Raw genomic sequence first — 222,572 nt, 5'->3', positions numbered from 1 at the left:
AACCAAAGAGTAGTATTTATATTTTGCCAGTGATAACTCTCACAGTCATGTCCAGCATACAACTGCTTAACTAGATTGTTGTATCCCATTGTTTGCAGGACCAGCAAGCTAGCACATGTCACAATGGCTGCTTTGTATCAGATATCTTAAACCCTTGGGTTAATTTGCATTCTTACCACTGTACCACAAATGAAAAATGTATTCTGTTGTTCTCTTACCGAGCAGTCTGCCTGGTCCTCTTAATGGCACACTTCTCTTATCCTTTGGCACAGTTCCCTTAATGCACTTACAAAGCGTTCTCAACAACAAAGGACATAAAATCCAAGTCCATTAACTTAAAATGACCACAGAGAAAAAAAACACCTTACCTCACTGTAATGATGAGAGTAAACCAAACCACTAAATTTCCAGAATTCTGCCCAAAAATCCGGGTAGTTCTCAACTGACCATTGATACAATTCATTATAATTAGCTGTGAAAACAAAAAACATTTAAACATTGAATATGGGTTTATTTTTATGAGTCTAATCATCTTGTCTTAACTACTTGACGGAAATGACACAGGGATGGAGGAAGAAAAGAAAATGTCAAAGTCACTTTTTAATGTCCAGATACTAAAGGGCACCAGCAACAATTTGCATGTTATGAAGTAACCAGGTTGAACCCATAATTGTTGCACATTGGCATCTCATTGTGACTAACGTAACTTCTATTTTAGCTAAATAATTATGGAAGAATTTTGTATATTTTCAATTACTAAAGCAATGCAGCCTACAAAAAGAACAATTCTTTGACTTTATTCTGAAGGCAGTATTTGGCAAATGGCTGGCTGACTTCACATGGATTGTCGTTGGCATCTAGGTGCCATGCCAGATGAAGTAGGCAGCCTTGGTCTTCCATACTTTCTGATCATAGCAACAGTGGATGGCCTTGTTACATATTTGTGTGTATAGTTTGTTGTAACACATATTGTTAGTATGCCCATGACCATTAGTTAGATGCAAACACTCAAATTATTATTGATTTCATTTTGCAACACCAGGATAACATTTAAAATGAATGTAGGCTTGGCAATTCATGGGCCAGAGTGAAGTGATTTAGACTACAACTTAAGCAAAGTTCAAAGCAGAATTTTGCCCCAAGGTTCATTTGCAAGTATTTGGTTTACCGTTGGGAGTTGGTTAGCTCAGTTGGCTGGTTCATGATGGGAATGACACTAACAGCGTGGAGTCAATTCCCAAGCCAGCTAAGGTTATTCGTGAAGGCCCCACTTTCTCAACCTTGCTCCCTCGCCTGAGGTGTGGTGACCCTCGGGATAAATCACCACCAGTCAGCTTCCCCCCTCAAAAAGGGGAGAGCAGCCTATGGTCATCTGGGACTATGATGACATGTCATTTTGTTTGCCGTGCTTTTTAAAATCAGGGCTTTTAAACCAGGATGTTCAATGTTGACAAAACAAAGCAACTAAACGTAAAACAAATTATCTGCAGTAGCAATTTCAGATTATTTACCTAATGACCCTCCCAAGCAGCACTGTGGGTGTGCCTACACGACATAGACTGACAAATATGTGTGGGGAATTGATTAGGAAACAATAATTTGTGTTTACAGTAGCTTTAATATAGGAAAATATCAAATTTCAAGGAGGAAGGAAGGGATGATCTTGCTACAGGTTGGGGATGGACTGTTGGGAGAAATTGTCAGTAAGATAGGATCTAAATAATATCTTTAAAACCAAAGCCAGATGGATCTTAGGATCTTGTCAAAAGTGTTTAAAAGTCATGGATCCAATTTTGCAACAGGGAACAGAAAGCAGAGCAGGGACAAGAGGAGCAACAGGATCACAAGGCTGGGTGGGAGTGTTAGGAAGGATTTCTGGATAAGGTTAAGGATTGGGAGCACACACGGGAGGGAGGTGAGGGAAGCAGGAGCTGGCCGGGGAAGTGGACGGAAGAATTTTCAAAAGCCTCAGGTGGGGAGAGTGAGGAGGGGATGGGATTGCCGAGACAGCTGTGGGGATGATGGCCACACACCGACACACTCACCCCTCCCCACACCTACCCAGCTGGGTACCAAACTTCTCACTGATCAGGTTCCTGAAGCGGTCCATGCGGGTGTTCCTCTTAGAGTCGGGGTACCACATCACCCTGGACTCCACAATCTCCTCGCTGCCGAGTTCTTCCTTGGACATCTTTGCTACTTTTGTATCGCTTTCCTGTCACAATGTATCCGCTGCTGCTGCCGCCTTTTTATTACCAGCTCAGCAACTTCCGCACAGAGAGGCGCTGGAGCCAGAGAGCGGGTAACACACCGGTGCCCTGCCGCCGGGACTGGGTCCGCTGTCGGTAACACAGGGGGACTCAGTGAGGGAGAAGGCAACTGGACCCAAACATTAAAGCCCGCCACCCCCTCCCTGCCCACATGGTACGGCCGCTTGGCCCATCAGCAGCTGCCGCTCCCATTGGCTGCCCCCCATCTAGTCACCATATCGGCTGAGGACAGGAGGCGGAGGTGTGACCAATCACAACACAGTAAACATTCCGCTGGGCCAGGCCCCCAGCCAATGGCACAGCAGCGCGGCCAGGCCTTGGCCAATCAGTGCCAGGTTCCCGCCCCCTCACTCCCCTCTATCCATTCAGACTCCCGTTAAGCAACAACTGATTGGGACTGCAGCCTATCAGCGGAAGTCAGGCTGCAGCATCCAATAGGGATGGAGAGTGCTGGGTGTGGGACTCAGGGACGGGGGAGTGTTGGGTGTGAGACTCGGGGATGGGAGAGTGCTGGGTGTGGGACTCAGGGATGGGCGAATACTGGGTGTGGGACTCAGGGATAGGGGAGTGTTGGGTGTGGGACTCAGGGATGGGAGAGTGCTGGGTGTGGGACTCAGGGATGGGAGAGTGCTGGGTGTGGGACTCAGGGATGGGAGAGTGCTGGGTGTGGGACTCAGGGACGGGAGAGTGCTGGGTGTGGGACTCAGGGATGGGAGAGTGCTGGGTGTGGGACTCAGGGATGGGGGAGTGTTGGGTGTGGGACTCAGGGATGGGAGAGTGCTGGGTGTGGGACTCGGACGGGAGAGTGCTGGGTGTGAGACTCGGGGGTGGAGAGTGCTGGGTGTGAGACTCGGGGATGGGAGAGTGCTGGGTGTGAGACTCAGAGATGGGAGAGTGCTGGGTGTGAGACTCAGGGATGGGAGAGTGCTGAGTGTGAGACTCAGCAATGGGAGAGTGCTGAGTGTGAGACTCGGGGATGGGAGAGTGCTGGGTGTGAGACTCAGAGATGGGAGAGTGCTGGGTGTGAGACTCAGGGATGGGAGAGTGCTGAGTGTGAGACTCAGCAATGGGAGAGTGCTGAGTGTGAGACTCGGGGACGGGAGAGTGCTGAGTGTGAGACTCAGGGTTGGGAGAGTGCTGAGTGTGAGACTCAGGGTTGGGAGAGTGCTGAGTGTGAGACTCAGGGTTGGGAGAGTGCTGGGTGTGGGACTCAGGGACGGGAGAGTGCTGGGTGTGGGACTCAGGGATGGGAGAGTGCTGGGTGTGGGACTCAGGGACGGGAGAGTGCTGGGTGTGGGACTCAGGGACGGGAGAGTGCTGGGTGTGGGACTCAGGGACGGGAGAGTGCTGGGTGTGGGACTCAGGGACGGGAGAGTGCTGGGTGTGGGACTCAGGGACGGGAGAGTGCTGGGTGTGAGACTCAGGGTTGGGAGAGTGCTGAGTGTGAGACTCAGGGTTGGGAGAGTGCTGGGTGTGGGACTCAGGGACGGGAGAGTGCTGGGTGTGGGACTCAGGGATGGGAGAGTGCTGGGTGTGGGACTCAGGGACGGGAGAGTGCTGGGTGTGGGACTCAGGGACGGGAGAGTGCTGGGTGTGGGACTCAGGGACGGGAGAGTGCTGGGTGTGGGACTCAGGGACGGGAGAGTGCTGGGTGTGGGACTCAGGGACGGGAGAGTGCTGGGTGTGGGACTCAGGGACGGGAGAGTGCTGGGTGTGAAACTCGGGCATGGGAGAGTGCTGGGTGTGAGACTCAGGGATGGGAGAGTGCTGGGTGTGGGACTCGGATGGGAGAGTGCTGGGTCTGAGACTCAGCAATGGGAGAGTGCTGGGTGTGAGACTCAGGGATGGAGAGTGCTGGGTGTGGGACTCAGGGATGGGAGAGTGCTGGGTCTGAGACTCAGGGATGGAGAGTGCTGGGTGTGAGACTCAGGGATGGAGAGTGCTGGGTGTGAGACTCAGGGATGGGAGAGTGCTGGGTGTGAGACTCAGGGATGGGAGAGTGCTGGGTGTGAGACTCAGGGATGGGAGAGTGCTGGGTGTGAGACTCAGGGATGGGAGAGTGCTGGGTGTGAGACTCAGGGATGGGAGAGTGCTGGGTGTGAGACTCAGGGATGGGAGAGTGCTGGGTGTGAGACTCAGGGATGGGAGAGTGCTGGGTGTGAGACTCAGTAACGTCATAAAATCATAGAATTCTACAGTACAGAAGTAGGCCATTCGGCCTATCGAGTCTGCACTGACCACAATCCCTCCCAAGCTCTATTCCCATCACCCCATACATATACCCTAGATAGTCCCCCTGACTCTAAGGGGCAATTTAACATGACCAATCCACCTAACCCGCACATCTTTGGAGGAAACCGGAACACACAGTGGAATCCTGAGGGGAGAACATGCAAACTCCACACAGACAGTGACCTGAGGCCGGAATTGAACCTGGGTTCCTGCCGCTGTGAGGCAGCAGTGCTAACCACTGTGTTACCGTGCCGCCCCGAGTAAAGTATTGAATGGAATCTACTTGTTAGCAAGCTCTCAGAATCTAAATAAGCAATGTACTTATAAAAAATAAAAAAGCCTGTTTCATTGTGCCTTTAAATTCAATCTCACAAACCTAACTTTGTATTTTAGATCAGTTCATTATACTTGCTGTAGGCGTGTGACAGCATAGTTGTTATGTTACCAGACTAATAAGCCATCTGATTTTATCCTGGACTGTCCAGTTTTCAGCTGGCCCGTCCCTTGTGCATAGTTCTAACTTTTCACAATGAATGAAAATTTGCTGGCATTCATTACAAATGCTTTGCCAAAGTAGAGCAGTGTAGTATAAGGGGTCATCTCTAACTGTGTTGAAGAATCACTTGTTAATGAGAGTTTTTGCAACTCTATCCCACAACACTCAGTTAGAAGCAAGCTCGGAACACCGCTGATGTCAATGGAGGTGATGAAAGCCATCCTGCAAATAAAGGACAGCAATGTAGATAGTGTCCCAAGATGTTTAGGTTGGCGGGGTAAATACAGGGATAGGACGGGGGTTTGGCCTAGGTGGGGTGTTGTTGGGTGTGTCACCGTACTGCCCCTAGTGCTGCAGGGAATCTATGACCTCGAATTGGCCTTATTAGCCAACTTCACACTCATGGAAGACAATCATCCTCACTTGCAAGGAATAGCCAATAAAAATAATAATATTCTAATGATACATAATCTCAGGAAGTGATACAATGTCTCATGGTCTTGCATGCTCTCTTGGTATAACCTCATAGTAAGATGTAGTCTATTTCAGTGAAGGTAACTTTTTCCTTGCTTCAGCAGTCTGTGTAAATATTCACAGTTAGCCCCAGAATTAGAATATTATACGGTGACAGCGAGAGAGGGAGCAAGCATGAGAAAGTCTCTGCCATTATCAGAAAGCTTCTAGCAGGATAAAGAACTCAATCAAGCAGAAACGTGACTGGACTGGCGCAGAAGATTTCCCAAATATAGCACAACGTCGGGTTTTGCAGTGAAGCCAAGCAGTGCACAGATCAGTGCGATACTGTATGCAAAGCATAGCTGTGCAGAACATATCCTAATCAATCAAGGCATCAATGAAAAAAAAGCGATGAAGAATGAAGTACTAAAGTCCTTAGTGCCTACTTCAATCTGCAAAAGAGTACCATTGTCGAAGTTTAACAAAGCAGTTGAACAGAAAATTCATCCTACGATCATGTGTGGGTGAGAGCTTAGCAAAATTGGGAAAGGATTCAACCTTCATAGTGCTAGGTGCAAATAGCGTTCTTGGTAACTACCCCTCAGAACAAGCAGAATAAGCAACAGAATAAGCAACCAGAATAAACACCTTCAAAAAGTGGCAAGCTCCATGACAGATAGCTTATCAATGATATTGAGGTACTTCTCCTTGGAGAGACCCAGCAACCTAGTGGAAGCTACTGGAATGCTGATATCCTATTAGAGGGAAACAAGACACTCTTTAAGTTAGATATAGGTGCAGCAGTTTTCATTCTTTCTGATACTGAATCGTGCTTGTAGGAAAGTTCTCATCGGCCAAAGAAAAGAAACTACACGGGCCATGAGGTATAGAACTCAAGGTCATAGGACAACTGAATGCAACCTTTCAAGATAGAGAGAGAAATATCACTGAAACCTTACATACATTCCTGAACGAGAGTTGTTCACTTTTAGACAGGAAAGCCTGTACTAGCTTGTGTCTGATTTGTAGAACAGAGGAAACGGGAAGTGAGAAGATCAGCCTAAAAGCTTCAGCGCAAAATTTCTACAGCTGTTCACAGGAGTAGGAAAGCCTAAGACAGCGTATCCCATCACTCTACGTCCTGAAACAAAGCCAGGAATTTTCTGATGCCACCCACCATGGGTATCATAGCGGACGGGACAGAATTTCAGCGGACAATGCAAAGGTCCATTTACCATGCATGGGTGGGAATTTCTGGCCTTGAGGCGAGTGTGGCCGGGAAATCCCACTCGGTGTGTCTATGTACTTCTCTGTGTATGCCCAGAGAGATTCCTCATCCAGTCTTGCCAAAGGTAAAGAAGGAAATTGACTCTGCTGAAGCAAAAGGTTATTTCACCGCAACAGAACCAGCTGGTGCTCGGCAATGTTCCCAGTGCCAAAACTCAATGGATCGATCAGAACTTGTACAGATCTTACCCAGCTGAACAAAGCAGTTGAACACAAATTCATCCTATGATCATCTGTGGGTGAGAGCTTAGCAAAAGTGGGAAAGGGTTCAATCTTCACAGTGCTAGGTGCAAATCGTGTTCTTGGTAACTACCCCTCAGCAATGTCTGCTCACAACTTTCATTACACCATTTGGGCAATTTTGTTTCACTAATTGTTTGTTTCAATGCCCTTTGGCATCACTCCGTTCTCCAAGGCGGCCTTCACGACACACCACAATGCAGAATCGCCAAGCAAAAACTGATAGCCAAGTTCCGCACACATGAGCTCGGCCTCAACCGGGATCTTGGATTCATGTCACACTATCTGTAACCCCCACGACTTGCCTGGGCTTGCAAAATCTCACTAACTTTCCTGGCTGGAGACAATTCACACCTCTTTAACCTGTGCTTAACCCTCTCTCCACTCACATTGTCTGTACCTGTAAAGACTTGATTACCTGTAAAGACTCGCATTCCAACCATTATCTTGTAAATTGAGTCTGTGTCTCTGTATGCCCTGTTTGTGAACACAACTCTTCACTCACCTGAAGAAGGAGCAATACTCTGAAAGCTTTTGCTACCAAATAAACCTGTTGAACTTTAACCAGGTGTTGTGAGTCTTCTTACTTTGGCATCACATCAGGGCCAGAAATCTTCCCGAGGACAGACCATAAGGTGTTGTGTGTTATATGGATGATGTCCTGATCCATGGATCCACTCAGACCATGACACTAGAGTATGCAGGACCTCCACTCAATGACAAATGTCAATTCTTGGAGCTGACTCTCGAATATTGTGGATATATCTGGCGTGGAGATGCCGGCGTTGGACTGGGGTAAACACAGTAAGACGTTTAACAACACCAGGTTAAAGTCCAACAGGTTTATTTGGTAGCAAAAGCCACACAAGCTTTCGGAGCTCCAAGCCCCTTCTTCAGACTGAAGAAGGGGCTTGGAACTCCGAAAGCTTGTGTGGCTTTGGCTACCAAATAAACCCGTTGGACTTTAACCTGGTGTTGTTAAACGTCTTACTGGATATGTCTGGCGCCAGAGTAAATCCACAGAAGACAAGAGCAATCAAAGAGTTTCCAGCTCCTCCCAACATAATCCAAAGATTCATGGTTATCCAAGATGGAAAGTTTTTACCCAACTTTTCACAAAGGTGAAGGATGTGGTGGATAGTGAGTGAAGAAAGGAGGATGTTGACATTCTAGGACATGTTGAGATAAAAGGGAGGAGGTATTGGAGGTTTTGAGAAACATTATAGTGGACAAGTCCCCAGGGTCAGATAGGGTCTATCCCAGAATACTGAGAGAGGCAAGGGAAGAAATTGCTGAGGTCTTGGTCAAAATCTTTATCTCCTCTTTAGCCACGGGTGAGGTACCAGAGGATTGGAGAGTAGCTAGCATTGTTGCTTTGTTTAAGAAGGGCAGAAGAGATAATCCAGGAAATTACAGGCTGTGAGCCTTAAATCAGTGGTGGAGAAATTATTGGAGAAGATTCTTAGGGACAGGATGTACTCACATGTGGAAGGCAATAGGCTTATTAGTGATAGGCAGCATGATTTGTGAAGTGGAGGTCATGTCTCACAAACTTGATTGAATTCTTTGAGGAAGCGACAAAAGAAATTGACTAGGGCAGGGCAGTGGATGGTGTCTACATAGACTTTAGTGAAGCCTTCGATAAAGGTCCTCATGGCATGGTCTGGCTTGTGGTGGCCAAACGTTCATCATAGAAATCATAGAAACCCTACAGTGCAGAAGGAGGCCATTTGGCCCATCGAGTCTGCACCGACCACAATCCCACCCAGGCCCTACCCCCACATTTTTACCTGCTAATCCCTCTAACCTACGCATCTCAGGATTCTAAGGGGCAATTTTTAACCTGGCCAATCAACCTAACCCACACATCTTAGCGACGTACCTTTTTGATACTTCGATGTCGGCTCTTCCTATCATTGTGAAGACAGGATAGTTTTACCCTACTGATGATAAAATGTTGCAATATTAATTTTGCTTAGTACAAGAGGAACTATAAGTTCAGGCATTTGGTGTATGTGCTTGGCTGAGGAGCCAATTATACGAAGCTACCATCTGTGCGATTATGACTGAACGCCTCTAAGTCAGAATCCCGCCTAAAAGATACAGAAGATGAAGTCTTAAGGGATCAGAGGTGAGCTGGTAAGATGGATACAAAACTGGCTTGGGTTACTGTGTTTACCCCAGTCCAACGCCGGCATCTCCACATCTTGGGTATAGAAAGCAGAGAGTAGCAGTGGAAGGGTACTTTTCCAACTGGAGGTCTGTGACAAGTGGTGTTCCACAAGGATCAGTGCCTGGGAACTCTGTTGTTTGTAACATATATAAATGATTTGGAGGAAAATGTAGGTGGTCTGATTAGTAAATTTGCAGATGATACAAAAACTGGAGAGTAGCAGATAGTGAGGAGGATTGTCAGAGGGTACAGCAGGATATAAAACGGCTGGAAACCTGGGCCAAAAGATGGCAGATGGAATTTAACCTGGACAAATGTGAGGTGATGCGATTGGCAAAATCTACTGCAGAAGGAAAGTAAATAGTAGAGCCCTTAGAAATATTAGCATACAAAGGGATCAAGGCATGCAGATCCACAGTTCCCTGAAGGTGGTAACTCAGGTGGACGAAGTGGTCAAGAAGGCATATGGCATGCTGGCCTTCATCGATCAGGGCATTTAGTATAGGAATTGGAAAATCATGTTGCAGCTGAATAAGACTTTGGTTAGGCCGCTTTTAGAGTATTGTGTACAATTCTGGTAGCTACACTACTGGGAGGATGTTGATGCATTGGAAAGGGTGCAGAAGAGACATACCAGGGTATTGCCTGGTTTGGAGGATATGGACCAAGAAGAAAGGTTGAACAAACTTGAATTGTTCATTGGAGCATCAAAGGATGAGGGGGGACTCGATAAAGGTTTACAAGATTATGACAGGCTTGGATAGAGTGAAAAATCAGAGTCTTTTTCCTAGGATCGAAGGGTCAATTACTTGAGGGCATAGATTGAAAGTGAGAGGGGATAAGTTTCAAAGAGATGTAAGGGGCAAGTCTTTCACACAGAGGGTGGTGAATGCCAGGAATGCGCTGCCAGAGGAGGTGGTGGAAGCAGATTCTCTATCAGCATTCAAGAGGCATCTGGATAGATACATGAATAGGCAGGGAATAGAGGGACATAGATCACAGAGAGGCAAGAAAATATTAGATTAGAGAGGCACCTGTGTCAGCACAGACTTGGTGGACCTGTTCCTGTGCTGTACTGTTCTTTGTTCTTGCTGTCGTCAATGGGCCACTAAGTCAATTGTTATGACAGGACATGGTGCTGGGAGGAACCGCAACAGAAATCTTTTGAGAAAAGTCAGAGATACCGATATCATCTAATATTGTAGCTTGCTGTGACTCAGAGATAGCCACTACTATTGCTGTGAATGCACCTTCTCCAGGATTGGGAGCTGTGCTCTTTCAAATATAGAAAGATAAAAAGCATAGACCAGTTTAAAATGCATCACATTCACTGACAGAGACCGGACAGAGATATGCAATTATAGAGAAGCATTAGCGAGTATATGGACTTGTGAAAAGTTTACATGTTATGTTCTTGGTCTCCTCTTCAAGATAGAGACAGACCACAAACCTTTAATTTCTAAGGTGTTAGCAAAAATACCTTCATGAATACAATTCAGACTGAAATAAATGAGACTTGACACAAAGATTGAGTAGGTTCCAGGAAAACAGCAAACCACAGCAATTGCTTTGTCCCATATCTCAGTGGCAAAACCTGAACAAGGTGATGTAGCTCTTGTTAAAGAGGCAGAAGCCTTTGCACCAACAACAACCACAACTCTACCAGCAACAACTCAGCAACCGAATAAAATTAGAGATGAACAGAAATCTGATGAAGGATGTGCTCAGGTTAGAGAGTACTGCATCAAAGGATGGCCAGAATACATGCCACACAATCCCATTCTCAGGCAGTACAGTGAAGAGAGAGGACACGTCAGTGCAGTTGGTGATTTACTCATCTATGACAGGAGAGCAGTCATTCTGAGAGTTCTGACATTTTATATATTGCAATGATTGCACCAAGGATCTTGGACCTTTGGGCATCACAAAATATCAAGCCAAAGCAAGACTTGGATGGGATTTTCCCAAACAAATTCTAAGGACACAATCTTATGAAAAAAATTCTGAACTACTAAATGAGTGGGAAAACAGGAGAGTTTCAGACCTGTTTTTTGAGCAAGTTTGAAAATGCAATCTTATGATACTCTTTCATTTTCTGAACAGAAATGTGATTCTCACCAGCTTGGTGAGCTGGTAAGCTCACTGGTGAAGCCGGCTGCAGACTGCTTGGGACACTTTTGCGCAGGCGCCCCAAACTCCCAGTGAACTGGCAGTGCCCAGCCATGCCCCTGACCACCCAGGAGCTTCAATGGTCTCCTATCCCCCCGGCGTGGCCATGGTGTCTGGTCCCAGGTAAGGATGGAAGATTATCTTGCCTAAAGGACATTAATGAATCAGATTGGTTTATACAACAAACAATGGTTGTTCAACAATAAACAAACTGGAGGTTTCATAGGCACCATTCGACTAGCTTTCAATTCCAAATTTTATTAAGTTATTTTAAATTCCACCAGCAGCCATGATGGGATTTGAACTCATATCCTCTGAACTGGGCGTCTGTTTTATTGAACATTACCACTATGCCTCCATCTCCTCCAATCATATTGCTGTTTGTGGGACTTTCTTGTGCACATATTGATTTGTGAATCCTATATTTCAACAGTGCTATTTCAAAAATAATTCATTGGTTAGAAAGCCTTTTGGGGTATCCTGAAGTCACAAAAGGCACTATATAAATACAAGTAATCAATACTGATGACGGGCTATGAGACAGAAAAACACACACAACTAAAAAGAAAAGTAGACAGGCAGCACCTTTCCACATTCTAATTTGATTTCACACATTAAAAAAAAACATAAGCTGAGTTTAGGAAGTAAACAGGCCCTCTCTGAGGGAAAGAGATAGCAATGTATTTCGGAAGAGGAAGCAAGAATCTGGTCAAGGATGAGGGGTTTCCTTCAGGGTTGTGGAACGAGAGGGAGTTGGGTAATGAACAAAGGGTTAAATTAGGGCCAGCCAAAGTGAGAATCCAAGGAGGATGAGTGAGTCAGTAGAAGTTGAAGAGATAGAGGTAATAGTGAGAGTGGGGATGCAATAGGAAGGGAAATGTGCAATGGAAAGATGAAGAGCTAGGAGAGGTGATGGGCAAAAAGTGGAAGGATATGTGTGCAGAAAGGGAGCTGCAGAAGATCAATTTCTTTCTGCAACCGAGATCCTGAATGCTGTGGTCAATCGTTCCTTTCGCTGCCACATAATAGTACCTTGCATGGGATAGGGAAGAAAAAGACAGAGAGAAGCAAAGCAAAGTAAAGGGGAGAAAAGTAATGAGAAAAGGAGAGGCAGAGAGAAGCATGAACATGAATTCGCAGAAGTAAGTAACAGGGATGATATGCTCTAATTTACTATGTACAATGCTAAGGGAGATGTGTTAATAGTTTTGTAACATGCTGATTGTAATTGGTGTAACAACTTTAATCAAGCAATTGAGGTTGGCCTGTTAGAATATGAACTCCCTGATTAAATGGCAAATTGATGAGCCAATCAGGGAGCCTTCTTGTTCTGTATTTAACCAGGAGCGTCAGTTCCTCTGGGACTACTAGTGTAGGCTGCTAACGGGAAGTATGCTGTATGCAGTTGTCAGACTTGTAAATAAAGGGGTTTTGGTGAAGGGACTTCTGCCTCCGAGAACTTATTACAATTGGAATGATTGTTTTTTTATATATTTGCATACATTCCCAGCTCATCCCTTTTGGACACTGGAGTTCACACATTTTTGTGCAGTTTGTGCAATGACCTGCAGCCCATTACTCCCTTAAATTATATTTTTTCCATCGCCACTTCTTACTCACCTCCCCTGTTATTCTTTAGATTCTGCATCTCCTTCTACATTGTGGGAAACACATGATTCTGTTGCCTCCTATCAGAACCTTTCTGATGATCCTGCACACTTGGATTAACTTTTGTCCCTCAATTTATTCATGTAGCTTATCAATTCCCTTGGACTCTAAACCTATTCTTCTGCTGTTTAAGTCAGACCCGTCCAGCTGCTACAGGCTTCTTGCTTTAAAAAACAATGGTTCCTAAAACTATTAAATGTTTCCGCTCCATTATATTTCAAATACTGCCTTTTTGGGTTATAATAGGTATTTTTGTGTTGCATTGATCTTGCATCTCAGGAATGTTTTGAGATCCAGCAAAATGGACAGCATATCATTCACACAGCAGTAAGATGTTCTGCTATTACCAAAAATGAATAGAGTTCCCCTCCGGAATACTCTGATACTACAAGTCCAAAGATGTGCGGGTTAGGTTGATTGGCCATGCTAAAATTGCCCCTTAGTGTCCTGAGATGCGTAGGTTAAAGGGATTAGTGGATGGATATGGGGGTAGGGCCTGGGTGGGATTGTGGTCGGTGCAGACTCGATGGGCCGAATGGCCTCTTTCTGTGCTGTAGGGTTTCTATTCTATTCTATTCTATCTGCACAACCTAACCTTTCTTGTTGATAAGCCATTCTGGCGACTCATCCTGGCAAAGTCATACAAAAAAAATGTAAAACCAGCTGGAGGTCATCAAGTGGACTAACCAAGCCCAATCCCACTTCACACAATCCCTTCACTCCTTTGATCAAGACTTTCTTCATTGCTAAGGACCACTCACAAGGTCAGGATAATGCCAAATCCTCAGGGGGTGATCTCACCAAAACAATTCTAAGGGCCAAACAAAAATGGGAGAGAATCACACCATTTTTTGAGTGAGCTTCCAGACGCAATCGTATGGCACTTAGGAAAAAAGAGGCAAAATGTGATTCCCGCCAGTAGGGGGAGTAGGTGAGCTGGGAAGCTGGCTGCTGAGCTGGAGGGGTGATCCCTATACACGCCCCCCCACCCTCCTCAGACATCACCCCCAACTTCCTCTGATTGCTCCCCCCCCCCCTCCGATTGCTGCACCCCCCCCAATTGCTGCCCCAGATCCCCCTCCCCTGCTGATTGCCACCTTGGCAATCCCAGATGCAGAGAAAACCCGCTCTGCCCCCGGCCAATTGCTACCCTAGTCTATCCCAATGCACAGTCTATCCCCCAGCATCCCCATCATGGTTGCATCCCCATCATAGGCTGCCCAATTTAGGGCCCACCCCTCCCCTTAGGCACTGCCCCTTGGCACTTCCCAATGCCTAGTGGGCAGTGGCAGTGTGCCCAGTGGGCAGTGCCAGGGTTCAAGGCTGGCATTGCCAGGGTTCCAGGGGCACTGCCCACCACTGTCCCCAACCACCCCAGGAGCTTCAAAGACTCCAGTACCACCGGCGAGGCCATCATGTCAGATCCCCGTTGGTGGGGCCCATTCGTAATCCTCACCGGTGAGGACCTCCACCAGCAAGGTCCCCGGGAGAATTGCATCTGGAACCCACTAATAATATTGAAATTACCTTATGAATATTTAAATCAGCCTCATCAGACTGATTACACGAGGAGATTAGGTCGGCGGAATGGGGCCGGTAACATCGCAAGGGGCGAGAAATCGGGCACAAACCCAGTTTTTCGCCTCTCACCCAATCTTACCGGCTCACCACGCCGATTGACCAGTGTGACAAGCCTGTCAGATCACGCCCTCAAACTTTACATAACTCAAAATATTATATTATTATATCACCTTGAACAATTTTTCAGTTTTTTTTGTCGTATTTCGACAACTGACAAAGACTGAAAAGACGAGAATCAGCACAAATTAAACATGAAGCCAAAAACTTGGCACAACAATACTGGAAAGTTGAAGCCTCACTGCAAATGACCTGAAGTGGAAAGACAAACAAAAGTTGGCCAGACTTGATGGGAGGGAAAGGAAGGGACAGAGAAAGAGAGAACCATATGTGTCAATCCACTGATTCCAAAGGAGGCCTTGGTACAGATAGACAATCAGGACATTGTCTGATGCAATATAGCAATATTCAGAATTGCTGACATCCTGCAGCTAGATGACACAACCTATTTTAACCTGTAATATCACTGCTCTTGATCAAGTGGCTCAGGCCATAGATAAGAGGTGGTAGGATCAGTACATATCTCCCGGTGACCTCAGCTACTTCAAACAAGAAGCAGTTATAATGAATTGCAAAACAAGCAGGTTTTGTAATATTCAAAGATAAATCTTTGCCAAAAGAATTCTACTATAGTCTATTTTTAAAAACTGGTTCAATTAATTACCTAATAAACAGTCTTTTTGTTATATATTGAGATTATCCCTCATTGAAATGTTTCTTTTCAATCCTTTCAGACTCTTAGGTGTGGCGGGGCCAGAAATCCCCACCCATTGAAACAGATCAGCTGGTAATTATCACATTGCTGCTTGTGGCACCTTGATATGTACAAATTGGCTGCCCTGTTTCCTATGTCACGATGTGGAGATGCCGGCGTTGGACTGGGGTAAACACAGTAAAAAGTTTAACAACAACAGGTTAAAGTCCAACAGGTTTAAGCAGAAACTGATAGCCAAGTTCCGCACACATGAAGATGGCCTCAACCGGGACATTGGGTTCATGTCACACTATTTGTAATCCCCACAGCCTGCCTGGACCTGCAGAGTCTCACTGGGTGTCCTGTCTGGAGACAATACACATCTCTTTAGCCTGTCTTGATGCTCTCTCCACTCACATTGTTTGTATCCTAAAGACTTGACTAGCTGGAAGTATTCGCATTCCAACCATTATTCATGTAAATTGAGTTTGTGTCTTTACATGCCCTGTTTGTAAACAGAATTCTCACTCACCTGAAGAAGGGGCTTAAGGCTCCGAAAGCTTGTGTGGCTTTTGCTACCAAATAAACCTGTTGGACTTTAACCTGGTGTTGTTAAACTTCTTACTGTCCTATGTCACAACAGTGTCTGCACTTCAGAAAGGCACTGTATAAATGCATGTCTTTTTATTATTTCAGACATCAGGTTTTCTTTAGAATAAGTAGAATCCAGCGGCACGGTGGCACAGTGGCTAGCACTGCTGCCTCACAGTGCCGGGGACCTGGGTTTGATTCCTGGCTTGGGTCACTGTCTGTGCAGAGTCTGCATGTTGTCTGCGTGGGTTTCCTCCGGGTGCTCTGGTTTCCTCCCACAGTCCGGAAGACATGCTGGTTAGGTACATTGGCCATACTAAATTCTCCCTCAGTGTACCCGAACAGGCACCAGAGTGTGGTGACAAGGGAGTTTTCACAGTAACTTCATTAGTGTTAATGTAAGCCTACTTGTGACACTGATTAAAAAAACTTAAAGTTAAGCATCAAATTTGTAGAACAACCAAATGACAGAATGAAGTAAAACATATGAAGCAAAATACAAATACAATGTTGTATTGTCTGCTCAAACTCAGGTGCAAAAACTCCTGTTCTCTCTGAACTCAGTTGACTAATTAACAATTCAGATTAACAACCATAATTCTCAACGCTTAATCAAATTCAAGTTTTGAGTTACTCTTTGTGTTCATGCTTGAAGCATAGATTCCAGCTAACTGGGAGACTAACGGTAGCACAGTGGTTAGCACTGCTGCTTCACAGCTCCAGGGTCCCGGGTTCGATTCCCGGCTCGGGTCACTGTCTGTGTGGAGTTTGCGCATTCTCCTCGTGTCTGCGTGGGTTTCCTCCGGGTGCTCCGGTTTCCTCCCACAGTCCAAAGATGTGCGGGTTAGGTTGATTGGCCAGGTTAAAAATTGCCCCTTAGAGTCCTGGGATGCGTAGGTTAGAGGGATTAGCGGGTAAATTAGCGGGTAAAAAAAAAAGGGATTAGCGGGTAGGGCCTGGGTGGGATTGTGGTCGGTGCAGACTCGATGGGCCGAATGGCCTCCTTCTGCACTGTAGGGTTTCTATGATTCTATGAAGTTTGATACCACAAAATTGGTTATGCTTTCAAAAGATGGTAATCTTGCTTCCTCCAGTGCCCTTCCAATGTTCAAACCACAAAACTCCACAAATACTTGACACTTTTTAACAGAAAACAGACAATGTCAGCATATGTTAAATGAATGGATCTTTTTGAAAATGCATTTACCCATTTTAGGTCTATTGATTATTTACAGCTATTACCAAAGATTTGTTTTTTTTAAAAATCTATCGAACACCAGTATGTGTCGCCACATGAGGTGATCCAGTGGATGAAGAGCACTATGTGTATACAGGCTCTGCTCAGTTCAGATAAGCCTTATGCAATTAAGGTACATTGCCATGTCTGGGTTTTGAAATTTATACTTAATCCAAAGACAAACAGTTCCCTCCCCACTGTTTCTCATTCCAGAGACTAAGTGAAAAAAAAACTAATACTCCAGTGCAGCGCTGAGTGAATGCTGCAATGTCAGATGTACTGCCTTTCAGATGAAATGTTAAACCAAGGCCCAGCCTGCTCTGTGGTGTTGTTAGACTCCTTACTGTGTTTACCCCAGTCCAACGCCGGCATTTCCACATCATCGCTCTCAGGTGGACATAAAGGATCCAGTGGCACTGTTTCGAAGAACAGTTGGAGAGTTATCACTGATGTCCTGGCCATTACTTATCCCTCAATCAACCTCACAAAATAAATATTATCTGGCCATTATCACATTGCTTTCTGTGGATGCTTGCTGTGTGAAAATTGGCTGCCACATTTTCCCGCATTACCATCCTGACTACATTTCAAAAGTACTTCATTGCCTGTAAAGTGTTTCGAGATGTCCTGGCATGTTGAAAACACAATGTAGTAAATTTCTTTTACTTTGCATTCTGCCATTTTTAATTGGATTTATTTTTAAAGCATTTTAAATCATGTAGAATACTAAAAACAGATTAGGCCAGGCAATAAACCTTAGGATTGGCCTATAGTAGTGTAAGCAATAGTTCAGTGGTTGAACTTATGCTAAATCTGAAGACTGTGGGTTCAAATCCAGTCCTAAGACTGCAGCACAATGTCGAAGATGACATTTTGAGTGCAGTAATTGAGCGAGTCTTTCAGATGAGATATTAAATTGTGATCTTTCATCAGAACACCAGCTAATTTGAATACAATAGTGTATGTTCAGGATAGTTAATGATAATCATTTCCAAAAAGCAAAGTAATTCCCCAACGTTTGTTGATCCATTAAAACTCCATTTATTTAAAAGCCAACTTCTGTCACTTACAAGTGCTGAATTGAAGTAGGTTTTATCATCAATTATTAGAAGTAAAATACAAAATTCAAAAATGATGAAACAATGTAACATCGCAATTAAGTTATCAGATTCGAGTCTTTACACTATCACAGTTCAAAGTTTAATAGCCATTGGAGTTTATTCATTGTGTGAATGAGATATGGCATTAGACAAGTCTTAAACTTTGTCATTTTACATCTTAATTCAGTTACTTGTTTTGAGCTCTGTAGCTGCTGGTAGCCGCTGTGTGATCTGTTTGCAGATAACAAGTAGTGACGTTTGATGGTTGGCAATTATCTCATGAAACAGCATCTCTGGGCCACTATTGTGTAATAGAGTCATAGAGGTTTACAACATGGAAACAGGCCCTTCGGCCCAACTTGTCCATACTGCCCTTTCTTTTAACCACTAAGCTAGTCCCAATTGTCCATGTTTGGCCCATATCTTTCAATAGCGATCTTACTTATGTAACTGTCTAAATGCTTTTTAAAAGACAAAATTGTACCAGCCTCTACTACTACCTCAGGCAGCATGTTCCAGACACTCCCACCCTCTGTGTGAAAAAATTGCCCCTCTGGACCCTCTCACCTTAAACCTATGCCCTCCAGTTTTAGACTCCCATACCTTTGGGAAAAGATATTGACTAGCTGATCTATGCACCTCATTATTTTATAGACTTCTATAAAATAATCCCTGAGCCTTTTACGCTCCAGAGATAAAAGTCCCAGTCTATCCAGCCTCTCCTTATAACTCAAACCATCAAGTCCCGGTAGCATCCTCGTAAATCTTTTCTGCACTCTTCCTAGTTTAATAATATCCTTTCTATAATAGGATGACCAGAACTGTATTCCAAGTGTGGCCGTATCAAGAAGCTGTTCTTGAGTCGGTTGACACTTGTACAACTTCAACAAGATGTCCCAACTGTATTCAATGTTCGATGTTCTGACCAATGAAACCAAGCATGCCGAATGCCTTCTTCACCATCCTGTGTATCCACCTGTGACTCCATTTTCAATGAGCTATAAACATGTACCCCTAGATTTCTTTGTTCTATAACTCTCCCCAACACCCTACCATTAACTGAGTAAGTTGCCCTGGTTCGATCTACCAAAATGCATCACATAAATGAAACATTATCATTTGATTAATGATAATCAAATGCATTATCATCAGAATATCATTAGATAATGCATTTATCTAATTAGATAAATTAGATTTAATTTATCTAAATTAAACTCCATCTGTCCTTCGTCAGCCCACTGGCCCAATTGATCAAGATCCCGTTGCAATTCGAGATAACTTTCTTCACTGTCCACTATGCCACCAATCTTGGTGTCATCTTCAAACTTACTAACCATGCCTCCTAAATTTTCATCCAAATCATTAATATAAATGAAAAATAACAGTGGACCCAACACCGATCCCTGAGGCACATCGCTGGTCACAGGCCTCCAGTTTTTAAAACAACCCTCTACAACCACCCTCTGGCTTCTGTCATCAAGCCAATTTTGTATCCACTTGGCTGCCTCACCCTGGATCCTATGAGATTTGATTTGATTTATTATTGTCACATGTATTAACATAGATCCGGGGAGGTGCCGGATGATTGGAGGGTGGCTCATGTTGTTCCGTTGTTTAAAAAAGGTTCCAAAAGAAATCCGGGAAATTATCGGCCAGTAAGTTTGACGTCGGTGGTGGGCAAGTTATTGGAAGGTGTGATAAGGGATAGGATCTACAAATATTTGGATCGACAGGGACTTATTAGGGAGAGTCAACATGGCTTTGTGCGTGGTAGGTCATGTTTGACCAATCTATTAGAGTTTTTCGAGGAGGTTACCAGGAAAGTGGATGAAGGGAAGGCAGTGGATGTTGTCTACCTGGATTTCAGCAAGGCCTTTGACAAGGTCCCTCATGGGAGGTTAGTTAGGAAGGTTCAGTCGCTAGGTATACATGGGGAGGTAGTAAATTGGATAAGACACTGGCTCAATGGAAGAAGCCAGAGAGTGGTTGTGGAGGATTGCTTCTCTGAGTGGAGGCCTGTGACTAGTGGTGTGCCGCAGGGATCGGTGTTGGGTCCATTGTTGTTTGTCATCTATATCAATGATCTGGATGATAATGTGGTAAATTGGATCAGCAAGTTTGCTGATGATACAAAGATTGGAGGTGTAGTGGACAGTGAGGAAGGTTTTCAAAGCTTGCAGAGGGATTTGGACCAACTAGAAAAATGGGCTGAAAAACGGCAAATGGAATTTAACGCAGACAAGTGTGAGATATTGCACTTTGGAAGAACAAACCAAAGAAGAACGTACAGGGTAAATGGTAGGACTCTGAAGAGTGCAGTTGAACAGAGGGATCTGGGAATACAGGTACAGAATTCCCTAAAAGTGACGTCACAGGTGGATAGGGTCGTAAAGAGTGCCTTTGGTACATTGGCCTTTATAAATTGGAGTATCGAGTAAAAATGTTGGAGTGTTATGGTAACGTTATATAAGGCATTGGTGAGGCCGAGTTTGGAGTATTGTGTACAGTTTTGGTCACCTAGTTACAGGAAGGATGTAAATGAGATTGAAAGAGTGCAGAGAAGGTTCACAAGGATGTTGCCGGGACTTGAGAAGCTGAGTTACAGAGAGAGATTGAATAGGTTGGGACTTTATTCCCTGGAGCGTAGAAGATTGAGGGGAGATTTGATAGAGGTGTATAAGATTTTGATGGGTATAGATAGAGTGAATGCAAGCAGGCTTTTTCCGCTGAGGCTAGGGGAGAAAGAAACCAGAGGGCATGGGTTAAGGGTGAAAGGAGAAAAGTTTAAAGGGAATATTAGGGGGGGCTTCTTCACGCAGAGAGTGGTGGGAGTGTGGAATGAGCTGCCGGATAAAGTGGTAAATGCGGGGTCACTTTTAACATTTAAGAAAAACTTGGACGGGTTCATGGATGAGAGGGGTGTGGAGGGATATGGTCCAAGTGCAGGTCAGTGGGACTAGGCATAAAATGGTTCGGCACAGACAAGAAGGGCCAAAAGGCCTGTTTCTGAGCTGTAATTTTCTATGGTTCTATGGTTCTATGGTCCTTAATTATGCTGGCTGCTTTGCCGAAGCAGAGGGAAGTGTAGACAGAGTCAATGGATGGGAGGTTGGTTTGCATGATGGATTGGGCTACATTCACGACCTTTTGTAGTTGTAGATTTAATCTTATGCAACAACCTACCATGCAGTACCTGGTCAAAGGCCTTGCTAAAGTCCATGTAGACAACATCAACTGCCCTGCCCTCATCTACCTTCTTGGTTACCCCTTCAAAAAGCTCAATCAAATTTGTGAGGCATGATTTTCCACTCACAAAGCCATGCTGACTGTCCCTAATCAGTCCTTGCTTCTCTAAATGCCTGTAGATCCTGTCTCTCAGAATACCTTCTAACAACTTACCCACTACAGATGTGAGTCTCACCTGCCTGTAGTTTCCAGGCTTTTCCCTGCAGCCCTTGCCACTCTCCAATCTTCAGGCACCTCATCTCTGGCTATCAATGATTCAAATATCTCTACTAGGGCACCCGTAATTTCCTCCCTAACCTCCCACAGCATCGTGGGATACACTTCATCAGGACCCGGGGATTTATCTACCTTAATGCGCTTTAAAACTTCCAGCACCTCCTTCTCTGTTATATGTACACTCCTCAAGACATCACTATTTATTTCCTCAAGTTCCCTAAGATCCATGCCTTTCTCAACAGTAAATACTGATGAGAAATATTCATTTAGGATTTCTTGTGGATCCACACATAGATGACCTTGTTGATCCTTAAGAGGCCCTACTCTCTCCTTAGTTACTCTTTTGCCCTTTGTGTATTTGTAGAATCTCTTTGGATTCTCCTTTGCCTCATCTGCCAAAACAATCTCGTGTCCCCTTTTTGCCCTCCTGATTTCCCTCTTAACTCTACTTCTACATCCTCTATACTCTTCAAGGGATCCACCTGATTCCAGCTGTTATGCATGTCATGTGCCTCCTTCTTCTTCTTGACCAGGGCCTCAATATCCCGAGTCATCCAGGGTTCCCTACTTCTACCAGCCTTGCCTTTCACTCTAATCTGCGTAACTATGACAATCAGAGCCAAGAACACTTCCCACCACCTCAGAAAAGTAGCCAGCATAATCAAGGACCCCATGCACCCCAGACATACTCTCTTCCATCTTATTCCATACCAACCAACTCAAGAACAGCTTCTTCCCTGCTGCCATCAGACTTTTGAATGGACCTACCTCGTATTAAGTTGACCTTTCTCTACACCCTAGCTATGACTGTAACACTACATTCTGCATTCTCTCCTTTCTTTCTCTATGAACGGCATGCTTTGTCTGTATAGCGCGCAAGAAACAATACTTTTCACTGTATACTAATACATGTGACAATAATAAATCAAATCAAATCAAATCAAAATAAATGACTTTGCAAGTCCTTTTCTGAACACTTTCAATGCCTTTACTTTGCTGCTTTGTGATTCCGCTCAACCCCATTGGCGCTCCCGATTCCAATATGGGACAAATGAACAATGTAAAAATGGTTACAAGATCATCGCTTGAGAGAGAACAGCATTTCAGCTTCCAAAGTATGTAAAGATGGCTATGAGCTCACTTAGGAATAGATCTGTTGCGCATCCAATCTTAGATATGAATAAAGTTTTTTACACAGAGGGTGGTGGGTGCCTGGAACTCACTGCCAGGGGAGGTAGTGGAAGCGGATATAATAGTGACTTTTAAGGGCGTCTTGACAAATACGTGAATAGGATGGGAATAGAGGGATATGGTCCCGGGAAGGGTAGGGGCTTTTAGTTCAGTTGGGCAGCATGACTGGTGCAGGATTGGAGGGCCGAAGGACCTAATCCTGTGCTGTAATTTTGTTTGTTCTTTATACTTTAAATATACCCAGCAGTTTGACAGTGTTAAGATATTGGATTGGGATGTCATTCAGTAAAAGATTGGGAGGGGCCATTGTGTTTCCAGCGAAGTAGCTGTCAACAATCGTACACATATATGCATATACCTGATGGTATACACATATACCCGACAAGTGTGATAAATTTCTAGTTCATGTTAATATCTTAGAGGCATTGTTTAGTTCTCGGAAAGTTAAAGTTTAACTGTAGAAAATAGGAGAAATGCAGCTAAAACAGTTTGAAGTCTATTACATTTAAAAGGCTGGGGCCATGTTGACTTACAGGGTTAACAGGTGGAAATGTAAGATCCCAGAACAACAGGTGGGCTCACTTCGCTGGACAGCTGGTGATGTGATGTCTATACTGTTTATAAAGATGTTCAGTCCAGATAAATATTTTGTTTTGGGAGTTATAGAGTTAAATTCTTTTGAAAGCAATCAGTGAACCCTGAAATGCTCCAACAGTGTGGAGCTTAAGATGGTTCTCTGGTCAATTTGACGCTGCGACAACGGATGAATGAACACCGCTCGACAATCACCAGGCAAGACTGTTCTCTTCCTGTTGGGGAGCACTTCAGCGGTCACGGGCATTCGGCCTCTGATATTCGGGTAAGCGTTCTCCAAGGCGGCCTTCGCGACACACGACAGCGCAGAGTCGCTGAGCAGAAACTGATAGCCAGGTTCCGCACACACAAGGACGGCCTCAACCGGGATATTGGGTTTATGTCACGCTATTTCACATAAATATTTCTGCTTTTTTCCTCCTGAGTCTTTATCATGCGATCCTAGAATCAGAATTTATGTCACACTATTTGTAACTCCCACAGTTGCGTGGACCTGCAGAGTTTCACTGGCTGTCTTGTCTGGAGACAATACACATCTTTTTAGCCTGTCTTGATGCTCTCTCCACTCCCATTGTTTTGTTTCTTAAAGACTGGATTAGTTGTAAGTATTCGCATTCCAACCATTATTCATGTAAATTGAGTCTGTGTCTTATAAGTTCTGTTTGTGAACAGAATTCCCACTCACCTGAAGAAGGGGCTCAGAGCCTCGAAAGCTTGTGTGGCTTTTGCTACCAAATAAACCTGTTGGACTTTAACCTGGTGTTGTTAAACTTCTTACTGTGTTTACCCCAGTCCAACGCCGGCATCTCCACTTCAATTTATCTGCCTGTTCTCTAGCAGAGAAAGAGGCTCCATACTGAAAAGGGGCTACTGTTAGCAGGTTCCAGGCAGTTAGGGCTCAGAGGAGCCCTGGGTGCTGTTAGCAGGTTCCAGGCAGTTAAGGCTCAGATAAGACTGGGTGCTGTTAGCTAGCTCCAAGCAGCTAGGGCTCAGAGAAGCCCTGGGTACTGCTAGCAGGTTCCAGGCAGCTGGGCTCAGATAAGCCCTGGGTACTGTTAGCAGGCTTCAGGCAGCTAGCGCTCAGAGAAGCCCTGGGATGTGTTAGCAGGCTCCAGGCTGCTAGGTCTCAGAGAAGCCCTGGGTAGCTGAGGAAGTGACAGAAGGCCACTGGTTTTGTGACAGGCAGTTAGGGCTCAGAAAAATAATCATTGAAACCCTGCAGTGCAGAAGGAGGCCATTTGGCCCATCACATCTGCAATCCCACCACAATCCCACCCAGGATCTATTCCCATCACTCCACATATTTACCCTGTTAATCCCCCTGACACTAAGAGGAAATCTAGTATGGCCAATCAACCTAACCCGCACATCTTTGGACTGTGGGAGGAAACCGGAGCACCCGGAGGAAACCCACACAGACACGGGGAGAACATGCAAACTCCACACAGTCACCCAAGGCCAGAATTGAACCCCGGTCCCTGGCACTGTGAGGCAGCAGTGCTAACCACAGCGCCACCGTGCTGCCCATAGACCCTGGGAGCCTTTTATAGCTCAGTGCAGCTGGGAGACTGGAGTTTGGAGAAACCCAAGGGTAATGCCAGATTAGTGAAGCTAGTAGTTTGCGAAAGAGTTGGAAATGAACCAATAATTAAATGAGAAGTGCAGCTTTGTAAATCCTGTGCAACACAGTCTCAGGTGAAGAAATTAATTCATTGGGAGGTGAGCAGTCATTAAGGCAGTCTGAGTCATAATAGTTCTTGAAGGAAAGCAGAGGCTAGATGTTTGAACGTGAAGAATTGAAATCCCTCGTGAGAAAGATGGAGTTTTAATGAGATTTTGCGACTCATAGTGGTCATTAACATCTGATTGGGTTACTGAGGGATCTGCCTTGATCATATCTGTTTTTTAATGTGCATTGTGGTGTGTTTGCCCAGTTCGCCTGTTAATTTATATTCACCTCATATTAGTTCTGAATGTTTGAGTAGGAGACAGATATTGTAATTTTTTTTACTTTTTTGACTTTGTATAGTAAAGATTATTTTGTTGGTTTAAAATCATAGCATCTTGTGGCTTTATTCTCTTCTTAAGTGCCTGGGATTTCAAAGCTCATCTACTTTAAACAAAATGTTGTGGTCCTGAAATGGATTGTAATACAAGAATGAGTTTTAGCATACTGCAGTAAACTTTTATAAATGTCAACTAAGCTAAAACTTTGGTAAAGTGTATATTTTAGTCAGTCTTTTCTATCAATGTATTTTATTCCGCAGTTGCAATTTTTAATTTAGCAACTTTTAAATAATTTGCTTTTGTCAAGAAGTTGGAATAAAATGAAGGTTAAATAATTGGATAAAAGGAAACTGATAGGGATTCAGCTGCACAGAGGACTTTTGATGTGCAGGCTAGCAGGGAGAACAAACATTTACTTAAGTAAAGTGGAGAACAATAGGGCATAGAATTACAGGAGATAAAAATAAAGAGGGTAGGAATTCAAAAGGAGAAATAAGAATGAATGTCACACTTACGTGCTAAAAGTGTTACTTCAAAGGCTAGTTGTTCAGATAAGATAGTGGCAGGGTTAATCCTGTACAGGAGGAGAACAGCTGAAGGGCAACCAAGATCGCAGCCACATCCAGCTTGAAGCAGAGCTCTTCCAAAAACAAGCATTTCTCCTGAGGACTGCGTAACAAACCCCAGATGCTCAACTCCGAACAAGAAGAAAATGTTTCCAAAAAAATGATACAGGCCGTGTGTTTGTTATTATTATTTGCTGCATAGTATTGAAACCCATGGGATGTTGTTTTGGGGAAGGTATATTCTCGAAGTTTAGGAAAGTAGATAGATTTTTAAGTGGGTTCACTCAAGGATATTGTGTGAGTAGCTATTGTTGTAATTAATTTTACTTTTTGTTCTGTATTGTTGCCTTCTTTATTGGGTGTTTTACTGTTTAATAAACATTTCTTTATTTGAATAATTACAACAAGACGGGACCTTTCCTCACTGCTTTTCATTTCTTTCCAGACATTACACCAAATTGCAAAATAAATGGTTAAGAAACAACATTCCAAGTTTCCCTTCTGAGATTTGGGATACCCTCACATCTAACAACAGTTGGGTTCTTAATACTTTCCTTTCACTTTCTGTACTAACCATTTAAATAAACACAATTTTATTTAGCTAAAATTTTCAACCATCCATGAGGTTTCAGTCTGGAGAGTAATGTTTATTTAAATCTCTGTATCACTGCAGGTCTGAACTGGTGCAATATCTTTTTCCTAAATTTAATCACAGTAGGTTAAAATGCTGCTGGAAAAGACAATAAAATTAAAAACCTGTGTTCAAGTTTCTTTTGTGTAATTTGTTACTGCCCTGTGGTTTCATTTTGTGGCTGTACTGAATTAAAAGTTGGTCAACTTTGTGTGTCCCCATTTGACATATTGGTTTTAAATGGTTGTATTTTAAATTGGTGTAAGTGAAGGAGAATGGATATCAAGTTGTTAAAGCATTTTTGTTCTGAAGAGAGAGAGAGAAAGGGATGCCCCTGGGATGGTGGGCAGTGAGCAATGACACTCAGTAACAGAGGAAATGTGAGCTCTGTCATTTCAATTGTTGTAGTAAGAAGTCTCACAACACCAGGTTAAAGTCCAACAGGTTTATTTAGTAGCACAAGCTTTCAGAGTGTCGCTCCTTCTTCACCTGGTGTTGTGAGACTTCTTACTGTGCTTACCCCAGTCCAACGCCGGCATCTCCACATCATTTCAATTGTTCCCATGGGTGAAAACCTGAAAGTTCTCTTTTACTTCTGTTTGAAATTTCATTTTGGAGTCAGGATGTTGAAATTTTGTGAGGATTAACTTTTTCTTTAGTTTTAATTACTGTTGCTTTACATGGAGAATAAAGAATCAAGACCATTGATGTGACTTAATTCCTTTGTTTCCCTTTAAAAGTGGCACGGTGACACAGTAGTTAGTGCCAGGGATCTGGGTTAGGTCCGGGTTGGCGGTCGGACCCGAGGTCCGGGGTGGCGGTCAGACCCGAGGTCCGCGGTGGCGGTCGGACCCGTGGTCCGGGGTGGCGGTCAGACCCGAGGTCCGGGGTGGCGTTCGATTCCCAGCTTGGGTCACTGTCTATTGGGTCACTGTCTATTCTCCCTATGTCTGTGTGGGTTTTCTCTGGGTGCTCCAGCTCCAGCTTCCTCTCACAATCCGAATGATGAACCTGGTTAGGTGCATCAGCCAAGTTAAATTCTCCCTCAGCTTAGCTGAACAGGTGCCAGAGTGTGGCGACTGGGGGATTTTCACAGTGACTGCATTGCCGTGTAAGCTTACTTGTGACACTCATACTTAAGCATGTGCTATTTTGTTTTGACTTAATTTTAAGTTATCAAGACAAATCTTGTAGGAATGGAGAATTAACATTTAGTTATTAAGTATTTGTGTGGATTATGTATGTGTGTGTACATGTGAGAGCAAGCTTTAATGTGATATCAATACATATATATTAAATAAATCATATTTAATGATGATATTGCATAGGGGTCCCAGCAATGAGTTTAAAAACTCACAACTAGGATTATGATGGGGGTCTAAACAAAAGAGTAATGTTTGATTATGTAAATTTGAACAACTAATCCTGAGTTGAATTGAACTTGGGTTAGAAACTTCTTCCAAATTTTAACAATTTGAGCTTTTACAAATAGAAACATAGAAACTAGAAGCAGGAGTAGGCCATTCAGCCCTTCAAGCCTATTCCACCATCCATTTTAATCATAGCTGATCATCAAATTCAATATCCTGATCCCCGCCCCCCCCCCTCCCTCCCTCCACCTCATACCCCTTGATCCCTTTAGCCCCAATAGCTATATTTAATTTCTTCTTTAATTTCTTCCAATGTTTTGGCCTCAACTACATTCTATGGTAGTGAGTTCCACGCATTCATCATCCTTTGGGTGAAGAAATCTCTCCTCACCTCAGTTCTAAAAGCTTTAACCTTTATCCTTAAACTATGATCCCTAGTTCTGGATTCCCCCACCATTGGAAACATTCTTTCTGAATCTACCCCATCTAAACCCGTTAGGATTTTATAAGTTTCCACGAGGTCCCCTCTCACTCTTCGAAACACCAGTGAATATAATTCTAACTGACTTAGTCTCTCCTCAAATGACAGACTTGCCATCCCAGGAATCAGCCTGGTAAAACTTCACTGTACTCCCTCTATATCAAGCACATCCTTCCCCAGACATGGACACCAAAACTGCACACAATACTCCGGGTGTGACCTCACCAACCCCCTATACAATTGCAAAACATCCCCATCCCTATACTCAAATCCTTTCACTATGAAGGCCAAAATATCATATGCCTTCTTTACTGCCTGCTGTACCTGCGCACTTACTTTCAATGACTGATGCACAAGGACACCAAGATCTTGTTGAATATCCACCTATCTCAATTTACACCCATTCAAGTAATAATCTATCTTGCTACCAAAGTGGATAACCTCACATTTATCCACATTATACTGCATCTATGGGGAGATAATGGCCTGGTGGGATTATCGCTAGACTATTAATCCAGAAACTCAGATAATGTTCTGGGGACCAGGGTTCGAATCCCGCCATGGCAAATGCTGGAATCTGAATTCAATAAAAAAATGTCTGGAATTAAGAATCTACTGATGACTGTGAAACCATTGTTGATTGTTGGAAAAACCCATCTGGTTCACTAATGTCCTTTAGGGAAGGAAATCTGCCGTCCTTACCTGTCTGGCCTACATGTGACTCCAGAGCCACAGCAATGTGGTTGACTCACATCTTCCCTCGGGCAACTAGAGATGGGCAATAAATGCTGGCCAGCCAGCGATGTTCATATCCCACAAATGAATAATAAAAAAATCTGCCATGCATATGCCCACACACTCAGCCTGTCCAAATCACACTGAAGTATCTCTGCCTCCTCCTCACAACTCACCCTCCCACCCAACTTTGTAACATCTGCAAATTTGGAGATAATACATTCAGTGCCCTCTTCCAAATCATTAATATATAATGTGAGCACAGATCCCTGCGGAACCCCACTAGTCACTGACTGCCAATCAGAAAAAGATCTTTGCTTCCTATCTGCTAACTAGCTTTCTAACCATCTCAAGACATTGCCTGCAATCCCATGTGCTTTAACTTTACATAGTAGTCTGTTATGCGAGAACTTGTCAAAAGCCTTCTGAAAGTCTAAATAAACTATATCCACTGGTTCTCCTCAGTCAACTCGACTAGTTACATCCTCAACGTATTCCAATAGATTTGTCAAGCATGGAGATGCTGAAATGGCCTCTCACTGTGTGGCACATTCCATTCAGATCTTCAGTAATTGCTCTGGTGAGAGAATGTGGGCATAACACACCTGAGAGTGAAGTATTATTAATAAATATTTAAAGATAGGAGGGAGGGAGAAACATCAAGTTATTGCAAACTTGTTAAATGAATGTAAAATTAAACTTTGTAAATCCATGCTGACTTTGTCTGATTATACCCCTGCCTTCCAAATGCTGAGTTATGAAATCCTTGATAATAGACTCTAGCAACTTCCCCAGTACCGATATTAGGCTCACTGGTCTATAGTTCCCGGTTTTCTCTCTACCTCCCGTCTTGAATAGCGGGCTTACATTAGCTACCCTCCAATCTGTAGGAACCAGTCCAGAGTCCAAAGAATTTTGAAAAATAACCACCAATGGATCTACTATTTCCAGGGCCACTTCCTTTGGTTCCTGGTGAAGTACACAAAAAGGAAAGCGGAATTTTAAATATGGATAGTGATGTTTGGAACTTGAAAACAATCAATTTAAGATTTGAATCAGCAAGCATCTTAAGCACAAATTGTTTAAAAAGAGAATTTGTCAAAGGGGATCTAAAAGAAAACTGGACATTTTTAAAATATTGGACGGTAATTTAAAATGCTCTTTTGAAGTCTGGAAACATAGAAAACAAGAGTAGGCCATTCGGCCCATCGAGCCTGCTCCACTAGTCAATATGATCATGGCTAATCCATCTCAATGCCATACTCCCACTCTCCCCATACTCCTTGACACCTTTAGTGTCTAGAAATCTATCTTAAATGCATTCAGTGACTTGCCCTCTACCTTCCGTGGTAAAGAATTCCATAGGTTCACCATGCTCTGAGTGAATAAATCTCTCCTCATCTCAGTCCTATGGTTCTTGAGACCGTAAAACATTGTGGAAAATAAATCACATATAAACAAAAAACGCACTCACAAAGGAGATACCGGTTTCTCCTCTGTTTGAAATGAACCAGTTTAAACTGGCCCATCTGAGAACTATTGCTCTACTCTCTTCCAGACTAGCAAAGAGTTAACCCTTTCAACAGGCAGCTTTTAGGCTGCTGAATTAGTTCATTCTGCCTCAGGCAGTATTGATCTTCTGTGCTTTTTGTTCAAGTTCGATTCCATCACGCAATCGAGCTGGCCAGCAATTGGGAGCCGGTAGACAGGGGCCATTGCGCATGAGCCAATCTCAGCATTGACAGATCGTCACATGGACAGTTGCCCGCTCAGCTCTATGCTGCCAGCCTCTCCAGCAGGAATAAACTTGCCCACTGATTTTTGGTGTTATTCACGCAAGTAAACTCAGCAGTGCAGAGTGTGGGAGATTCATTTTGAAACTCCCGCTGAAAAAAACCAGTGTGATTTACTCCAGTTTTTACGCAAATTTGACACTTACAATTTTTTTGGCAGAATCAACCCCATTCTTTCAGAGAGTTGGTGCAGACTCGATGGGCCAAATGGCCTCCTTCTGCACTGTAGGGATTCTATGTTCCCATCATTCATTTAACAAGTTTGCAATAACTTGATGTTTCTCCCTCCTTCCCGTCTTTAAATATTTATTAGTAATAGCTCACTCTCAGGTGTGTTATGCCCACAATTCTCTCACCAGAGCAATTACCGAAGATCTGAATGGATTGTGCCACACAGTGAGAGGCCATTTCAGCATCCCCATAATCTGATTTCCCAGTCCTTGCATGGAGAGAAGTCAGCAAATCGATACTTCAAATGAAATTCAGATTTCCAAACCAAAATAACACTCAGCAGTGGGCGCAAATCAAGGAAGAATATCGAAGCTGACCATTTGAAATGTGGCGCATATCATTCAGTTTTCCAAATTAGCCTGAATTGGCTGCAGAGCCAGTGAGTGTAATTGTTTGGAGCAGCAAGCGGTGTTGGTACGGGATCAGCCTGCTCGGGGGGTTTGGGTGCAGCATGGTGACACAGTAGTTAGCGCTGCTGTCTCACAGCACCCGGGACCCAGGATCAATTCCTGGCTTGAGTCACTGTCTGTGTGGAGTTTGCACTTTCTCCCTAGGTCTGCATTGGTTTCCTCCGGGTGCTCCGGTTTCCTCCCACACTCCAAAGATGTGCGGGTTGACTATGCTAACTTGCCCCTTAGTGTCAGGGGGATTAGCAGAGTAAATATGTGAGGTTACAGGAATAGGGTCTGGGTGGGATTGTGGTTGGTGCAGACTCGATGGGCTGAATGGTATCCTTTTGCACTGTAGGGATTCTATGAGGGATTTTATGGGGCCTATAATATCATGGGTTCAATCTTCATGTTAGTCAACTATCTTGTTCAAAATGCAGCAACCCATTAGCAATATAAACTAAATAGCACAAGTTTAGCAGGAGTGCAAGAACAGAAATAATTAAGAGTTTTATGAAGGTCACAGGCCACCTTGAGAAGGCAGATGGAATTCTTGGTGCGCTAAATAATGTATGAGTACAACAGAAAATTATATTGATCTCCTTTAAAACACTTTCAGATCCCAGATGGAATATTGGGACTAAGGATTGTCAGCAAGGATGTTAAAGCTTTGGAGAGGTCTTAGAGGATAATTAGTAGCATGAACCAGCGATGCAGGACTTGTCCCAAGACTAAAGAAACTCATATTGTCCTCCTTGGACAGTGAAGATGAAACAGGTTTAACAGAAGTATTCAAAATCATGAAAGATTTTGACGAGTGAAAGCAGTACCAAAAGTAACTTGCAAAATGGAAATTGGATTTTAAAAACTTACAGGGGAAAGATTTGCAGCACCATGGGAAAAGAACATGGGAGAGGAAATAATTGAATAGCTCTTTCAAAGAACTAGCATTGACATGATAAAAGCAAAATATTGCGGATGCTAGAATCTGAAACAAAAACAGAAAATGCTGGAAAACCTCAGATCTGACAGCATCGGTGGAGGGAGAATAGAGCCAAGGTTGCGGGTCTGGATGACCATTCGTCAGAGCTAAAGACAAAAGAGATAGGGCGAGATTTATTCTGTAAGGGTGGGGAGGGGGAAGGACGTTGTGTAATTGATCAAGATGTCAGAGACAAAGGGACAAAAGGAATTTAAATGGTAGTTATAAAGGCTGAGAATGGTGCTAATAGCATCCATTAAGTGATTGGAATAGTAAATGACTGAATAAGGTGCAGTGTCAAAGGACAACTGGCCCTAATGAGGTGGGGGAGGGGGTGAGTGGTGGTGGAAACCAGATGGAAAGCAAGATTTAGAAGTGAACAAATGACATGCACTGATGTGATATGGTTAACTGGCTTCCTGGCTGTAAACTTTGATGACTAGAATCTGGATTGTATGTTCATTTGCTGTGAAACACAGAACCCAAGAGAAATGGAAATCCGTTCGGAAACAGCAGCAGCAGAATACCCACCAGAAGCTCAGTGTTTCTTTCCTGTTGTCTTCTTTCCCTATAAACTGGATGATCCTTGGAGGTTTAAACATAATTGTATGTTTCTGGAAGAACTATCGACAAAAATCAGTCACAAACAATGCTACCAGGGTATCCCATACTAAGGAGCACTTCCTTTCCAAATATATAATTGTTCTCAAATATAAATGTTCCAAAGAATTCACGCTGAATACATCAAATTTTGCTTTCTCTGGTTAAGGACCCATATGAATTATTGAGTGATTGATTCTTGTTAACAGCTGTACAGATCATAGAATTTATGCCGCGGAAACAGGCCCTTCAGCCCAAACTGGACCATGCCGACCAAAAAGCCCATCTAAGCTAACCCCATTTGCCTGCATTTGGCCCATATCCCTCTAAACCCTTCCTATCCATGTATCTGTCCAAATGCCTTTTAAATGTTGTCAATGCCGCTGCCTCAACTACTTCCTCCGGCAGCTCATTCTACATACGTACCACTCTCTGTAAAAAAAAAAGCTGCTCCTCAGGTTCCCATTAATGCCTTTTAAATGTTGTCAATGCCGCTGCCTCAACTACTTCCTCCGGCAGCTCATTCTACATACGTAGAAGAATCATAGAAACCCTACAGTGCAGAAGGAGGCCATTCGGCCCATCGAGTCTGCACCGAGCACAATCCCACCCAGGCCCTACCCCCACATATTTACCCGCTAATCCCTCTAACCTACGAATCTCAGGGGCAATTTTAACCTGGCCAATCAACCTAACCCGCACATCTTTGGACTGTGGGAGGAAACCGGAGCACCCGGAGGAAACCCACGCAGACACGAGGAGAATGTGCAAACTCCACACAGACAGTGACCCGAGCCGGGAATCGAACCCGGGACCCTGGAGCTGTGAAGCAGCAGTGTTAACCATTGTGCTACCGTGCCGCCCTTATACGTACCACTCTCTGTAAAAAAAAAAGCTGCTCCTCAGGTTCCCATTAATTCTTTCCACTCTTAATTTAAACCTATGCCCTCTAGTGCTCAATTCCCCAACCCTGGGAAAAAGTCTGAGTTCATTCATCCTATTCATGCCTCTCTTGATCTTATACACCTCTGTAAGATCATCCCTCAGTCCCAACGCTCCAAAGAATAAAGTCCTAGCCTGTCCAATTCTCCCTATAACTCAGTCCCTTGAGTCTCGGCAACATCTTTGTAAATCTCTTCCGTACTTTCTCCAGTTTAATAACATCTTTCGTATAGCAAGGTGACCAAAACTGAACACAATACTCCAGGTGCGGCCTGTACAACTGCAATATAACTACCTAACTTTTATACTCAATGCCTTGACTGAAGGCCAGCATACCAAGACTTCTTCACTGCCCTATCTACCTGTGACTCCACCTTTAGAGAACCGTGCACTTGAACTCCAAGGTCCCTCTGTTCCAGGATACTCCCTAAGGTCCTACCATTCACCGTGAAAGTGCTACCTTGATTTGACTTTCCGAAATGCAACACCTCACATTTACTGTATTGAACGCCATTTGCCATTTCTCGGCCCACTTCCCCAGCTGATCAAAATCCTGCTGCAATTTTTGATAACCTTCCTCACTGTCTACAACACCACCTGTTTTAATGTCACCTGCAAACTTACTGATCACGCCATGTACATTCTCATCCAAATCGTTCATTTGATCCCTTGCTTTTTGTCAATGATTTAAATTTAAATATAGGATGCATGAGTAAGAAATTTGCAGATGATACCAATATTGCTTGAGTGGCTTATCGTGGGAAAGTAAGCTGTGGCATATAGGAAGCCATCAATTGACTGGTCAGGAAAGCAGTAAACAGAAATCCCTTTAGAGAAGTACAAGATAAAGGGCAGCACGGTGGCACAGTGGTTAGCACTGCTGCATCACAGCACCAGGGACCCGGGTTCAATTCCCGGCTTGGGTCACTGTCTGTGTGAAGTTTGCACGTTCTACTTGTGTCTGCGTGGGTTTCCTCCCACACTCCAAAGATGTGTGGGTTAGGTGGATTGGCTATGCTAAACTTGCCCCTCAGTGTCAGGAGGACTAGCTAGGGTAAATGCATGGGGTTATGGGTATAGAGCTAGGGTGGGTTTGTGGTTGGTGCACTCAATGGGCCGAATGGCCTTCTTCTACACTGATTCTATAATGCATTTGGGGAAAGCAAACAAAGCAAGGGAATATACAATGGTAGAATATGGAGAAGTATTGAGGAGTAGGAACACCTTGCATCTTGACATTAAAACAGGTGGTGTTGTAGACAGTGAGGAAGGTTATCAAAAATTGCAGCAGGATTTTGATCAGCTGGGGAAGTGGGCCGAGAAATGGCAAATGGCGTTCAATACAGTAAGTGTGAGGTGTTGCATTTCGGAAAGTCAAATCAAGGTAGCACTTTCACGGTGAATGGTAGGACCTTAGGGAGTATCCTGGAACAGAGGGACCTTGGAGTTCAAGTGCACGGTTCAAGGTGGAGTCACAGGTAGATAGGGCAGTGAAGAAGTGTTTTGGCATGCAGGCCTTCAGTCAGGGCATTGAGTATAAAAGTTAGGAAGTTATGTTGCAGTTGTACAGGCCGCACCTGGAGTAGTGTGTTCAGTTTTGGTCCCTGAAAGTAGCAGGGCACGTAGGTGTTCAACAAGGCAAGCTTTATTAGCTGAGGCATATAGTATAATAGGGAGCTTATATGTTGTACTGCCTGCAGTTCTACTCACCATATTAGAGAAAAAGTGATTGCACTATAGAGTACACACATCTATGAGGATGTTGCCAGAACAAAAATCTAAAACATAATTGGCAGAAGGATTAAAAGGGACAGTAGAGAAGTATTTTTTTAAATCCAGTGGATGGGGAAAGGGAGGGGGAGTCATCTGGAACTTGTTGCCTAACAGGGTTGTGAAACAAACAGTACAGAAGCTGACCATTTGATCTCATTATGCCTCTGTTAGCTGAAAGAGTTATCCAGCTATATCCCAGTTTCCAGCTCTTGGTCTGTAGCTTGGATATGTACTTTAATGCCTTCAACAAGTGTTTCCTTTTTAAACTGCAATGAGGGTTTCTGCCTTCTGGTGAGCTCCAGATCTCTGTTAAACTGAGCGAAAATGTAATCCTTAAGTTTCCTCTTAATCCTTCTGCTAAATACTTTAGATTTTCCTCACCTGGGGTTCAACCTCATCACCCTCTTACTCAAAGCAAATACTCCCACCGAAGTCATCTACTACACAATTATAAATGTGAGAGCATTTAAAAGTGTTCACAGCTTGCAGACATTGTGGATAAGGCCAGTGTTTATTGCCCATCCCCCATTACCCTTCCAAAGATGGTAGTGAGCTGCCTTCTTGAATTGCGATACCCTGCATGGGGCAGATACTTTCACAATGCTGTCAAGTATGGAGTTCTTGGATTTTGACCCAGTGGGAGAAGCAGTGATATTGTGTGACTTGAAGAGAAACTTAAGGTAGTGATATTTCCGTGTATCTGCTGCCCTTGTCATTCTAGGTAGTAGCAGTCACAAGTTTTTTTTAAAAAAAGTGCTGAAGAAGCCTTGGCAAGTGCTACAGTGAGTTCGTGATGGAGGGAATTCATTCTCAAAATGATGGTGTCAAGTTTGTATTGTTGGAACAGCACAACTTATAAATGGATATTTTTTTTAGAAACCCAGATGCTAATTAGTATTGCATGATTTCACCTTTATTAACATACACAATAACATTGTGCTTAACAGATTCTACTATCCATTTCTTCGTTAGAACTTGCATCTGGGGATTGAACACAGAATCCAAATACAGCAAAATTACCAAAATGCATAATATTAATTAACGTGAATTTGGAGATATCAAAAAAGCAGTAAAATAAGTTAAGTGCATTTTGTAATATTAAAAAATGTGTAACAAAAATAATTCTGCTTATTAACATCAAAAGGTGAAAGCTAGTGTGATCACAATGTACTAGCACAAAAATACTCAAAGTCAGCAGAAATTAAGTACTTGTAAATCTTAAATTTTTATAATTATTGAAATCCATCAGATGCACTGTAAATTTGATCAACACAAGCTCAGGCATTGAGCACAATTTAAATCATTTCAAATATACAATATAATCTAATAGGTTTACTCTGTCAATCAAGAATTCCCATTATTTTACACTTTTCCTAGGGTAGAGAAATCAAAAGCGGAGTCTGAGTGAACAAACATTTTCAGCTTTTATTTTCCCTTCAGTGTTCATTTCCAAACAAGTTAGTCACATATAGCATCGTATACTCCCAAAGGCACATCATCGGGAACCACAGTAAATGAACACAATTTGTTGGTACTTTATAGTAGTGGAGTTAGTTCCACGTGGCATTGATTGTAGAGCTGCAATAGTTCAATCATTTAAAAATCCCAGTCTCATTGTTTTCTTACATGATCGGGTCAAACAGAGAGAACCAAGAGACTTCATCACAAAATCGATTGAACTGGATCCATCAGTTCCAAGACTCACTGAACTACCCTCATTCATTCACAATACCATTCTTGTAAATAGTGTAACCCACTCAGGTGTAATATTTTCATACTAAAATCTACCTTGTGCAATTCAAAAGACCACCTTTCAGAAAGGGGAATCGTAGAAACATAAATTTGTGGGGGCAATGTTACAAATTTGAGGTTAGCTAATGCTTTTGTTGAGCTCTATTAGAAACTGAAGGTGGGACAAAATCTTTCAGTGATTAAGAGGCTGGTAGATTGGACCATATTTTCACATTTATTTTGCAGGATTTTTCTTAATTAATTTAGCTCAACATCACATGCCATAATTAAACTATATACAAATAACCTCATAATGGATTGCTTCATTACATTTACAAACATGCCATATTAAGGATCCATGGTCTACAAACCATTGGCAAAATCTGCAGTTTGCAACAGATTTACACATACACATTTCTATACTGTACTTGTCTTCACATGAAATGCACCCACAAAATAAAGTGGGGGGGCGGTGGAGAACACCAAGTGGGGGTGCACAATAAATATAAATCTTTTTATTTCACTACAGCACACTGCATATAGAACACCAACACAAATTGATTCTTACTTATGTAATTTGGAGTCCAATAACGTTGCAACACTGAAAGGGACAGAGGGGAAACTGGTGTAGAGAAGTTTAATTTAGAACTTACCCTTGATTGTTTCACAAACTATACTAAAGGCAAAAATAGAACTATCCTTCTTATTCAGTGCACTAACAACACAATCACAAAAGTGCATAATTACCGAGCACAAATATATTCTTTCTTCGGATAAGATAAAATTTGAGAACAAAAATGTTCCTTTGTTTGGCATCTTAACGTAGTGAAACAGATTCGGTTTGTGCTGAAATGAACACTTGACCAAACATATTTAAGGCAAAAGAAAGGGAATTAAAAGGACAAAAACTATTCCCAGTTATAGTATGATTGATGAATACAAAGTAGGCAAGTATAAAAATAAAACGTGGTTAAATGATTGGGGGAAAAATTTAGGAACACAAATCCTTGAATATGCATTACTCACACTTGTTAATCAAGTGCTTCTCTATCCGTTAAACAGTGCTGGTGCTGAACAATAGCATTCCTTCCAACACTAAGCTGTGTTTTGGTCGAGTTTTTCCAATACCCTATTGAGACGAATGTTCATAAGCCTGATTTGGCCATCAAGATGATCAAGTTTTTCTTCGACATGACTAACATTCCTCCTTGTATAAAAGCCTGGATCGGTAATAACGTATGCCAAAACTACAAAACAAAGTGGGAGCACAGCACCTTCAGGGTCACCTTCAGATTTCTGCAGAATGTATAGGCAAGCGAGGGCATAGAAGACAATTCGAGCGATCCAGAAAAAGCAGCCAAACATTGTGCGTAATGTATAAAATATAAGTCCCAGAAACATTGTCAAAGAACAATAAGCTATAAGCACAGCAACAATTAATAGAAGAACTTGAGTTGGGTGGTTTACAGCTGTCGACGGGTTCAGATACTGGCTCAGGTTTGATCCTGCAAGACATAATAATGGATAATTAAAATTTACTTGTCATAACAAAGTCAACAGATAAATTTAATTAGCTGGTCACTATAGGGATATGCTTTTTGCAGGAATGAAACAAGAAATTGTTCAGCTTTCCAAGCCAAACATTAGCTCCCAGACTCCGAATAAAATGCATTTCAACCTCAGGCAGATATCCACCATTGGCTCCTGTCAGAGAGCATTACACAGAACAATAAGATTTGGCTTATTTTTAAGGTGCGCCAGGAGCACAGTTGTGACATACTGCTGCTAAACTGGCCTGGTTTTTAACTCTACTGCTCTAAATTGGCAAACCCAAGTAATTACAGCAATTTCAAAAACTGCTGAGCTGTTATAACCACACTTTCAAGTGGCAAATGGCAGCTTTGAATTTTCAAACAAATTGCGATCTGGGGAGAAACTGACCCATTCTAGATACCCTACAAAAATACATCCTTCATTCCCCACTCGAATCTCCCTGTACGCAATGCAAGTCCTCTGGCTGAAAGCCAGTTAGACGCCACAGTCTAAACTATTCCTAACCATACAAGAGTAAGATGGTGAAAATGTCCCCCTGGCTGATAGTCATAGTGTGGAGATGCCGGCGTTGGACTGGGGTAAACACAGTAAGAAGTTTAACAACACCAGGTTAAAGTCCAACAGGTTTATTTGGTAGCAAAAGCCACACAAGCTTTCGAAGCTCTAAGCCCCTTCTTCAGGTGAGTGGGAATTCTGTTCACAAACAGAGCTTATAAAGACACAGACTCAATTTACATGAATAATGGTTGGAATGCGAATACTTACAACTAATCAAGTCTTTAAGAAACAAAACAATGGGAGTGGAGAGAGCATCAAGACAGGCTAAAAAGATGTGTATTGTCTCCAGACAAGACAGCCTGCTTCACTGTTGTCAAAGATCTGCATTTTAGGAATAATTCTGTGTGCGAAATAGTTCTTTAGCCGCCACATGGGTGTTAGAAGAAAATCTGCACTTCCCTAAATTTGTGATGTTATTAGTGGAGAGCCATGGTCTTTCTACAAGACCACTAAACTACTCTTGTAGTTTAGGCTGTCTTGTCTGGAGACAATACACATCTTTTTAGCCTGTCTTGATGCACTCTCCACTCCCATTGTTTTGTTTCTTAAAGACTTGATTAGTTGTAGGTATTCGCATTCCAACCATTATTCATGTAAATTGAGTCTGTGTCTTTATAAGCTCTGTTTGTGAACAGAATTCCCATTCACCTGAAGAAGGGGCTTAGAGCTTCGAAAGCTTGTGTGGCTTTTGCTACCAAATAAACCTGTTGGACTTTAACCTGGTGTTGTTAAACTTCTTACTGTGATAGTCATAGACCATAGAAAAGAAAATGTAGAAAGACCATGGCTCTCCACTAATAACATCACAAATTTAGGGAAGTGCAGATTTTCTTCTAACACCCATGTGGCGGCTAAAGAACTATTTCGCACACAGAATTATTCCTAAAATGCAGATCTTTGACAACAGTGAAGCAGGCTGTGAAAAGCGAAAAGCATAAAGGCCCAAACACTTTACATTAAAATGCTTCTTTGCTCCAATATTCTCCTTTAAAAATCAGCATATATGAAAATACTTTTACCATCAATCCCAAGAATATCCAGGAGGTCTGTCCATATTTTCCATACTGTGTCCACCAACACATCCATGCCAAACACAAACTGCTCAGTGATCCTGGAGAAAAACTAAAAACAAAAATTCTCATTAGATAATGAATTTTAACAAAACATTAAAATAGGAGGCCTCATGGCCTCAAGCCTGCTTCCCAGGTCAATATTATTATGGCTGACCTCAATGCCACTTTCCCCCCCATTCCCAATATCCCGCGATTCCTCCACAGTCCAAAATCAATATCTCCGTCTTGAACAGTCACAATCCTCTGGGCAAGAGAACCCCAAAGATTCACAAGCCTCCAAGCAAAAGAAATTTCTGATGTCAGTTCTAAATTTTAATTTAATATAGTCTTGATGGCTGGAGCATAGCTGTCAATTTTATTTCTAAGGCAAGAAATCCAGACAAGCATCATTGGAAAATGGGCATCTCATCCTTCCTTCCCTTCCATTATTTCTCCGCTCCAAAAGACAGAGATATGCTACTTTATAACATGTCCAATCAAATAGCAATGCAGAATTGTTAATTTTTAAATATTTCATTTAATAGAGCTTCAGAATTTAGTAAAGCGAAGCCATTAACCTTAGGGTACACAGCCCATACACAGCACCATAATGCAGCTTTTCCTGCAGTCATGCAAACTATAACCACTAGATGATGCTTTTCACCAAGAGAAAAATGAGTGCCATCTTATGAAAATAAGGCAAGCATCCTCTGCATGCACTACAAGACAGTTTTTGGTGTTACAATCCCAGCAGATGTTACTGCTGGACAGTCAGGTCTCAGAATGCAAACCTGGCTCAATAAACCATAGCTTTTTTTTTCCTTAGAGACATGGATGAATAGAATAGAGAGACAGAAAGACACCTCTGTTTCTTTCAGAACCAGGCAGATACTGATGGTTTTAAAACATCGTCTCTCTTGCAAGCTTAGCTCTGTCCATCAACCTAATCCAAATTTTACTCTGACCTCAAGGGAAACCTAAGTAAAGACAAATGCATTAACTCCATTTAGACAAACACATCCCTAGCTTAAATCAGTAATTTCCTGCATTCTCAACATGGAACTGCATGTTTTCCCCAGACAAATCAACACCTTGTAGTAAAACAGCTGAATTTTAAAACACACCCCTCAAAAGAAACATGATAACATTTCTTAAAGCCCCTCCCACCCCAGCTGCTTATCACACTATGAGCCAACTGGTCTCACTGGAATCTGACTTCCACACAAGTGTTTCCAAACTCCACTCTCGAAAAAACACACCTTAGAATCTTCTCCCGAAAACGCCTTCACCAAGGATCCACTTTCAGGATTTGAATCTCTCCTCTCAATACTCCTCCAGCTTGAGCCATGCCATCAGAACATTATCGCTTCTCAGCCTATATTAAGATGCCACCAAACCTTTGACTTACATTGGATGCTTGACTTTTCACTTTTATTCTGATTCCTTAAGCTGTCTCTTTAAATCAGAGCAGTTACACTGTGTTTTACTTTAACTTCGCCCAACAGGACCTTGTTGAACTTTTTGTTCTCTGTTCATTTAACTTAACCGTCTCCCGAGACATACTTTTTGCCCCAACTCCAACGCTTTGGTTTCTGGGCTTTTTATTTCTTCTGGATAGTCCGCTCCCTGGTCCTGTCCAGCTTAAAACTAAATTCAAGAGTTATTTTTTAATCTTTAGGGTAGTACCTGGTTGTTAAGCATTAACTCCATTTAGAGTGAGCATAACTTTATTTAAAACCTTGTCTGTTTTCACATCATAAACCCTGTCATACATGCATCTAAGCCAAACTGAAGTAATTGACCTTTTCAAGTGCAGAACCACAAAATTATTTCTAATGCCCACAAATACAAATTACTTAATACTACCTCTGTTTCCTGACATTGTGTAAATAATGCCACAGAGAGCAGATTTCCTAAACTACTAGCATGGTCTCATTTTGAAGTTTGATATTCAATAACATCAGAACAACTTTAAAAGGACTTTCATCCTACTAACACATAGCTGCTGAGGTTATGGAACTCACTACCACAGGGAATGTTTAACGGTAACAGTATTTAAGGGGAGGCTAGATAAACATGAGGGGGAAGCAAATGGAGGGCAATGCTAAAAGAACTAGCTCTGGAAAGATGCAATGAGGAGACTCAAGTGGAGCATAAACACTGACACGGACCAGCTGGACCAATTGGCCCATTTTGGTTCTCTATATCCTATGCTAGATAGCACATTTTTTTAAAGAAAACATGATCTTTGTATATATTTACTTGCAGGATGTTGGCATCACTGGAAACATCAGCATTTACTGTCCATCCTTACTTGCTCCGGAAAAAGGTAGTGATCAGCTTTCTTGAACTTCATGAAAATATTCTTACAATGCTGTTCAGTAAATTTTTGGCCCAGTAACAATAAAGGAACAGAGATATATTTCTAAGCTGGGATGATTTATGATTTGGATATGATGTTGATTCCATGCATCTGCTGCCCTTGCCTTTTTAGATAGTAGAACCCGCATATATACATCTTAGCCACCTTTGAGACTTGCCGTGGCTTCTATAAATAAATACACGCTGCAGCCATAATATATCGATGGCACAAAGAGTGGATGGAGTGCCAAACATCCCTGAAACCCATTGATCTTCACGTATATCGTTGCATCCACCTGCGCAAGTAGAGAATATTCATTACTTGTTGACTGTATCTAATAGAGGCTTTGGAAATCAGGAGATTAACCTCTTGTTGTAGAATACCCAGCCTCTATTAGCCCCAGGATTTATGGGGTTGGCTTTCTGGTCAATGGTGACACACTCCCAGGATGTGAATGGTTTGGGATTCAGCAATGGTAGTGCCATTAAATATCATGGGGAAACAATTAGACCCTTGTTAGAAGTCACTGCCTGCCACTCATGGCGTGAAAACTGCCATTTATCAGCCCAAGTCTAGAGGGTTTGCAGGTCTTGCTGTATGTAATGATAGACTGGTGTGAGATCAGCTATTGGATTGCGCCACTGCCACCAAACAATCTCGGCCTTATTTGGGCTCCTCAGTGTTACAGAGCTAAGTACTGCCACGATGTTAATAGCAGTCAATTACCCTGGAATTCAGCTCAGGGCCACATTTGAAACAGGGTAGCAACATGATCTAGAGCCATAGGGGTGAGGTAGCACAGTGGTTAGCACTGCTGCTTCACAGCTCCAGGGTCCCGGGTTCGATTCCCGGCTCGGGTCACTGTCTGTGTGGAGTTTGCACATTCTCCTCGTGTCTGCGTGGGTTTCCTCCGGGTGCTCCGGTTTCCTCCCACAGTCCAAAGATGTGCGGGTTAGGTTAATTGGCCAGGTTAAAAGAGAAATTGCCCCTTCGAGTCCTGGGATGTGTAGGTTAGAGGGATTAGCGGGTAAAATATGTAGGGGTAGGGCCTGGGTGGGATTGTGGTCGGTGCAGACTCGATGGGCCGAATGGCCTCCTTCTGCACTGTAGGGTTTCTATGATTTCTATGATGATATAACCCGAAATGTCAGGCAGGGTCCTGCTGCAGAATTCTCAGGCCTACACACCACTTGTACTGCTCAACTTCATGCTCCTATTCTGCACACGAGTCAAAATGATCACATTAAGTCAAAAGCTGATTTTATTCCAATAAACTAATGTTTAAATCAATATTCAAGAAAGGGAAGAGGGACTTGATAGGGTGGATACAAAATGTTTCCTCTTCTGGGGAAACGAGAACTAAGACATACAGTTTAAGAATAAGACTGAGATGAGGGGAATTCCCCCACACCACCCAGTGAGTTGCGAGTCTGTAGGATGATCTTCCCCAGAAAGCAGTAAAGGCAGGGTGAATTAATTCACTCAAGACAGAGTTAGATTTTTGATAGACATGGAAATCAAGGGTTATGAGTCGGGAGACAGGAAAGTGGGGTGAGGCCACAATCAAACTAGCCTTGATCTTATCGAGTGAAGGAGCAGGCTCGAGGAGACAACAGCCCACTCATGTTCCTTTATCCTATGTCCTTACAATAAACCAGAAAACTGCAGGTCATTCAGTCCAATGGTGATGGGAACACAATGAACCATTTCAAAGGGTGTGGGTTAATCAAGGTTAGGCAACATGGATTCGTTAAAGCAAAATAGCTTTTGACCAACTTGACTGAATTCATGAGGCAAGAGAGAAGCTTGATCAAAAAAGGTCATCCACTAAATGGTGTATCTTGCTTTGGACTGGGAAGTTGTTCCAGGGTTGTTACCCTAAGGGTCAATTTTGCGTCCATTATTCTTTTCAGATTTTATAAATAACACGCATAGGGAGCAACAATTTAAAGTTTGTGAATGATACAGTGATGAAGATATTTGCAAAATCTCAGATAGGATGATAAAACAGGAGAAGCATCACAGAAGGAATGCAAGTGAAGGAGTGGTTCTTGGGATTTGGATACTTGGGACAAAAATGCAACTAAAGTTGATAAGTAATGTTCAAAGCAAAGACTCACTGGAAATGAAACAAAAAAGATGAAGGAGCTATAAATCAAATAAAATGGTACGCATGAGCTTGGATAAATAGAAATACAAAGCAAAACTGTCAGCAGCTCAGAGAGAAACAAGTTAACATTCCAGGTTGGATCATTAACCAGCCTTATAGTTGAAATGCACTCCTTGCATTGACATGCACTCCTACTGCACAGAAAGCCCACCAAAAACTACAGACACATATTCTCTGTGACTGTGATCTTCCTGAGCTTACGGCTGGGTCAACCACACCATCTTCCTATACAGAACTTCAAATGCTGTCCAGTTCATAGAAACTGAAGGAATAGAGCAGGGATCTCCAAACTACGGGCCGCATCCGGCTGGAAGCTTGGAGACCGCCGGAATAGAGCATTTAGCTCCTCGAGTTTGTTCCATCACTCAATGTCACCATGGATCTGCAATAGAGTTCAGCGAGACTACCATTGTATCTGCATCTCCAACAATCCAACTTTTCTCCTCAATCATACACAGTTACTCTTGGATGTCCTCCATGCCATCTGTGGCCACTGCCTTTTCCTAGCCATACTGCCACTTGGTGACATCAACTGTGGGCATGCAATCAACTTCCACACATGGACCACATTCAGTTGCACATCTACCACCAATTTCAGCCCCTCACTGCTTCTATGTTGTTGTACTGCTTATCTGACATCCATAAGATCATAAGACGTAGGAGCAGAATTAGGCCACTCAGCCCATCGAGTCTGCTCTGCCATTCAACCATGATTGATGTTTTTCTCATCCCCATTCTCCTGCCTTTTCCCCATAATCCCCTTATTAATCAAGAATCCTATCTACCTCTGTCTTAAAGACACTCAATGACCTGGCCTCCACAGCCTTCTGCGGCAAAGACCTCCACAGATTCACCACTCTCTGGCTGAAGAAATTCCTCCTTATCTCTGTTTTAAAGGATCGTCCCTTTAGCCTGGGGTTATGCCCTCTGGTTCTAGTTTTTCCTACTAGTGGAAACATCCTCTCCACATCCACTCTATCCAGGCTTCGCAGTATCCTGTAAGTTTCAATAAGATCCCCCCTCATCCTTCTGAACTCCAACGAGTACAGACCCAGAGTCCTCAATCGTTCCTCATACGACTCAGTTTCGGACAAGCTTTTTCGCCACCCACAGAACTACGATGAGCAACTTCATTCTTGACCCTCATCACTGTCTCAGACTGAACCAAGTCATTCACAACACAGCAATTGAAACATAGTTTCCAACTCCATAATAACTCGATTGTAAAAGTGTGCCTATTGACATTACTACCCATCTAAAATAATCATCCATATTTTCTCACCTCCAGACCAGACTATTCCGATACTCTCCTCTACTGACCAGTCTTGCATCCTCCACGGGGATCTCAGTTCAAACACAGTTGACTTGAATCTTATCCTGCACTAAGCCCCACTTGCTCCTCACCCCTGTCCTCGCCAACTTGCAAGCTTTTGGTCCCCACAGCGCCTCACATTTAAAATTTCCAATCTCACATTTAAACCCTTCAAGGTTTCACTCCGCCACTTTCTATAACCTATACAAGCCCACAACTTACAATAATGCAGTGACTGACTACAATGAGTTGTCCTCTTTTAAAAAGATAAGTCTGAGGGGATGGTAGAAAGTGTTCATAATTATAATATTTGGATAAATTGCAAACAAATTTTGCATATAGTTTAAAGTTCAAATACAAGTTGTGAAAATTGTGGAGATAACGCAAGAGGATTTTTAAAAACTAAAGTGTAACATGAATGGAAAAGAAACCATGCAGACAAGTCAAATTTCTCCCAACATAATCCTTACAGATTTCACAGAATGGGACAAATACAAAGACCAAAGGGCCACAAAGAGCGGCAAAAATGATACTTGCAAGGAACATAAATGACAATGAGGAGATTTTATAGTTCAAAGGGGCAGCGACTGGTTAAAAGCACTATTGGCCCTCTGAAGACTGAGAGTGGGAATGTTGTCAATGACCACGGGGAAATGGCAGAATTGCTAAACGAGTATTTTCCTTCATAGAAAAGCTTGCTAGAAATCCCAAGAAAACTAACAGAGGATCAGAGACAGGGTCTAAATAGAATTAGCTTAAGTGAATCGTCAATAATGGGGAAACGAATGGAACTGAAGAGTGATAAATCCTCAGAACCTGATAGTTTCCATCCACACATGTTAAAGGAGGTAGGAGAGCAAATTGCCAGTGTCGCAATCATAATCTTTCTGAGTTTCCTAGATTCAGGAATTGGATTCCTGGACTGGAAATTGGTTCATGTCACTCTGCTCTTTAAGAAGGGTGACAGAGGGAATTAGATAAAAACATAAGAACTAGGAGCAGGAGTAGGCCATCTGCCCCCTCGAGGCTGCTTCGCCATTCAATAAGATTATGGCTGATCTTTTCATGGACTCAGCTCCACTTACCCGCCTGCTCACCATAACCCCGAATTCATTTACTGTTCAAAAATCTATTTCTGCCTTGAAAACATCTAATGAGGTAGCCTCAACTGCTTAACTGGGCACGGAATTTCAAAGATTCACAACCCTTTGGGTGAAGAAGTTCCTCCTCAACTCAGTCCTAAATCTGATCCCCCTTATTTTGAGGCCATGCCCCCTAGTTCTAGTTTCACCTGCGAGTGGAAACAACCTCTCTGCTTCTATCTATTCCCTTCATAATTTATATGTTTCTATAAGATCCCCCCTCATAAATTCCAATGAGTATAGTCCCAGTCTACAGACCAATTAGCTTAACGTAGTGGTGGGGAAATTGTTGGATTTATCAATTAAGGATCGGGTAGCTGATCACCTCGAGAAATTTCAGTTAATCGGGGAGAGTCAGCATAGATACATGAAGGGTAGGTCATGCCTGACAAACCTCATAGAATTCTTTGAAAAGGTGAGAAATACTGTGGACAGAGGCAAATTGATGGACGTCATTTATATAGACTTCCAGAAAGCTTTTGGTAAGATCCCACACGAGATCGTTACTTAAGGTGGAAGCCCATGGAATTGAAGGCAGATTGCTGACATGGATAGGAAATTGATTGAGCAACAGGAAAGAGTGTTGTACTAATGGGCGAGTACTCAGATTGGGAGGATGTGACTAGTGGTGTCCCACAGGGATCTGTCTTGGGGCTTCAATTATTTACTATATTCATTGACTTACATAATGGCATAAAAAGTCAAATATCCAAATTTGTAGACGACAAAAATTGGGCAGCATAAAAGTACAACTACTACAAATGGATTTTAATATAAACAAGTGTGAGGTTATCCATTTTGGATTTTAAAAATAGATTTTTTCGAAGGCGTGAAGTTAAATTCAGCAGATGTCCAATGAGATTTGGGGGTTCAGGTGCATAGCTCCTCAAAACGCCACAAACAGATGCAGAAAATAGTCAAGAAGGCCAACAGAATGCTGGCCTTCATATCTAAAGGGCTGAAGTATAGGGATGCAGACGTTGTGCTGCAGTTGTATAAAACCCTAGTTAGACCCCACTTAGTACTGTGAGCAGGTATAAGCACCATACTTTAGGAAGGATGTTTTGACCCTGGAGGGAGTTCAACGCAGGTTTACAAGAATGAAACCTGGACTTCAGGGGTTAAGTTACAAGAGGAGATTAGACAAGTTAGACTTTTATTTTCTCAAATTCAGATGGTTGAGGGGTGATCTGATAGAAGTCTACAAACTATTTACAGGGAAGGCCAGGGTGGATAAGGAGTTGACGACTGTAGAACCAGGGGCCATAATCTAAAAATTAGGGCCAAGCCATTCAGGAGAGATGTTAGAAAACACTTCTACACGCAGAGAGTGGTGGAGCTTTGGAACTCTCTTCCTCAAACTGTGGTGAATGCTGGTTCAATTGTTAGGTTTAAGTCTGAGATAGACAAATTTTTACTGAGCAGGGGTATCAAGGGATATGGGCCTAGGACAGGTACATGGCCAGAGATCAGCCATGATCCTATTGAATGGCAGAGTGGGCTCGAGGGGCTGAATGGCCTACTCCTGTTCCTATGTTCCTTATGTGTTACAGCCTGTACCCAATGATTTGTCCTAAAAACAGGGATGAGAGTAGGTGAAGACAAAAAAAAAGCTGAATTTTTTTTGAGATACAAAATCATATATACATTATAAACTCACTGCAGCAAGAGCAGCCAGGAAACTATCGCACTTATGTTCCTGAGTGAAATGTAAATGCTTTGAGGCCACTTAAAAGGATGGAATTATTAGATCTACAGTGGGTAGAAACATTACTTTTCCTTTTATCACCTTAATCTTCAATTACCATCAAGATTGCGGAGCAATGCATGTGTATATAATTGCCAAAATGATCTCAGCATTTCAACATTCAATGTTTAATGCAGTTAGTGCAACTGAAGCAGGATAAATTAAGTAACAAAACCAGAACATGACCTCACTGGATTATGCACATGTGAAGCAAAGCTAAGGAGGCAGAGGTTAGTAAAACATTAAGTGTGGAATTCCATAAAAAGGTGCAAATTTTCCATCCCTGTAAAAGAAAAAGGGATATGGTAGCCCCTCTCAGTTTAGCGATGCCTGGAAAAGCAACTTGTACCACTTGTATTACTGCATGAAGCACAAGGACTATTTCTATAGGATCACAAGAGCAGGATTAGACTATTCAGCCCATCAAGCCGGCTCCTGCCATTCAATAGGATCACAATAGATCATCCACTTCAATACTTTTTTCCCCACACCCATATTCCTTTACGTCACTGACAGATTTTCAAATACCAATTGCTGCTTGAAACATTCTCAATGACTGAGCTTCCACAGCCCTCTGGTGTAGAGAATTCCAAGGACTCTCAATACAAAGTGAAAAATATTCTTCTGTTCAGTGTTCTACAGATTATTTCAATCTATACATAAATGAATTTTCCCACTAATAACTGGTTTGCAGCAACAGTTTGGAAGAATATTGCTAACATACAGGCATGGTCTGTGACAAATCTGCCTCATTTCAAATCATAAAACAGCTGCAGGGAATAGCAGTCTGAGGTACCATGTACTGTACTAATAAATAATGACAGAACATGCAGAGTCCAGGGATGAGTAGCAGAAGTTGGCTATAAGACAGGAAGCAGAAAATAGAAGGGTAGCTGTTCAGAGTGGCAGAAGGTGAAAATTAGGAGCCTGTCAAAGATGAGTGCGAGAACCACTGCCAGCCACAATTTAGATGAACTAGAATCATAGAATCCCTACAGTACAGAAAGCCCATCAAGCCTGCACCAACAACAATTCCCACCCAGGTCCTATCCCCATGTATTTACCCTGCTAATCACCCTGACACTAATTTAGTATGGCCAACCAACCTAACCCACACAGCTTTGGAGTGTGGGAGGAAACCCACACAGACACGAGGAGAAGGTGCAAACTCCACTTTGACAGTCACCAGAGGCCGGAATTCATAGAAATCATAGAAACCCCACAGTGCGGAAGGAGGCCATTCGGCCCATCGAGTCTGCACCGACCACAATCCCACCCAGGCCCTATCCCCACATATTTACTTGCTAATCCCTCTAACCTACGCATCTCAGGACTCTAAGGGGCAATTTTTAACCTGGCCAATCAACCTAACCCGCACATCTTTGGACCTGGGTCTCTGGTGCTGTGAGGCAGCAGTGCTAACCACAACACCACAATGCTGTCCGCGTGTTATTTAGACTTCAGAATCAAAAAACACCTTCTAAATTTGCAAACAACACCAAGTTAGGGCCTGTACTCGTTGGAGTTTAGAAGGCTGAGGGGAGATCTTATAGAGACATATAAGATAATGAAGGGGCTAGACAGGGTAGAGGCAGAGAGATTCTTTCCACTTAGAAAGGAAACAAGAACTAGAGGACACAGCCTCAAAATAAGGGGGAGTCAGTTTAGGACAGAGTTGAGGAGGACTTGCTTCTCTCAGAGGGTAGTGAATCTCTGGAATTCTCTGCCCATTGAAGCAGTGGAGGCTACCTCGTTAAATATGTTTAAGTCACAGGTAGATAGATTTCTGATCAATAAGGGAATTAAGGGTTATGGGGAGCTGGTGGGTAAGTGGAACTAAACCACTATCAGATCAGCCATGATCTTATTGAATGGCAGGGCAGGCTCGAGGGGCTAGATGGCCGACTCCTGCTCCTATTTCTTATGTTCTTAAGTTAGGAGGTATAGTCAATACTGAGGAACACTAACAAAATACAACACAACTTGAATAAACTTGCAGAATGGGGCACATAATTGACATATTAATGTCAATATGCAAGGGAGAGGTATTACATTTTAGCAAGAACAATAAGGTCACATAATATTACTTGGAAAATAATCTAAATGGCGTGCAGGAGCAATGGGATCTGGGAGAACAAATATAGCAACACAAGTTAATAAGTAATTCTGGGGTTTATTTCACAAGGGACAAAATTAAGTAGAAAATGTATGCAAATCTACCAAATGTTGGTTAGATCATACTCGAGAGTCCAGTGTACAATTAAGAGATCCACAAGGATGATATGAAAAAAGCAAGGTTACATCTATAAAGGAAGGGCAAGGATGAACAGGTTGGGTCTCTCTTCACTTGAAGAGAGAAGATTGAGAGATGATATAGAGATCTTTACGAATATGTAGTCTTCAAAACCACAGAGAGTGTTTCCACATAGGGAAGTGTAAAATCAGAGACCAGTAATCTAAGATAGACATCATCATTACAAAAACAGGAATTTAGGAAAAACTTCATCTCAAGAGCAAAGTGGTGAGAAAATGAAAGTTGGGGCAACAGTTTAAAGTGCATTTCAGGGAAGGCTTGATAAACATAAGAGAGAAGGGAATAGAGGGTTATACTGATAGTATTAGATGGTGAAGGATGGGATGAGGAAACAAAGCAAGTGGCCTTTCCCCATATATTCTGCATAAAAATTGCTATGTGATAAAGCCACTTAAAAGATGAATAGTTGCTACCTAGGAGAATCACTTACGTAGTATTAGGCAGCATTTGCACAGACAGACATTAATATTTCAAGTACAGTATGCGGGTTGGTTTCAAACACAATACATTGAAATAATGATGGATTCAGTCCCAGGAAAGCTAACTATTAAATACTTAATTAGAAGACATGCTGTAACCCTCTGTATTATCAACGTTGAAATCAACGAAGCACAATTATACAAATTCAATTTCAGGGACTGAATAAGTAGAACAATTAATTCTTTGCCTTCTTGGCTGTTTCAGTTAGTCCCACTAATGAGATCAATGTCTCAAATATGCAAATTGGTGCAACCCATTTCTTAATGGAGGCGTCGACTGTTCACACTGGAGTACAGAAGTGACAACCACAGTAAGGGATCACTAAAACTCACTGGTGTAGAAGATGCATTTCGAGGTCAGGGCAAGTCACACTGCTCAAGATGGTGTCATTTCCTCATGTGCAGTGTTTTCCAACCCACCCCTGACCAAACAATAGTCATGTTATCCAGTTAAGTCCCAAAATATTTTAAATTATTTCAACATGAGATCAGTGACATCATCAATATATTCATATGACACATTTAACACAATAAAATGCCCCAATACCTCCAGTGTCCCCTCCATCCCTCATTGCTCCACCCCTCAGCACCCCCCCGCCCCCCCCTCGGCACCCGCCCCCCCCTCCTCTCCACCGCTCGGCACCCGACCCCCCCCCCCCACCCCTCGGCACCCGACCACCCCCCCCCCTCCACCCCTCGGCACCCGACCGCCCCCACCCCTCGGCACCCGACCCCCCCCTCCACCCTCGGCACCCAACCCCCCCCCTCCACCCCTCGGCACCCGACCCCCCCCCTCGGCACCCGACCCCCCCCCCTCCACCCCTCGGCACCCGACCCCCCCCCTCCACCCCTCGGCACCCGTTCCCCCCCCTCCCCTCCACCCCTCGGCACCCGCCCCCCCCACTCCACCCCTCGGCACTCCCCCGCCCCCCTCCACCCCTCGGCACCCACCCCCCCCCTCGGCACCCGCACCCCCCCCGCCCCGCCCTTCACCCCTCGGCACCCACCCCCACCCCTCGGCACCCGTCCCCCCCCCCAGCCATCTGCAGCCGCACCCCCCTCCACCCCTCAGCAGCCGCCCCCCCCCCCTCCACCACTCTGCAGCCACCCTCCCCCCTCCACAGCGCCCCCCCCCCCACCCCTCTGCATCCGCCCCCCCCTCCACCCCTCTGCAGCCGCCCCCCCCCTCCACCACTCTGCAGCCGCTCCCCCTCCACCCCTCTGTATCCCCCACCCCTCAGTGTCTCCCCCCCCTTTCCACCCCTCAGTGTCTCCCCCCCCTTTCCACCCCTCAGTGTCTCCCCCCCCCTTCCAACCCTCAGTGTCTCCCTCCCCCACCTTCCAACCCTCAGTGTCTCCCTCCCCCACCTTCCACCCCTCAGTGTCTCCCTCCCCCACCTTCCACCCCTCAGTGTCTCCCCCCCCACCTTCCACCCCTCAGTGTCTCCCCCCCCACCTTCCACCCCTCAGTGTCTCCCCCCCCCACCTTCTACCCCTCAGTGTCTCTCCCCCCCTTCCATCCCTCAGTGTCTCCCCCCCCTTCCACCCCTCAGTGTCTCCCCCCGCTTCCACCCCTGTGTCTCCCCCCTCCACCCCTCAGTGTCTCCCCCCCCTCCACCCCTCAGTGTCTCCCCCCCCTCCACCCCTCAGTGTCTCCCCCCCCTCCACCCCTCAGTGTCTCCCCCCCCTCCACCCCTCAGTGTCTCCCCCCCCTCCACCCCTCAGTGTCTCCACCCCCCACCCCTCAGTGTCTCCCCCCCCTTCCACCCCTGTGTCTCCCCCCCTTCCACCCGTGTCTCCCCCCCCTTCCACCCCTGTGTCTCCCCCCCCTTCCACCCCTGTGTCTCTCCCCCTCAGTGTGTTCCACACCCCCTCCACCCCTCAGTGTGTTCCACCCCACCTCAGTGTGTTCCACCCCCCCTCCACCCCTCAGTGTTCCCCCTCCACCCCTCTGTGTTCCACCCCCCCCTCCACCCCTCGGTGCCTCACCCCCCTCCACCCCTCAGTGCCCCCCCCCAGTGCCCCCCCCCCCGTCAGTGCCCCCCCCCCCCCGTCAGTGCCCCCCCCCCCCCCGTCAGTGCCCCCCCCCCCCCCCCCCCGTCAGTGCCCCCCCCCCCCCCCCCCCGTCAGTGCCCCCCCCCCCCCCGGTGCCCCCCCCCCCCCGTCAGTGCCCCCCCCCCCCCCCCCCCCCGTCAGTGCCCCCCCCCCCCCCCGTCAGTGCCCCCCCCCCCCCCCCGTCAGTGCCCCCCCCCCCCCGTCAGTGCCCCCCCCCCCCCCGTCAGTGCCCCCCCCCCCCCCCCGTCAGTGCCCCCCCCCCGTCAGTGCCCCCCCCCCCGTCAGTGCCCCCCCCCCCCGTCAGTGCCCCCCCCCCCCCGTCAGTGCCCCCCCCCCCCCCGTCAGTGCCCCCCCCCCCCCCGTCAGTGCCCCCCCCCCGTCAGTGCCCCCCCCCCCCCCGTCAGTGCCCCCCCCCCCCCCGTCAGTGCCCCCCCCCCCCCCGTCAGTGCCCCCTCATTGCCCCCCGCGCCACCTTTTGCACCGCCTGCACATTCTCCTCCCCGAACACGGCCGCCAGGTTCCAGTAGAAGCTGCTTGCCGCCCTCCTGAAGAAGTTATCCTGCTTTTCGTATTCGCTCTGCCGGCGGGATTTCACCGAGTCCACCGGCACAAAGCCGGCCGCCAGTAGCAGCAGCAGCACCGCGGCCACCAGCGACATGCCCCTGAGCGCCTCCATCACCAACAGCTGCAGCCCGACCCAGAGCCTGGTGCAGCCCGGAAAGCGGTCCGGCCCACGGAACCAACCTGCCCGTGCAACCGCAAAACCCTTCCCGGGACCAGATTAAAGCAACTGGTGAGTCCCTCTCTGCTGCTGGTACCATAGCTTCAGCTCAGGTGGATGGCTGGTTCCTGATGCAGAGCAATGCCAAGAGTGCAGGTTCAATTCCTGTACCGGTTATTCATCAACCTTGCCCACCCCAACCAAGGTGTGGTCATTCTCACAGTGCAGAAGAGGCCCTTCGATCCATCAAGTCAGCACCTACACATGAAAGGTCCTCACCTGCTTACCTAATCCCACTTGCCAGCACTTGCAGGGAGGCGATGCACAAATCTCCAGAGAACGGAGGGAAAAACGTTCCCAACGCCGCCCTCATCCTGATGGCCACCTTTGTGTGCGGCTGCATCAAGCTGTGTGTAGATCCTCGGTACAGTAACAGCAAGTGCCACTATTTTTTGAGGTTCTACCTGTCCCAAGTGTTGCGGAGGATGGGTCTGGCCACATTGCCACGGAACGCTCCAAGTAGTTGGACCGTACCGCAGCACCTGTCCTTCGTGGAGAAATTCTTCCGGAAACACACCTTTGACCACATGGCTATCAAGCAGTGGTCAGCACGTAATGTCCTTGAGTCCCTGAGAGAAAAGGAGACGGCAGATCCTGTCGGATGGTTCCCTGAGCGTACTGTCAATGTCATTTGGCAGAATGCCTCATCACCAGAACTCACAAACAAGCACCAAGACCTGGCTTGGCTGGTGGTGAGAAGGGCACTCCCCGTCAGATCCTTTATGCACGCCCGAGGGCTCAACCTCACCGCACGCTGCCCTCGAAGCGGCTGCGGGGCTGATGAGACGGTCGCACACCTCCTTGTGGAATGTGCCTTTGCAAAGAAGGTCTGGAACGAGATGCAGTGGTATTTGTCGCGGTTCGTCCCGGGCAGCTCGGTGACGCAGGACTCTGTGCTCTACGGGCTGTTTCCGGGGACGCACACCGAGACAAATATCAACTGCTGCTGGAGGGTCATCAACTCGGTGAAGGACGCGCTTTGGTCCGCCCGAAACTTGCTGATCTTCCAGCTGAAAGAATTGTCCTCGACCGAGTGTTGCAGACTGGCACATTCCAAGGTCCAGGACTACGTGCTCAGGGACGCGCTCAAGCTTGGGGCAGCCGCCGCCAAGGCACAATGGGGAAAGGCCACCGTGTAAAGCGTCTCAACCGAGGCAGACCGAGGGCCGGGTAACTGCAGAATACCCTCGGCCTGCGTAACTGTGTGCCAACCTGAAAAATAACGGCACACAGTAAACTCTGACACATGTATATAGTTTTAAGAAATGAAATGTAACGAAATGTAATGTTTTTGTAAATAAGCACTGTATTGTACTGTAAAAATGATTCTTTTTTTGCACTGTTTATGACTTTTGGATCTGTCATTTTGCAATGTTTTATTGGAGAGTTTTGTTTTGTGAATAAAGTATATTTTTGAAAAAAAAAATCCCACTTGCCAGCACTTGGCCTGTAGCTTTGAGTGTTATGATGTGCCAAGTACTCATCCAGGTACTTTTTAAAGGATGTGAGGCATCCCACCTCCACCACTCTCCCAGGCAGTGCATTCCAGACCGTTACCACCCTCTGGGTAAAAACCTTTTTCCTCAACTCCCCCCTAAACTTCCCACCGCTCACTTTTAACTTGTGTCCCCTCGTAACTGACCCTTCAACTCAGGTTACATCACCTCCAGTCAGCTCTTCTCCCTCAAAGGGGAGGTCAATCAGGGTCCTATGGTCATCTGTGGCTATGGCGACTTTACCTGTATTATAGGGGACAAACCAGAAAATGCCGGAAACACTCAGCAGCTCAGGCGACATCTGTGTGTAGCCCAGTCCATGATGCAACCAGCCTCCTATCCATTGATTCTGTCTACAGTTCCCACTGCCTTGGAAAAGCAGCCAGCATAATCAAGGGCCCAACGCACCCTGGACGTACTTCCCTCCACCTTCTTCCATCGGGAAAAAAGATACAAGAGTCTGAAAACATGTACCAATAGAATCAAGAACAGCTTCTTGCCTGCTGTCATCGGTAACTAACTGCAACACTATATTCTGCATCCTATCCTTTCCTTCTCTCCCATGTACTCTATGAATGGTACTTTTTGTCTGCATAGTTGGCAAGAAACAATACTTTTCACTGTATCCCAATACATATGACAATAATAAATCAAATCAAATCAAAAGCTAACGCTTCAGGTCGAAAACATTTCATCCCAAATCTCAAACCAGACATGGGCCAGAGGATGGAATTGTCATGTCTGATATTTTCTTTGCTGTTGATATTGACATTTTCACATGATAATTTTGTTACATAAGACACAAAATTACTCCAATTAAATCGGGAATAAGAGTCTTGTTTACAGTATGCAATATTTGTAACATTTTGTTTAGATTGGGAATAGAGCAGTCAACCCAGTTTCATAATTCAATTCGTAATGACTATCCTAACCCTATTTATGCACTTTACATCAGTTAATAGCCTTGGTACCTTTGCCTAAACAAAATTCTAATAGTTTCAGTTTTGAAGTTTTCCATTACCCCGCATATCAACTACATTTTCGGGGAGATAGTTCCAGAATTCCATAACACTTTATTGAAAGGAAGTGCTCCCTGATACTGTTAATGATACATCAAAACTGGCAACGAGGATTAAGGATGTGCACCTGCTAAACCACTGGGAAGAAAAAGCTTCGGAAAAGTCAGTGAAAGGGAAACCTTTCATACAGGCATTGCTGTATCCGGAGAAAATCAGTTGGTTAGTGTGGATGTGAGTAAAAAAGACTCTAGAGCTGGCTGTACTAAATGACAGACTGAAGCTCAAATTAAAACCTTGTGTTGATAAGAAAACAGGTAGCTGCTGGAAACGTGGATGCAAAGTACGCATAAAGGAAACCTGCAAGAGTAAACATGGCAGGAGTTTTCAGCATCGTTGAAGCTTTTCATGAGAATATGGAGTAGTAGAGCTCTTATGCTGAGTTTTTAAATTATTTTGCACTGGTGAACAAAATAGATAAAGATATTATGGCGCCCCCTTTCCTGAGCGTGATGGAAGGTAAAACATTTAATCTCCTCCATAATCTTGTGCAACCTGATCTGCCAGACACTAAAATGTACAAGCAAATTGTGGAAATTTGCAAGCACATTTTTCACCTAAACCCCTAGTTAATGCAACACGCTTTAGATTCCATAAAATAAACTAAGAGGAGGGGGAGTAAATTGCAGCATTTTTTGCAGTGCTTAAAAGACTTACAGAGTATTGTGAATTTGGAGATGTGCTTAATGACACCATTTGGGATAGACTTGTTTGTGGCCTACACAGCAAAGTAACACAAAAATGTCTATTAACTGAGAGTAATCTCACTGTGCAGAAAGCCATTGAAATTGCTGTTTCTATGGAACTGACTGCAAAGAAAGCCCAGCAATTGAGTTCATCCACTCAAGTGCACAAAGTGTCTGCTGAATCGATACCCAAAGCCATTGGGCCTGTACCGGTGTGCAAGGCCAGCATATTCTGCTGCTGACTGCTGGTGTAAAGACATGGAATGTCAAAACTGTACAAGAAAAGGACACATAGAGTGTGCTTGCAGGAAGAAGAGGCAAAATATAAATAAAAATCAAAAGCAGAAACAAACCAAGACAACCTTAAAACAAGATGAAAGAAGAAATGTCCATGCTGTACAACAGGGTCAAGGAGAGCCAAGTGACGCACAGTCAGAGGAGGAGCTATCACTAATATGCTAGCCATCATCAGTATTACACATGGATAATGGGTTACTCCACTGCTGGAAGGACAGCCAGTAAGGATGGAAGTTGATACTGGGGCAGCAATCTCACTGGTGCCAGACAATGAGAAACTCCAACACGTTCACTTTAGGTCATTAAAAATAGCGCGAATGACGTACACAGCAGAAGATGTTCCCCTGAAGGGCCCCATTGAAGTGGCTGTGCAACCCAATGGACAAACAGCAGGTTTACCTCTACACGTAGTGAAGGGAAACTACCCAGTATTGATGGATCGTGCATGACTGGAGAAGATTTAGCTGAACTGGGCTGAAGTTGTGAGTTTGGATGCATTTATATGAAGGTCTCAGTAGTATAAGGGCTTGGTATAATACAGGCGGACTGAGTGCGGAACTGCCTACACAACCTTGTAAAAAGGCACATGACCAACCCAGAGTTAAGCTCATTGTGGCATTGACCGGAGATAAAGTAAAGTTTATTTATTAGTCACAAGTCAGCTTACATTCACACTGCAATGAAGTTACTGTGAAAATTCCCGAGTCGCCACACTCCAGCACCTGTTCGGGTACACTGAGGGAGAATTTAGCATGGCCAATTCAACTAACCTGCACATCTTTCAGACTGTGGGAGAAAACTGGAGCACCCGGAGGAAACCCACACAGACATGGGGAGAATGTACAAACTCCACACAGACAGTGACCCAAGCCGGAAATTGAACCTGGGTCCCTGGCGCTGTGAGGCAGCAGTGCTAACCACTGTGCCACCGTGCCGCCCCTCTGATGATGAAATCCAGGACATCCTTGATCTTTTAGACTCAAATACTCATTGGCTAAACCATAGAAATAAAGACCTTAGATGAGTAATCTCTTATGCTCTAAATTGAATTTGAAAGACAAGGTATTTCAACAACAGTGTGCTCTAACTGGTGTTGCCATTTTGATCAGGTAGTCTTGAAGCCATTTTATCCCAAGGTGCACACATGGTAATGTACTCTCTTCAGAATTCAAAATATTTAAAGTGACATTATTAGCAAAAGCATTCCACTTGGCGGCACGGTGGCACAGTGGTTAGCACGGCTGCCTCACAGCGCCAGGGACCTGGGTTTGATTCCCAGCTTGGGTCACTGTGTGGAGTTTGCACCTTCTCCCTGTGTCTGCTTGGGTGTGCTCTGGGTGCTCCGGTTTCCTCCCACACTGAAAGATGTGCTGGTTAGGTGCATTGACCTGAACAGGTGCTGGAATGTGGCGACTAGGTGAATTTCACAGGAATTGCAATGTTAATGTAAGCCTTACTTGTGACTAATAAATAAACTTTACTTTACACTCAGTCTGTGTTTGGATGGGTGATGGCATTTTGGTTCAGGAACGTTTTATTTTGCTGCTATATAAGTAGGTATATTCTTTTCCTGATGCACTGTAATTTGAGAGAAAACTGAAACTGGAAATGTTTTGTGTAATAATATGAGGAATAACTAAAGTAGAGAACAACATTTAGAGAAAGGAATGGCGCACACACTTAACCAATAATCATCCTAAAAAGCAACTAACCCAATGAGGAAGAAGTAATGAGAAGTGCAGACTGCGAAATCATGAAATAGAAGACTGACATTTTCATCACTGCGAGGTGTAATTGATGAGGGGAGGAGGGGAACAGCTGAGAGCATTACTAAACGGTTATGATAAGATTAAAATTAGTGCAGCTGCAGATTTCTATTATTCACACTAGGAATCTGTCAGCTTGCTATCTAAATCAGGTATTTCAGATTGCTGGTTTGCAGGTTGCCTCGGTGGTAAATCAGCACTCAAGGGAGAGCTGCCATTTTATGGAATTTGATTTATTTTGGAGGCTATAGAAATAAATTATTGCCAGTGATTTTTTTTTGTTTGATCTTTTTTGGCCCCACTTCATCTTAGACTGTTTTGAAGAAGTTTTAACGACGTCCGCACAGCAGAAACCTGTCTAAATGGGAATTAAAATCCAAAGACTACTCAAAGGTATTATTGGTGCCTGTTTCAACACTGCTGAACTGGCTCGGGCAAGCAAGGCATTAACTCATATGTCATTTCGGTGTCCTATCACTTATCGGGACCTCAATGTAATTTTAACTGCTGAGCAGAGTGTCTGCTGTAGACTCTAATTTAGTAAACTCAGGCAGGAACACAGTGCATGTTCTGTTCTAAGCTTGCAGGGCCCAGAGAAGCAGGAGAACAGCTTTGAGTTGCAGAAATGCAAAACCTTCTCAAACCTCCAACCCCCCCCAACCCCCACCCCCACCCCCCCCAACCCCCACCCCCAACCCCCACCCCCTCCAACCCCCACCCCCTCCAACCCCCAAACCCCCGCCCCCCCAACCCCCTCCCGCCCCCCAACCCCCCCCGCCCCCAACCCCCAACACCCCCCCAACACCCACCTCCACCCCCACCTGCCCCCCCCACCCCCACCCCTTCAATTAAACCATTTTAATTCACCCTCATTCACTTAACACCGATGCAAGCCTCACACCCGTAATTCACAGCTTGCACATTCACAGCCAGACTGCAACATTACACAAACATATTGCATGATACTCAAGAGCTGAAACTCTCCCAGTCCGAGGAGGAAGTCGGTGAAGATGCATTTAATCTTACACTCACAGCCTCCAGATCTAAGACTGATACAATTTGATTTATTTCTGAGGCCTGGATAGAGTAGGAATCTGCATGAGGCACTTGGCACAAGTGTATAGGAGCCTTTGCAGGAAGGGGGAAAGGATAACTCAGATGCTATCCTGTTGATATATTTCTAGCAGCAGCCTTGAGGGAGCCAAATGCATAAAATTAGGAGCCATGGTCACCTTGACCACCATAGACAATATTGTCCTTGCCTTACTTTGAGGATGCACTGGTGGCTGCAGAGAGTTGGCAAGTTTCAGTCATGGTGTCTTTTGTGAAGCCTTGTCCAATAATTGCTTCCTGAAGGTCCTCAACATATCTGGCCGCCTGCTGATTTTCCTTCTCCCCCTCCCTCTTCTATCAGCTTGTCCTGCTCTGAATGGCTTCCCTTCATTTCCCAAATCATGTTTAATTCCCAAAGGGAGCCCTACCAGGCTACCTGTGTCTGGAAGCAACTTTCAATGCATCAAATAAAACGAACTTCAGCTTGAGCCAGACCGTTCCTTGAAGGCGATTGAACCTTTAGTGTAGGAAAGCTCCAAAAATGTGCACAATTGCACAAGTGACCAGAAGAAACAATCCAACAACTAATCTTGTGAGTGTTTCATCATGCCTTTGCATAGCCCTGGTTGGGGCTTTTTCATTTTGTTTAACCCCTGTTCAGCTGAATGAGGTAAAGATAGGGCTTAGGCTGGAACACCACTTTCAAAAATTTGTTACACAGAGTGGCACAGTGGTTAGCATTGCTGCCTCACAGCTCCAGGGATCCAGGATCAATTCCAGCCTTGGGTGACTGTCTGTGTGGAGTTTGCACATTCTCCCCGTGTCTGCGTGAGTTTCCTCCACGTGCTCCGGTTTCCTCCCACAGTCCAAAGATGTGCAGGTTAGGTGGATTGGCCATGCTAAATTGCCCCTTAATGTCCCAAGATGTGTAGGTTAACTGGATTAGCCATGGTAAGTGGGGTTACAGGGATAGGTTGGGGGAGAGGGACTGGGTAATATACTCTGTCAGAGAGTTGGTGCAGACTCGATAGGCCAAATGGTCTCTTCTGCACTGTAGGGATTCTATGATGAATCTGCCTGTGGCTGGCAGTCACTAGGTGTTTGTGCACAAATCACTTTAGCAAGATGGGATCCGGCATACATCCCGTCAGAAGTTAGCTTGGACACCAGTTTTGAGCATTAACACGTGGCACCTAAAGAATGGGTGCTACTTTGCCCAATTTCTCTCACCGCATGTATCATAGCCACATGTTGATAATATATAATATGTTTCATACATGTGTGAATAATAGAGGCAACAGGCTGAAGTGCAAGAAAAAAACCCCACAAAATGCTGGAAATCTAAAATAAAAACATAAAATTGTGGAAATACACGGGAGAACCGTGAAAATATCAAAAGAGAAAAGATGGGTTAATTTTTCAGGTGTAGGTCAGGTGCAGTGACTGACAGACTCAGCATGTAGTATAAATTCAATTGAAAAAAACCATGCATTGCTTTTAATCAATTAAACCCTGCTGATATACACAAACTAACCTTGCACACCTTGTCTCACTGGGTGATGCTGATGGTTAACTATTTCAGACACCAGCTGCTAACTGAGCTGAAGTTCATAGAATCAAGAGTGGATCATCCAACCCATCGAGTTTGTTCCGCCATTCAATACGATCATGGTTGATCATCCAACTCAATGCCTTTTCCCCAAACAATCTCCACATTGCTTAACGTCATTGGCATTTAGGAATCTATCAATCTCTACTTTAAATATACTCAATGATTGAGCTTCCACAGCCCTGTGGGATAGAGAATTCCAAAGATTCACAACACTCTGAGTTGAAAAAGAAAATCTCCTCATCTCAGTTCTAAGTGGCTCCCCACCTTATTTTGAAATTGCGTCCAGGGCAAACATCTTACCTGCATCTACCCTGTCTATTCCTTTTATGTACTTTATCAGATTCAATGAGATCACCTCTCATTCTTCAAAACTCTAGAGAATGCAGGCCCAGTTTCCCTAATTTGCATTCATTCGACAGTCCTGGCCTCCTGGGAACAAACCTAGTGAAACTTCATTGCACTCCCTCTATGGCAAAAATATCCTTCCTAAAGCAAGAGGACAAAACTGCACACAATACTTCAGATACGGTCTAACCAAGGTTCTCTACTCCTGTAACTCTCTTGTGATAAAAGCCAATTAGCCTTCTTAATTGCCTACTGCACCTGCATGTTAGTCTTCAGAGACTTATTGACAAGGACACCCAGCTCCTTTGGCACATCTGTACTTTTTAATCTCCTTACCATATAAGAAATACCGTGTGCATGTGTTCCTCATACCAAAGTGGACAACCACACATCTTTCCTCATTATATTCCATTTGCCATGTTCTTGCCCATTCACCAAGTCTATCCAAATCCTCTTGAAGTCGCTTTGCACACACATTCCCACCCAGCTTTGTGTCATCCGCAAACTTGGAAATATTACATTTGGTCCCCACATCCAAATAATAGTCTCTTGGATTATAGATTATAATATTTAGACAGCTAGTGCTGGCTAATAAAGATCTAAATTGTGCCGAGTGTTATTGACATCCAGTGGCTACAAGGTGCAGCAGAAATATGAAATTGTATAGGACATTAACAAGCATCATTCTTCGTTAGTAATGATAAAATGTAGTTGATACAGAAATCCTGTTCAGGTCAACATGCTGGCTAATTTAAAATGGTAATTATCTCTGATAGTTTACCATTAAAATCAAATTTCAAATTAAGTAGAGAAACAAAACATAGGCAACCCTGCAAGAAAATCATTACAATGTTGTTCTGAAACAAGTTGGTCATCTGAAAATATGTTTTAACTTACAATGCCAGTGAGTCATTGAACAGCACTGATAAATTATTAAAGTATTTGGCATCTTTGGAGCTTTAAGTGAAGCACTTCCAGAGCCTCAGTCAGTAATACATTTAGACTAATCCATATGGTTCAATGGTGTGTAAAATTCAGTACGTGTTGTTTCAATTGAAGCACTGGAGTGAATTTTACCAGCCCATTGGAGATGGGAGAAAACTCGTTGTTGCCTTAGTGTCTGAAGAAAATTCACACTTAAGCAGTTTGAAAACAATATATTTTATGTTCAGAAAAGAACATGGAAATTTCACAGTTCTAAAGTCTGCTCTGAAACTGTAGATGTTCAAACAAGGAATGACATTGACTCAATTCTTTCTGGGTTAGCCACATACTTCTCACAATACAAAAACAAACCATTCATGCATCTTGGAAAATGTGAAAAGGTGATGGGTGGTGGGGTTAAGGGAGCAGGTCTCAATTCAGATATTGCCTTGTTGCATGCATTTTCTGGCCCAAACATAAAAATCTTCAACTCCCCTGAAAAAAGTCATGTGGATCATGATGCACATTAACCCATATCCATTGACTGAAACATAACAGCGTTAAAAGGTTAAAGGGATCACACATTTAAATAAATCATCTACGTACACCCAGAAAAATAGAGACAATTGTGGAAGAGGAGACTGAGCTCAGCAGGAGCCAGGAGACCAGGAAAATTAACACACCAGCAGCAGCACCCTCACTGTAGACTGGCTGTCTCTGCATATACATGAAATAGACAGTGCAGACAAAGGTGGATATTTTCACTATGTCTATCAACAGGACACAGCTGAATGTCCTTGCTAGTAGCACCAAAACTGTAATAAAGACATGATTAAGTGACCATTGTCTGAATGGACATTCCATCCGTCTACCACTAAAGATTATGACATTACCGATGGGACGCCAATAAATGGCTATTGTCTCGGGCCTACCTCTTTGTACCATATGTAAATAATTTACCGGTGTGCGTGACTAAAAACAATTAACCTTACTAGAAATTTTAAGAAATGCCCTATAAAAAAGGCTGACTGTACTCAATTGAGCAGAACAGACTTAGGTCTCCGCTCCTTATCAATAAGAAGGCAATAGAGGATCCATCACTTGTGAACGCTGTGTCCGAATATCTTTCGAGTATTGACAGTTTTCTGGAGGTTTCACCGAGATGGTAACCCCTTTCTCCTGAGCGAAGTCCTGATGCACTGCTTTGATGACAGATGACTCAGCCAGGATAAAAATAAGGTAAGGACCTTTTCCTTACACAAGTCCCTCTGCCGTTGGTCTCCTGTGTGTGACTCTGCTATGGGTAAAGGGCTCTTCCATAGCCAGTTGTCGCGGGTAATCGAAAACTATTGTGGTAAGGCGCCACAGGGTTAGAGTCCCGGACTTGTAACTTGAGGATTAGAATCCCTAAAGAGCTTGGTGTGTGGCTTCACGTTTACGGGGTTAGAGTGCCCGAGAGCTCGTTTTGCGGGTTAAAGTCCCAGGAGTACAGCTTGCGGGTTAATGTCACCAAGCGCTCGGCAAGCGGGCTAATGTCTCCCAAAAGCAAGGTACTCTAGATATTATCGGCTAATTAGAAATGGGAAATTCAGTGTCCAAATCAAATTGCCCACAAAGGGAACACCCCTAACCTATATGTACATATATTATGGATCCGGAAGTATGCAGTATGTCAACAAATGGATGAAATGAACAAATGGGAAAAGTGGATGTTTTCCTCAAGAGGGAACATTCAATTGGGATAGAATAGAGTTTTTGGGAGAAACTTTAAGGGAAAAAGAGAAACAGGACAAGAGCGACGTGGGCTGGTCACAATTTATGAGCTGGAGACAGGAAGCTGAGAAAAGGCAGGAAGAGTCCAGATGTAGGTGTAGAGAGGATGCAGAATACAAAAAGAGGGAAAGAGAAAGGAAAAGTAAGGAAGATGAGGTGAGAGAGGTTGAAAAATCTAAACAGCATGGACTGGTCCAGAAGCCTAGTAAAACTCCCAGGAGTGTCATGATGTCTAGACCAAAAATACTGACAGATGATGAGGACAATGAGGACAATGACTGGACTACCCTACACCCTACCCTTCCTCAACCCAATCAACTCCCTCAATCCATTACTGAACGGATTCTGGCTCCTTCAGCGCCACCATTGAGTCTACCTCCTCCGGTATACAGTCCACTAAGGACGGAACCAGCTCCGACCGCTACTAATTCAACAGCGTTTTATTACGGCAGTGCTGAGGGGTTTACTCCAATTGCGGTGCAGATGAGAGGCCAAAAAATTGGGGTCGTCACACCAGATGCCCCTAAGGGCTCTCCCTGGACCTGACGGAGTTCCCGTTCGCATATACAGACCGTGGTCCCCTTAGAGTTAGGAGCGATTGTTGATTCCTTGCCTAATTTAAAAGTTGAAATTGATAAATTTGTACACAAATTGGAAGTTTAACGAAAATGTTATAACCCCAGTAAAGATGATATTGATGTGGTCCTTGATGCCTGCCTGGGGTCAGCCAGATGGAGACAAGTTCAAGGAAAGTGTAACTGACCTGATGGTGACATTGAGGGGGACCGCCTCAACTCAGGCCTTGGGAGCCTGTCTGTGTGGAGTTTACATGTTCTCCCCGTGTCTGTGTGGGTTTCCTCTGGGTGCTCTGGTTTCCTCCCACAGTCCAAAGATATGTGGGTTTGGTTGATTGGCCATGTTAAACTGCCCTTTACTGTTAGGGGGACTGGAAGGGTAAATACTATTTATTTTTCTACAAAATACTCACTGCAAATTATAGATCTTAAATCATATGAATGCACTAATTTTCCCATCCTACAGTCATAATTTTGACAGAATGCTGACAGACTAGCTAGAACTCCATCCTCTCTATTATCGGGTTGTAAAGCTTGTGTTGAGGTGCTATTCAACATTTATTTGACGTTGCAATGAAGCATCTTCGGGGTTTTGACATTTTCAGTATGAAGGTGAAGAGTGATTTCAAAAAGTAAATTAAAGCTGCTGAAGGTTGAACGAATTGAAGGGGGCTAAATGGAAACCTGAAATATTACACATTCTCTGAACTGTAATCCTACTTAGTATTGTGTCAAATTCCTCAAAAGAAAAAGCGTTATAGATTCTGTTTTTCCTTTATACTGCACTGTAATCTTTACCATCTCCTTTGTTTTAGTATAATTCGTACCACCATCATTGTTATCTCAAATCCTGTCAGCTATATTTATAATAGCATTGCTTCTGTGTGTAAATGATTTGGCCACTCCCATTTTGCAGAACTATGAATTCTAGCCTCTCTGCCAAAAAAAATAAAAGGCTGATTGAAGTGTACTCTGAGGGATAAGAGGCACCTCCATTGATCCAATTAATATTAAGTGCATCAGCAGTAAACACTAGGGAGGATTGAATACACACTAAACAAGTCAATGCTTGCATTACTGGTAATGATACAATTAGAGCCCACTTCAAATAAACCAGCTGGTGAAGCTGCTGTAACAATAGTAACTGCAGTTTTAAAAAAATGTCATATTAATTGGGTGTCACGTGCTCAGAGGATCATAACGTGCTTTATAAAGGCTGTTTTTTTTCTTTTTCGGACTAAGTATTCAACTTGAATAGGCAGACTAGGTGATGCTTTAAACCGGTTGTTCAAGAAGTATGCATGCTTATTTCATTTTATATTCCTAATTTCCTTCTGTATTATAAGTGGAGGTGCCGCCTTGATTCTGTGACTGGAGATGTGACATAGAGGTTACACCTCTTTTTATTTCAACTGTTCACAAATACAAAATACAAATCAGAATACAATTGCACAATAATAAATTATTTTAAAACACCCAATATAACACAATATCAACAATACACATGCCATCTTTAATACAACAGCACAAACCAACATAGCACAATAATAAACAGCTAGTATGCATTGTGAATTATCCACAACTGGCCTTCCAAGGTTGCAAACAATTCACAACGACTGTGAAGCAACAAGTTATAATATAAACACAGTACCGACAGCTAACACGCCGTCCTTTAACCAATAACAAACAACTCCCTTCAATAAGAATGGGATTCATTGGAAGTTATCTACAACTTTCCAGGGCTTTGCCCTCCGTGTTTCCCTCTTCCGAGGATTTCACCTCCCAGGGTTCTGCTCTTGGGACTGGATTTTCCGAGGCTGCACCTTCTGGGGGTTACGCCATGAAATAATAAATAAACCAACTAATATAAACACAGTACAACAAGTAATATACCCTTCTTAATACAATAACAAACATCTCTGTTGCAATAAAATGAACTATTGCGAGTTATTTGCAACCTCCCAGGGCTTTACCTTCCGGATTTTTCACCTCCGAGGTTAGCCCCACAACTAACCGGGGGTTACTCTGTCCAGGGGTTACACCGTCTGGGTTACAGACAATCCACAATGATAAATTATAAAACAAGACCTAGAGGTTACACCAACTACTAACATTTAAAGTAGGCATAATAACCCCTCCCCACTCTACTTGTATTTAATATGCTCATTTAGTAGCTCTTTTTGTGTACCAACCAATTATACAAAATCAAATTTACTCAGGAAAGACTCATCAGGTATTTCTTTTCACACCAATCAAGTAAACGAACTCAAATTAACTTAGGGACAAATTAAGAGGGGCAGCTCCGCAAAAGGAAGGGGGGAACAGCCCGAACCAAAATCAAAGTCGAAAGGAAACTTAAAACATCAAACCAAAAGGTGATTATCGGGGTCGATAATACACCCCAGCCCCTGCGGCGCCCAGCGGTCGCGGAAGGCGACAACCGCGCCCGTGGACACCGCATGCTCCCTCTCCAGAGACACCTGAATATGCTCATTTAGTACCCATCGCTTAAAGAAAGCAGATCCAATCTGCATACAAAGAGTGAATCCCTCCCCTCCCACCACCACCAATGCCGCTCCCCTCAGCAATAGTGAAGAATCTGCCAATTTATATATTTAGATCTTTGGAATTGGGGCTCTGTGGCCTACTGTGGGACCACCTGCATGGTAGCAATGCTTATTTGTCCACACTGACTGCTCCACCTCATTGGTGTCAATGAATATGACCACCACTGACATTTATCAATTTTTTTAAACTATAGGATCATTTTTGGTTAGGGCCACAGGCAATCTGTGCAATATTAGCCAAGAGGGAATACAGGTGTTTATTTATTGCCAGGTCACTCATGGGCTTTACAGGGGAGTGGACAGGTTAATTACCTTTGGATAAAAGCAAATTACTGCGGATGCTGGAATCTGAAACCAAAAGAGAAAATGCTGGAAAATCTCAGCAGGTCTGGCAGCAACTGTAAGGAGAGAAAAGAGCTGACGTTTCGAGTCCACATGACCCTTTGTCAAACCCTTTGATGACAAAGGGTCATCTGGACTTGAAAAGTCAGCTCTTTTCTCTTACAGATGCTGCAAGACCTGCTGAGATTTTCCAGCGTTTTCTCTTTTGGTTTTTAATTATATTTGGTGTCACAGCAAAGCAATAGCAAGATACAGCCATCCAGTTTCATAAGGTTGCTGGCTTCTCCAATGTCCAGGGCATTGCACCCACATTTGTTTCCCATGTTCCCACAGAATAGGTCCAGCTTCTGGTTGACAAATCTACCCCCTGCAGCCACAGTTGCAGAGCCAAGCAATAGAGACCCGTCAAGAGAACGTCAGGAGAACGGCACGGTAGCACAGTGGGTTAGCACTGCTGCTTCACAGCTCCAGGGACCTGAGTTCGATTCTCGGCTTGGGTCACTGTCTGTGTGGAGTCTGCACATTCTCCCCGTGTCTGCGTGGGTTTCCTCCGGGTGCTCCGGTTTCCTCCCACAGTCCAAAGATGTGCAAGTTAGGTTGATTGGCTATGCTAAAATTGCCCCTTAGTGTCCTGAGATGCGTAGAGGGATTAGCGGGTAAAATATGTAGGGATAGGGGGGTAGGGCCTGGGTGGGATTGTGGTCGGTGCAGACTCGATGGGCCAAATGGCCTCTTTCTGCACTGTAGGGTTTCTATGATTCCATGAAGTGACATGTTTAGTGATATGAGTGCCAGGCGTGCTGAGGGTTATCGACAGTGCTGTCGAGACAGACAACAGTGGCTATGAGGATGTTCTCCGCACAGATCTGCTGAGAGCGAAGCGGGCGCTGAACGCTGCAAATGTTAATGTTCGTCCTGTGTTGCCGGAACTCTTCCTGCGGCGCCGGGTTCCAGCCGGAACCGTTCTGCAAGACACTTCCGGTGGGGACATGTGTGTCAAATGAGCGAGTCCGGAGATCGAGAGGGGAACGAAGAGAGGCTGTGAGTTCACTCCACAACCCGACCGGGGTTAGGTTGATTGGGGTTAAACTGACTGCGAACTTCCCCTCTGTGAATGCCAATTGTTCACCATTGTGAATGTTCCTACTTCACCCCTCAATTACTCCTGTGAATCCCCAAATCTGTTGCTCAGTTGCCACTGTGAATGTCACTTGTTCATCGTTACCCCTCAATTACCACCGTGAACGCCTACTTTGCTGCTGAATTGCCCCTGTGAATGCCACTTGTTTGCCACTCAGTTGCCCCTGTGAATGCCAGTTCATAGAATCATAGAAACCCTACAGTGCAGAAAGAGGCTATTTGGCCCATCACGTCTGCACCGACCACAATCCCACCCAGGCCCTACCCCCCCATATCCCTACATATTTACCCGCTAATCCCTCTAACCTACGCATCTCAGGACACTAAGGGGCAATTTTTAGCATAGCCAATCAACCTAACTTGCACATCTTTGGACTGTGGGAGGAAACCGGAGCACCTGGAGAAAACCCACGCAGACACGAGGAGAATGTGCAAACTCCACACACGCAGTGACCTAAGCCGGGAATCGAACCCAGGTCCCTGGAGCTGTGAAGCAGAGTGCTAACCACTGTGCTACCGTGCCGCCCCTCAATTACCCCGTGAATGCCAGTTGTTTGCCCCTCAATTATCCCTGTGCCTCTTGTTCATCCCTCAATTACCCTTCTGAATTCCCCTTCTTTGCTTCTGAATTGCCTCTGTGAATGTCACTGCTCACCGTTGTGAATGCCTCTACTTTGCCCTCAATTACTCCTGCAAATGCCACTTCTTTGTTCCTGTGAATGTGCCTACTTTGCTCTCTACTTCCTGATGTGAATGCCCCTGCTTCTCCCCTCCCTGCCCCACCAACTTCCCCAATGTTGTTGCTCCCACTTTATCCCTTGAAAATGCTCCTGATTTCCCCTCTCATATCCTCCACTGCCCTGCTGCTCCTTCTCCAGTTATCAGATATTGACATCTCTCTGTTGCAGGTTGGTAATTCGAGAATGGGTAGATTGCGAAAAAGACACAACTGGAAAGCACGACTTCAGGTTAAGAGTGTGGAAAATGCTTCAGACAAATCCAGCAATGAGGTTAAAATTGAGATTGAACTGGAAGGTGTGCATAAAAATTGCCTTACTTAACTCTATCCTTCATAAGAATGCTTTCAATATGATCTGTACCCCACGTGAAAAACATGGAGTAACAATTAAATCTCACTGCAGACTGCTGCCTCAGGAAAATATTTTTAGTTGGTTGCCTGTGTTCAATGTGTTGCCTAACATGGTAGGTAAGTTAAATTCTAGATCCTGAGAATAAGGTGCACGAGTGCATGTCAATATTTATAACACAGTGCTTCTAGTCATCAATATTGACTGCCTCCAAAACTTATTCTATGATAAACCTAGTATATCCAATCTAAGCATAGCAAAAGTACGAGCGTAATCTGATTATAGAAACATATAAAATTGATAGCACAGATGGAGGCCTATCTGCAATAAACATGGGTGACTTTAATCTGCATGTGCATTGGGTGAATCAGATTAGCAAAGTTAGCCTCGAAAATTAGTTCACAGAGTGTATTCAGGCTGATTTCTTAGAGCAATACATTCAAGACCCAAACAGGCAACTGGCTCTTCTGGACCTGGTAATGAGCAATGATTCAGGGTTATACAGTAACAGTAGGTGTAATCAGTAGATGTAATATACTTGGATTTCCAAAAAGTGTTCAATAAGGTACTGCACAAAATGTTTCTTAATAAGTTAAGAGCCCATGGTGTTGGGGTAGTATATTAGCATGGATAGAGGATTGGCTAATTGATAGAAGAGAGCGTTGGCATAAGAGGGTCATTTTCAGGATGAAACTAGTGGAGTGCCACTGAGGCTGCAATTATTTACAATATAATAATGATTTGGATAAGGGAAGTGAATGTACTATTGCCAAGTTTGTGGAAGACAGAAAAATAGGGAAGGCAAGTGGTGAGAATGACACAAATAGTCTACTGAGGGATATAGGTTAAGTGAGTGGCAAACACTTGGCAAATGGAATATAATGCAGGAAAATGTAAAATTATGCACTTTGGTTGGAAGAATAAAACAGCTGAATATTATTTAAATGGAGCACAGAGGGATTTGGGGGTCCTTGTGCATAAATGACTAAAAGCTAGCGTGCAGGTTTAGCAGGTAATTGAGAAATCAAATGGAATGCTGGCTTTATTTCAAAGGGAATGGAGTATAAAAAATAGGGAAGTCTTGCTAAAACTATACAAGGCACTAGTTAGACGATACCTGGAATACCGTGAACAATTTCGGTCCCCTTACCTAAGGCATGACATGCTGGTATTGGAGAAGTCCAGAGAAGGTTCACTAAATTGATCCCAGATATGGAGGAATTTTTGTTTCTTATGCGAAGTCAAGTAAGTTGGGCCTGTACTCGGAGTTTAGAAGAATGAAAAGTGACCTTATTGAGACATATAGGATTCTCAGGGGACTTTGACAGGGTAGATGCTGAAAGGTTGTTTCCCCTTGTGGGAGTGTCTAAGGCCAGAGGATATAATCTCAGTGTAAGGAAGGGGTCACCCATTTAAGACAGATGAGGAAGGAGGAATTTCTTCTCTGAGGATCGTGAATCTGGAATTCTTTACCGCAGAGAACTATAGAAGTGGGGTCTTTAATTATGTTCAAGGCTCAGATAGACAGATTTTTAATCAGTAAGGGATTCAAGGCTCTTGGGGATAAGACGGGCTAGTGGTGTTGAGGGTTATATTAGATCAGCCATGATTTCATTGAATGGCGGAGCTGACTCAGTGGGTTGACTGGCCTACTTCTGCTACTACATCTTATGGTCTTGATAACCTCGTGGTAAAGAAACCTCTAAAGGACAGCAATCATAATATGATAGAATTTCTTGTTCAGTTTGAAGGTGTGAAGTGTGGGTCCAAAACTAGTGTTTTAAACCTAGATCTAGCTGAAGTGAATTTGGGAAACTAGGTTAAATGGTAGGACAGTAGAGATACAGTAGTAGACTTGAAATATTTAATAACTCTCAGTAAAGATTTATCCAAGTGGGAAAAGAAGACTCTTTGAAAAAGATGCATCATCCATAGCTGAAAACGTTAAGGATAGCATCAAATTGAAAGAAATGCTGTACAGATTTGGAAAGATTAGTGGTAGGTCAAAAGATTGGTCAGATTTTAAGAACCAGCAAAGAATGAGAACAAACGAGGGAAAGATTGACTATAAACCTGTAATATAATGTTGGAAATCATATTAAACTAATTTATTGCAGTGTTATGGAGATGTAATAAGCAAGGTGGATACAGGCGATACAGGCATTTGATAAGGTGCCACGTTAAAGGTTACTACACATGATAAGATTACATGATGTATGGGGGTACCATATTAGCAGGGATGAAGGATTGGTTAACTAACCGGAAGCAGAGAGTAGGGATAAATGGGTCTTTTTCGGATTAGCAAGCTGTAACTGGTGGAGTACCAAGGGGTCTCAACTTGGGCTCTCAACTATTTACAATCAGCTTCATTGATTTGGATGACAGGACTGAATGTATGGTAGCTAAATTTGTCTTTAACACCAGGGTAGGTAGGAGACAGACAATCTGCAAAGGTTAAGTGAGTGAGCAAAACTTTGGCAGATGGAGTATAATATGGGAAAATGGGAACTTGTCCACTTTGTCAGGAAGAATGGAAAAGCAGTATACTATTTAAATGAAGGGAGATTGCAGGACTCAGCGGTACATAGGGGTGTCTTGGTACATGAATCCCAAAAAGTTAGTATCCAAGTATAGCAAGTGATTAGGAAGGCAAATAGAATGTTGCCGTTTATTGTAAGGGAAATAGAACATAAAAAGAGGGAAATTTTACTTTCAGCTACACAAAACATTGGTGAGACCACACCTGGAATACTGTGTGCAGTTTTGGTCTCCTTTTTTCAAAAAAATATATCATTGTGTTAGAAGCAGTTCAGAGATGGTTCATTTGATTCATTCCCAGGATAGATGGGGCGAATATCCATTGGAGTTTAGAAGAACTGAAAGGTGATCTTATTAAAGCATATAAGATCCTGAGAGAGCTTGATATGATAGATACCAGGAGGATGTTTCTATTTGTGGGGTAACGTAGAGCTAGGGACACAGTCTAAGTATGAGGTCTTCCTTTTTTTAAAAGTTTATTTATTAGTCATGATTCGAAAATCCCCTAATCGCCACACTCCGGCACCTGTTCGCTTACACTGAGGGAGAATTTAGCATGGTCAATGCAACTAACCAGCACGTCTTTTGGACTGTGGGAGGAAACCAGAGCACCCGGAGGAAACCCGTGCAGACAGTGACCCAAGCCGGGAATCGAACCCAGGTCCCTGGCGCTGTGAGGCACCAGTGCTAACCACTGTGCCACCCTTTTAAAATGGAGATGAGGAGAATATCTTTTCTCTTGAGGGTTGTTAGTATGTGAAATTCTCTTCCCTAGAAAGCAGTGGAGGCCGTGTCATTGACTTCAGTCAGGGCAGTGTTAGATTTTTGATGGACAAGGAGTTAAGAGTTATGGAGGGGGCTGATAGATAGGTGAACCTGAGACCAGAACCAGATCAGCCATGACCTTATTGAATGATAATTCAACTGAAGGGTTGAATGGCCTATTCCTCTTGAGTTCAATGTTCCATTTGACACATTATGTCTGTGCCTGCTGAAAAAGCGTGATCCATCCTAATCCCACTCTCTTGGTCCTTACCGCTGCAAGGTTCCATGACTGCAAATACATATCCAGGCATTTTATAAATACAATGAATGTCTGTCTCCATCAGCCTTTCAAGCAGTCGAGGCCCACCCACTCTCCGGGGCCCACTGGTTATTGACCTCTTTGTTAAGGCAAATAGGTTTCCTATGCATTATATCTAGGCCCTCCATAATATTGTACACACCAATTAAATTTCCCATCCACATTCTCTCAAGATGCAGTTGGGAAGAGTTACTACATTTTGTATGTGCGCTATTTCATTTAATTTCATAAATGAGAGAGTCGGAGAAAAACAAGTGGTTGGTTGAATACTCTTTGTAACTCTTGACTACAGCTGCAATAATTTAAAAGTGACTTAGTGAACAAAGAATTGTTATGTAGTGTACGCTAGAAAGATTGGCTGGGAAATCAAACGGCACACCTCAATTCAGGTAGTAAGTAACATTTCAATGCATATTGACGTCTGGTTTGCAAAAGATAAGTGTTGTATTTTGCAGATAATCTCTGGTTCATCTCTGTATCTTGATGTTGAACCAATTTGAATGAAGTTTTCAAATCATTTATTCTGTTCCAGGTGCAGCGACACTAAAAGGTGTTGATGAGAGTAATGCGCTGGTCCTACCAGCAAAGAGGGCAAAAAGAAAACAGGTGAACGAAATACCTCGGAAATCGAAGCAGCCTCTGAGCAAGAAGCAGAGGAAACAGCTGGAAAAGATACTAGAACAGAAAGAAAAGAAAGTTCAGGTGAATTTTGAAGCTCACTTATAAACAGAGGTGTATATAGACAGAGTTCAGTTTAAATAACTGGTTTTAATGCTGGTATCACTTTAATTGTGAATGTTTTTTATGGTAGATTATTTAGAATAATGTTGATGAATTCTGAAGTGGATTGATAGAATGGATGCTGAGAGAATGTTTCTGGTGGTTGGGGAATCTAAAATATGGGAGCACAGTAACAGAATAAGTGCCTGATCATTTAGGTCTGAGATTGCTTTGCTCTATGGGTTGTGAACCTTTGGAATTCTCTACCCCAGAGGGTTGTGGATGTACCATCGTTGAATTCATTTAAAGCTGAGATAGATTTTTAATCTCTCAGGGAATCCAGGGATATGGGGAACAGGCAGGAAAATGAAGTTGAAATCCAAGATCAGCCATGATCATATTGAATGACAGAGCAGCACGATGGGTCATGGGCTCAATTCCTGCTCCTATTTTTTTGTGTCCTTATGAAACCGGTGTTCAATGAAAACACTGAGCCTTTCAAACCGTGCATAGCTGATCTAACACCTGCTTATTACAGATACCCCGTGACTTTGTCCAATTTTCACAGGCAGTGCCAATATCTGGTAGCTTTGTGAGGCATCCAAGGCAACCAAGACATGCATATTTGCAATACAAACAGAACGTGCTGGTAAGACTCAGCAGGTCTGTCAGCATTTGTGGAGAAAGAAACAGAGTTAGCGTTTTGAGTCCAATATCCAATTCTTCAGAACTGCTTTGAGTTTTTCCAGTACTTTCTGCTTCGATTTCAGATCTCCAGCATTTGCACTATTTTGCTTTTATTATGCATATTTGCAAGTCTGACAAAGGGACCTTGACCTCATGATTCACTATACTTATGTATGTATAGGCTGCCCAAGGCACATTACGCCGTATCTTATTTATGATTGGTTCTGCACAACGTGAATTGGCCAAATGGTTCAGTGAGTTGCTGCAACTAGTTCTGAGCGAGTGTTCCACTTACATGGTGTAGGATTCCTTCACTTTGTAAAGACTATACGCAGCCTGCATAGCGACAACAATGTTGTGTCTATATGCTCATTTGACATTGCTATCCTACCAAGGGGAGGCAGTGGTGTAGCGTTAGTGTCACTGGACTAGTAATCCAGACACTTGAGTTTCTGCTCTGGGGACCAGGGTTTGAATCCCATTATGGCAAATGGTGAAATTTGAATTCAGTGAATAAGATCTGGAATTAAAAATCTAAATATGACTATGAAACCATTATTGATTATTGTAACCCATCTAGTTCACTAATGTTCTTCAGGAATTCTCCATCCTTACCTGGTCTGGCCTACAAGTGACTCCAGACCTACAGCAATGTGGTTGACTCATAACTGCTAGTTGAGAAATCCACTAATGGGTTTTCTACTACTATCAACCACAAGCTTGACTTCCCTGGTTACTTAATGCATTAGGATTTCTACAGCTCCAAGTATTACAACATTGGCCTTATCAGCAATTTTGTGAATAGTCCTGAGCCATTTATTCACCATGCAACCTTGCCACCAAAATCTATTCTGCGGTATAATGGCTATTCCAATCAGATTATTGTTTGCTGCATATCGCATATACTCATGAATGCGCCTAAGGCCACAACTTTCAGACCTGAAAAATGTCCAGTCTACCTTGGGTTACCTTGGAAGAGTAAATTATCTCCAAATTTTGAGCAACAGATGAAGCTAGCCATTTCACGCTGCTGCTATGCAGCGGCAACATGAATGGTGTTTTCCACTAACAAGATGCTGCCATCACACCAATAGGACATTCTGCCTATCACACAAATGAGTATTGCGGTGTATTTTCAGCATTTTATTATCAGTATGCTGCCAATGTATGTGGGTTGTACATCGCAATGAGTGGCGGATCGTTTCAATAGCACATCCTTTCAGCTATTCACAATAGGCAGTGTATTGATCGTGCTCAACCAAGTTGTGCTTGCAAAACTCTGAACGTAATGTCTAACGTTAGATGTCATTCTGTGATTGGGCATCATTTGCTGAACAATCTCAAGTGTGCTAAGAGTTACTGTAACAACCATTTCAACACTATCAATCAGGCTTGCTGTACAGTTATTGGAGTTACATGTATTCATATGCAGGAACTTGCCCTCTGCAGGAAAAATGAATATGTCCAGGTACTATGCCTGTTTTGAATAATAAAAAGTACAATAGCTTCCTATTGCATTCACCATTGCAACATCTAAACCAATCGGAATTGACTTGGCAACCAGTCAGCACCCTTTTTCTCTTGCAGTATAATTTCTTGTTCCGTTTGAAATTTGGCATTCTTGCATCTGTCCTGATGAATGCAAGACAGAAAGCATGGGAGGGATTTTCCCAAAAAAATTCTAAGTGCCGAATTTGTGTAAAAACTGGGGTAAATCTTGCTGGTTTCTTCCTCATTGGTATAAATTATACAGCTCCACGCCGATTTCTGGCCTGCTAATCAGCCTCTGTTTGGGCAGTGCAGTGGGCCGGGAGAATCGCCGCCACCACCCCCCCCCCCCCCCCAATCTTTTTTTCGAAAATTATTGGAAATGCACCCTAGTTTTGCCTTGGCACAGGCGGAAGGTTTGTTGAAGTTCAGCCCCAACGTTCTGTTTTTAAAAAGTTCTTCAACTAACTGTCCAAAAATATAGGGTTTACCTGAAATGGTTGAATGTTTATCTTTATAATAAAGCACTCAATGTAAAAATAACATTATAGAGACCACTTCCTGATTGTAACGAGCTGGTCTCGGCATTGTAACGAGCTGGTCTCGGCATTGTAACGAGCTGGTCTCGGCATTGTAACGAACTGGTCTCGGCATTAGTAGAATACAACAAACAATAATATTTTTATACCTGTCTTGCTTAATATAATGTGGATATTTTGTATTGCAAACAAACTTTTTTTTCAATTTTCCATTATAGAGAAAAGTTATTCTAAATAAATTGGCAGAATGCCAGGTCTCCGAGTCCGAGATGAAGCTTTTCTACACCACTTCAAAAATAGGCATTGGAAAACGCTTGTACCAGCCTAAACTGTATGTCATTTTCTTATCTTTCATTAATAGAATTACTTGGTGAATTACTGTTCCATGGTTAGAATGTGCACTGAATGCTTTACATTCACCTTGAGATTAGAATATATTTAATTTTTAAAAGAGCATTTTGTTTTTTTTAAAATTTGCAAGTTTGCAAGTCACCTTGTGTTAACATTGCTTCGTGAAATGCTTGAATTGTGAAAACTTCCAATTTGAGGAATTTTACATAGAAATTTTGTCTTTTAAAAAGCATTTCGACAGTTACATGGGTAAGATGGGTATAGAGGGATATGGGCCAAACACGGGCAATTGGGACTAGCTTAGTGGTAAAAACTGGGCAGCATGGACAAGTTGGGCTGACGGACCTGTTTCCATGCTGTAAACCTCTGTGACCCTAAAGTGGCAAAAGCTGCACTTGTTATATGCTGTATGTTCCGAGATGACAAGAGTTAGTCCAGCTCGTCTCACAACACTGAATGCCCTTCACATTTGACACACTGTTTATACTTCGGTGTTACCATAGGTCAGCTTCAGTGTCTGTTGTGATTGAAGCATTTTTATTCTGAGGATGAAAATAGGAAGAATGGAGACCCAAGCACATTCAACCTACATGGGACAGAAGCACAAAATGCTGGAAAATCTCAGCAGGTCTGACAGCATCTGTGGAGAGGGAATAGAGCCGACATTTCGAGTCTGGATGACTCTTTGTCAGAGCTCGATATATTCCCACTCCACAGATGCTGTCAGACCTGCGGAGATTTTCCAGCATTTTCTGTTTTTGTTTCAGATTCAAGCATCTGCAGTATTTTGCCATCAACCTACATGGGAGGTGGCTATTTTACTTGAGGAAAAGTATTTCCTTTTTTATTTTCCCTTGAACCATTTTTGGCTAAGATAACTCAGCAGCAACTATAAAATCAATGTCTATCCTGCAGCATGTAATAAATATATTCAGTTGCTGAACACTGCTCCATTCCTGAAGGATAGCTGAATTACTTGGTGACGGTTCATCAGTTTGTCATTTTCTTTTACTCTTGGGAAGTGCTGTATTAATTCATATTCAGTACTTTTTTTTAATTGATAGAAAGGTTTGCCACTGTTTTACATTTTAGGTCTGAACAGGAAGTCAACAGTGAGCCCATCAGCAGTGTTAGCGGAGCCAATAGGAAAAGACGCAGAAGAAACTCTGAGGTTGTGGAGGAAGCACCAGAGTCTGAGACTAGCACATCTTCAGACAGTTCGAGTGAGGAAGAACAAGTGGACGAAGCAGAGAATACGAAAAGTGACGGCACGCGATCAAGTGCAGAGGAGAAAAATGTCAACAATGATGAACAAATTCAAAACTCCTCAAGCAGTGCAGCGGCAACGACTGAGAAACAATCAGCATTGGTGTCTATTAATAAGATCCCGATGCAGCAACCTTCCGCGGAACCAGCTATTTTCATTCCAGTGGACAGGAGTCCAGAGATTCAGGTGCTCAATTGTGGTAAACTGTAAAATTTGTTACTTTCATTTAAAATTTCAATCTGGTCTATTTTTGGAGTTGTCAATTAATATTGACTGGTGTCAGTGTTCTTAAAATGCAATTCTCATGTTATTGTAATTACCCTATGACCAATATTATACTGTGGATGGTAGAAATCATGTCATGCTGCCATCTTGTGTACACAAAATGCAGACTGGTTGTTAATGACTACTAATATGGGAGCAGCACCAACTCTACTGGGTACAGAGACGATGGTAGGACTTAGGTTTCCCAATAATGATGACAGTGGAAATATAACACATTGGTCAGAATTTTTTTTAAATGTTATCTGCCTTTTTCCCCGTGTTAAGTATTTCCACAATTTCTAACCCTGACATTGCTGCAAGTATCCAATTGAACTGGATGAAGTTAATTTGTTTGTTTGCTAATGGTGCCAACCTCAATGCTAACTTGCAATCTTGTTAACATTTTAACATTGCCAATGCTATGCACGTAGCTAGAATTGAATAAACCCAGGCAATCTGACTTGAAGCATTTGGCTCCAGATTAGAAAGCTACCAATTTGTTCCTGGAGTTATTGTCTAGTAGTGAAGTTCAGCAACTCTTGATAAAAGCCACCTGAGTTGGGGCATCAATAGAGAGGGGTGCAATGGAGAAGTCAATTGATTAAAAATATTTCAGGAGACTGATTCCTATCCCTGTTTATGTTAATTTACTAGTGTTTTTATAATTGCATCAATCAACCATCTTGAAAGGAAATATTCTCTGTTCTTTCAGGAAGCTCGTCTGAAGTTACCAATTCTAGCTGAAGAGCAGGTTATCATGGAAGCCATTAAACATAACCCTGTGGTGGTTGTTTGTGGTGAGACAGGCAGTGGTAAAACTACACAAGTGCCCCAGTTTCTCTACGAAGCTGGATATGCCAGGTAAAGTACACTTGTTAGCATCTAACACTCAATTTTTAAGCACATGTCTAAAATATATTTAATATTTTTTTAAGAAAACATATTTAGCATGCGTTATTTGCAAATTGTATTTTTCCAATTTTGAATACTGATTGAAAATAAGTTGCTTCTGTAAACCATTAAATTTTACACTACAATCCCCATACAATAGCAATTTACATGAAACTGTTTTAGAGGGGGCTTGTGCCCCCAATACAGCTTTTTTTATTATTCATGGGGATAGAAGTCATTAGCAAAGTGAACATTTATTGCCCATCCCTGACTGCTCTTGAAAAAGTTTTAAAGTTGCCTTTTGAATGCCATTGAATTGGTTTGTTATGCCATTTCAGAGGGCAGATAAGAGGCAACCATATTACTAAGGATCTGGAGTCACACCTAGGCCAGATTGGATAAGGACGGCACATTTCCTTCCCATCCTAGCTTTTAATTCTAGATTTATTTAATTAAATTAAAATTTCCCAGCAACCATAGTGGGATTTGAATTTATGTCTACGGATCATTAGTCCACGTCTCTGGGTTTGCTAGTTCAATAATAGAAACCAATATGCTACTGTATCGTTCTGTATTACAGCATTCAACATGGGAGTTTAATCCACAAATGTTAGTGGATGAGATTCAGTTAGCCATTCTTCTTGTATCAGCTCTGAGCTTTCTTCAAATGAAGGGAACTGCCAGCAGGTTTTTTATATGTAAAGAGAATCTTCAGGCACATGATTAGTTAGATTAGTGCATTAGTCCTAGTGCAATTTACCATCACGTAACACTGACAAGTCGAGTCATAATTTGATCATCTTATAACTGAGCATCAGTAGAATAGTTCCCATACTTGTTTTGATTTCTTTGAATATGGTCTAGGCTGTTCAGGATGTTTTGCTATTATTCAAAAAACCTCTGGTGTTGTGGCTGCTTCACTTCACTGTCACTTAACTCAAGTTCAGGGTCATGGGGAGTTGGAGCCTATCCCAACAGACACTGGGCATTAGGTGGGGTACACCCAGGATGGGACACCAGCCAATCACAGGGCATGTACTTACACACCAATTCACCTAACCTGTATGTCTTTGGACTGTGGGAGGAAACCAGTGAAAACCACGCAGACACAGGGAAGACATGCAAACTCCACACAGACAGATACCCGATGCTGGAATCTAACCCGGGTCCATGACACTGTGAGGCAGCGCTCACCACTGCGCCACCATGCCATCCTGGTTTTGTGATTACCTGTGATAAATATTAAAATAATGAGGTTTAGCCTGAGTTCAAATCAACCCAGTCCCCTCCCCTTTTGCAGATGAAATCTCACTTTATTTTGAGCAGCCAGAATGTTTAGTTACCAAATTTAACTCTCAGTTATCCTTAATTATTGTTTAGAAAAACATTATCTAAAGTGTGGAAGTATTTTGCACTACGCATCAAACCATAAACATTCTCTGGTCATTGTCCACAGTGGTAATGGAATCATTGGCATTACAGAGCCCAGGCGGGTAGCAGCTATAAGCATGTCCCAGCGAGTTGCAACGGAGATGAATCTTTCACACAGGTAAAAATGTTTCTTGATGAGAACTGAAATGTGCTCGTATTTAAAAACATAATAGGAGGGTGGGCAGAGGGTGTCAACTAGTTTGGCAGTGTCCAAGAGTTCGTCTTAGTAACCCACATTTGTGCATTATGTGAATATGAAGGAGTTTTTCAGTTATGTATAAAGTTTAAATTCATCCTTGCATTAATCTGGATATATCTCATATCGCTGATGTGTTGATTTGGATCATTTGAAATAACAGTACAAAGTAATGTCCTGGTCCACAGAGTTCAATTGAACAAGACTGCATATATGGACTTTCAAGCCCCTATTGATTAGTAACCATGACTGTCAAATAGTATCAGAATTGTTTATCCATTATAATCTTTTAATGTTTAAACTTTTCTGCTGGTAGAATTACTTGTCAAAATCATTTTTAAAATCCAAATTATGTTATCTATAGCGGTCACACTCTTCTGTGTAGGCACACATCAGGCCTTTGCCAGGCTCAGTGTCATGCTCATTTCTAAGCTATTCGCAAGAGTGGTGTAGGCATAATGAAGCAAATTTTGTTTGTTTTCTCCCCATCGGTTGTCTTTGATACGCACGTACGTAGATTTTTCAGTGAGGATCATCTGTTGACAATTAGCTGATATCGTTGGGTACTATAGCAATACTGAACATTTAACTTGTGTCTGTAGGATAGTTTCATATCAAATACGATATGAAGGAAATACAACAGAAGACACAAAAATAAAATTTATGACAGATGGTGTGCTTCTGAAAGAAGTGCAGAAGGTAAGTTGAATTTCTTTATTGAATGTATATTGAGTTAGAAAAGTAATAGATTACAGAGGACCAATTACATTTTTAAAAACTATTTTCTTTATGCTTTTTCTGTAGCTACTAGATTTAATTCTATGCTGTAGGAATTCTACGATTCTATTAATATAACAGAATGAGCTCAGGACACGTACAAATATCAGGTTGCATATTCCTAGTCGTCTGTACTCGACTGTCTTATCAATACAAAACCTCTGGTTACTTGCGTGTTTGACTGCAGTCAAGAGCTGTTGTTGCATTGGTAGATTAGTGTGAAGTTGTTTGTTTACACGTTGTAATGTGCAGGAAATTGTGGATCATACACACACATGTATAGTACAATTAAGTTACACTCAATGCAGGTTTTAATATATTGGTAAAGTTTGCAAAAGTACCTTGTATATAGAGTCATAGAGGTTTACAGCATGGAAACAGGCCCTTCGGTCCAACTTGTCCATGCTGCCCTTTTTTTAAAAACCCCTAAGCTAATCCCAATTGCCCGCATTTGGCCCATATCCCTCTATACCCATCGTACCCATGTAACTAAATGCTTTTTAAAAGACAAAATTGTACCCGCCTCTACTACTACCTCTGGCAGCTTGTTCCAGACACTCACCACCCTCTCTGTGAAAAAATTGTCCCTGTGGACACTTTTGTATCTCTCCCCTCTCACCTTAAACCTATGCCCTTTAGTTTTAGACTCCCCTACCTTTGGGAAAAGATATTGATTATCTAGCTGATCTATGCCCCTCATTTATTTTATAGACCTCTATAAAACACCCCTCAGCCTCCTATGCTCCAGAGGAAAAAGTCCCATTCTATCCAGCCTCTCCTTATAACTCAATCCATCAAGTCCTGGTTGCATCCTAGTAAATCTTTTCTGCACTCTTTCTAGTTTAATAATATCCTTTCTATAATGGGGTGACCAGAATTGCACACAGTATTCCAAGTGTGGCCTTACCAATGTCTTGTACAACTTCAGCAAGACATTCCAACTCCTGTATTCAATGTTCTGATCGATGAAACCAAGCATGCCGAATGCCGCCTTCACCACTCTGTCCACCTGTGACTCCACTTTCAAGGTGCTATGAACATGTACCCTTAGATCTCTTTGTTCTGTAACTCTCCCCAATGCCCTACCATTAACTGAGTAAGTCCTGCCCTGGTCCAATCTACCAAAATGCATCACCTTGCATTTGTCTAAATTAAACTCCATCTGCCATTCGTCAGCCCACTGGCCCAATTGATCAAGATCCCGTTGCAATTGGAGATAACTTTCTTAGATATGCCCAATAAAGAGCCTGTCCCCACTGTTCAAAGAAATGCGTTTAAGAAGGTAGTTTGAGTTACGGAGCTGACATCCATTAGTATGATACTCCAGTGATGGTGCTACACTCTAATGTTCTGCTACAAGCTATGACTATACGAATAAGTAAGCAGCTAAGTGAAATTACAGGAGTAAGCTACACATCAAAATTGCCAAATTTTAATAATTTGCTAATGGTTTGCTGGTTTTCAATCACATATTGCATTATTTGGCAATTAAGTTGTAAAAATGTACTGTATATAAGAAACTGTGAAGATATAGTTGATGTACGAGGAGAGATTACACAGTTTGGGCTTATGTTTACGAGTTTAGGAGGATGAGAGGGGATCTGATCAAGGTATCTAAAATTCTAAAAGGGATTGATAAAGTAAACGTAGACCAAATGTTTCCTCTTATGGGACAATTTAGAACAAGAAGCCACAGGTATAGGTTGAGGAGTGGTAGGTTTAAAACTGAGATGAGGAGGAACTGCTTCTTGCAGAGGGTGGTGAATTTGTGGAACTTGCCATAGTGTGGTGGAGTCTGAATCATTAAATGGTTTTAAGAAGGAGATAGATGTATTTCTAATTTAAAAGACAGGTTAAAGGGATATGGAGAACAGATAGGGAGGTAGATTGGAGACCAGGAAGAGATCTGATTGAGTGGCAGAGCAGGCTCGATGGGCTGAATTTGCCTACTTGTGCTCCTAATTCCTATGTTCCTATGACTGGAAATTGTACATAGTCAAGGCTGGGCTTTGGTTATTCGTCAATTTTGTTGATCCTCCTGTGACCATATTGGCTGCAGTTAACTGGAAATTGTTTGATGAAAAATGTTTTTCGATCTTCCAGGATTTTTTACTCACCAAATACAAAGTGATTATCATAGATGAAGCTCATGAGCGGAGTGTGTACACAGACATCCTGATTGGCCTGTTATCTCGTATTGTTCCTCTGAGGGAGAAGGTAACCTGTTTATTAGCTTTTTACTTAAATGTGGTTAAATGTAATATACCAATAATGATGTTTTTGATTCACTGGACTTCCAAAATAAAACAAAGAACCAGCTGCGATATTTCAACGAAGAATAATGAGGAGTCACTGAGTTAGTTACAACTTAAACAAGCCAAAGAACAAGAGAGAAGTTCACCATGCTACACAATGCAAAGCTACAACATAGTTAGCATTTACCATTCTATCTGAGTTCCACATTGTATGTGCTGAGACCTGAGGGACAACTTTTTTGCACACAGGGTGGGTGTATATGGAATGAGCTGCCAGAGGCTGGTACAATTACAACGTTTAAAAGACATTTAGACAGGTGCATGGATGGGAAAGGTTTAGAGGGATAGGGGTCAAATGCAGGCAAATGGAACTAATTCAGTACAGGAAACCTGGTCGACATGGACAAGTTGGGCTGAAGGGCCTGTTTCCGTACTGTATATCGCTATGACTCTGACACGCAGTAGCAAACAAATGCCTGCATGAAAACCAATACAATTGGCGAAAGGTATCCTCCTAAACCCAAACGATCAAGAACAAAGATCTGGGAATAAATCCCTTATTTCTGTTCGATGTCGAAATCATTTCTGATATTGCAAAGCTACAAAAGGGAAATGAAAATACCATTTTGATTTAAAATGCACCATCCCTCACCCCCTCCATCTTTGTGATCAATCCAGCCATGAGCTAGGACGTTGAGATGAAACATAATAGATACTGGATGTAATATTTTGGACACAAAATTACAGGAAGGTGTTCTGCCTGAATATATGGTTTATGTGAAACATTTATTTCCGAGGCTAGTGTTGTGGGACCTTGTGTGCTTTATAGTGGGTCTAAATAGCCAAAGATCGAGCCATTGGAGAAATTTGACTAAATAAAACATACACATTCCATGTGACTCTGTTTTTAATATTGCTTTTATCAGCATATTATTAGAGCAGTGTTAAATTTCCCAAGTGGGCACTTTGCATTTGTAATCATGCGACTGTTCTTATGGAATGTATCCAGTAAGTATTTTGCTTGTTCCAACAGAAAGGACAGCCATTGAAACTGATTATAATGTCTGCCACCCTACGTGTGGAGGATTTCACAGCAAACAAGAGACTCTTTCCAACTCCTCCCTCTGTTGTTCAGGTAACCTCACTATGTTAATGTACAGTGGAAAAGTTTGCATTGGAATGTCATTTCATGAAGTATCTTGTAAGATAACAGTAAGGTATCTACTCTCAATTTTTCATGCACACTTGAGAGCCTTACTTCATCTATTCAAACTGAGTGCAACCTAATGGTTCATCTGATTATTCTTTTAAGGTGGATGCCAGACAGTTTCCTGTCATTGTTCACTTTAACAAACGTACTCCACTTGATGACTACACTGGAGAGACCTTTAGGAAAGTGAGCAAAATCCATCGGATGTTACCTCCAGGTAAGAAAATTACCATAATTACCTTTCACTTCTCAGAAGTGCTTTCCATTGTAATTTAATTCCATCTTGGTGCTTGATTTTTATTTTGCAGAGGATTCTCTACATCTTGGGCTATTTGTATGCAAACTGCTCAGCTTGTCAACATCCAGATAAATGCATACGTTTGCCATTTAAAACACTTCTAACAGTTAATTTGACCTTTCAGCAGTTTACACTTCTGTCTTAGTCAGTTGTAAAAATGTATCGACTGTTTTTGGCCTTTTGGCTAAGATCAAGTGTAGCGTTTGGTCCTGCACTTGATAGAAGTCTTTGAGGTTACACTGAGGCTTCATATGAAGCAATTTTTTAAAACACCATCCAGGCCTTTTGGCTAAGATGCAAATGAGATCAAGCACTGGAGGGCGTGTAATCGAGCCCAAAACAGGAAGTGGGCAGCCTGTTTTGTCAGCTTGGATCTGTAATGTCTTGCTGGTTGAGACTTTGAATTGGACTTTGATTGGATTTGATTGCATACAGCTTAAAAAAAATTATCAAATTTTTTCAACTCCTGAGAAGCGCAGGATTTGTCTCCAAGCATTCGATTAAAACATCTGATGTGGTTTGGACTTTTCCAATTAAGGCTAAATTTCTATTGACTTTTTTCCCCCCCAAGTCATATATTGTTACTTAAACATTTAGATGCATTCTTCTGGGGGGTTATTTTGATTTGTAGTTATTTATTTCCCAATAGGAGGTATCTTAGTGTTTCTGACAGGACAAGCTGAGGTCAATTCCATGTGCCGAAGGTTGCGAAGTGCCTTTCCATACAGACCTAACAGCATCGTAAAAGGTAAATATTTTACACTGCAGTACTGAGACATCTACTTCTAAATGCCATTGCATGTTTTTGTCAAATGTGTGCAACTTGGTTTGAGGTTGGCTGATGGAATGTTTGAAGACCATTTTTGAAGGAGTTTATAACTATTTATTTGAGATGTGTCAGTGTGAACACCTCTGTCAGCTATTGGGCAACATGCTCTGGGTAGCACAGAAGCTAAATCTGACATTGCTGTAAATGGATGGCATCCTTTAACATGTGAAGTATCACCAGCATAATTATATGATGCTATGACGCAATTTTAAAACTCTCATTCTTGTTTTCAAATCCTTCCATGGCCCACCCGTCCCGATTTCTGTAACCTCTTCCAGTCCCACAACCTTCCACAATATCGGGACTCGCGTAATTCGAACCTTGGGACATCTCCAATATTAATTACGCCATCATTGGAGGCCATATCTTCAGCTACCTAGGTCCCATGCTCTGGAATTTCTGATAGAATCTTAACAGGCATGTTCGCAGTTTTGCTGCAAATAAATTAAGGAAATATTTCAGAGTATTGAAATTGTCAAAAGTCAGTTCTGTCTTGATTTGGACCATTTCCACTAAATTTCGATACTCTCTTTGTTTAGGGGACTCATCTGTTGACTGTTTCAGTAGGCTTTGCCAAATTCTAACCAGTAAAGTTGACCATCTACAGCAGTGCATCCCAAAACTTTTTTCCCTCAGTGACCCCATTTTAATGTTTGAAAGTTGTTGCACCCCCAAAGTGAGGGTGTGGGTAGGGAGGGTGGCAGCCAAATCTTTTCCACAAGCATTCTGAAGACTCTGGAGCCTCGGAGAGAAGAATCATGCGCACATTTGTGGTGGAGCCTTGATGCCAATCCCAGGGCTGTCCCACCAGAGTCTCCATTCACCAGTCCCCATTGGTACGTTGGAGCCCACGATCCCAAATCGTCATTGAGCGAGCCCAATGGGGCATGTGACCCACAGTTTAGGAACCCCACATTTGCATCAAAACGCTTAAACTTTCATGCAAAGACTCCAACCTCCAATGCTAAAATGACTCCGTAAAGGGAGACTCTTTGTCAGAGCTTCTTGTTGTGAGCAGCTGTAAGTATTTGACTTTTCATAATCATTTTACAATGTTGAGTTTTAAAAATTCATTTATGGGATATAGGTGTCGCTGGCTAGGCCAGCACTTATTGCCCATTCCCAGTTGCCCTTGAGAAGGTGGTGGTGAGCCGCTGCAGTCCCTTAAGTTTAGGTACTCCCAAAGTGCTGTTAGGGAGTTCCAGAGCTTTGACCCAGCGACAGTAAAGGAACGGTGATATATTTCCAAGTCAGGATGGTGAGTGGTTTACAGGGGAACCTCGAGGTGGTGGTGGTCTCAAGTATCAGCTGCCATTGTCCCTCTAGATGGTAGCGGTTGTGGGTTTGGAAGTACTTGTAATTGTTGACTCGGCTGGATTCCAAAATGATTAAATGTGAACTTAAAAGAAAATGAATGGTCACAGTGGTGCTGGAATTTGGAGTATGAAGAAGTTGTCAAAAGGTATGAGTGGTCTGCAGAGTACAATTATGCTGGAAATTGGATGTTGGGACGACTACAGCTCAACAATAGAGTCCCAATCTTTCTTTCATGCTTATGTTTGTTTTCCTTCAAATTATAGAAGCTGATGCTGCCGCAGATGATTCAGTTGAAGCGATCAAGAAGTTTAAAAAGGCTAAACCTAAATCTGTAAGTTTTGAGGTATTTTATTTCACACACTAATTACAATAATGAGATGTTATTCAGAACCACAGAATGTGTATCATTTTGCTCCACATCTTGTTTACAAGAAGAAAATGAATTATTGAAGCTCTGTCTATGTTGTTGAATTAACATGAGAAGCAAGCACCTGGGGAACTTGATGCTCTAGAATTTCCCTTCATCCATTTATTTTATGTGGCGAATTCAACAGTACCTGAAACGGAAAAATGCAACTGTTGATTTCAGAGAGCAACTTATCACTTTCTGATTGTTCTAACTACTCAATAAAGTAGAGTTTGAGGATTCAGGTTGGTAGCTGCTCTAAAGTGCATACTATCTTCCGCAGCACTGTTTCCATTGCCTCAGGTAGAGTCTGCCTCTGGAGTCACCTGGAGAATGAGCCTCGAGAAGCAGCACAACTACCTGATTTCTAGTTGTTTGGTAGTACGGAGCATGTTCCTTTTTAAAGCAACACCTCAGTTATGTTGCTGCACTTAGGCATTCAATTTTATTTTCCTTTCATTTAACTTTTCCTTTCAGTGGCAAACATGGGACTGTTGGTTAGCGCAGTAAGAAGTCTCTCAACACCAGGTTAAAGTCCAACAGGTTTATTTGGCAACACAAGCTTTCAGAGTCTCGTTCCTTCATCAGGTGAGCTCCTTCATAAGGAGCAAGACTCCTAAAGCTTGTGCTGCCAAATAAACCTGTTGGACTTTAACTTGGTGTTGTGAGACTTCTTACTGTGCTAACCAGCAGTCCAACATCTGTTGGTTAGAGCAGTTTAATTTTATTTGGTGTCATAATTGGTTCTTGTCTTTTGCTGGGAGACAAAAATAAGGATCCAATCCTTTCTTCTGCCTGCAATGTTCAATTGAATGATTGATGACAAAGAAACTAATTCAGCAAGTCAAATAATTGGTTGGCAATTCCCCCCCCCCCCCCCCCCCCCCCGCCCCAAGTTCTCAGTCTCACTTTATCTTATTAATGGGCTGAAACTTGCAGTGCACCATCAGTCATGATTGTAACAGTTATACCATTTAGCAGTTTGCAGTGAAAAATGTATATTGTTCCACAAATGGGCAAGCTTTCTTTTGTATTGCAAGATATGTGTCTTGGAGCCTCGCATAAAGTTCAAATTAATGTTCTTAATAATTTATATGTATCCTGAACTGCAGTGACTAACAAATGTTGATGCTCTGATTTAGCATTTCGCCATCAATAAGGCAACTGCTCTGAATAGGCAAGCCAAACCAATAGAACATGACAACGAGCAAGAAGTGTTAGTAAAAATTGACCTGCATATGGGCTCCATAGTCTGCCACCAACAACAAGCATTTTTAAAATTTGTTTGTGGGATGTGGGTGCCATTGGTAAAGCCAGCATTTACTGTCTATCCCTAATTCTCTTGAGAAGATGGTGGTGAGCTGCCTTCTTGTACCGCTGCAGTCCATGTGATGACGGTACTCCCACAGTGCTGTTGGGTGAGGAGTTCCAGGATTCAGACCCAGCAGTGATGAACAGCTGTGTGTTTCCGTGTGTGTGATGTGGAAAGGAAATTGCCGGTGTTGATGTTCCCACATGCCTGCTGTGCTTTTTCTAGGCAGTACTGGTTGCTTTCTACCTAAAAGGTAGCTCCGGTTTCTGTGTTTTGCTGTCACTGTGCATCTGTCTGGTTACTGTATAAAATAATCTTGTTTATTTCAAGTTTTAAAATAGTTTCCATCCCTGTGCTTGGCTACATGTTGATTTGGGTCTCTTTGAAAGCTATACCCTCATGGGACTTGACAGTGACATGAGTTAGTTGATAGGTTCTGCACCATTGTGACAATAATAACTTGTGCCAACCTCTTTTTTTTCTGCAGACTATGCCAAGGATTAACCTTGATAATTACTCTGCAATGCCAGTGGATGAGGGAGATGAGGATCGCGAGGCAGGGATTGATGATGATGATGATGTGGTTGGCTCTGATCTAGATCTGGATTTGGGGGATGGTGATGATTCTGAAAAAGGTATGCGGATTTATGCCCTCCATCCTGTCATGCACTGCAAAATTTCACAGCAAATTTTGATAACATTGCCGTGTTTATATTTTAATTAAAATACCATTTTAATGAACGCACTGGAGCATCGTAAAAGCATCATTTTTACATCGTCAAATGAGCATCAAATGGGATTTACACAAACCTTAACATTTTTCCTCTAGCAGAAGTATGTGGTTATTATCAAATCAACCTTTTATATCTACTTTTTCTATACACAGCTGAGAAGTCTGATCCTTCTATTCCACTATATGTTCTTCCACTTTATTCATTGCTGGCGGCAGACAAACAGGCAAAGGTGAGCTTATTTCTTCCTGATCTTTTGGTTTTTTATATACATGGGACTCTCTACAATAACACATCATCATTTCTGAAAGTTTATGTTAACTAACCAAAAGATATCATAGAATCATAGAATTCCGACTGTGCAGAAGGAGGCCATTCAGTCCATTGAGTCTGCACCGACCACAATCCCACCCAGGCCCTCTTCCCGTAACCCCTCATATTTAACCTGCTAATCCCCCTGACACTAAGGGTCAATTTAGCATGGCCAGTCAACCTAACCCGCACATCTTTGGACTGTGGGAGGAAACTGGAGCACCCGGAGGAAACTCACGCAGACGCGGAGAGAATGTGCAAACTCCACACAGACAGGGTCTTAATTGCAGAAAACATTTAAAATTAATATGGCAAAGTTAACAAACAGACATTGTTTTGCAATTTACTTATAGCGAGCCATGTACGCCTAGTTGGGGAAAGACCTGGATAATCATTCAACATCTCTGTCCAAAGATCCAGTTATGAGCTTTCCAGGGTCCATTAACCATGACTAGAATACCTATGGATTAATATATTTGTGTACAAAATGTCATTTTGGTTTATTCAAAAATCCGAAGGGAATTAGAAATCAATATTCTGAAATTTGTTCTTTGAAGGGTAGGGGGTTTTAGTTAAGTCGGGCAGCATGGTCGGTGCAGGCTTGGAGGGCCAAAGGGCCTGTTCCTGTACTGTAATTTTCTTTGTTATTTGAAATTGCTAATTCTCTATTATTTAGGTATTTCGTCCTCCTCCATATGGCACACGGTTGTGTGTGGTCGCAACTAACGTAGCTGAAACCTCCCTTACTATCCCAAACATTAAATATGTGGTGGAATGTGGAAAGGTGAAGAAACGCTTTTATGATAAAGTTACTGGAGTCTCATCATTCAAAATCACCTGGATCTCTCAGGCTTCGGCCAATCAAAGAGCAGGTCGGGCTGGTCGTACAGAACCAGGTCACTGTTACAGGTCAGTAATCACACTTCACAGTAAATTGAAATTGCATAGAGCCTTCAGTGGCAGGAACAGATACAATCCCAATATGTTTTTGTCTTAAAGCCTGAATATTATGGCAGGTATTTTCTTAGGCCTGAAGCTTTGTAACAGCCTTTAAAACAAATAAATTGAAAGCCAGACCAACATGACGGGCTGATATTCTGTCCCTGGGACCGGAATGATCGATTCTGAGCCCAGAAATTGAATTCTGCACCCGGTGAGTCCTTGCCTCACTGGACTGATAGAAAGTGAGATTAAACACCTCCCCACTGGCACTGCCGGGAAGATAAATTGTTGGGCAGATCTCTCACCTGACACGAGCATTGTTCCTAATGGATGTGCACTGATCAAGATCTTTGGAGCTGGCAGTCAGAGAGTAGTGTGGATCACTGGGTGAGCCTACAAAATGGAGAAAAACATAATTTCTTTTAAATGTAGAAGGAAAATGTCAACTGGATTTTATTTAAATTAACTTTCTTTCTAAACCGGTTTTGAACAGGTCATTTTGCAACTATAGTCAGTGGAGGGGGCTGTATGTTTACACATTTTGCATAGAGCCTTCAGTGTCAGGGACAGATACAATTCTAATATGTTTTAGTCTTAAAGCCTGAATATGTTGGCAGATATATTCTTAGTCCTGAGTGAGTCCTGGGCGGCACAGTAGCACAGTGGTTAGCACTGCTGCTTCACAGCTCCAGGGACTTGGGTTCGATTCCCGGCTTGGGTCACTGTCTGTGTGGAGTTTGCACATTCTCCTCGTGTCTGCGTGGGTTTCCTCCGGGTGCTCCGGTTTCCTCCCACAGTCCAAAGATGTGCGGGTTAGGTTGGTTGGCCGTGCTAAAATTGCCCCTTAGTGTCCTGAGATACGCAGGTTAGAGGGATTAGCGGGTAAATATGTAGGAATATGGGGGTAGGGCCTGGGTGGGATTGTGGTCGGTACAGACTCGATGGGCCGAATGGCCTCTTTCTGCACTGTAGGGTTTCTATGATTCTTCTATGAAAGTCTTTAAAATGGTAAAGGTAGGTTATTCCTTCCAGACAATGAGCTTTATCTATAATTAATGATCTACAGAGTAATCTGTTCACCACAAGCTTCCTGAATGGAGCCACATCACGGAGTACGGCCATGAGGTAATGCCAAAAAATTGTAGCTCTAATTCTGGCCCTTGTTGGAAGGTCATGAACATGGAATCACCCCAAGAGATTTAACAGCTGTTGCAGTGATGCAGCAAGGCGGGTGTTTATATCTTAACAAATTGCCTATTAAACATGAATTTGTGTCTCAATGTAATATTAAATGCTGTGTGCAGATTCAGTGATAGAGTGTACTATTGTGGTCTGTTTGAATTTGATATTAAACCTGTAATATTTGAACATGTGGTGTGATATTAAGTCCAATAAATGTTTGTTTATGTGCAGGCTGTACTCCTCGGCAGTGTTTGCTGACTTTGAGAAATTCTCTGCAGCTGAGATCACGAGGCGACCTGTGGACGATCTGGTTCTGCAGATGAAAGACTTGAACATTGAAAAGGTTGGTTTGGCGGAGATTTACTTTCTGATGTTGAAGCATTTTCTTTGTTTGACTGCTTCAATCATGATCCCTAATTGGGGAATTTAGTTCAGATTGAGGCCCTCTCCAGTGTTTAAATAATTCGGAGTAAAGGGCCATCAATACACTTATACTTGTGAAAGATGCACAATTAATTTGATTCTTTTTGGACAGGTGATCAATTTTCCATTTCCAACACCTCCATCACCCGAGTCGTTAATGGCGGCTGAGGAGCTGCTTATCTCCCTTGGAGCTTTGGAGGAGCCACCAAAACATGGAAGGTAAGAAAAGGACTTGTTTGCTTTAATTGATAGTTTTCAAATAATGTTGCTGATTTGAAGGGTCTGTTTGTAGATTGCCTCCAGCCTGGTGCAGATCAGTTATGGATTTATTGCAGAAGTTGTTTCTTGTCCTTCCAGGTTTAAGGAATTAGAACGGGCAAAGCTGACCTGTCCTATCACACCTTTGGGTCGAGCTATGGCATCTTTTCCTGTGGCACCTCGATATGCGAAGATGCTGGCTTTAAGCAAACAGCATGACTGTATGCCGTATGCCATTATCATAGTTTCTGCGATGACTGTCCGAGAACTGTTTGAGCAGCTGGACAGGTAACGTTTCCATTCATATAAGTGGAGCTTTATTTACATGTCCTGTGATAATCCACCTACTTTGCTATCCTTGAGAATTTTCATAGAGAATGAGTGACGAGTAGGAATCTTTTTATAGCATTTAACATTTATTTCAACAGCAAAACCCTGTTACTGCAACCCATCCAGAGGAAGATAGCAGTAGGTGTAGGCCATTCGTTCCATCAAGCCTGCTCTGCCATTCAAATAGATCATGGTTGATCATCTATCTCTCTGCAATTTTCCCCCACTAACCCCATATCCCTTGAATAGTTTCAACCACTGGGCCTAAGACAGGTTTGGGACAATCGACACACACACACATTTTAACTCTGGACATGAGCTCTACCTATAGAGTGGGCACTAAATAGAGTGCGCGCTGACCTCCAGCAATCCCATGAGCAGTCTCTGATCTTAGTAAGGCTGCAGACAGAAAAAGCAAGCAGTGATTCCTGGTTCTCAGCAAGACAGGTTTAAACAGGAAGGCTCTGAATTAATATCAAAGCTAACAGGTCTACTGAGTTCATTGCAATGGAGGCTGTCAACGAGGTAACTTGAGGTTACCATGCATGGCCTTCAGTCCAGCTCTACTGGAGGATTGCAGTTCTTTGGGGATTTATATACCTGGATATAAGCTGTTGCAGTGTTGAAATTGTTGAAGCTGGTTCTGAGAGAATTTAAGTTGGGATGATGGAGGTCTTCCGTCTCATAAGATAGTGGTTTGTGCTATGGCGGTCAACAATGTGTTAAGCATTGCCTGGTGTGGCTCCGCATGGCACTCTCTGCTGCATTTGCTGCAGAGGAAGACAGTGGGTTGAGAAGCTGCAAGCTTCACTCGCGTCTAGGCCCTCTCTCGGACAGCTGAGCTTTTTGTTTCTGTTTGCCCTTCCAATGCCCTTCAAACTGTCGGCCTCCAGCGCTCACAGCCGCCAGTGACTATCTCCCAGTTGTTAGGGTTGATGCCCACTATCTTCATATCTCACTTTCAGCTGTTCTTGTAGGGGAGATATAGAGTCATTCAGAGCAGAAAAGGCCCTTCAGCCCATTGAGTCTGCACCAACAATATCCATCATTAAAGGCATGCTAACCCCATTTCCCTGCACTTGTCCCATATCCTTGAATATTATGATATTTCAAGTGCTCATCCAAATATTTTTTAAAGGTTGTGAGGTTTCCGGCCTCGACTCCCTTTCAAGGCAGCGCATTCCAGATTCCCAAAACTGAGTGAAAACACTTGTTCTCAAATGTGGATGACTGGGAGGCCATGACCCTGTTACCTCAGCAGCACATAGAAGGCCTTTGGGTATTTGGCCATTATCCATCCGTGGCCAAGCCAGCAAAGATATCATTAGCTTAGCAATGAGTGTAGCTTAGCAACGAGTGTATGCTGATAGAGTTAGCACACTCCAGCATCTCTGATTTGGTGATCTTGTCCAGCCAAGAGATGCGGAGGATATGTCTGAGACAGCGAAGGTGGAAACTGTTCAGCCTTTTCTGTTGCTGAGCATGTGTTGTCCATGTCTCATCAAATGTAGAGAGGTGCGCTGACGATGCAGGCTTGGTAAACTCAGGGCCTCATGTTCTCAATTAGGTTGCTGTTCTTCCACACTCACTCCCTTGGTTTGGACATAACAACTGCAGTGTTTTTGATGTATAAGTTGATTTCAGCATCAAATGACAAATTGCTGGTGATTGTGGAGTCAAGATATGTGAAGCCATCATCAACTCCAGTGACACATTGTCAATGCTGACAGATGGCAGTATGGCAACATCCTGGACTGTGAGATTTGTCTTCCTAGTGCTGATGATGAAACCAAACTCTTTACAAGTATGCGAGTCTGTCCATTTGCTGTTAAAGGTGTCTCCCAGTATGCAGTGTGAGTGCATTCTGATGAGGACTTGGCACACCTTGTCTTGGAGGTCAGGCTGAACAGCTATCCGTTAGTTCTCGTATATAAGTAGACATACCCTGTAGATGACCTGAAAGGACCTGACAGCAGCAGAGGGAAGGATATACCATAGAGTGTTAGTGTCAGGAGACAATCCTGTTCAACCCATTGCAAATCTCAAAGGTTTCCAATGTTACCACATCACAGCTGACTTTACCCATCACGTTGTCATGGAAAGAGGAGATCGCACTGAGCAGCTTCAGTGGGCAGCCATTTTCTCCAGCAGTTTAAATAGACCATCTCTGTCCACATGGTCAAATGCCTCGGTGAGCTCGATAAAGACAGTATATAGTGGTCTCCTTTGTTCGCATCATTCCTCTTGCAGCTGTCGGACTGAGGAGATCATGGGAATTGTCGATCTTACAGTTCTGAAACCACACTGGGATTCGGGGTAAATGCATTCAGTGAGGATCTGCAGTCTTGACAAGGGCAACACGGACAAATCATTTTCCTATGATACTCAGCAGGGAGATGCAATAGTTGCTTCAGTTGCTGTGGCCGCCCTTGTTTTTGTACAGGGTCACAATCTTTGCATCATGCATTTCTGGGGCACTGCCCCTCCTTCCAGCAGAGATCGAGAAGTTTGTGTGGGGAGTGCCGGTTTCCTGTGCTCGATGGGTTCAGGTGGTACAGCACCTGGTGCTTTGCCCACGGCAAGTAGGTCAATAGCCTTTGCTTAACTCCTCCACTGATGGTTCAGTATCAAGCTCAGTCATGGCAGGCAGGCTTTGTATGGTGTCTACAGCTTCCTCAATGACAGTGTTCCCCTTAAACGTACAGCACAAGGTGCTTTTTACCATCCCTCCAACTGTTCATTGGTGTTGCTGATCACCCCCTCTATATTTTCAATGGAGCTATTTTCTTTGCTGATGGACCCGTTGCCTTTTTGATCCCTTCTTACATGCCCTAGCAATCCCTGCATCAAGGGCAGTAAGATATTCTGGCAAAGCTGTAACCGATGACACACTGCCTATCAATCTTTACTTTGATTACTCTTAGTGCATTTAAATTTTTCTCACTTGAATCTCTCTGGAGTTAATGAGAGTGGAACACTTGGGGCTGAATTTTCCTGTCCTGTCCCGCACTGCGAGAATTGTAGCAGGCAGGACATGGACCGTGCAAACGTCCGTTGACCTCGGGTGGGATTTTCAAGCTTTGGGTTGAGTGTGGCCAGAAAATCCTGCCCTTGGTTTCAATGACATGTTCCATCATAGTGATGGGAGCGTCGAACCTGCTCTTGCTTCTTATATGTTGACAATGTAATATTGTACACGGTGTCTCGAAAGATAAATGAGAACGGACAGAGACTGCTTGAGCTATGCTGCTGCCCCGAGTTTGTTTAACTAAGACCTCCTTTCAGAGCAAACCCTGCCCACAAGGTGTCCTGGAGACATCTTCAGATCGGGATATTGCCACCAGCTAAATCAGATCACTGCCAAATGTGTCTCTGAACAGCATTCTCAACACGTGCAGCTACCATAGTGCTGACTGTGATCTAGATCACTTTCTGGTGTGCACCAGGGTTAGGATGTAACTCTTGAAGCTTTTTCATTCAGAGCAGGAGGTGCTGTCCCCGTATCAACATCAGCCATACTGCCTGTCCAATGTTTTTAAAAACTGTGTGTGTAAAGGCGGAGGAAACAGCATGTTGCAGTAATGTGGGAGCACACATTGACCTCTGGCCACTTTCATTGTGGTCAATAATCAACATTCCATCACGCTGCGTGCTTAAGTGTTCTTAAAAATTAAAAATCAGCATGCTGATTGTTAGTTTCTTAAGCAAGTTCATTCCACACTCCATCCATTTTGTGAACTTTGTTCCGGACATTTTTCTGGAATGCACTTCACCTGTAATCACAGCTCTAATGTGTTACAATTGTTCTTTAAAACTACATTTGATAGTATTTTGCAGTAGAGGGTGGCACAGTGGTTAGCACTGCTGCCTTGCCACTCCAGGGACCCGGGTTCAATTCCGGCCTCGGGTGACTGTCTGTGTGGAGTTTGCAAGTTCTCCCCATGTTTGCGTGGGTTTCCTCCAGGGTGCTCCAGTTTCCTCCCACAGTCTAAAGATGTGCAGGTTAGATGGATTGGCCATGCTAAATTGTCCCTTAGCGTCTCAAGATGTTTGGGAGATTAGTGAGGTAAATATGTGGGGTTACGGGGAAAGGGCCTTGGTGGGATGCTCTGTTGGAGAGTCGGTGCAGACTCAGTGGGCCAAATGGTGGCCTTCTGCACTGTAAGGATTCATTTCTATGATTTTTGAGGGCACACTGGCTGATCTTATAACAACCATAAATAAAACTGAAAAAATGCTGATTTTCTTTTTGTTTGGTTCGACATTTGTTCAGCTAATGACATGTAAATAATGTCAAACAGGACAGGTATAGTTAGTGCTAGAAATTCTGAAGTGTTACTTGCCCAAGGTACTGGAATTGATTGCTGCTCATAAAAGAGTCGTTGTCGTTCTAAAAACAAAGCCTACAATTTCCATCCAGAGGTTTTAATATTTCTTCCTTTTCGCACTGGCCATCTAAAAAAAAAAATCAAATAATATGTTGTATAATGATTCTGTTTTTTTATGTTGTGTGGTATGTTGCTTTTTTAAAAATAATTTTGTCTTAATATTTTTGACTTCTTTCAGACCAGCCAGAAGTGATGAAGAGACAGAAAAACTGAAAAGGATAAAGGTTCGAATCTCTCAAATGCAGTGGATCTGGGCTGGGCAGGGTCCATCTCTTAAACTTGGAGACATCATGGTCATGCTTGGTAATTAGCATTATTTAAATAGCAACTAAAATCTCTGACTTGCAGTTTTGTGTCAGATTCTCAAGCAGTGCAACTTGAATTCAACTCTGTCCCAAGTGATGTTTGTGCTCCCATTTTGTGAAAGGGCAGTAGAAGGAAGACCACCCTAGAATAGAACGCTCCACCAAAGGGGATTAAAGACAAACCTACAGACAGAGTGGTCGTTCTATTTCAGAGAAATGCACAAATTCAGGTCACTAATGAGCCTCAGCGTGAAGCTATTTTGTCATCCTTTTAGAGGAATATGCCATGGTGGTCTTAATACTGTTTGGAGTAGCCCCTTTCTTTCTCCCATCTGTTTCAGTGATTACATACTGTAGGCGATATGGCATTGAGCTACAAAACATATTTTTGTTCTTCCCTCCTGATCTCCTTTAATCTTACCCTCCATATATACCCTCCAAATTTATAGCCACCTTTGCTTCCCCCCCACCTCCCCTCCTAAAACCTTGTCTTTTTACCATGCAACTCTGACCTCTTCTGCATCCCAGGATCCCTTCTTGTCAACATTGGCACTGTGGCTCTGGAATTCTAACCCTAAATCCCTTTTCTCTCTTCCTTTAAATCTACAGGAAAACTCATTGATTGAGTTTTTTTGTCATCTGCGTTAATGTTCTTTGCTTCTGTTGACTTGTGTTCAGTTTTGTTCCTGTGAAGCATATCCAGATATTTTTGTACTTTAAAGGCACTACATGAATAGTAAGCCAGCTAAAACTTTCTGCAAGCTTGTGTATGCAAAACAATGCAAACAACATATTTGTATAACACCTTTATGAAATGATGAGAGGTCACACGACACTAGGTATTTTGAGAGAAGCGCGCATGCACGCACTATATATTATGTGCCTCCACTTCACCTGACGAAGGAAAAGCGCACTGAAAGCTTGTGATTTCAAATAAACCTGTTGGACTATAACCTGGTGTTGTGTGACCTCTCATCTTGTCCACCCCAGTCCAACACCGGCATCTCCACGTCCTTTATGAAATGTCATTTCACAGGAGCATTATATAACAAAGTATGATACTGAGCCCCATCTCGTCTCCTTCTCTATGAACAGTATGTTTTGTCTGTATAGCGCACAAGAAACAATACTTCCACTATATGTTAATACATGTGACAATAAATCAAATCGAAATCAAGTAACTAAAAGTTTAGTCAGAGAGATAGGTAGCTTTTAAGAAATGTCTTAAAAGGAAGAAAGCAAGATGGAGAGGCAGAGAGATCTAGGGAGGGAATTCCTCAGCTTGGAGCCTAGGCAACTGAAAGCAGAGCCAGCAGAAAATGAGCCATAGTTTACAAACGTTGGATAAGAAATCTACACCAAGATCTGGAGGGCCAATCCAGCATTTTCAGGAAAGGAGTGCTATGGGGAGGAATTGGGAAAATGTTAGTTGCATTGTGCTTTAGGAAAACTATATTAATCTTCAGAATGGTAAAGGATTAAACTATGTAAAATGGCTTAATTTTAACAATGCTTTAAGAATGTCCCCAAACATCAAGAAATTATGTGATTGATTTTAAAAATTCTAGGATAAATAGTGTTTATGAAGTGGCAAAAATGGTGATAGCGCTGCAACACAACCTTTAAAGTGACAAAAGCTTACACATCCATTTCTGTGTAATTACCTTTCTGCACATTGTTTATTTCAGGTGCCGTTGGTGCTGGTGAATATGCAGGATGTACTACTCGCTTCTGTACAGAAAATGGACTTCGGCATAAAGCAATGATTGAAATCAGACGTTTGCGAGGGCAGCTAACTAATGTTGGTAAGAATTGATGAAGACAAATGGACCAATCTATAAAATGAAGAATGTTACAAGCTATAATATACAATTGAATTAGAGGTCGCCTTGTGACATGGGTTGGTTAACTCATTTGGCCATAATTAAAATTGTATCAAAGTAATAAGCCTTACATTTAAGTTATATAAATGCAATATACCTTTTCTGCATCACCAATTATGCAATATAAATTAGTTGGTTCCTTTGCTGAAGAAACGGCAAGCTATTCTTTGGTTAAAACAAAGGCTTACCTTGTGTAAAGTGCATGGTCTCATTATCAGATATCTGTTTATTGGAAAACTCCTGGAACTAATTTTAATAAGGTTGTTTTCTGAGTGATTGTTGCCTCTTTCTGTTCTTTCCACAGTGAATGCAGTCTTCCCAGAAGTGGGCTTGTTTGTTGATCCCAAAATGAAACCACCAACAGAAACTCAGGTCATGTACTTGAGACAGATTGTAATGGCAGGGTTTGGAGATCACATTGCCAGAAAAATCCAGTCAGAAGAGGTGCTGGATGAAAAATGGAGAAATGCCTATAAGGTGAGGTGAACTGAAATTGGACATTTAGATTTGATATTTGATTAGTGTGGGTTTCCAGTCGATGTTCTGGAATGTAAATGAATAATTGATTGGGCATGAAGGATTAGTAGTGGGGGTGTCACAATCAGGCATGTTTGAGTGTCACACATTTCAGTGGTGGAGGATTATCATTGAATGAAAAATTTAAATAGAAAAGCTCCTTGGCCATAATATTCTTCACATTGAATAATTTGGGAGATATTTTTACTGTGCTGGGACCTCAGGTCTTTGCATTAGATTGGAGATTGGTTCAGCAAGCTCTTCCATGTTTTTGTTTAGTTGTCTTAAAGGAAAGTATTTTTCAAAACACTCATTCCTCATGGATGAAAATGAAACTGACACCTTAAATGTTTTCAACTCTTTGTCTTAAAAGATCGGCTTTCTTGTTGCTATGTGGATTCCAAAGTAGGTTTTCCTTTATGTAACTCAGTATCAGAAACAGCTTTTATGTAGCCTTGTGTACATTTATGTACTCTGGTGATATTGCTTGCATCACAGATTTTGGTGTAACTTCAAACCAGCAGAGAAACTCCCAGCCCCTGGAAACAGCACTGCAGGATCGAAAAACAAATTATTCTGCCAATGGAGGGGCTTGGCATATCAGGAGAAGTCTGTCAATTTGGAACCACATCTTGCTGTATTTGCAATGGTGGCATTCAGGAACTGACAGATGTTAGCTGTAATTGTTGTCATTGTATTGGGTTAGCAGCAAGTGAGACCCTATACACGGGTATCAATGTAACAATGTTAAAACCTGATGTGCTGTGTAATTTTTAAAATATCAACCCTTATCTGTTTTCCACAGACCCCGCTCATTGATGAGCCTGTGTTTATCCATCCAAATTCAGTGCTGTTCAAACATCTTCCTGAGTTTGTGGTTTATCAAGAAATAGTGGAGACTTCCAAGATGTACATGAAAGGTAGGAAGGACCCAACTCTCTCCAAATTACAATTTTTTCAAACGTTTTAACAGTTAACGTTGCAAGCATTTTTCTGATTTATAAGTGGAATGCACAGCCAGTAACATTGAGTTGTTGAAGCATGTTTTATATCCTATCACATTTCCTCTTAGTTTGCAGAATTTGTCAATTTGCAAATAGGAAATTGAGCCAGAAAGGAGCTGTGCACTATGACAAGTGCACTGTGGCTTTATTATTGTTAAGAGTGAAGTCCAACTGGAATCCTCGGGTTTCCAAAAATTGAATCTAAATGTAAAATAAAATAACTTGTATTACTTTATTTTAATCATCTCTTGTGTCTCACATCAATAATTATCACTGAATTACACTTTAAAACCCATGTTTGGTTTGAAACAACTGTCTTTAAAAAAATACTTTGTGTGGGGCGGCATGGTGGCACAGTGATTAGCACTGCTGCCTCACAGCTCCAGGGACCTGGGTTCGATTCCTGGCTTGGGTCACTGACCATGTGGTGTCTGCACGTTTTCCCTGTGTCCGCTTGGGTTTCCTCCCACAGTCCAAAGATTTGTGGGTTAGGTACATTGGCCATGTTAAATTGCCTCTTAGTGTCCCGAGATGCATAGGTTGGAGGGATTAGCGGAGTAAATGTGTGGGGTTGTGGGGATAAGACCTAGCTGGGATTGTTGTCGGTGCAGACTCGATGGACCGAATGGCCTCCTTCTGCACTGTCGGGTTTATATGATTCTATGACTGAAGGAAGCAATATTAACTGTCCCTGAAATATTACCACATGAAACAGGCTGATTCAGCCATGTAGTTGTAAAGACTCATTATCAGCTGGCACAAATAAAAATTTGAAAGAGCTATTCTGGCTCCATTTGGATATTTTGTCAGATTATATACTGCTTTAAAAGTTTGCTGGCTTTTACATTCATTTAATGTCAGTCTAACCAGAAATCACGCCTTTTCCAACGTTTTATTTCTATGTTGCATCTGCAATGAGGACCTTGACAAATTTCAAAAGTTCCTAACTGGGAAAATGTTTTTTAGTGAGCAACTGAATATCATTTAAGTAAGTGGCTTCAACAGACATTTATCCTAGGTATCTAAATTGGAAATATGTTAATATTGAAAGTGTTTTGGCTACGGCTGCATACTTGGCAAATACTCTTAAAGAAAATCAGGTGGAATACAATATCAAATCCAACGCTTGAGAAAATTCTGTTATGGCTATCCTTATCACGCTTCTAAATATGAACTTTATTACATGACATGAAAGTGTGATTTTCATACACTGCAACTGATATAGATATTAATGTCCTACTTCTAGAAGATTGCAATGAAGCAGTAAGGATTTATTTCTCTATCATTGTGTTTGTGTGCGTGTCTCTCTTGTCTGCCATGGGTGAAATTATTTGAAAGAATAACTGGCTAATTTTTAGTTTTTCGCGGGGTTTCTTTTTTGTTAAAAAAGTTACTTTAAAAGTAAAGCGGAAGTGGGCCGTGGGGTGAGCTGGGAAGGGTTTTTTTAGCGCGTAAAGTTTAAAAGGCAGGCCGCACTATCCAGCGGGCAGTGGAGTGAGCAGGTAGCAGAGTGAGAGCCAAAGGGCTTTGGCTCATCGGGCTTAGGCGGAAACGGGCAAGGCAGGTAGGATTATTTCTCAGTTTGTAATAAATTAAACTAGGTAATTGGGATGGAGGGTCATGTGATGTGTTGTTTCTGCATGATGTGGGAGCTGGTGGACCCCACTGTGGTTCCCAGTGAGCATGTCTGCAGTAAGTGTTGGTTGCTTGAGGAACTCCGGCTCAGGGTTGATGAGCTGGAGTCTGAGCTTCGGACCCTGCGACATATCAGGGAGGGGGCGAGTTACCTGGACGCTGTGTTTCAAGAGGCAGTCACACCCCTTAGTCTAACTAATTCAGCCGGGGGTCAGGGACAAGAGGGTGTGGATGCGAGTGAGGCAGGAAGTGGGATCCAGAAGGTAGAGTTGCAAGAGCCTCAGTCCCTGAATCTGTACAACAGGTTTGAAATTCTTGCTCCCAGTGTGGGCGGGAACGGGGACTGCAAGGAGGACGAGCAAACTGCCCACGGCACCGTGGTACAGGGAGCCGTTCAGGTGGAGGAAGAAAAAAGAAATGTAGTGGTAATTGGGGGTAGTGTAGTTAGGGGTATTGACACTGTTCTTTGTGACCAGGATCGAGAATCCCGAAGGTTGTGTTGCCTGCCTGGTGCTCGGGTCCAGGATATCTCATCTGGGCTGCAGAGGAACTTGGAGTGGGAGGGTAAGAATCCAGTTGTAGTGGTCCACGTAGGTGCCAACGATATAGGCAGAACAGGAACAAAGGTTCTACAGAGGGAGTGTGAAAAGCTAGAAGCCAAATTAAAACGCAGAACCAACAAGGTGGTAATCTCTGGATTACTACCTGAGCCATAAGCCAATTGGAGCAGGGTCAATAAGATTAAGGAGGTAAATGCGTGCCTCAAAGATTGGTGTGGGAGGAATGGGTTTGAATTCATGGGACATTGGCACCAGTATTGGGGAAGATGGGACCTGTTCAGATGGGATGGTCTTCGTCTGAATCGTGCTGGTACCAGAGTCCTGGCGAATGGTATAACCAGGGCTGTAAATAGGGCTTTAAACTAAATAGTGGGGGGGAGGGTTCAGGGGTATGGGGAATTACAAAATCAAAGGTAAAGGAGAGGGTACGAGTGCAGGTTAATGATGAGGACATTCATCTAGTTAAAGGAGTCAAGGGCTCAGGCAGAGTAAAAAAGGTGACAAACACAAGAAGGGAGGTGGTCAACACAGTGTTAGGAGATGGTCTGGGGAATGATAACCAGTTTGCGACAGGTAGGGACAGAGCGTGCAATCAAAAGAATGCAATAACAAATCGGGTCCATATAAAGGCTAGCATAAAGACACTTTACCTGAATGCACGTAGCATTCGAAACAAAGTGAATGAGTTGTTGACACAAATCAGTACAAATGGGTATGATCTAGTGGCCATTACAGAAACGTGGTTGCAGGGTGACCATGACTGGGAACTGAATATCCAGGGGTATCAGACATTTCGGAAGGATAGACAGGAAGGAAAAGGAGGTGGGGTAGCTCTGTTAATTAAAGATAACATCAGGGCGGTAGTGAGAGATGATATAGGCTCTAAGGAGCATAATGTGGAATCGTTGTGGGTGGAGATAAGGAATAGTAAGGGGAGAGAGTCACTGGTGGGTGTGGTCTATAGGCCCCCAAATAATAACTTTGAGGTGGGTCGGGCTATAAACAAGAAAATAATGGATGTGTGCAAAAACAGAACAGCAATAATCATGGGGGATTTTAACCTGCATATTGATTGGTTGACTCAAGTCGGATGCGGTGGACTTGAGGAAGAGTTCTTAGAATGCTGTCGGGATAGTTTCCTCGAACAGTATGTTACAGGGAGCGTGTTATCTTGGATCTGGTCCTGTGTAATGAGACAGGTAAAATTAATGATCTTCTTGTGAGGGATCCTCTTGGAATGAGTGATCACAATATGGTTGAATTTCTAATACAAATGGAGGGTGAGAAAGTAGAGTCCCAAACCAGTGTCCTCTGCTTGAACAGAAGGGAGTACAATAGGATGAGGGCAGAATTGGCTAATGTAGACTGGGAGCGCAGACTAGTTGGTAGGACAGCTGAGCAACAGTGGCGGATTTTTAAGGAGATTTTTCTCAGTACTCAGCAAAAATATATCCTGTGATAAAGAAGGAATGTAAGAAAAGGGATAACCAGCCGTGGATAACTAAGGAAATAAAGGAGAGTATTAAATTAAAAACCGATGCGTACAGAGTGGCCAAAACTAGTGGGGAATTAGAAGATTGGGAAAGCTTTAAAAAACAACAAAGAACAACTAAGAAAGCGATAAAGAAAGGAAAGATAGATTATGAAACTAAACTAGCACAAAATATAAAAACTGATAGTAAAAGTTTTTACAAATATATAAAAAGGAAAAGAGTAACTAAAGTAAATGTTGGACCCTTAGAAGATGAGAAGAGAGATTTAATAATGGGAAACGAGGAAATGGCCGAGGCCTCAAACAAGTTTTTTGTGTCGGTCTTCACGGTAGAGGACACAAATAGCTTACCGAAAATTGATGGTCGTGGGACTGTAGGGGGTGAGGTCCTTAAAATGATTACTAAAGAGGTAGTGCTTGGTAGGCTAATGGGACTAAAGGTAGACATGTTCCCGGGCCCGGATGGAATGCATCCCAGGGTACTGAAAGAAATGGCAGAAGTAATAGCGGATGCGTTGGTTGTAATTTATCAAAATTTGCTGGACTCTGGGGAAGTGCCGGCTGATTGGAAAACAGCTAATGTGACGCCACTGTTTAAAAAAGGAGGTAGACAAAAGGCGGGTAACTCTAGGCCAGTTAGCTTAACGTCCGTAGTTGGGAAATTGCTGGAATCCATCATTAAAGAAGAAATAGCAGGACACCTGGAAAAAAATGGTTCGATCAAGCATGGATTCATGAAGGGAAAGTCGTGTTTGACGAATTTACTGGATTTTTATGAAGATGTAACGAGTGCAGTTGACAGAGGGGAACCGGTGGATGTGGTGTTTTTGGATTTCCAGAAGGCGTTCGATAAGGTGCCTCACGAAAGGTTGCTGCAGAAGATTAAGGTACACGGAGTTGGGGGTAAAGTGTTAGCGTGGATTGAGGATTGGCTATCTAACAGGAAGCAGAGAGTTGGAATAAATGGGTGCTTTTCTGGTTGGCAGTTGGTGACTAGTGGCGTGCCGCAGGGATCGGTGCTGGGGCCTCAACTGTTTACCATATACATAGACGATCTGGAGGAGGGGACTGAGTGTAGGGTAACAAAGTTTGCAGACGACATAAAGATGAGTGGGAAAGTGAATTGCGTGGAGGATGTGGAAAGTCTGCAGAGAGATTTGGATAGGCTAAGTGAGGGCTAGGATCTGGCAGATGGAGTATAACGTTGACAAGTGTGAGGTTATCCACTTTGGAAGGAATAATAGTAAAATGGACTACTATTTAAATGGTGAAAAATTACAACATGCTACTGTGCAGAGGGACCTGGGGGTCCTTGTGCATGAATCGCAAAAACTCAGTTTGCAGGTGCAGCAGGTGATCAAGAAGGCAAATGGAATGTTGGCCTTTATCGTGAAGGGGATGGAGTATAAAAGCAGGGAGGTCTTGCTGCAATTGTACAAGGTACTGGTGAGGCCGCAACTAGAGTACTGTGTGCGATTTTGGTCCCCTTATTTGCGGAAGGATATATTGATCTTGGAGGGAGTACAGAGAAGGTTCACCAGGTTGATACCGGAGATGGGGGGGGTTAGCTTATGAGGAGAGATTGAGTAGATTGGGCCTGTACTCGTTGGAGGTTAGATGGCTGAGGGGAGATCTTATAGAGACATATAAGATAATGAAGGGGCTAGACAGGGTAGAGGCAGAGAGATTCTTTCCACTTAGAAAGGAAACAAGAACTAGAGGACACAGCCTCAAAATAAGGGGGAGTCAGTTTTGGACAGAGTTGAGGAGGAACTTCTTCTCTCAGAGGGTAGTGAATCTCTGGAATTCTCTGCCCATTGAAGCAGTGGAGGCTACCTCGTTAAATATGTTTAAGTCACAGGTAGATAGATTTCTGATCAATAAGAGAATTAAGGGTTATGGGGAGTGGGCGGGTAAGTGGAACTAAACCACTATCAGATCAGCCATGATCTTATTGAATGGCGGGGCAGGATCGAGGGGCTAGATGGCCTACTCCTGCTCCTATTTCTTATGTTCTTATGTTCTTAGAAGTAACTTTATCTGGTTTTCTTCCATTGGTGCTAGTGTTGGCAATAGAGTGGATCAGTGCCTGAATCCATGTGTCACAACTAATGAGTTCGATGTATGTGATGAAATCATTTTTCAGTCAGAACAATGATTATTGAGAAAGTTGTGACATTGTTTTATTCTGCAACTGCAGACCAATATCGAGGTGAATGTTTTCAGTTAAAAATAGTCACCGTACACATTAGTAGTTCTGAGAGAGATGTGATATGTGTTATGATCTCAGTGGAGACCAGTAACTTCTAAAAAGAAATTTGAACTCCCACTTATTAACTGAAAGAATTACACCACCAGATTTCATGTTTTAAACAAAAACCTTCACTGCGCAAGGGTTTAAAAAAGCAAGGACCAGCAATCAACATTATACTTCTTAAACACTTATTCTTTAAACCCAAAGATCTCAACAGAATTCTTTTTTCCAATTTTATTTTCATCTAAGAGTTCCCCTACACTTTACAGAATCTTGATGGTTCCTTCTCTTCTCCTGGTCCCAAACCCATGGCTTTCAGGAATACACTTTGATTTTCCTCAGTGTTCCAACTATTCTCCAAACTGAGATTTCTTGGGATCCTTCCACTAGCATCCGGCTAGGTGACTCTCCAACTCCCCTTAAGCACCTCGTGATAGTGGACACTCCAGCTCAAATGTGGTCCTCACTGCATTCTTGCTTGTTGATTCCAAATCAGAAAACTTCTTTGGTTTCTGCTACCTGGTCTGCAGCTCCTGCAGTCTTCCTCTGCTTGTCTCAAAGCTGCTTCCAAGTTGATTTCAGCTGCCTTTCTGTGAGAAATAACGCAGATAAAACTAAACCAAACACAGTGCCTCCTTACAATCTACTGCCATGGCAATGTGACAAATCTGGCATGTGCCAGATCACGATTTTAATTAAATTTTACCTTCTGCAATCCACATGAATAATTTTATCTCTAATGGAGACAACTGCAATCTTACCAGACTCATTGGTTCCATTATGAATCCAAGAGACAACCAGCTGTTGTCTATTGCTTTCACATCTGTAACTCTACTTTTGCCATCCTTTGAATTGTAATTACCTTAGGTGTGTTTACCAGCTCGTCAAGCCAGGTGCTTACATTTAAAAAAAAAAATCAATTCCCAAACTAAAAGTTATATTCCGAAAATATATGAATCATGAAATTACATATAACTAAAGATCAAATTAGGTTACAGCACTCTTTTGAATGAGGAGCTGCTCAGCAGACTGAATGAAATGTGTCACATTATGAATCTTTCAGAGACCTTGTTATAAACACCTTTATTCATTACATGCCAGATTTTTCTATTCTCATTTAATGCAAGTTTAAATATTGTGAAATCAAATCCTATTACCAGGACTGACTGCGATTGAATCCGAGTGGATTCCTCTTCTTCTCCCCCAGTACAGTCACTTTGGAAAACCTCTGGACACGCCACCTCCACGTTACTGCCCAGAGACGGGCCAGGTTAAATGTCACAGAGGAAGTACTTTCTGTAAGTTAATATGTTAATAATTAAAGAATGATTTGATTTGTTCTTGCCACATGTTTTGGTATACAGTGAAAAGTATTGTTTCTCATGCGCTATACAGACAAAGCATACCGTTCATAGAGAAGGAAAGGAGAGGGTGCAGAATGTAGTGTTACAGTCATAGCTAGGGTGTAAAGAAAGATCAAGTTAATACAAGGTAGGTCCAATGAATTCCACACGATGAAATTCAGATTTATTTTTTAACCTTGTTAACTAATTTTTCTATCTATTAAGAGTAAGCAGTAACACATAAGGATTAGAAAATATAGGGAGAAGGGTTAAATGTACACAATTTACAGTGCAGCAAAAATATTCTGAGATGTTATTTTGGTATAGATCTGATATGCACTTTGTGTTCATTAATTTGTTTCTCCCTGGTTCTAGTCCGAATTGGTTGGCAACTTCCTGCAGTGGAAGTGCAATACCCAGAAGGACTGGATCGATACAAATATTTTGCTAAGTTTCTGTTGGAAGGAGCGGTGAGTACTACCGATGCTAAAGGAGTGAAATCTTTGCTGCTGATTTTGCACCCAGAAGATTCCCATTTTGTTATTGTAACCTTTTCACTTAAATTATTAATGAGCTGAATTCTATCCCTAAGAATTGGCAAAATGTGTTAATAAGTATAAAGTTTTATTTATTATTATTGTAGGCTTACATTAACACTGCAATGAAGTTACTGCGAAAATCCCTTCGTCACCACACAACGGTGCCTGTTCGGGCACAGTGAGGGAGAACTTAGCATGGCCAATGCATCTAGCCAGCACGTGACTGTGGGAGGAAACCGGAGCACCCGGAGGAAACCCACGGAGAGTGAATGTGCAGACTCCGCACAGACGGTAACCCAAGCCGGGAATCGAACCCGGGTTCCTGGTGCTCTGAGGCAGCAGTGCTAACCATTGTGTCACCCCGATGATTCATAGGGTTCTTGTAGTTTCTGTTTGTTTGGGTTGGAATGTGAAAAGAGAGTTGCTACTCCCTTAAACTGTAGATTAAATTAACGTGCAAGTGAAGTTAGTTAGAAGGTAATAATACAAAATCTGTTTTGGAAATGATTGTTCATTCATTTTTCTATCCTACACTGAAGGTCATTAAAAGATTTGGTTCTTACGTCAGTTGCCTACTTTCCAGTCCGTCAACTATGTTGAAGACATGGGCCAAGTAAGTTTGTACTTTTTTCATCATCAATCAGACTTGAATTCAGTGTTAAGCATGGTACCATATTTGTACAGCCAACCGCACACAGCTTAGTAAAAGCAATGTCTGCTGAATTGGCATTAGTTTCCATTGTTTGAGGGAAAAGTGACCATTCAGTGGATTTGTCAAAAGCATGTTTGTGCCATATTACCCCTCTCTCAATAGGTACTTGTTTTTGAAAACTTTTGGTCTTTAAGTAACAGTAGTTAAAGTAGATGTAAAACATTTTTCTGTGCTGTATAAATTTATTTTGCGATCCACTTAGATATTTATTTTGGGCAGAATGATAATGTGATTTTCTTTGCAAAGTTACTTGTTGATTAGTAATCGCAAATCTACTCTTTCACAGGCTTCAGCCAAGGACAGATGCATTGTTGGTAGCTCTGGTTTCTGAAAATGTGGATAATCGGGATGCATTACTCGCTGCCTGGAAGAAAAATAGTAAATGTGAGTATGCTATTATGTTGGTGTCTTGTGTTTACCAGTGTCGAGAAGTCACTTTCCACAACTGAAAAGTTCATTTATGAAAATAGGAATGCTGCAGTGAAATTGAGATGCTTTTGCTTTCAGTTTGATTTGGAATGAACTAAAACTATTCCAATGGATAAACTTATCGGCACGGTGGCAGTGGTTAGCACTGTTGCCTCACAGCGCCAGGGACCCAGGTTCGATTCCCGGCTTGGGTCACTGTCTGTGTGGAGTTTGCATGCTCTCCCCGTGCCTGCATGGGTTTCCTCCGGGTGCTCTGGCTTCCTCCCACATTCTGAAAGATGTGCTGGTTAGGTGCATTGACCCGAACAGGCACCGGAGTGTGGCAACTAGGGGAATTTCACAGTAACTTCATTGCAGTGTTAATGTAAACCTTACTTGTGACTAATAAATAAACTTTAAACTTTAATTTAAGTTCTTTGAAATTTGTGCCAAATGCACTTTTTAAAAATCCTCTGTGTCGGTATAAAATGTTGAACCAGATGCTTCCTGAAAATTCAAGATTTCATCATTTTCTTTTTGGGAACTATCTTCAACAATGTGCATTGAGGAGGGAAATTGGATCCTTATATTGGATCCAATATACTGGTTTAGTATATTGTCCTTGCACTTGTGAAGCTGTTACACTGCAAAGTGAAAATTTAGGCAGCTCACAGTTCTCTTAGTGGATAACAAGAAAGAACTTGCATTTATGTAGTTCCTTTTACAGTGTCAGAGTGACCCAAAGCATTTTATAGATAACAAATACGAAGATATGTGGTAAAGGATGTAACCTAGCAGTTAAACTGTTAAATCGCCCAAAGAGAAGGAAAAGAAGAATGATGGGGTCAAGGCATTGTAGATAGGTCTTCTATATACATCAGCTTAATTTAGAGTAGTTGGATAGTTCTGTCATGACTGATTTAAGGGTTGATGTATCTAATAAATGTCACTTAATTGAACATAATCAGCTAATTGAGAGTGGGCTTATGCATTATGTTGTCATATATATGACATTATTCTCTATATCATTTATACTGTTGGTAATACGAAAACCTATTTGTGCGGAGGGAGACTTGGTTGGAGTGTAACTTCAAAAGCTTTAAGACTTGGACTTTGGTTTGACTCCAGCCAAGAGAAATGGAACAACTGTCTCTGTTTTAAGAGTGCTGTGGCAAATTGAGTTTGATAAATCTCACCCAATCCCCAGTGAGATCTGGTCAGCCTTTAGACCACTACTAACAATTTGGTACAAATGGTCAGTCTCTTTAGAAGACCACAAGGTTACTGTGGAAAATCAAATATTATGCATTATGTTAAGGGATAAATTGAGGCACCTTAAGCTAGCTTTACAGTGATAATTTTTTGCTGCTAAGAATCTTGGTTAAATGATTTATTCCATTCTATGGTCATTAACCTACTGTTGCTTCCATTCTTTATGTTTTAAACAGATCTGTTACTGGCATATTGCCAGTGGCTACCTGAGGCAATGCATGCTGATGTTTCACAACACTGGCCTCCAATGCAAGTATAATGTGCAATTTAATAATTCCCAGTTGAGGAAAATTGTTTTCATCAGCAACTATGATCTCTGGAATACTGGCCATCAGTGGAACTGATGTTTACATATCTGATCAACAACCGACCTAGCGGTTAGAAGTTTTGACGAAAGTTTGGAGATGAGATATTCTGCTCAAGTTAAAGACTGAAAAATTGTATAAAAACAGAAAATGCTGGAACTACTCAGTGAGCCTGGCAGCATCTGTGGAGAGAGAAACGGACTTAAGTTTTGTCATATCTGTAAAGGTATAAAATGGTGTATTTGGTTGAGAAGAAAACCAATTAATTTTTTTGGTAGCCTTGTAAAGTAATTCTTGTGGTCTTTATAAGACCTGGAGGGGAATGCTTGACTGTATCAAGAGGGAAAAAATCCATAAAACACTGTTTAAAAATATATAAATAAAGATTTCTACAGCTATCTTGAGTGGTTGCACTTAGAAAAACTCATTAAACTTTTATAGTTTTCAAATATGAGCTATTCGTGATGTTTGAGTGTTGTTATTCCTTTTCTCTCACACACTGAACATTAATTTCAACAGTAAGTGCAGATTACTGTGAACATCAGTGGTGCTGTCAGTGTTTAATAAACTGATACAAATTACTTGCCTAAAAGTTAATGCGAAAATTCTGATCCTTGTTAGTTTTTTTCCGTATAAAGAGGTAGTTCTTGAACATGACAAAATTTAGAACATGCTTATCAAGAATGTTTTGAGTGTTTGTTTATTTTGGAACTTGCCACTATTAAGGTTTGTTGCAACTTGCCACTTTTGGGGTCAAAAGTAAACATGCCAAATTCCATGTAGATTTACAAAGCAAGTTTGAATAATTTATTGGGCCTGGAGTTTGCAGTCAGCAGCAGTGCAAGGGTGCTTGTGCTGACTTTGAAGAAAGCTTCCCGCAAAGCCGAGGTGGGTTTCCTTTTCCCGATGGAAGTTTAAATCGCATGTCATGTCAATGGGATCTCCAGCAATGATGTCGGCAAACAAGTAAAGAAACAATCGCATTGTAGTATTCACATCCAGCAAGCCAGAAAGATAAAATCACTAACTATCCTTCACTTTTAATTTAAATGTTCTGGTAGTAAAACAAATGATTACAACTGGATTAAGATAGAAGCTAAAATAAAGATAGGCAAACGTTTTTAAAAAATGAAAAAAAAGTGGAATTTGACTATTTGAAAATATGAACTTGGTTTTTCAGGAACAGTGAGGGAGGGTGTGTTGTGTAGCAGTAGTTATGGAGTTAGTTCACTGTTCTAAACCCAGTTATCGCTCATTCAATAATTTGTAACTTTTTCAAGGGTTTTTACAGCAAGATTGAGAGAGTGGAAGCTCTTGTCAATTCAATTGATTTCCATGGTTTGGGGAGGGGTGTTGCCTGAAAGCACATCCTCAAGAGAAGTGTACAACCACTGATGGCAACTTCTGGCGTTACATGTTATTATGTGCAAGTGTGCACCCTAGAAGTTACTGTCCTTTTCAGTGGAGTAATGATGGCAAACACCAGCAGTCTTACCATTTTACCATTGTTATCACACAGAATCTGGGTCATTGTGAACTGCATGGTGTCCGCTTGAGAAAAAGCACCATTGTGATTTGAATTTTCCCCTAACACTCTATACATAGACAGCTGTCTGCCCTTTAAAATTTAAACTGATAACCTTATAAGTAGAGTGAGTACCATTGGGTTTCACACTGGAGTTTCATGTGGGTTTCTTACTTTACCAAAGGTTGAAAATCGCTATGTCAAATCCTGTAGTTCTAACTAACCTAGTTGTCCAATTTATTTACAAGATTTCTAATTGCATGAAGAGAAGACATTGCTTATGTTAATCAATAATGCAACTGACAACTGTTTCCAGACCAATAAGTATCCAAAATGTGTTACAGTCCATTTCACAAGTTTTTAAAGTGAGAATTGGGTGCTTTTTTTCATTGCGTGGAATCCCATCTCATTACCATGGTATGAAAAATAAACAGCTGAGACACCGGAATGGAGAGCTACATAATGAATAAAGCTAACCATTTTATACTTAGAAACGTAGAAACTTACTTCACGGAGATTTCCATCCAAGTCAGTGGAATTCTGTCAAATGAGGCATTTTTAACCATTTTTAGCTTTCAGACTGATGATCCATCCAAATGTTGTAAGTTTGTTTATTTACTAGCATTTCAGTTGCATGTCTGATAGTTTGGAATAATTTTCAGTGACAACTGTACATCTGAAAACATAGCATTTAGCAAATATTTTGCCACATGGAGAGAATTTCTCATGAAATAAATGCAATTTTAGCAAGAGGTTGGAGGATTTAAGTTGGCTCTTCTTGCAGTGGTTTCAGAAGATGTTTCTTTCGAGAAAAGATTGGAATTATCAATCCTCTGTGGCAATCTTAATTTAATGCCTGAACTAACTGGCTCACTGCTCCTGGGCACTGTGTTGATGTTTTGGCAAATTAAGACTCTAGCTGGCTTTAGCTTTGTTGGTCATTGGAGCATTTAAAGTCTGATGATGGTTTTTGTTCACATCAGACACACCTAAAGCGAAATGTGGATAGAAAACAGGCCCAAATATTGTGACATTCCCCTTAGAACGTCCCTCTGTCCCAATCCCCATATGTCGCTAACTGTCATGAATACAAAAATTGTAATTTTTATATAATTTCTTTGTGGCCCCACATTTTACTCTGTATTCCAATGGATTTTGATTTACTCCATCTCAAACCATTATGTTCTTCCTCTTTCACTGCCCTCTTAATCTCCCTAAAGCTCTCCATATAAACTCCCCTACCCATTCTCATGACCATCCACTTGACCAAGCAATCTCATATGCTCTTGCTAGTTCTATCATATAAATTACAGATAATAATCACTTCTTTGCTTCACACACACCACATTCCCCCTCCCTAACCCTATTTCTCTGGTATTCATCTCTGGAAAAAGCAGCATGGTGGCACAGTGGCTAGCACTGCTGCCTCACAGCGCCAGGGACTCTGGTTTAATTCTGGCCTTGGGGTGGAGTTTGCAAGTTCTCCCCGAGTTTCCTGTGGATGCTTCAGTTTCCTCCCACAGTCCAACGATTTGCAGGTTAGGTTGATTGGCCGTGCTAAATTGTCCCTTAGTGTCAGGGAGATTAGCAGGGTTAATATTTGGGGTTACAGGGATAGGGCCTGAGTGGGATTGTTTTTGGTGCAGGCTTGATGGGCTGTGTCGCCTCCTCCTGCATTGTAGCGATTCTGTGAATTTACTTAACTTCAGAAACCCCATTGTTGTACTTTTGGCCTACCATTTGCTACAACATTTTTGCAATTACTGATTTGCTCAACTGAGTCTTCAACTTCATTTGGCTGTTATATCTGGTATGGAAAACATCTCCACTCCCTCAGTCCAAGTGATGCAGACTTGAAAGAAAAATGCTTTTCTCACCCTGGAATGCAAATTAACCCTGGCTTTTTTCTACTGCAGTCTTAAACCCCTGTCCCCTCAACCCTATATAACTTGGGGAGCGCTTACATTATCTGTTTTATTCATAAAGTTCGACTTTACAGCAATCGAGTTATTTGAAGATATAGAACACTTACTATAAAGTGCTATAGTTTCTGCTGTATTATGATGCAAGATTAATGGTGCCATTGTTACCTGGGTCAACTGAGTTCACTTTTTAAATATAGATATTAGTTTGGCTCTCATCAATCAATATCCAATGATGAGTGCCAGGAAAAACCACCCCAGCTGATGAGGAATTTTCTAGTATAGAGTATGGGCTTCATAGATAATTAGATATAATGGAGAGGAAATGGCAGTATGAAGCCCTTGTTGCAGCATTAACACCAACTGTTCTTCAAGACTCAAATTAAAATCAGGAAATGCTGAAATTATCATAAATCAGTCACCATGTACCAGCCAGATTGCTTCGTCCTGTGCTAATTAATGGGTTAAAATAAGGGAACCATTTGTCTTGGGGAGCGGGAAGGAGGATGGAGATGGAGATGAAATCAGCCATGGCCATATTGAATGGCGGAGCAGGCGCGAGGGGTTGAATGGCCTACTCCGAGTTCTCATATTCTAAGCTGGTGCATCTCTGCAGATGCTGTCAGACCTGTTGAGATTTTCCAACATTTTCTGTTTTTGTTTCAGATTCCAGCAGCCATGGTATTTTGCTTTTACATTATTGTAAACTGGTGCATTGGTTTCGCACTCACTCCCTACACTTGCAAACTTTTGCCGGCATCCTGGCATTTATTCCACCAAAATGAAGACACCACCAGTTATGACGTGACTATTGGCGTGTCCGAAAGACGTGCTGGTTAGGTGCATTGGCCGTGCTAAATTCTCCCTCAGTGTACCCAAACGTGCGGCGGAGTGTGGCGACTAGTGGATTTTCACAGTATCTTAATTGCGGTGTTAATGTAAGCCTACTTCTGACACTAATAAATAAACTTATTACTTTATGCTGACTGAGGGAGGCACGAAAATGTTGAATTTTCAAAGGGGAATATGTAAAGAAAAAAAAACCCTGTGGAGATGCCGGGGATTGAACCCGGGGCCTCATACATGCAAAGCATGCGCTCTACCACTGAGCTACATCCCCTACACTGAAGCACAGAGTGGAAATATTGCTCCAAATTCTTTAAAACGAAATGCATTAACATTAGAAATTTTTTTTTCTCCTCTTCTATTAGGTAATGCTACGACTCTACTTGCGTGCAGACCGACATGGGTGTTGCTGCATTCTCCCGTACCCTTATGTTCACTTTCTGTTGAGGCCATTAGCTGTAAACTCCTTCCTCTGTGACTGGGGAAATGTTTCTGCTCAATCTCAGTCAGCTGGATAAACCCTTGCCAATGTGTGTGGGTCAATTCCACTCAACGCCCAACCAGGAAATATTTCGATTTAATTTATGCCCCCTGCTCACCGAAGTGAAGAAGGATTCCCAAACTACAATTGTTATTAAATTAAAAGAATAAAATTTAAGAAAAGCAATTTGTTCTCCCCGTCGGGGAATTGAACCCCGGTCTCCCGCGTGACAGGCGGGGATACTAACCACTATACTAACGAGGACTGAACATGATCCCTGCTTTCGCTGTTGTCGCCCTATAGCTTGACATGGTGAACTGGAGAGTTGTTTTTAATTAATTCTTCCAGAATTGAGCTAAAATCTCCAGGCATTAAAATTCAGGCTGCAGCTCTGAAGAAAGATTATAGGGAGGGACATTGCAAAGAAAAAAGATTGGATTTTGCCATTTTATTTGAACATTGATCTTTTCCAGATGTTAAAATATTGAACCAAAAACAGAAAATGCTGGAAAATCTCAAGCAGCATCTGTGGAGAGGGAAATATTGAAATTGTGAGGAGATGCCGGTGTTGGACTGGGGAGGACAGGACGAGGGGTCACGCGACACCAGGTTATAGTCCAACACAAGCTTTCGGAGCACTTTATCAGGTGAAGTATCATAGAATCATAGAAACCCTACAGTACAGAAAGAGGCCATTCGGCCCATCGAGTCTGCACCGACCACAATCCCACCCAGGCCCTACCCCCATATCCCTACATATTTACCCACTAATCCCTCTAACCTATGCATCTCAGGACACTAAGGGCAATTTTTAGCATGGCCAATCAACCTAACCCGCAAATCTTTGGACTGTGGGAGGAAACCGGAGCACCCGGAGGAAACCCACGCAAACACGAGGAGAATGTGCAAACTCCACACAGACAGTGACCCAAGCCGGGAATCGAACCCAGGATAAGTAGAGCGAGGTGCGCAGGCACAGAATATATAGGCGGAGTGATGATAGCCCACCACAAGCAGGTAATCAAGAGTGTCAAAGGATAAATACAGACAGTGCAGGCCAGCTGAATACAAGTCTTTACAAGTAATCACGAGTGCTAATAGACAAATGCAAACAGTTAACTGCACACCTCACTCCAGTTCGCCTGACAAAGGAGCAGCGCTCCGAAAGGTGTGATTTCAAATAAACCTGTTAGACTATAACCTGGTGTTGTGTGATCTCTCATATTGAAATTGTGGGGGTGAGGGTTCTTTGGCGGACAGTCAAGCAGCATACAACAAGTCTTTTTGCTTGGCATAGGAAGGCAGTGTGGCCCGAAGGTGGATGTTGCTAATGGCTGGAATGTGAGGGCAAGTCATGGGATTAAATTTCCAGGAATATTTTTAATCACAGTTGGCAACCCCAGTTGGAGATTGCATTCTTGGAGGGTCCTGGGTTGCAGGGAGAGGTATGGGTCCTAATAGTAATGATGGAAATAGGAAAAGGAGCTGTAGGTATTTTTAAGATAAATAGCAGAAATTCTGCAGTGGTACCAAGGCCCATTTAAGGGTGTGTTCCCGAAGGGCCACATGTTCGGGCTAAACCCTATGGAGTGTCTACGTGGGAAGCTGAGCATCTAGGTGGGAAAATTAAAACAGTTTGACCTCGAATTAGAAAACTGGGGACAGTATATTGAAAGCCTGCACAACTTCTTTGTAGCAAATGAGATAACAACTGAAGAAAAGTGGAAGGCTATTCTGCTCACAGTTTGTGGTCCACAGGTTTATAGCTTAATCAGAAGTTTTACATTGCTTGATGAGGTGGGGATGTAGGTTGGTGTCAGAGTGGGAGCTAGGCACATATAAATATAGCCCTGGGTTCAATTCCCGATATCCCCAACTGAATTTTGTTCTGAAGGGCAGTACAGTGGTACAGCGGGAGTGCTTAGCATTGCTGCCTCACAGCGCAAGAACCTGGGTTTGATTCTGGCCTTGGGTAAATTGGCTGAGTTAGATTAGGGATCTAGTTAAAAGGTATGGTGATAGACAGACAATAGTGTAATTTAAAGAATTAATACATGTAACAAATTTCCAAGGCACAAAAAGCTAGCAAGAAAAGTCGCCTAACCTGAGCTAACAAGAGAAGTTAGAAATTCTATTCGATCAAAGGAAGAGGTATAGAAAGTTGTCAAAAATGTAATAAGCCTGGAGATTGGAAGTGTTTTAAAATCCAGCAATGAGAACCAAGAAATTGATAAAGAAAGAGGAAATAGAATATGAAAGTAAACTCACGAGGAACATAAAAACATTCTGGAAAAGCTTCTGTAGGTGTGTAAAAAGGAAAAGGTTTGTAAAGGCAAATGTAGGTCCAATATAGGTAGGGAATGGAGACTTTATAATGGGTAATAAGGAAATGGCTAATTAGTAATAAGAAAATAAACTATTAGTAAAAAAGAGAAATCAATGGGACTGAAGTTTGATATTCCCTTGGACCTGATGATCTACAGCCCGGAGTGTTGAAAGAGGTGGCTGTGGAGCATTGGTGATCATCTTTCAAAATTCAATAGATTCTGGAAAGGTACCTATGAATTGGAAGGCAGCAAATGTAATCATATTCTTTAAGAAATAAGGAATAGAAAATACAGTGAGCTACAGGCCTGTTAGCTTGACAGCAGGAATAGAGAAATTGCTTTAAAAAAAGTCTATTATAAAGGATGCAAAAACTGGGCACTTAGAAAATAATGGTGAGATTGGGCAGGGTCGACATAGATTCATGGAAAAGAAATCATGAAAGAGAAAATACATTTATTTCTCCCAGGCAATCAAATGTGTCTTGTTGGACAGGGCGAGAGTGTTAATTGTGATGGACCAAGATATTTCGACTGTAAAGATGAGCCTTGATGGAGCAAGTGCTGTTTTCTGACATTGCAATATCTTCATTCATTCTGATATTGTTCTGATTCAATGATGGGCAAAGAGCTTTTAATGGGTTAAATTAGGAGTAAAGATGGGTGGTGATGGAATAGTGCTTTAACTGCAGGAGACCGGGGTTCGAATCCCAACATCCCAACTTCAATTTTGTTTTACATTTCGTCACCCAATAACCCAATCACATCTTATACTAAACACAGCTTCATGTGCATCCATTGTCTCAAGAGCCACTGTCTTTTATTTATCTCTTAGCTCCCAATTTCATTGTATTGCATCCAGAAATGTTTTCTGACACTAAATCTAATCATGTATCAACCCATGGCATTATTTAGCACAATATATTTCATTACATTGAAAAACAATTTTCGACAGATCAAGACGCAAACCTTTCAAAGTACCTAATCGATCAGCATTCCAGCATATATCTTTCTGGAGCACGGTCAAATTAACTACGAATATTTACATCTGATGGGGAATAATCTCATAATTATTTATTACTTGTCATAATATCGTATTATTTGTTTCCGCCTTTTTGTGAGCAATTAATGAAGGAAACTTAATTAATGAACGAAACTGGCTGTGCCTGCAATCCCAACTATTCTTTCTGCATCAGGAATTACGAGGAATTACTGTCTAGAGCTTTAAAACACCATAAAACAATCTATGTCTCATATGTAAAACTACATACAATGCAAAGTTATCTGCTATTAAATAAAGAAAATTCCTTCTGCAGCAGGGAATAGATTGATCCGAGTCCCACAATATTTTGTCCAGGCACAATCTGAATTTCTCGAACTTTTCTTCCTGTGACCCCACTTGTTCCATCAGAGTTTGCTAGAAGTCAGTTCCCACCCATTTCGTCATTCGGGTTAATTTTATTAAAAAATAATAAATTTGCGGTGATTCACTCAATTCTGCTGTTGCGGGATTCTATTCTAATTTCCACTCATTCGAGGTGCTGGCACACACACCGTTTCCTCTTAACAGTATTTAAAACAAACTCCAGCCCACAATTTTAAATTGGATGAGAAAATGAATGGGTCCCTGCACCTTCCACCAGGTGAGTTTCTCTCCCCAGGGGGTAGGTGTTGAACAGAAGCTGCTGTCTCCCAACCATGTCCCAGTGTTTTGCTGTTGGAGCAGATCTGGTTATATATTGAGAGCAGGTTGTCAGCCCATCTTCACAGCCAGGGATGAAACAGGGACGTGGTAAACAGGGATGAAGCAGGGACATGGTAGACAGGGGGGATATAAATCAGAACATTTATCCTTAATGATGTGAGATCATTATTAAAACCCCCTTGCTCGCCCGAAGCTGGGGGGATGTATAATTCCAGGAGATAAGTTGTCTATGTTCCCTCCGCATTGTTGCAGCCCAGCACAACCTCAGCTCTGGGGAGAGGAAGGGAGGACTATTTTGTGAGCCTCAGCACCGCTCGCAGGGATACCGTGTGTGAATGAGCGGGGTGATGCGGTCTGGGCCTGAGGGAGGCGCGGGGCGAGAGTGAAGCCCGGGGAGAGAGTGAAAGGGACCGGGGAGCGAGAAAGACAGGCCCACGGGGGAGAGAGTGAAAGGGACCGGGGAGCGAGAAAGACAGGCCCACGGGGGAGAGAGAATGAGAGAGACCGGGGAGGGAGAGAGAGAGAGGCCCCGGGGAGGGAGAGAAAGGCCCCGGGGAGGGAGAGAAAGGCAGGCCCCGTGGGGAGAGAGGCGGTTGTCGCCTGTTCCTCGCATATGGTGGGGGGCAGTGAGTTTAAAATGCCGCACTGTCTGTGCTGGATGCAGAATGGGCGGGGGGACTGTCTGAGTTCAGTGTGGAATCACCTCAGCGCCTCACTACTCACCTCCCTTGATTTGATTTATTATTGTCACATGTATTAGTATGCAGTGAAAAGTATAGTTTCTTGCACAGTATACAGACAAAGCATACCGTTCATAGAGAAGGAAAGGAGAGAGTGCAGGATGTAGTGTTACAGTCATAGCTAGGGTGTAGGGAAAGAGCAACTTAATGTGCAGGGAAGAAGTTGTCCTTGAGTCGGTTGGTACGCGATCTCAGACTGTATCTTTTTCCCGACGGAAGAAGGTGGAAGAGAGAATGTGCAGGGTTCGTGGGGGTCCTGGATTATGCTGGCTGCTTTTCCGAGGCAGCGGGAAGTGTAGACAGAGTCAATGGATGGGAGGCTGGTTTGCGTGATGGACTGGGCTTTCACAACCCTTTGTCGTTTCTTGCGGTCTGGATCAGAGCAGGAGCCATACCGAGCTGTGATACATCTGGAAAGGATGCTTTCTATGGTACATCTGTAAAAGTTGGTGAGAGTCGTAGCAGGTGTGCCGAAATTCCACCTGCACACAAACTCTCTCCCTTCCTTCCAAAGGCTCGCCATCTTCTCGCGGTAAGATGTTCTTAGAACCTGATACATTTTGTTCATTGAAATTTCCTGGGTGACAATTTTCTACACATGTTTTCAAGTTACTTGGAGATGATTAATTGAATATTTCATATATATGGCACCATTCTACAGGAGGCCATTCAAGCTGGGTGGGTGAATAAGAATGGAGTAGTAGTACGGGACAATATACTTAGCCAGATAAACATACTTCTGTAGCCTGTCAAGTTTGCCGAAAAGGTTGAACGTTTCTTAACACAAACCTTTACCTTTATAAAATTAAAATTCTACATAGTGGATCCTTGTTTTAAGTCGCCCTGCTGAATATATTTTTGTTCTACAATGATTTATTAATTCGTGCCTGTTGCTGTGTTTTTTGTTTGTCATCATTGACATGTTCTGTATCATCATGGACGTGTGTTCCATGTTGCCATTGCATGTTAGCTCTTTAACTTTGATTAGGCATGGGGTGGCACAACATTTAGCACTGCTACCTCACAGCACCATGGACCAGGATGCGATTCCAGCCTTAGCTGCCTGTTAGTGTTGAGTTTGCATATTCTCACTGTGTCTGTGTGGGTTTCTCCGGTTTCTGTCCACAATCCAAAGATGGGTAGGTTAGGTAGATCAACCTTGGTAAATGCACGGGATAACGGAGTAGGGTTGGCTATGGGCCTGGGTAAGATGCCCTGTTGATTAGTCGCGATGGGATAAATGGCCTCCTTCTGCACTGTATGGATTCTACAACATTGGATCCTGTGATCTGATCAGCACCATTGTGAACAAAGTGAGAGCTTTGTTTCCACTCAAGGGAACGACCTTGTATTTAAAAATGCTGCAGCCAAGTTCTGAGAAAATATATCCAAAGCAGCAGGAAGTTTGGGCTGGTCATTTCTGTGAAGAAAAGGCTCTGGGATTTAGTGCTGCAATAACTTGGAATCACTCTTAAGTAAGAGTCAGGAACACCCAGTAAGTGGTGCTAGTGAGTCTGCTGCTGCCAGGAAGCCAACATGCCCAGCATAGAAGCGTTAAATCGCTCAAAGCCACCTCCCTCTGGTGCTCAGACATCTCCACCAATTTGACTAAAATGAGCAAAGTTTTATTTGGAAAGGCACCAAACAGAAACTTCACTGGGAACAGAGGCTGAGTCAAAGAGGTAGTGTGCTAACACCTCCAAGCAATTCATCCAATTGACCCTTCAAGCAAGACCTGTCCACATGCGGCAGAGTCTGGAGACAGACTTAATGCACACTCTGCCACCACAGAACCCAGTAAGCTGAAGTGGAAGCAAGTAATTTCTAAACTTGAGAGATTGGTAAGTGTAGCCTATTTTTAATTTGTGCAATGTTTCTTTTATTTTTACATTTGGTGATTTATTTAGCAAGTGCACAGTCTTGCTAAACAGTCCACAACTGGACATGTATGGTACTGTTTTTCAACTTGTATGTTGGGACTTTTATCACCTGGAAGAACCAAGGAACTTAACTCTGGCTTTGACATTGATTCCTATAGGAACCTGTAATTTGCTCAGTTGCAACTTTCAGAAATGCAAGCACAATTTTAAAGTATGGACAAACTGTGTCAAATAATGGATATCCGAGTACAAGGGAGCAATTTAAAATTCCTGCAGCTTGGCTGCCTGGAGCTTGACGTTTCTCACATATGGCATCAAAACTTGATCAGAAAAAGCCCTGTAAAATCTCGAAACAGTTCTACAGTTGTGAAGCCTTTTCATGGGCCAGTATGAGATTGCTGAATAAATCTGAGGTTTATGGCAGTTTATTGACTATTATGTAGAATTTGCCATCCTTTTCCACCATCTTCTAAAAATGTGTCACTGAAGTATTATTTATAGCTCTACCTGTTCAAACATGTGTATTTGGTTTGGTTTTGGTTTGATTTATTATTGTCATATAACATAGAGTGAAAAGTATTGTTTCCTGCATGTTATGCAGGCAAAGCATACCGTTTATAGAGAAGGAAACAGAGTACAGAATGTAGTATTATAGTCATAGCTAAGGTGTAGAGAAAGATCAACTTAATGCAACGTAAGTCCATTCAAAAGTCTGACAGCAGCAGGGAAGAAGCTGTTCTTGAGCCGGTTGGTATGTGACCTCAGACTTTTGTATCTTTTTCCCATATAGCTGTATTCCCATGTAGCAAGTTCCCTGGCAGTAAAGCAGTGCCTTTTTAATCTGAGTGTGTATCTTTTGGGTTGCATAAGTTACACAGTTAGCCTATGTTTCATTTACACTGCACTAGAATTGACATAGAATTCCTATCAAGTTGGACAGGCAAATATCACAGACCACACCAGACTTTTATGTTTTTGCTAAAATTGTTTGTGCAGAAATGAAATGGTTATAGACCAGAACAAGGTTGGGTAACACATAGCATCAAGCTGTAGTTGAGAACATATATACACTACTGTAGGTACAACTAAATGTCCAGGTCCTGTTATTTAACTTGTATCTTAATCCAGTTATCATTACCTGATTTGATGCCTAGTACAATTGAATTGGGATGTTTAGATCTGGGATTGAATGATGCTGCTAGATTAAATCATTAATTTAGTATCTTCCGATAAGTGAATATATATGTTGGTTCGCTATAAGGTAATAACATAGCAGTAACAGTTTATTTTGTTGTATTCTCATACTTGGAACATGAAGTTATATTTTTCCAGTTGTAATTTTTGATATATTGCAATGTCCTGTAGGACATTGTGCTGCCTTTACAAAATTGACATGAATGCTTTCTTTCTTTGCATGCACAACTCTGCTTTCATCACGCCACCACACTCCCAAATATGACCACCCCATCTTTTACTCCTTTATGTGGATAAAAATATTCTGCACATGGATGGAAAGAAATTAAGGGAACACTAGTTGCAGGATTCAGAAGATTGAAGCGAGTGGGAAAGATTCATATTAGAATCAGGAAAGAGGGCAAAGAGCAACAGTTTAGTTTAGAACTGATACCAGAAATTCTTCCAGTAGACAGCTTGCAACACTTGGCGCAGATTTCTGGACAGAGGGGTTAGAACAAAAAACCTTGGCATAACTTAAGGAATATCAGTTATCATTAAGGATTCGGAGTACATTAGGCTTGAAGAACGAAGATGAATGGATTGAACTTCCTCATTTGTAACTATCTTGTGATCTATAGGATGAGGTGTGCACGACAGACAGACAAACTCTGAAGCCACAGCAGACTTAAACCAACTCCTATATAATGGTAGATCATTCAAGTGATCTTGTTTGTACTGGTCTGCTGAAGGTGAAGCTTACCTAGTGCCACTCTCCCACTTTTTCCCTCTGGTCTGCCTGAAAATATTTCTTTTTCCAAATATGATGATTTGGAAAGCCTGAATTAACCTTGTCCCAAACACTCACACAGGCAGTGCATTTCAGTGCATTTTGTCTCTCTCAGGTGATCAAATGGTCCTTGTTGGATAGGAAGTGAGTGTTAATTGTGTTGGGAAAAGGAATTGCGATTGTAAGGAGGAGGCATAATGGGGCAAGTGGTGTTTTGTGACATTTTGGCTTCTTGATTGATTTTAATTATATTTTTGTTCAGTGATGGCAAAATAATTTTTAAGGGATTAAATTATGGGTTGAAATGGGTGAAGACATAGCTCAGTGGTAGAGCGTGTGCTTTGGCAGCATGAGGACCAGGGTTTGAATCCCGGTGTCCCCACCCCAATTTTATTTTGCATTTGTTCGTCCAATATCCCAACCACATTTTATACGAAAGACAGTTTCATTCATGAATCAATTGTCTCGAGCATTGCATGTTTCAATATTTATCTCTAAGCTCCTAATTCAATCAATTAAAATGGATAAGTACATTAAGAAATGTTTTCTGACACTTACTCTGATCATGTTTCAAGCCAGGGCATTTTTCGCACAATGTATTTCAGCACCTTGAATTATATTTAATTTAATAGCTGCTGAAGCTTACAAGAGTCGTCCTCTACTTTAAAACATTCTGCCTGCTGTGGACCACACTGTGCAATAGGTGGACTCACATCCATTTGGGGTTAGAGGGTCAGTTTGTTGCTGTTCCCTAACAATGAACAGTCACAGTGCACAGACACCACATCCACACTTTTATAATCTGGCATGATTGCTAATGATGGGAAAATAGAGAATGTCCAAGAGGCCAAAGTTGAATGATTGAATAATTCAGGAAAGGCTGTTTGGTTCCAGAAGGTTCCAGGGAGAGGGATGGGTCAGATTTGGATGGATGGAAATAGGAAAAGGTAATTTTTAGCAAAAACAGAAAATGCTGGAAAATCTCAGCAGGTCTGACAGCATCTAAAGGTTTTTACTGAGGGAGGGGCGAGGGATGTTGGGATGTAGGTCGGTGTCAGAGTGGGTGCTGGGCACGTATAAGGCCCTGGGTTCAAAGCTTGGTATCCCCACCCAAATTTTGGGTAAACCGCAGCAACATATTTTATAAGGGAGAGTTTAATTCATTTATTGATTGTACAGCAGAAGACCAAAAGGGGGAATATAATCCTGATCCCCAATACCCCAGTCACCCCAACCGCTGGCTCGGGGGGGAAAAGAACACCTCCAGATCCCCTTCTACCTCATCAATTGTTTCTGTTGTTTTTTTCATGCACTGTGTGTATAAGGTAGCAGATTTGAGCTCACCCAAAAATTGACCTGAAACTCTCCTGTTTTCATGCCCTTCCTAGACTGAAATTTTTTTTGGTAAGATCGCCCCCAGTGCGTGTCATTGATTGTGTTCATGGTAGCATGTGCAGATTTCATGAAGTCAGAATGTGAACTTCTGAGCCAGTGATCGCCAAGAACCAAGTGCACCTAATTACAGCTGCTATGACCTAGTTTTAGTCCTTACAATGCATTTGGATAACCGGATTGCGGGAGAAATCCAAGAATGACACAGCCTTTGTCGAGCTGCCTTGGGTCTGCAACACAGCCTGGATTAAAAAGCAGGTGCTCATCGCAAACATCATCCACTGCTTTAAAATTCCAGCAGCTGTGCACCACACTCAGCAATCAGCGGATTTGTGTCCATTTGGGATGAGAAAGTAGTTTGTTCCAGTTTCCCAACAATGAATTGTCACAGGATGCAGACACCACATTCACACTTTTACAACTAGGTAAGGTTGCTAATGGTGAGGTAATAGGGAATGTCCAAATGTCAAAGTTGGATGGTTGAATAATTCCAAGAAGGCTGTTGGGTCCCAGGAGCGTTCAGGGAACGGGATTGGTTAGAAGTCAAAGATCCCCAGGTAATTTTAACATTGAAAGCAGAAATTCTTTAAGCAGAAAGCTCTCAACAACCGGAATGGAATTCTGGTTACATGGATTAAAACTAAAATATTGTGATAATTTAAGGAACATGAGATATAAGAAGGGACAGCACCGGAACAGGCCCTTCGGCCTTCCAAGCCTGTGCCAATCATGATAGTAAGAAGTCTCACAACACCAGGCTAAAGCCCAACTGATGTAGAATGATAGAATGGTTCCAGCTCTAGAATGGTTATTGTTATCCGAGCTCTAAAGGATTGTGTCCAAGCAGAGTCTGAATTTCTCAATTTTTCTTCCAGTAACACCACTTGCCCATCAGAGTTTGTTAGAAGTCAGCTCCCACCCTATTTTGTCATTTGGATTAATTTTTCAGAACTGTTGAAATTCGCCAAACAATTCTACTTCTGAGGGATTCCATTTCAAATTCTATCTGTTCAAAGCTATGGACATGCACCATTTTGTGTAAAAAAAAACTCAGAATTTAGTACTATTTTAAATTTGATAAAGCATTTTTAAAAAATGTTGCATCTACTTTCCACCTGAGTTTCCCCTCACCCCCCCCCTCTCCCATGTTGAACAGAAGCTGCTGTCCCTCATCCATGTCCCAGTGTTTCCTGTTGGAGCAGATCTGGTTATTAAGAACAGGTTGACAGCCTGTCTTCACAGCCAGAGATGATGCAGAGACATAGGAAACAAGGGGGAAGATAACTCAGTAAGTTTATCCGTAATGGTACATGCAACGATGATGGGGGCGATCTGTTGTGTCCTGCTGGCCGATGGGCAGGGTGAGTAGGTAAGATCGCGCGAGAGCCAAGAAATTGGGCTCATGCCCGTTTTCTCGTCTCTTGTGATCTTCCTAGTCCTGGATATCCAGCGAGGTCCCTTTCTGGCACGAGGCTGAATAAATTATTGAAATGTATTTAAAATGTATTTTACATTGATTTAATGAGCCTGGGACGCTATTGTCTGGGCTCACTTGCCTGTGTGACCTCACCCGGAGAGGTTCTCGCTGGTGAAAATTACAGCTGGTCCCCAGCAATGTGGACCAGTCATGATGGCCTCACTGGTAGAACTGGAGGCCATTGAAGCCCCACGGGGAGGTCAGGGCAAGTGGAGGAGGGGGGGTGCGCTTTGGGTAGTGCAGGCCTGGCACCTGGGTACTGCCCACTGGACTCAGGGCAGTGCCAAGGGGGTGGGACCAGAGGGAGATGGGGCCTACATGGGGGCAGGACTGACCGTGGGTGGCTGGTTGTTGCTGTGGTGGCCGGATGTGTTGCACACTCTGCATTGGGATCTTTGGTGGGTGGCAGAAGGGAGGGGTTTGATTGGAGCTGGCAATGGTGGGGAGGAGAGGATGGATCAGGAAAGTGATCGCAGAGGGTGTGTGGCCAGGATCACAGGGGTGTGGGGCGGTCAATCATGGGGAGACCGGGTGGCCGATCATGGAAGGATGTGAGATCTGTCCGCACGGGTGGGGGGAGGCTGTGATAGGCCGCGGGTCCCTGCGGTAACTGTGGGTTGGAGGGGTTGTTTTGTTCAAGCTGGCTGAAAGCAACAGAGGCTGAGGGACAGCTCTCTGCTGCTAAACACCTGCACATGTGCAATGGTACCCTCTGCTGCTCTCAGCCAGCGTTTAGGTGACTTGAGCCCTGTTGTGCTCCCCCTACAGGTGAGGAACCATTTCTGCTGTTTATTCATGCACTGAGTGCATAAGATAGCAGATTTGAACTTGCCCAAAAAACAGATCCGAAACTCTCCCGTTTTCATGCCCGCTTTGGACTTAGAATATTTTTGGTAAGATCGCCCTCAATGTGCATCATTGATTGTGCTCGTGGTAGTACGTGCAGATTTCATGAATTCAGAAAGTTAACTTCTGAGCCAGTGAAAGCCAAGAACCAACTGGGTACTGCACCTAATTGCAGCTGCTATTACTTAGTTTTAGTCCGTACAATGCATATAGATAACCGAATTCCTGGAGAAATCCAAGAATGACACAGCCTTTGCCGAGCTGTCTTGGGACTGCAACATAGTCTGGATTAAAAAACAGGTGCTCAAACTTGCAAGCATCATCCACTGCTTTAAAATTCCGACTGCTGTGCACCACACTTGGCAGTCGGCGGATTTGTGTCCATTTGGGATGAGAAAGTAGTTTGTTCCAGTTTTCCAATAATGAATTGTCACAGGATGCAGACACCACATTCGCACTTTTACAATTAGGTACGGTTGCTAATGGTGAGGTAATAGGGAATGTCCAAATGTCAAAGTTGGATGGTTGAATAATTCCAAGAAAACTGTTGGGTTTTAGGTGTCGGGAGAGGGATGGGTTAGAAGTCAAAGATCCCCAGGTAACTTTAACATTGAAAGCAGAAATCCTTCAAGCAGAAAGCTCTCAACTACTGGAACGGAATTTTGGTCAGATGGATTAAAACTGAAAAGTTGGGATAAATTAAGGAACATGAGGTATAAGAAGGGATTCCTCATTTGTAACTATCTTGTGATCTATAGGATAAAGTATGAGTGACAAAACAAAAAGCCTGAAACCACAACAGACCAACTCCTATAGAATGAGAGATCATTTGGGTCATAGAAACTGGAGGCAGGAGTAGGCCATTCGGCCCTTTGAGCTTGCTCCACCATTCATCTTGATTATGGCTGATCATCGAATTCAATATCCTGATCCCCCCCCCCTTCTATATCCTGTGATCCCTTTAGCCCCAAGAGCTATATCTAATTTCTTCTTGAAATCAGACAACATTTTATACTCAACTACTTTCGGTGGTAGTGAACTCTACACGTTCACCACCCTCTGGGTGAAGAAATTTTTCCTCACCTTAGTTCTAAAAGATTTAACCCTTATCCTCAAACTATAACCCCTAGTTCTGGATTCCCCACCATTGGGAACGTTCTTCCTGAATCAGCCCTGTCTAACCCTGTTAGAATTTAAGAAGTTTCTATGAGGTCCCCTTTCATTTTTCTAAACTCCAGTGAATATAATCCGAACCTAGTCTCTCCTCATAAGACAGACCTGCCATCCCAGGAATTAGCTGGATAAACCTTTGCAGTACTCCCTCTATAGCAAGGACATCCTTTTTAAAGGATGTGTAGCAGCTGGCCTCTACCACCCTCAGAGGCAGCGCAATCCAAACCATTACCACCCTCTGGGTAAAAAGGTTTTTCCTCACATCCCTCCCTAAACCTCCTGCCCCTCGCCCTCCACCTTTGTCCCCCTCCTCACTAATCCTTCAACTAACAGGAACAGCTACTCCCTATCCACTCTGTCCATGCCTCCCTCTCTTGTACACCTCGATCCTCAGTCTTCTCTGCTCCAACGAAAACACCCCAAGCCTATCCAACCTTTCTTCATAACTTACATGTTCCATCCCAGGCAGCATCCTGGTGAATCTCCTCTACACCCCCCTCCAGCGCAATCACATTGAAGGAAGAACATGAGTGGATTGAGTATCCTCATTTATAACTATGCTGTGATCTATAAGATGAGATGCGACAGAACAGAAAGACAAAGCCTGACTCCACAGCAGACTGAGAGCAACTGCTGAAGAATGATGGAATGGTTCCAGCTCCAGAATGGTTATTGTTGGTCAGAGAGGGAGTGTGAATTGTGATTGAAAATACACATCCCGACCACGAGGGAAAAGCCTGAATGGCGCAAGTGGTGTTTTGTGAGACTGAGTAATGTTGATTGATGGTGAAATAATGAGCGATGGAAAGACGGCTGAAAATGTGTGCGGCTGACTTAGTGAATCCAAGTCTGACGTGGTGATGAGTCAATGATGAGCTCAAAGCTTTGAACCCTTTTAGTGAGGGGGGCGAGGGAGGTGGAGACGTAGGTCGGTGTCAGAGTGGGCGCTCGGCACATATAAGGCCCCGGGTTCAAAGCCCGGTATCCCCACCCGAATTTTGTTGTTTTTTATCATGACAAACGCAGCAACATATTTTAGAAATGAGAGTTTAATTCATTTATTGATGGTCTGAGATTCCACATTTATCTCCTCGCTGTCCAGTTCATTTTTCAAAGTGCTGCTAGAAATAGTTTTCTGATTCGCCAGTGACGTTTCAAATCATGACGTTATTTAGCAGACTATTTTTAACCACATTAAATTACTTTCAACACAACATTACAGTTTATGGGGAAAACTTTTCCAAGGTCCAATCTATCAGGATTCCGGCACATGGTTTTCCTGGAACGGGGTCCATTGAGCTTTTGATTGTCCAAGATGGTGGAGACACATGGTTTGTTGCTGTCTGGTTCTTTGTGATCAATGAATGAAGGAGACAGCAACTTTAAATGCTGCAGCGTTCCAGCAGACTCTGGCTGCTCTCGCAAACTCCGCTGTTCTTCCCGCAATTCCTCCTGTGTTATCAGAGATTACTGCCCAGCGCTTTAAACAACCATAAAATAACACGTCTTCTGTGTATAAAAATACAATACAACAAGATGTGATAAGGAAAGTTTTACGATGTATCAAATGATCTGTCGCTTGTGTCTGAGATGCTCGGTTCTGTCTGGTTCCCTGGATTCTGTGATGGGACTTTTCCTGGGATCTGATGAATTTCGTTCTGCAGCAGGAAATCGATTGATCCGAGTTCCACAACATTTTGTCCGGGCACAGTCTGAATTTCTCGGGTTTTTTTGTCCCTGTGACACCATTTGCTCCATCAAATTAGTTCGAAGTCAGTTCCCACCCAGTCTGTCATTGGGGTCAATTTTTGTAAAGTGCTGAGATTCGCCAGAGAGTTTTGTTTCTGAGGGATTCTGTTTTAAATTTACTCCGAACAGGCGCCGGAGTGTGGCGACTAGGGGATTTTCACAGTAATTTAATTGCAGTGTGAATGTAAGCCTACTTGTGATGAGTAACTAAACTTTAAGGGCACAGTCACACAACTCTGAAACAAACACGGGATGGTTTGTTTCTACAGTTCTGAATTGGGTGAGAAAATGAATGGGTTTTCTCCCTGCACCTTCCACCAGGTGCGTTTCTCCCCCGTGGGGAGGTGTTGAACAGAAGCTGTCTCAGTGTTTTGCTATTGGAGCAGATCTGGTTATATATTGAGAGCAGGTTGTCAGCCTATCTTCACAGCCGGAGATGACGCAGGGACATGGGAAACAAGGGGGATATAAATCAGAAAGTTTATCCTTAATGATGTGAAATCATATTAAAGCTCTCATGCTCGCCTGAAGCTGGGGGGATGTATAATTCTCGCAGGGTTGTTGTCTATGTTCTCTCTGGATTGTTGCAGCCCAGCACAACCTCAGTCCCGCTGGCAGGGGTACAGTGTGTGAGACGGGGCCGGGGCGGGCGGGAAGCGGCTCCAGTCTGTCCGCGGGATTTGGCAGCGGGAGGGAGCTGTCTGAGTTCAGTGTGGAATTAGCTCAGCGCCTCACTGCTCACCTGTACACAACCTCCCTCCCCCTTTCCAAAGGGTCTCCTTCTTCCTGCGGTGGGATGTTTTTGGTACCTGATGCATTTTTTAATTGGAATTTCCTTGATGTCTATTTTCTGCACGTTTTAAAGTTATTTGGAGATTAATTGAATTTTTCACATTTATCTTGCCTAACTAGGGGATTTCAACTTGTGAGAAATGGAACATCTATTTAAGAAAAATGAATATAGTGACAAGGGATATTTACAATTCTTAATTAAATTTTAATTTAAAACTGTTTAATTTACACTGTTATGGAAGCAGTCACCACTTTAGTCTGCGGTCCTCTGATTTGACCCATGGTCAGAGACAGGAGGATGTGACTATGAATGAGACAGAGCTGGTGATCGAGCAGTTAGAAGTGGAGGGGTGTTGGCCTTTGCGTTGTGCACCAGTTTTGAGGTTCTTGTATGGATGAGAGCAGGTCTGCAGTGTGTTTGACCAAAATGACCATGGCACCGTTACACAGGAGACCATTCAAGCTGGGTGAGTGGATAAGAATATAGTAGTAGGACGGGGCAATATATTCAGCCCGCGAGAAATACTTCTCTGTAGCCTGTCAAGATTGCCGAAAAAGTTGAACATTTGTTCACATTAATTTATCCTGTATAAAATGGAAATTCTAATAACCCGTAGATCCTTGTTTTTAGTCACTCTGCTTATTATCGTTTTTGTTGTACAATCACTTATTCATTAGTGCCTGTTTTTCTGATGTATGTTGCATTTTTGGTTTGTCATTATTGACGCGTTCTGCATCATCATAGCGTGTGTTTCACGTCGCCATTGCACGTCTGCTCTTTAACTTTGATCTGGCATGGGGTGGCACATTGGCTGGCACTGCTCCTACACTAAGGGATTCTATGACTTCTAAAACATTGATCAGGTCACAGGATCCAATGTAATTGTGAATAAAGTGAGAAAATTGCTGCTGTTCAGGTGTTAAAATGTCTGGAGCTGACATTTCTCATATTTGACATCTAAACTTGATTAAATACGGCCCTGTAAAATTTCAGAACAGTTGTGGAATCTTTTCATGGGCCATTATGAGGATTCTGAGCAAATCTGAGGCTACTGTAGCACCTTGCCCTCCTTTTCCACCACCTTTTAAAATGTGTGTTAAGTACTGGTCAGTGAAATAGTATTTATAGCTCTTTCTGTTCAAACTTGTGTAGCAGGCTCTCTGCCAGCAAGCAGAGCCCTTTTAATGTGAGTGCATATATTTTGGGTTGCATAAAGTACACAGTTAGCTTATGTTTCAGTGACACTGCACCAGAATTAACATAGAATGCGGATCAGTTTGGAGAGGCAAATCCTACAGCTCACACGAGACTTTGTTTTTGCTAAAATTGTTTGTGCAGAAATGAAATGATTATAGACCAGGACAAGGCTGGATGACAAAAAATGAGGCAAAAACAGAAAATGCTGGAATATCTCAGCAGGTCTGACAGCATCTGGCGAGAGAGAAACAAAATTAACTTTGAGTCTGGACGACCCTTAGTCAAAGGACAACCTGAAACTGATGGGCCTATGGGGGGTGTGGGTGGGGGGGACAATTTGGAAAGCATGATTTATTTAAGGGTGGACAAATGAAACGATAGAAGAAATGAAAATAAAATTTAAATCAATAAATGAAATTTTAAAAATGGCAATGGGTTGGAGGAAATACAGGAAGGGATTGGGGTGAAGGATGGTTTAGAATTGTCCCATGGTACGCCTGCAAAACCTTCCGTTTCAGTTGAAGATCCAATTCCCTTTGGAAAGGCTGAATTGACGCTGCCCCCAGCGGACTCTGAGTCAGAGAATTCCAGCTGCTAACCACTGGTTCAAATAGAAAATGCAGTGTCTCTCTCAGGCGATCAGGTGGTTCATGTTGGACAGGGTGGGAGGGAGTTTTACTTGTGATGGAAAGGTGTAAGGAGGTGCCAGGATAGAGCAATTGGTGGTTTCTGATCCTCGAATAGTGAGCAATGCAACTTAAACCAAGTCTGATTTTGTATTACGTCAGTGATGGCCAAAGACTTGTTAATGGTTTAAATTAGGGGGGTAAGCGAGGTGGTGACGTAGCTCATTGGTAGAGCGTGTGCTTTGGCAACATGAGGACCCAGGTTAAAATCCCGGTACACCCCAAAATCTTTTCTTCTTCCAATCAAATCTTATACTGCATCAGGTATTACATGTGTTTAATTTATTTACTTCCTTCTTTCATCTACTTAAGTGGACAACTACATCAAATCCTTTGACAAAGTCCCTCATGGCAGATTTGTGCAGAAGGTGAAGTTGCATGGGATCAGAGGTGAGCTGGCAAGGTGGATATAAAAATGGCTCAGTCAAAGAAGACAGAGGGTAGCAGTGAAAGGGTGCATTTCTGAATGGAGGGCTGTGACAAGTGGTGTTCCTCAGGGATCAGTGCTGGGACCTTTGCTGTTTGTAATATATATAAATGATTTGGAGGAAAATGTAACTGGATTGATTAGTAAGTTTGCAGATGACATAAAGGTTGGTGGATTTGTGGATAGCGATGAGGACCATCATAGGATACAGCAGGATACAGATCAGTTTGAGACTTGGGCGGAGAGATGGCAAATGGAGTTTAATCCGGACAAATGTGAGGTAATGCATTTTGGAAGGTCTAATACAGATAGGAAATATACAGTAAATGGCAGAATCCTTAAGAGTATTGATAGGCAGAGGGATCTGGGTGAACAGGTACACAGGTCACTGAAAGTGGCAATGCAGGTGGAGAAGCTAGTCAAGAAGGCATACGGCATGCTTGCCTTCATCGGCCGGGGTATTGAGTGTAAAAATTGGCAAGTCATGTTGCAGCTTTATCGAACCTTAGTGAGGCCACACTTGGAATATAGTGTTCAATTCTGGTCGCCACACTACCAGAAAGATGTGGAGGCGTTGGAGAGGGTACAGAACAGATTTACCAGGATGTTGCCTGGTATGGAGGCATTAGCTATGAGGAGAGTTTGGAGAAATTTGGTTTGTTCTCACTGGAGCTACGGAGGTTGAGGGGAGACCTGATAGAATTCTACAAGATTATGAGAGGCATGGACAGAGTGGATAGTCAGAAGCTTTTTCCCAGGGTGGAAGAGTCAGTTACTAGAGGGCATAGGTTTAAGGTGCGAGGGGCAAGGTTGAAAGGAGATGTACGAGGCAGATTCTTTACACAGAGAGTAGTGGGTGCCTGGAACCCGTTGCTGGGGGAGGTAGTGGAAGCGGATACGGTAGTGACTTTGAAGGGGCGTCTTGACAAGTACATGATTAGGATGGGAATAGAGGGATATGGTCCCCGGAAGGGTAGGGGGTTTTCGTTAAGTCGGGCAGCATGGTCGATGCGGGCTTGGAGGGCTGAAGGGCCTGTTCCTGTGCTGTAATTTTCTTTGTTCTTTGTTCTAAATCCTTTCTCAGGCCCAGTTCAATCATGTTTCAAACCAGGGTATTGTTCAGCACAATATATAAAAGTAAAACATTGCGATAATTGAAGTAACGTGAGATACAAGAAGGGATTGGGGGTACAGGATGATTTAGGTTCGAAGAAGGATGATGAAGGGATTGGGCTTCCTCATTTGTAACTACGTTGTGATCTGCAAGATGAGATGCGACAGAAGCCTGACTCCAGAGCAGACTGAGAGCAACTGCTGTAGAATGATGGAATGGTTCCAGCTCTAGAATGGTTATTGGTCAGAGAGGGAGTGTGAATTGTGATTGAAAATACACATCCCGTCTACGAGGGGAAAACCTGAATGGAGCAAGTGGTGTTTTGTGAGATTGAGTCATGTTGATTGATAGTGAAATAATGAGCGATGGAAAGGCGGCTGAAAATGTGTGCGGCTGACTGAGTGAACCCAAGTCTGACGTGGTGATGAGTCAATGATGAGCTCAAAGCTTTGAACCCTTTTAGTGAGGGGGGTGAGGGAGGTGGAGACGTAGGTCGGTGTCAGAGTGGGCGCTCGGCACATATAAGGCCCCGGGTTCAAAGCCCGGTATCCCCACCCGAATTTTGTTGTTTTTTATTTTGACAAACGCAGCAACATATTTTATAAAGGAGATTATTGTTTGTCTGAGATTTATCTCCTCGCTGTCCAGTCCATTTTTCAAGGTGCTGCTGGAAATAGTTTTCTGATTCGCCAGTGACGTTTCACATCATGACGTTACTTCGCAGACTATTTTTAACCACATTAAATTACTTTCAACACAACATTACAGTTTATGAGTCAAATCTTTCCAAGATCCAATCTATCAGGATTCCGGCACATGGTTTTCCTGGAACGGGGTCATTTGAGCTTTTGATTGCCCAGGTTGGTGAAGACACATGATTTGTTGCTGTCTGGTTCTTTGTGATCAATGAATGAAGGAGACAGCAACTTTAAATGCTGCAGCGTTCCAGCAGACTCTGGCTGCTCTCGCAAACTCCACTGTTCTTCCCGCAATTCCTCCTGTGTTATCAGAGATTACTGCCCAGTGCTTTCAAAAACCATAAAATAACACGTCTTTTATCTATAAAAATACAATACAACAAGATCTGCTAAGTAAACATTTACGATGTATCAAATGATCTGTCGCTTGTGTCTGAGATGCTTGGTTCTGTCTGGTTCCCTGGAATCTGGTGTGACTTTTCATGGGATCTGATACATTTCCTTCTGCAGCAGGGAATGGGTTGATCCGAGTTCCACCAGATTATGTGCCTGAATTAAACAGTCTGAATTTCTCGTTTTTTTTTCGCAAATTAGTTCGAAGTCAGTTCCCACCCATTCTGTCGTTGGGGTCAATTTTTGTAAAGTGCTGAGATTCGCCAGAGAGTTTTGTTTCTGAGGGATTCTGTTTTAAATTTACTCGGTAAGAAGTTTAACAACACCAGGTTAAAGTCCAACAGGTTTATTTGGTAGCAAAAGCCACACAAGCTTTCGGAGCTCTAAGCCCCTTCTTCAGGTGAGTGGGAATTCTGTTCACAAACAGAGCTTATAAAGACACAGACTCAATTTACATGAATAATGGTTGGAATGCGAATACTTACAACTAATCAAGTCTTTAAGAAACGAAACAATGTGAGTGGAGAGAGCATCAAGACAGGCTAAAAAGATGTGTATTGTCTCCAGACAAGACAGCCAAGCTGTCAAGCTGTCAGCACTTTACAAAAATTGACCCCAACGACAGAATGGGTGGGAACTGACTTCGAACAAATTTGATGGAGCAAATGGTGTCACAGAGAGAAAAGAAACCCGAGAAATTCAGACTGTGCCCGGACACAATGTTGTGGAACTCGGATCAATCGATTTTTTAGCCTGTCTTGATGCTCTCTCCACTCACATTGTTTTGTTTCTTAAAGACTTGATTAGTTGTAAGTATTCGCATTCCAACCATTATTCATGTAAATTGAGTCTGTGTCTTTATAAGCTCTGTTTGTGAACAGAATTCCCACTCACCTGAAGAAGGGGCTTAGAGCTCCGAAAGCTTGTGTGGCTTTTGCTACCAAATAAACCTGTTGGACTTTAACCTGGTGTTGTTAAACTTCTTACTGTGTTTACCCCAGTCCAACGCCGGCATCTCCACATTTTAAATTTACTCGAACAGGCGCCGTAGTGTGGCGACTGGGAGATCTTCACAGCAATTTCATTGCAGTGTGAATGTAAGCCTACTTGTGACTAATAACTAAACTTTAGGGGCGCAGACACACAACTCTGAAACAAACACGGGATGTTTTGTTTCTTCAGTTCTGAATTGGGTGAGAAAATGAATGGGTTTTGTCCCTGCACCTTCCACCAGGTGAGTTTCTCCCCCAGGGGGAAGTGTTGAACAGAAGCTGCTGTGTCCCATCCATGTCCCAGTGTTTTGCTATTGGAGCAGATCTGGATATATATTCAGAGCAGGTTGTCAGCCTATCTTCACAGCTGGTGATGACGCAGGGACATGGGAAACCAAGTCTGGTATTATATTACGTCAGTGAGGGGCAAAGACTTGTTAATGGGTTAAATCAGTGGGGTGAGCGGGGTGGCGGCACAGCTCCGTGGTAGAGCGTGTGCTTAGGCAGCGAGAGTAACCCAGGTTCGAGTCCTGGTACCACCCCAACACCTTTTCTTCATCCAAACAAATTTTATTCTAAGGATTATGATTTTTTGATGTTAAAAAAACGCAGCAAGATATTTTCTAAAGGAGAGTTTTATTTTATTGATGGTCTGACATTTATCTCCTCGCTGTCGAGTTCGTTTTTCAAAGTGCTGCGAGAAATAGTTTTCTGATTCGCTAATGACGTTTCAAATCATGACGTTATTTAGTAGACTATTTTTAACCACATTAAATTACTTTCAACACAACATTACAGTTTATGAGGCAAACTTTTCCAAGGTCCAATCTATCAGGATTCCGGCACATGGTTTTCCTGGAACGGGGTCATTTGAGTTTTTGATTGCCCAAGTTGGTGAAGACACATGATTTGTTGCTGACTGGTTCTTTGTGATCAATGAATTAAGGCATTGGTCGGCGCAACATCGAGGGCCGAAGGGCCTGTACTGCGCTGTAATGTTCTATGTTCTAAGGAGACAGCAACTTTAAATGCTGCAGTGTTCCAGCAGACTCTGGCTGCTCTGGCAAACTCCACTGTTCATCCCGCAATTTCTCCTGTGTTATTAGAGATTGCGGCTCAGCGCTTTCACAACCATAAAATAACAAAACTTTATGTCTAAAAATACAATCCGAGATCTGATAAGGAAACATTTACTTTGTATGAAATGATCTGTCGCTTGTCTCTGAGATGCTCGGTTCTGTCTGGTTCGCTGGATTCTGCGATGTGACTTTTCCTGGGATCTGATAAATTTCCTTCCGCAGCAGGGAATGGATTGATCCGAGTTCCACAAGATTGTTTCCAGGCACAGTCTGAATTTCTCGATATTTTTCTTTTCCCCGTGAAACCACTTGCTCCATCAAATTTGTTGGAACTCAGTTCCCACCTGTTGTACCATTCGCGTTATTTTTTGGAAAGTTCTGAGATTCTACCAGACAGTTTTGTTTCCAAGGGATTCTGCTTTAAACTTACCCGAACAGGCGCCGGAGTATGGCGACGAGGGGATTTTCACAGTAACTTCATTGCAGTGTGAATGTAAGCCTACTTGTGACACCAATAAATTAACTTTAAGGACACAGACACATAATATTGAAACAAACACGGGATGTTTTGTTTCTACAGTTCATGAATTGGGTGAGAAAATTAATGGGTTTTGTCCCTGCACCTTCCACCAGGTGAGTTTCTCACCCATGGGGAGGTGTTGAACAGAAGCTGCTCTCTGTCCCAGTGTTTTGCTATTGGAGCAGATCTGGTTATATATTGAGAGCAGGTTGTCAGCCTGTCTTCACAGCCGGAGATGACGCAGGGACATGGGAAACGGGGGGGATATAAATCAGAAGATTTATCCTTAATGATGTGAAATCATATTAAAGCTCTCATGCTCGCCTGAAGCTGGCTGGATGTCTAATTCTCGCAGGGTTGTTGTTCATGTTCTCTCTGGATTGTTGCAGCCCAGCACAACCTCAGTCCCGCTGGCAGGGGTACAGTGTGTGAGACGGGGCGGGCGGGAAGCGGCTCCAGTCTGTCCGCGGGGTTTGGCAGCGAGAGGGAGGCGGCGGGGAGCTGTCTGAGTTCAGTGTGGAATCAGCTCAGCGCCTCCCTGCTCACCTGCACACAACCTCCCTCCCCCTTTCCAAAGGGTCGACGTCTTACTGCGGTAAGATGTTTTTGGAACCTGATGCATTTTTAAATTGGAATTTCCTGGATGTCTACATTTTGCACGTTTTAAAGTTACTTGGAGATTAATTGAATTTTTCACATTTATCTTGCCTAACTAGGGGATTTCAACTTGTGAGAAATGGAACATATATTTAAGAAATACGAATATAGCGTCAAGGGATATTTACAGTTGTTAATTAAAATGTAATTTAAAAGATACCTCTACACTGTTATGGAAGCAGTCGCCCCTTTAGTCTGCGGTCTTCTGATTTGACCCATGGTCAGAGACAGGAGGATGTGACTATGAATGAGACAACTGGTGATCGAGCAGTTAGAATCTTGGCCTTTGCGTTGTGCATCAGTTTTGAGGTTCTTGTGTGGATGAAAGCAGGCCTGCAGTGTGTTTGACCGAAATGACCATGGCACCGTTACACAGGAGGCCATTCAAGCTGGGTGAGTGGATAAGAATATAGTAGGAGTACGGGGCAATATATTCAGCCCGCTCGACATACTTCTCTGCAGCCTGTCAAGATTGCCGAAAAAGTTGAACATTTGTTCACGTTAACTTGTCCTGTATAAATTGGAAATTCTAATAACCGTAGATCCTTGTTTTCAGTCACTCTGCTTATGATCGTTTTTGTTCTACAATCGCTTATTCATTAGTGCCTGTTTTTATGATGTATGTTGCATTTGTGGTTTGTCATCATTGACGCGTTCTGCATCATCATAGCGTGTGTTGCACGTCGCCATTGCACGTCAGCTCTTTAACTTTGATCTGACATGGGGTTGTACGTTGGCTGGCGCTGCTGCTACACGAGGGATTCTATTGTATCTACGACCTTGGGTCCTGTGACCTGATCAACGGAATTGTGAATAAAGTGAGAAAAACCTGCTGCCGTGTCGGTGTTAAAATGTCTGGAGCTGACATTTCTCACGTATGACATCTAAACTTGATTAAATACGGCCCTGTAAAATTTCAGAACAGTTGTGCAGCCTTTTCTTGGGCCAGTGTGAGAAAGCTGAGTAAATCTGAGGCGACTGTAGAACCTTGCCATCCTTTTTCATCACTTTTTAAAATGTGTGTTCAGTACTGGTCAGTGAAATAGTATTTATAGCTCTTTCTGTTGAAACATGGGTCGCAGGCTCCCTGTCAGCAAGCAGAGCCTTTTTAATCTGAGTGTGTATCTTTTAAGAAATAGGAACATAAGAACATAAGAAATAGGAGCAGGAGTAGGCCATCTAGCCCCTCGAGCCTGCCCCGCCATTCAATAAGATCATGGCTGATCTGACGTGGATCAGTACCACTTACCCGCCTGATCCCCATAACCCTTAATACCCTTACCGATCAGGAATCCATCCATCCGCGCTTTAAACATATTCAGCGCGGTAGCCTCCACCACCTCAGTGGGCAAAGAATTCCAGAGATTCACCACCCTCTGGGAGAAGAAGTTCCTCCTCAACTCTGTCTTAAACCGACCCCCCTTTATTTTGAGGCTGTGTCCTCTAGTTTTAACTTCCTTACTAAGTGGAAAGAATCTCTCCGCCTCCACCCTATCCAGCCCCCGCATTATCTTATAAGTCTCCATAAGATCCCCCCTCATCCTTCTAAACTCCAACGAGTACAAACCCAATCTCCTCAGCCTCTCCTCATAATCCGAACCCCTCATCTCCGGTATCAACCTGGTGAACCTTCTCTGCACTCCCTCCAATGCCAATATATCCTTCCTCATATAAGGGGACCAATACTGCACACAGTATTCCAGCTGCGGCCTCACCAATGCCCTGTACAGGTGCATCAAGACATCCCTGCTTTTATATTCTATCCCCTTCGCGATATAGGCCAACATCCCATTTGCCTTCTTGATCACCTGTTGTACCTGCAGACTGGGCTTTTGCGTCTCATGCACAAGGACCCCCAGGTCCCTTTGCACGGTAGCATGTTTTAATTTGTTTCCATTGAGATAGTAATCCCATTTGTTATTATTTCCTCCAAAGTGTATAACCTCGCATTTATCAACGTTATACTCCATTTGCCATATCCTCGCCCACTCACTCAGCCTGTCCAAATCTCTCTGCAGATCTTCTCCGTCCTCCACACGATTCACTTTTCCACTTATCTTTGTGTCGTCTGCAAACTTCGTTACCCTACACTCCGTCCCCTCCTCCAGATCATCTATATAAATGGTAAATAGTTGCGGCCCGAGTACCGATCCCTGCGGCACGCCACTAGTTACCTTCCTCCAACCGGAAAAACACCCATTTATTCCGACTCTTTGCTTCCTGTCGGATAGCCAGTCCCCAGTCCACTTTAACACACTACCCCCAACTCCGTGTGCCCTAATCTTCTTCAGCAGCCTTTTATGGGGTACCTTATCAAACGCCTTTTGGAAATCCAAAAACACCGCATCCACCGGTTCTCCTCCATCAACCGCCCTAGTCACATCTTCATAAAAATCCAACATGTTCGTCAAGCATGACTTTCCCCTCATGAATCCATGCTGCGTCTGATTGATCGAACCATTTCTATCCAGATGCCCTGCTATCTCCTCTTTAATAATGGATTCCAGCATTTTCCCTACTACAGACGTTAAGCTGACCGGCCTATAGTTACCCGCCTTTTGTCTCCTTCCTTTTTTAAACAGCGGCGTAACATTAGCCGTTTTCCAATCAACCGGCACTACCCCAGAATGCAACGAGTTTTGATAAATAATCACTAACGCATCCACTATTACCTCTGACATTTCTTTCAATACCCTGGGATGCATTCCATCCGGACCCGGGGACTTATCCACCTTCAGTCCCATTAGTCTACCCAGCACTGCCTCTCTGGTAACATTAATTGTATTAAGTATTTCTCCTGCTGCCAACCCTCTATCGTTAATATTTGGCAAACTATTTGTGTCCTCCACCGTGAAGACCGACACAAAAAACTTATTTAAAGACTCAGCCATATCCTCATTTCCCACTATTAACTCCCCCCTCTCGTCCTCCAAGGGTCCAACATTCACTCTAGCCACTCTATTCCTTTTTATATATTTATAAAAACTTTTACTATCATTTTTTATATTAATTGCTAGCCTAGCTTCATAGTCTATCCTTCCTTTCTTTATCGCTTTCTTAGTCTCTCTTTGTTGTTTCTTAAATTTTTCCCAATCACTTGTTTCTCCACTATTTTTGGCCACTCTGTACGCAGCTGTTTTTATTTTAATACTCTCCTTTATTTCCTTCGTTATCCACGGCTGGTTCTCCCTTTTCTTACAATCCTTGTTTTTTGCTGGAATATATTTTTGCTGAGAACTGAAAAGGATCTCCTTAAAAATCCTCCACTGTTCCTCAGCTATCCTACCTGCCAGCCTGCTCTCCCAGTCTACCTTAGCCAATTCATCCCTCATCCTATCATATTTCCCTCTGTTCAAACAGAGGACACTGGTTTGGGACCAAACTTTCTCCTCTTCCATCTGAATCAGAAATTCGACCATATTGTGGTCACTAGACCCAAGAGGGTCCTTCACAATAAGATCCTTAATTCTACCTACCTCGTTACACAATACCAGATCCAAAATAGCTCGTTCCCTCGTCGGTTCCGTAACATGCTGTTCAAGGAAACTATCCCGACAGCATTCTAAGAACTCTTCCTCCATTCCACCCTTACCGACTTGAGTCTGCCAGTCAATGTGCATGTTGAAGTCCCCCATGATTATTGCCGTTCCGTTTTTACACGCATCCCTTACCTGCTTGTTTATAGCCCTCCCTACCTCAACATTATTATTTGGGGGCCTATATACCACACCTACTAGTGTCTTTCTCCCTCTACTATTCCTCATCTCTACCCATAATGATTCCACGTTTTGTTCCTCAGAGCCTATGTCATCCCTCAGTACTACCCTGATATTATCTCTTATTAATAGCGCGACCCCACCACCTTTTCCTTCCTGTCTATTCTTCCTAAACGCCTGATACCCCTGGATATTCATCTCCCAGTCCTGGTCACCTTTCAGCCACGTTTCTGTAATGGCCACTAGATCGTACCCACTTGTGCTGATTTGCACCATCAACTCATTTACCTTGTTCCGAATGCTTCGTGCATTCAGGCAAAGTGTCCTTATTCCAGCTTTTATCTGGACCCGCTTTGATGAGTCGCGAACACCCTCTCCCTCTACTCCCTTATCTAAATTACCGCCTTCATTCACTTGCACCCTCTCCTCTACCATTAATTTTGTAATTCCCCTTACCCCTGCATCCTCCACCCCATCAATTAGTTCCTTGATCCTAGTCAACTCTTCTAGCTCCCCTCCCCCCAACCTATCTAGTTTAAATTCTCCCCAGTAACCTTAGCCAACCTACCGGCCAGGATATTGGTCCCCGTGTGATTCAAGTTCCACCCGTTTTTTGTATACAGATCACCCCTGCCCCTAAAGAGGTCCCAATGGTCCAGGAACTCTATGTTTATCTATGTTTATGTTTATGAACCTGAATCCCTGCCCCCTGCACCAGTCCCTCAGCCACACATTCATCTTCCACCTCACTCCATTCCTGCCCTCACCTTCCCGTGGCACAGGCAGTAATCCTGAGATTACTACCTTTGCTTTCCTCTTTCTCAGCTGTCTCCCTAATTCCCTGTACTCCCTTTTCATGACCCCCTTCTCCCTTCCTACCCACATCAGCGGTACCAATATGTACCACCTCAGGATTTCCGGGACGCGACTAGCGACATCCTGGATCCCGGCCCCAGGGAGGCAGACCACCATGCGAGAATCCCGCCTACCTCCGCAGAAACGCCTGTCTGTCCCCTTCACCATCGAGTCCCCGATTAATAGCGCCTTCCTCCTCTTTTCCTTAGCCCTCTGAGTTACAGGGCTGGACTCCACTGCGGAGACACGGCCACTGCTGCTTCCCCCAGGCGGGCTGTCCCCCCCAGCAGTACTCAAGCAGGAGTACTTGTTGTGCAGGGGCAAATCCACTGGGGTGCTCTCAACCACCCTAGCCTTACCCTTCCTGGCCATCACCCACTTGGCCTCCTCCCGTTGCCCTGGTGTGACCACCTGATGATAGCTCTTGTCTATCACCTCCTCATTCTCCCTCATCAGCCTAAGATCCTCGAGCTGCAGTTCCAGCTCCCTAACACGGTCCCTCAGGAACCGCAGCTCGACACACCCCTCACAGATGTGGATGTCCGGGAGGCCAGATGCCTCCAGGACCTCCCACATCCTACACTGGGAACAACACACTGGTTTCACACTCATACTGGACACTTTATGTCAAGTAAGACAGTGAAAAGTTAATAAGAGTGTAAGGAAACAAAAACTCACCCCTGCTCGTCCAAGCCCTGTGAGCCAAAGCCCTGACAGCTCACTCAACTTCCCACTCACTCTGCTGCCCGCTGTATACTTTGGTGCGCTTTTAAACCCTCCAAAAACTTCCCCAGGCCTCTCCTGGCCCGACTTCCGGTTTTGAAAAAAACCTCCGATTTTAAACCCAAAATTAACTGAAAAAATAAATAATTAATTAAAGTCAGAAAACCCACTCTCTTACCCTCAGCCTGCTCCTGGGAACAAATCCCTGATATTAACAACTGATATTAAACCCAAACAACTGAGATTAAACCCAAACAACTGAGATTAAACCCAAACAACTGATATTAAACCCAGAACAACTGATATTAAACCCAGAACAACTGATATTAAACCCAAACAACTGATATTAAACCCAAACAACTGATATTAAACCCAAACAACTGATATTAAACCCAAACAACTGAGATTAAACCCAAACAACTGAGATTAAACCCAAACAACTGAGATTAAACCCAAACAACTGAGATTAAACCCAAACAACTGAGATTAAACCCAAACAACTGAGATTAAATCCACAACAACTGGGATTAAACCCGAACAATTTTGGGATGCATAAGTTACACAGTTAGCCTATGTTTCAGTGACACTGCACCAGAACTAACATAGAATTCGGATCAGTTTGGACAGGCAAATCCTACAGATCAGACGAGACTTTGTTGTTGCTAAAATTGTTTGTGCAGAAATGAAATGATTATTGACCAGAACAAGGTTGGGTTACACTAAAAATGAGGCAAAAACAGAAAATGCTGGAAAATCTCAGCAGGTCTGACAAGCATCTGTGCGAGAGAAACAAAGCTAACCTTTGGAATCTGGACGACCCTTCGTCAGAGTTGAAGACAAAGAAAACAGAATGTGATTTATGGCGGGGGGGGGGGGGGGGGAGAGAGGATATCGACAAAGAGATCATAGAAAAAAGACAAAAGGAATGTCCATTAGATCATAATGTGTAAATGGTGGAACAAAGGTAAGCACAGTAAGAAGACTCACGACGTCCTCATGCCACAACCGGGATCTTGGGTTCATTTCACACTGTCTGTAGCCCCCACGACTTGCCTGGGCTTGCAAAATCTCACTAACTGACCTGGCTGGAGACAACACACATCTTTTTAACCTGTGCTTAACCGTCTCTCCACTCACATTAAGACTTGATTACCTGTAAAGACTCACATTCCAACCATTACTTTGTAAATTGAGTTTGTGTCTTTATATGCCTTGTTTGTGAACATGACTCCAACTCACCTGATGAAGGAGCAGCGCTCCGAAAGCTTGTGGCTTGTCTTAGCAAATAAACCTGTTGGACTTTAACGTGGTGTTGTGAGACTTCTTACTGTGCCTACCCCAGTTCAACACCTGCATCTCCACATCAGAACGAAGGTAAGCGGAGTGCGAAAGGACAACCTGAAACATGTAACAGATGAGCCTATGGGGGGGCGGGGGGCACAACTTGGAAAGCATAAGTTATTTTAAGGTGGACAAATGAAATGATAGAAGAAATGAAAATAACATTTAAATCGATAAATGAAATTTTCAAAATGGCAATGGGTTGGAGGAAATACAGGAAGGGATTGGGGGTGCAGGATGGTTTAGATTTCTCCCGTGGTCCGCCTGCAAAACCTTCTGTTTCACTCGAAGATCCAATTCCCTTTTGAAAGGCTGAATTGACGCTGCCCCCAGCGGACTCAGAGGCAGAGCATTCCGGCTGCTAACCACTGGTTCAAATAGAAAATGCAATGTCTCTCTCAGGCGGTCAGGTAGTTCATGTTGGACGGGGTGGGAGGGAGTTTTACTTGTGATGGAAAAACCCCACCCCAACTGTAAGGAGGCGCTAGGACAGAGCAATTGGTGGTTTCTGATCCGCGAATTGTGAGCAATGCAACTGAAACCGAGTCTGGTATTATATTACGTCAGTGAGGGGCAAAGACTTGTTAATGGGTTAAATTAGTGGGGTGAGCGGGGTGGCGGCACAGCTCCGTGGTAGAGCGTGTGCTTAGGAAGCGAGAGTAACCCAGGTTCGAGTCCTGGTACCACCCCAACACCTTTTCTTCATCCAAACAAATTTTATTCTAAGGATTATGATTTTTTGATGTTAAAAAAACGCAGCAAGATATTTTCTAAAGGAGAGTTTTATTTTATTGTTGGTCTGACATTTATCTCCTCGCTGTCGAGTTCGTTTTTCAAAGTGCTGCGAGAAATAGTTTTCTGATTCGCTAATGACGTTTCAAATCATGACGTTATTTAGTAGCCTATTTTTAACCACATTAAATTACTTTCAACACAACATTACAGTTTATGGGGAAAACGTTTCCAGGGTCCAATCTATCAAGATTCCGGCACATGGTTTTCCTGGAACGGGGTCCATTGAGCTTTTGATTGCCCAAGTTGGTGAAGACACATGATTTGTTGCTGACTGGTTCTTTGTGATCAATGAATGAAGGAGACAGCAACTTTAAATGCTGCAGCGTTCCAGCAGACTCTGGCTGCTCTCGCAAGCTCCGCTGTTCTTCCCGCAATTCCTCCTGTGTTATCAGAAATTACTGCCCAGCGCTTTCAAAAACCATAAAATAACACGTCTTCTATCTATAAAAATACAATACAACAAGATCTGATGAGGAAAGTTTCACGATGTATCAAATGATATACCGCTTGTGCCCGAGATGCTCGGTTCTGTGTGGTTCCCTGGATTCTGTGATGTGACATTTCCTGGGATCTGATGAATTTCGTTCTGCAGCAGGAAATCGATTGATCCGAGTTCCACAACATTGTGTCCGGGCACAGTCTGAATTTCTCGGGTTTCTTTTCTCTCTGTGACACCATTTGCTCCATCAAATTAGTTCGAAGTCAGTTCCCACCCATTCTGTCGTTGGGGTCAATTTTTGTAAAGTGCTGAGATTCGCCAGAGAGTTTTGTTTCTGAGGGATTCTGTTTTAAATTTACTCGGTAAGAAGTTTAACAACACCAGGTTAAAGTCCAACAGGTTTATTTGGTAGCAAAAGCCACACAAGCTTTCGGAGCTCTAAGCCCCTTCTTCAGGTGAGTGGGAATTCTGTTCACAAACAGAGTTTATAAAGACACAGACTCAATTTACATGAATAATGGTTGGAATGCGAATACTTACAACTAATCAAGTCTTTAAGAAACGAAACAATGTGAGTGGAGAGAGCATCAAGACAGGCTAAAAAGATGTGTATTGTCTCCAGACAAGACAGCCAAGCTGTCAAGCTGTCAGCACTTTACAAAAATTGACCCCAACGACAGAATGGGTGGGAACTGACTTTGAACTAATTTGATGGAGCAAATGGTGTCACAGAGAGAAAAGAAACCCGAGAAATTCAGACTGTGCCCGGACACAATGTTGTGGAACTCGGATCAATCGATTTTTTAGCCTGTCTTGATGCTCTCTCCACTCACATTGTTTTGTTTCTTAAAGACTTGATTAGTTGTAAGTATTCGCATTCCAACCATTATTCATGTAAATTGAGTCTGTGTCTTTATAAGCTCTGTTTGTGAACAGAATTCCCACTCACCTGAAGAAGGGGCTTAGAGCTCCGAAAGCTTGTGTGGCTTTTGCTACCAAATAAACCTGTTGGACTTTAACCTGGTGTTGTTAAACTTCTTACTGTATTTACCCCAGTCCAACGCCGGCATCTCCACATGTTAAATTTACTCGAACAGGCGCCATAGTGTGGCGACTGGGAGATCTTCACAGCAATTTCATTGCAGTGTGAATGTCAGCCTACTTGTGACTAATAACTAAACTTTAGGGGCGCAGACACACAACTCTGAAACAAACACGGGATGTTTTGTTTCTTCAGTTCTGAATTGGGTGAGAAAATGAATGGGTTTTGTCCCTGCACCTTCCACCAGGTGAGTTTCTCCCCCAGGGGGAGGTGTTGAACAGAAGCTGCTGTGTCCCATCCATGTCCCAGTGTTTTGCTATTGGAGCAGATCTGGATATATATTCAGAGCAGGTTGTCAGCCTATCTTGACAGCTGGTGATGAAGCAGGGAAGCGTGGGGGGGGGGGGGGGGGGGGGGGGGGATATATCAGAAGGTTTATCCTTAATGATGTGAAATCATATTAAAGCTCTCATCCTCGCCTGAAACTGGGGGGATGTGTAGTTCTCGCAGGGTTGTTGTCTATGTTCCATCTGTATTTAGTCTTTAGTAACTGACTTTAGTAAAGCGTTTGACAAAGTCCCTCATGGTAGGCTGGTGAAAAAGGTAGGATCTCATGGGATAAAGGGGGAGGTGGCTAGATGGGTGGAGACGGTAGCACAGTGGTTAGCACTTCTGCTTCACAGCTCCAGGGTCCCGGGATCGATTCCCGGCTCGGGTCGCTGTCTGTGTGGAGTTTGCACATTCTCCTGGTGTCTGCGTGGGTTTCCTCCCGGTGCTTCGGTTTCCTCCCACAGTCCAAAGATGTGCGGGTTAGGTTGATTGGCCAGGGTTAGAAATTGCCCCTTAGAGTCCTGGGATGTGTAGGTTAGAGGAATTAGCGGGTAAAATATGTGGGGGTAGGGCCTGGGTGGGATTGTGGTCGGTGCAGACTCGATGGGCCGAATGGCCTCCTTCTGCACTGTAGGGTTTCTATGATTTCTATGAACTGGCTTGGTCACAGAAGACAGAGGGTGGTAGTGGAAGGGTCTTCTTCCGGCTGGAGGCCTGTGACTAGTGGTGTTCCGCAGGGCTCTGTATTGGGACCTCTGCTGTTTGTGATTTATATAAACGATCTGGAAGAAGGTGTAACTGGGGGTGATCAGTAAGTTTGCGGACGACACAAAATTGGCAGGACTTGCAGATAGTGAGGAGCATTGTCAGAAGCTACAGAAGGATATAGATAGGCTGGAAATTTGGGCAAAGAAATGGCAGATGGAGTTCAATCCTGATAAATGCGAAGTGATGCATTTTGGTAGAAATAATATAGGGAGGAGCTATACGATAAATGGCAGAACCATAAAGGGTGTAGATACGCAGAGGGATCTGGGTGTGCAAGTCCACAGATCCTTGAAGGTGACGTCACAGGTGGAGAAGGTGGTGAAGAAGGCATATGGCATGCTTGCCTTTATAGGACGGGGCATAGAGTATAAAAGTTGGGGTCTGATGTTGCAGATGTATAGAACATTGGTTCGGCCGCATTTGGAATACTGCGTCCAGTTCTGGTCGCCACATTACCAGAAGGACGTGGAGGCTTTGGAGAGAGTACAGAGGAGGTTTACCAGGATGTTGCCTGGTATGGAGGGGCTTAGTTATGAGGAGAGATTGGGTAAACTGGGAGTTGTTCTCCCTGGAAAGACGGAGGATGAGGGGAGACTTAATAGAGGTGTATAAAATTATGTAAGGCATAGATAGGGTGAACGGTGGGAAGCTTTTCCCCAGGTCGGTGGTGACGTTCACAAGGGGCCATAGGTTCAAGGTGAAGTGGGGGAGGTTTAACACAGATATCAGAAGGACATATTTTACACAGAGGGTGGTGGGGGCCTGGAATGCACTGCCAGGCAAGGTGGTGGAGGCGGACACACTGGGAACGTTTAAGACTTATCTAGATAGCCATATGAACGGAGTGGGAATGGAGGGATACAAAAGAATGGTCTAGTTTGGACCAGGGAGGGGCACGGGCTTGGAGGGCCGAAGGGCCTGTTCCTGTGCTGTATTGTTCTTTGTTCTTTATTGTTGCAATCCAGCCCAAGCTCAGCCCCGCTGGCAGGGATACAGTGTGAGAGACGGGGCGGGTGGGGAGCGGCTCCAGTCTGTCCGCGGGGTTTGGCGGAGGGAGGCGGCGGGGAGCTGTCTGAGTTCAGTGTGGAATAACTGCTCACTTCCTGCACACTAACTCCCTCCTCCTTTCGAAAGGGTCGTTTTCTTCCTGCGGGAGGATGTTTTTGGAACCTGATGCATTTTTCATTGGAATTTCCTGGATGTCTATTTTCTGCACATTTTGAAGTTACTTGGTGATGATTAATTGAATTTTTCATATTTATTTTGCATTACTTGGGGATTTCAACTTGTGAGAAATGGAACATATATTTAAGAAATATGAGTATAATGAAAGATACCTCGACACTGTTCATCGAAGCAGCCACCCCTTTAGTCTTCTGATTTGTCCCATAGTCAGGGCCAGGTGGATGTGACTGTGAATGAGACAGAGCTGGTGATCGAGAAGTTAGAAGTGGAGGGGCCTTGGCGTTTGCATTGATTTGATTTTGATTTATTATTGTCACATGTATTAATATACAGTGAAAAGTATTGTTTCTTGCGAGCTACACAGACATAACATACCATTCATAGAGAAGGAAATGAGAGAGTGTAGAATGTAATGTTACAGTCACAGCTCGGGTGTCGAGAAAGATCAATGTAATGGAAGGTAAGTCCATTCAAAAGTCTGACAGCAGCAGGGAAGAACCTGTTCTTGAGTCGGTTGGTACGTGACCTCAGACTTTTGTATCTTTTTCCTGAAGGAAGAAGGTGGGAGAGAGAATATCTGGGGTGAGTGGGGTCCTTAATTATGCTGGCTGCTTTGCCGAGGCAGTGGTTAGTGTAGACAGAGTCAATGGATGGGAGGCTGGTTTGCGTCATGGATTGGGCTACATTCACAAACTTTTGTCATTCCTTGTGGTCTTGGGGAGAGCAGAAGTCACACCAAGCTGTGATACAGTCAGAAAGAATGCTTTCTATGGTGCATCTGCAAAAATTGGTGAGAGTCATAGCTGACATGCCACATTTCTTTAGTCTTCTGAGAAAGTAGAGACGTTGGTGGACTTTGTTAATTATGGTGTCGGCATGGGGGGACCAGGACAGGTTGTTGGTGATCTGGACACCTAAAAGCCTGAAGCTCTCGACCCTTTCTGCTTCGTCCCCATTGATGTAGACAGGAGCATGTTCTCATTTATGTTTCCTGAAGTCGATGACAATCTCCTTTGTTTTGTTGACATTGAGGGAGAGATTATTGTTGCCGCACCAATTCACCAGATTATCTCATTCCTTTCCTCTGTCTCGCCATTGTTTGAGATCCGTTCCACTACGGTGGTGTCGTCAGCAAACTTGAAGATTGAATTGGAGGGGAATTTGGCCACATAGTCATGGGTGTATAATGAGAATTATCGGGGGCTGAGAACACAGCCTTGTGGGGCACCGGTGTTGAGGATGATCGTGGAAGAGGTGTTGTTGCCTATCCTTACTGATTGTGCAGCAGTTTTGAACTTCTTCTTGTATGGATGAGAGCAGGTCTGCAGTGTGTTTCATCAAAGTGGCCATGGCACCATTATACAGGAGGCCATTCATGCTGGGTGAGTGGATAAGAATGTAGGTAGTAGTACGGGGCAATATATTTAGCCGGATAGATATACTTCTCTGTAGCCTGTCGAGATTGCTGAACAAATTGAACATTTCTTCATACAAACTTGACCAATATGAAATGGAAATTCTAAATACAGTAGATCCTTGTTTTAAGTCACCCTGGTTATTATCTTTTTGTTCTACAATCACTTATTCATTAGTGCCTGTTTTTCTGATCTATATGTTGCATTTTTGGTTTGTCATTATTGACACGTTCTGCATCATCGTAGCGTGTGTTCCACATCGCCATTGTACATCAGCTCCTTAACGTTGATCTGGCATGCGGTGGCACATTGGCGAACACTGCTGCCCCTCAGCGCCGGGTACCAGAGTTTGATTCCAGCCTTGGGTGACTATCCGTTTGGAGTTTGCACATTCTCGCTGTGTCCGTGTGGGTTTCCTCCGGTTGCCGCCCACAATCCAAAGATGTGTAGGTTGGTTGGATTAACAGTGGTATGTGCACAGTTTTACTGGCATAGGGCTGGGAGGTGGGCCTGGGTGCCATGATCTTTCACAGATTCGGTGCAGACTCCATGGGCCGAATAGTCCCCTTCCACACGAGGGATTCTATGGCTTCTACAACATTGGGTCCTGTGACCTGATCAACGCCATTGTGAATAAAGTGAGAAAAATTGCTGCCGTTTAGGTGTTAAAATGTCTGGAGCTCGACATTTCTCACATATGACATCGAAACTTGATTAAATACGGCCCTGTAAAATTTCAGAAGAGTTGTGCAGCCTTTTCATGGGCCAGTATGAGGATGCTGAATAAATCTGAGGCTACTGTAGAATCTTGCCATCCTTTTCCATCACTTTTTAAAATGCGTGTTCATTACGAGTCAGTGAAATAGTATTTCTAGCTCTTTCTGTTCAAATGCGTGTGGCAGGGTCCCTGCCAGCAAGCAGAGCCTTTTTAATCTGAGTGTGTATCTTTTGGGTTGCATAAGTTACACAGTTAGCCTATGTTTCAGTGACACTGCACTAGAATTGACATAGAATTCCTATCAGTTTGGACAGGCAAATCCTACAGATCATTCCAGACTTTGTTTTTGCTAAAGTTGTTTGTGCAGAAATGAAATGGTAATAGACCAGAATAAGGCTGGGCCACTCAAAAATGAGGCAGAAACAGAAAATGCTGGAAAATCTCAGCAGGTCTGACAGCATCTGTGGAGAAAGATTCGAGCCAACGTTTTGAGCTCTGATGATGGGTCATCCTGACTCAAAACGTTGGCTCTATTCTTGCTCCACAGATGCTGTCAGTGCCGCTGAGATTTTGCAGCATTTTCTGATTTTGTTTCCAATTGCAGCATCGGTAGTATTTTGCTTTTAACACAGCATGAGGCAGTAGTTAAGAATACTTATACTACCGTAGGTACAACTAAATGTCCTGGTCCTATTACTTGTATTTTAATCCAGTTATCATTATCTGATTTGATGCGCAGTCCCATCGAATGATATAGTTCAACTGACTGGAATGTTAAGATTTCAGATCGAATAATGCTGCTAGATTAAATTCTCAATTGGGTATTTTCCAATAGGCAAACATATGTGTTGGTTTACGGTAAGGTGATAACATAGCACTAACAGTTATTTTTTTGCAGTCTTCTCGTACTTGGAACTTGAAGTTACATTTTTCCAGTTGTGATTTTGTCCAATTTCAATCTCCTATAGGACGTTACACTGCAGTGACAATATTGGCGTGAATGCTTTCCCTTTGCTTCTCTTTCGCCCCTGTTCTCAATTTTACCTCTCGCCCTTCCATCTTCCCCCTCCCCCACATCTTCATCTTTCACGCTTTACCATCTGGTTTCAGCTTCTCTGCCATTTGGCCTTTCACACCTTCTATTCTCTCTATGGACTGCCTTTCCCCTTGTTTTTGTGGCTGTGACTCATCTTTCATTCCCTCACCTTACAGTACAAACATCTCCCACTTTCTATGCCTTTTAGCTTTGACAAAGGGTCATGTGGACTTGAAACGTCAGTTCTTTTCTCTCCTTACAGATGCTGCCAGACCTGCTGAGATTTTGCAGCATTTTCTCTTTTTGTTTCAGATTCCACCATCCGCAGTAATTTGCTTTTATTACAGGAGTTGTCCTCTGGTTGAAAACATTCTGCCTGCTGTGGACTATGCTGTGCAACAGGCGGACTTGTGTTCATTTGTCGGTGAGAGGGTCAATTGTCCCAGTTCCCTAACAATGAACAGTCACAGTGCACAGACACCACATCCACACTTTTATAATAAGAAAATGGTCGAAAATCTCAGCAGGTCTGAGAGCATCTAAAGGTAATTTTCGGACCAAGAGCATAAAAAAAGCAGAAAGCTCCCATCACTTGAAATGGAATTCTGGACACATGGATTAAAACTAAAACATTTATCGAGAACATGAGATACAAGAAGGGACCCAAAAACAGAAAATGCTGGAAGATCTCAGCAGGTCGGACAGCATTTGTGGAGAGAGAAGCAGAGCTGATGACAAAGAAAATAGGGAGAGATTTATTCTGTGGGGGTGGGGTGTGGAATTGTCAAAGATGTCATAGATAGAAGGACAAAGGGAATGTAAATGGTGAATAAGAAGGGTCTTAATAGTGGCCATTAGATTATAATGAGTAAATGGCAGAACAAAGGGAAGCAGAGTGTCAAAGAACAACCTGAACCATGGGCCACTGTGGGATGGTGGTGGGGAGGGGGGTGTGGAGGAGGAGAGACATGATGGAAAAAGAGATGGACAAAAAGGTGGACAAATAAATCAATGAATGGAATTAAAAGAAAAAATAGATAAATAAATACAATAAATGGTAATTGGGTGGAAGAAATGCAAGAAAGGATTGGGGGTGCAGAATGATTTAAATTTCATGGAACCATAGAGTACAGAAGAGGCCCTTCAGCCCATCAAGTCTGCACCGGCACGTGAGAAACACCTGAACTCCCACCGAATCCCATCTATCAGCACTTGGCCCATTGCTTGAATGTAATGACGTGCAAAGTGCTCATCCATTTACGTTTTAAAGCATGTGAGGTAGCCTGTCCCTACCACCGTCCCAGACAGCCCATTCTAGACCGTCACCACCCTCTGGGTAAAAAAGGCTTTTCCTCACATCCCCTGCTGAAATCTCCTGCCCCTCACCTGAACCTATATCCCCGCGTGACTGACCCTTCAACTAACAGGAACAGCTGCACCTTCGGTCCACTCTGTCCATGTCCCTCATAACCGTGCACACTTTGATCGGGTCGCCCCTCAGTCTTCTTTGCTCCAACGACAACAACCCAAGCCTATGTAACCTTTCTTCATACGTTTTCATGTTTCATCCCAGGCAGCATCCTGGTGAGTCTCCCCTACACCCCCTCCAGTTCAATGTCATCATTGTCGAAAGAAGATGAATGGATTGAGCTTCCTCATTTGTAACTATGTTGTGTCGAGAGGATGAGATGCGACAGAACAGAAAGACAAAGCCTGAAGTAGGCTTAGAGCAACTGCTGTAGAATGATAGAATGGTTCCAGCTCCAGAATGGTTATTGTTGTGCAGGGAGGGAGTGTGAATTGTGATTGAAAATAGACATCCCAACTACGAGGAAAAAAACCTGAATGCAGCGAGTTGAAAATCGCAGATGTGAGACGGCTTGTGTGCACTGGCCCTCTGAGCAACTCCCCCGCTGCCACTCTCCCGCCTTTCCCCTCATAGTACGCCTGCAAAACCTTCCGTTTCAGATGATGAACCAATTCATTTTTGAAACCTGAATTGACCCCCAGCGGACTCTCAAGCAGAGCATTCCAGGCGCTAACCGCGGTTCAAATAGAAAATGCAAGATCTTTCTCTGGCGGTCAGGTGTTTCTTGTTGGAAGAGGTGGGGGGAGGGTTGGCTTTACTTGTGATGGGAAAAAGCCACCTCAACTATAAGGAGGAGCCCAGGTAGAGCAATTGGAGGTTTCTGATCCTCGAATAATGAGCAATACAACTGAAACCAAGTCTGATATTACATGTGTTTAATTTATTTAGTTCCTTGTTTCATCTACTTAAATTGACAAGTGCATCAAATCTTTTCTCATGCTGAGTTTAATCATGTTACAAGCCAGGATATTATTCAGCCCAATATATAAAAGTAAAACATTGGGATAATTGAAGGGACAGGAGATACAAGAAGGGATTGCGGGTACAGGATGATTTAGGATCGAAGAAAGATGATGAATGGATTGGGCTTCTCATTTGTAACTATGTTGTGATCTATAGGATGAGATGTGACGGAACAGAAAGACAAAACGTGACGCCGCAGCAGACTGAGAGCAACTGCTGTAGAATGATAGAATGGTTCCAGCACTAGAATGGTTATTGTTGCGCAGGGAAGGAGTGTGAATTGTGATTGAAAATAGAGATAGAAACATAGAAGGTAGAAGAAGGAGGAGGCCACTCGGCCCTTCGAGCCTTCTCCACCATTCATCACGATCATGGCTGATCGTCCAACTCAATAGCCTAATCCTGCTTTCCCCTAGAAACTTTGATCCAACTTGCCCCAGCTGCCTCTTGAATACAGTCAATATTTTGGCATCAACTACTTCCTGTGGTAATGATTTCCACAGGCTCACCATTCTTTGGGTGAAGAAATGTCTCCTCACCTCCATCCTAAATGGTCTACCCTGAATCTTCAGACTGTGACCCCTGGTTCTGGACTCCCCCACATCCCAACTATGAGGAATGAAGCCTGAATGGAGCAAGTAGTGTTTTGTGAGATTGAGTAATGTTGATTGAAGGTGAAATAATGAGCGATGGAAAGGCGGCTGAAAATGTGTGCGGCTGACTTAGTGAATCCAAGTCTGACACGGTGATGAGTCAATGATCTCGAAGCTTTGAACCCTTTTAGTGAGGGGGACGAGGGAGATGGGGATGGAGGTTGGTGTCAGAGTGGGTGCTCAGCACATATAAGGCCCCGGATTCAAAGCCCGGTATCCCCACCCGAATTTTGTTGATAAACGCAGCAACATATTTTATAAAGAAGAGTTTAATTCATTCAGTGATTGTTTGAGATTCCACATTTATCTCCTAGTTGTCAAATGTATTCTTCAAGGTGCTGCTAGAAATAGTTTTCTGATTCCCTAATACCGTTTCAAATCATGACGTTATTTGGTAGACTATTTTCAACCACATTAAATTACTTTCAACACAACATTACAGTTTATGGGCCAAACTTTTCCAAGATCCAATCTATCAGGATTCCGGCACATGGTCTTCCTGGAATGGGGTCATTTGAGCTTTTGATTGTCCAAGTTGGTGAAGACACCTGATTTGTTGGTGACTGGTTCTTTCTGATCAATGAATGAAGGAGACAGCAACTTTAAATGCTGCAGTGTTCCAGCAGACTCTGGCTGTTCTTCCCACAATTCCTCCTATGTTATCAGAAATTACTGTCAACCCTTTCAAAAACCATAAAATAACATGTCTTAATGGCGAAAAATACAATACAACAATATCTGATAAATAAAGATTTACGATGTATCAAATGATCTGCCACTTGTGTCTGAGATGCTTGATTCTGGTTCTCTGGATTCTGTGATGTGACTTTTCCTGGGATCTGATGAATTTCCTTCTGTAGCAGAGAATGGATTGATCCGAGTTCCACAAGATTGTTCCGAGGCACAGTCTGAATTTCTCAATTTGTTTTTTCTCCTTGTGACACCACTTGCTCCACCAGAGTTTGTTAGAAGTCAGTTCCCACCCATTGTGTCATTGGGGTTAATTTTTGGAAAGTGCTGAGATTCACCAGATGATTTTACTTCCAAGGGATTTTATTTTATATTTGACTTATTGAAGGGCACAGACACACAACATTGAAACAAACACGGGATGTTTAGTTTCCACAGTTCTGAATTGGGTGAGAAAATGAATGGGTTTTGTCCCTCCACCTTCCACTCGGTGTGCTTTTCCCCTATGGGGAGGTGTTGAACAGAAGCTGCTCTCCGTCCCAGTGTTTTGCTATTGGAGCAGATCTGGTTATATATTGAGAGCAGGTTGTCAGCCTGTCTTCACAGCCGGAGATGACGCAGGGACATGGGAAAGAAGGGGGATATAAATCAGAAAGTTTATCCTTAATGATGTGAAATCATATTGAAGCTCTCGTGCTCGCCTGAAGCTGGGGGGGATGTCTAATTCTCGCAGGGTTGTTGTTCATGTTCTCTGTGGATTGTTGCAGCCCAGCGCAACCTCAGTCCCGCTGGCAGGGGTACAGTGTGTGAGACGGGGCGGGCGGGAAGCGGCTCCAGTCTGTCCGCGGGGTTTGGCAGCGAGAGGGAGGCGGCGGGGAGCTGTCTGAGTTCAGTGTGGAATCAGCTCAGCGCCTCCCTGCACACAACCTCCCTCCCCCTTTCCAAAGGGTCGACTTCTTACTGCGGTAAGATGTTTTTGCACCTGATGCATTTTTTCATTGGAATTTCCTGGATGTCTATTTTCTGCACGTTTTAAAGTTACTTGGAGATGAATTGAATTTTTCACATTTATCTTGCCTAACTAGGGGATTTTAACTTGTGAGAAATGGAACATCTATTTAAGAAAAACGAATATAGTGACAAGGGATATTTACAGTTCTTAATTAAATTTTAATTTAAAACTGTTTAATTTACACTGTTATGGAAGCAGTCACCACTTTAGTCTGCGGTCTTCTGATTTGACCCATGGTCAGAGACAGGAGGATGTGACTATGAATGAGACAGAGCTGGTGATCGAGCAGTTAGAAGTGGAGGGGTGTTGGCCTTTGCGTTGTGCACCAGTTTTGAGGTTCTTGTATGGATGAGAGCAGGTCTGCAGTGTGTTTGACCAAAATGACCATGGCACCGTTACACAGGAGACCATTCAAGCTGGGTGAGTGGATAAGAATATGGTAGTAGTACGGGGCAATATATTCCGCCCGCGAGAAATACTTCTCTGTAGCCTGTCAAGATTGCCGAAAAAGTTGAACATTTGTTCACATTAACTTGTCCTGTATAAAATGGAAATTCTAATAACCCGTAGGTCCTTGTTTTTAGTCACTCTGCTTATTATCGTTTTTGTTGTACAATCACTTATTCATTAGTGCCTGTTTTTCTGATGTATGTTGCATTTTTGGTTTGTCATTATTGACGCGTTCTGCATCATCATAGCGTGTGTTTCACGTCGCCATTGCACGTCTGCTCTTTAACTTTGATCTGGCATGGGGTGGCACATTGGCTGGCACTGCTCCTACACTAAGGGATTCTATGACTTCTAAAACATTGAACAGGTCACAGGATCCAATGTAATTGTGAATAAAGTGAGAAAATTGCTGCTGTTCAGGTGTTAAAATGTCTGGAGCTGACATTCCTCATATTTGACATCTAAACTTGATTAAATACGGCCCTGTAAAATTTCAGAACAGTTGTGGAATCTTTTCATGGGCCATTATGAGGATTCTGAGCAAATCTGAGGCTACTGTAGCACCTTGCCCTCCTTTTCCACCACCTTTTAAAATGTCTGTTCAGTACTGGTCAGTGAAATAGTATTTATAGCTCTTTCTGTTCAAACTTGTGTAGCAGGCTCTCTGCCAGCAAGCAGAGCCCTTTTAATGTGATTGCATATATTTTGGGTTGCATAAAGTACACAGTTAGCTTATGTTTCAGTGACACTGCACCAGAATTAACATAGAATGCGGATCAGTTTGGAGAGGCAAATCCTACAGCTCACACGAGACTTTGTTTTTGCTAAAATTGTTTGTGCAGAAATGAAATGATTATAGACCAGGACAAGGCTGGATGACAAAAAATGAGGCAAAAACAGAAAATGCTGGAATATCTCAGCAGGTCTGACAGCATCTGGCGAGAGAGAAACAAAATTAACTTTGAGTCTGGACGACCCTTAGTCAAAGGACAACCTGAAACTGATGGGCCTATGGGGGGTGTGGGTGGGGGGGACAATTTGGAAAGCATGATTTATTTAAGGGTGGACAAATGAAACGATAGAAGAAATGAAAATAAAATTTAAATCAATAAATGAAATTTTAAAAATGGCAATGGGTTGGAGGAAATACAGGAAGGGATTGGGGTGAAGGATGGTTTAGAATTGTCCCATGGTACGCCTGCAAAACCTTCCGTTTCAGATGAAGATCCAATTCCCTTTGGAAAGGCTGAATTAGCGCTGCCCCCAGCGGACTCTGAGGCAGAGAATTCCAGCTGCTAACCACTGGTTCAAATAGAAAATGCAGTGTCTCTCTCAGGCGATCAGGTGGTTCATGTTGGACAGGGTGGGAGGGAGTTTTACTTGTGATGGAAAGGTGTAAGGAGGTGCCAGGATAGAGCAATTGGTGGTTTCTGATCCTCGAATAGTGAGCAATGCAACTTAAACCAAGTCTGATTTTGTATTACGTCAGTGATGGCCAAAGACTTGTTAATGGTCTAAATTATGGGGGTAAGCGAGGTGGTGACGTAGCTCATTGGTAGAGCGTGTGCTTTGGCAGCATGAGGACCCAGGTTAAAATCCCGGTACACCCCAAAATCTTTTCTTCTTCCAATCAAATCTTATACTGCATCAGGCATTACATGTGTTTAATATATTTACTTCCTTCTTTCATCTACTTAAGTGGACAACTACATCAAATCCTTTGACAAAGTCCCTCATGGCAGATTTGTGCAGAAGGTGAAGTTGCATGGGATCAGAGGTGAGCTGGCAAGGTGGATACAAAACTGGCTCAGTCAAAGAAGACAGAGGGTAGCAGTGAAAGGGTGCATTTCTGAATGGAGGGCTGTGACAAGTGGTGTTCCTCAGGGATCAGTGCTGGGACCTTTGCTGTTTGTGATATATATAAATGATTTGGAGGAAAATGTAACTGGATTGATTAGTAAGTTTGCAGATGACATAAAGGTTGGTGGATTTGTGGATAGCGATGAGGACCATCATAGGATACAGCAGGATACAGATCAGTTTGAGACTTGGGCGGAGAGATGGCAAATGGAGTTTAATCCGGACAAATGTGAGGTAATGCATTTTGGAAGGTCTAATACAGATAGGAAATATACAGTAAATGGCAGAATCCTTAAGAGTATTGATAGGCAGAGGGATCTGGGTGAACAGGTACACAGGTCACTGAAAGTGGCAATGCAGGTGGAGAAGCTAGTCAAGAAGGCATACGGCATGCTTGCCTTCATCGGCCGGGGTATTGAGTGTAAAAATTGGCAAGTCATGTTGCAGCTTTATCGAACCTTAGTGAGGCCACACTTGGAATATAGTGTTCAATTCTGGTCGCCACACTACCAGAAAGATGTGGAGGCGTTGGAGAGGGTACAGAACAGATTTACCAGGATGTTGCCTGGTATGGAGGCATTAGCTATGAGGAGAGTTTGGAGAAATTTGGTTTGTTCTCACTGGAGCTACGGAGGTTGAGGGGAGACCTGATAGAATTCTACAAGATTATGAGAGGCATGGACAGAGTGGATAGTCAGAAGCTTTTTCCCAGGGTGGAAGAGTCAGTTACTAGAGGGCATAGGTTTAAGGTGCGAGGGGCAAGGTTGAAAGGAGATGTACGAGGCAGATTCTTTACACAGAGAGTAGTGGGTGCCTGGAACTCGTTGCTGGGGGAGGTAGTGGAAGCGGATACGGTAGTGACTTTGAAGGGGCGTCTTGACAAGTACATGATTAGGATGGGAATAGAGGGATATGGTCCCCGGAAGGGTAGGGGGTTTTCGTTAAGTCGGGCAGCATGGTCGATGCGGGCTTGGAGGGCTGAAGGGCCTGTTCCTGTGCTGTAATTTTCTTTGTTCTTTGTTCTAAATCCTTTCTCAGGCCCAGTTCAATCATGTTTCAAACCAGGGTATTGTTCAGCACAATATATAAAAGTAAAACATTGCGATAATTGAAGTAACGTGAGATACAAGAAGGGATTGGGGGTACAGGATGATTCAGGTTTGAAGAAAGATGATGAATGGATTGGGCTTCCTCATTTGTAACTACGTTGTGATCTACAAGATGAGATGCGACAGAAGCCTGACTCCACAGCAGACTGAGAAGAACTGCTGTGGAATGATGGAATGGTTCCAGCTCTAGAATGGTTATTGGTCAGAGAGGGAGTGTGAATTGTGATTGAAAATACACATCCCGTCTATGAGGGAAAAGCCTGAATGGAGCAAGTGGTGTTTTGTGAGATTGAGTCATGTTGATTGATGGTGAAATAATGAGCGATGGAAAGGCGGCTGAAAATGTGTGCGGCTGACTGAGTGAATCCAAGTCCGACGTGGTGATGAGTCAATGATGAGCTCAAAGCTTTGAACCCTTTTAGTGAGGGGGGCGAGGGAGGTGGGGACGTAGGTCGGTGTCAGAGTGGGCGCTCGGCACATATAAGGCCCCGGGTTCAAAGCCCGGTATCCCCACCCGAATTTTGTTCTTTTTTATTTTGACAAACGCAGCAACATATTTTATAAAGGAGATTATTGTTTGTCTGAGATTTATCTCCTCGCTGTCCAGTCCATTTTTCAAGGTGCTGCTGGAAATAGTTTTCTGATTCGCCAGTGACGTTTCACATCATGACGTTACTTCGCGGACTATTTTTAACCACATTAAATTACTTTCAACACAACATTACAGTTTATGAGTCAAATCTTTCCAAGATCCAATCTATCAGGATTCCGGCACATGGTTTTCCTGGAACGGGGTCATTTGAGCTTTTGATTGCCCAGGTTGGTGAAGACACATGATTTGTTGCTGTCTGGTTCTTTGTGATCAATGAATGAAGGAGACAGCAACTTTAAATGCTGCAGCGTTCCAGCAGACTCTGGCTGCTCTCGCAAACTCCACTGTTCTTCCCGCAATTCCTCCTGTGTTATCAGAGATTACTGCCCAGCGCTTTCAAAAACCATAAAATAACACGTCTTTTATCTATAAAAATACAATACAACAAGATCTGCTAAGTAAACATTTACGATGTATCAAATGATCTGTCGGTTGTGTCTGTGATGCTCGGTTCTGTCTGGTTCCCTGGAATCTGGTGTGACTTTTCATGGGATCTGATACATTTCCTTCTGCAGCAGGGAATGGGTTGATCCGAGTTCCACAAGATTATGTGCCTGAATTAAACAGTCTGAATTTCTCGGTTTTTTTTCGCAAATTAGTTCGAAGTCAGTTCCCACCCAGTCTGTCATTGGGATCAATTTTTGCAAAGTGCTGAGATTCGCCGGAGAGTTTTGTTTCTGAGGGATTCTGTTTTCAATATACCCGAACAGGCGCCGGAGTGTGGCGACTGGGGGATTTTCACAGTAATTTCATTGCAGTGTGAATGTAAGCCTACTTGTGACTAATAACTAAATTTTAAGGGCACAGACACACAACTCTGAAACAAACAGGGGATGTTTCGTTTCCACAGTTCTGATTTGGGTGAGAAAATGAATGGGTTTTGTCCCTGCACCTTCCACCAGGTGAGTTTCTCCCCCATGGGGAGGTGTTGAACAGAAGCTGCTGTCTCCCATCCATGTCCCAGTGTTTTGCTATTGGAGCAGATCTGGTTATATATTGAGAGCAGGTTGTCAGCCTGTCTTCACAGCCGGAGATGACGCAGGGAGATGGGAAACGGGGGGATATAAATCAGAAGGTTTGCCCTTAATGATGTGAAATCATATTAAAGCTCTCATGCTCGCCTGAAGCTGGGGGGATGTCTAATTCTCGCAGGGTTGTTGTGTCTGTTCCATCTGGATTGTTGAAGCCCAGCACAAGCTCTGCCCCGCTGGCAGGGGTACAGCGTGACAGACGGGGCGGGCGGGAAGCGGCTCCAGTCTGTCCGCGGGGTTTGGCAGCGAGAGGGAGGCGGCGGGGAGCTGTCTGAGTTCAGTGTGGAATCAGCTCAGCGCCTCCCTGTTCACCTGCACACAAACTCCCTCCCTCTTTCCAAAGGGTCGCCTTCTTACTGCGGTAGGATGTTTTTGGAACCTGATGCATTTTTTAATTGGAATTTCCTGGGTGTCTTTTCATTTTCTGCACATTTTAAAGTTACTTAGAGATTAATTGAATTTTTCGTATTTATTTTGACTAACTGGGGTATTTCAACTTGTGAGAAATGGAACATATATTTAAGAAATACGAGTATAATGACAAGGGATATTTACAGTTCTCAATTAAGATTTAATTTAAAAGATGCCTCAACACTTCATGAAAGCAGTCACACTCTTTAGTCTGCGATCTTCTGATTTGGTCCACGATCAGAGACAGGAGAATGTGACTATGAATGAGACAGAGCTGGTGATCGAGACGCGAGAAGTGGAGGGGTCTTGGCTTTGCGTTGTTCACCAGTTTTGAGGTTCTTGTATGGATCAGAGCAGGTCTGCAGAGTGTTTGACCAAAGTGACCATTGCACTAATGGTCAGGAGACCATTCAAGCTGGGCGAGTGGACCAGAATGTAGTCGTAGTACGGGGCAATATATTCAGCTGGATAAACATACTTCTCTGTAGCCTGTCAAGATGGCCGAAAAAACATTTGTTCACATTAACTTGTCCTGTATAAAATGGAAATTCTAATAACCGTAGATCCTTGTTTTAAGTCACTCTGCTTATTATCGTTTTTGTTCTACAATCGCTTATTCATTAGTGTCTGTTTTTCTGATGTATGTTGCATTTGTGGTTTGTCATAATTGACGCGTTCTGCATCATCATGGCGTGTGTTGCACGTCGCCATTGCACGTCAGCTCTTTAACTTTGATCTGGCATGGGGTGTCACATTGGCCGGCACTGCTGCTACACGAGGGTTTCTATTGCTGTTCCGACATTGGGTCCTGTGACCTGATCAACGTAATTGAGAATAAAGTGAGAAAATCTTGCTGCTGTTCAGGTGTTAAAATGTCTGGAGCTGACATTTCTCACATTTGCCATCTAAACTTGATTAAATACGGCCCTGTGAAATTTCAGAACAGTTGTTCAATCTTTTCATGGGCCAGTATGAGGATGCCAAATAAATCTGAGGCTACTGTAGTACCTTGCTATCCTTTTCCACCACCTTTTAAAATGTGTGTTCAGTACTGGTCAGTGAAATAGTATTTATAGCTCTTTCTGTTGAAACATGGGTAGCAGGCTCCCTGTCAGCAAGCAGAGCCTTTTTAATCTGAGTGTGTATCTTTTGGGATGCAGAAGTAAGTCTATGTTTCAGTGACACTGCACTCGAAGTAACATAGAATTCGGATCAGTTTGGACAGGCAAATCCTACAGATCAGACGAGACTTTGTTTTTGCTAAAATTGTTTGTGCAGAAATGAAATGATGATTGACCAGAACAAGGTTGGGTTACACTAAAAATGAGGCAAAAACAGAAAATGCTGGAAAATCTCAGCAGGTCTGACAAGCATCTGTGTGAGAGAAACAAAGCTAACCTTTGGAATCTGGACGACCCTTCGTCAGAGTTGAAGACAAAGAAAACAATGTGCTTTATGGCGGGGGGTGGGAAAGGATATTGACAAAGAGATCATAGAAAAAAGACAAAAGCAAAAGGAATGTCCATTGGATCATAATGTGTAAATGGTGGAAGAAAGGTAAGCACAGTAAGAAGTCTCACAACATCCTCATGCCACAACCTGGGTTCATTTCACACTATCTGTAACCCCCACGACTTGCCTGGGCTTGCCAAATCTCATCTAACTGTCCTGGCTGGAGACAATGCACATCTCTTTAACCTGTGCCTAACCCTCTCTCCACTCACATTGTATGTACCTTTGAAGACTTGATTACCTGTAAAGACTCACATTCCAACCATTATCTTGTAAATTGAGTTTGTGTCTTTATATGTCCTGTTTGTGAACACGACTCCAACTCACCTGATGAAGGAGCAGCGATCCAAAAGCTTGTGGCTTGTCTTAGCAAATAAACCTGTTGGACTTTAACGTGGTGTTGTGAGACATCTTACAGTGCCTACCCCAGTTCAACACCTGCATCTCCACATCAGAACGAAGGTAAGCGGAGTGTCAAAGGACAACATGTAACAGATGGGCCTATGGGGGGGGGGGGGGGGGGGGTACAATTTGGAAAGCATGATTTATTTTAAGGTGGACAAATGAAACGATAGAAGAAATGAAAATAAAATTTAAATCAATAAATGAAATTTTAAAAATGGCAATGGGTTGGAGGAAATACAGGAAGGGATTGGGGTGAATGACGGTTTAGAATTGTCCCATGGTACGCCTGCAAAACCTTCCGTTTCAGATGAAGATCCAATTCCCTTTTGAAAGACTGAATTGACGCTGCCCCCAGCGGACTCTGAGGCAGAGCATTCCAGCTGCTAACCACTGGTTCAAATAGAAAATGCAATGTCTCTCTCAGGCGGTCAGGTGGTTCATGTTGGACAGGGTGGGAGGGAGTTTTACTTGTGATGGAAAGGTGTAAGGAGGTGCCAGGATAGAGCAATTGGTGGTTTCTGATCCTCGAATAGTGAGCAATGCAACTTAAACCAAGTCTGATTTTGTATTACGTCAGTGATGGCCAAAGACTTGTTAATGGTTTAAATTAGGGGGGTAAGCGAGATGGTGACGTAGCTCATTGGTAGAGCGTGTGCTTTGGCAGCATGAGGACCCAGGTTAAAATCCCGGTACACCCCAAAATCATCTTCCAATCAAATCTTATACTGCATCAGGCATTACATATGTTTAATTTATTTACGTCCTTCTTTCATCTACTTAAGTGGACAACTACATCAGATCCTTTGACAAGGTCCCTCATGGTAGATCTGTGCAGAAGGTGAAGTCGCATGGGATCAGAGGTGAGCTGGCAAGGTGGATACAAAACTGGCTCGGTCAAAGAAGACAGAGAGGGTAGCAGTGGAAGGGTGCGTTTCTGAATGGAGGGCTGTGACAAGTGGTGTTCCTCAGGGATCAGTGCTGGGACCGTTGCTGTTTGTAATGTATATAAAAGATTTGGAGGAAAATGTAACTGGATTGACACAAAGGTTGGTGGATTTGTGGATAGCGATGAGGACCATCAAAGGATACAGCAAGATATCGATCAGTTGGAGACTTTGGACGGAGAGATGGCAAATGGAGTTTAATCCGGACAAATGTGAGGTAATGCATTTTGGAAGGTCTAATACAGATAGGAAATATACAATAAATGGCAGAACACTTCGGAGTATTGATAGGCAGAGAGATCTGGGTGAACAGGTACACAGGTCACTGAAAGTGGCAATGCAGGTGGAGAAGCTAGTCAAGAAGGCATACAGCATGCTTGCCTTCATCGGCCGGAGTATTGAGTTAAAAAATTGGCAAGTCATGTTGCAGCTTTATAGAACCTTAGTTAGGCCATACTTGGAATATAGTGTTCAATTCTGGTCGCCACACTACCAGAAGGATGTGGAGGCTTTGGAGAGGGTACAGAAAAGATTTACCAGGGTGTTGCCTTGTATGGAGGGTATTAGCTATGAGGAGAGTTTGGAGAAATTTGGTTTGTTCTCACTGGAGCGACGGAGGTTGAGGGGAAACCTGATAGCATTCTACAAGATTATGAGAGGCATGGACAGAGTGGATAGTCAGAAGCTTTTTCCCAGGGTGGAAGAGCCAGTTACTAGAGGGCATAGGTTAAGGTGTGAGGGGCAATGTTGAAAGGAGATGTACAAGGCAGATTCTTTACACAGAGAGTAGTGGGTGCCGGGAACTTGTTGCCGGGGGAGGTAGTGGAAGCGGATACGGTAGTGACTTTTAAGGGGCGTCTGAACAAGTACATGAATAGGTTGGAATAGAGGGATATGGTCCCCGGAAGGGTAGGGGGTTTTCGTTAAGTCAGGCAGCATGGTTGATGCGGGCTTAGAGGGCTGAAGGGCCTGTTCCTGTGCTGTAATTTTCTTTGTTCTAAATCCTCTCTCATGCCCAGTTTAATCATGTTTCAAACCATTGTTCAGCACAATATATAAAAGTAAAACATTGGGATAATTGAAGGAACATGAGATACAGGAAGGGATTGGGGGTACAGGATGATTTAGGTTCGAAGAAGGATGATGAATGGATTGGGCTTCCTCATTTGTAACTACGTTGTGGTCTATAAGATGAGATGCGACAGAAGCCTGACTCCACAGCAGACTGAGAGCAACTGCTGTCGAATGATGGAATGGTTCCAGCTCCAGAATGGTTATTGGTCAGAGAGGGAGTGTGAATTGTGATTGAAAATACACATCCCGTCTATGAGGGAAAAGCCTGAATGGAGCAAGTGGTGTTTTGTGAGACTGAGTCATGTTGATTGATGGTGAAATAATGAGCGATGGAAAGGCGGCTGAAAATGTGTGCGGCTGACTGAGTGAATCCAAGTCTGACGTGGTGATGAGTCAATGATGAGCTTTGAACCCTTTTAGTGAGGGGGGCGAGAGAGGTGGGGACGTAGGTCGGTGTCAGAGTGGGCGCTCGGCACATATAAGGCCCCGGGTTCAAAGCCCGGTATCCCCACCCGAATTTTGTTTTTTTTTATTATGACAAACGCATTTTAGAAATGAGAGTTTAATTCATTTATTGATTGTGTGAGATAGCCATTTATCTCCTCGCTGTCCAGTTCATTTTTCAGGGTGCTGCTGGAAATAGTCTTCTGATTCGCTAATGACGTTTCAAATCATGACGTTATTTCGCAGACGATTTTTAACCACATTAAATTACTTTCAACACAACATTACAGTTTATGAGGCAAACTTTTCCAAGGTCCAATCTATCAGGATTCCGGCACATGGTTTTCCTGGAACGGGGTCATTTGAGTTTTTGATTGCCCAAGTTGGTGAAGACACATGATTTGTTGCTGACTGGTTCTTTGTGATCAATGAATGAAGGCATTGGTCGGCGCAACATCGAGGGCCGAAGGGCCTGTACTGCGCTGAAATGTTCTATGTTCTAAGGAGACAGCAACTTTAAATGCTGCAGTGTTCCAGCAGACTCTGGCTGCTCTCGCAAACTCCACTGTTCATCCCGCAATTTCTCCTGTGTTATCAGAGATTGCGGCCCAGCACTTTCACAACCATAAAATAACAAAACTTTATGTCTAAAAATACAATCCGAGATCTGATAAGGAAACATTTACTTTGTGTGAAATGATCTGTCGCTTGTCTCTGAGATGCTCGGTTCTGTCTGGTTCGCTGGATTCTGCGATGTGACTTTCCCTGGGATCTGATAAATTTCCTTCCGCAGCAGGGAATGGATTGATCCGAGTTCCACAAGATTGTTTCCAGGCACAGTCTGAATTTCTCGATATTTTTCTTTTCCCCGTGAAACCACTTGCTCCATCAAATTTGTTGGAACTCAGTTCCCACCTGTTGTACCATTCGCGTTATTTTTTGGAAAGTTCTGAGATTCTACCAGACAGTTTTGTTTCCAAGGGATTCTGCTTTAAACTTACCCGAACAGGCGCCGGAGTATGGCGACGAGGGGATTTTCACAGTAACTTCATTGCAGTGTGAATGTAAGCCTACTTGTGACACCAATAAATTAACTTTAAGGACACAGACACATAATATTGAAACAAACACGGGATGTTTTGTTTCTACAGTTCATGAATTGGGTGAGAAAATTAATGGGTTTTGTCCCTGCACCTTCCACCAGGTGAGTTTCTCACCCATGGGGAGGTGTTGAACAGAAGCTGCTCTCTGTCCCAGTGTTTTGCTATTGGAGCAGATCTGGTTATATATTGAGAGCAGGTTGTCAGCCTGTCTTCACAGCCGGAGATGACGCAGGGACATGGGAAACGGGGGGGATATAAATCAGAAGATTTATCCTTAATGATGTGAAATCATATTAAAGCTCTCATGCTCGCCTGAAGCTGGCTGGATGTCTAATTCTCGCAGGGTTGTTGTTCATGTTCTCTCTGGATTGTTGCAGCCCAGCACAACCTCAGCCCCGCTGGCAGGGGTACAGTGTGTGAGACGGGGCGGGCGGGAAGCGGCTCCAGTCTGTCCGCGGGGTTTGGCAGCGAGAGGGAGGCGGTGGGGAGCTGTCTGAGTTCAGTGTGGAATCAGCTCAGCGCCTCCCTGCTCACCTGCACACAACCTCCCTCCCCCTTTCCAAAGGGTCGACGTCTTACTGCGGTAAGATGTTTTTGGAACCTGATGCATTTTTTCATTGGAATTTCCTGGATGTCTATTTTCTGCACGTTTTAAAGTTACTTGGAGATGAATTGAATTTTTCACATTCATCTTGCCTAACTAGGGGATTTTAACTTGTGAGAAATGGAACATATATTTAAGAAATACAAATATAATGACGAGGGATATTTACAGTTGTTAATTAAAATGTAATTTAAAAGATACCTCTACACTGTTATGGAAGCAGTCGCCCCTTTAGTCTGCGGTCTTCTGATTTGACCCATGGTCAGAGACAGGAGGATGTGACTATGAATGAGACAACTGGTGATCGAGCAGTTAGAATCTTGGCCTTTGCGTTGTGCATCAGTTTTGAGGTTCTTGTGTGGATGAAAGCAGGCCTGCAGTGTGTTTGACCGAAATGACCATGGCACCGTTACACAGGAGGCCATTCAAGCTGGGTGAGTGGATAAGAATATGGTAGTAGTACGGGGCAATATATTCAGCCCGCTAGACATACTTCTCTGCAGCCTGTCAAGATTGCCGAAAAAGTTGAACATTTGTTCACGTTAACTTGTCCTGTATAAATTGGAAATTCTAATAACCGTAGATCCTTGTTTTCAGTCACTCTGCTTATGATCGTTTTTGTTCTACAATCGCTTATTCATTAGTGCCTGTTTTTATGATGTATGTTGCATTTGTGGTTTGTCATCATTGACGCGTTCTGCATCATCATGGCGTGTGTTGCACGTCGCCATTGCACGTCAACTCTTTAACTTTGATCTGACATGGGGTTGTACGTTGGCTGGCGCTGCTGCAACACGAGGGATTCTATTGTATCTACGACCTTGGGTCCTGTGACCTGATCAACGGAATTGTGAATAAAGTGAGAAAAACCTGCTGCCGTGTCGGTGTTAAAATGTCTGGAGCTGACATTTCTCACGTATGACATCTAAACTTGATTAAATACGGCCCTGTAAAATTTCAGAACAGTTGTGCAGCCTTTTCTTGGGCCAGTGTGAGAAAGCTGAGTAAATCTGAGGCGACTGTAGAACCTTGCCATCCTTTTTCATCACTTTTTAAAATGTGTGTTCAGTACTGGTCAGTGAAATAGTATTTATAGCTCTTTCTGTTGAAACATGGGTCGCAGGCTCCCTGTCAGTAAGCAGAGCCTTTTTAATCTGAGTGTGTATCTTTTGGGATGCATAAGTTACACAGTTAGCCTATGTTTCAGGGACACTGCACCAGAAGTAACATAGAATTCGGATCAGTTTGGACAGGCAAATCCTACAGATCAGACGAGACTTTGTTGTTGGTAAAATTGCTTGTGCAGAAATGAAATGATTATTGACCAGAACAAGGTTGGGTTACACTAAAAATGAGGCAAAAACAGAAAATGCTGGAAAATCTCAGCAGGTCTGACAAGCATCTGTGCGAGACAAACAAAGCTAACCTTTGGAATCCGGACGACCCTTCGTCAGAGTTGAAGACAAAGAAAACAGAATGTGATTTATGGCGGGGGGTGGGGGGGGAGAGGATATCGACAAAGAGATCATAGAAAAAAGACAAAAGGAATGTCCATTAGATCATAATGTGTAAATGGTGGAACAAAGGTAAGCACAGTAAGAAGACTCACGACGTCCTCATGCCACAACCGGGATCTTGGGTTCATTTCACACTGTCTGTAGCCCCCACGACTTGCCTGGGCTTGCAAAATCTCACTAACTGACCTGGCTGGAGACAACACACATCTTTTTAACCTGTGCTTAACCGTCTCTCCACTCACATTAAGACTTGATTACCTGTAAAGACTCACATTCCAACCATTACTTTGTAAATTGAGTTTGTGTCTTTATATGCCTTGTTTGTGAACATGACTCCAACTCACCTGATGAAGGAGCAGCGCTCCGAAACTTGTGGCTTGTCTTAGCAAATAAACCTGTTGGACTTTAACGTGGTGTTGTGAGACTTCTTACTGTGCCTACCCCAGTTCAACACCTGCATCTCCACATCAGAACGAAGGTAAGCGGAGTGCGAAAGGACAACCTGAAACATGTAACAGATGAGCCTATGGGGGGGCGGGGGGCACAACTTGGAAAGCATAAGTTATTTTAAGGTGGACAAATGAAATGATAGAAGAAATGAAAATAACATTTAAATCGATAAATGAAATTTTCAAAATGGCAATGGGTTGGAGGAAATACAGGAAGGGATTGGGGGTGCAGGATGGTTTAGATTTCTCCCGTGGTCCGCCTGCAAAACCTTCTGTTTCACTCGAAGATCCAATTCCCTTTTGAAAGGCTGAATTGACGCTGCCCCCAGCGGACTCAGAGGCAGAGCATTCCGGCTGCTAACCACTGGTTCAAATAGAAAATGCAATGTCTCTCTCAGGCGGTCAGGTAGTTCATGTTGGACGGGGTGGGAGGGAGTTTTACTTGTGATGGAAAAACCCCACCCCAACTGTAAGGAGGCGCTAGGACAGAGCAATTGGTGGTTTCTGATCCGCGAATTGTGAGCAATGCAACTGAAACCGAGTCTGGTATTATATTACGTCAGTGAGGGGCAAAGACTTGTTAATGGGTTAAATTAGTGGGGTGAGCGGGGTGGCGGCACAGCTCCGTGGTAGAGCGTGTGCTTAGGAAGCGAGAGTAACCCAGGTTCGAGTCCTGGTACCACCCCAACACCTTTTCTTCATCCAAACAAATTTTATTCTAAGGATTATGATTTTTTTAATGTTAAAAAAACGCAGCAAGATATTTTCTAAAGGAGAGTTTTATTTTATTGATGGTCTGACATTTATCTCCTCGCTGTCGAGTTCGTTTTTCAAAGTGCTGCGAGAAATAGCTTTCTGATTCGCTAATGACGTTTCAAATCATGACGTTATTTAGTAGCCTATTTTTAACCACATTAAATTACTTTCAACACAACATTACAGTTTATGGGGAAAACGTTTCCAGGGTCCAATCTATCAGGATTCCGGCACATGGTTTTCCTGGAACGGGGTCCATTGAGCTTTTGATTGCCCAAGTTGGTGAAGACACGTGATTTGTTGCTGACTGGTTCTTTGTGATCAATGAATGAAGGAGACAGCAACTTTAAATGCTGCAGCGTTCCAGCAGACTCTGGCTGCTCTCGCAAGCTCCGCTGTTCTTCCCGCAATTCCTCCTGTGTTATCAGAAATTACTGCCCAGCGCTTTCAAAAACCATAAAATAACACGTCTTCTATCTATAAAAATACAATACAACAAGATCTGATGAGGAAAGTTTCACGATGTATCAAATGATATGCCGCTTGTGCCCGAGATGCTCGGTTCTGTGTGGTTCCCTGGATTCTGTGATGTGACATTTCCTGGGATCTGATGAATTTCGTTCTGCAGCAGGAAATCGATTGATCCGAGTTCCACAACATTGTGTCCGGGCACAGTCTGAATTTCTCGGGTTTCTTTTCTCTCTGTGACACCATTTGCTCCATCAAATTAGTTCGAAGTCAGTTCCCACCCATTCTGTCGTTGGGGTCAATTTTTGTAAAGTGCTGAGATTCGCCAGAGAGTTTTGTTTCTGAGGGATTCTGTTTTAAATTTACTCGGTAAGAAGTTTAACAACACCAGGTTAAAGTCCAACAGGTTTATTTGGTAGCAAAAGCCACACAAGCTTTCGGAGCTCTAAGCCCCTTCTTCAGGTGAGTGGGAATTCTGTTCACAAACAGAGCTTATAAAGACACAGACTCAATTTACATGAATAATGGTTGGAATGCGAATACTTACAACTAATCAAGTCTTTAAGAAACGAAACAATGTGAGTGGAGAGAGCATCAAGACAGGCTAAAAAGATGTGTATTGTCTCCAGACAAGACAGCCAAGCTGTCAAGCTGTCAGCACTTTACAAAAATTGACCCCAACGACAGAATGGGTGGGAACTGACTTTGAACTAATTTGATGGAGCAAATGGTGTCACAGAGAGAAAAGAAACCCGAGAAATTCAGACTGTGCCCGGACACAATGTTGTGGAACTCGGATCAATCGATTTTTTAGCCTGTCTTGATGCTCTCTCCACTCACATTGTTTTGTTTCTTAAAGACTTGATTAGTTGTAAGTATTCGCATTCCAACCATTATTCATGTAAATTGAGTCTGTGTCTTTATAAGCTCTGTTTGTGAACAGAATTCCCACTCACCTGAAGAAGGGGCTTAGAGCTCCGAAAGCTTGTGTGGCTTTTGCTACCAAATAAACCTGTTGGACTTTAACCTGGTGTTGTTAAACTTCTTACTGTATTTACCCCAGTCCAACGCCGGCATCTCCACATGTTAAATTTACTCGGACAGGCGCCATAGTGTGGCGACTGGGAGATCTTCACAGCAATTTCATTGCAGTGTGAATGTAAGCCTACTTGTGACTAATAACTAAACTTTAGGGGCGCAGACACACAACTCTGAAACAAACACGGGATGTTTTGTTTCTTCAGTTCTGAATTGGGTGAGAAAATGAATGGGTTTTGTCCCTGCACCTTCCACCAGGTGAGTTTCTCCCCCAGGGGGAGGTGTTGAACAGAAGCTGCTGTGTCCCATCCATGTCCCAGTGTTTTGCTATTGGAGCAGATCTGGATATATATTCAGAGCAGGTTGTCAGCCTATCTTGACAGCTGGTGATGAAGCAGGGAAGCGGGGGGGGGGGGGGGGGGGGGATATATCAGAAGGTTTATCCTTAATGATGTGAAATCATATTAAAGCTCTCATCCTCGCCTGAAACTGGGGGGATGTGTAGTTCTCGCAGGGTTGTTGTCTATGTTCCATCTGTATTTAGTCTTTAGTAACTGACTTTAGTAAAGCGTTTGACAAAGTCCCTCATGGTAGGCTGGTGAAAAAGGTAGGATCTCATGGGATAAAGGGGGAGGTGGCTAGATGGGTGGAGACGGTAGCACAGTGGTTAGCACTTCTGCTTCACAGCTCCAGGGTCCCGGGATCGATTCCCGGCTCGGGTCGCTGTCTGTGTGGAGTTTGCACATTCTCCTGGTGTCTGCGTGGGTTTCCTCCCGGTGCTTCGGTTTCCTCCCACAGTCCAAAGATGTGCGGGTTAGGTTGATTGGCCAGGGTTAGAAATTGCCCCTTAGAGTCCTGGGATGTGTAGGTTAGAGGAATTAGCGGGTAAAATATGTGGGGGTAGGGCCTGGGTGGGATTGTGGTCGGTGCAGACTCGATGGGCCGAATGGCCTCCTTCTGCACTGTAGGGTTTCTATGATTTCTATGAACTGGCTTGGTCACAGAAGACAGAGGGTGGTAGTGGAAGGGTCTTCTTCCGGCTGGAGGCCTGTGACTAGTGGTGTTCCGCAGGGCTCTGTATTGGGACCTCTGCTGTTTGTGATTTATATAAACGATCTGGAAGAAGGTGTAACTGGGGGTGATCAGTAAGTTTGCGGACGACACAAAATTGGCAGGACTTGCAGATAGTGAGGAGCATTGTCAGAAGCTACAGAAGGATATAGATAGGCTGGAAATTTGGGCAAAGAAATGGCAGATGGAGTTCAATCCTGATAAATGCGAAGTGATGCATTTTGGTAGAAATAATATAGGGAGGAGCTATACGATAAATGGCAGAACCATAAAGGGTGTAGATACGCAGAGGGATCTGGGTGTGCAAGTCCACAGATCCTTGAAGGTGACGTCACAGGTGGAGAAGGTGGTGAAGAAGGCATATGGCATGCTTGCCTTTATAGGACGGGGCATAGAGTATAAAAGTTGGGGTCTGATGTTGCAGATGTATAGAACATTGGTTCGGCCGCATTTGGAATACTGCGTCCAGTTCTGGTCGCCACATTACCAGAAGGACGTGGAGGCTTTGGAGAGAGTACAGAGGAGGTTTACCAGGATGTTGCCTGGTATGGAGGGGCTTAGTTATGAGGAGAGATTGGGTAAACTGGGAGTTGTTCTCCCTGGAAAGACGGAGGATGAGGGGAGACTTAATAGAGGTGTATAAAATTATGTAAGGCATAGATAGGGTGAACGGTGGGAAGCTTTTCCCCAGGTCGGTGGTGACGTTCACAAGGGGCCATAGGTTCAAGGTGAAGTGGGGGAGGTTTAACACAGATATCAGAAGGACATATTTTACACAGAGGGTGGTGGGGGCCTGGAATGCACTGCCAGGCAAGGTGGTGGAGGCGGACACACTGGGAACGTTTAAGACTTATCTAGATAGCCATATGAACGGAGTGGGAATGGAGGGATACAAAAGAATGGTCTAGTTTGGACCAGGGAGGGGCACGGGCTTGGAGGGCCGAAGGGCCTGTTCCTGTGCTGTATTGTTCTTTGTTCTTTATTGTTGCAATCCAGCCCAAGCTCAGCCCCGCTGGCAGGGATACAGTGTGAGAGACGGGGCGGGTGGGGAGCGGCTCCAGTCTGTCCGCGGGGTTTGGCGGAGGGAGGCGGCGGGGAGCTGTCTGAGTTCAGTGTGGAATAACTGCTCACTTCCTGCACACTAACTCCCTCCTCCTTTCGAAAGGGTCGTTTTCTTCCTGCGGGAGGATGTTTTTGGAACCTGATGCATTTTTCATTGGAATTTCCTGGATGTCTATTTTCTGCACATTTTGAAGTTACTTGGTGATGATTAATTGAATTTTTCATATTTATTTTGCATTACTTGGGGATTTCAACTTGTGAGAAATGGAACATATATTTAAGAAATATGAGTATAATGAAAGATACCTCGACACTGTTCATCGAAGCAGCCACCCCTTTAGTCTTCTGATTTGTCCCATAGTCAGGGCCAGGTGGATGTGACTGTGAATGAGACAGAGCTGGTGATCGAGAAGTTAGAAGTGGAGGGGCCTTGGCGTTTGCATTGATTTGATTTTGATTTATTATTGTCACATGTATTAATATACAGTGAAAAGTATTGTTTCTTGCGAGCTACACAGACATAACATACCATTCATAGAGAAGGAAATGAGAGAGTGTAGAATGTAATGTTACAGTCACAGCTCGGGTGTCGAGAAAGATCAATGTAATGGAAGGTAAGTCCATTCAAAAGTCTGACAGCAGCAGGGAAGAACCTGTTCTTGAGTCGGTTGGTACGTGACCTCAGACTTTTGTATCTTTTTCCTGAAGGAAGAAGGTGGGAGAGAGAATATCTGGGGTGAGTGGGGTCCTTAATTATGCTGGCTGCTTTGCCGAGGCAGTGGTTAGTGTAGACAGAGTCAATGGATGGGAGGCTGGTTTGCGTCATGGATTGGGCTACATTCACAAACTTTTGTCATTCCTTGTGGTCTTGGGGAGAGCAGAAGTCACACCAAGCTGTGATACAGTCAGAAAGAATGCTTTCTATGGTGCATCTGCAAAAATTGGTGAGAGTCATAGCTGACATGCCACATTTCTTTAGTCTTCTGAGAAAGTAGAGACGTTGGTGGACTTTGTTAATTATGGTGTCGGCATGGGGGGACCAGGACAGGTTGTTGGTGATCTGGACACCTAAAAGCCTGAAGCTCTCGACCCTTTCTGCTTCGTCCCCATTGATGTAGACAGGAGCATGTTCTCATTTATGTTTCCTGAAGTCGATGACAATCTCCTTTGTTTTGTTGACATTGAGGGAGAGATTATTGTTGCCGCACCAATTCACCAGATTATCTCATTCCTTTCCTCTGTCTCGCCATTGTTTGAGATCCGTTCCACTACGGTGGTGTCGTCAGCAAACTTGAAGATTGAATTGGAGGGGAATTTGGCCACATAGTCATGGGTGTATAATGAGAATTATCGGGGGCTGAGAACACAGCCTTGTGGGGCACCGGTGTTGAGGATGATCGTGGAAGAGGTGTTGTTGCCTATCCTTACTGATTGTGCAGCAGTTTTGAACTTCTTCTTGTATGGATGAGAGCAGGTCTGCAGTGTGTTTCATCAAAGTGGCCATGGCACCATTATACAGGAGGCCATTCATGCTGGGTGAGTGGATAAGAATGTAGGTAGTAGTACGGGGCAATATATTTAGCCGGATAGATATACTTCTCTGTAGCCTGTCGAGATTGCTGAACAAATTGAACATTTCTTCATACAAACTTGACCAATATGAAATGGAAATTCTAAATACAGTAGATCCTTGTTTTAAGTCACCCTGGTTATTATCTTTTTGTTCTACAATCACTTATTCATTAGTGCCTGTTTTTCTGATCTATATGTTGCATTTTTGGTTTGTCATTATTGACACGTTCTGCATCATCGTAGCGTGTGTTCCACATCGCCATTGTACATCAGCTCCTTAACGTTGATCTGGCATGCGGTGGCACATTGGCGAACACTGCTGCCCCTCAGCGCCGGGTACCAGAGTTTGATTCCAGCCTTGGGTGACTATCCGTTTGGAGTTTGCACATTCTCGCTGTGTCCGTGTGGGTTTCCTCCGGTTGCCGCCCACAATCCAAAGATGTGTAGGTTGGTTGGATTAACAGTGGTATGTGCACAGTTTTACTGGCATAGGGCTGGGAGGTGGGCCTGGGTGCCATGATCTTTCACAGATTCGGTGCAGACTCCATGGGCCGAATAGTCCCCTTCCACACGAGGGATTCTATGGCTTCTACAACATTGGGTCCTGTGACCTGATCAACGCCATTGTGAATAAAGTGAGAAAAATTGCTGCCGTTTAGGTGTTAAAATGTCTGGAGCTCGACATTTCTCACATATGACATCGAAACTTGATTAAATACGGCCCTGTAAAATTTCAGAAGAGTTGTGCAGCCTTTTCATGGGCCAGTATGAGGATGCTGAATAAATCTGAGGCTACTGTAGAATCTTGCCATCCTTTTCCATCACTTTTTAAAATGCGTGTTCATTACGAGTCAGTGAAATAGTATTTCTAGCTCTTTCTGTTCAAATGCGTGTGGCAGGGTCCCTGCCAGCAAGCAGAGCCTTTTTAATCTGAGTGTGTATCTTTTGGGTTGCATAAGTTACACAGTTAGCCTATGTTTCAGTGACACTGCACTAGAATTGACATAGAATTCCTATCAGTTTGGACAGGCAAATCCTACAGATCATTCCAGACTTTGTTTTTGCTAAAGTTGTTTGTGCAGAAATGAAATGGTAATAGACCAGAATAAGGCTGGGCCACACAAAAATGAGGCAGAAACAGAAAATGCTGGAAAATCTCAGCAGGTCTGACAGCATCTGTGGAGAAAGATTCGAGCCAACGTTTTGAGCTCTGATGATGGGTCATCCTGACTCAAAACGTTGGCTCTATTCTTGCTCCACAGATGCTGTCAGCACCGCTGAGATTTTGCAGCATTTTCTGATTTTGTTTCCAATTGCAGCATCGGTAGTATTTTGCTTTTAACACAGCATGAGGCAGTAGTTAAGAATACTTATACTACCGTAGGTACAACTAAATGTCCTGGTCCTATTACTAGTATTTTAATCCAGTTATCATTATCTGATTTGATGCGCAGTCCCATCGAATGATATAGTTCAACTGACTGGAATGTTAAGATTTCAGATCGAATAATGCTGCTAGACTAAATTCTCAATTGGGTATTTTCCAATAGGCAAACATATGTGTTGGTTTACGGTAAGGTGATAACATAGCACTAACAGTTATTTTTTTGCAGTCTTCTCGTACTTGGAACTTGAAGTTACATTTTTCCAGTTGTGATTTTGTCCAATTTCAATCTCCTATAGGACGTTACACTGCAGTGACAATATTGGCGTGAATGCTTTCCCTTTGCTTCTCTTTCGCCCCTGTTCTCAATTTTACCTCTCGCCCTTCCATCTTCCCCCTCCCCCACATCTTCATCTTTCACGCTTTACCATCTGGTTTCAGCTTCTCTGCCATTTGGCCTTTCACACCTTCTATTCTCTCTATGGACTGCCTTTCCCCTTGTTTTTGTGGCTGTGACTCATCTTTCATTCCCTCACCTTACAGTACAAACATCTCCCACTTTCTATGCCTTTTAGCTTTGACAAAGGGTCATGTGGACTTGAAACGTCAGTTCTTTTCTCTCCTTACAGATGCTGCCAGACCTGCTGAGATTTTGCAGCATTTTCTCTTTTTGTTTCAGATTCCACCATCCGCAGTAATTTGCTTTTATTACAGGAGTTGTCCTCTGGTTGAAAACATTCTGCCTGCTGTGGACTATGCTGTGCAACAGGCGGACTTGTGTTCATTTGTCGGTGAGAGGGTCAATTGTCCCAGTTCCCTAACAATGAACAGTCACAGTGCACAGACACCACATCCACACTTTTATAATAAGAAAATGGTCGAAAATCTCAGCAGGTCTGAGAGCATCTAAAGGTAATTTTCGGACCAAGAGCATAAAAAAAGCAGAAAGCTCCCATCACTTGAAATGGAATTCTGGACACATGGATTAAAACTAAAACATTTATCGAGAACATGAGATACAAGAAGGGACCCAAAAACAGAAAATGCTGGAAGATCTCAGCAGGTCGGACAGCATTTGTGGAGAGAGAAGCAGAGCTGATGACAAAGAAAATAGGGAGAGATTTATTCTGTGAGGGTGGGGTGTGGAATTGTCAAAGATGTCATAGATAGAAGGACAAAGGGAATGTAAATGGTGAATAAGAAGGGTCTTAATAGTGGCCATTAGATTATAATGAGTAAATGGCAGAACAAAGGGAAGCAGAGTGTCAAAGAACAACCTGAACCATGGGCCACTGTGGGATGGTGGTGGGGAGGGGGGTGTGGAGGAGGAGAGACATGATGGAAAAAGAGATGGACAAAAAGGTGGACAAATAAATCAATGAATGGAATTAAAAGAAAAAATAGATAAATAAATACAATAAATGGTAATTGGGTGGAAGAAATGCAAGAAAGGATTGGGGGTGCAGAATGATTTAAATTTCATGGAACCATAGAGTACAGAAGAGGCCCTTCAGCCCATCAAGTCTGCACCGGCACGTGAGAAACACCTGAACTCCCACCGAATCCCATCTATCAGCACTTGGCCCATTGCTTGAATGTAATGACGTGCAAAGTGCTCATCCATTTACGTTTTAAAGCATGTGAGGTAGCCTGTCCCTACCACCGTCCCAGACAGCCCATTCTAGACCGTCACCACCCTCTGGGTAAAAAAGGCTTTTCCTCACATCCCCTGCTGAAATCTCCTGCCCCTCACCTGAACCTATATCCCCGCGTGACTGACCCTTCAACTAACAGGAACAGCTGCACCTTCGGTCCACTCTGTCCATGTCCCTCATAACCGTGCACACTTTGATCGGGTCGCCCCTCAGTCTTCTTTGCTCCAACGACAACAACCCAAGCCTATGTAACCTTTCTTCATACGTTTTCATGTTTCATCCCAGGCAGCATCCTGGTGAGTCTCCCCTACACCCCCTCCAGTTCAATGTCATCATTGTCGAAAGAAGATGAATGGATTGAGCTTCCTCATTTGTAACTATGTTGTGTCGAGAGGATGAGATGCGACAGAACAGAAAGACAAAGCCTGAAGTAGGCTTAGAGCAACTGCTGTAGAATGATAGAATGGTTCCAGCTCCAGAATGGTTATTGTTGTGCAGGGAGGGAGTGTGAATTGTGATTGAAAATAGACATCCCAACTACGAGGAAAAAAACCTGAATGCAGCGAGTTGAAAATCGCAGATGTGAGACGGCTTGTGTGCACTGGCCCTCTGAGCAACTCCCCCGCTGCCACTCTCCCGCCTTTCCCCTCATAGTACGCCTGCAAAACCTTCCGTTTCAGATGATGAACCAATTCATTTTTGAAACCTGAATTGACCCCCAGCGGACTCTCAAGCAGAGCATTCCAGGCGCTAACCGCGGTTCAAATAGAAAATGCAAGATCTTTCTCTGGCGGTCAGGTGTTTCTTGTTGGAAGAGGTGGGGGGAGGGTTGGCTTTACTTGTGATGGGAAAAAGCCACCTCAACTATAAGGAGGAGCCCAGGTAGAGCAATTGGAGGTTTCTGATCCTCGAATAATGAGCAATACAACTGAAACCAAGTCTGATATTACATGTGTTTAATTTATTTAGTTCCTTGTTTCATCTACTTAAATTGACAAGTGCATCAAATCTTTTCTCATGCTGAGTTTAATCATGTTACAAGCCAGGATATTATTCAGCCCAATATATAAAAGTAAAACATTGGGATAATTGAAGGGACAGGAGATACAAGAAGGGATTGCGGGTACAGGATGATTTAGGATCGAAGAAAGATGATGAATGGATTGGGCTTCTCATTTGTAACTATGTTGTGATCTATAGGATGAGATGTGACGGAACAGAAAGACAAAACGTGACGCCGCAGCAGACTGAGAGCAACTGCTGTAGAATGATAGAATGGTTCCAGCACTAGAATGGTTATTGTTGCGCAGGGAAGGAGTGTGAATTGTGATTGAAAATAGAGATAGAAACATAGAAGGTAGAAGAAGGAGGAGGCCACTCGGCCCTTCGAGCCTTCTCCACCATTCATCACGATCATGGCTGATCGTCCAACTCAATAGCCTAATCCTGCTTTCCCCTAGAAACTTTGATCCAACTTGCCCCAGCTGCCTCTTGAATACAGTCAATATTTTGGCATCAACTACTTCCTGTGGTAATGATTTCCACAGGCTCACCATTCTTTGGGTGAAGAAATGTCTCCTCACCTCCATCCTAAATGGTCTACCCTGAATCTTCAGACTGTGACCCCTGGTTCTGGACTCCCCCACATCCCAACTATGAGGAATGAAGCCTGAATGGAGCAAGTAGTGTTTTGTGAGATTGAGTAATGTTGATTGAAGGTGAAATAATGAGCGATGGAAAGGCGGCTGAAAATGTGTGCGGCTGACTTAGTGAATCCAAGTCTGACATGGTGATGAGTCAATGATCTCGAAGCTTTGAACCCTTTTAGTGAGGGGGACGAGGGAGATGGGGATGGAGGTTGGTGTCAGAGTGGGTGCTCGGCACATATAAGGCCCCGGATTCAAAGCCCGGTATCCCCACCCGAATTTTGTTGATAAACGCAGCAACATATTTTATAAAGAAGAGTTTAATTCATTCAGTGATTGTTTGAGATTCCACATTTATCTCCTAGTTGTCAAATGTATTCTTCAAGGTGCTGCTAGAAATAGTTTTCTGATTCCCTAATACCGTTTCAAATCATGACGTTATTTGGTAGACTATTTTCAACCACATTAAATTACTTTCAACACAACATTACAGTTTATGGGCCAAACTTTTCCAAGATCCAATCTATCAGGATTCCGGCACATGGTCTTCCTGGAATGGGGTCATTTGAGCTTTTGATTGTCCAAGTTGGTGAAGACACCTGATTTGTTGGTGACTGGTTCTTTCTGATCAATGAATGAAGGAGACAGCAACTTTAAATGCTGCAGTGTTCCAGCAGACTCTGGCTGTTCTTCCCACAATTCCTCCTATGTTATCAGAAATTACTGTCAACCCTTTCAAAAACCATAAAATAACATGTCTTAATGGCGAAAAATACAATACAACAATATCTGATAAATAAAGATTTACGATGTATCAAATGATCTGCCACTTGTGTCTGAGATGCTTGATTCTGGTTCTCTGGATTCTGTGATGTGACTTTTCCTGGGATCTGATGAATTTCCTTCTGTAGCAGAGAATGGATTGATCCGAGTTCCACAAGATTGTTCCGAGGCACAGTCTGAATTTCTCAATTTGTTTTTTCTCCTTGTGACACCACTTGCTCCACCAGAGTTTGTTAGAAGTCAGTTCCCACCCATTGTGTCATTGGGGTTAATTTTTGGAAAGTGCTGAGATTCACCAGATGATTTTACTTCCAAGGGATTTTATTTTATATTTGACATATTGAAGGGCACAGACACACAACATTGAAACAAACACGGGATGTTTAGTTTCCACAGTTCTGAATTGGGTGAGAAAATGAATGGGTTTTGTCCCTCCACCTTCCACTCGGTGTGCTTTTCCCCTATGGGGAGGTGTTGAACAGAAGCTGCTCTCCGTCCCAGTGTTTTGCTATTGGAGCAGATCTGGTTATATATTGAGAGCAGGTTGTCAGCCTGTCTTCACAGCCGGAGGTGACGCAGGGACATGGGAAAGAGGGGGGATATAAATCAGAAAGTTTATCCTTAATGATGTGAAATCATATTGAAGCTCTCGTGCTCGCCTGAAGCTGGGGGGATGTCTAATTCTCGCAGGGTTGTTGTTCATGTTCTCTGTGGATTGTTGCAGCCCAGCGCAACCTCAGTCCCGCTGGCAGGGGTACAGTGTGTGAGACGGGGCGGGCGGGAAGCGGCTCCAGTCTGTCCGCGGGGTTTGGCAGCGAGAGGGAGGCGGCGGGGAGCTGTCTGAGTTCAGTGTGGAATCAGCTCAGCGCCTCCCTGCTCACCTGCACACAACCTCCCTCCCCCTTTCCAAAGGGTCGACTTCTTACTGCGGTAAGATGTTTTTGGAACCTGATGCATTTTTTCATTGGAATTTCCTGGATGTCTATTTTCTGCACGTTTTAAAGTTACTTGGAGATGAATTGAATTTTTCACATTCATCTTGCCTAACTAGGGGATTTTAACTTGTGAGAAATGGAACATATATTTAAGAAATACAAATATAATGACGAGGGATATTTACAGTTGTTAATTAAAATGTAATTTAAAAGATACCTCTACACTGTTATGGAAGCAGTCACCCCTTTAGTCTGCAGTCTCCTGATTTGACCCATGGTCAGAGACAGGAGGATGTGACTATGAATGAGACAGAGCTGGTGATCAAGCAGTTAGAAGTGGAGGGGTGTTGGCCTTTGCGTTGTGCACCGGTATTGAGGTTCTTGTATGGATGAGAGCAGGTCTGCAGTGTTTGACCGAAATGACCATGGCACCGTTACACAGGAGGCCATTCAAGCTGGGTGAGTGGATAAGAATATGGTAGTAGTACGGGGCAATATATTCAGCCCGCTAGACATACTTCTCTGCAGCCTGTCAAGATTGCCGAAAAAGTTGAACATTTGTTCACGTTAACTTGTCCTGTATAAATTGGAAATTCTAATAACCGTAGATCCTTGTTTTCAGTCACTCTGCTTATGATCGTTTTTGTTCTACAATCACTTATTCATTAGTGCCTGTTTTTATGATGTATGTTGCATTTGTGGTTTGTCATTATTGACGCGTTCTGCATCATCATGGCGTGTGTTGCACGTCGCCATTGCACGTCAACTCTTTAACTTTGATCTGACATGGGGTTGTACGTTGGCTGGCGCTGCTGCTACACGAAGGATTCTATTGTATCTACGACCTTGGGTCCTGTGACCTGATCAACGGAATTGTGAATAAAGTGAGAAAAACCTGCTGCCGTGTCGGTGTTAAAATGTCTGGAGCTGACATTTCTCACGTATGACATCTAAACTTGATTAAATCCGGCCCTGTAAAATTTCAGAACAGTTGTGCAGCCTTTTCTTGGGCCAGTGTGAGAAAGCTGAGTAAATCTGAGGCTACTGTAGAACCTTGCCATCCTTTTTCATCACTTTTTAAAATGTGTGTTCAGTACTGGTCAGTGAAATAGTATTTATAGCTCTTTCTGTTGAAACATGGGTCGCAGGCTCCCTGTCAGCAAGCAGAGCCTTTTTAATCTGAGTGTGTATCTTTTGGGATGCATAAGTTACACAGTTAGCCTATGTTTCAGTGACACTGCACCAGAACTAACATAGAATTCGGATCAGTTTGGACAGGCAAATCCTACAGATCAGACGAGACTTTGTTGTTGGTAAAATTGTTTGTGCAGAAATGAAATGATTATTGACCAGAACAAGGTTGGGTTACACTAAAAATGAGGCAAAAACAGAAAATGCTGGAAAATCTCAGCAGGTCTGACAAGCATCTGTGCGAGAGAAACAAAGCTAACCTTTGGAATCTGGACGACCCTTCGTCAGAGTTGAAGACAAAGAAAACAGAATGTGATTTATGGCGGGGGGGGGGGGGGGGAGAGGATATCGACAAAGAGATCATAGAAAAAAGACAAAAGGAATGTCCATTAGATCATAATGTGTAAATGGTGGAACAAAGGTAAGCACAGTAAGAAGACTCACGACGTCCTCATGCCACAACCGGGATCTTGGGTTCATTTCACACTGTCTGTAGCCCCCACGACTTGCCTGGGCTTGCAAAATCTCACTAACTGACCTGGCTGGAGACAACACACATCTTTTTAACCTGTGCTTAACCGTCTCTCCACTCACATTAAGACTTGATTACCTGTAAAGACTCACATTCCAACCATTACTTTGTAAATTGAGTTTGTGTCTTTATATGCCTTGTTTGTGAACATGACTCCAACTCACCTGATGAAGGAGCAGCGCTCCGAAAGCTTGTGGCTTGTCTTAGCAAATAAACCTGTTGGACTTTAACGTGGTGTTGTGAGACTTCTTACTGTGCCTACCCCAGTTCAACACCTGCATCTCCACATCAGAACGAAGGTAAGCGGAGTGCGAAAGGACAACCTGAAACATGTAACAGATGAGCCTATGGGGGGGCGGGGGGCACAACTTGGAAAGCATAAGTTATTTTAAGGTGGACAAATGAAATGATAGAAGAAATGAAAATAACATTTAAATCGATAAATGAAATTTTCAAAATGGCAATGGGTTGGAGGAAATACAGGAAGGGATTGGGGGTGCAGGATGGTTTAGATTTCTCCCGTGGTCCGCCTGCAAAACCTTCTGTTTCACTCGAAGATCCAATTCCCTTTTGAAAGGCTGAATTGACGCTGCCCCCAGCGGACTCAGAGGCAGAGCATTCCAGCTGCTAACCACTGGTTCAAATAGAAAATGCAATGTCTCTCTCAGGCGGTCAGGTAGTTCATGTTGGACGGGGTGGGAGGGAGTTTTACTTGTGATGGAAAAACCCCACCCCAACTGTAAGGAGGCGCGAGGACAGAGCAATTGGTGGTTTCTGATCCGCGAATTGTGAGCAATGCAACTGAAACCGAGTCTGGTATTATATTACGTCAGTGAGGGGCAAAGACTTGTTAATGGGTTAAATTAGTGGGGTGAGCGGGGTGGCGGCACAGCTCCGTGGTAGAGCGTGTGCTTAGGCAGCGAGAGTAACCCAGGTTCGAGTCCTGGTACCACCCCAACACCTTTTCTTCATCCAAACAAATTTTATTCTAAGGATTATGATTTTTTTATGTTAAAAAAACGCAGCAAGATATTTTCTAAAGGAGAGTTTTATTTTATTGTTGGTCTGACATTTATCTCCTCGCTGTCGAGTTCGTTTTTCAAAGTGCTGCGAGAAATAGTTTTCTGATTCGCTAATGACGTTTCAAATCATGACGTTATTTAGTAGACTATTTTTAACCACATTAAATTACTTTCAACACAACATTACAGTTTATGGGGAAAACGTTTCCAGGGTCCAATCTATCAGGATTCCGGCACATGGTTTTCCTGGAACGGGGTCCATTGATCTTTTGATTGCCCAAGTTGGTGAAGACACATGATTTGTTGCTGACTGGTTCTTTGTGATCAATGAATGAAGGAGACAGCAACTTTAAATGCTGCAGCGTTCCAGCAGACTCTGGCTGCTCTCGCAAGCTCCGCTGTTCTTCCCGCAATTCCTCCTGTGTTATCAGAAATTACTGCCCAGCGCTTTCAAAACCTAGAAAATAACACGTCTTCTGTCTATAAAAATACAATACTACAAGATCTGATGAGGAAAGTTTTACGATGTATCAAATGATCTGCCGCTTGTGCCCGAGATGCTCGGTTCTGTGTGGTTCCCTGGATTCTGTGATGTGACATTTCCTGGGATCTGATGAATTTCGTTCTGCAGCAGGAAATCGATTGATCCGAGTTCCACAACATTGTGTCCGGGCACAGTCTGAATTTCTCGGGTTTCTTTTCTCTCTGTGACACCATTTGCTCCATCAAATTAGTTCGAAGTCAGTTCCCACCCATTCTGTCGTTGGGGTCAATTTTTGTAAAGTGCTGAGATTCGCCAGAGAGTTTTGTTTCTGAGGGATTCTGTTTTAAATTTACTCGGTAAGAAGTTTAACAACACCAGGTTAAAGTCCAACAGGTTTATTTGGTAGCAAAAGCCACACAAGCTTTCGGAGCTCTAAGCCCCTTCTTCAGGTGAGTGGGAATTCTGTTCACAAACAGAGCTTATAAAGACACAGACTCAATTTACATGAATAATGGTGGCACATTGGCTGGCACTGCTCCTACACTAAGGGATTCTATGACTTCTAAAACATTGAACAGGTCACAGGATCCAATGTAATTGTGAATAAAGTGAGAAAATTGCTGCTGTTCAGGTGTTAAAATGTCTGGAGCTGACATTTCTCATATTTGACATCTAAACTTGATTAAATACGGCCCTGTAAAATTTCAGAACAGTTGTGGAATCTTTTCATGGGCCATTATGAGGATTCTGAGCAAATCTGAGGCTACTGTAGCACCTTGCCCTCCTTTTCCACCACCTTTTAAAATGTCTGTTCAGTACTGGTCAGTGAAATAGTATTTATAGCTCTTTCTGTTCAAACTTGTGTAGCAGGCTCTCTGCCAGCAAGCAGAGCCCTTTTAATGTGATTGCATATATTTTGGGTTGCATAAAGTACACAGTTAGCTTATGTTTCAGTGACACTGCACCAGAATTAACATAGAATGCGGATCAGTTTGGAGAGGCAAATCCTACAGCTCACACGAGACTTTGTTTTTGCTAAAATTGTTTGTGCAGAAATGAAATGATTATAGACCAGGACAAGGCTGGATGACAAAAAATGAGGCAAAAACAGAAAATGCTGGAATATCTCAGCAGGTCTGACAGCATCTGGCGAGAGAGAAACAAAATTAACTTTGAGTCTGGACGACCCTTAGTCAAAGGACAACCTGAAACTGATGGGCCTATGGGGGGTGTGGGTGGGGGGGACAATTTGGAAAGCATGATTTATTTAAGGGTGGACAAATGAAACGATAGAAGAAATGAAAATAAAATTTAAATCAATAAATGAAATTTTAAAAATGGCAATGGGTTGGAGGAAATACAGGAAGGGATTGGGGTGAAGGATGGTTTAGAATTGTCCCATGGTACGCCTGCAAAACCTTCCGTTTCAGATGAAGATCCAATTCCCTTTGGAAAGGCTGAATTAGCGCTGCCCCCAGCGGACTCTGAGGCAGAGAATTCCAGCTGCTAACCACTGGTTCAAATAGAAAATGCAGTGTCTCTCTCAGGCGGTCAGGTGGTTCATGTTGGACAGGGTGGGAGGGAGTTTTACTTGTGATGGAAAGGTGTAAGGAGGTGCCAGGATAGAGCAATTGGTGGTTTCTGATCCTCGAATAGTGAGCAATGCAACTTAAACCAAGTCTGATTTTGTATTACGTCAGTGATGGCCAAAGACTTGTTAATGGTTTAAATTAGGGGGGTAAGCGGGGTGGTGACGTAGCTCATTGGTAGAGCGTGTGCTTTGGCAGCATGAGGACCCAGGTTAAAATCCCGGTACACCCCAAAATCTTTTCTTCTTCCAATCAAATCTTATACTGCATCAGGCATTACATGTGTTTAATATATTTACTTCCTTCTTTCATCTACTTAAGTGGACAACTACATCAAATCCTTTGACAAAGTCCCTCATGGCAGATTTGTGCAGAAGGTGAAGTTGCATGGGATCAGAGGTGAGCTGGCAAGGTGGATACAAAACTGGCTCAGTCAAAGAAGACAGAGGGTAGCAGTGAAAGGGTGCATTTCTGAATGGAGGGCTGTGACAAGTGGTGTTCCTCAGGGATCAGTGCTGGGACCTTTGCTGTTTGTAATATATATAAATGATTTGGAGGAAAATGTAACTGGATTGATTAGTAAGTTTGCAGATGACATAAAGGTTGGTGGATTTGTGGATAGCGATGAGGACCATCATAGGATACAGCAGGATACAGATCAGTTTGAGACTTGGGCGGAGAGATGGCAAATGGAGTTTAATCCGGACAAATGTGAGGTATTGCATTTTGGAAGGTCTAATACAGATAGGAAATATACAGTAAATGGCAGAATCCTTAAGAGTATTGATAGGCAGAGGGATCTGGGTGAACAGGTACACAGGTCACTAAAAGTGGCAATGCAGGTGGAGAAGCTAGTCAAGAAGGCATACGGCATGCTTGCCTTCATCGGCCGGGGTATTGAGTGTAAAAATTGGCAAGTCATGTTGCAGCTTTATCGAACCTTAGTGAGGCCACACTTGGAATATAGTGTTCAATTCTGGTCGCCACACTACCAGAAAGATGTGGAGGCGTTGGAGAGGGTACAGAACAGATTTACCAGGATGTTGCCTGGTATGGAGGGCATTAGCTATGAGGAGAGTTTGGAGAAATTTGGTTTGTTCTCACTGGAGCTACGGAGGTTGAGGGGAGACCTGATAGAATTCTACAAGATTATGAGAGGCATGGACAGAGTGGATAGTCAGAAGCTTTTTCCCAGGGTGGAAGAGTCAGTTACTAGAGGGCATAGGTTTACGGTGCGAGGGGCAAGGTTGAAAGGAAATGTACGAGGCAGATTCTTTACACAAAGAGTAGTGGGTGCCGGGAACCCGTTGCCGGGGGAGGTAGTGGAAGCGGATACGGTAGTGACTTTTAAGGGGCGTCTGAACAAGTACATGAATAGGTTGGAATAGAGGGATATGGTCCCCGGAAGGGTAGGGGGTTTTAGTTAAGTTGGGCAGTCTGGTTGATGCGGGCTTGGAGGGCCGAAGGGCCTGTTCCTGTGCTGTAGTTTTCTTTGTTCTAATTCCTTTCTCATGCCCAGTTCAATCATGTTTCAAACCAGGGTTCAGCACAATATATAAAAGTAAAACATTGGGATAATTGAAGGAACATGAGATACAAGAAGGGATTGGTGGTACAGGATGATTTAGGTTCGAAGAAGGATGATGAATGGATTGGGCTTCCTCATTTGTAACTACGATGTGATCTGCAAGATGAGATGCGACAGAAGCCTGACTCCACAGCAGACTGAGAGCAACTGCTGTCGAATGATGGAATGGTTCCAGCTCCAGAATGGTTATTGGTCAGAGAGGGAGTGTGAATTGTGATTGAAAATACACATCCCGTCTATGAGGGAAAAGCCTGAATGGAGGAAGTGGTGTTTTGTGAGACTGAGTCATGTTGATTGATGGTGAAATAATGAGCGATGGAAAGGCGGCTGAAAATGTGTGCGGCTGACTGAGTGAATCCAAGTCTGACGTGGTGATGAGTCAATGATGAGCTTTGAACCCTTTTAGTGAGGGGGGCGAGAGAGGTGGGGACGTAGGTCGGTGTCAGAGTGGGCGCTCGGCACATATAAGGCCCCGGGTTCAAAGCCCGGTATCCCCACCCGAATTTTGTTCTTTTTTATTATGACAAACGCAGCAACATATTTTAGAAATGAGAGTTTAATTCAGTTATTGATTGTGTGAGATAGCCATTTATCTCCTCGCAGTCCAGTTCATTTTTCAAGGTGCTGCTAGAAATAGTTTTCTGATTCGCTAATGACGTTTCAAATTATGACGTTATTTAGTAGACTATTTTAACCACATTAAATTACTTTCAACATAACATTACAGTTTATGAGGCAAACTTTTCCAAATTCCAATCTATCAGGATTCCGGACAAATGAAACGATAGAAGAAATGAAAATAAAATTTAAATCAATAAATGAAATTTTAAAACTGGCAATGGGTTGGAGGAAATACAGGAAGGGATTGGGGGTGTAGGATGGTTTAGATTTCCCCCGTGGTCCGCCTGCAAAACCTTCTGTTTCAGATGAAGATCCAATTCCCTTTTGAAAGGCTGAATTGACGCTGCCCCCAGCGGATTCAGAGGCAGAGCATTCCAGCTGCTAACCACTGGTTCAAATAGAAAATGCAATGTCTCTCTCAGGCGGTCAGGTAGTTCATGTTGGACGGGGTGGGAGGGAGTTTTACTTGTGATGGAAAAACCCCACCCCAACTGTAAGGAGGCGCCAGGACACAGCAATTGGTGGTTTCTGATCCTCGAATAGTCAGCGATGCAACTAAAACCAAGTCTGATTTTGTATTACGTCAGTGAGGGGCAAAGACTTGTTAATGGGTTAAATTAGGGGGGTGAGCGGGGTGGTGATACAGCTCCGTGGTAGAGCGTGTGCTTAGGCAGCATGAGGACCCAGGTTAAAATCCCGGTAACACTCCAACATCTTTTCTTCATCCAAACAAATCTTATGCAAGAGATTATGATTATTTATGTTAAAAAACGCAGCAAGGTATTTTCTAAAGGAGAGTTTTATTTTATTGTTGGTCTGACATTTATCTCCTCGCTGTCGAGTTCGTTTTTCAAAGTGCTGCGAGAAATAGTTTTCTGATTCGCTAATGACGTTTCAAATCATGACGTTATTTAGTAGACTATTTTTAACCACATTAAATTACTTTCAACACAACATTACAGTTTATGGGGAAAACTTTTCCAAGGTCCAATCTATCAGGATTCCGGCACATGGTTTTCCTGGAACGGGGACCATTGATCTTTTGATTGCCCAAGTTGGTGAAGACACATGATTTGTTGCTGTCTGGTTCTTTGTGATCAATGAATGAAGGAGACAGCAACTTTAAATGCTGCAGTGTTCCAGCAAACTCTGGCTGTTCTCGCAAACTCCACTGTTCTTCCCGCAATTCCTCCTGTGTTATCAGAGATTACTGCCCAGCGCTTTCAAAACCTAGAAAATAACACGTCTTCTGTCTATAAAAATACAATACTACAAGATCTGATGAGGAAAGTTTTACGATGTATCAAATGATCTGCCGCTTGTGCCCGAGATGCTCGGTTCTGTCTGGTTCCCTGGATTCTGTGATGTGACTTTTCCTGGGATCTGATGAATTTCGTTCTGCAGCAGGAAATCGATTGATCCGAGTTCCACAACATTTTGTCCGGGCACTTTCTGAATTTCTCGGGTTTTTTTGTCCCTGTGACACCATTTGCTCCATCAAATTAGTTCGAAGTCAGTTCCCACCCAGTCTGTCATTGGGGTCAATTTTTGTGAAGTGCTGAGATTCGCCAGAGAGTTTTGTTTCTGAGGGATTCTGTTTTAAATTTACTCGAACAGGCGCCGGAGTGTGGCGACTAGGGGATTTTCACAGTAATTTAATTGCAGTGTGAATGTAAGCCTGCTTGTGACTAATAACTAAACTTTAGGGGCACAGACACACGACTCTGAAACAAACACGGGATGTTTTGTTTCTTCAGTTCTGAATTGGGTGAGAAAATTAATGGGTTTTGTCCCTGCACCTTCCACCAGGTGAGTTTCTCCCCCATGGGGAGGTGTTGAACAGAAGCTGCTCGCTGTCCCAGTGTTTTGCTATTGGAGCAGATCGGGTTATATATTGAGAGCAGGTTGTCAGCCTGTCTTCACAGCCGGAGATGACGCAGGGACATGGGAAACAGGGGGGATATAAATCAGAAGGTTTATCCTTAATGATGTGAAATCATATTAAAGCCCCCTTGCTCGTCCGAAGTTGGGGGGATGTATAATTCTCGCAGGGTTGTTGTCTATGTTCTCTCTGGATTGTTGCAGCCCAGCACAACCTCAGTCCCGCTGGCAGGGGTACAGTGTGTGAGACGGGGCGGGCGGGAAGCGGCTCCAGTCTGTCCCGGGGTTTGGCAGCGAGAGGGAGCTCTCTGAGTTCAGTGTGGAATCAGCTCAGCGCCTCACTGCTCACCTGCACACAACCTCCCTTCCCCTTTCCAAAGGGTCACCTTCTTCCTGCGGTAGGATGTTTTTGGAACCTGATGCATTTTTTCATTGGAGTTTCCTGTACGTTTTAAGCATGTTTGAACTTGTGAGAAATGGAACGGAACATATATTTAAGCAATAAGAATATAATCACAAGGGAGATTTGCAGTTCATTAATAAATTTTAATTTAGACGTTCTCTCTACGCTGTTCATGGAAGCAGTCACACTCTTTAGCCTACGTTCTTCTGATTTCGCCCATGGTCAGGGACAAGAGGATGTGACTATGAATGAGACAGAGCTGCTGATCGGGAAGTTGCAAGTGGAGGGGCCTTGTTCTTTGTGTTGTGCACCAATTTTGAGGTTCTTTTATGGATGAGAGCAGGTCTTCAGGGTGTTTGATCAAAGTGACCATGGCACCGTTATACAAGAGGCCATTCAAGCTGGGTGAGTGAATAAGAATGTAGTAGGAGTACGGGACAATATATTCACCCGGATAGACATAGTTCTCTGTAGCCTGTCAGGATTGCCGAAAAGGTTGAACATTTCTTAACACAAACTTGACCAATATGAAATGGAAATTCTAAATACGGTAGACCCTTGTATTAAGTCACCCTGCCTATTATCTTTTTGTTCTATAATCGCTTATTCATTAGTGCCTGTTTTTCCGATATATATGTTACATTTGTGGTTTGTCATAATTGACGCCTTCTGCATCATCATAGCGTGTGTTCCACGTCGTCATTGGATATCAGCTCTTTAACTTTGATCTGGCATGGGGTGGCACATTGGCCCCTGGCGCTGTGGGGCAGAGTGTTAGCCAGAGTCAGTGTGGCGTTAACATGTTCTCCCTGTGTCTGTGTGCGTTTCCTCCGGTTTCCGCCCACAATCCAAAGACATATTAGGTTAGTTGGATTAACTGTGGTATGTGCACAGCGTTACTGGGATAGGGCTGGGAGGTGGGCCTGGGTGCGATGCTTTTTCGTAAAGTCAGTGCAGACTTGATGGGCCGAATGGCCTCCTTCCACACTTGGGATTCTATGGCCCGTACAACACGGGGTCCTGTGACCTAATCAACGCAATTGTGAATAAAGTGAGAAGAATTGCTGCCGTTTAAAATGTCGGAGCTTGACATTTCTCACATATGACATCTAAACTTGCTTAAATACGGCCCTGTAAAATTTCAGAACAGTTGTACAGCCTTTTCATGGGCCAGTATGAGAATGCTGAATAAATCTGAGGCTACTGTAGAACCTTGTCATCCTTTTCCATCACATTTTAAAATGTGTGTTCAGTTCTGATCAGTGAAATGGTATTTATAATTCTTTTTCTGTTCAAACATGTGTAGCAAACTCCCTGACGGCAAGCAGAGCATTTTTAATCTGAGTGTGTATCTTTTGGGTTGCATAAGTTATACAGTTAGCCTATGTTTCAGTGACACTGCACTAGAATTGACATAGAATTCCTATCAATTTGGATAGGGAAATCCTACAGATCACACCAGACTTTATGTTTTGGCTAAAATTGTTTGTGCAGAAATGAAATGGTGATAGACCAGAACAAGACTGGGTCTCACAAAAAATGAAGCCAAAACAGAAAATGCTGGAAAATGTCTGCAAGTCTGAGAGCATCTGTGGAGAAAGAAACAAAACTAACGTTTCGAGTCCGGGTGACCGTTGGTCAGAGCTGAAGACAAAGAAACTGGGATGAGACTTTTGGGGGAGGTGGTGGTGTTGACAAAGATGTCTTAGAAAAAAGACAAAGGGAATGTAATAGCGACTATTAGATCATCATGAGTAAATGGCAGAACAGAGGGAAGCAGAGGATCAAATGACAACCTGAAACATAACTATGGGGAGGAAAGGTAGGCAAATGATAGATGAAGTGAAAAAAAAAAATCAATAAATGAAATGTAAAAACTAGCAATGGGTTGGAGGAAATACAACTGAAACCAAGTCTGATATTGTATTACGTCAGTGATAAGCAAAGACTTGTTAATGGGTTCAATTAGGGGGGGGGGGGGGGGGTGGGGGGGTGGGGTGGTGACAGCTCTGTGGTAGAGCGTGTGCTTTGACAGCATAAGGACCCAGGTTCAAATCCTGGTACCACCCCGACATCTTTTCTTCATCCAATCAAATCTTATACTAAAGATAATGCCATTCATGCATCAAGTATTATATTTGTTTAATTTATTTACTTATTTCATCTGCTTAAATGGACAACTACAAATCTTTTCTCAGGCCCAGTTTAATCATGTTTCAAGCCAGGGTATTGTTCAGCACAATATGTAAAAGTAAAACATTGAGATAATTGAAGGAACATGAGATACAAGAAGGGATTGGGGGTACAGGGTGATTTAGGTTTGAAGAAAGATGATGAATGGATTGGGCTTCCTCATTTGTAACTACATTGTGATCTATAAGATGAGATGCGACAGAAGCCTGACTCCACAGCAGACTGAGAGCAACTGCTGTAGAATGATAATGGTTCCAGCTCTAGAATGGTTATTGGTCAGAGAGGGAGTGTGAATTGTGGTTGAAAATACACATCCTGACTATGAGGGAAAAGCCTGAATGGAGCAAGTGGTGTTTTGTGAGATTGAGTAATGTGGATTGAAGGTGAAAGAATGAGCGATGGAAAGGCGGCTGAAAATGTGTGCGGCTGACTTAGTGAATCCAAGTCTGACGTGGTGATTGAGTCAATGATGAGCTCAAAGCTTTGAACCCTTTTAGTGAGGGGGGGGGGGGGGGGGGGGCGAGGGAGGTGGGGACGTAGGTCGGTGTCAGAGTGGGTCCTCGGCCCATATAAGGCCCTGGCTTCAAAGTCCCGGTTATCCCCACCCAAATTTTTTTTAGTTTGAAAACGCAGCAACATTTTATAAAGGAGAGTTTAATTCATTGATTTTCTGAGATTCCACATTCATCTCTTAGCTGCCAAGTTAACGAAGTGCTTCTGGAAATAGATTCTCATTCTATTGATGTTTCAAACCTTGTTTAGCAGAATAATTTTAGCATTAAATCACTTTCCAAACAATATTTGGCTCTTCATGGTGCAAAGAAGATCCCATATATCAGGATTCCGGCACATGGTCTTCCTGGAACGGGGTCAATTGATCTTTTGATTGCCCAAGTTGGTGAAGACACATGATTTGTTGCTGTCTGGCTCTTTGTGATCAATGAATGAAGGAGACAGCAACTTTAAATGCTGCAGCGTTCCAGCAGATTCTGGCTGCTCTCGCAAACTCCACTGTTCATCCCGCAATTCCTCCTGTGTTAACAGAGGCTGAAGCTGCTCTCGCCCCAGGTATGTCCCACTGTTTTGCTGTTGGAGCCAACCTGGTTATATATTGAGAGCAGGTTGTCAGCCTGTCTTTCACAGCTAGAGATGAAATAGTGACATTGGAAACAGGGGGGGATATAAATCAGAAAGTTTATCCTTAATGATCCGTGCAAAGACAATGTGTAACTTTGATGTTTATGGTTGCATGTGCAGAATTCATTCATTCAGTATGTTAACATGTGCCATTGCCAAAGAATAAGTGGGACCCCACCCAATTGCAGCTGTTATTACCTCATTTTAGCCCTTACACTGCATCTAGATAACCGGATTGTTGGAGAAATCCAAAACCAACACAGCCTTTGTACAGCTGACTTGTCCCTCACACAGTCGGGATTAAAAAACAGCGGCAACGTGCATCTCCTTCCCCCCTCCTTAAAGACTTTGCCTCTGTGGACCACACGGCAATAAATGGACTCGTGTCCATTGGGCAAAAAATGTCAATTTGTCCCAGTGCCCCAACAATGAAAAGTCATGGTACAGTCGCCAAGCCAACATTCAGTGTCTACACAAGCTGCATAAAGAGGCGACAATGCAATGAAATTCAGCCTAGCAACGCATTTAGCCACATCCAACTAAGAATCTAACTTTTGCAGGCTCCTGAATGACGGAGGAACATTTTCAGAAATGGAGGCTCAAACCCAAGCCACACAAACACCATCTGGATTAGAGGAACTCCAAGCGCGCTTTGAAAGTGATCTTTTGTACCGCATCGGACGTGAAGCTGAACCGTGCGATAACTGAAACTTAATTACTTGAAAGTAGCCAGCAAGACAAAAACAAGAGTCAACCTGGTTCTAAAAATGGCAAACACGAGCTGGGGAGCACCAGTGCTTTGTCCTTTGTTTATTCTGTAACCGAGTACTGGGCAGTGATATGAACCAGAAATAGTCACACAAAACTTAATTAGCCCATTCTCATTACATTACAGGAAATCTAAAATAGCCCGATCATTATGGCTCTTCGGCATATGCTCCAAAACACCTCTCGTCCTCCAGGAATTTGTTCTCCATAGCATTAGTGCCAATTAGGTTTAACCAGTCTATGTAAATTGAAGTTGCCCATTATTATTACTATATTCCCACGTAACATTCAGCATCACTGTGCCACTTTTGAATGGACCTACCTCATTAAGTTGATCTTTCTCTACACCCTAGCTATCACTGCAGCACTACATTCTACACCCTTTCCTTTTCTATGTACAGTATGCTTTGTATAGCACGCAAGTATACTCACCGTATACTCATACATATGACAATAATAAATAATTTCTCCCAAGTTGCATAAGCCCTTTTGGACTCGTGTTTAACCTTCTATAATGCAACTCCAACCTTGATGATGCTTGGAAAGCTGAATGGATTTCAAAGTGGTCACAAACACCTTGTGATCCACCCGATACAAAAGGTCTCTGGTATTGAATGTTTGTCAAACTCACGGGGAACCTTAAACCACACGCACGCAACTCATGACCGATGCAGATACTGAATGCACAAACGAAAAATTAAAACTCTCCAATGTGCAACTGGAGTCACTCAAAACAGACCATGGATCATAAAACAACTCTATGCCCGACGAATAAAGATGAAGGAGGCACTACGGCAATCGACACTGAATTACCTGGTTCAAATACCCTATTTAAAATTATACCCATTGCTCTGTAGCAACCATAAGTGTGTGTATATTGATTCAGCTTCAATTATAACTTTATAAATTTATCACTACTGATACAAAATTAGATGCTTATACCCAAGATAAGGCTGGTGTACACAATATTAAAGCTGATTTCCCCTTAATAGACCAGAAATATGCTGCAATTAATGGTTGCTACAGAACTGTATACTTTGAAACCAATAGTGCACATTCACACACTGCCATTCTACACCAGTACCAACTTCAGATCCAATGTCTGTTTGCTACTAAAAATCAGCAGAGCTGCCAACATCCTATTCATACTTATCTTCTGGAGGTATCACACTGAGGCCAAGTTTCAATGTTGAGCACTATCACGTCACGTGGCTTCTGTCTTCAGTGGAAGACTGACCGAGATTGCTGTAATAAAAAAAGCGTGCTGGAAATATACAGCACCTCTGGCAGGACTTGAGATGTGGAGATGCCGGCGTTGGACTGGGGTAAGCACAGGAAGAAGTCTCACAACACCAGGTTAAAGTCCAACAGGTTTATTTCTCCGAAAGCTTATGGTATTTGCTACCAAATAAACCTGTTGGACTTTAACCTGGTGTTGTGAGACTTCTTACAGGACTTGAGAAACAGGATGAAACCCAAAGTCAAATAGGACTCTTAGGCAAGTAAACTACTATCTTCATATTCCTCACATTGAACACTATTTGCAGAAAGCATCCAGCAGTTCTGAAGATGAGTCTTATTCAACTTGAAATGTTAACTCTTTCTCTCTCTGCTCCAGACCTGCTGAGTGTTTCCAGCACTTGGTTTTTATTTCATATTTTCAGTATTTTGCTTTTACTTTGGATTAATAACTTGGTTCTAAATAGAATTAGATACAGAAATGCTGGAAAAACAGTGTCGTGGATCAAGAAGCAAATCTTCCGATTTATCACATTCTCCAACCCTTCTAGAAATCTCTCACCTTAATTCTCAAAGCTACAATTTAGAGGCAGATTTCATCTAGTTTCTAGTGAAATTAATAGCTTCAGGGAATCAAGTACTTCGTAAATGTCTTCAGCAGTTCTCCTGTGCACTTTTCTGCATCATAACTGCATACAATGATGTATGAGCTCTGTAGCTAAGGGCCTCTGAAGTAAGCAGATTAATTTAACATTAAACTTTGATTGCAGGGTGCCAAATGTTCAGATGTTCCCTTTTTACAGATGACTTTCCCTACCTATCTTAACTTCCATCTAGTTTCAAAGTTGGAGTCCAGATTTTGCTTGTGCTGGACAAGTTATTACTGATATTAGCATTTTGTTGGAAATCACCTTAAGTATTTAAACATATTGCTAACCTAGCAACTACTAGTTGCAGCAAGAACAATTTTTTCTTGGCTGCTATCAGCAAATAAGGTAGAGACTCTGTCAATCTCTTGTGCTCATCTTCACTTGTTTTAAATGGCTCTATTTCCCCTGCCCAATTTGATGAGTGGCCTTGAACCAAAGGAACACTGATAATTGTAAAGCCTTAATGCAATTGCAACCATTGCAAAAATTGACAATTAGCTGATTTAGATATTTCAGCAACAGGATCACATTTGAGGATGTTCATCCCTCCAAGACAAAACATTACTTAGAATCGAGCTAATGTTTGTCACTGAACAAAAACTGTTTCAAGTTTGAATTTAAGCACAATAGTCAGGTAAATGTTGATTTTATTTATACTCGTTATTTGCATGAAATGTAACCTTTAAAAATAAAATGACATGTTAATCAGCCAAACATTAATTTCATTGTACTAGCTTAAATATAGTCTCAAATCTTATCCATTCTTTGTTTACAACTTAAACGGAAATTTACATTCAAAACAGAACTCTGTTCTGTTTATGTATAGTACAAAAATCAACAGAAACACATGTGGGGTTACTCATGGTCACCATTTCAAATTTTAGATTTGCCATAGATATTATGAGGAATACCTTTAGAGAATTGTGTGCCCATATTGCTCAATATCTATTCATACAAATAAGCCCTTTTGCAATCTGAACTATTCTCTTCCAAGTGTGCCCTTTTTGAATCTTTTAGTAGGTAAACTGAAAACACTTCAGTGCAATGAGATTGGGTGTAAATCATTAGGCTGCTTTATGCATATGTGTAACATTTATAATCAAATCACATTTTAACCAAGTTCAAATATCTCATGAGCAAATAAATGTATACCATACTCTACTAGCTGGCTCACCTGATTTTCCAAGCCTCCTAGTGCTGACCAGATCTGACAGGACACAAACTTCCCAACATCTAAGGATCTCTTCCCAGACCCACATGGGCTGACTGAGATTTGCATGCAAGCTTTGCTCCTCATTCATTCATTAATCAGTAAGCCAATCAATAAAACCATATATCCCTTCTTTACCTCAAGGTACTCTGCCCCTCCTGCAATACCTCTTCCTCCTCTTCCAGTCCTCACCGTTGAAATTTAGTCCCTCAAAACCACTTACTGCTACGCTCAAAATAAATGCTGAACCAGCCTGACATCCAGTTGAGGCGGGGCGGGGGGGGGGTGAGAAAATCACTATCATTACTTGAAAATGGATTGTGGGTCACAACCATTCAGCAACTGGTATGAAATTATGATCCATATATTACATTTAAGTGCAACAACTGGCTTATTTAAATAATTGTTTATAATATCAAGAGTAATGGCACATTTATGGCAAATGTAAAAGTTAATATTTCCTTAAATGGGCACCATTGCAATTTGAAACCATAAAATAAGCAACAGGTGTCTTTTAAATTCGTTACAAATCAGATAATGCGCTGTCTTCCAATGACTGCTAGAATATCCACAAATTACTGCAACTCTAAAATAGAGTATTTACACAACTTGTATTACAGCTAAGTGAAATCATACAATAAATGTAATTGATCAGTGAATCATTTATCTTAATTCTTTGGCAACGTGTAAATAAAATGACAGAATTAATTATCTTCATGATCATGTTGGAAGTTAAATATGCGATGGTCATTCTAGAAGGTGCACTGTGCAGGTAAAGATGAAATATATTAGATTGCTTATGTTTCAGCTCTTATTCCACACTCGGAATGATATCTAAGACTTGAAAGAAACTCATCCGACAGAACTGGACAGTTGTTGTATTTGAGCTTGTGGTCCAATGGGTTGTGAACCATATTAACATGTACCCCAATGGTTGGTAACTCATGATGAAACCCAAACAAAGAACCAACAGATAAACGAATTACTTGCATGTTTATAATAGATAATTCTAGGTATGAATATACCATCAAGGCCATTGTACAGCTAAACCAACTTGTAATTACATCTTTTCATCTATGTTCTTAAACTTCAAGAAACTGAACATCTTCTCCAAAACAAATTTCTATAATGTACAAGAACAAATTGAATCACACATTAAGAGTCCATTTAATAAACTGAGTTTGCTACTGCCTTTGCAACATTTATCTAAGTAGATTTCCCCCTTAGCTTATTGAAATTCTACAACACAACTGGGTTATTATAATAGTTGCACCCTTGGTTGCTGGAGAAGCATGATGACATTGGCTATTTGTAGTTAGAATCCTTTTACTTATTTTGTTGTTTCACTTTGTAGTCAGCCAGAGCAGCTTTGATTGCATCTTCTGCCAGCACTGAAACAAAGAGAAGGAATCAAATTGTGTAGCTTAAACTCACGTCTACTTGACTGTATCTAAGAAAGGAAATGAGCCCCACATTTTCACTAACTTGAACCTGCTTCGAACAATACTGGCCATAATGGAGTTTATATATTCTGTAGAAAGGTCAAACCCAAGCCAATGGAATGGCTTTATGTCATAAGTTTTGGCGTTGCAACATCAAGACAGAATTCTTTCATTTCAAGGACAATTGTGCCAACTGACAAAAGCCAACATGACTACTGCCTTCACCTTTAAGTAAAGGAAAATAACTGCACTAAAAGGTCAGTCAAGAATATGTAATGTCCTGTATTAGACCTTGAACCTAAAAGCTTCTGAAACAGAAACACAAGTGCTACCATTTAAATCACTCAGTCAGCACAGTGAGGGTGTAAGTGGAATTATATTAAGCAGGTTACCTAAACTGTTAGCAACACATTCCTGCACCGTTATTGCATTATCAACACTTTCATATAGAAATCAACAGTAATAGCTAATGCCTCGCCACAAATGCTTTTGCGTAACATTCTGCCAACTTTAAGTGGGTTAACTCCTCTCAAATAGGGTAAGGTCAAATGAAGTTAAACACTCATCTGCTAACAAAGCTTTGTTTAATAACTTCTCTTTCAGAGTTTGCACTATTGCCTCTGGTCCGCTGGAATGTTTCATCGTCTTCTGTTGATAAACCTACCAGCAACATCATCAACATGTAATCAGCTTTCAGATGACAAGTTCACTCAGCTTCTCCTCCCTTTTAATGGTATGTTAGCTATTGTTTAATTGAGTACTCAGAGCACTTATAAAGGGATTCTCTCTTTAAAAAAGGGCGCTCACTTTTAATTCAATTTGTTAATTTAAAAAAAATATTAGCCCACTTTTTCCCCACCTTTATACCAGCAGAGTATAAAAGGATTCTGTTAGTAGGTCTGAGGCAGACTTATGTGATGCTGCAATCTGTAAATAAACCTATCAAATGATTTGTGTCTAGTGTCGTACTTCATCAGGTTTGGGATCCAATTATCACTGCGTTATCTGCCTGGCTATATGGCATCAATTTGTGGATGAGGTAGAATTTTCTGCACCATAACAGGAAGGCGGCCAAAGCTGCCTTCCCCAAACAACCTCAGTGCCTCATTACCGCTCCTTCCTGGTTTCTCTTAACTCGAGTCCTTCTCAAAACCAAATAAAAAGCTGCAAACCACATTGTTATCTGTCGTCGAAACTCACTTCTTCCATTGTCAATCTGTGTAGTAACCTTAGCATAAAAGATGTTTCAAAAAGGAAACTTTGGGCATTAAATAAACAAAACTGAATGTTGAGCCAAAGCAGAAAGTATTAGGAGGGGAGACATTTAGGATCTCAAAACGGCACCCTCCGCTTTCTATCAAGTTTCCTCTTTTCTGCCACTGGTGACAGCCTTCAATCACCTTGCCCAACTCTGGTATTTTCTCCCCCAATCCATCCACCCTACTACCATCAGAAGTTTTAAAAACTTACCTCTTGAACCTGGCCTTCACCCCTCCCCAATTTCTCAGTTACTGCTATTCAGGTTTGATTTCCTTCAATTCTGAAGCTTTGAGATGTGTTTAAATAGCAAATGCACCATACAAATTCAAGCTGTTTCTGCCAAACAACTGTCACATCTGATTTGTGTCACTATAAAATGAATCCAAACTTACTTGAGCAGTGCAGTTTGACTGGAGGAAGACATAACTCCTTAGCAATATCTGTGTTCTTAATTGTCAAGGCTTCATCAACCTGCAATTGAACAAAGGCCAATGATTTCTTCAACCTGAGTATGGAACCATGAGGTACAAAAATATAGTAAAACGGACAATTATTTTACAAAATGCAGCAGAAACATGTCTAATATGGTTAGGAAAGGTTTAGAGGGATATGGGCCAAATGCAGTAAGCTTAGATGGGCATGGTCCAGTTTGGGCCAAAGGGCCTGTCTCCATGCCATAGGTTCTATTTTAATGATATTTTACTATGTTGCTCCATTGTATAGTGCAATGGTACATCAGCATACACAAGGTTCCCACTCCGATCAGAAAGTACAATGCATTTTTCACAAGGAAGCAAATGAGAGCAAGTGAACTTGCATCCCTACCATTCATTGCCAAATTAACAAGTAATTTCCTGTCCTACTTTTAAGTGTTAGTTTTGGAGATCTTGGCACCAGCAATCCGATTATTAAATCTCCATCTATGAGAGAGAAGCTGTACTTTTACCTCATTGAATATGTAGCTAGGGACACTCTGTGTTGCTGTGGTGAAAGGAAATACCATGTATTCACAATGTATTTTACAAAATCTCAGAAACATACAATGGACTAGTCATGGGATGTTAGATAAACTGGAATTGGGGAGAAGATTATTTGTCAACATAAATCATCTGTTGATGAGAGACTAATGCCATGGGTCATTACAAACCTATGACAGATTAGTATTTAATTTTATTAGTTTAGTCCCAAAAAAAAGAGCATTTTGGTTCCTTCTGTAACATTTTCACTGAGGTACTTCGTAGACTAAAGACAGTTTGAAGGTTAAGTATCTTTACCGTTTTCCCTTTCACCCATTCTGTAGCGAGTGAACTAGAAGCAATTGCAGATCCACAGCCAAATGTTTTAAATCTTGCTTCAACAATTTTCCCATTTTCGTCCACTTCAATCTACAGAAGAGAAATAGTCAAATGTAAACAAGCTATAATTTTTGCCCTCCAAGTTATTAACTCTATCACAACACTTGAAATGAAAATCACTATCAGAGCATTAATCAGGCAGAATTGTATCAAACATTCCAAACTGCAACTTCAAGGGGGTAATTGGGGAGAAAGAACAGCCATATATTTGTAATCTCCCCACACCAGCAGGAGACACTCAGAGGAGAGGAGCCATTTGCCCTCAATGTCATCCTGACCTTTCGGGGATAAACTGGCTTGAAATATCCCACGGGACAGGCAACATAATTAGGAAATGGTGCATCTATTAAAATATTGGAGGATTCCAGATCAAACAAGATGAAATAGGACTAATAGTTACAAAATGAAAGAATCCTCCAGAAAATTTATCACTGTGGCTGTTCAACTAGGTCAAACATTAAGTGATGTAATAAAGCAACCCTGAATACAGAAAAGCAAATCTTCTTTGAAGTCACAGCACCACTAAACTGGGAAAAGATGTTTTGACTTTATACTAGTTCCCATCATTGAGAGAACCAGACATATGTAGGTGTTCACTCCTATAAATGTCAGCTGAAACAACATTGTGTCAATCTGCAAAATCCACAAATACCCCATATCATTTGGTGTTGGACGTTACTGCTTTGTTGAGATATACCACTGGATCCAAGCAGCAAGAATACAGGTAATCCAACAATTACTTTCAATTTAAACTGCTTAAATTTAATAGAAGATTTTTAAAAAATCATTCTGCAACAAATAGCATTTGATGTAGCATCATCCCCCCCAAAAAAAGTTATTTCTAGAAATATCTCACAAACTTCAAAGACATTTAAAAGACTTGATGGTTTCTGATGTGATATTACTAATTGGTTTCCTGTCCAACTGTGTCTCTCATTCGAAGACACCAACTCGAAGAATGGCTCCACAGGCATGCTACCCGTTGCCATTTGATGTGGCCTTTTTTTCTTAAAACCTACAAACCTACAAAGTTATACAGATCCCTTTCCTTACCACTGCATGCTTTCAACAGGGATCATTTGATGGCATATCAATAGGAATCCTAACTTTTAACTCACTTGGGCCAATTGTTGCACCCTTGTTGAAACTTGGATCCATTCATATCCATTTAACACACAACCATACTGGAAACAAAACTGATGAGGGTGCCCCTTTATTACATGTAACAAGTTTACCTGCAGCTTCATGACATCACCACAAGCTGGTGCACCAACCAGGCCTGTCCCAACATTCTTTGAATTCTTATTCAAGGATCCAACATTTCTGGGATTCTCATAGTGATCGACTACCTGTACAGAAGGAATGGGAATAAATCATAACTTGAAGAAATATTTTAACTACAAAGTAAAATTTTACCAACAGCTTATAATTAGTAACATAAAAATCTGAAAGTCAATTCTCTCTTTTCCAAGATTCCCCTCACATAATGCAGCATTCATTTGAAAGGCTGACAAGCAACTTTACTAGAGATACATGTCAGAAGCCTGATGGAATACCTGGATGAGTGCAGCTCCAACAACACAAGAAGCTTGACACTAACCAGGGCAAAGCAGCTAGTTTGATTGGCAACCCAGTGGCAGCAATGTGTTCCATTAACAAATGCACTGCAGCAACTCACCAAGGCTCCTTCGACAGCACTGTCAGACCGCCACTACCTCGAAGGACAAGAGCAACGAATGAGTGGGAACACCACTACCTCAAGCCACACATCACTGATTTAGAGTGATGTCGCCCTTCCTTCACCAGCATTGGGTCAAAGTCCTGAAACTCCCTTCCGAGCTGCAATGTGAGTGTTCCGACATCATAGGGCCTGCAGCAATTCTAGCAGGCAGCTCACCACCGCCTTCTCAAGGGGAGTTAGGAAAGAGCAATAAATACTGGCCTAGCCAACGTTCAGACTTTCTGAAAGAATAAACAATCCCTCTACTACAGATATGAAGGTAGTCTTCACGCTTAGCTCAGAAAAGCAAGACCAAAACTTCACTGCAGAATTCTAAGTGCATATCAACATCACATGAAAGCAAACACTGATCAAAAAGACTGTCTGCTCCAATTTACTTCTGTTTTCATAAGCACCCAAAGAGAGCTGATTACATGCTAATGGCTACCCTCTGCAACATTGAGTATCTGGGCCCTGTACCATAAGGTACAAATGCTTCCCTATTAATTAAGCACCTTCAGATATTGAAGTTCCATCTCTACAGAAATTCGCCCATCATCTGCAGACCTCTGCCATTTTCCACATCAGCCCACACCAATTTCATTCTCCATACAATTGCCATTCTTATATCTTATGGTGTCATCCATGACTCAGTTGGGAGAACCTTATTTGTGCCAGAAGGTTGTGGGTTTAAGTTTCACTGCAGGACTTGGACATAAATATCAAGGTCGATGCTCAAGTGCAGTCCTAAGGGAATGCTGCACTGTTGGTGCTGCCACCTTTTGAAAGATATGTTAAACCAAAGCCACTATTCCAAAGTAGTCATGATGTGGAGATGCCGGCGTTGGACTGGGGTAAACACAGTAAGAAGTTTCACAACACCAGGTTAAAGTCCAATAGGTTTATTTAGTAGCAAAAGCCACTAGCTTTTGGAGCGCTGCTCCTTCGTCAGGTAAGTGGGAGTTCTGTTCACAGTGTGAGGTGACCGTCCTTGATGGAGATGCGTGTGTCCAAGAATGCAACCGATTCCGGAGAGTAGTCCATGGTGAGTCTGATGGTGGGATGGAACTTGTTGATGTCATGTTACAGGGATTGTTCACCATGAATCTAAAGGAAGAAAATGTCATCAATGTATCTAGTGTATAGCATCGGTTGAAGGTCCTGTGCAGTGAAGAGGTCTTGTTCGAACCTGTGCATGAAGATGTTGGCATATTGAGGTGCGAATTTGGTCTCCATGGCTGTTCCGTGTGTCTGGATGAAGAACTGGTTGTTGAAGGTGAAGACATTGTGGTCCAGGATGAAGCGGATGAGTTGTAAAATTGCATCTGGAAACTGGCAGTTGTCGACGTTGAGTACTGAGGCAGTTGCAGCAATGCTATTGTTGTGGGATTTGCAGACGCTACGACAACGGGTGAATGAACGCTGCTCGACAATCACCAGGCAAGAGCGTTCTCTTCCTGTTGGGGAACACTTCAGCGGTCACGTGCATTTGGCCTCTGATCTTCGGGTAAGCGTTCTCCAATGCGGCCTTCACGACAACGCAGAGTCGCTGAGCAGAGACTGATAGCCAAGTTCTGCACATGAGGACAGCCTCAACCGGGATATTGGATTCATGTCACACTATCTGTAATCCCCACAGCTTGCCTGGACTTGCAGAGTCTCACTGGCTGTCCTGTCTGGAGACAATACACACCTCTTTAACCTGTGCTTAACACTCTCGCCACTCACACTGTCTGTACCTTTAAGACTTGATTACCTGTAAAGACTCGCATTCCAACCATTATTTTGTAAATTGAGTTTGTGTCTTTATATGCCTTGTTTGTGAACAGAACTCCCACTTAGCTGACGAAGGAGCAGCACTCCGAAAGCTAGTGGCTTTTGCTACCAAATAAACCTGTCGGACTTTAACCTGGTGTTGTGAGACTTCTTACTGTGACTATTCCAAAGAGCAAGGACATTATCCACAGTGCTCTGGTCAATATTTATTCCTCAATTGCAAGGCTGCAATCCCTCAGATGTAGGACAATCAGCTCCTAAACTCATCTGTGTCCTTCACTATAAGAACAGGAATTTTATGTACGGACAAGAACATACAAATGTTGAAATAGTTAATACATATTGTAATTAAATCCTTAATAGGATAATTTAAAAATTTCATTAGCAAACAAGCAATAAACCCAAAATGGATTGTATAGACAATAAAAGGAAACTCAATTGAATTGAGTTTGTATGCACAAATTGGCTACTGTTTCCGACATGACAACCATGACCAGACAAGTACTTAATTGGCTGTAAACTGCTTTGAGAGATCCGGTGGTCATAAATGCAAGTTTTTCTTTTCTCTTTACACATCTATTCCAATCTTTCGCCCTCCCGCCAACCCTATCCACAACTCCACCCCCTCCCCCCCAACCCCATCCAAAACACACACTCCTCCTCCCATCTACTCATTTTTCCTTTAACCATAGAATCCCTACAGTGCAGAAAACAGCTATTTGGCCCAATGAGCCTGCCCCGACTCTACAAAAGAAATCTCCCCTCCGCCCTATTTCCATAGCCCTGCACATTTACTCATTTACCCAAGCTATACATCTTTAGCAGAGAATGCTGGAAACAGGTCAAGACAGCAAACACAGGATTACTCCATTAGTTCACATGACAATTTCAGGGTGTCAGTCCTGAGAAAGGGAAGGGTTGGTTAAGGCCTCCTGATTAATCTCTATCGGTGTCAGTCCTAGGGAAGGGTTGGTTGATGCCCCTTGATTAATAAAGGGCAGCACGGTAGCACAGTGGTTAGCACTGCTGCTTCACAGCTCCAGGGACCTGGGTTCGATTCCCGGCTCGGGTCACTGTCTGTGTGGAGTTTGCACATTCTCCTCGTGTCTGCGTGGGTTTCCTCCGGGTGCTCCGGTTTCCTCCCACAGTCCAAAGATGTGCGGGTTAGGTTGATTGACTATGCTAAAAAAATTGCCCCTTAGTGTCTTGAGATGTGTAGGTTAGAGAGATTAGTGAGTAAATATGTAGGGATATGGGGGTAGGGCCTGGGTGGGATTGTGGTCGGTGCAGACTCGATGGGCCGAATGGCCTCTTTCTGTACTGTAGGGTTTCTATGATTTCTATGAATCTCTATCAGGGTGTCAGTCCTGGGTTAATGCCCCATGATTAATAATCTCTATCAGGGTGTCAGTCCTGGGGAATGGTTGATGAAGGCCTCCTGATTAATCCCAGCCTTAGCCCCGCGCTGGTTCTGACCCAAAATGCGACGGGAAACCTCCCGACGCACTCATGCTGGGCGCGGGAGACCCTCGAATCCCACCGCTTGTCGTTCCCATTCGTACAGGCCGCTTTTACCTTCTTGTGATAGGCAGCGGCGAGGGGTGAGCGAGCCCGGAGCACAAGGCGCAGGAAGAGAGGACACGAAGCTGCCACCGCCGCCATCGCTGCCCGAGACCCGACTGCGTCACAAGCCTCCCGTCCGCCCTAACGTCACGGCCCGAGGGGCGACGCGATTGCGTCATCCAGAGTCACAAAGGAACGGGCCACGCCGTTGCGAGACGTCACCGCGCCCAATCACCATGGCAACCTCCAACCGTCGTTGGGGGGGGGGGGGGGGGGAGAGCAGTATGTTCCAACTTCCCCCTGGTCTTACTAACAATGCAATCAATTGCAAAAGATGGACCAGTAATTCCATTATATAAAAACACAACTAAGTTGTGCAGGTTAGGTCGATTGGCCATGTTAAATTGACCCTTAGTGTCAGGGGGATTAGCCCGGTAAATACGTGGGGTCAGAAACATAGAAGAAAGGAGCAGGAGGAGGCCATTTGGCCCTTCGAGCCTGCTCCGCCGCCATTCATTACTGATCGTCCAATTTAATAGCCTAATCCTACTTTCTCCCCATAACCATTGATCCCATTCGCCCCAAGTGCTATGTCCAACCGCCTCTTGAATACATTCAATGTTTTGACATTAGCTACTTCCTGTGGTAATGAATTCCACAGGCTCACCACTCTTTGCGTGAAGAAATGTCTCATCTCCCCATCCTAAATGGTCTACCCTGAATCCTCCCACCCCCGGTTCTGAAATCCACCACCATCAGGAACATCCTCCCTGCATCTACCCTGACTAGGCCTGTTAGAATTTTATAAGTGTCTGTGAGATCTCCCCTCATTTATCTGAACTCCAGCGAAAACTATTTTACCTAGTCAATCTCTCCTCATACATCAGTCCCGCCATCCCCGGAATCATCCTGGTAAACCTTTGCTGCAGTCCCTCGAGAGCAGAGATCCTTCCTCAGAAAAGGAGACCAAAACTGCACACAATACTCTCGGTGTGGCCTCACCAAGGCCCTGTATAATTGCAACAACACATCCCTGCTCCTGTATTTGAAACTTCTCGCAATGAAGGCCAACATACCATTTGCCTTCTTTACCACCTGCATGCTTACCTTCAACGACTAGTGCACAAGGATACCCAGGTCCTGCTGCACACCCCCCTCTCCCAATTTACAGTCATTCAGATAATAATCTGCCTTCTTGTTTTTGCTTCCAAAGTGAATAGCCTCACATTTATCCAATTTATACTGCATCTGCCATTGATTTGCCCATTCACCCAACCTGTCCAGATCATTCTGAAGGATCTCTGCATCCTCGTCACAGTTCATCCTCCCACCCAACTTGGTACCATCTGCAAACTTTGAGATGTTACATTTTGTTCCCTCATCCAAATCATTAATATATATTGTGGATAGCTGGGGTCCCAGCACTGATCCCTGTGGCACCCCACTAGTTACTGCCTGCCAATTTGAAAAGCACCTATTAATTCCTACTCTTTGTTTCCTCCCTGCCAAACAGTTTTCTATCCATCTCAATACACTTCCCCCAGTCCCATGCACTTCAATCTTGCACAATGATCTCTTATGCGGGATTATGTCAAACGCTTTCTGAAAGTCCAAATATACTACATCAACTGGCTGCCCCTTGTCAACTCTACTAGTTACATCTTCAAAGAATTCCAACTGATTTGTCAAGCATGATTTCCCCTTCATAAGTCCACATTGACTCTGTCTGATCCTGTCACTGCTTTCTAAATGCTTCGCTATAAAGTCCTTGATAATAGATTCGAGAATTTTCCCCGCTACCGATATTAACCTTACTGGTCTATTATTCCCTGTTGTCTCTCTACCTCCCTTTTTGAACATTGGGGTGGCATTAGCTACCCTCCAATCTGCAGGGACTGTTCCCGAGTCTATGAAATCCTGGAAGATGACCACCAATGCATCCACTATTTCCAGAGCCACTTCCTTAAGTACTCTGGGATGTGAGTTATGGGGATAGGATGGGATTGTTGTCAGTGCAGGCTCGATGAGCCAAATGGCTTTCTTCTGCACTGTAGGGATTATATAATTCTATGAAAATTCTTGGAGGCAGTTCAGAGGAGGTTCATCAGATTTATTCCAGGGATGAAGGGGTTGACATATGAGGAAAGATCAAATAGTTTGGACTTGTACTCACTAGAGTTTAGAAGGATGAGGGGGATCTGATCCGAGCTATGTAAAATTTTAAAAGGGATCGATGAAGTAAACGTAGACCAAATGTTTCCTCTTATGAGGCAAGCTAGAACAAGAGGTCACAGGTATAGGTTGCAAAGCGGTAGATTTAAAACTGAAATGAGGAGGAATTACTACTCGCAGAGGGTGGTGAATTTGTGGAACTCGCAGCCCCATAGCGTGATGGAGTCTGAATCGTTGAATGTTTTCAAGAGGGAGATAGACACATTTCTAAAAAAAAGGAAAGAGGGATATGGGGAACAGGTGGGGAGGTGAATTTGAGACCAGGGAGAGATCAGCCATGATCTGATTGAATGGCGGAGCAGGCTCAAAGGGCTGAATTTGCCGACTTCTGCTCCTAATTCCTATGAAGTGCTTTGAATTAAACTCGGCAGACCCATCAGCATCTGCCCTCTTTTTAGGTCAAACCAAATAAACAAACTCAGATTAAGTCAGGAAAACAGGTCAACGGTTCACCTGGGATACTGACTGATTTTGGTTCTGGATTTCCAGCATCTTGTTTAATGCATAATAACATCATGGTTCTGCAAGGTATAATTAGCCTCTCTCATCTTTCGGTAGCCCCATGTAATATTCACAGCTGAATTTTCCAGCTGTGTTTTGCAGTAAACATGAAATGTTTGGAACTGTTTAAATGCAAAAATAATGAAATGAACTCTGGGAATTGATTTGATTTGTTATTGTCACATGTATTGGGATTTGGTTAGAAGTATTGTTTCTAGCGCTATACAAAACATACTGTTCATAGAGTACATGGGGAAAAGGAAAGAAGAGGGTGCAGAACATAATGTTACAGTCATAGCTAGGATGTAAAGATCAATTTTTGAGTTGATTTATTATTGTCACATGTATTAGTATACAGTGAAAAGTATTGTTTCTTGCGTGCTATACAAAGCCTACCATTCATAGAGAAGGAAATGAGAGAGTGCAGAATGTAGTGTTATAGTCATAGCTAGGGTGCAGAGAAAGATCAACTTAATGCAAGCTAAGCCCATTCAAAAGTCTGACAGCAGCAGGGAAGAAGCTGTTCTTGAGTTGGTTGGTACGTGGCCTCAGACTTTTGTATCTTTTTCCCGGTGGAAGAGAGAATGTCCGGGATGCGTGGGGTCCTTAATTATGCTGGCTGCTTTGCTGAGGCAGCGGGAAGTGTAGACAGAGTCAATGGATGGGAGGCTGGTTGGCGTGATGGATTGGGCTACATTCACGACTTTTTGTAGTTCCTTGCGGTCTTGGGCAGAGCAGGAGCCATACCAAGCTGTGATACAACCAGAAAGAATGCTTTCTATGATGCATCTGTGAAAGTTGGTGAGAGTCGTAGCTGACATGCCAAATTTCCTTAGTCTTCTGAGAAAGTAAAGGCATTGGTGGGCTTTCTTAACTATAGTGTCGGCATGTGGGACCAGGACAGGTTGTTGGTGATCTGGACACTTAAAAGCTTGAAGCTCTCGACCCTTTCAATTTACATACAAACATAGGAATTAGGAGCAGAAGTAGGCAAATTCATCCCTTCGTGCCTGCTCTGCCATTCAATCAGATCATGGCTGATCACTCCCTAACTTAATATCAGATAGGTCTGATGCACCATCAATCGAGCAAAGACTAGTTTGTATGCAAGAACAAATAGGCTTTTATTAGCAAAAGACTTGGAGCACACCCATGCCGATGAACTGGTCCAGACTGAGGCAGGGGGGTGGGAAGCAGTCGCCTTTATACCTGGACCAGAGGAGGGGGGGGGGGGGGGGGGGGGGAGTCTCGGGTAGGGCCGGCGGGGATGTGTCCAGGCATGTCACATACACAGGTAATAAGCTGACAGTGGTTTACCACATTCACCCCCTGTTTAAAAAAAAGAGTCCGACGGGGGTGAGGTGGGTGGAACGATATTTACAGAATTACAAATTTAGTCTTTCTGGGAGCTTGATCTGCCGCTGTGACCGCCGTAGTGCCGGTTGTGGTGTCGGCTCAGGCGCCAGGTCGTTGTCGCTCGAGTCGTCTGTAGTCCCTTCAGATTGTCGGGTGGGTGGTGGCGGCTCCTAGGGCTCAGGCATGCTGTATACGGGGGCTAGGGGAGCGTGCTGTATGGACAATGTTGGGGGTGTGAGGTTGTGGATGTAGTGGTCCCTGGGGCACCTGCGGGTCATGATGTGGAGATGCCGGCGTTGGACTGGGGTAAACACAGTAAGAAGTTTAACAACACCAGGTTAAAGTCCAACAGGTTTATTTGGTAGCAAAAGCCACACAAGCTTTCGAGGCTCTGAGCCCCTTCTTCAGGTGAGTGGGAATTCTGTTCACAAACAGAACTTATAAGACACAGACTCAATTTACATGAATAATGGTTGGAATGCGAATACTTACAACTAATCCAGTCTTTAAGAAACAAAACAATGGGAGTGGAGAGAGCATCAAGACAGGCTAAAAAGATGTGTATTGTCTCCAGACAAGACAGCCAGTGAAACTCTGCAGGTCCACGCAACTGTGGGAGTTACAAATAGTGTGACATAAATTCTGATTCTAGGATCGCATGATAAAGACTCAGGAGGAAAAAAGCAGAAATATTTATGTGAAATAGTGTGACATAAACCCAATATCCCGGTTGAGGCCGTCCTTGTGTGTGCGGAACCTGGCTATCAGTTTCTGCTCCGCGACTCTGCGCTGTCGTGTGTCGCGAAGGCCGCCTTGGAGAACGCTTACCCGAATATCAGAGGCCGAATGCCCGTGACCGCGGGTGCCAGGTCTCGAATAGAGACCGTGTCCTCCCGCCCGTCGGAGTACGCCACATAGGCGTATTGGGGGTTGACGTGGAGGAGTTGGACCCTTTCGACCAGGGGGTCCGACTTATGGGTCCTCACGTGCTTCCGGAGCAGGACAGGGCCTGGGGATGTCAGCCACGACGGTAGTGAGGTCCCCGAGGAGGACTTTCTGGGGAAACCAAACATTCTTTCATGAAGGGTAGCATTGGTAGCTGTGCAAAGGAGTAATCTAATCTAGTGTAGTGCATCAGGGAGGACCTCTTGCCAGCGGGTGACTGGAAGACCTTTAGATCTCAGAGTTAGTAAAACGGCCTTCCAGACTGTCGCGTTCTCCCTCTCTACCTGTCCGTTCCCCCTGGGGTTGGAGCTGGTGGTCCTACTCGAGGCTATGCCTTTGGAGAGCAGGTACTGTCGCAGCTCATCACTCATAAAGGAGGATCCCCGGTCGCTATGGATATAGCTAGGGAAACCGAACAGGGTGAAGAGGCTGTGCAGGGCCCTGACGACCGTGGCCGAGGTCATATCCGGGCAGGGAATAGTGAAGGGGAAACGTGAATATTCGTCAATGACATTGAGGAAGTATATGTTGCGGTCAGAGGAGGGGAGGGGGCCTTTGAAGTCGATGCTTAGGTGTTCGAAAGGGCGGGTGGCTTTTATGATGTGTGCTCTGTCTGGCCGATAGAAGTGCGCCTTGCACTCTGTGCAGACCTGACTTCCTCAATGGAGTAGGGCAGGTTACGGGCTTTAATGAAGTGAAAAAACCTGGTTTCCCCCGGGTGGCAGAGGTCGTTGTGGAGAGTCTGCAATTGGTCTATTTGTGCACTGGCACATATTCCCCGGGACAGGGCATCTGGGGGCTCATTGAGCTTCCTGGGCCGGTATAAGATGTCGTAATTGTCGGTGGAGAGCTCGATTCTCCACCTCAATATTTTATCGTTTTTGATCTTGCCCTGCTGCGTGTTATTAAACATGAATGCAACTGACTGTTGGTCCGTGAGTAGGGTGAATAGTTTACCAGCTAAGTAGTGGCGCCAGTGCCGTACAGCTTCCACTATGGCTTGGGCCTCCTTTTCGACAGAGGAGTGTCGAATTTCAGGGCCTTGGAGGGTTCGTGAGAAGAAGGCCACGGGTCTGCCCGCCTGGTTAAGGGTGGCGGCTAGGGCAAAGTCAGATGCATCGCTCTCCACCTGGAACGGGATGGATTCGTCTACAGGGTGCATCGTGGCCTTCGCGATGTCTGCTTTGATGCGGTCAAAGGCCATGCGGGCCTCTGCCGTCAGGGGAAAAGAGGTGGATTTGATGAGCGGACGGGCTTTATCCGCATAATTGGGGACCCACTGGGCGTAATACGAGAAGAAGCCCAGGCATCTCCTCAGTGCTTTGAGGCTGGTGGGGAGGGGGAGTTCCAGGAGGGGACGCATGTGGTCGGGATCGAGACCGATGACCCCGTTTTCCACAACACAACCAAGGATGGCGAGGCGGTGTGTGCGGAATACGCACTTCTCCTCATTATAGGTCAGATTTAGGAGTGTGGCGGAGTGGAGGAATTTGTGGAGGTTGGCGTCGTGGTCCTGTTGATCATGGCCGCAGATGGTGATGTTATCCAGGTACGGGAAGGTGGCCCGCAGCCCGTTCTGGTCTACCATTCGGTCCATCTCACGCTGGAAAACCGAGACCCCATTGGTGACGCCGAAGGGGACCCTAAGGAAGTGATAGAGGCGGCCATCCGCCTCGAAGGCAGTATATTGGCGGTCCTCCGGGCGGATAGGAAGCTGGTGGTATGCAGATTTTAAGTCGATGGTGGAGAACACCCGATATTGCGCAATCTGATTAACCATGTCAGATATGCGGGGAAGGGGGTACGCGTCCTGCTGTATGTGTCGATTAATGGTCTGACTGTAGTCAATGACCATGCGATGTTTCTGCCCAGTTTTAACAACTACTACTTGGGCTCTCCAGGGGCTGGTACTGGCCTCGATGATCCCCTCCCCTAGGAGCCGTTGCACTTCGGACCTGATAAAAGATCTGTCTCCAGCACTGTACCGTCTGCTCTTGGTGGCGATGGGCTTGCAATCGGGGGTGAGATTTTCAAACAGCGAGGGAGGGGCGACTTTAAGGATCGAGAGGCTGCAGGTGGTGCGCGGTGGGCGATCTAAGAACTGCTGATTGCAAACGGAGAGCGGGGGAAAAGGCCCATTATACTCCATGGTGACGCTCTTAAGGTGACTCAGGAAATCTAGCCCCAGGAGTATGGCAGCGAAGAGTTGTGGCAGCACGAGGAGCCTGAAATCTTTGTACACTGTGCCCCGTACAGTCAGGGTCGCCACGCAGTACCTGAGGACATCCACCGAGTGGGACTTTGAAGCCATTGGGATCGTTTGCTTCACTGGCAGTACTGAAAGGGCACAGCGACTCACTGTGTTAGGGTGAATAAAGCTCTCTGTACTCCCACAGTCAAACGAACAGTTTGTAATGCAACCGTTTACCTCGATGTCCATCATGGACCTGGCGAGTTGGTGAAGCCTGGATTGGTCCAGCGTAATCAAAGCCACCGTTGGATTTTACGAGTAGTCGCACGCGGCTGACGGCGTCCAAGATGGCAGCCTGCACGCGGCTGATGGCGTCCAAGATGGCGGCCCGCACGGCTCACATGTGGCTACCGGCACCCAAGATGGCGGCCCCCGCGGGTCACACGCGGCACTACTGGGCTTGGAGGTCGATTTCGCTCTGCATACCTTCACGTAATGGCCCTTCTTTCCACACTCGGAGCAGATCCCATCCTTCACCGGGCAGCGTTGTCGGGGGTGCTTCCCCAGGCCGCAGAAGTAGCACTTCGGGCCTCCGGAGACTGCCGCAGCGGTCGGGTCATTGGTGGGACGTGGCGTGGCGTAGGCCTGCGGCCCTTCCGAGTACAGAGGAGGCAGCAGCCGCGGTGTCCACGATGCGCCCCCGTGGTCGGGGTGTAAGCCTCGAGATTACGGAAGGCCACCTCTAACAAGTCGGCAAGCACCACAGTCATTTGTAGGTCCAGCCCACCCTGTTCCAGCAGTCGTTGTCGGATATAGTTTGACCTGATACCCGTGACATAGGCATCTCTGATTAAGTCCTCAGTGTTTTGGGCGGCTGTTACGGTCTTGCAGTTGCAGGCCCTGCCAAGTGCTCGCAACGCATGCAGGAATTGATCACCCGATTCTCCTGGCTGTTGTCTGCGAGTAACCAGAAGATGTCTGGCGTAGATTTCATTGGACTGTTTGTTGTACTGGCCTTTTAACAATTCGATCGCATCGTTGTAAGTTTCAGCGTCTCTAATCATCGAGAATACTTGATCGCTTACCCGGGCGTGGAGCACGTGTAGCTTGTCGGTTTCGGTCCAGACGACGGAGGAGAAGGTGAGGAAAGTTTCGAAACAGCGCAGCCAGTGATCGAAGCTGTTGGAAGCTACTACAGCTTGAGGGTCCAGTTTGAGTTTGTCGGGTTTTAGTATCTGCTCCATCCCAAAACTTTTGCTACCAAAATTGATGCACCATCAATCGAGCAAAGACTAGTTTGTATGCAAGAACAAATAGGCTTTTATTAGCAAAAGACTTGGAGCACACCCATGCTGATGAACTGGTCCAGACTGAGGCAGGGGGGCAGGGAGCAGTCGCCTTTATGCCTGGACCGGGCGGGGGGGGGGGGGGGGAGAGGAGTCTCGGGGAGGGCTGGCAGGGATGTGTCCAGCCATGTCACATATACAGGTAATAAGCTAACAGTGGTTCA

At 43.3% G+C, this 222,572-nt stretch overlaps 4 protein-coding genes, 2 long non-coding RNA genes and 2 other non-coding genes across 8 annotated transcripts in view; 2 read left to right on the top strand and 6 right to left on the bottom strand.

The window, feature by feature from the left end:
- Window positions 1-2,460, bottom strand: part of aacs (acetoacetyl-CoA synthetase) — a 115,000-nt gene extending 112,540 nt beyond the window's left edge. The window contains exons 1-2 of the mRNA XM_078227042.1: window positions 2,062-2,460; window positions 369-472 (exon numbers count right to left, since the gene is read on the bottom strand). Coding sequence (XP_078083168.1) covers window positions 369-472; window positions 2,062-2,191 — 234 coding nt within the window. The 5' untranslated portion in view covers window positions 2,192-2,460. The remainder of the gene's footprint in view (window positions 1-368; window positions 473-2,061) is intronic.
- Window positions 2,461-37,403: 34,943 nt separating this feature from the next.
- bri3bp (bri3 binding protein) lies at window positions 37,404-55,150 on the bottom strand. Its single transcript, XM_078227041.1, has 3 exons — window positions 54,947-55,150; window positions 40,861-40,963; window positions 37,404-39,234 (listed from the first exon to the last, which is right to left on the bottom strand). Exons 1-3 carry the CDS (start codon window positions 55,148-55,150, stop codon window positions 38,825-38,827), a joined length of 717 nt encoding a protein of 238 aa, XP_078083167.1. The 3' UTR covers window positions 37,404-38,824.
- A 15,535-nt stretch (window positions 55,151-70,685) lies between these two features.
- Window positions 70,686-115,249, top strand: dhx37 (DEAH (Asp-Glu-Ala-His) box polypeptide 37). The gene is made up of 28 exons (XM_078227040.1): window positions 70,686-70,808; window positions 71,816-71,942; window positions 76,150-76,319; window positions 79,270-79,382; window positions 80,495-80,855; window positions 81,646-81,794; window positions 83,281-83,373; window positions 84,054-84,150; window positions 86,332-86,445; window positions 87,517-87,618; window positions 87,796-87,910; window positions 88,641-88,739; window positions 90,401-90,468; window positions 92,343-92,490; window positions 92,742-92,818; window positions 93,575-93,807; window positions 95,254-95,365; window positions 95,558-95,664; window positions 95,803-95,991; window positions 100,600-100,724; window positions 102,415-102,531; window positions 102,914-103,086; window positions 103,931-104,045; window positions 111,231-111,368; window positions 111,789-111,883; window positions 112,492-112,565; window positions 112,951-113,048; window positions 114,521-115,249. Exons 2-28 carry the CDS (start codon window positions 71,831-71,833, stop codon window positions 114,601-114,603), a joined length of 3,477 nt encoding a protein of 1,158 aa, XP_078083166.1. The 5' UTR covers window positions 70,686-70,808; window positions 71,816-71,830; the 3' UTR covers window positions 114,604-115,249.
- LOC144502772 (uncharacterized) lies at window positions 109,980-119,702 on the bottom strand. The gene is made up of 4 exons (XR_013499383.1): window positions 119,368-119,702; window positions 111,477-111,528; window positions 111,228-111,366; window positions 109,980-110,660 (listed from the first exon to the last, which is right to left on the bottom strand). It is a non-coding gene; the product is annotated as an uncharacterized LOC144502772 (long non-coding RNA).
- trnaa-ugc (transfer RNA alanine (anticodon UGC)) lies at window positions 119,145-119,216 on the bottom strand. The gene has a single exon. It is a non-coding gene; the product is annotated as a tRNA-Ala (tRNA).
- On the bottom strand, window positions 119,616-119,687 carry trnad-guc (transfer RNA aspartic acid (anticodon GUC)). Its single transcript has one exon. It is a non-coding gene; the product is annotated as a tRNA-Asp (tRNA).
- Window positions 119,703-123,789: 4,087 nt separating the features above from the next.
- Window positions 123,790-207,113, top strand: LOC144502770 (uncharacterized). Its single transcript, XR_013499382.1, has 2 exons — window positions 123,790-124,724; window positions 206,767-207,113. It is a non-coding gene; the product is annotated as an uncharacterized LOC144502770 (long non-coding RNA).
- On the bottom strand, window positions 204,142-214,000 carry iscua (iron-sulfur cluster assembly enzyme a). Its single transcript, XM_078227039.1, has 5 exons — window positions 213,850-214,000; window positions 210,014-210,127; window positions 208,698-208,808; window positions 207,816-207,894; window positions 204,142-206,112 (listed from the first exon to the last, which is right to left on the bottom strand). Exons 1-5 carry the CDS (start codon window positions 213,934-213,936, stop codon window positions 206,048-206,050), a joined length of 456 nt encoding a protein of 151 aa, XP_078083165.1. The 5' UTR covers window positions 213,937-214,000; the 3' UTR covers window positions 204,142-206,047.
- Between the last annotated feature and the right edge of the window lie 8,572 nt (window positions 214,001-222,572).

This window comes from Mustelus asterias, chromosome 13, assembly GCF_964213995.1.
Source record: "Mustelus asterias chromosome 13, sMusAst1.hap1.1, whole genome shotgun sequence".
In the NCBI taxonomy this organism is placed as follows: domain Eukaryota; kingdom Metazoa; phylum Chordata; class Chondrichthyes; order Carcharhiniformes; family Triakidae; genus Mustelus; species Mustelus asterias.
Note: the sequence above shows the minus strand (reverse complement) of the source record. Positions and strands in the feature narration are given on the sequence as shown.

Excerpts from the sequence above, each read along its gene's own strand:
- iscua (XM_078227039.1), bottom strand. The coding sequence starts at position 213,936 with ATGGCGGCGGTGGCAGCTTCGTGTCCTCTCTTCCTGCGCCTTGTGCTC. Across the intron at positions 208,809-210,013 it reads GTGATGTCATGAAGCTGCAG|ATTGAAGTGGACGAAAATGG; the intron begins GTAAACTTGTTA and ends TCTCTTCTGTAG. Across the intron at positions 206,113-207,815 it reads AGTCAAACTGCACTGCTCAA|TGCTGGCAGAAGATGCAATC; the intron begins GTAAGTTTGGAT and ends TCTTTGTTTCAG.
- dhx37 (XM_078227040.1), top strand. The coding sequence starts at position 71,831 with ATGGGTAGATTGCGAAAAAGACACAACTGGAAAGCACGACTTCAGGTT. Across the intron at positions 92,491-92,741 it reads TGGTGATGATTCTGAAAAAG|CTGAGAAGTCTGATCCTTCT; the intron begins GTATGCGGATTT and ends TTCTATACACAG. Across the intron at positions 95,665-95,802 it reads GAGCCACCAAAACATGGAAG|GTTTAAGGAATTAGAACGGG; the intron begins GTAAGAAAAGGA and ends TTGTCCTTCCAG.
- bri3bp (XM_078227041.1), bottom strand. The coding sequence starts at position 55,150 with ATGGAGGCGCTCAGGGGCATGTCGCTGGTGGCCGCGGTGCTGCTGCTG. Across the intron at positions 40,964-54,946 it reads ATGTGCAGGCGGTGCAAAAG|TTTTTCTCCAGGATCACTGA; the intron begins GTGGCGCGGGGG and ends TTTTGTTTTTAG. Across the intron at positions 39,235-40,860 it reads GGATATTCTTGGGATTGATG|GATCAAACCTGAGCCAGTAT; the intron begins GTAAAAGTATTT and ends TATGTCTTGCAG.